The 288358-nt window shown below is 45.8% G+C and overlaps 7 protein-coding genes across 18 annotated transcripts; 3 read left to right on the top strand and 4 right to left on the bottom strand.

The window, feature by feature from the left end:
- Positions 1-66836: 66836 nt before the first annotated feature.
- LOC115619882 lies at positions 66837-114100 on the top strand. Of its 8 annotated transcripts, none has more exons than XR_003995154.1 (10): positions 66837-66947; positions 68318-68454; positions 69179-69277; positions 69724-69778; positions 71196-71606; positions 71982-72063; positions 88634-88794; positions 90291-90344; positions 106879-107145; positions 113688-114100. XR_003995154.1 is itself a non-coding variant. In XM_030512843.2 (8 exons), the coding sequence occupies exons 2-8, from the start codon at positions 68327-68329 to the stop codon at positions 113709-113711; spliced, it is 915 nt and encodes a 304-aa protein (XP_030368703.1). In that variant the 5' UTR covers positions 66862-66947; positions 68318-68326; the 3' UTR covers positions 113712-114100. The 8 variants fall into 8 exon arrangements, 2 of the variants coding, with proteins under 2 accessions (XP_030368703.1, XP_030368694.1); XR_003995155.1 differs by having other exon boundaries at positions 66862-66947; positions 68315-68454; XR_003995146.2 differs by lacking the exon at positions 69179-69277 and having other exon boundaries at positions 66862-66947.
- XIRP1 (xin actin binding repeat containing 1) lies at positions 90652-100134 on the top strand. Its single transcript, XM_030512784.2, has 2 exons — positions 90652-91795; positions 91934-100134. Exons 1-2 carry the CDS (start codon positions 91772-91774, stop codon positions 99590-99592), a joined length of 7683 nt encoding a protein of 2560 aa, XP_030368644.1. The 5' UTR covers positions 90652-91771; the 3' UTR covers positions 99593-100134.
- Positions 114101-114236: 136 nt separating the features above from the next.
- Positions 114237-123397, top strand: LOC115619867 (solute carrier family 22 member 13-like). Of its 3 annotated transcripts, XM_030512797.1 has the most exons (10): positions 114242-115611; positions 116807-116910; positions 117684-117838; positions 117956-118124; positions 118477-118597; positions 119169-119263; positions 119757-119971; positions 120728-120836; positions 120977-121201; positions 121328-123397. In XM_030512797.1, the coding sequence occupies exons 1-10, from the start codon at positions 115240-115242 to the stop codon at positions 121419-121421; spliced, it is 1659 nt and encodes a 552-aa protein (XP_030368657.1). In that variant the 5' UTR covers positions 114242-115239; the 3' UTR covers positions 121422-123397. The 3 variants fall into 3 exon arrangements, with proteins under 3 accessions (XP_030368675.1, XP_030368657.1, XP_030368667.1); XM_030512815.1 differs by lacking the exon at positions 121328-123397 and having other exon boundaries at positions 114237-115611; positions 120981-121137; XM_030512807.1 differs by lacking the exon at positions 120977-121201 and having other exon boundaries at positions 114427-115611.
- Positions 123398-127379: 3982 nt separating this feature from the next.
- LOC115619852 (solute carrier family 22 member 13-like) lies at positions 127380-133859 on the bottom strand. Of its 2 annotated transcripts, XM_030512764.1 has the most exons (10): positions 133332-133859; positions 132193-132296; positions 131697-131851; positions 130969-131137; positions 130518-130638; positions 129852-129946; positions 129355-129569; positions 128779-128887; positions 128416-128626; positions 127380-127897 (listed from the first exon to the last, which is right to left on the bottom strand). In XM_030512764.1, exons 1-10 carry the CDS (start codon positions 133713-133715, stop codon positions 127802-127804), a joined length of 1659 nt encoding a protein of 552 aa, XP_030368624.1. In that variant the 5' UTR covers positions 133716-133859; the 3' UTR covers positions 127380-127801. The 2 variants fall into 2 exon arrangements, with proteins under 2 accessions (XP_030368624.1, XP_030368629.1); XM_030512769.1 differs by lacking the exon at positions 127380-127897 and having other exon boundaries at positions 128493-128622.
- A 1856-nt stretch (positions 133860-135715) lies between these two features.
- On the bottom strand, positions 135716-229523 carry OXSR1 (oxidative stress responsive kinase 1). Of its 2 annotated transcripts, none has more exons than XM_030512748.1 (18): positions 229237-229523; positions 209705-209817; positions 198182-198290; positions 186137-186278; positions 171364-171419; positions 161023-161132; positions 157514-157615; positions 155106-155239; positions 152999-153047; positions 150626-150691; positions 150261-150383; positions 146185-146220; positions 143984-144139; positions 141412-141485; positions 140628-140680; positions 140147-140215; positions 139217-139281; positions 135716-138389 (listed from the first exon to the last, which is right to left on the bottom strand). In XM_030512748.1, the coding sequence occupies exons 1-18, from the start codon at positions 229304-229306 to the stop codon at positions 138315-138317; spliced, it is 1602 nt and encodes a 533-aa protein (XP_030368608.1). In that variant the 5' UTR covers positions 229307-229523; the 3' UTR covers positions 135716-138314. The 2 variants fall into 2 exon arrangements, with proteins under 2 accessions (XP_030368608.1, XP_030368615.1); XM_030512755.1 differs by lacking the exon at positions 229237-229523 and adding an exon at positions 226932-228093.
- An 8934-nt stretch (positions 229524-238457) lies between these two features.
- Positions 238458-253840, bottom strand: MYD88 (MYD88 innate immune signal transduction adaptor). Its single transcript, XM_030490762.1, has 5 exons — positions 253413-253840; positions 247718-247849; positions 245479-245659; positions 244355-244446; positions 238458-242070 (listed from the first exon to the last, which is right to left on the bottom strand). The coding sequence occupies exons 1-5, from the start codon at positions 253780-253782 to the stop codon at positions 241916-241918; spliced, it is 930 nt and encodes a 309-aa protein (XP_030346622.1). The 5' UTR covers positions 253783-253840; the 3' UTR covers positions 238458-241915.
- Positions 253841-254494: 654 nt separating this feature from the next.
- Positions 254495-275885, bottom strand: LOC115609924 (cryptochrome DASH-like). Its single transcript, XM_030490750.1, has 13 exons — positions 275764-275885; positions 275460-275632; positions 273644-273737; positions 272256-272386; positions 271239-271387; positions 270774-270862; positions 268634-268707; positions 264446-264525; positions 263249-263308; positions 262007-262164; positions 258214-258333; positions 257022-257198; positions 254495-255216 (listed from the first exon to the last, which is right to left on the bottom strand). The coding sequence occupies exons 1-13, from the start codon at positions 275827-275829 to the stop codon at positions 255145-255147; spliced, it is 1443 nt and encodes a 480-aa protein (XP_030346610.1). The 5' UTR covers positions 275830-275885; the 3' UTR covers positions 254495-255144.
- Between the last annotated feature and the right edge of the window lie 12473 nt (positions 275886-288358).

Below are 288358 nucleotides of genomic sequence, written 5' to 3'. Positions count from 1 at the left end.
TTCCAGCCAGGATAGATGCATGGGACTGGCCACTTGAAACTACAGACATGCTCAGGTGTCCTTAAATCCTCATCCCTTTTCCTCTATGGGCACAGGGAGCTAGACCTACATGTAGAGCATCTCCTGTCTAGCCAGCCTTTGAAGAACACAGATGCTGAAGCTGCTGTCCTTTCCCTGAGCTTTGTCTGCATTTGACTGCTAGGGGAGACACAAGCCGGAGATCTCAGAAATCAGATGGGTGGATATTTCAGAAATAGGCCCAGTTTTCCCCTCTGTTAGGTCTTAAGGTAACAAGCCAGCCACACAAAATGGAGCAGTTATTAATATTTTTGAAAATGGAGTTGAGGCACAGAATTTTCCAGTTGCCAGCCCTGCAATTTCTGTTTCATTGTAGGATGCTGCAATGGCAACTCCATTCCCAAATGCCCTCGATGCCTGGGCAGGAATGCCTATAGGTGGAGGAGGCTCCAGTAGGCTTAAATCTGATTACAATACCTATTTCTTAACATTGACCATACCAGTCACTTGTCGCGACTCTGGTGTACAGAGATTCACGGGCGCTCACAGTCATCCACATTAGAGCAAATGAATTTCTCTTGATTGATCTGAATGTCCCACCCTTGGAGAGGAAACGACCGTGGATGCCATCAGGACATGAATTGTTCCAGGGTCTCATTGCATCTCTCCCATTTGGCACAGCGTGCCAAAGTCATTGAATTTTTCTGCTCCATTTGCACAGTAACATTTGAAGCTGTATTTCTTATTAAGAAGTCAGGAATTCATGACCTTTTGCAGTGTAAAGATCTGGAGATTACTTACCAAAAGAAAGAAGTCTACAAACTCCACAACTGCTGCATGCACATCACTGATAGAGGAGAAGAGCAAGACACCTCTCAGTGGAAACTGTCCTGAAAGCCCGATAAGATCTGTGGTTGACAGTGTGTGTGTGTGTTGCACAGCAGATACTCAGTGCAGGGACCATGAAAAGTATTTTTTCCTTCTTCCACTGAATGGCTTTTGCTGCTTGATTCATACGTGTCTTTCTGTGAAAACAACGTGGCCTGGTGGAAGTGTGATTAGACATTACACCCACTTCACGGAAAATGTCTGCATGCAGGAAACAGGTTGGGGTGTATACTAATCATTCCACTGCTGGCCACCTCTCTGAGGCCTTCAGTACCAGCAGAAGGCATGTAGCTATGAAATCCATTTCACAATGGATTTTCACAGTGTTGTTTCTCCTCTGCCTAGCTTTCAGACCCTGTCCAGAAGCAGTAAAATGCAAATGAAAGGAAGAAGACAAGCAAGAACTGAGCATGGGTTGTTTTTTTTTTTTTTTTTTTGTTTGGTTTTTATATAAGAATTAGGGGGCATCAAAGGAAAGAGGGAGGAGATCTGTTCAAAAGAAGCAGGAGAAAGTTCTTTGCGCAGAGCTGGGCTGCAGATCTCCTTGTCACAGTACACTATGGATGCCACACCTTTTCAAGGGTGCGAGAAGATATTCGAGAAGTTCACAGGAATAAAGTTTATAAATTTCAAAATATCACATATTGTCACTACGATCCTAGAAACCAATCCTGCTCAGAAAGCCTCTGAGCTGCATGTGGGAGTTTCTGGGAAAACACTGCAGAGAACTGAAAGAGGCATAAGTCATCACAACTTCCCCAGATGATGTGGAGACAGTATGAACTCCCAGTTAAGTGTAACGCTCTGAAGACAAACATTAACTCTGGGTGTGGTAAAAAAGGAAAAGGCACAGATGATAGCGTGTACAACAGTGAGCGTCTCCCTACCTGCACCAGGTAGGACCAATCTAGGAACCTTCTCTTTACAAAGGCTCTTTCTATATTGGCAAGAGTTTAGGGAAAAGCTCCAGTGACAAGAAGTCTGGAAAGGACTAGATATCTCAATCCCTTCAATTTATCCGAGACAGTAAAAGGTGACTGGAGTCTCAGCTGCTCCTTTTGTGTTTGGGCTGAGGCTTCTGAATGTTGACAGTAGAAAAAGGGCTAACAGCAGCCAGACGTTAGATGTGTCAAGAAGTATTCCTCTAAGTGTGGACAACTGCATCTCAGTTTAGTTACTCCAGGCCCTTTTACTGCCAATAGATGTGCAGCCAACATAGCTGATTGATAGACTTCAGGGTGAGATTCCTCTCACCCTAAAACAAACAGCTGAAATAGGGCAGATGGATCCCACCACTAAGTGCCCTTTTGTCTGCTTTGAATCTGAGAGGACTCTCAGGCGATCAGCTCCACTGCAGACATCTACACTGTAAACACCTAAATTTAGGTAAGATGAATCCAACCAATTCAGGCTAGAAATGATGTACACATCTTCTGATGGTAATGAACCATCGCAACAACACATCTATATATACAGTGGATTGTCCATCACCCAGGGACTTTAAATGAAGACTCAGCATGTTCTAACAGAAGATGCTGTAGTTCAACCACACATTAAAAACCTGACACAAAGTGGCCCTGGATCAGAGGCCTCTGCTCTGTGTTGTGGGAGGTTGTCTGGTAACAACCATCTTTTCCAGTCTTAAAAAGATTTTGAATCAATGTCACAAAGGACAACTAAATATTTCATCACGATCTACAGATCGTCACATTTGGTATTCAAGTACATCTTATATATTTGTATATTTAGTATTCAGATATCTGTGTCCCTGCCCATGGCAGACGGGTTGGAACTACATGATCTTTAAGTTCCCTTCCAATGCAAACCATTCCATGATTCTATGATTTTGCACAAGGCCACTTGAAAAATTACTATTTTTAGCCTCTCACACAAGCTTTTTCCTTTTCTAAAGAAGAAAGCAAGCAAGCAAGAGGGAGGACTACTCTGCCTAACTATGCCCTGGGCCTTTTCTGTAGTCAAAATTATTTGTGTCTTGTTGTGGAAAGCGCAGCAAAGAGAGAAGTGGTGGTCTTGGAAAAGCCCTCATGAAAAAAGCGTTCGGTTTTGCCAACTTTTACCTGATGTGCTTTGGTTTCAAAAGTTGTCTCATTTGAAACAGGGAAACTGGCCACAAAACATAACCGTAACCTATCGCAGCCTGAAGACTTGAAGCTAAAAATGTCAGTGGGAAGAGAAAGGGGAAGGGAAAGGAGAGTGCAGCTCTTTCTTTCTTGAAAAATAATCCATTTAAATTCTCCTACAAAACCACAGGGGATGGTAGCAGCCATATAGATAGAAACCATCTTCATCCTGCCAGCCAGTGTTGTGCAGAAATGGTCCTTTCACAGACGAACCACTTTTCTCATTTCTGGAGTGGTCCCATTGTGGCTATCACATTCGCACTGCACCTGGGTGGGAATTATCTGATATTCCGTTGTATTTGGAAAGCGCCAATTAATTGCAATTCAGACTTTCAAGGAAGCATCTGAATAAACATGTCCTCTCTGCCAGCATGGCTTTTCCTACAGGTGGCCCTTCAGGATCTCCTGTTGCAACTGCTTCACTTTGCTGGTGGCTTGATGCCCACTGGAGACAGGACTGGGATCTGCCACATGCTGTGCAGAAAGAAGAGAGGAGCTGATTGATACACACTCCAGCTTTGATAACAAAACTTTCCTCCTGATAAAGAGGATAAAGCAAAGTCAGAGGCCCCTTTACTGTAGCATTAACTCCTGGCTTACAGATAATACAATAACATGTAAGAAACGTGCTTGGCTCACAACATTTTTTGTTGCAAACATAACAACATCATGATGGTAAGGAGTGACCACAGTGGGATCCAAAGCAGTAATAGTGCGGTGAACAGTCCTGGATGCAGTTATCTTCTGAGTCACCCTTCCTGTCAATATTTATAGAGAAATAAAAGTCTCTGGCTGGAAATGAAGAAGGTTATTTTACTGGAACGATGGGCACATTTTGGCTGCTAAAATCATCCACAAAGTATTTAAAAAATGATCCCATACTGTGAGTCTATCATTGGACACAGAAACATCCTCAACAGCATGAAACACTGGAAGATGGATAGAAGGAGTTTTTCCACATTAGTAGAAAAAGCTCACTCTAGAAACAGCCAGTCTTGCATCACCTTTGCTCTCAGTTTCCTGGTTCCTGACTGCTTGGTTTCCAAAGTATGCCTTTCTAACGGCCAGAGATGGAGGTTTCAGAGAAGACTAATGGACCATGGTCTGAAAGCTGGCTAAAAACTCAAATATATCTCCTTCCTTCATGCCAAAGGGTTCAAGTAGCACTGACCAAGGAAGAGCTAGCAACTATGATGTTTGGCTGTGACCCTGAATCTGTTCTGCATTGATTACATGCTTTGGTTGGCAGGTTCTTATAAGGTGGTTTCTCGAAGTCTTTTTTCAGGACAGTTTCATTTTTTCTGACTACACAGACAATTTGCATTCAGGACCAATATCCAGAAACAAGGATAGAAGAAAATGAAAGATTAATATTCTACCACATCATGTGAGAGGCAGAAAAGAGGTGAATGCGAATACAAATAGCTCCTCCAAAGATATTAAATAGAGGACATACCTCTCAACAACTAAGCAGGAGGGGAGGAAAACATAGGGTTCTTGCTATTTCTGCCTTCATCTGCACTAGTAAATTAAGCAGTGTCAGGGAATGTTCCCAGCTAGTGCAACTCGATGAGCCATACTTTTAGATCATTAACACAGTCCCTGGCTGGTTTATGCTTATGCCAACAAGCACTGCCCCAAACAATTCCTGGAAAGACCTATTCCCAACAGGCAGCTTGCAACCCTCTTTTCTTCGAATGCTGACTGAATTTACTAAAATGAAAATGGGATGTTCCGTACTAGTAGACTTTGCTAGGCACATTTGATTTAATAGTATAGACAAAACTGCTGAGATATTTTTGTTTCTTGCTCAAATCCATCATCTTCTGTCAGGAGCAACAGTAAAGAAAGCTCAAGATCCAGGCGACTCTGGAGTCACTAGCACAAAGGGAATCCCCTCCAGAAGATGCGCATGGGTTATATCTTCATCATTATCTTAGGGCTGAAAAGAAATGGAGCAGGACAGAGCATCTACTCCCAGGCAATGATGAGGAATGCTTGGAAGTAGTTCAGTTTCCATGCTAAGACAGCCACATTTGGGTGCCCACATGTCTGCGTCCACCTGGAAGCAAGATTCACAATGTAGTGAATGCAAATCTAGTGTCAACGAAGCCTGGGGGCAGTTTAGCTCATCAAACATGGACAACTATGTGCTCAATGAATTGCCCACATGTGGATGTCCAGGGGGCACAGACACCCTGTTGGCTGCAGGGTGTATGGGGAAGCTGCTCAATGTTTGATCGCAAACAGAGCCAGTGTATTAGAAGGCTTGAGAGACTTCTAGTGTACAGTACTGATCTGCTTTGGAAGTTGTATCTCTAAAAGTGCAGGCATGCATTTAAACTCTTGTAGTTACCAGCTGGATCCCTTTTGTGCATAAATATCCTCATTAAAAAAAAAAAAAAAGAAAAAAAAAAAGAAAAGTAGTTTGGTGGTTTGCTTATTCCTGAATAAATCTATACTGGTATAACCGGTATTGCATAAAGGAAAGCTACTGGCAAAACAAGAGCATTTTAATTACACCAGCATATCAGAAAAAACAAAACAAAACAAAACAAAAAACCCCACACCATGTTCATCAGCTTTGGAAGCAAGAGACAGCAGCTGCTGTCTGCTTTCATAACCAGAGAGGGAATGAATCTCGGCAGTCAACCTGGATTCACAGTTCTGTGTAACGGCATCTAATTCAACTCTTCTTTCTTCTCCCAGTGGCTAGGTTAAAGGTCATCCTGTTCCTACACAGTGAGAGCGTTTTAGCTTCATCCAGTAATTCTTCAAGTCACCCAAAAAACCTCCCACTACTACAGTGGGCTTTAATATAATTTTAAACGAGGAACAAAGCTCTCTGCAGAGCATCAGCGGCATGGCATCTGCAAGCAACTACTGTCTTATCCCTCCAGCTCATTTTTCAGCCATAGTATGTTTCTTGGCAAAATCAATTCAGCAAATGTCCAGATTTATAGAGTTCAGCCACATGGCAACCTTTTTCAGGGCCACATGAACAGCTATTATTTAAAGCCTTTTACTGTGTTTGTAGTGAGGAACAAAGTGCACTTTCCCATTAAAGATTTACAGCCTTTTTGTGGCAAAGCACATGTCACCCTGAAGGACACCTTAGGTCTTGCATATAGATGCATCTTGTGCAACTTCCACTGCAGGATCAATGGGCTGATGCTTGGGAACAGTTCTGATCTTACCATTAAGTTGGAGGATAAGATCTTTCTCAGGGGATTAGGAAGTGCCTCCCACATCAGCATCTAAAGGCATTTTATTCTGCACAGTGCAGAGCTAAGCAAAGACACCAGAAATATCTTGGGGACAAGAAACAACCCACCCATGCTAATGCAGTGCTCTTCCCAAGGACTTAGCAGATCAGGCAGAGGCAGATATTTCTGTGCATATGTAGTTAGGAGGCATTAAAGTGTTGTCACTTCTTCAACAGTTTGTTACTCCCTCTGCTGAAGGTCACCGCTCCCCACACCTGAGACCTGGACCACATCGTGTGTGCACCTTTAACATCTCCTGGATTACCCTGACTGGATGATCTTTACCTCCATCAGCCTGTTGCAAATGGGAAGAAATGCAGCTGGGCTGACTCTGCCCAGGAAGGGAGGACAATGGCGTGACCATCTACTCTTTGCTTTGCTGGGACTATACCCAGAGCTTGAGCCTTGTGGAACAACTTACCTGCAAACTTGGCCTCAGGCAGACTCACCTGGACTTGAAGAGATGGTCTAGGTGAAATCTGGGGAACAATCCAGGGCTATGCCTGGCACAGACAGAATAACGCCTTAGGAGCAAGGCTGACAATCTGGGAAAGAGGAAGGGGCTGGAAAGCGATTTGGGCAAGAAAAAGCCCTGTTCATCCTTGCCTTGTTTTGCTGCCCCAACAGTTTTTGCACAAGCATCCCTGTGGCTCTCTACATTTCAGAGGAGGTTGTTGGTAAAGGGAAAATCTCCCCTGCAGTTTGCTTCCTCCCAAGACATAGTTAGAAGCACCCCACCACACAAACTCTATTCTTTATGCTTTCCATTTCTCATTTGATAACATATCTTACAACTTGCTGGGAAGGGGGTTGTTTTTGTTGGGCTTTTTCCTAGGAGGCATCTTGAGCTCAATCTCCATTTAACTGCATCCCCTGGGCTTTACTGCATGAAGTGCTAATGGCATGCTTTCCACAAGGAGCTTATTCCCAGCTCTGCATGGTAAGCACAGTGGGGCAGCAGAAGGAGGAACATAGCAGGCACTGGGACAGCATCTTCACTGAGCATCCCTCTCCCCACCCCATGCTGTGGTGGAAGGGTGGAGGGGATCACTCTGCTCCACCATAAACAGACTCCCTGCCACGAAAATAGGCTGCCACCAAGTGATGCCAGTAGGAGTGCTTTAGTGATTTAAATGATGTACATGGCAGAGAACAGCTTGATTAATCCATATGAATTGTAACTACTTAGGGCTCCATTCATCTGGAATGATCTGTAGCCCTATCTGCTGCAGAAGTTACAAAAGGTCCCCAGCTTCTGTTGCAGGTGATGTATTGGTTGCCCCCACCCGAAGCCAGCCCATGCACAGGGAGCTGCTTTGTTGCTACAGGCGTGTATGTGGGAATGACTGAGACAAAGACAAGGACAAGGCATCTGCTCCTCAGCAGGCAGTGGAGCAGAATGGGTATCCCTACCAGGCATCTCCCCAGGGGAAGGGTTGCAGGCTGGGGATAGTTAGCCCTAGGGCGGGAAGCAGCTGATTCCTTCCAGGGTGAAGGGAAGCACTGCTGTCTTTATCTAGAAATCAGCCGGTGGTACACACATACTGTGTGAGGACATCTGGCTGAGGCTGAATGCCGGGGTCACTGCTACTTTGTCACAGCAGCTGATGGGGTCAGTGGGTTTGGTCTCATTGCTCCTGCACATGATGGAAGACTTTGGCCACAGACTCCAAGTTAGACACATGGATGCAGGACAGGGCTGTTTGGTGAGAGCTGCTCAGGATGAAGGAGCCAGGGTCACCCACAGACCCTTAGCCCTATCCAGAAATTGCTTGGCCTTTTGGTTAAGTGAAGTAGAAAAGGCCTTCACCCTCCTTAAACCATCCTCCATGTCTTAGCAGCAGCAAAAGGAGCAGTGGGCATATCCTGACCCTTCTCTATGCCTTGTGTCATCTGTGGCATGTGGAAGAAGTGACTCTCTTGCTGACCAGCATTGGTGGAGACAAAGCCAAGCTCTAGAGAAGGCTGGTGCCACACTGAAATTCCAAGCTTGAAGTCCTGCTCGCTGTCATGCTGCCCCGTATGGCCCAAGGCTTGTGCAGACAAGGTGAAGCCTTCCCACATCAGACCTGCTGCCAGATTTGTACCTCCCAGCACCCAGCAGCTGCTGGTTACAACCCGTCCCCACAGAGAGCAGTAGCGGCAATCCCGGATGTTGGGTCGCAGTGCCACCATGTGGGCTCCGCCAGCTCCCAGACCATGGAGAGAGCGACATAGAATCATAGAATGGTTTGGGTTGGAAGGGACTTAAAAGCTCATGTAGTTCCAACCCCCTGTCAAGGGCAGGGACACCTTCCACTAGACCAGGTTACTCCAAGCCCCATGCAACCTGGCCTTGAACACTGCCAGGGATGGGGCAGCCACAGCTTCCCTGGACAACCTGTGCCAGTGCCTCACCACCTTCACAGGGAACAACTTCCTCCTAATACCCCACCTCTTTCAGTTTAAAGCCATCCCCCCTTGTCCTCTCACTACATGCCCTTGTGAAAAAAAAAAATAAGTCCCTCTCCAGCTTTCTTGTAGGCACCCTTTAGATACAGGAAGGCTCCTTTAAGGTCTTCCCAGAGCATTCTCTTTTCCAGGCTTCCATCCTTCCTTGAGGATGCAGCACTCATTGACTAGCATTACTTTTTTCATGCAAGTCCTGGATACTAAGGTCAAATGTTTGCTTTCCTTGCAGGCTCCTTTAGAGGGTCTTTGAGGCAGGACCCTCCTCAAACTCTCTCGACAAGCTGTCACCCTTTGCACCCAATGGGGTCAATATGTGAGGGGCAAGGGCTTTTCACCATCTTTAGGTCAGCATGAAGCCATACTAAAAGGAAGTATGAACCCCCTTCATCCCCTTTGGTGAAAAGACAGGCCCTTTATCCAAGCCAGCTGCATTTGAATGAGGCTTGATGACTTTGCACTGGAACAGATGAGGAGCAGCTATTCAGCCTGTCAATGTTGCTGGATGAGAGCCAACAGAGAGGTGATTTTAAAAGGCTGGCAAGCTCTGAACGTTTAAATGTTCCCTGGACATTTAAACCACCAGTGTTGTACTTGAGCTGGGACTTTGCCCAGCTTACAGCACTCAGACCATACATGAGAGATTGGAAGCTGTTTTCCTCCCAGCCGCATGCACACATGTGGTCAAATCCTGCTGCAAATCTCTGCACCTCTGAATGTGCCTGAAATGCCCTTCCAAGCTGACACCCATGTTGAAAGCCATCACAAGACTTGGGTCTCCAACAGCCATGAATATAATTGACCAGAACCAAGCAAAAGAGCTAGGGTTTTAGGTCTTATTTTTGTGACCATTGCCTTCCTGGTTGATGGCCCTTCCCTTCTCCTTAGCTCCCCAAGTACACGGCTACTTCCCTCACTGTCATGGCAGGCTGCAGAGTGCCCTGGCCTGCAGCTTATCAAAGACCCGTGCTCCTTGTTTGAGCACATTAGTCTCAAATTGTCTTATCTGCTGCCTGTGACAGCTTTAGAAAGCCTTCAGCCTATGTGATGGTGGCCTTGGTGGAGGGAAATGAGAGACGATGTTCATCTAGTCCTGAGCAGGAGGGTCTGCTGATGGATGTCTTTCCACCCTACACATCCTTGGTGCAAGCAGCCCTCTTCTGCACCATTCATCACCGGGTTTTTTCTGGAGGGAGTCTCTGGAGACTTAAACAACACTTGCCATCCCACATCACTGAGTCACCAGCAGGATTCCTGGCCAGAGCCATCCAGGGGGCAAAAGGCTTTCCTCCCCCTGGCCTGCCAAACATGTGTCAGCTTCTTGAAGGCTCTCAGGCCTGGAGCTTTCTTGGGAATTTCCCAAGGAGCCTGTCTGCGCTGGGTGACCCAGCTCCTCCAGATGACAGCAGAAGACACTCTGCAGCTCCGTCTGTGCAGCAGTGAATATCTCTAACCAAATACCACTTGCCCTCTTTGCCACTGGCACCCATGGAACTATCAATGAGGAAGGAGATTGCACTGCAGAGCAGGCTTTTACCTCCAACCATCCCACACCTGCAAGAATTAAACAAAAGCCTTGTGCTCCACGACACATGGCTCCTTGTGTCTGAGATAGATATACCTCTGAGAGGTATATCTCAGAACATACTCCAGGGCACAGATCCAGCCTTGTGGTGTCTCTGGCCAGGTGGCACTAGGAAGATGCTTTGGCCCTTCAGTGTTGCAAAGACCTGCCTGCTGCTGACACTCTGATCTCATGGACAATTTGGTCAGTCACCGGGGATCCTGTGGAGGAATGGGGAAGTGGAATTGGAGATATGTCAGCAATTACCTTGCTTTCTCACTGCAAAACAGGCTGGTGAATAACCTGTATGAGTACTTCTTGGAGGTTTGCACCTAGGTGGTCAAGACTGGGCAGGAAGTGGAGGAGCAGAAGGACTTATTGAGCTGGTAAATTGAGGACTTATGCTAGTATTTATTGGGTCTGGAGTGTCCAAGCTGGTTACCCTGAGAAAATCAGGACTGAGGGGTTTCTTTCCTGGCTAACTGTCCATCATGCCTGGGGCTACCAGCACCAAATATAGCACTTGAAGTAGCTCCCCTGTGCCCATTTTCTCATATATTTGCATCCACCAGAAAATTCCCCACCAGGGAACATAGTCAGGTTTTTAAAGCATGAAAAAGTGTATTGTGGTTCCAATAGTCATGACTTAAGACCTCAACTCTTCCCCTGCGGGCCTTGTGGTGAGCTGCCTTCATGTCTGGCTTGCTGTGGTATAAAGTGACCTCTCATGAGCAGAGAGGTGGCCTTGATGCTCTTGTGGCCAAACTAAATGCAGTAGCTGCCAAAGCCCTTGGCATTCACATTTGGACCCACTGCAGGTGGGTCTGTTCTCCAGCACACCCAGAGCCCAGAGCTCTTCTGGAAAACAAGCAACCAAAGTGAGGGATGTGGCAGAAGACCCAGCACAGAAGCAAACTGCACTACGTTCATCAGGAATGAGAGAGGATGTTCATTTGACAGCGTAGTTCTTACTCCACCGATGAGCTCCTCTAAGAAGGCACTGCCTCAGCACACCAAATCACAGCAGGGGGATGAAAGAAATAACAACCTACAGATTCAGCCCTCTTTTCCCTTGTAGAGCATATTGCACAGACAAGAGCACTGTGGGTTTTTTTCCCCTTGTCCTCTTTGCTCTGGTGTTACCTGTCCCCCCTTTACCTGCTGACAGCATGGGGCAACCATGACACATTTCCATTTCTGGAAGAGGGTCACAACATGAACCAGAGGTCCAACAACACTTTCCTAACACCTCCTAGCAGCAGCTATCACAATTTATCAGTTAGGCCTGCCCATTTCTACAATCCCTTCTAATTAGCCTTTAATAAGTCTAATCATCAGTTCCCACCCTCACCCCAAGATTCCATCTCCCTGCTTGTCCTGCCTGTTTCCCCAACTTGTGTCCACTTTGTCTGTTCAAGCCAGGAGTTTTGTGAGAGCTACTGAGAGGTGTACCTGGTAGCATTCACCAGCACAGGGTTCGGCTTCTTTTTCTACAAAAATATGGGTGAACAATTATTTCCTAGCTACTGCCTGCTTATCATGTTTACAGCAGACAAATAAACATAAAAGCAAAGCACAAATAGGCTTTAAAGTGTTTATGAGCTTCTCTAACATTCACCACTCTGGCATCTGCATGTCATCTCCTCCAGCTCAAGGCAGGACTACAGGGAGGCTTTTCACCAGCCCAGGTGACATTTCCCTAAAGAACAGAGCAGTCACACTAAATTAGGGCTGTGCAAGAGAGTACTGCTGCAATAGCACCTTTCAAATCCCCCCTCCCTAGGACCTCCTGAGACAATCCTCCATGTTTCACAGGGAGTTGCAGGCCAGACTTCACACATGGTTGGTCCCACTGGCCCTGCTCCCACCCAGGATTCATGGCCTCCTTCCCTCCCTCTCAGCACTCCTATCAAGACACAGGAGTCCTGATACAGTGTTTTATTAGTAGAAAGGAAATATGCCTCCAGGAAACTTCCAAAAAGTTTAAGCATTTAAGATGGTAGAGAAACCATAATTCATAGACAACAAACACTGGCAGATTGTGTGCCACAAATGCCATCTAACAAGAGAGTGATGGAGCGGCTGCTCCCATTTCTCATCATCAGCAAGAAAGGGCTGTTGTGTAGACTAATTGAAAATGTAAGCTTAGATGAGTATGGTCTTCTGCCCTTATTATCTGGGGGTCTGTACAACCTTCTCAAGAGCAGGCTTATCAAATTTAAGTGCTCCCAAAATCTATAAATGATGAATCCTCAGGGAGGGAGAAGGTATCCTTTAAATGAATTATTCACGGGAGCTGTAAACTACAAAACACAAGTTCTAAGTGGGTTATTTAATTTCATTCAACTCTTTGGTAGAAGAAGGAGACATCACCAAAAGACTCAGGCCCACAAACTTGCCTTTTTTTCCCATGTCAGATGGCACAAGAAGAACATATGTATCACTTCTGCCTCCCAACCTTGTATGCTTTATCAGAATCAGCATGAACCAGCACTAAGCTTCCCTTATCTGCATCCCAGCATCCTTGTGTTGTACTCTGAGAGCCAAGTCCTTCATGAGATGGTCCTTTGCATTCCCTGCAAGTGCTGCAAACCTGAGAGTCCCCCAGCAGCTCAACCACCCTTGTTAAAAGCTCAGGATCACACAAAGTGTTAAACTTTTGCCAAGGTTAGGAATGATGCTGTGGATAGCAGTGGTCAGGGCTGAGCTACCCGCAGCCTGTCGTCTAGACCAGCAGATGATATACACAACCCGATGCAACCAGGGGTTTTACTTTCCTCTCATGGTTGCATCATAAATGACGTTGTTACAGGCTGCGTGTTTTACTCTGAGGACAGTTGAGGAGTGCTTCAGGTCAAATGGTGGAAGAGTTAATGTAGGCTGCTCAGTAGAGTCGGCTCAAAAGAATCCTCTATCCTGCTTCAGACAGGAAAATGAGGGTTTGTTCTACTTTAAAATTCTCATCGTTTTGGGAAAAAGAAAACACATCCTCATTTAATCTGCAGAAAAAATGTTTGCAACTGTGCACTATGGGAGTAGAACATGTACGTGTAAAATTAATAGAAAATAATCAGGCTGTGTTGCATGTGTTATCACTTGGACTTTGGTCCCTCTCCTCCACATCTCTGTTGGCACAAGGTACCTGAGTACCTCTGATCAGCTTCAGGGGGTCTCACACCTTGGGCAAAGGTGCTTAGGTGCTTTTCACTTTGCCTGACACAGTGCAAGAAAGCTTGTGCAGCTGGAACAAGGGGTGAGTGAACAAATAGGAAAAGCAGGAACACCTCAGTTTGGAAGAAGACATCTGTCCCCAGCCTCTTACTAGCACACTTCACTAGCATGTGCAGTCCTGGGAATCAAGAGCTTAATGTGTCCTTGAGAGCCTTTCTTTACTGTAACACTGCAGCTTACTGTTTGAAGCACAGATTGCTGCAAAGGCTAAATTCAAGAGGTGGGTAAAGGACGAACAGGGCAAAATTGTCTTTAAGTAAGAGACCTTTAAAAGAAGTAAATGCTAAAATACAAATGGCTGTACAGGACCTGGCAGTGTCACCTTGGCAGAGCAGCCTGGGCAGGGAGAGCTCTGCCTTTTGGAAGGCATGTACCAGCTGCAATGGCTCTTCTCACTGTTCACAGCTCCAGCAACCACGTGGGGCTGTTGCCTACAGCCCTGGTGCCACAGTGCTGGGCACAGCATGGATGGAAAACAAATGGAAAGATCATTTTTTATGCAAAGACCTCCCAGTCTAAATGCCTGGAGACACAACAGGGAAGAAATTCCTTGGCTGAGCTGTAATCCTGTGTATAGGATCTGGCCACACAAATACACTCCATGTGGCAATCCTGTTTATGAAAATGATGGATGTCACATCCTCTTCTTTGCAACACACCAGAAACAAAGCTCAGGTGGTTTTTTGTGCTGGGAAATCTGTGCCTGCTGTACCTGAACAGATGGGTTCCTACTATCTCTCACTGTCAGTTAAATGAGGAGCAACATTACAGCTGAAGTGCATTTGCAAGAAGACTTTGTAGCTTGTCCCCAAAGACCTCTGCAATGTCTCTGTGGCTTTTTCAGGGTGGGACATTACTGTTTCTTACAGAAAGGCATTTCGTATGTCTAAGTTCACATATGTCCTATATACTTGCTCTGTGAGCACTGACTTCAGCTTCCCAAGCCCGTAAGTACGTTCAACCCAGGAAGCTGGCAGAGAGGAGCAGAGGGCTATGCAAAATCCTGCCATGGTGGGAAGCACCCTCCTCTTCACCAAAGCAAGCACAGCAAGGCTTCTCAGGCACCCAGAAACTGCTGTGCGCTTTCAGAGCCTGGGAACCCTGCTAGTAGCCCCCACTCTGAAACCACAGCACCTACAGCTTCCACAGAAGGAGTAAAACATCTCAGGCTTTCATCCTCTAACTTTCAGTTCCTTTAAAATTCTATGAAAAGGGAATTTCCAAAGAATTGTTCATTCTCGTGTGTTATCACATATTGTGTCCAGTATGCAGCACTACCCCTTTTGGCTTGTGTTGGAACTGGTGGTTCTTTATCTTGTGTTTCTTTCAAATTTGCATTCTAGCATCTCTTCACTGAAGAAAGCTGAATCTGTTAGTCAGGCAAGGATACGTATATCCAGCAATCCCCTCTTTAATAAGCATCCTTACGCTGGTGCAGCTGCTTGGACCATCACCAGTAATATGTCCCTGTCTATTTAGATCACAGGAGTACATGATCTTTCATGTTTTAGGAGATTTACATATGGCATTTTCACTGGAGCAGCATAATGAAACCCCACCCAAAGCCTCAAATCTTCCAGGAAGTTCAGATACAAATTTTGCAGCTTGGGACCTATTTTAATTTGGCTTTGGTTTTAAACCCCTTTTTCTTCTTCCTTTGATGATTTTCCCTGCTGCTGTGGACAAATGAAATCAGAGGCAGCACCATGCAGCCCAGGATTGCTCCCCAGCACCCTGGTCCAGCTGTGCACCCTGTCCACACCCTGATCGCATACCGGGAAGAGACAGGAGGTGGCATGTCCTCTCCCACAGGCCAGGCCACACTGCTGAGGTGCAATGTGTCCTCCCATCCGGATGATCAGGGGACCACAACTGCCCTTAGCCTTCACTCTAGACACCAACACTGAGGAGGGAACCACTGTTGTGGAGGACACCATTCCAGACAGGAAAACAGAAGGGAAATTATGGCAATTGGAGGAGAAAAGCACCTTTTACCGTGGCAGGCAAGCCCAGGTCCGAGCTTATTTACAAAGTATGCAAAACACATTGCAAAGCCTTGTGCCTAATCTATGACAATAGACATGGTTTAGTGCTGGACTTGGCAGTGTTGGGTTAACAGTTGAACTCAATGATCTTTAAGGTCTTTTCCAAGCTAAATGATTCCATGATTCTATGATCTCCAGAGGTATCTGGAGAGGAAGAGCCACGGTGTGGTGATGATGTGACAGTGTACTTCGCAAGGGTCAGGCCATGATCAGGCCATGTGTGCTAAAGCCCATCCCACCTGCAGTTATCCCTGGCTCAACATCACCTGGGGCATTGAAAGAGACTCCGGGTTCAGATGCAGGTGTTTGGACAACCAGCCGCAGACCTGGGCCTGCCTCAACCTGCTTCCTCAACCTCCTGGCACAGGAACAGCCATCATCAGGAGAGCAGCTGGTTTGCCACAGATGAAGCAAACAGAAAGCAAACTATCTCCTTCTTGCTCTGGGGAACCTCAAAGACTAGGACTGTCCACAGAGGTGGACAGACCCTCACTGCCTGGAAGAGAGCAACCCCAGGAGAAGGAGAGGTGGAGAGTCTAGGGGTATGACCCTTGTTTGGTCTTGGCCACTTCCCTGTAGCCTGGAGGACAAAAAGACTGCATGACCCATGGAGCTGGTGTCCACAGGTGTCTATTCTCAACTGGCAGGATTGTAAAAATGATTCACAGGGATTTGCCAACAGTCTGTGAAATCTCAAACAAGCCCAAACCTTGGAGGTGTGATGGCTTCATGCAATTTCTCACCATTCACGGAACCGCTAGGAAGAGCTCAATAAACAGGCTGAGCCAATCTAGAGGTCTGCCTGGGCTGCATGTCTGCACAGCTGTAGAGCAAGTATCATTAAGCGTCATAAATGCACACAAAAAGTAAAACCATCTATTTGAACACATGCACACACACCCACAAAATGTTGTGGGTTTTTTTCCTTAACACTGTATCTGCAGATCATCAGCATTTGACTTACAACATGATTCCTATTTTTCAGAATCTCAGTTGTATAGTAATTTGTCTGACCGTCAAGTTTATGTGGAAAATAAAAATGCAACTTGGGAAAATGAAAGGGAGGAGGCAACGTGTTTTTGAAGTGATCTCAGTGGTTGATTTTTTCCCAGCCTTGGAAATGGGTACTGCTAGAGAGAGACTTTAAAGAGCACATGAAAACCCTAATGAAGGTTGGAATGATGTCTAGTATTCAACCCAATAATTCTCCTCCCAGTAATTTCTTTAAGCCTCATACTTGGAGTTCAGTAGGTCATAAATTTTGCCTGCTCTGAAGTTAACAGGATCCATGAAATGTAAATGTATTACTTATCCACTGGTTAATTTGTATGCTCATTGCTTTCCAACCTCTCCTCAAATCAATTTTTAGATTCATTATTTAGCCAAGAAGATATTTCCTGGCTCATCTCTCAGAAGGTCACAGAACAATGTGATGCTGCTGACTGCCACACAAAAGCAGAAAGTCAAGCAGAGGGCTGGAGAACTCCCCATATCAAGCTCAATCAAGGTGCAAGCTGCAATTGGCAGATGCCTGTTCAGAGCTATGCTCCAGGCAGGAAAGCAAAATGGCAGGGTGATGGGCCATGGAGAAGGACAGTCCGGCAGCAAAATAGCTGAGCAGTGTGGGCCTGGGCTGAGACAGTATAAGCTTATATCTCCAGGTGGTCTTTTTCTTCTCACTTTCATCTCTCCATACTGTCTAGATTCATCTGCTAGTTTGAACCCCACAGGTTGGTGGTTTCTGTCCTCTTAGTAGGGCTTTGCTGGCTTTTTAGCCCATTTGGAGGATGCTGTCTGGGGCTGACAATGACCTTGCTGACATCCTGCTATCTCCACAAGTTGTCCAAGGTCAATGTCTACTTCCCACCTGAGACAAGTAGTAAAAAGTCCAGAAGGAATTAAGCCATCTTGATCCAAGCCCTCTGACTGCTTGACTCAGCATGATGTCTAGGTGGCATGTAGCTCTCCATGCATACCAGGAAGCTGGCTTGGGTTGCTGCTTGGCACTGAGGTGTGATGTCTGCATGTCAGGTTATCTCAGGCCTGGGACCTTGGTGTGCCTGCCCAAGGAGCTGTGGCGCCAGCCCTAAGGCTGCCAACTTCTCATGCCTTTCCATGAAAAGCTGTCAGGGTTTGGAAATATGCAAGTCAACCAACTTGGAAGCAAGGCTGGAATATGGCTCCATTCCATCCCTTGGTCTTAATGGTGCTTCAGAAAGATTAACTTTCACTGTCAAGAATGGGATCTTTAAAAAGGGCACAAAGACAGAGGGCCACCAGACTCAATAAACTGAGTCATTAGCAGAGTTACACTTCTGGTTGGCATAAGACACAAAAAACTGCATGGTGGACCTCTAGAAAGGTCTCCTGTCTGTCCCTGCATGCTGAATTGCATGCTTCTGTTACAGAAGTTACCTCCCTTAAAGGGCAAGTTTCACTTTCCCACAGGTGCTCATTATATTCCTCTCTCAACCTTCTTTAGGGTGTTACATCCATGGCTGCACGGCTGTGGCTTATTCTCTGCTTTTGCTGGGGTTTTTTTCAGCTGATTACATTTTGACAGTGATTTTGCAGCCTTTATGTACTGGCTCCCACTGTTTGTATTCTAGGAAACATTTACTGCCTGTCTGGCTTGCCAGCACTAGGATTGCTCACCATCCCTTGGGAACAATGAGAAATGATGTGTCAGAATTTACCCGCTTCCCAGCACTCCCTGTTTACTACAAGGACCCCATGGGCAAGAGAACAAATAGATTACTACAATTTATATCTCTCTGGGTAGTGTCCTGTAGCTCCTTATCTTCCCAACTGGGATATTGTTTACTCTGTTGGGCCTCTTTCAGCTTAGGAATTGTGTCACAGAGGCATCCATGGTGGTGAAAAATTGTCTGTCTGACAGCAACAGCGTTATGGGAAAGCCAAAATTTTTCCTCCTCCTTCTCCTCTCAGATGTGCTTATTATAATGTGGTGGAAATTAGAGGTTGGCAGGAAAAGGTTTCTGAGTTCTATGAAAACTTTGTGATTTCCGAAAGTTCCCCATTCCTCAGTGAGACAAAGCCCAGAGCTTCCATCTTGTAAGATGGAATTGAAATTATCATATTGGCCAAACCCCAGCATGGTGGCAGGGCACTTCTGCTCCACTCTGGGAGGCTGGGGCTCAAGACTCCCTTGCTGGTGTGTCCAGGCCAAATGATGAATGGACCAGGAGGGCTTATGGCTGTCCTGAAGTGTTTTGGCCTCTTAAATTCTCTACCAGATGTGCTCCATTTTTTCTTCAAATGTCTGTTTGAAATGGTGACTTGATCCTGGGATGTCCATATCCCTTGGCACTGACCTTTTGGAAAATGATAACCTGGCCAAGGGCATGCAGACCTGAGGATACTCCTGTCTCTCCCTAAAATGATTTCCAGGACTGGCTAAATTTGCAGTTGGACTCAATGATCTTAAAGGTCTTTTTCAACCTAAAAGATTTTATGATTCTAAGATTATAAATCATATTAAAAGTGTTATTTTTTTGACACATCAGCATTTTCTGCTAAAAATACATTTGTCTAAAAATTTCCAACCACCTCTAGCAACAGTTTAACACAGAAGCACAGCATGTATTGGGTTATTAGCAAAAAAGTCCCCCTCTTCTTCATCTTTTACCTGCTGTCATTGCTTTCCATAATCTTCTTTAAACTAAACCAACAATCACTGTCAGGATCCCTTCACCTCTCAAGGCACCTTCAAGATCACCCAGCAACCATCTCATCATATTCTACCCTAGGCCTCCACAGTGATGGTCTCAGGTGGCCTCAGCATTTTGTCTCAGATCCCAGTTGGGTCTTTGACTTTTGCTGGCTCCAGAGTGACTGGAGTTGGGCATCAGTCAGTGAGTGAGTTTTTAATTAACTTATTGTGCTGTCTCCTCAGGGCTCTGCCCTGCCAAAGCAGGTGGTTTGAAGGAAATGGCAAGAAGGGAGGTGGCTCTTCATGCTTGCAGAAACCTCTGCTGCTTGTTTAGCCTGTGAAACTCATGAAAACTTTCAAGAAGACGGCTTAGATTTCCATTCATGCTCAGCCTGTCCTCAGTGAATAGTGCTTCCCATGCAATACCAACACCCTCCATGCCTCCCAGTCTGCACAGCACATCGCATTCATCCCCATATTCACCTGGAAAGACATGAGCATCCTTGTCTGAAGCCTCCCAATGCAATCATTTGTCTTAAAACCCTCATTTAACATTGCCCTTTAACCTCCCCTACTCAGGAGGGGAAGCCTGCCAGACTGACAGCACCGGGGCAGCAATGAAGGACAGCAATGCTGAGAGGAAGCTGCATGAAAGGCTTCCAACCCACTTGCTCTCCTCTCTCCCAGAAGAGCCATCTCCTCTGGCAAGCTTATTCATTCTGCCCGATCAATCCTGATCCCATTCCCAGCAAGAAGGTCTTCTTAATACTGGCTGAATGGAGTGGGAGGTCTGTGGTCTAGAAGATTTTCCCATAGGAACAAGAGCTAGACCACCAACCCTTTCACATTGACCACCCAGATGGCAATAACCTTTGACCAGCATTGGCACGGGCTGGGCTTGACGCTGGACATAGTGCTGCTGAATAGAAGGGTTGAAGCTGTCTGGGGGTAAGGATGGGGGAGGATGCAAGGAGACTGTGGGGAATTGTTTAAGAGAGCTCTGAGAAATATTGGTTGAGTGCTTCCATTTAATTATTCACTCTGCTTAATTTGCTCTTGGACAAGATGAATCGTTCATTGACTGCGCAGTCTGGAAGCAAGTCCTTCCTGACTAAACAGACTCAGCATTAAATAGTAAAATAAATGGAGGCCAAGCAAAGAAAATTCCTCCTCTCAGATTGATCACGTCAGGGCAGGATTCTTGTAGGGAAGCCAGAGCTGATAGAAATATAAACACAAATTCTACCACTTGCCAGAATAAGTTTCTACAGCTTTCCTTTTATTCCAGATATGATTTATCTTTCAGGCAATCTAGTGTCTGCAGAAAATACTGCACTGGCAGTGCTGTCAATATCACTGCAGTTGTTGTCAACTGCAAGTCTTGACTGGAGATCTGGGTGGATGAGTAGCAGAGGCAGGGCTGGTCTAACAACGCAGCCATTGCACAGGGTGTCAGGACATGGCGGGATTCATCTCTACCCACTTCAAACACCTGGAAGGTGGGTTTCAGCCTTCAACCTTGCCTGTCTTCATAGTTTTCATAATATCTTTTCACAGAGAAGTAGACACCACTATGGGGCAACTCATCTGACACATCCATCTCAGGTGTCTGACAGGAAGAATCACCTTCCCCAGGGAGCATGGCTCATCTTAGAGACTCCAGATGCAACCTTACAGCTGCAAATATCTGGTCCAGTCAGACCCATTTCGGGGCTCCCCTCCCACATCAGGCACTGGCTACCCACTGGCAGGACATGGGCAAGTTGATTCCATTTTCTGCTCTGTCCTGTGCAGGTATGAGAAGTTTCAGGGCATTTACTAAATACCTAAAGGTATTTATGGGCTATCCAGCCCAGCAGGATCTCCATCTGTATTTGGCTTCAAAGCAGTAATTATATAAACAATGGATGGGTGGATTTATGTAGGAGTAATGCAGCAACATCTTCAGCTCTTGATTTTTAACCACTGACTTCCAACAAAGACTTCTAGGCAAACTAGAATTATTCATTTACTAACCTCAACCCTTGAACTGAATGCCTGGCAACTATAACTCCAGTCTGAAATTGTTCAACCCCCATTTTCAGGTTTTTAAAATAAACAGGACCAAGCTTCACAGAATAAAGATGTGAAAATTCTTCCAACACAAATGTCTGAGCCTAGTGCATGCTACATTAATTTTATTTTCCTTCTTTCATCCTGATTAAACTGTCCACTAGTAATTCTTTGCCTCTGGCCAAATGCAAACACAACTCTGCCACTAATAGGAATTGAGTATGTCTGCATAAAAATACAATTAAAGTAACAGTACACTTCACATTTCATGCCATTCAAATTCTCAAGGAGGTCTGTTGTTACAGGATTTCTCATGCGTTGTTAGAATTTTTTTGCATTACACTCCAAGCAACTGATTTTCTTCTCTGGACAATCAGCATTAAATGCAATGCTATGCATTATCTTGGCTTGAAATAATAATAATAAAAAACCTGTCCCAGATGTTTGAGATGCTTTTCCTCTTCTGAGAAAGGTTGAGAGACATGAATGTTTTTCCCATCTGGTATTAAAAGGAACCCATGGGCTTTTAAATCTTTTGGCAAAACCCAGAATCACCAGATGGTTACATGCCAAGAAAACTCTCCTGTGCTGAGAGACGGCTAACATTCAAGTCACTGCTCTGAGCAAGACAGAGAGGAGATTTGACCCCAGCATCTATAGCTGAAGAGGAGACTGCTTTCAGCACTGGCCCAGTTACTGTATCCCAAGAGAGGAAAGGGAAGAGCCTTTTCCTTCAGCTGTAATTCCTACTCTGCTCCCAAAGTCAGTTGGACTTGGGAGCCAAAGTTTTGGCTTTGAAAATGGTCATTTCCTGATGAAAGAAGTCTTTTCAGAAAACTCCCACCCAGCACTACTGGAGACATCTGAATTAGGGCAGGCTACACTAGCTCACTTAACCCGAGGGTCAAGTCTGTCCTTCAAAGAAAACTTCATCATTCAACTAGGAGGAGAGTTAGCCCTTCAGGGCTCTTCTTCCTCAGCCAGGCTTGGGAAGGTCTCTCTTCTAAGAACATCTCAGATATGACACTGAATAGCTGTGAAGGACAGAGACAGAGCTGTAAACCCAAGAAAGTGCTGGTTTAATGAGTTATGTTGTATGAAATCCTTGGCTGCCATGCATGAGGTAAAGGCCAGAACCTCTGCAAAATGTACTGTTAACCTGGTGTGGGAAACATTTAAACACTTGTGGAAAATTGCAGGTTTATCTGCATTGGCTGCATGAAAAAAACCAAGAAAGCCCTAACACAGCAACCCCTCTCACAAGTCACTCTAAACAACCTCTGAACCTCACTCTATAACCAATTAATTCAATCACTTCTTTTATATCTGCTGGAATCCAACTTGAGCAAAAAAGCTCAGCAACCCTTTTTATCGCCTGCCAGCCCTCCAGCAGTCATCAGAGAAGGTTCCAATAGGTCATAATTTAGTCAATATTTTACTTTGCAAAACACATGAAACCCCTTTGACATCAAAAGCAGTAGATTTACAGATGCCGGGCATTTACAGATATCATTGTTCTGCCAAAGTACGAATGTGCTCGCTAGTTCAGATTAAACTTCTATTCTTTCCTCGGAATGGGAATTGGTTCCAGTCCATCAGTTCCCCAAATTCAGTTCAACAGCTCCTACAGATTGCAACCATCTTTACTATCTGCCTTGGCTATACCTGGACTGTGGTGATCAGATACATACTCGCTCTCAGCATCACCCACAACTGTGTGTTGTGTATAACTGCTTCACAAATGCATTTGTTTGCAAGTTCATATGTCAGAGGGTAGTCTGACAGGATATCTAACTGTTTAATAGGGAAAAAAATTAAAGCTTTTTTGTTTGGGTCTCTTTCGCCTCTTGGCAATACTCAAGACAATCGCTTGGAAAGCCTCAGGAAAACTCAAATTCCTTCCAGGTATATGGCTGTGTTTGCAAAGCAGAAACACCTTGAAGCACACAAAGCTGTTGATATATGAGTGAGGAGGCCTTGACACCAGCATGGTGGCTGCTCAAACTGGGTAGGATGAATCTCACCCACATGTATGCCTGATCTGTCCCGTGAGCATCACAGAACTCTTAGAATGTCCCTCCAGGGCTCATTGCTGTGGTGACCGCAAGGCAATACTGCCCAGCTCAGCACTGCACCATGTGGATGTGCCCAGACTTGCTGTGCTTGCGGAGCCACATCAGCTCAGCAGTGGTGGGGCACATGGCTTCACCATGCCTGGATTCACTGCACCAATCCCAGCAGACCTGGTGCAGTGTGGGACTGGTGGTGGAGGTCTACACAAGTGGTAGAGTCACATGTGGCCAGTTTAGTCACACTGGCAGGGCAGAACTGCAAAATTCACCTGAGGAGCTGGGAGACTCTCTGGGTCAATCCAAATGCTGGACTGACTTAGCTGAAAGCTGGTATGTGTGTATCTGTCCTCATGTCCCCAGGGACAGACTATGTATCTGGCACTTGCAGCAGCAACACAGTGGTGGGGAAGACTCAGGGGAAGAGAACAATGGAGCTATGTTTTTCACCACAGCAGGAGCTTTTGCTTAGAACATTTTTCAGAACGACAGTAAACAGGGTTGGGAAGGATACGGATGGCCCATCCAGCAGCACCCCGTTAGTTACTGCCAGTTTCTATTCAGGCATGAAATCAAAGAGGTTTAGTTTTATGCTGTCTATGTGGGGTACAGAGTCATAGAATCACAGAATGGTTTGGGTTGGAAGGCATCTTAAACTTCATACAGTTCCAAACCCCCCACCATGGGCAAGAACACCTCGCACTAGACCAGATTGCTCAAAGCCCCGTCCAACCTGGCCTTGAACACTGCCAGCAAGGGGGCATGGAAAAGCTTTCCATTTACCCTTCATGACAGATAGTTTGTCCATGAACCAAGAAGTTTCATTAGCAAGTATGTTTTGCTGAAGATGCATCCACCAGTAAATTGCTCTGCAACAACATAGGACTAGCGTGGATGGATTTGAATTTGCAGAACTGCTGCCTTCTGTTTCAAAATCTGCATTAACTCCTGAGCTATCCCGTGGCCCAGCACAAGATAAAATCTTCTTATCTTACTGAAGTGGATAGGAAGAGAATGCCAGTCTCATTAGATGCTTTCTGAAATCCTTTATTTTGACTTCTGCCTGCGATGTTTCTCTTTAGTCTTTATTTTTATCACATTAAATTTGTCTTGGTAGACAAAAGCTCCTTTTATTCCCCGCTCAGGCCAGTGTCACTGAGCTTTCTTGCTGCAAGGACAGGAGACATTCTAGGTCCCTGCCTTCCTCTTCATCAGTCTGAACTACCAGCTTTGTTTGGGAAATTATCTCAGCAGATGCAGCACAGACTGTGGCAGCACCACTCCTTGCTCATCTTGGGTGTTTAACGATGCTTCTTTGAGCCCATTTTCTTTTCTGCATGGAAGCAGTGTAGGTGAGACCCCACCAAGTCACCAGCAGCACCCCAAGTTACCCTGTGGGTGCCTGTTCCTGGCACTGAAGAAAGGCAGAAGGTTTCCCCTCTAAACACTCAAAAGGTACAGAAATTCTTGCCCCACCAACTCTAGTAATGCTAAATACATGAATCACCTGCAGTTCCTATCCTCAACCAAATCCCCTCTGTCATCAATACAGTGAGAGCAGAGGATATGCTGCTTTTCAGAGACAGGCTGCACCATGAGGTACAAATCTGCCCTTGAAGAGATATTTCCGTCAGCTTTGCTTTGTGTTCAGTGGCTTGCAAGAGCTTGTGCATACGTTGCTGACATATGCTGCTACAGGATTTATTCTGCTCTTTGTATGTTCTCAAAGTCCTTCAGCCTCACCAAGCAGGATGCCTCCAACCTTTCCATACCATCCGTATGTCCATTTCCTTCACATCCTTTGTCTCAGTTGTTGCCCAGGTCCCACTAGAGTGGCTCCTCCATCCCTTGAAAACCTTCCCTTCCTTTAGCAAGCAGTTCAAAGCATGAGGACTCTTAAAACCCACTGTGGGAGCTTGTCAGCATTGCCAGCACAAGCAGCAGAGCAGATGTGCAGCAGGGAGCAGGGAGGGGGCCCTGGCAGTGGAGCGGCACAGAGGGGATGGCAGCTGCAAGACAGACGGCCTCTCCACAGCCTCACACTGAGGAGAGGGGAGCCCCTTCCAGCGTGTCCGTGCTGCCGCTGCACACACACATCCTCATTAATAACAGCCAGCGGATGTGATGGATAGCACTTGGGGATGAGTTATGGCCAACCGCCTGATACTGCCCTGCAAAAGTCATATTTAGCCAACAGACAGGCAGGTTTTTTCCTCTGTACTGCCAGGACTGGAAATCCAAGGGACATCTTCGATTTGCTTGCTAAGATGAAGTTACTTAAATTGCCTACTGATTGCTGTGGGATGGTGATGTATTCCAGGTAGCAGAGGGATGCAGCTGGTCCTCAGGGAGCACTGTGCTACAGATCAGGGACTAGCTTCTCCCAAATGGATGTGTTGCTGTTACTGAGATGTTTTGTCTTTCAGCACACAAAAGTATTGCTTAAATGGGAAAATAAAAGGATTCAAACCAAATTCAGATGTTAAAGTTTCAAGATATTTGCACCTGATTGTTGAGCTTCTGCTGGGTGAGTGAGTACCAGGAAAAAACAAATAATAAAAAACACACAGACACACACACTAACTGGAAGGTACTGACATGAAATAAAAGCCATGCTAAAGGCCTCTTTGGTTTCACACAGGATTGCTATGTGATGGGTGAGCAACAGCCTGAGATGGCTTTTCTAAACAGGGATTTTTTTTAAGCTCAAATAGGAACAGGAACAGCTCAAAGCTCACACAGGAACTGGATGTGATGCCAATATCACATCAAACTGAAAAGATTTGTTGAAACAGCTTTAAAAGTTTATTTGTTTCCCTGGTTTTCTGACATGAGATTATTCTGGATTCAAGTAAATATAATCATGCAATAAATAAATAAATAAATGAATACAGCCAGTGCATCAAAGCTACCCTAAAATAGAAACCTTTACAGGAAACAGGCTGGATCCTCCAGTGGTGTAAATTAGTCTTTCTCCACTGAATCAAGCCAGCCTATGCTCATTTACCTTAGCTGGTAACCTGGCTTTAATTTCAATATAGTTCATATTAACTGAATGGCAAACATTGAAAATAGTTGCCTGCCTTTAACAAGTGGTTGTCATTGACCTCAACGGATGAGAACAAGCTGACTGGTGCTGCAGAGCTCACCAGTACCATCTGATGGGAAGGTAGTCCAACCTCAGAGCCAGACACAGCTTTTGTCATCATCTGGGGGTCCTGGCACGCTGGGGCTTGGGTAGAAGCCCTGGCGGGTTTATAATAGCAAATGCATGTGAGTGGCATTAGAAATGACATGATATAAATAACCTTCTTCACAAAACTGATTTGATTGCTGCTGAGTCTCAGTGCCTTCTGCCTATATTTCTGCAGCCCCTTACCAAGATACTATGACAACCTTAGCATCTCCGAAGGCTGTGCAGTAAGAAATGGTAGAGATCAGGGCTTGAAGTCCAGAGATGGAAAAAATTCCCTCCTTTCAGGGCATTTATGGTGCTTTTAAACTTTCCTTGCATCCCTTTAGGGAAGAAAACAGTCCATCCACTCTGCCATTTGGGAAACTGAGGCAGGGATGTGTTATGTCTTGCAGGTTCACCCACCAGAAACCATTTCTTCCAAGTTGCAGTGTCTCTCTATTACTGCTGGGCAAAATGACTTCTTGTGATGCCATTCCTCCTTGAGGGAGAGGCCGGGGGTTATTATTACATGGGGTTCGATTTCATGGGAACATAGGATAAAAACATACTGAGATTGGCATTTGATTCTTTCATTTGCATATGATTTCTAAACCTTCAGAGTTGTATTTCCAAGCTTTTTCCACACACAGCAAGGCTGTGAATTTTCTTAAAATATATATTACACAAAGCAAACAAATGGATAGTACTCAAAAATCTCAAACTCCCAGGAGGTGGGGATTAAAAGAAGAGATGAACACTTCCCACTGCTATCTGAATGCTCACACTATAACCACCCCATCTGACAAAACAAGGACTCCTGCACCCTGCAGTGCACACTCTCACCACCCCATTTAGGGGATGGGGACAACGATGGGTTTTGAATGCTATCTCTTAAGCCAAATAGCAGCTTTGGGACACTCACTTTGTCCAGGCAGAGGCTGCCAAAGGAGACAAGTTTAGTGACAACACACACTGAATCATCCCCTTCTTCCTCCAAAGACATAGTTCTGTGGACCTGCACATATACATCTACCTCTCTGCTGACAGCTTTGTGCAGAGAGCAATCTAAAATTAGCTGGGTGGATTTAACGTCACACAGCTTCCCTCTGCTTTCCAGTGCTCAGCCTACTGCTATATTTAAACCAAAGGCAACTGGTAAACAAAGGTTTGGTGTGCTCTACTCTGACAGAAATAGGCACTGCAGCTATTTTTATCCTGCAGACTACACGATGCGTGTCCAAGTTACAACTAGCAGTAATAAATATATCCCAAAGAGGGTCAAGAAGCCACTGTAAGCAGTGAGCAGTAATGAAAACGCTCTGGTCTGAATACCAGTGAGGCAGCCTTATCTTGTCCCTAATTACTCCCTTTGAGGCTCATCACACAAAAGCCTTATAGAAAGCAGATAAGGTTGCATCTCATGCTTTGCATGTGTATTCTTTTTTCCTTCAGGTTTTGCATTTTAGTTTAAGCTAAGCAGTGCATTGGAAATATCAAGGCATCATGACTGTCTACTGGATGCATGTAGGCTAATTCAGCTCTGCCTAGTGCTGACACTAGTGGATGAGATGCTAGATATAGAGAAAGAGGTTTTACCTTTTAGGTGACTTTCAAGAGAGGCTCTGAGGCTCAAAGACTCTGAGGCTGAGGAGAGGAGTGGTGTTTGTAGCACCTGTCTAGGGCTGATGTTTGTTCTGGTAGCCCTGGGGTGGTTTTCCCTTGTGGGACACCATCAAAGGCACTGTTGACTGGGTGTGTGACCGGGCACCTGCAGCAGGGCTGGACCCTGAAAGCAGACCCTCCGTGAGAGGGTGCAGAGCACTGATTACCTGGCCAGGACTTCACATCTCAAAGCCTGTCCTCTTTTCTCAATCCCTGCAAGGTGTTAGCGTCATGCCAGGGTCAGTCTCATCCCTGGCCTTCAGCACGGATTTGTGGAGCATTGCAAAGGCGTCAGGCAAGACAGTGCCACGAATGGAGGGTCTCAATCAGTCCCAATGCCTAACCCTTCTTCATCTCACAGGGGATCTGGTGTGAGAAACCAGGCAGCTAGGATGTCTTCACCTCCAGACTATGGTCTGTCTCCCCTTGCTCTCCATGATGGTTCTGTGGAAAACACCAACACCTCCCCATCCTCAGAGCCAAGCGCTTCAGGCTTCCTTTTTGCTCAGGGACCTAGCAGAGAAAGAAAGGCAAGAGCCACCATGGCTTCCATCCTTGGTACCCTCCTCCGTCAGGGTAGCAGCCCTTTTTGGCTTTTGTCTCCTAGCCTCTGGAGCCAGCCTGCATGTCTGCTGTCTCCAGCCAGCAAGCCCACAAAAAAGCCGAAGTGGCTTCTCCCTGCCAAAGGTACGCAGGCAGTGAAGATGGGATTCTCTCCTGTGACAGCAGCTGAGAGAGTGGTGCACCAGGCACAGCTCAGAGCTTAAGAAGGAGGATACCTGGCTTCATGGATCAGCCCTACCTTCTCCCTTGGCTCTCATTTATTACTCATACAGGCGTAGCAGGGCTCTTTTTGAACAGACAGACTAATGGAGTCCAGTTACAAAATGCTGACAGTTCACCTGAGAAAGGGGACTGCAGAGAGGGTGAGGGTGCAGGACTGGTCTGGAGCCAGCTGTCTGAGCAAAGAGTGTCTCCTTGTGAGACCCTGCAACAGTGACCACAGATACAGAGTGAACATTTCAGCTAAGCTTTTGTGGCATTTCACAAGGAGACCTGAGCTCACGAAGCCTTGCTGAAGGTATGTAGGGGGTAGGCCACATGACTTACTGAGGGTGGTTGAGTTAACATCTCTGTGTGGTATTTGGAGTAGCTTGGCTTGCTCCAGCAGGCTCAAGGCAGCCTGTGCCTGTCCATGGTATACCAATGAAATATATCCAGGTCTATATGCAGGAGAAGATGCTCACCCATCTGCAGCAGGCTTCTTGTACGCAGCTACACGTCTTGTTCACCCTCCCAGAGATTTAGCAAAGTCAATGCACTGAGAAGGGCTTGTTGGGCTGGCTTTTACAACATCCACCACGTTGGGACACTGGGTCAGGGTGCACAACTGCCAGCAATAGTCATTACCCTCTTTCTTGCTCCTCGCCAGGTTTATTGTATATTTTTTATTCGTTGGTGTAAAAGCTTCCCTAATTAGCCATTAACCTCAGCCACAGGACACAACCGTTAAACATTATTGTGGCTGTAACATGGCACATTACTTGCCTTGCAGTTGAAAGTGTTTCCTCCAGCAAGGGAGAAGAATAAAGAGACCTACATTAAGGTCAGGATTTTCCTGCGTATGTATCTAAATCAGCATCTGGCACCGCAGACCTGTTGCAATGACTGTGTTTGCATGGAAGGAACATGTTATGTGAAGAGTACGTCTTTCTCGATTAAACACACAAGTGGGAAAACCCATCTTCAGCTTCATCTCAGAGAACAACCAAGCATTCAGATCCCACACTGAGCTATTTCCATGCCAGCACAGCCCACTGTCAAGTGGGTGATATGTTCCTGTGTGGGGACTGTCCTTAAACTTCTCAGGATCTTCTCCATGCTCACAGCCAGTGCTGACCACCCCTGCCAGGGTCCTGGAAATAGCAGCTCCTACAGGAATCAACCTTGTGAACCATGCCACAAGAGGACCACCATGCCACCAACTGAAGGAGGGAAAAGCACTGTGGAGCTTTCATGAGACATGACTTTAGGGGCCCAGCAGTGCTGCAAACCACCTAAGCTGGATCTTGACAGTGCCTCCAGCAGCTCCAAGAGAGGTTTTCAAGTTTTCAGCCCTTGGTCCACCTTTCTTCCTACATACACACAGAGGCACATGATCTCTATATGCAGTATGGATGCATGTCCATACGGCAAGCAGCGCTATTCCATGATAGCTCCTATAGTGGTGTTTGCAGTACAGATGTTGTTAGAGTGGTTCTGAAACACAGACAAGGATAGAGAGGGATGGTATCTGTGATCATTCCTTCATGCCGTGTCCTGTGCAAGCTGCGGTAACAATCAGCTGCCTGGGAATGTCTTACATTTTCTGGGGAGCCTTCTTGAAAGGATGGCAAGCTTCCTGTATGTCAGTGCAGGAGAGAACTCCGCACATGACCCCCTGAAATGAAATCTCTGTGGATGTACCCCCAGGCTGATGGGGAGCTGTTGCGATGGGTCATGCCGGTTTCCATCCGTCAAAGGACCCAATGAGACATAACTGATCTAAGTGGACCTGACAAAGGCTGAAGACCACTTACCCATCTGGGGACATGCCACCAAGCTAGGGGGGAAAGGCTGCCTTTTCACACATGGCTGCTGTTTCATCCAGCAGCTCCCTTTTGCCAGCACAGAGGTCCTACAGCTGCAGCACCCGCCTCGCACGCTTGGTATGAGCTCCCCTTCCACCTCGCCAACTCCAAGAGCACATCCTAAATTGAAAGTGGCATGACATGAATAGTTCCCCCCCGAAACCAGGCTGACCTCCCACTGCAGGCTGGGGATCCCCCGATGTTCGTTGTTACACATCAACGCCCGATGGGGAAGCACAGCCCTGTGGTTGACAGGTTTTAATGAAGACCTTTGATGTTCAAAGGAAGCGATAGCTGTTTGGTAAGGTTGGTTGAGTTAGAAGAAAGAGGCATGCTGAAGCCGGCCAGGCTAAGCCCGTTATGCTAGTGGGGCCCCATCTGGAGCATTTAACTGCTGTCTGGTTTGAGACAGGCAGGTTGAAGGTAGGCAGATACAAGGGGGGGTTGGTTTCACACTGAATGCTGCCTGCCTCTCCAAGTTACCGTTCCCCATCATTCACCTGGTGTCAACATCACTGCCTGAAGTCCAAAGCCTGAAGTCCACCCTCATTTCTTGTACCTGGGGCTGAACTCACACTTGTTTTACAGCAGAAATGGAAATGTCAATATTTAAGCAGGGAGGTTCTTATGAAATAAGAAATATCTTTAAGAAGTACCTGGGAACTGCTATTAATGACCCCAAAGCTCGAACCTCTCAGCTGGGCTCATTGCCATGATGAGAGAAACTCTTACCCTTCTGCAGTCCTAAAGTATGTCTCTGGCCAGCAAAATGGAGCAACACCACCCATCCCAGTGGCTGAGCAGCCTTCGTATGGGTGTCCAGGTCAGTGTCCATGCTCCCACAGATATGTAAGTCTCTTATGCAAACTGGACCAGCTTCAGTGAGAAAGTGGGAAAGTGGAGAAACAACTTTGTTTTGCTCAGCTGTCCAGAAGTTTTCCTGGAGATGGGAAGAGGAAAATATGCTTTAAACAGCAGGAAATTTTGCCTTTGCTTCTTCAGAACATGAAGAACAAGTCCATTCAGAAGGCTGAATAAGCAGATGCAGAAACAGCCAGTTGGATATTTCAGAAATTCGGCATTTTGTCTGCCATAGATATTTTTTCAACAACAACAAAGGCAAGATAATGAAAGACACAACAGCATGTTTTGTCCAGCTCTGGTGGTGACATATTTCAAATTTCTCACCTTTGCTACCAATTGCATCCCCATGTCTTTCCTAAATGTTTAAGTTTCAGAGTTTTTTCCTGTGATAAAAAGGTGGCTGATTAGGGCTATAAGGAGAGTCCTGGTAGAACACCAGCTTGGCTTTAACATGAGAGGCCAAGCTGCAGGCATTGCACACCAGCAGAATAGGTTCTTCTCAGAAACAGCAACATTCGCAAACAGACATTTTTTCAGCAAGAGAGGAGCTGAGACAAGTCTGAGCAGGACTCCAAGTGTGACCTGGTGAAGCCAGTGATTGTAGATTTTAATTTCCAAAGCAGGAAGGAGAGAGGGCAGATGAAGATTTCTGAGGTACTGACCTTTGCTGCTTCCTAAAAGGCCCAAGTCCACCACACGAGCAGCATCACTCCTCACCCAAGTATCCCTACCAGATCCCTGGTTTGAAACAGTACAAGCATGGCTCAGCCCCAGCAGACAGCAAAGGACCTTGACTTTCCCTTTTAAACTGCACCCTCCTTCAGTGAGCAATTAGTTTTCTCACTCAGAATGAGATTAAAATATCCCATTACACCTGGCATGATTCGTGCAGGGTTAGAGAACCCATTTTTATGTGGACCTGTTCTGCCTGCTACTGGTTATGGAAGATGGTGGCCACTGCTCATCCCTGCCTTGCAGAGGAACCCTTTTGGGTTCTCTGAATCAAAACCTGTGGTCCAGAGACTGCATTTGTGGAAATGACTTGGACATCACAGCCACCACTGCTACCTGGTCACACACCTACAGCTCCAGGGATAGGGCCAAATGCTACCACCAACCTCAGGGGGTGGAGGCATTGATGACAATTTTGCTTGTAATTTGTGTTTTGGAAAATCATGTCAGGGTATCCCTACATTAAAACTATCTCCAAGACCTTTCTGGAGGTTGCATTACAGCTTTAGGAAATATTTTATTCTAGTTTCTTAGGGGAATGAGACCATAGTGCCTGTCTGTGCACATCTTAGTCCCGATTTTTCAAAAAACTTCCAAACCCATAAAGCAGTTTTAGCCATTTGACTACAGGTTGTCAAAGATATGAAGTTGCTAACAGCTTGTGAATGCAGGTGGGCAGGGAGAGGAGTGAGGCACCATCTCTGCACCTGCAGAACAAGCAAACAACAGAGAAGCCTCCTAGGTGAGAGACACAAATGCTCTGGAGACGTTTCAGTCAGAGCTGACACCTCGTAAGATACACGATACTCCCTCCAAAAGGCAGTGTGGCTTGCCTGCTAAAAAAGAGTGAACCTAGCTTGTTGCTCATGGTGCTCTGGGTCTGAGTCCTGCATACCGGTCCCACAGGCTGGTGGAGAAGCTCTGCCCTCCTCCTTGCACATGCTGGTGGCCAAATGATTCATGTCGCAAGAGGGGAAATGCAAGAGCAAAGCATAAATGAATCACCCTCCGTCGCAGGTCATTTAATTTATTCTCCCTTCAGGAGGCAAGCATTTTTGCACACTCTAATCAGACAGTTCATCCTAATGGCAGATATATGATTTTTTTTTTCTTCCTTCATTACATCTTTCAGCAAAATAGCATAAAACCTGATGGATAAGTAAAAAATAAATAAATAAAAAGACCAATGCTACCCGGGAACAAGCCCCATGTACCATATGGCTGAGAGAGGACAGTTGCAACATCTCGCAAAGCACTCATTACATGCGTTGTCTACACTGTAGTGCCCTTTCTGCTCACTGCCTCCTCTGTCCTAGTTCCCAGACTTTGGGGTATAATTATAGAATAACTGAAGTTGTTTTAAAAAATATGGTCTTTTTCCATGGAAAAAAATAGGAACAAAAAAAAACCAAAGAGCAACAACAAAATAGCATTTTTCTTGGCAATGTGTTAATTTTTTCTTTTTTTATTTTTTTTATAAAATGAGAAGAGAAAAATGTTCCATCTTTGTCTCCCTGCTGCCCACCTGTTTTTGGAAGAAAGCAGGGAGGAAAGAGAAACGGAAAACCCTATCTTTTTAAGCTTGTTGTTTTCAAAAGTACTAAAACACTTCTACCAAAGCTGACATTTTCTAAGGACGTTCTCATTTTACCTGTAAAGACCTTTCAAGTTCAGGAAAGTACAACTGCTTCTTAGAACAAAGAGCTGAAGAATAAAAAAACAAGCCTCTTCATTAACTTTCCTCCCCAAAGCTATTGCAAGGTGGCACTGAAAACACAGCCACTTCTGGGTGAGGAGCCTGGGAGCCTTCAGATGTAGGTTATGCAGCCCGGGAGGTGAGGAGTATTTTCCCTATGGATAAGACCTGCTCAGACATTAGCATCATGGTGAGACTTCTGTATCAGGGCTGGCAAAGCTCGCTTTCCATGGTTTCAGCCACAAGAACTGTGCTGGGTAAAGTAGATGGGGATTTTGGGCAGAGCCAGGGTCCTCTTGGTTTCTTGCATCTCAGTCTGGAAGGTTGCAGAGCCAGCAGGGTCCATCCAGAGGCACACATGGGTTGCGGAGGCTGCAGGACCTCTCTCCTGCTGAAAGACACCAAGCAACACTGAAGTGCAGAGCTGGTGGGAGAAAGGCATGTATGGCCCCACAGTATGAAAAACCACCTCAATTTTCCTGAAGCAAGGGTGTCTGGGTAGCACTGTGTGATGCACACAAAGTCCTGACACCCCTTCAGGAAGAGTTCAATGTTGCAAAAGAAATCAGTCACCTCGAACTCAGGTCTGTTCACCGCTAATGGAAGCCATCCCACCACACACAGTGTCCAAGGAATGCCTTGGACAGGGTGGTGGTGCCTGGCTCTTTCTCTGTGATCTCCACCCTTCCCTTTCAACCCGAAGGCTGAGGCCCCTTGCTGAAATCACATCTCATGTAGGAGATCTCAGCCCACCCGTGGGCTACATTTATATTTCTACCAAAGTGATGAATTTATGGGGGGAGAATGAAGAATGCAGGGAGAACAGAAGGCCAAATCTTTCATGTATGAACCAAACACTGCTGTTTCCCTTCAGCTGGGAAAGAGCAGTGTCCATGCCTAAACTCACCACTACCAAACCCTGCTGCTGGGAAGCACCTTTACCTCCATCAAAGTGTGGGTTGGAACCTCAAGAGCCTTGAAGTGAAAACAAGGGTTTTTGCAAATGTTTCATTCAGAAGCTCCCACACTTGGAAGCACAATCTCACTGGCAGTGCCCTCATCTATTTGCCTTCAGTCCTGCCTTGCCCATGATAGATGATTTTCATTAATATTTCCCTGCTGTGGCTACCACTGTGGCTGCTGTGACAGTGACACAGCATGCGTGCTCATACAGGGGTAGATGACCAGTGATAAAATGTTGGTGGTCAGGCAATATGAAAGTTTTGGGGCTGCGCAGCACTGTCATGCGCATGCTTGTGTTGGACTAATGTCAGCCTGTCTGCAGAGGAGTCTCAGATGGGAGAGGGACGTGTTATTCTGCTTCAGCTTCAACTCTGCCCTGCCTCCCTCCTTCCCTTGTTGACTCCATGCCTCTTCTCCACCATGGGGATGTGTTTGTAAACACCCTGTGCAAGGTTAACACCCTGCTGTCTGTACATGCCCTGCATTTTTAATGTCATTCTGCCCTACACAGAGGATGCGCTGCTGACTGTGGATCCCTTGGAGGGATCATCCTTCTCTGAGGCACAAAGCATTTTCCAGCATTTGTGTGGGCTTATTCTCAGGCATTTACATCACCAATTCATCCCAGTCCAAATTATCCTCTTAGAAGAACCAGTAAGTCAAAACACTGCATCAAAACATACTTTTTTTTCCTTATTCTCAAAGGACTGCCAAGAAAAGCCTATATTTATTCAGGAAAAGTTTTTGGCTGAAACATTTGGAAGTCAAAAAAGCCTTATCAAGAAGGTCCAGAGAATGCAGTTAAGTGTTTAGAAAATAAAGCAGAGCCTGGGAGGCCACAAAAACCCCCTAAGCCAAATTGATACATCAGAACATGCATAAAGGAAATGCAGCAGCAAAAAACCCAGCCTGTTTTACACCACCTTCTTAAATTGCTTAGCGCCCATGTCTGACATTTCACACCTGAGCTTCAGCCCTCCAGTCAAACCAGAGGTAAAAGCCTTTCAGTGGGATTATGGCTCCTAAACGGCTAATTATCTTGAGCAGGTATCAAAGGGCTCTGCTGAGATGGGAGCTGGCACGAGGCCCAAAGGGATGACAAACCACTGTGCTTTGATCAAGACTCCTGCAAGAGCCCCAGCCTCCCAGGGGACAGCCTCCCACAAAGCCACCTCTTCACAGCTGGGCGTCTTGCAGGTGACATGTCTTGTGTCACCCATACTGCTGCAAACAGGCTACTTTGCAACCAAACCATGAGCTCCAGAAAGCCCAACACAATGGCAGGAATCCCATAGCTTGAAGCAAACCCATATGGAGAGTGCAATGTCCATCTGAAGGTGCCTGCATGGAACACATTGCAGGAGTAACCCGTGCTCAGTAAATACTCCCCGTTGGTGGCATTGGCCTTGCAGCTTCCCAATAGAGAGCCATCCCAAAACTTAAAAGGCTGAAGTTCTTCCCTTGGAAACTCTGGGTCCTGTTTTGTTTCTGAACTGCAAAAAGTGACATTGGTTCATGTGAACACCCAGACTTTTTCCATTTCTCTGCTACATCAGTGTCTTGGCAGCATAGCAAAGATCCCCTGAATCCCCCTGGAAAAGCAAAAGGGGAGAGAGGGAACTAGTGAAAAGGATGTTGGTAGGGCAGGAGGGTCTGATATTTTTCCATGATCCAATAAATTCTTATTCTCTATGACCTTGTTAGGAGGCTGGAAGCTGCTGTTTAGTCAGAGCTGTCTCAGTGGCTCTGGCAAGAGATGGATGAGCTGCGGTGCAGCTCTGCATAAGGCATCATGGAGACAGGCCATTTTAAGGAGCAACAGCGGTGGGAAAGGGCAGCAGGAGAAAGCTGAGGCAGGACTGAAATGCCAGCAAGCACCAAGCTGTGGGGAAGAGGACTGTCTGTCATAGCTGTATACAAGAGACACATGCAAGAGGCTCCTTGAATAGCTCTGGAGTATCTTCAGGCTGAGCTGACAGAGAAGGGTTGTGAGGGTCATGGACTTGCCCTTGATGCCTTAGGAGTTGATCCTGTCTCCTGCAAGGTGTTGACGCCTTGATTGTACTTGTAGTCACTTGATGCAAAGCACAAATCTGGAGATTGTTTTATTGCTGCCCTGTGATTACCTCTCAAGACACCTGACCCTGCCATTCCCAGCTCTGCAATGGTGCTTTTGTCACACTACTGGTCTATGCAGGACATCTGCAGCCCTGTGCATGTCCTGATGCAAACCTGAAAGAGTTAGTGTTCAGGGACAGTGTTACTGTGCTACATTTGTTGTCACTGAAATGCCTGGACTGTTTTGGGTGGCTGGTTTTTAAATGGAAGCTTGGCTTTGTTTATATCAGATGTTTACAGTTTGGGTAGAAGCTGATTGATGCTTTGCCCTGTGAGTATCTCCAGTCTTTTCTGGTCAGGAGAAGACCTAACTCCAGCATGGGCACTTCCAGGGCAGGAAAGGGTGTGCTAACATGTGTTTTGGGAATGTGTTTTGGGAAATAAGCAAAAAAATTGTCCCTTTTGTATTGAGGGCACACATGAGCCCTTCCCACCCCCAGGACCTCCTGCTGCAGAGAGATCCCTCAGCCCGCATCTGTGGCAGCCTGCAAAGCTGAAGCTATGGTCCTGTCTTGGGTCCTGTGCAGGCACATTGGTGGTGCAGACATCTCATCTGAGCAGTAATAGAAATCTCTGACTAACACCTGCCCTGGGTCTAGGGGAGCTGGATTTGTTCTCTGCTGTGCCAAAGGTTTCCTGTCACTTAACCCCTCGACTCCTGCTGTATTGGTGTACCCTTCCGTCTCTCCCAGGATACTCAGGCAGCAGCTCCATGGGAGCCACAGAGACACCTGAGAAGTCTGGCATAAGGAGACAGCACATGTCCAAGACCTTAGTCCTGCAATGGGCTTATAGGGTAAAATTCAGCCCCAAAGAGCTCAGAGGTGATCTAGCCTTGGCTTGAGATCATTTGATCCCTGCAGCATAGTTTGTTTGTATTTTCTGTTTGGCCTTTTGCTAAGTCAAAAGCAGGGCTCCCACCAGATGTCCTTTCAGCTGGGAAGCTGTATTTCTAAGAGGGTGGGATATGTGACTCCCTTGGTTTTACAGTCAGGAGAGGAATGGGCAGAATTTTGCTCCACAAGGAGGCTATGTCTATACCAGTAAATAAAAGAGGCCAAGAGCCAATGTGTGGCCAGATGGCACAACACAGGCCAGTAAACCAAACTCTCTTCTCCTCCTCTCCAAGCCCTGAAGAGGGTGGCCTCAGCCATGCTGACAGCTGGGACTGGTCCCTGCCTCACACCAGCCCTTGAAGAGCCCCCAGGCACTATCTGAGAGAGGGTGAAGCCGTGCTGAGGATCGTGATGACAATTTAACAGTACAGACCATTGTGAATCGGTGCACAGCTGGTGCCTGGGTTAGTGCAGCATTATGAATGTTGCCTTAGAGATTTTGAGGTCCCCATTGGTGCCTGTCCTCTCATGACATAGAGGTCTTGAAGTGGACATCTAAGCATGAACCAAGCATTGGAAAGCCGCCGTGATGCCCAGGACTTTGCAGGTCTTCATGCAGTCCTCGTGTCATGGAGCAGCAGGATGCAAACCTTTTATCCTGACATACTGCAATGAAAAGGGTTAGCATATCCCCACTTACTTTGCATCCCACTCCCAGCAGGCATCTCCCACCATGCCAAGTCTATGGTACCAGGGGCCACTACACCCAGTGAGAAGCTGGACTGAGGCTGCCAACCGCTTCCATAAACCACTCAGCAGCTTCCCTGCCTCCTGCCTCAGGGTACAGAGCTCTGCACCACGGCTCCAGGTCTCTGCTGCTTTATATCTTGTCTGCTTTCCTTTCACTTAACAAGGATTCTTACTCCTTGCTCAGGACGCCCAGCAGAGGGTTGGAGGGGTTATCCAGAATACCCTGGATGCCCAGTCCATGTACAAATTAAATTGCCTGAATGCATGGAAACTTATACAAAAACACCTTATCACTCAGGGTCATTGTACTTTGCCATTGACCTCCACTCATTCAGCAGCTGTTTTATTCAGGTGAATCCTGGGTGGACACAGGCAGGAAAATCTGGATGGAGGGAAATCCAAACAGAGGCAGACCTTGGAGTGCTTTGCAACCCATTTGCACTGCTCAGAGGGGCACTCATAGCAGCATAAGCAAAGAATCAGGGACCTTGATGTCTCTTTTCGATCAGATACAGACAGTAGCCTGTCTGGTTACAGAGAGCACTTTCTTTGATTAAAAGCTAATAAATATTCATCCCTTTCCTCCCCTGCTGTCCCTCAAAAGTCCCCAGAGACAAGACAAGCAAAACTGGTTCATTTGTGATGTATTCCAGCGCATTGCTCCAAAACACTTGGAAACGTTCCAGGTAACAATGCACGGCTGCAAGGGCTATGGATCATCAAGGAAAGGGCCAATACTTTGCATTCACTTAAAACAAAACTTAGGTCATAAAGGACATGCTCATTATTAATGGTGGGTGTTGGGAAGTAAAGCATAAAGTGTACACAGATTCTTATCCCTAGCTAATTCTTCAGTAAATTGGCAAAGATACATCACTGCCTGCAGAGCAGAAGACAGAGAGAAATTAGATGTTAAGGACGGCTTAGTTTCCTAGGAATACAGATGTACCATCAGTTGATGAAAACTACAGCGAGGAGCAAGGGGAGAAGATATATCAGTACTGAAGGTTGTCTCCTTTTAAGGCAAGGAAAACTAAACTCTCACCAGGAAATAACAGATTCAAACAGATGGAGAGATCACAGCCAGTGTAACAGCACAGGAATTGCTGAGCCGATCCTAGTGAAACACGGACCACAAAACCAAGCCACTGTCACCCAAAAGAAGATCGGAGGAGCCAAGGACCTATTCAGCAGAGAAATGTTGCTGGAGAAAACCAGTCCTGGTGTTTGGGAGTTTGGAGAAATATGGAATAGATGCAACAATGTGCTGTCTCAACACAGATTTAAACCACAGCCCTGCAGGGAAAGTCCCTCTGAGGGCACCGCACTGTAGATGGAGGACATCCTCCCATCTGTGGATGGAAGCTTATCCCACAGCTATCTCTGCAGCTACTGTAGCCCTGTGCTTTCCCACCTCTTGGCTTCAGTCTGAGTATAGAGCAATTTTCTCTTGGGAAAGGGCTGCCTTCAGCCTGTATTGGTAGGGGGCTCAGAGGTGATCTCACAATCCTAACAGTAATAGTAGTAATAGTAATAGCAATAGCAATAGTAATTAATAGTAAAACAGTAAGACTAAGATAATTTATAACTATTATTATTATTATTACTGGCTCCAAGTCCAAGCACCTGCATCCTCCTGCATCCTAGGAACATGGTGCTGGGACACCAGTCTTGGCATTTTACCCATGTGCTTCTGCAACCCACCAGCCCCATTGCCCTGCACAACAGTGAGCTGGCTGCATCACCACCAGCAGGAGCCAGAGTCCCCAGCAGCCCAGAGACGAAATCTCCATCCCGTGATCTCCATGCTGTTTAAGAACAAAGAAGCCTGTGTCTGCTGCCCAGCCCCATAGAAACCAAGCACTTGTACCTTCCCCTGGATACTAAGGCTTCAAGTTAGATGCTGACAGCAGAAGTGGGTAGAAGATGAAGCATTGCAATTTTTCAGCTTTTCCAATGGCATCCTCCAGCTTTGCGGGGGCTGTTGGGCAAACAAGAAGCAAGCAGCTTAATGGCTGCATTTCAGCTGGCACGAGCTGCAAAGCCCATGTCGCAGGCCAGTTTCTCTGCTGAGCTGAGATTTGCTTGGCACAGCGGCACAGTGGGTCCCGAGGGAGCCCACAGCTTCCCTCTGATCCTCCAGCTGGGTCCCAGCCAGACCCTGCAGAGCTGATGGCCATCCTTGCCATGGGGGGAGCACAGCCAAGAGGAGCACCCTAGCCAAGCTTCATCTTAACACCAGCTCAGCTGATTAAGGCAATGGAGCAGGAAGAAAAGCTGTCAGAAACTGAGGATCCCCATCTCTAAGGGGAAAATCCCTTCTTGGGGACTGTATCTAAACACCCGTGTGGTACTGGAGAGCACAAACGCATCATGCACATCACAAAGGGACTCTGACCCTTGGTGTGCAGAGGTAAGAGCAGGAAGGTTTTCTTTAAAAAAACAGAAAGACAAACCCTGCCCTTTTTTGCAGGGAAATTTGTGCTTTCCATTTCCTTTGTGTACTCCAGATTAACAGGTTTGAAAACTCCCTTACTCCTTTGCAGGACTCTTCATGCTGAGGCAGAAGAAAACTTTGTAACAGCTTCAAGAAAAACACTAAAGGCCTCTATAGAGCTGCCAAAATGGGTACAGTTAAACCTCATGCTTGACTTCATCTTCAAGGTCCTCTTGCCAAAGCAGTTCGACAGGAGACAACTAAAAAAACCTTCAGTAAATCTGACTGGGCAAAAGTAGAGTTGTTAAAAAACCCCAGCTGTATTATCTCCCAACTAACATCTCTTTTTGTGGAGTCTCCAGGTGTGTATGTATATATGTGTGTATATATATGTCATGTTTCAGTGTGTTAGGCAGGTCAGATTTCTTTACATGAGTAATTTGCACAGTTTTCCTTAACAGAAAATATTGTGCTCAAGCACAAGTTAAAAATGTAGCTTTTCATAGGGAAAAATTAATCTTGGATGTGGAGAGTTTGCTGAAATATTACTTAATGCCCTCAAATGAATTTTTGTATTCATTGTTTTGTAAGACCCTACTAATAGTCCTTCTGTGCTCCGTGTTCAGAAGGGTTGGGCTTCACAAATAGCATGTTTAAAGCACAATCTTTAATGAACTTGTTCAGGATTTACACCAGCACCAGAAACTGATCCACAGCAGCCCCAGGCAAACATACTATTAAAAATACTGTGCAAAAAGTGACCTGCTTCCCCTAATGACCAGATAATGAAGAAACGAGGACTTATGCCACCAGAGACACCCCTCCTTGGAGCACACCTTTGGAGACGTTCAGTCAAGGAGTCACTCCAGTGCTGACTCCGAAGGGAAGCACGATCATTAAAAAATGACATTTCTGTGCCATGTGATGAATGACAATTGATCTGGCAGCTCTCATCAAGACTGAGAACTTATCGCACCAGAACACTGATGTCAAGGGAAATAGACCCTATGGTTTGGAGTTTAGACCAGGCTTCAAATGCAGAGACCTAGGGCAAGAGCTTGGTTTCCAGGGAGTCCTAGGCTCTGTCATAGCACGTCCTCAAAATCCTTTCACAAAGATATATCATGGCTTATCTCCTTTGGGTCTCTTTTCACTGCTCCAGGAACAGGTATGATCCAGTCAATCACAAGTCCTACAATTCCAGCAGCATCAAATTCAAAATCTGAGAATCACAAACCACTGTCCATTTGCACCTGAACCAAGACTCTTCTAGAAGGTGGGCATCGCAGGTCAGGGCCTCCTGCTCAAAATCTGTATGTGCCTCACACCAAGCCGGTCGTATCCAGGAGGATAGTGGTTTGGTAAAGATCATTCCCCAAGCCCAGTTTGCTTGGGAGATGATGACAAGTTTATCCTTTGCAAAGGAAAAAGTTGGAGCACTATTGTATTAATGTTTCCCTTCAATGGCAGAGATGGGTCTCCTACAGCTGATGAGTAGGAAACCAGGGTGGGATAGGTTTCAGCTAAAGACATCTGTGATGTTATTTTTCTGAACACCTGACATGGGACTCCAACTAGAGACAATGGGGGAAATGAGTGCCTGCAAATAATATCTTACCACCTTCTGCTTTGGTGTCTATTTTAGATGAGCCACCCTGGGCCAGACCTCCACATAAAGAGAAATGAGGAGACCAACTCCAGCGCAGAGCTTGTACCTACCTTATAGGTGACTATATCTGGACATCCCACCCCAAGCCCAGGGTATGCAGGCTCAGGCTCTGAATGCTGGAAGACCTTGTCCTACTTTGGCGGCCTGTCAGGATTCACCACCAAAACCAAGAACCAGTTGATTCTCTTCCTGTGTTTCACCACAGCTAGGGCCCAGCAAACTTGCTTTCATCCCACCAATTCTTCTTCATGAGCCTGCATACTTCACAGTGTCAGCAAGCAACCAGTGCATCAAACAGCACTGAACTGCCACTAGACATTCTCGATGCTGAGATGCTAAAGCCAGCCCTTGTCTCATGTGCTACACGGGACTGTTCCATCCACCCAAAGAGGAAGACACATAACAACTCTTTCAAGAGGGAAGGTTAAAATCCAGCTGTAATAATTCTGGAGTGCCTGAAAAAAACCCTGAAACTGGTGCAACCAGATTATTTAAGACACTCAACCAGTTATTTGACTTCTGCTTCCCTTCCATTGCATCTGGAGGTGCTGGGTCCCATCACATTTGACAGCATGCAGAGCAGGTCTGCACTGTCCATGGAAATCTCTTTATTACCAGTACACTGCAGACACCCTAGGAGATTCCTGGGGTGCTTATGTCAGCTGAAGAGTGATATATTTAAGAGCTCTGCATTTTCTAAATTGCAGGGCAGCAGAAAAAAAAATTTGCCCATAGCCACCAAGACTCACAGTTACTCTGAAATGGAAAGCCTTCCCCCTTTGTACAATCTCCCACGTATGGCATGTAGCCTAATTATATCATTACACAATAGATATGAATTGCTTCAAAGGAGCTGTTGTGTTCCAGCAGGTACATAATAAGTTTATAGTATCAACTAATTACACTGCTATGTAAAGGTCCAGAATGACTTTTAAAACCAACAGACAGATCTTCTAGGCAATCAAACACATACTGTTTTGTTTGGGGATTTTTTTAAATGCTTCATTATGAAGGTAACCTGTGCTTTCTCCAGCCTTTCTAGAGGCGATATAAATGTTAATACTATGCAGAAAGTGATGGGCTTAATACTGAGTTGGTGTACATCATTGTTGCTGACCTCAGAGGACCATTTTAGATGCCAGCAAAATCCAAGTAATGCACACAAGTCAATGGCTCAGAGTCCACATTAACTAAGACTGGGGACACAATTAAGTGGGAATTACCATAGTTTAAGCAGCTACTGCCGACTATTGTCCAACTTGTGTCATGCCAGTTTGAGCTCACATGTTCAACCTCGCTGGTGGGAACAGCATAGCAGCACATAACCATGGGCTCCGCTGACAGGGACATCTGGTCTGTCACAGCAGCTCAGTAACATCCAGTTATGTCTTTACTCCTTTTATCCACAAAAGACATGGTAATAAAGGTAGATTTTACCACAATGAGCCTCATTGAATGAGCCAGAACTGACTCTTGCTGCTAGCCTCTCCCATGGATGAGTCTCTTGAGGGCTCCGAGTCTCACAGTCAAGAAAAAAATCAGTTTCCATTCAAAAACCAGCATCAGAGCCAGGCTCCCTCAACTACTTTGTCATGTCACCTCAAGGATAGATGGCCAGGGTGGAGCAGAGTCACAAAGGCGACCCTGGAAAGAGGCACAGTAATAGAGGGGATGAAGGACAGCCTCCCAAATAAATTCCTGTCTGGCTATCCATGTCTAGAAAGTTTCTTATACAACAGGTACATGGGCATTATGCTCAAAGGAGCCCACTAGAAGTCCTTCCCAAGCATATGCTACTTTCCTCTCCTGTGATCTGGCCTACTAATGCACATCCATCATACAACCTCAGGCAACCTCCCATTAGCCTTACCCATCAACACCCCATGGAGGACTTGCCCGCTATAGCAGGAGACAGTTGAGCTGTCAGTCTTGGCAGTAAAGGAAGGCAAAATCAAGAATCACCCCACCAACCTCCTCAAAGTTGCTGTGATGTGAAGCCAGCATGATGGGGAGGACCCATCTAACCCACAGCATTCAACACGTGTGCATTTTGTTATCATCTATTCACCCTTCAGAGAGCAGCTGGGATTTCCCAGCTGCGACAGGATGTCCATGGAGCTATAACTTTGTAAACTCAGCTCGGCCTTTCAGGAAGAGATTTCTAATTTTAACCAGGCCATTCATCCACCCTTAATTTGCAATGAAAAAAAGAAGCTGTTGCAGGGTTATTATTAACTATTGGCCAAGACAGAATGAACTCCAGGCTTGGCTGAGGGAGCCTCTTTGGTAGAGAGCAAGTGCACAGACAGCAAACACATTGCTGTTTTGCTTCCCAAGCATTTCTGCTGCTGACTGAGGATGTTTGATAGCCAAAGTAGTGGGAGAATTTTTATTTCGTAGATATAGCTGCATTGTCCAGGCTCCATCTCAGCCGACTGGTCTTGGAGACCTTTGGCCAGCCTGCAGTGCTTAGCCTTGCTCCCCCTCTGCTTGCTCATTAACTGCAGCACCCCTCAGTGTCAAGCCTTTGCTCAGCTAAAGTGGGTGGGAGCCACACTCAGGCTCTGAGATCAGATCTTAGGCACAGGGAGGTGTTTTTCACCATCAGCTTGTGCAGTTCTCACATCTCCACTCCATTCCGCAGAGTGATACCTCTGAACACTTGCTGAGGACCCGATTTCTTGCAATACAGAAGGCCATTTATTCAAACCGCTCAATCAAGCACATGAGATGATCCTGGGCCTTGGTACAAGGCCAAGGAAGCAATGTATTAGTCTGCCCCAGCACTGGTTCTCAGGGCAGAGATGTAAAATGCCCTAAGCTGGAGACCTAGAGCCAGCCAGGAGAAGAGGACCTCCAGCTATACCTTGTATCCAGCTCTGTCATGCCTGTGAATAAAACTGCCTATGACGTTTTTGCAAGAGATGATTAATGACAAGTCTTCAGCTATGAGAAGCTTTTTTGATACAACACGTAAAGTAACAAACAATAGCAGAAAGAAACAGCAAGAAATTCACATCCTTATTAGTTGGGCAGGTAGCCTGAGGATTCAAAAAACCACTTCTAACCAGAAATATTTCAAAGGTTCTTACCTTTTCCCTAAAGTCTCCTAAAAACCAGTTACCCTTATGCCTGTTGTTGCAGGATTTGCCACTACTTTTCCCCTGGGAAAACTGTTGTTGCTAACCCAGCAGGTATCCCATTGCCCACCTGCTTTTGCTTGCATCGAGAGAGAATCCATGCAGCACCAAACAGCCCTTCACTGTATGCATAAATCAATTTGCACCCAAATCTACAGAAGAACCTCATCTCAGAATTTCCTACCACTCCCCCACTAAACAAGAGGGGAGAGGGGAGGCAAACCAGGTCCCAGAAAAATACACCCTGGACATGTGAGTGTGTAAAGCTGTAAGGCATGGGGAAATCCATGGTAACTCTGTGTATAAACAGGACCAAACAGCTTGAAGTAGCTGCTTTCCTTGCAAGACCGATGAACAAAGTATCTCTGTAGCTTGGCCAACACAGCAAGCTCCAGCCAAATGTAAATAGCCTGCAGGGCTTTTTGGCACTTTGCACTCTATTTTGCATACAGCTGGTAATGTTTTAAAGGCCAGGCCCAGCCAAGGGTAATGCTTCCAAGAACAGAGCAGGAAACACTTTGTGTACAGAAAAGGGTCTCAGGAGAAATCAGTGAAATCTTAAGACCTTTTGTGTTTCTTTCGCCCTCCCCAAATCAGTGTGCTTCATTTGTACACTAAAAGTTTCCAGAGCTCCAGGTAGGCTGCCTAGATGTGACCACTGTGTTTTGTGCTCTGAGCACTCAATAAGAAAGGTGTTAGCTTGGATCCTGCAAACACATAAACACTTGCTGTGTGTAGGCAAGTCCTGCTGAGCGTATCCATGACATCTTTCAGGGGAGAATTTGCTGAAGCCAGCTGACATGATATGGCATCAAGGGAGAATGAAGATTGTATCAAAGCATCTAGTGACACCCTGCGAATCCTCCACATTACCAACACCAAGGAAGTACCACAATATTTCCAATTGTCTGGATATCATTCAACCTTTTGGAAGACATTAACAGGACTTAGGATGGGTTGTCATGATGGAAGGAGGCAATCTCTACATCAAATGCTACTAAACCCCTGCTCTCCCTGGGGTTGTCCTTGCTGGTGGGATGGGATTTCCCTCTTGATAGGAGGTTGAAGAACCAGGTCTCCGCTGTTTTTCTCAGCTTACCACCTTAGCACCACCATGTAGGGTAAGACAAGGAGAAATCTGGCTCTCCTGCAGCATCTCTTGCTCCTGTCTGCTGGAGTAGAGAGCTGGAGAGGCGAGGCAGATGGACTGGGCAGAGCAGACCCACACAGCATGCGAGACTGAAACAGGCAGTCACATAGGATTAATATTGCAGTAGAAAGTTTGTCATCCCTTGCAATCATGTGTTTAAAATCAGAGTGTACCAGCATAGCGATTTTGCCCACCTGGCCCTCTCCTTTAAAACCTCATTGTCTCTAAATGTGTTTGTATGTCACAACAATCATGTCCTAGAGGAAAACTGTCCTTCTGTTAGCTGTCCCTGTCACTTGAGTATTCAGGGCTGAAAGATGGGCGCTGGCTGAGTTAGCAGCAGCCATTGAAGCTGCCAGCAAAAGGGAATATATGTCAATAACTCAGAAAAGGGAAGCAGAAATGACTTGGAGAGGAGTTACAACTACACCCTCATGAAGTGAAATAGAAGACTCTGTTTATCATAATTTCATGTCCTTTACTTTGTATCTTACAGATGTCTGTATTCCACAGGTAATTCATATGTGCAAAGCCAAATCACTGCCCTCCAGACAGGGCTGGAGCACAGTGGAAGGATCATGCTGCAGCACAACCCCTGGGGATAGATGGAGGACTGTGTGTTGCTGTCACATGTTACAAAGGGCTATGCTTTCATGTCTTTGTATTGTGGCTGCACATCATGGACCAGCCAGGGAACAGAGAAATGGGATAAAAACAGAGTTGAAATCTATAATGAAAACCATGCATTTGACCTCTCTGGCTGGGGACAGGGTCTAAATCTCATTGTTAGCTTTAAACATGACAGAACCAGGTCCTTTCCACTGAGGGCTTAGTCCCCTTCCCTCTGACCAGCTTTGACATGTGTGTGTTGGACCTTCCATGGGATGGTGTTGTCAGATACCAAAGAATCAAACTGTCCTTGGACACAGGGACATGATGATATACAAACATGCAGTTGTCCAGTTTGCAAGTTGCAACACAATTGGCTCTATAAACACTTCTTTTCCAGCTGACGAGGCTTCTGAGCATCTATTCTCCTCACCTCAAACCTTCTCCCTTCTATTCCAGGCAGGACAAAGAACAAATTCCCACTCCTGTCCTTGCTTTCCTCTGGGGTTACACAGCCTAAATTGAGATTAGCCATCATGGGAAGAGCTCTATCTCTCAAATGCCCCTACCTCTTTCCTTAAGAGAGAGGGAGTAAGAGAGACGACAGCATAGAGGACATTTGGGAAGAAGGGAAAGAAAACACCTTCTTATCCCAGATTTCAAAATGTCGTTCTCCAGTCCCAACAAATGCATGGCACACATGCAAATGTGTCTACATATGTTCTTGTATCAAGTAACTTTTGAACCTGTTAGCCAGATGCAGGGGAGGATACCTCATAGACAGATACAGAATATGAACAAAGGCAGATAAGAAATTAATTTCCTGGAATCAATTTGTCCTTAATAGTTTTGCAAGCCAAAGGGGCTGATTCCTATAATCAAGCATGGTTGTTGGCAAGCCTAAAGAGTCTGAGAAAAGGCAATAGGTTTGTTCAAGGCAAATGGGAGCTCTTAATACAGGCAATTAAAAAGAAAATCAATCAAGAGATACTAATCCACAGGGATACTGGAGTCAGTGGTGCTCATAAAACTGCCACCTGTCAATACTTGCCTTCTTGCCATACATGAAAATTCACACTGTGGCATCACAACTGTGATAGGGGAAAAGTGGAACCTCTTAGATGTGGAAAATTGAATCAAGGAGTAGGTCCCTTTCTTACTACAGCAGGTACCTGTTGGGTTGCACTAGTTGTGGTTCAAGGTGTCAGCAGTGTGCTGAGGAGGTCATGTCCCAAACTGTGCAGAGGGGCTGGGCTAAATACCACTGAGGTCCTGCAGAGCCACTTGGCTTGAACCTGGAGGAAGCCAACATACAGGTCAGGTTGGCCCTCACTGATGCCAAAAAGGATTTTTGCCTGGATGTCTCCAGGGAGCTGGAGTGGAGGCATTGCTGCCCAGCATGAGCTGTGATATCAGAATCCCTTTGCCAGTCTGGGGGAATGGAGGCTGGATGGCCTTGCGAGACAAGCAAGCACAAATGGCTAACAAAGCAAGATAAATATGGGACATAAATACGTGATGGTGCAGGAGGCGGTACCATAAACTTATTTTATTGCCACTTGTCTGCAAAGGCCAACATAACTCACTCCCTTTGCCTCGCTCTGTAATTCATGAATAATGAGGTTGCCCAAACACAAGCCAATAAAAACCTTCTCACACCCTGCACCTGGGTAAGGAAATAAAGGAACAGGGATTTTAATAATGATCAATCTACTGTTCTCCATATCCTGAATATCTGATGTAGTGTTTATCGATTACCAATACAATCTGACCTTTCATGTGAGTTCCTACACAGCTGTTCTCTGACTTAGCCCCTGTCTTAAAAAGTCTTCAGGAGCTCCTTTAGGAGAGATATGAGTACAGATAAACCCAGCTCCTGCAGGCAGAAGTCCACAGTGTTTCCTAAACAGCTTACAACAAGTGCAACCCATGCTCTGGGCTGAACAGGTCTGTGCAAATGCAGTCAGCTCAATGCTGTTACTCAAGCAAGCATCCTGGCAGCTGAATTAGTCTATCCTGCCTCTCTGCAGGGTTAATGTGGCTTTTGACTTGTTTTGGCTTGCAGCAAGCTGTACAGGCATACTTGCAGAGCTAGGCTGGGCTCAGAGGCATGAACAAGGGCTTTACCCATCCTCCAGTGGGAGCAGGGAATCTGCCTTGTGGTTTTAGAGATGCGCATTGAATAAATAGCACCTAGTGCCTCAGGTACTGGTAGACAAGAGGTTAATACTCTCTACCTTTTTGCTGAACATCAGCTTCTTCTCACTTGCCCCAGAGGACCATGGTTCCGGTTGGTGTCCCCTTCCCTCCCTGCCCTGGCCAGACACATGCTGGCAGCCTGCTCCAGCCCCTGTGTAAGACTACATCCACCAGGAAACGTGACATGGAAGGCATGTGTGGGACTGCGTGTGCCAGAGCCAGAGGGGAAGGAGTCGGATCAGGCTTGTGGATATGCAAAGCCACAGAAAGAGGTTTCTGCTGCCTGCGGTGGGGCTGCACTCCCTGGCCCGTCGCTCCAGCTCACGGATGTGTGGGCACGCCAGAGCCCACATCAACGCAGCCTCTGCCTCCCGAGGGGAAAGCCACTTCAGAGACGGGATGTCTCTTCCCCTGCACTCACAGCCCAAACCCTGCCAAGCAGCCCTCGTAGGAGGCAGTGCCGGGGTCACGCAGTCCCTGCCTCCCCCTCCCTGCTGAAGGGCAGAGCAAGGAAAAGGCAGTGAAATGGATAACATGGGTCAGCAAAGAGAGACAGATCCTTTTTCCAGAGCCCATGAGGGGAAATTGCTGTAACCTGGTGCACAGGACATCAACAGGCGGTAGGGTGTGTGCTGGGTGATGAGCAGGCAGAGAGCTGGTCCCCAGAGCTAATACTCTTGTGCTACAGCCCAGCACTTCTGTGTCACCATGGTCACAGGGAAAAAGGAAAGCAGACTGTTATTGTTGCCTTCCCATTACTGGGTGACAGCAGCATTCCCCCAGCTTGCACAGGCTGTACCACCAGATACCATCTCTGTGCTGCTCCATCTGGGCTGAGAGCTGGAAGCTATAAATCAAGGTGTCCAGTGGAAGTCATAAAAGGATAAAGCATCTTCGGTAAAATTTCCCTGACAAGTAGTCACAGCTGAGATACCACTTGATGAATGGCAGCAAAATCCCCCATGCAATGCAGTGGATTCTCCATGGCAGCGAGAAGATTGAACTCTGTTGTGGCTGTCAAGGCTTTAGGGCATCTGTCCCTTCAGCAAGCATATGTGAGGGTATACCCAGCCCAAACCCTAGACCACTTTCAGCAGGAGCAGTACAGGTAGCTTTCTCTTCCGGTTGCCCGCAGCTAAGGAGAGCTGGCTTTGCCATTAAGCCATCAAACGCAGAGGCTTTTAGTCTCACTTTGGACACTTTGCGCTTCTCCACCTGCTGGTCCACATACGTAAAAAAGAAATAGGTAGTTGCCTCACCTATCCAGTGTGATTTCTCTAGAGCAGAGCTTACAAGCAATGCCAGTCTCAATCGGGCCTCAACATAGCTCAATCTCTCTTAGACAGGTGTATAGCAAATTAGAGTAAGTCTTAAAAAAGGGGAGATATAAAGGGACCATGACCTGTACATCAGATGCCAGGACATGGGGCACTCACCTTATCAGATCATGTGCCCTAGAACTGGATCCAGCACCAACACTGAGCTCTGCCGCTTCCCTATCCCTCAGGATGTGCTGGTTCCCAGGGGTGAGCTCAAGAGATACAGGAGAAAGCTCATGGCTTGATTAAAGCCAAGCACCCCAAGGGTTATTTTCAGGATGATGGGAATGTCCTTCATCTCCTGGGACAATGTCCAGCCAAATTAGGATGTACAGCCACCCTATAATAAATACTAATTCCCATTTATGACATCATCATAAATGTTGCAGCAGGAGCTGTAACAGAGAAAATAGTATCAGATATGGCTTGGGAAAAATTTAATCAGGGCAGGGTTTTCCATTTCTTTTTAGTTTCCTGGAGATACTAGGAATTTCAACAGTTGAAGTACATCTCTAGCATATCCTGGTACTCTGGATGCTGAGCATCAGCCCTAAGAATTATTTGGGCTGTAAGAACTGAGGTTGTCATGGGCAGCTTCCCAGAACTAGAGTATTGCAGTCCAAAACCACTTATAGTATCTCAAAAATAAAATACAGATGTCTAAATCTGCTTAACTGGAGTAGATTTCTCAAATGGAGTAGATACAGTTTGTTTTCTACCTTGAACATTTTCAAATGCAACATAAATTGTGGGTTTAGTTAAAGGTTTCTAGGTGAATTGTTGTGATTTTGTCAAAGGTTCCTGCTTTGGGGATTTTCTCTGTACTGAGCAGGACCCACTGGTGGTTCTTGCTGGTAAAAGGAATCGATACATAAGAGTCCATTGCTCATGGCACATAGTCTGGTTGGGTATCTGAGCCTACAGAGTCAGGGAAGGAGTAAAACACAACCTTCCAAAAGCTACAGAGCTCCAGACCTGTGCATCAAATGTGAATCTTGTCACAGGTAGACCTATGTTTGCAATGCTGTATTACGGTCCATTTTTTTTCCCCTCTGGCTTCATATGCCATACAGAACTCAATATCCTGACCCTTAATCCTCCATCTGGGGAACACCAGTACCTGGCACTGCCTGGACAGAGGTCCCACTAGCAGCCTGTTCACACCTAGCTAGAGTACCATGTCACCAGCATGCCCATGTTGTTCTTATCAGCCCCAATGCAGAATTGTCTCGTACACTGAGGAGGAAGATTTCAGAGAGGTAAGTGAGCCCCATTTTTCAGCTCTAGGCTTCAGTGCTCAGCAGATGTGTTTGGTGAAAGACAAGAACTTACACAAAAACAATTGCTTCTCACTTGAAAAAAAAAAAAGAAAAGAAAAAAAGCATGTTTAAACCTCATGTCTGCTTGGAAAGGCCTAATGTCATTTTGTGACTGGCTGTAGATGATGCATAATTCAAGCATGCTGGAAAACCAGTCTGGTCTGCACTAAGGGAGAAAAATGCACATTACAATCGAGGACTTTTCACCCATATCTCCCTTTCTGCAAGGCCCAGCCACAGAACAGGAGAAGATCACTGTGTTATACAATACAGCCACACATCATTCAGAGTTTACATGCTATGGTGATAATCTAGAGACAGCCTGCGCATAGCAAACGGCTATAATAAACACTACTGCAAGACAACCCTATTCATTTCAGTGAGACTCTTCTTAAAGAAAGTGGAAAAAAATCCAGAGATGAAGGCAGAAATACCCAGACTAAGATAACATTTGGATCAGGTCCCATTTTAGGTTGTGTTTGCAGGAGCTCTTGGCTGCATTTAGATTCACCTATAGATGCACCACTCAACATGGCACATATCTGTCTGACTGTGGGGTGGGGATGTGTTGAAGAAAGTCTCAGCTGCTCACATAGAGGGTTTCATTGTCAGAGCAGCCAAAGCACACAGGGATGAAGGGGACAGTGTGTGCATTTGCTGCATGGTGTGTCTGTGTCCCTACAAGTGATCTGGCCAATTCACCCCAAGACATTCCCTTTGACAGCATTTGGATGAGGTCTTATTTTAGGTTCTGTTTGTGGGAGCAGATATCCAGGCTGAACTGTGTGCGATGCCCAGACGTCCAGATGAGGGACTTTTTGAAGAGTGAGGAAATCACTATTTGAGTACCTTGAGCTCTAAACGGTATCTAGAAGCTACAATGAGTTCCCAAGCCCCCTCATCTCTCTTCTTTCCCTCCTTTCCCAGATCAAAACAAACTACTTTGTGGAGGACTGAACTGACTCTGTATTTCCACCCCTTAGTCTTCCACTCTCACTATACTTTTCCCCGCTTAAGGTACCAATCAATAGTGACAGCACATAATTTAAGCTAGGGCAAGGGTGATATTTCCTAAGCATTCAGACTTTCCAAGATTTGATACAGATGACAAACCTCATCAGGATTAAGATCTCGGCTTTCTTGTGCAAGACCCTAAAATTGTGCAGGTGGTTTTGAGACTTACCTCACTAAGGTTCCTTATTTTCTAAGCTCATCTGAGGGCTGATATTTTATACATACTTCAGCATATGGACTAACACCCTCTGGAGCCAAAAATAGCTCCTGCTGCAGCGCAGTAAGCTCTGTACAGCTGGGAGCATAACAAACTCTCATCCTTGGCAGAGGGGCACAGGGGTGAAATCATTAGCAGGCACCAAGCAGGGGTTACAACACCTCAAGTCCTGGAATAGTCCTCACTGGTGTGACAGCCACCTCCTTGGTGAACAGCAGGGTCTGCTCAGGCAGCCAAGATGCATGAACATCTAAAAGAGGGATCAGCCTAGGCACTCAGGAGGATCTTAGCTGTGCTTCATAGCAGGCGACACTGGGGAATTACGTCCTTTTGACAGACATGGAGTTGGACCTGTAATGCAAAAGCTGTCACTGCTGCAGAAACAGCTACACAGGGAAAAAACTCACGCAGCTGTTACTCTTTAGCACTTCGGCTTTATCTTCACAGTAACTTGCCTTCCTGCTAATATAGATTAGATCAACACTGACAAGGAGCAGGATGGAGTCTAACGATGTCAGACAGTTGGAGAGCTGCTCTGATGATGTTTAAAACACTCAGTCCAGCTTTTCTGGGGGGGTTGTTTTTGGTTTAATGCAGAGGACAGAGCCAAACCAAAGCAAATGGGAATTAAGGGACACCTGGCAATTTCCAAGCATCTTTACCTGTATTTTTTCCAAAGAATTTATATTCATTTAAAGTGTCCAGCCAAAATGGGTAATGCCTCTTACCCTGTAACACCTTGCAAACACAATCTCTATCTCCATGGTATTTTTGCCTGCCTAGAATCACATCAGCAACTGGAGCACATAGAGCTACACTTAGATATTCCACTGCAGATGCAGCCCCAAGACTTTCCAATGGCAGACAGATTGGCCTGTAAAACTTAAGTCACATAGACTGGATACCAAAGAGGGAGGGTGCTTTTTTCCTTTTGAGTATTAAAAGCATCCTGGGCTCTTTGATGGGATCTGTCTATCCTACATTAGGTCAAAACCTCTTATGAAGTCAAGCAGTTGCTGTGTTCAGAAGTGGTGACTGCAGTAACCAGCCTTGAAGACACAGCTGCCACTTCCCAGCTGGTGGAAGAGGTTATCAGAGATGGTCATCTCTAAAGTGTCCATTCAGCAGGGTTTGTCTGAGCTGGGTGTCTGAAAATGCTTCAGTGTTTTTCTTGGACTGTAGCCACTAAAGAGAAGATCCAGGTTGGCACTGTACTGCATTTAGTATTATTTTGCTGTCTGGCTAGTATGTTTCCAACAACTGTCCATGAAAGATGTGGCCCTGATCATATGCTGGAATTATTTTGGTGTTGGCCAGTCCAAGGAGAATTAGGACTGGCCTTGGAAGCTCTGCTTTTTTTATCCCTCTTGACTGTTATTGTGTCAGGAAGCCTTGGCAAACTCACCCAACACTTCTTCTGCCCCATCTCATTCACAAGATGAAGATTTATCTTTGCAAGACATGTCCTCATTCAGTGCTGGGCTTTATTACTGTTGATATTTTTCCTGTGTTGTCAGGTAAAATGCTAAAAGGCTACATCTTGAGGAAAGAAGGGACAAAATGTGAGGACCCTGTTCTGGTTGGGTTTATAACCTCTTGCATACTCAACAATTGGTGTAATTTAAATAGAAGAGGGGGTTGGAAGAGAATTCCAGCCTAATTACACATTACAATGGTGCTGTGCTGCTTCTGGGAGACCAGCCAGGCATCTGGAAAGAGGTTCAACTCCCAGCAGGGGGGAGCTGACAGGACAAAGGAGAGAAGGCTGGGGAGTAAGCAGGACAGAAAATACAACCGCAGGAGGGTGGCCCAGCTTCAACCAGGAAAGGGCAATATTGCCAACACCAGGCAGCATGGACATGGCAGCCACGTGGCCAATCTCAGAGGTAAACCTGGGTCATAACGTTTTGAATTCAGGTGCCTCAGGCTGCCCCTTAACTTTAATTAAAGCCATGCACCAGGAGCACACACAGCTCATAGCTCAGCTTCTCACTTGTCATGGGCCACCTTGGAGGCCAATTCAAAGAGTCATCCCAACACAGAGTCGAGGAGCTCTGCTTCCTCTCCCATCAGTGCAACAGCTCTGCACATTCTGTGGGAACAGGCCTTGTCTGCATCTTATTCACTTTCAGGATGTTGTTAAAATCATCTCCCAGTTTCTCCACTTTGGAGAGATCACCACTCCTTGCATAATTTCCCAGGGCAAGGAGTGGGGCAAGGAGGTGGGACTACAGGAACATCATCCCCACAATTCCCCTACATCCACAAGGCTTCCCTGGCTGAGAGCAGCAGCTGGGAATGGTTAGTAGGCACTGAACTCATGCCCCTTGCAGACAAGGGGTGGTCTTCTCTTTCTTGGCATACAAAGCAGCAGCAGAGGGTGTCCTGGCAGCTGCTGTTTGAAAACACTGCTTAAGTGACTGTGAAGAGCCAGATGGACTTCAGCCCTGGAGACTCAAGTGCCCTATTTAGCCATAAAGTGAGGACTCAGTGAGTGACTGCAGATTCTGCATGCAGGCTGCCTCAGCATCCTCCAGCCCTGGTTTGGAGGACTCCATCCAGGCTGGATCTCCAGACCCATTCAGACTTGCCAACAAACTGCCAGAATAAGGTTGGGGAGCTGAAGAGAGAGAAGCCAACCCATTTCACCAGCCTTCAGATGGTAACGATCCTTCCCAGCCCATGAGCCTGCGAACAGGAGAGGGGAAAGGCTCCAGATTTCATTCTTAATGCTCCAAGTTATTCATACTACCCCCGTTCCCCAGCATGAGGAAGGGCAACGTTCCCTTATAAGGTCAAGAAAAAGTGGAGAATATCTGCAATACATTCTCACATCTGTGCTCAGCCAAGCCTGGCCAGCACGTCCCTGTGAATGCAGAGGTCGCAACTGCCAAGAGCTGTGGAGCAAAATGCCTCCACCCTGCTGTGAAAAGGCAGGCAAGGGGGATAAACAGATACGGGTGGAAACATTGCAGAATGGATCACATTAAGCAACGCCGCTCATGGGTTTATGGTATCTGAGCTGGGATGTTTTCCCATGCTAGCCTGGAGCCCAGTGTGAAAAGGCAACTTGCAAATGTGAAAACAACAGTAAGAAAGTGCTGCAAGGCCAAGTCCTGGAGAAGATACTAAAAGGGGATATGTAGACCGCCAAGGGACACAGAAGAAAATTGGGTTTGTTTACTAAGAAAAATAGGTGCAGATTTCCCTGATGAAGTTTCTCAAACATCTAGCCTGATATAAAGGTCAAGGTTTTAAACCGTGGAGATTTAGAAAGAAGGAGGGTTCAGACAGGCTCTTCAGGGAAAAAGGAACAAGGCCATTGAGAAGATCCTTCCAACAGATAGAATGGCTATAAAGAGGGATATGTTGCCACTTTTCTCTGGTGATGGAGAAATAAATGCCATTTAGAAGTTCTGAATGTCAATACCTATGCCACCTCATGCACAAGAGCATCACCCATCTGTAAGGTTGCCAAGGCAGTGTTTGTCTAATGATAAAGTTCTTAACCACACTGATTTTTCCATCCAGATGTCCTACTTTCAGAAAGGAGTGGATGTTCATCAGATGGGTCTACTTTTTGCAGGACCCTTGTATGTACATTAAGAAGAAATAAACATGGTTTTAAGTGCAATTCCCAAGTCTGAGAGGCCTCTGGGATAACAAGAAGTCAGCCTGTAGTCCTGAAGACATGGCATGCATTTCATCCGCACAGTGAAACCCAGAGCAGTGTGGCCACATCCAAACCAGACTCAAGCATTGCTTGGGGGTCAACGTTATCCCACGCCAAAACAGTGCCAGGGTACATGCTGATGATGAAAACATGCTTGGTTGTGACCTGCTGGTCTCAAAAAAGGGTCTTACCAAGACACAAGATGTCCTGTTCTGCCCTCCTAATACCTTGGCTCTGTGGCCAAAATCCCTCAGGGTGATGGTGGAGGGAGGAGGCCATTAGGCAACAGGGCAGCAAGCTGGGGTCAAAGACACCTTGGGTTTCCTTCCTGCCTCCCACCTCCAGCCCTATCAGAGGATGCTCCAGGCCCAAAGACCAGGCTGGGATCAAGGTTGCCAAGTTTGGGCTGGGGCTGAGGAAGGGGGCTGAGGCATGGAGGAGGCAGACACAACCTCATCCTGACTGCCCCAAATTTCTTTCTTCTGATGAACACTTGGATTCCATCTGGGATGAGACAATGAAGAAGAATGATCTGTTGAAAGTCACTTGTAGCTGGCTGAAAAGGAAGCACATAGTTACAGAGCCTGACAATGCTGCTCACAAGCTCCCTTACCAACTCCAGCCCCAAGAAGCTACGGATGATCTGGAAACCAGAGACTTTCTGTGTCAAGCTCAATATTTGAGGACCTAAACAAAAGTACACTGATTTTCAAAGGTGCCAAGAAACTTTAGGGGCTTTTTTTTCCCCCCCTAACAGCTTTTCTTGATCCTTTAAAACTAGAACACTTAAAAATCCTTTAATATGTAACTAGCGTTTGGGAAGCATCCTGTTCTAGAACACAGCTTTACACACTGGAAAATTGTCTAATTTTTGGGAAAGACCTTTTCTCCCATACAGCAGTTTCTGCAAGGCAGGCATCTTAAAAGCATCTTGATTTAACAGTCTTTTTAAAAAAAAAAAAAATACAAAAATACCAGGCAGTAACCCATCCAATGTCACACAACACTCACAAAAAGCCCACTATCTCTATATCCTAGATACTGTGTGGCCCTAGGAAAACTTAAAGCCCTACTGTCATGATGAAAAATACCCCAGTGCTTTGATTTTCCCCTGAAGATTGTATGAAGAGACATTGCTGGCAGCACGCTTTGTGCCCTTCTCCAGGTCACCCCTGCTCTTGCTATAAACATTTGCTCCTTTCTGCCAGCTCTCTAGCAAAAACATCCTTGTTCAAACACGTGGAGGAAAAACTGCTTTCCCCACATTGAAACAGAGGTGATGGGACAAAGGTGCACAGGCAAAGGTGGGCACAGGGTAACTGGGCTCTATTTATGAGCTCTATTATGAGTAGGTAATTAGGTGCAGCTGCAGTACTCACTGCTCTCATAGCTACAATGAGAGACATGTTCCCATTGCACACGTCCCTTAACTCTATGCTCCTCTGGGGACAGCCTGTCTGGAAACAGCCTTACAGCCTCCCTTGAAGGGGTATGAAGGAAGGAAAGCAGACTCCAACACAGGAGACTACATCCAGGTCCCAAGAGTGAGCTGACATGGGAAGGGAGTGACCAGACTGCCTGTATGCCATCACTGCTGTGCAGCTTGGATATCCAAGCAATTGTTCAGACACTGGGTATGGAGCACTTGGATATTACAGTGAATAAAAAGTATCTTTTACTCTCAGTGTCACGATGTTTCTGTGCAGTGCAGGTCAGTCTGGAGGTCAGTAATCCTATGGTCTCCATTTCCAGAGCATGGCTGGGATAGGGACAACAGCACTTAACAACCTCCTCATGGAAAGAACACTAGGGAGGAAATTACCTTTATTAAATGGACACAGATAAGGTGATTTCCCAACCTCTGGCAGATTTCCTACCTGATCTGTCTCCTCCGTGGTGGTGGGCTGACCAGATGGTTTGATGTACTCACTGCACCCTCTCTGCTGCTGCACCCACTGGGGCAGTGAGTACAAAATCTGTCCCCCCTCCCTTCACAGGCTCCCACCTCCTACTTTTAAACCAAATTGCTCCAGGGTCTATCGATTCTATTATAGTCAGAGAAGATCCTAGTAATGCCATTTTGACATGTCTGTGTTTCTCACAGTGAATGAGCAAAACCAGTGACGCACCTCAGCACCAAGGTCCTTTGAGATATCCTCTGAAAATCTATCAGATCCTGAAGTGGAGACACCTCCTGTTTTGTACGCATAAATATGATTTAATTACTCTGTAGGAGGCTCTGGAAATCCTGCAGGGATGAAGCTCCCTTCAGCTGAGTGCCTTGCAAACACATACGGAGGCAAGTTCCCTGCTTAAAAGACCTTCACCCAACCTTCTCTAGCTGATGGGGTGAAGAGGAGAAAAATGCCTGCAAAAGTAAGGTGGAAGCGCCCTCTTGTGTCCTCGGAAGAGGAGAAGTGGGTTTGTTATCCAAAAATAGCTGGGTACATGCTCTTCCAGGCCGTTTTGCGCAAGTTGGGAACACCTAAAGGGCGGAAGACAGGGAACAGGGAGTTGTTCCAGTGTGACACCGTGGTCCTGGGAGAAGCTCAATCTCTTGTTGTAAACACAGTGGGAAAGACCATGCAGAGGCAGCATGGAAACCGGTGCTGTAACACGTTAGGAAACCCAGCGCAGAGCCCACCACGCTTCACCAACGTGTCCTCAGGCAGAGAGCCATGGGGAGGAAAATGCCAGATGGAGAAGAGCAGTGAGGGGGTTTGTGAAAATAAATTGCACAGGAAAATAAAACGAACTGGAAGGGGTTTTTTTAAAGGCATATTTTTGCCTTATAAATGCTTTTCATAATGGGATGTGGTTGAGAGACTGGCTTAGGGCATCTTCCAAGAAAGCTTTTACTCCCTGAATAAGCCAAAGTGCTCCAGTTCTTCCTACTCCCCAGATGTTTTACCTCAGCTTGGCATAGTGCTGCTCTGAGAATGAGAACAGCAATGTATGGCACTGACAGCAGCCAGCCATGGAAAAGGGCTGTGACTGAGGTGCCTTGTCACCAGACACACACACACCTTTGCAAGTAGGACCATTGAGCCTAAATGGAGGAGCCATCTCTCAGGCTCTGTCCCCTTTGCTCACTCAGCTGTGGTTGAGACGCGCCATGGAGAGCAAGTGGTGAATGCAGGTCTCCATACACAGGCAGCAGCAAGCTCTGAGCAGACGGTTCAGGACAATCACCGCAGGAAAAAGTCTATTTGGAATAGAGCTGTTTGGAAACAATAATTCAACAGGTCCCAAACCCATCACCTTCAATGGACTGTCTTAATTGTGTGGACAAACTCTCCCAAAGTACTCTGGGGATACCCTTCAGACCCTCTGAAGTCAGCAGAGCAGTGACGCAGACCTTCTGGGTAACGGGACTATAACAGCCCATATGGAGGAAGAATACTCATCATGTAAAACACATGCAAACTGCACGACAAACACCATATTTAGAATATTTACCTTGGAAGATGTGAAGACGAGACAGAGAACAGGGTTGTAAACAGAGAAATTGAGTTCAGAAATGTAAAGAGGTCACAAGCAAGGAGAAGGGAGAACGGAGCAGGGGTTTGAGCCTCTGCACCTGAGCATTTATCCACACAGCATCTGTCCAGAGGTAGTCCTGGGGTTGCCGTACAGACAGCAAAAGTATCTGGTTGAGCAGACAGTAGCATGGCCAAACCTACCTCCCCCACCACCACCACATGTGATCTGTGCTAGTTGACTCCTATCTATTGACAGCCTGCAGTTCCCACAGGGCTTTGTCTTGTCAGAGGCATGTTAAGCTCCCGAGGGCACATGCTGTACTGTGCCTGATGACACTCTTCCATATGTCCCCACGTTGCTGTAGACAGATGACTTCTCTCCTGGTGGGGATGTCCCCAGGGCTCCGTGCATATGACAGCTGGGGGATGCACACATGCAGTCTCTGAATCCTTTAATACACCATTTCTCATGGCTGGAGATCACTCCATGGATTTTGAGTAAATGGTGACATCATGGGCTATGAAGTTTTTCCTCTATATAAGCCAGATCTACCTCTTAACAGTCACACCAAGCTGGCAATATGAAGACCTTCAAGATAAATACATAGCGCTTGGAAATACAGTTCCTCAGTGAGGACTTGCAGGCACTGAAGTATAATAAAACTGATACCCAGACAGTTCACCTATAACCTGCCAGCCTGCGCAGCCCGCTGCAAAGAAATAGCTCATATCTGTACTTTTCATACTCTGGTACCTGATCTGGAACCTGAAACTAGGCCTGGTGGGGTAAAAAAGCACTGGTTTTAAGGCTAACAACAGCAGTTTGGAGTCCTGACACATGCAAGACTGATGCAATTCTGCCCCATTCCCAATCCTCTGTCCCAAAACCCTTTCCCTGCTCCTAACCACGCACTAGGAGGGAACTCCGTCTGGGGACAGAGAGGAGGCAATGACAGCTGCCAAGCACTGCAGCCAGCTGGAGAGAGGCTGAAGATGGAGCAGGACTGTCTAGGCTGGGCCCTGGGGAGGTGTCCCACGACTCCCCAGCACCCTTGGGTCCTTATGCAGCTGTCATGCTCCAGATACACTCGGGGCCAGACCTCCCCGCTGAAGGCAGTGGAGTAACACACATATTCTGCTGCTGATAATCACAAGACGAGCAAAGCCAGGCTTGCCTCTTGCATACACAGCATGGCTTTCAGCAGCAGTGCGGTGATGCAGGACTTGAGCTGCTTCTTGTGCCACTCTCCTAAGCCTGACACAGGGAGCATATCTGCTTCAAGGCTCATGGTTGGGACTGCCAGGCAGCAATGCCTGTCAGCCAGTTCGCCCAGAGCTGCTCTGCTCTGGCCACTTTCCTCTGAGTCAACACTTCCAGGTACAAGAGTCCACAGTGCCAATTGCTTCTCTTGCAGGTACCTAGAAAAAGACACCCTAATGGTCACCAAACCTTTGCACATCTTTCAAACAACAGAAAAATACACTGCCAACTGTGTGCAAGGGTGCACTTGTCAGGAAGGAGAGGGCAGAGATGCTGTGGGGCTGCTGTTGCCTTTCTCCTTCATTTAGCATCGATCAGGGCAGTGTGATGAGTCTCCAGTTCATTAAAAAAAAGGGGGAAAGCAGAAGCTTTTGCTCTGTTTTATGGTTGCACCCAGCTCTGATATACATCCACAGAGTGCAACAGCACAGAATATGCACACTATGTAGTCTGCAGACACATACACACACAGAGCCCACAGTGTCTTACGCGCAGCCAGGAAATATTTCCTCCTCACAAGAAGTGTATTTTTGCTGGTTTTAATTTTCAGAGCTTCCGGGGAGGAGATACTTTTCAATGAGAAACTGAAGCCTGAACAATCTGTGGTTTCACGTTTTGCTGGGTGGAGAGAGGATGGAAGAAACATTCACCTCCAAACACTTTTGTAAAAGCATCTCAGGCCATCACCCCCTTTCACAGGAAAATGAAAAGCATGACCAGCGCAAAGGGACATGGCAACCCTGTACGGTCAGAATAAGATGGTTTGCACACTAAAGATTGGAAAGACAAAGGTTTTCCTGGAGAAAAAGCAGTGCATGGGACAAGGATAGGGCTCAGGGTGAGGAGAGTCCCACAGTTTTTAATTGCATGGGCTTATTCATATTCAAACATTAAATGTAGCTCTAGTTGTACTTTCCCTCCTTCCTTCCTTCCTTCCTTCCTCCCTCCCTTCCTTCCTTCCTTCCACCCTCCCTCCCTCCCTTCATTCCTTCATTCCTTCATTCCTTTTGCTTTAGGGTCTGATTGACTGATTTTGAGAATAGCACTGGCATAGCCCATAGGACCTGATGTGGTTTGTGAGGAGAAAAAACGCCCTGAGCTGCTGCCTGGAGTTGACTGCTAGGGAGGTGGACAGAGGGATAGCAGTGGACCACACGTTTGTGTTTTGGTGCACTGGGCTGAAACCAGAGCCCCATGGGCACAAGGAGCACAGGCAGCACGGCATGAGCGTGCATGTGAGCTTCCTCCCCAGCATGTGCCAATGCCATAGAAGCTCATTAAAATGGACCAAGCGATGCACCAGCTGTAAATGCAAAGACAGGTCTTTTCAAATAAGCACCATTAGTTCCACATGTGCATTTGATAGATAATTTTTTGGTTACGTAACGTGAAACTAATAATTATGGAAATGATTGTGAGGATCCAGATACTCTCTACAAGAAAAAGATGGAGAGCGGAGAGAAAGCAATTCCAGAGACTTTGCAGGGATTTTTCCTCCCCTAATGCAACCTTCCTTAGAAAACTGCTAGTTCAGAGTCCTACCCAGCAGACCAAAGGAAAGAAATCAGCTCTGCCAGCATCAGCAGCTCCCCAGAGCTGCACAATGCCTTCAGCTATAGGATTAAACACTCGCTATGCAGCCACATATACAACCCTGAGGCCACACAGGCAAACAGCTCTCCTTACTCCGCAAAAAGTGAGGAGAACATGCTGGAGAGAGTGCAAAATCTGGCCCTTTCCTGCACTGCTTGTAGCTGTAAATTCCCCTACAGGAGACCAAATCTGGAGGAAATGCACATCATAACCAGTGTTTTTCAGAAAACCACTTATGCATCAATCTGTTTATAACAAATAGCAGATCTCTATTCACACCCAAATTGATTTAATCCCTATCATGATTGCTCACACCCTGCACCCACCATCTCCTCACACAGCCATCTGACAAGCAGGGCATAAATGTGTGTGCAGCAAAGGGACACAGGCTGGGCACATGGGGGGAAAAGAAAGAGGAATGTGCACAATTTTAGTAGGAATACAGCTATCAAAACAGCATTATACAACTGCCAAAACGAGAAGGAAAAACAAAATAGAGATGGTTATGTAAACCACTGTCCCTGTCTGGTCAGCACAAATCTCACACAGGCTTAGGTCAGTTCACTTGACACAGCTAGAAATAATTGTCTATGTTAACCATTAGTAGCTCTGAGTTCAAAGTTCCCTACTAGCTGCCTCTGTCCCCTGCCTGTACTCCCTCTGCCTGGCTCACACGCTGCATACCACCCAGGCAATATGCAGACAGTGTTGCCCGCCTTTGCCCATGTCCATGCTGGAGAGCTCAGCACCTCAGCAGGGGGTGAGACACCAAAGCACAGCTTCCAGCCTAGATTCCCCTGGATGCTCTGCCCTGGCCAGCCAAACGTTGGTGTCCCCACGGGGTGTCTGACCATAGCAAACAAAAGCAAAAAGTAGACCTTATTCCTAATGTGGTGGTCAGGAGATGTCCTAGGCAGGCAATGAAACCTCATAGTGCCTGGAATAAAACTCCAGCCCTTTACCCTGGAGAAGGCCTGCATTGCAATCACAGGACAAGAAGGGTGGGTGGCTCTGACAAGTAAAGTTGTGTGTAGCTCTAACCCATTTCTCTCTCTCTGTACTGGGATTCACCTCTTCTTCTCAACTCACAGAAACTGCTCAGCATGAACAATTCATTCCCATCTTCCCACAGATGCTAACAGAGCAAACCCAGTGCACTGCTAATAGTGAAGACTAAAATCACTGTGAGCTGAGCAAGGCCCTCAGCAGAGACAGTAGCTGAAGAACCAGCCTAAGGCACTGTAATCCTGGCAAAAACAGTTTCAAAACACACTTTATCTAGTGAGTGTGCCTTAAAGCTATGCAGAGAATTGTTTCATGCAGCCTTGTTATGGAGAGAGGAGCTGGATAACAGTAGTTCCCGACATAATTCACGGGTCTTTCAGCAGCCTCTATTACTCACTATTGGATGGACTGCAACGTTAATTGTTTCATTCTGTCAGCCAAATCCTTCTCCCCTAAATTAAATAACTAGCAAGGATGCATCTCAGTTTCAGAGCCCTTCTAGCCCATGCAACTAAAATCCTTCTAGCCTCCATCAGATTTGTCTCTTGATAGTTCAGCAGCTACTAAAGTCACTGATATTTTCCCATTACCATGCAGGGCACCCTGCACAACCCTCCAAGAACTGAACCTTGTTCAGTGAGGAATATCCAGCAGATCAGGGAGACCCTGCAAGCACAGGAGAAGGGTGAAGGGTTCAAGTTGGGCACAAATCTGAGTATGTACAAAGCCAGGGCTGTAAAAAGCCAGGGCTGTACAAAGCCGCACTGCTGCAATGAACACAAGTGACAGCATGAGAAGAATCTACGGTATGAAATCAGACTCACTGTACCCACAGGACAGAATTAAAGTCATTAATTCTTGGTTGTTTTAGATGCTGGTGTAAAAGCTTGATAAAGAGGTTTGATTTCAGTAAGAGCTGAATCAGAACACATGGAGAAACACATGGAGAAGTGCAAGTTATTATTCCATAAAGTAATGAGAGGGACACTCAGTTTATTTATCCAGATCTATTTTTTGTCCTAACTCACTCGTTCCTTGTCACAAAGGTTTCTTGCTTAGCTTAGGCATTTCTGGGTAAATTATTTTCCAGCTTTTGATGTCAAACGCAACCCTTCTTGTTCATTATAAACCAACATACTGTCATCTGCTCTTATTTATGCACTGACTTTGTTGCTTGGTCAACTTTCCAGCATGCGCAGAATAAATCCCCAGAAAGAACTTCACAGAAACCCAGTTCTTTGGGTTAGGTGTAAAAGCAGCTCTGTTTATGGCCATGATGCTTTTTGAGAGGGCTAAGAGGTTACCTTTGCCAAACTCTGACTTTAATCAGACTTAGATGTTCCCTGAATTGGATCCCTTCAGACAGTCCTGCCCTCTGTTGCCCCAATAGTGAAGTATTTCAATTAATCTCATCTGGACCCTGTCTCCCTTAAGTCCTGGCCTGCCTTTCTTTTTTGCCAGGAGAGGCAATGAAGTCCCTAGAGCTGTTAACATCCCAGAGAAATGCTTTCTTCTGCAGGTCATGCATACCCAGAGAAGCCACAAGCACAGGGGACCATGGACTGAGCTGATAAAAGTCACTGGTTTGGAGGATGAAGGTATGACTTGTGCCAGAAACATCCATTTTAAAATCCCAATGCAGAGGAGATCATTTGCTGGGAGAAGGTGGGGAGATGGACTCCAGCAGATTTCCACCTAAATCAGAATCTAGCTTTGGATCCAGGTGGCTGGTGGTGCCCCAGCTGGGATCTGAACCTACCTGGTGTTTTTATAGGGGAGAATGAGACCTCAATAATTGGTGATAGGCTGACAGGAGCAGGGAGGAGGCTTCATCTCCTTCACTCTTCAGTGCCAGCTCTCTCTCTCACACCATCCCCATTTGCACATCAGCTTTTAATATTTAATTGCAGCTTTGCCAAGGGACTTTGCCTCCTGTGTTGTAAAGAAGGGGGAGAGGAAGGAGTCAGAAGCGTGGTACTAAAGAGCCCCAAGGAGACTATCAAATGGCAGATCTTGGGTGGAGGAAAGCACTCTAGCATGTAAGTGATTTTACATTAAAACCCTCCCAGATCACAGAAGATGGAATGAATTAATATCAGAAAAATCCTGTAAACCCTTAGCAACTGGGAGATGCTGTGCTGATTGTGGGAACTGTTCAGGGTGGGCTGACGAGCATTTCCATCATCTGCCTGTACTGTATCTAAGGAAAAAGGGGGATATAAATGGAAAATCACGGAATGCTTCCCTTGTAACAGGCTCATTCTGCCACAAACTAAATCCCTCGAGGGCTTTTCACCTGGAATTGTTTAATGTTAGACACCACGGCAAAAGTGGGAAACAATCCCTGGACTGTGGGAGGTGGAAGCCTGTGATCTAACAAATCTGTCTCTTCTCTAACATCATGGGAAATGACCTGGAAAACAAAGTAAAGGGAATTTCTAAAGCAACTGGTGAAAAATATATCTCCTTCCCTCTGGTCTTGATTTCAACTGTCTTAAAGACTTGGGAGTGGAGGCAGAGATTCACAAATTGATGAATGACACCCATATGCCCCAGAAAATCTGTCCCTCTTGACTGCATCTGGAAGTGGACGGGTGGACAGGTGGAGGGTGGCTCTGGGCACAGCCTAATAGTCAGGCCAGTGCAATAGAAATTGCTTATGAAACATATTTTGCAAGCAACATGGCTTTTAAAAGAAGTACTTTCAAAATCTTAAGTACAAGTATCTAACAATCCTGTGGTTCAAATGTCTGTGTCAGTAATTAAAGAGCAATTACATATAACTTATAGGTCCCTAGAGCTCTGCCCAAGTTCAGAAAATGAACCCCAGATGATCTAATGTACTTCCAAGTGTCAGATCAGTCACTGTGAATCCAATGCCTGAGACTTCTGCTGTGCATTTCTGAAGGCTGGAAAACAAGAATATTTTTGGCAGAAGAGCCCAAGAGGTGTTTAATTCTCCAGTTACTGTCTGAATTCAGATCTGGTTCGGGTCTGTGCAACATTGGAAACATAAGAAAATTTTAAACAATGACACATACAAAATTTTCATCAAATAATTTTTAAGTTATTTAAAGCTCAAGTTCATTGAGTTTTTTCTCTCTCCCTGTCACAAAGATGAACTGAGCGATCTAAAAGAATGAAAAAAGTGGTAGGCAAAGGTGGAAAAGACCCATTTTAGCATTAGGAACTTTAATTTGTGTCTTCTTTAACCCTATTTTATTTTTTCAAAAGTGAATTTACATGATGAGGTTTGCAGATATATCAGTGAAGACAACGTTTGTTCCACAGCCCTTTACTGATGCACTGATCCCATGGGTGGAGGTGGATGCACTAGTTGTTGGCCTCTTTTCCCTGGATCTTCAAATCCAGCACCATAACCTTTGCTCTCTCACTTCGATGCCAGCAGACAGAGAACATGGAAAAAGCTGAGAAGCTGAGGCCAGCTCAGTCCTTGCCTTTTCTGTGTCGTTCTCCAAGGAGCAATCCAGAGCACAGAGCAGTTCTGCTGAGAAAATCTGTGTCCGTCTCTGAACTGGTTGCCAGGTAGGTAGTTAATCTACAGTTGCAGTTCATCTTAGATCTGTGGGGTTCCAGGGTGGATTCTCCCTTTCCCACCTCCACAGAAAACAAATTACACTCAGATAAGGCCTTTCCTAAGCACAGCATTCCAGCGTGTTAGGTCTCAACCTAGAGGCAAGTACTTTCCTGCCATAACTGCTCTTAGCTATTATATATTACCAATGCATTACTAAGTCTGGGAAGACAAATCCTGATTTTAAAGCCAGACACACTCAACAGACTTCCCCAGATACAACGACACAGGAATTTGCCCTCAACCCTAATGACTGGAGCATTCCCAGATAGATAACTAAAGCTTTTAATCTGGATAGTCTGTAAGGTGCCACGAGGTAAACAAGCAAATGCTGGAGAGATAAGCTAATAGGGAAAGGAGGAGGTATGGGCATCTCATCCCCTCCTGGTTTCTCTCAACTCTCTCTCTAAATGCTCCAGGGAGAGCCACATTTCAACCCAAGCCCTTTAAGGGCTGATTTCTCTTCTGGTTACAACCCATAACTGAGATCAGACCACAGAGCTGCCAAGAGTGAGACAAATAAGATTAGCAACAGAACCTGAAGTACATCTTCCTCAACATAAGAGTGACAGAGCAGCTGTCAAGACAGTCTCTTGAACTTCCCCTTGTGACAGTTTGGTTCTGAATATCCCAGATTTGGTCAGTTTTCACTGTAAATAGTCATCTGTCTGACAGGGTCTTTGGAGAAAGCTGAAAGTGCACTCCCCACAGCAAGGAGAAGAAGGAAGGTGGATTCTTCTGCAAAGGTCTCACTCATCACTGGTTTCATATTAGGTCAGATACTGACTTGATAAATCTCTTTATATTAGATTAAAGCTGAATAAATAAACAATGCATTGACCTTCTGGAAAGCCTGACTTCAGCCGCAAGCCACGTATCAGCAAAGTGCAAGAATACACCACATTCAGCCAGTATAACCCCCCAGCACATCCTTCACCGGTGGGGAGATGGGTGCTCCAGGGACATATCTCCATGGAGCTTGGAGGAGAAGGCTCACACTGGATCTAGCAGCACTGCACTAAACTAATCCATTAGACCTTAACCCAGTCTGCTTTGGGGAGATTTTCACATGTTTCGCAGTCTTCAAAATTGCTTTTGAAGTCTATTGGATTTGGTATTTTCCAGAGGGTAGGGGAAGGCAGAAAGAGCCTGCCTACTAAATGGAAAAATACATTCAGGATAAAAGGGGATTAAGGTGCCATCTTCTGCCTTCCCTGCAGGTACCAGAGCATCCTGGACTGTGAAAGCAGCATGTCTAAACAAGAACATCCCAAGGTGAGAGCCAGAGGCTCAGAGCAGGAGGGACAGAGCATGTCCTAACAACATAATGCTCCAGTTCTTCGCAAAAGCCTAGGAGGGTTTGCAACATCTGATCATGTTCTGGGCATATCTCAGGGTAGGTCAATCCAACCCGCTTTTAGAATGTACAGATGGACTGACACATATAAGATGCTCCAGGATGGGACAGAAGCTTCAACAGAAGCTTCATGTATAAAATTCAGATTGCTCTGGAGTGAATAAATTGTAGGGATGGAGACTAATGGAAGACCACCAAGAGGTGTAAGACCTGGCAGAATATTTAGTACTGATTAGAAAGCAAGAGAAGGATCCAGACTGAGGCAAAGACACCCAAAGTCATTAAGACACCCAGACAGACACACTGGGCTGACAGGTATGACACTGAGGCATCTCTGTCCTCCTGCATCAGCAGCTGTATGTTTTTGAGGTTACTCTATGTATCTCAAATGACACTAAGCATCTATCAGAGAAAATAGATACTTAGTGTAATTGCTGTCATTTTACTCTAGAGTGCAGAAATCACTTTCTTGGTGCTTTTGACCATAATGGGACTTAGACATCAATTTCACAAGTAGATTTTTCTCACAGCTGCATATAAATGTCTACTTTTCAGCATCTTAAACTGAATTCCCCCGTAACTAAAGGTTGTGACTACTGTTTTCACATTATGGCAAAGGTGCATCTCCCACCTACCAATGTCCTTTATATCATATTTTGATTTTAAACTCATTGGTATAAGGTGCAGTTCTCGGCTCTGTGTTTGCAAGTTGGGTCCTGCTGTGTGATAAGGGTCTCTAACAACCTGGAATAACAAAGATAAAACCACATACTGGAAGCCAGATGCTCTGGACTTCATCCAATTTCCCTGCTGAAGACAGGGTTGATTCCCACTGACCAGAGAAAGGTGAATTTTGCCTCATTAAAAAAAGACAGAATCTGAAAATTTTTATTTTCAGTACAGTGTTTTAAGAAACTGGAGGTTTCCTATGAAATTACAGAGAGGGGATTTCCTGACTGTTTGGAAACACAATTTTCTAGAGGAAGAGGATGGAGATGGTGATAAAACAATGATCCAGGAGGGAAGATAACCATTGGCCACATTTTTACTACTCCAAGGTTTCCCTGCATGACCATGGACAAATCAGGAGGTTGCACTAGAAATAAGCAAGACAGAAACTTCTTGCATACTTCAAAAAGGGATAGAATTTAGATGTGTCCCTGACATTTACTTCAGAGAACATAGAGCAGAAAGAGATGGGACACTTTCTCATCCCCAAAAGTTAGAAGGTCAACAGATCTGATACTTGGATAGAAAAGCAGGAAATAAAAAATTCAGTAGATTTATTATTGAAGTTAGATATGTCTATTTTGATGTTTGTTTGGGTTTTTTTAGCTCATGGAGAGAAGACATCTATCACAGATTAATGTCAGTCCAATGGGGAAAAGCTATGCCTTTTCTCAAAGTCATCCCACTGATACGTGCTCAAGCAAGTCCATGGAAGATCTTCCCATCCCCAACATCAGTGCCCCAGCAAGAAATCTCAAAGGACTCCTGACCAGCTTTGACACACCTAAAGCCACTCCACGGTGTAAGAGTTTACATTCTGCTTCACTGAACACACCATCTCCCAGTGGCATTTTAAGGAAGAGAGAGGCTGATGCCAGAATCATGACAACAATCCAACCCCTGGGCATGGAGACCAAACTTCATAAAGACCCATCCTTCCCTTCCTCTCTTAAGAGCATCCAGAGGAAGGCACAAAGGAGTCCTGCCACCATCAATTGGAAGGAGTCTACTGCAAAGGTTAGTAGGTGCTCTTCTTAGAAGGCTACTGGAAATTTATTTTCTTTGGGTGTCCAGAGTCATTCTTATAAGTGGTTGGGTTTCATGGTGGTACTTCATCATCCACTGATGCAAATCCCTGGGCATGGGAGCTGCCCTGTGGAAGCCTGACCTTCTATGGAGGTGAGGAGGAGGAGAAGCACTGTCCTTGGGGAGAACAGAGCAAACACAAGGCTGGGTCAAGTCTATGGGAAAAAAGACTCCAAACCACACTCAATATGCGGAGGCAACTTCAGGGCCTCTGGTGCAGTTGTCTCCCCCACACTGGGGCTTTGTGCAGTTTTTCTACTCTATTTATAGGAATTTCCCTGTTTCCCTGCTGTTGTTCCCACACAGGAAGGGAAGCTGTCCCACCACAAGCAGGCGATCATCTCCTCAGTGCTGGATACAGATGATGACTCAGTCACTGGTAAAAGCTGTGAGTTGGATTTATTTTGGTTGCCAGTCATCATTGCCCTTCTACTGCCAGTTCTGTAGTTGCAACTGAGAAGAGTTTGCTTGGTCCTTGCGCAAAGTTGTATTTCCCACATAATCCCATAGCAGAGGCTGACGATTCTGGCTGGGAATAGTGTGGGTACTGCCAGGACTGGCCATGCAGGAGTGTGGCCAAGGATAGGGAGTACAGAAAGCAGACAACCCCATGACTGCAGCCTTCCAGCCCTGATCAGTCCCATTGTATGGAGCTGGCAAATCCCAGCATAGCTGGGATCTGGGCCAGTGATGTGTCCACAGAGCCATGCTGACTCTCCCTATGCTATTATCCCAGCATTTTAAAATAGCTGGTATTAAATACCAAGGCAAAAGTACATCCATGTTTAGTTTGGGATGAGTAACATCTCCCTGCACCTCAGCCCTGAGGATAGGAAAAAGGAGAGGTTCCTTTCTACCTAGCTAAGGAGTGTTGGCTGGGCTCCTTTTGAATTTGGCAGCAGTGGTGTATCAGACACAGTTATCCTTGGCTTAAGATAGTGCATGTAAGTGATCCCTAATGTTATGATATCATTGGGACTAAAGCAGGTAAGGGATATTTCAGGGCAACAGGCATCTGTGAAGAGCAAGAGATCCAAGCTGAAGCTTTGCATGGGGAAGGGTTGAATTTTACCAAACTTTGCTGTTTGATTTGGAGCAGAAAGAAACAGCTCTCAAAAAAATCCCATAATGACTGAATTTGAGACAAGTGGACCCCCCTGCCTTCTTTGGGCCTGGATCGGGAATCCAGGGACCCCATACCCCATCCATCTACGATTTGTTCTCTTTCCTTTCCATTTCTTCCTTGTCTTTCACGCAAGAAGGGAAAGAATTAAAAAAAAAAAAAAAAAAAAATCACATGCTGCCTGAATTTGGGACACCGTATTTAATTATCCAACTGCATGGGAAAAGAACTGTCTTATATGAGCACACAGATAAATGAAGAAGCTGAAGTTTCCACAGCACTGCTGTGATTTTATTTTAATGTCAAAGCACGTGAAGTCACCATGCTATCTTGCTAGACACGATCACAGTATTAGCTGCAGTATGCCTTTTACAGCGTGAGGAACATCTTTTCCTCTGGCTGGCAAATGATGAATCATGATCTATTTTAGAGCCTTACACCACTCTCCAGCCCCTGAGTCAAAGGCCTCGTAATAGGAAACACTTCATGTAGTCTCTTGCACTGCTTCTTTTGGTAGGGCTAGGCTTTGTGTGGTGTGGGGTCCCCTGGGGAGGCAATTGCAGCCAGGAAGCTGGGAATATGACAGCTACCTCTGATGTAGGTGCTGGATTTGCTCAGACATAGGAGTTGTACTGATTCCTAAAAAAGTCCAAGAACCAGCTGTCCCATATCTCTTCTGGGATAAGACATGTCCAGGACTATGCCTGCACTTTGCTTGGTCATTCCTATGGAGCGAGAGAGACATTAGTGCTCCACGAGCTCCAGCAGTGACCAGGGCAGGTCTTCTACAGGACCCGCCTCACCATCACTCAGGCACTGCCGCACAGCCCAGGGCTGAGGAGGCAACAACCAGCCGAGGCAGTGACCTGGGATGGGGAAGGCAGTCTCAAACGGTTTGAAGCCACACAATGTTGTAAGGTTAAGCACAAAGCAGGTTCTAAGGTCTCGGACGCTGTGATATGGAGGATAACAGCTTGGCAGTGTTCAAGACAGCTCTGCTGACTGACATTTGGCTTACCAGCAAACACATGTCCATGCAACAGTTCAGACCTGAATAACCACACATGAAGTCAAAGCACTGGTTGCTGTACCTCTTCCCAGACATGGCATCATCACCTCTGAGACACTGCTGAAGTCCTGAGCATTGCTTAAAGAGGAAGGCTGCTAGACCCCTTAGATAAGCCCATTCCCAGGCAGCTAAACCAATGGGGCTACATCCCCAGCCATGCCAACAACATCAAATGATCCAGAGGAAGCTGCCACCAAAGACATCATGAAGTCACTAATTAAAGAGGTCCAAGTGGCTATAGTTTGCAATAATAAGATTAAACTGAGCACTGGAAGACTTACACAATAGAGCAGAACACTTCCAAAGAGGGAAGATGGCAAATCAAGGAACCATTTTTCCCAAAGGGAAATAGTTGAAAGCTTGAGTGCTGTAATATTAAAAAGCAGAAGGCACCACTTAATTTGCTGCAGGTAGAGTCTCCTGAGTACACTGGGTTTAGAAATTAACAACTTCTAAATGAATTTTGGCAATCAAAGGGAGGAAAATCACAGCCAAGAGAAAAGAGCAGCACACATGCAGGCATGCCATTCCCCCAGCTCACACACATACATATGCCTGTGCATGTATGTATTAATATAGCTCCATTATTCAGTGCTTTCAGCTGAAGGGCACATGGGGATGTCACCTCGGTGCAGCACAAAGATGAAACAGGAGCCTGACATGACTGCAAATCACAGAGCATCCAGACAGCCTCCAAAATGCATTTAATCCCTTCCTCCTCCTTTCTGTTCTGTATTCCTTTCGACCTCTGCCCACGGGGAATTTTCACAGCAAGGAGACGAGGCAAAGGAGAGGGCTCCCCCATCCTGCGTGCATGGAGACCCAAGCTCGGTTGAACGCTTGTTTGGCAGGGAATGTTTTTTCCCTGCTCGCTGTAGCACCCGTGCTTTCTCCAACAAGGGGGTGCGGTGCCATCTAGCGACAATGAAACCATCCCACTTCGGTCCCAAAACTGGTCTCTGCAAGAATGATGCTGCACAGCAGCCAGCGGACAACGGGTCTCAGCCTCAGCAGTGGAGAAAGGCTGTCACCTTCCATCTCTCCGTGGCCTTACAGCCAGCACCCCCCCTCCTGCAGCGCCCTGTTCAGCAGACGGGTTTGGAGAATGTCACTAGTGAACTTGAAAGATCTGAAAGGCAGGGGGAAAATGCTGATTTAAGATAAAAGGCTGTGCTTGTGCTACAGACATCTCTGAGTTCAAGGCAGCTCTAGCACTTGCAATGACAGAGGCTTCTGCAGCCAAAATAACCCTTAAAAGCTCATTTCCCTTTCAGCAGTTGCTTTTCAGGAGCACGACAAGCAGGAATTCAATGTCGGGACTCCTGTAAGCGGCCAATCTGCCCAGCTTTAAGTGCTTCGTGCCTCTGCAACTCAGTCAGGAAGGAAACTTAGGGTGTTTAATCATGAGATCGATCTGCCCTTCTGACTACAGCACCCCACATCACAGAAAGAAGAAGAGAAGCAGGTGCCATCCATCGCCTTTCACCTCTCCCAACCCCTGTGACAGCCAGTCAGGGATGCTGGGGTCACAGGCACCTTTCAGGGGGCTGCCATGGGAATGTGCAGTGGTTGCCAGGCAGTCATGGAGGGCAGGGGAGCAGTCAGCCTCCACTCATGCCTGGCCAAACTCTGCTGTGCAACAGCAATCACAACAGGGTAGTCCCATCTATTTGGTTTTTCCTGTGAGCCCTCGTCTCTGCTCTCGCTCAATCTAACCTAAAGAGCCTTTCCCCTCCTGAGCACCTGCTCCCCTCTTCTCTCAGCTCCCAGCAAGAGCCACCCCATCTCAGTCAAGGGCTCAGGGCTGCTTTCTGCTCCAGACCCGGGAGCTGCTGATCTCCCCCTACCACACTCACAGTGCTTCTCAGAAAGTCAGTGCCCCACTGATTTTTTATTTCCATTTTCTGCTTTTTAATTAGTCTCAGTCTTCCAGACAAGAGGAGAAAAACCCTTGCTCGGGAACTATGCAGAGCTGTCAGGCTTGCAGGAGCAGTTTGCAGGGTAGTGATGATAGACACACACGGAAGTCACAACCCATAGCCAACCAGATCCTCCACCTAAGAATGGAGAGAGAGACAGCAGGAGTGTGAACAGCCAGCCATGCACGCAGACAGAGCACCATCCCTGTGCACATATGTTGCATGTTGCAGCTAAACAGACTGGAAGGTAGATGAAAAGAGAGCTCCACATAAATACATGCATGCACCCTGGGTGTTCCTGCTAGGCACATGCACGCTGCAAGGACACACATGACTGCCCATCATGAGCTGCTGCCTGAGCTGGCATGCTCTGCCCTTCACCTCCTGCCTTTATGTCCCTCCGCCCATACGGAATAACTAAGGTACCTCAGTCCCCAGCCTGCTGCTGTGTTTGCTGACACCCCCACCACTCCTTTCATGCTACCTGAGTGGCCACATGTTTGCTGGCAGCCCCTGCCATGCCCAGCCCTCTGACTCACAGGCTGGCTGCCCACCAACGACCTGTCTATCACCCTCCTATCAAAATCCCTCACTGCCAGCTTCACATCATGGGATACACTCAGCACAGACCACTTCAGTCTGCACCTCCTTGGCTGCTTAGTGCTGCCTCACTCACAGCCATCACTTACAATGTACGGTCTTCTCCTCAGCACCCAGCAGTAACAAGGGTGGATGTATTTCCCACCACCCCCAGATGCTTGAATTTCAGCCCATTCTAATTTAGCTCTTTGCTTTGATCCTCGTTCATTGAAGGAAGCAAAAAAGAACATGGAGACCACTTCAGGAGGGGTGATGATGTTTCTAGGCACTAGACTTAATGCAGGCAGCAGGAGACTGGTAATTCATAGCCTTGCAGGATGTTTAAAGAAACTACGTTATGGAAAGGAGGAGTTAGGCCCTTCCAGGAGCCTTGGGTGAAAGCAGATGGTCATCTGGAGCTGGACGTAACGTGATGTGGTGTGATGCTGCAAAGAAACCTTGTCACATGCTGAACTGCAGCCTGGTTGATGCATAGCATCCTCTCCAGGAGATTGATACCATGAGGAAACAAGAGGGGTAGCAGCCCCTCCAAACATCCCTGTAAAACTCCAGCAGAAGTATTTGGGAGAAGGGAACCAAAAAATCTTAAGCATCTCAAACTGGAAAACCAGCAGCAGTGAGTTGCTTGGCCCATTAGAGCAAAGATCACGGACCTTTGGGGAGCAGGGTCGTGCTTCACCTACTCAGCACAATGCTGCTGAGATCTTTATGTGACCAATGAGCTCAGCTGAAATGGAGATGCCCGTGTGCTACACAATGTGCAAACACATTGCAGAGAGGCTGAAAGACCTTACGGAAGTACCTCTACCTTGTATTTCTGACTGTCAATTGGGACATGGGAAGGCTAACTCAGCTTTTGTGCTAGCAGATAAAACAGGATTTTTGTGAGACCCTCTGGTCTGGCACAGCTCACATCTATGCATCTCTCTCCCTCATCACTGCAGTCCCATGGCCTGGGAAGGTACGAGCAGGGTGGGACCGAGCATGGGTCTCTTGTCGCCCTTGCCCTGGTTTTGATCCGAAGCACCTCCGAGTGTTTTATCTCCGGTGATGGTGACTTCTGGTACTGGCATAGCCAACCCATATCTCCTTTCATTGCCATATGGTGATTTACTCAAGCACACACTCTCTGAAGGTGTCAGAAAAGTAAACCAACAAGAGAACAGCTGGACCCAATTCAAACATTTCTGGGTACCTCAGCCATATCACTCTCCCAGCCTGGTAAAGGTAGACTGTTAAAATAAGCCCCACAGCTACTGGTTATGTCTGTATTTGTGCATCAGCATGGCCAGGGCAGGGTCCCCAGCTCTGGCACACAGTTGTACCCATCATGAATAGGCAAAATATCACCCACTGCTCAGCTGAGCAATGAGGGCATCGAGAACCCTCTGGGGCTGAGTGGTTTATTGTTATCCCTCTCCAAACACTGCCCAGACCAATTACCTGCAGCACCACATTGCTAACAGAGGGAATGAAAGGATGGGGGTGATTCCCAGCTGACCATAAAGCAGATAACTCGATTATCCTTCTTGGTATACATGCTTCCCATCACTTTTATAACATATCTTTTTTCCATTCTTGATTCTAAAATACTGGAACTGATGAGGAAATAGGGAACCAGAAAATGTAGCTAATACCTGACACCTGCCCAGCTTTTCCCTTAAAACTTTAGCTTTAGAGGCAAAGGGGGCCTTGCTTGCAGGTCGCACCGCGAGGACATGACAGTGAGTCAGGGAAATGCCTCTTCCCCATTGCACCACTGCCTGGAAGCATCCCCTGTCCTGTACTGGATTACGCTAGGGGTATGTTGAATGAATAAGTTCTGAAAATAAGCCAGGCCCTCAGACTTCCCCAGCCTCTGTGTAGGATTGCTAAAGCTCATGATTGACTCAGCCTGGTGGAAGAGCAATTTCACTCTTTCCTAAAAATAGATCACGTAGTTCATCCTCTCAACATAGCCCAGCACTCCCTGATAAAACCAGCTGCCAGAGACCACTGGGAGGCAGTGAACAGGATCGCGGGTGTGGGAGTGGAAAAGGGCTCCTCATAGGATACACTAAGGGCTCCCCGGCTGTGAGTGTCACATAGATTTTCCACTGGGGCTGTCTACGGCGTGATACAGCTTTTGGGACTACTGAGACCTCCCTGTAAGTAATTTTGGGGTAGATTAGAGCAAGGTGAAGTGTTGTGTGAATATAAACCTCAGACCGATGCTAAAATGCAGGGCAAATGAGGATGCTTAACGCCTCATGCTATGAAAACGATGTTGCAGCTCATGGAAAGCCATGTATTTTATTTTGTTGGCCCAGAGCTTGGTAAATCCCACCCTCTACTGCAGAAGGTACTGTGTCTGTATTCCACGGATGGTGGTTTCAGTCTGGTTCAGCGTCATCATGTAGAGCTCTTGAGCATGTTCAAGGCAGAAACGGAACATTGTATATGTGTGCTTTTCCCCTGTCCTGAAATACTGAAATTCCTAGCTTTGGGGCTTAAATTCATAAGGCCAGATCTCAGTGTCTACTTTCTCCCCCCAAAATAAGGTTATTTACCATGACTCTGGTCACCATGACCTGCAATCATGGGGAAAGAATCTGTAAGGGATTTGGTTGAGCCGGATGGCAGCTGGGGGTAGAGGGCACATCTTCCAGATCCAAATCATGTTTAGGACTGGTGGGCAAGAGGCAGCAAAATGTGGACTGTTCAGAGGGAAATGAGCTTTGCTTCATTTTACATATCGAGGGAACAGGAGGCGGTGTGAGATTAGTTACAGAGGGAATTTCTTCCCCTCCTTCTCTCCTGGTCTCCAGGGATGGTTGAGAAATGTGTTGTGACTCTGAGCCTGTTGGGTTAGCATCATTAATATGACCATACCACTCCGTATTTGTGCTTATGTATGTAAAGTAACTCCAAAAACCTGCGCCAGTCTGTAAGACAGAGCAGAAATCTACCCCGTGTGTGCATGTGTGTGTGTCTCATACCTGATTATCCACTTGCCGAAGCCTTTAAGCTCTAAGGTCTGTGTCAGCAGAAAAGAGCTGGACTCCAGGTCCAGGTCTTGGTGCTGCCCTCAGTCACTGTGTGAAGGGCCTGACCCCAGCAGCCTGAGTTGAAAGCAGTATTTTTCTGCTCATGCATTTGGTGATGGTTAACATTTCCTTCTAAGGTACACATCCTGCTGATTGCTGTGAGAATAACAGAAATCTTTTAACTTTCCCCATTTCCCTCCAGGTCTCCAGTTTTCACCCACCAGATTCAGATTTTTATTAGAAAACAGGGATTTAGGGAAAGTGATGTGGAGCTGATGCCTCAGGTACAGATATCATTTGACGAGAAGAAGCAAAATACGAAACTCCATGTTCTTGTCCAGGCAAAGTGGAGATAATCCACTCATGGCAATTAAGTGATCCAGCATGGGTGGAAATTCATAGGAACATCCTACAAAGGCTGATTTCAGCCCTTGTATAGGTGCAGTATTTTGCAGAATACAAAAGCTTCCTTTGGGGGGAAAACCAGGCAAAGATGCCCTAGCCCTGTTGCTAGGAGAATGAAAATCCTTTTTCGGCACTGGCAAAAACCCCAGGTATGGGTCTGAATGTGGTAGCAGGAACCTCTGCATTAAGTACTGTACGACCTGGTATTTTACTCTTTTAAAGCCAACTATTTCTCTCCTCCTCGTATTCTCACTGGCAATTTGCTTTATTCAGAAACAAATGGAAATGCTGGGGAAACTCAATAGCTACAAGTGGGTTGGGGTTTTCTCTTTAAAGGATACTGCTAAGTTTTTTTGGGCTATGACTCTTTCTTCCAAAACAGTATTAAGTTTTCTTGGCTGTCAGTGATAAAGAGCTGACAGCAGCATGGAAACACCATGATAAGAATAGAAAGTAAAGGCATGGTCTCAACAGCTCCTCAGAGCTGCGTGGTATCCATGCAATGTCCCTGCGTAAACTCTATGGCATGGCAAAGAAATGCTTAAAGATGCACACCACAGCCCTGATCCCAGCTGTGTTCTGCATCCCAGGCGGGATGTGCAGCCAGGGATGCTCTCAAGGCTCATGCCTGCACAGACATTCCCAAGGTGTCTCTTCACGGTGATCGGAGAGGGCTTCCCTTAAAAGGTCTGGTATTTGCGGCATGCCAAGAAGCCCTCTCCCCAGGCAGAGGTTATTCCAGTGGGCAGCTTGGTGTTGCTTTCCCTGGGGAAGGTGATTTTAGAGGAAGGGAAGCTGCTGTCATGAATAGTCATCCTGCATTGTGGTGTGCAAAGGCTGATGCTACTTTATGGAAGAAGGTAGAGCATGCAAAGGACATGGAGCCTGCAGAGGAGTTAGGAATGAAAATAGCCCTGCTGCCAGCCAGCATTCAGACATAGGTGAAATAGAGAAACAGGGAAGTAAAACCAGCTCTCGTTAGACATCAGACAGCAGTGTTTGTCACCATTTCAGTGAAAAACCCCTGTGTAAATAACAGAGCTACTGGAGGGTACGAGAACAGTGCTGGCATGACCAGGGCGTGATACACGATCCCCAGCATGTCAGAGGAGCAGTGCTGGATACCGAGATCCCAGTGATACACAGCCTGAGGGAGTGATTTATTAAACAACCTCTCAGCCTTTATTAACCCTTTGCAAATAGCAGAGGAAGATGGAGAATGAGGCAATGTTGAGCGGATAGTCAGGATTACATCTGCCTTGTGTAGGCACCTTGTGTCCCAAAAGCAGGGGAGCTGACCCAGGTGATGTGAAAGACCCTCTCTAAGGAAACACAGCCCCACAGCAGTTGGCCCACTCGGGAAGGCCACGTCCCCAGCCAGCGATGCCACTCGCAGCTGTCTCTCAGCAGAGCTTCCTGGCATTTTTTGGTACCAGGAATAGAGTCCTCCACATTCCTAGATTTTTGCAAAGCCCAGAAATAGCCTCGAGCTGCCTTGGGGCAGATACTCAGCTCCGCCTGAGGCTATATTTTCCCAGGTCTTCTCAGGAGCTGTTTAAGTTACCTGGGGGCTGTGATGTTGTTCCTGCAAAGGAAAGTCCAGCTGACACTGAGGAGCCAAAAACATTTGCAGAAGTGACTAAAGACCATGAACCTTCAGTTTACAGGTGCTGGAAATTGTAGAGGGAAATCTGAACCTGAAACTCAAGTGCAGGAAACAAGATACTCTTCTGTAACCATTTTTTCCTTTACCCCCTCCCATTTCAGATTTGAAAATGCAACTTTATACGTGTGCGAAATTAAAATCGTTTGACTATAATTTAGTAAACAATTCCTAAAGCATTAAATGGTATTTGAAACCTTATTTCCTCTTCAACACCAGTGCTCTTTAGTTACATTATGTTATTTTACTTATTTGTTTAGCACCTTCCTCTGGTTCTGGCACTTTTCAGCCCATTTCCCACCCCAGAATTCATATATTAGCTCTATGTGTCAGAGCTGCTCAAGTGATTGCAACATGTGGCTTGCAGACAGTGCAAAATCTTTCTCAAACCCTTTCAAGAAAGAATGATTTCTATTTTTTGATGTGCATTAATCATTGCATGATCTATACCAGAGATGCCCCCACTTCCAAATTAGGGATCTGTTGTACATGACTCTGTACAAAATTATTTAAAAGGACTGAATCTACTCATGAAAGCTGGGAATCAGAAAAAAAAGTATTGTTAAGTTGTATGATTTTGTTAGTTACCTAACTGTAATCAGGGGTGTTCTTACAGCAGAGCTGGTTCTGTGAGCGTATGAAAATCTCAGTTCTCACTTTTAAGGTTGATTCCTAGCCCATGTAGTTAGAACAAAAAGTTAACTTGGACCAAAACAGTCAAAAAGCAGATGACTTCTTAAAAAAAAAACCAAAAACAAATAAACATGTTTACAGTTGCCGCTCTCTCACATAACTGGCCAATCCATGGCAAGAAGAAAAAGCTTGAATTTCAAATCCTCACTGTCCTTTGTAGAACTGAAAGTGAGAGAAAACACTGCAGTTTGCAAACAGAGCAAAGTGTGATCTGGGGGCCAGGAGAGAGTACCCATGAGGATAAGCAGGATGGTTTAAAGCATCACTGGTCCTCACTCTTTATTAGAAGCTGCCTAAAACCCCACTGGTGCGTGCAACCTTGTCCCATCTTTTTTGCCCTTGCTTTGAAAAAAAATAGCACATGACATTGTAATATGCGCTAAAGCCTCAAGCGTGTTATGAGGCTGAGAAATAGCTAGAGATGCTCTCCTCTACCCAAACCCTCACTCTCCCAGGACTATCCTTCCCCTCACACCCTTCACTGCAGCATCCCTGGACCACTCACCCTTTCGGCAGCATCCAAACCAGTGCAGCAAGGAGCCTTCCCCACTTCCTGCACCACCTTAGCATGCACCTCCTCCAACATAGCTTCACCATGGAGCAGAGCTGCAGGCAGAGGGATTGGGGCAGAGATTTAAACCTCTCCCTGCTGACTGAGCACCTGCAATGGGCTGCCAGGCTCCCGGATTAAGCAGCAGTACTGGTTTCCCAGCCAGCTTTTATGGGTGCTTACCCATCCATGCAAATTCCTTCAGCCCAGCTGTGGAGCGCTGTTGGTATTTAGGAGCCCCTTTTGTGAGGGGACCGATTCTCTGGGAGACAAAGATGGGAGGAGGACGGTGTAGGTGTGATTTAGCACATGCAGCTCCCACATCCTGGGACAGAGGCACTTAGAAATGGGGTTCCCATCGATAGGGACCCTGCTTCAAGAGGAGGCCAGAGAGTTGCTGAGGTTTCATCAACATGCATGCCAGGGACATGCAGGTGGGATTGGGCACCCATGTCCAGCTGCACATCCTGAGTCAGTGGACTGAACTGGTAGTGACCACCCGATTAGGAGTAACCCATGACCCATCCAAGGCAGGAAGGAATAGCAGAAATGGCTCCAAATTCCCAGGAAAAAGCAGCCCAGAGCACAACAGACAGAGAATTTCCATGTCAGCTCACCTCCATCCCCTTGGAAAACAGAGTCTCTTTTACAATGAGAAGAAATTGCTGTTTTCCTGCCCCGATTTCCCCAGTGATAAGAAGCTCCAGGATATGGGCCCCTGCTCCCATTGGGCTTTGAGTATTGGGTTTTGGTCCTGCACTACAGGATGTGCCAAAGGTCTCACAGCACCTGAGCCATGGCACAGCCAAGGGGTGAGACCATAACACATCTGTGCTCCGTGGCATAGAACATGCCAGGTGCAGCAGCCGTCATGGCAAACTCAAAGCTGACCTGCAGAGGACGAGTGTCAGGCAGCCACTGAGCAGGTGAAGGAGGATGCTGGATTTGGCTGTCTGGGATGGGATGCTCACCGGAGCACTGGTCCCTTTGATGAGCGACGGATAGAGAAGGGACCTTGGCACAACTTACACCAGTGGGCTATTCTTTTCCCTCCAGCTCATACAAGCCTTGTGCAAGCCCCAGCTGCTCTCAGGCCCCATTACACAAGCCCTGGTTCACGGACTGCCGTGGGGTGTACAGGGCGACACAAAGGGCTTTGCTTAGCAGCTGTGTTTGCTCAGGGTGGCTGATTTTGGGAGCAAAGCCCATGACATGTGGTTGGCCAGGCGACCCAGGAGGCTGGTGCTGAGCTTGCAGCTTCCTTTTTTAATAGGTGACTCAGGCGCTCAGTAGCTCACTGGGGTTTGTGGTGGGAGCCGGGCTGCGAAGGAGTGCCAGCGGCAGAGGTGGTGGACACCAGCAGGTGGGTAGCGTTGTTTCTCTCTAGGATAAAGCTGTTTAAGTAAATGCAGAGCAAGCTGGAGCTCCTGTGTTAGTGGTGAGATGGGATTTTCTCAGGGGAAGAAGGGAGAAGGGTTTTTGTTAGTGATTTGGTTTCCACTTTTTGGGAGTTGGCTATCAGATGTAAAATGATAACAGTTCAGGAGACCTGTAATACTATCTTCAGCAGAAGACAGAGCAGATGAGAGATTTATGGTCAATAATGAAGAGGAAACGAGTGAATTTTTAGATGAATATTTAAGAGTCTCTTTTCGCCTTGCTTTGTCTTTCCCCCTGTGTCTAGAAAGATCAGTGAGTACAAACGAATATGAGGAATGATTTTCCCCCATCAGAAATTTCCAGGTCCCACAGCCCTCCCTGTCTGCCTGGGGTTCACCCTGTGGGACAGAGAGGCTGTAAATTGAGCCTGAGCTGCACATACATGGGGTGGGGCAAGGAAAGAGCTAAAGAAACCCCAACAGCTGCTCCCTATGGACAGTCCTAGCATTGCAGCCCCTCACATGAAATGTGCAGATTCATCTGGCGCCAGACACTGGCATGAAGGACATTTTGCCGGCAAACCCCAGAAGGGAGGAGCATTCCCCATGTCCTTCCCTTAGAGAGCAGCGCCATCGGCCACAGTGCCAGCCGCCGGGTGGGACGGGAGGAGGGGGTCCTCAGGAGCTCTTTTCTTCTATTTTAGCTCACTGCAGATGCTTTAATGCTTGGAGTATCAGGTTTAAAATCCCTGGGGCCACAGTCAGTGCTAGTCAATCAGCGCCACGTGGGATGCATCACTCAGCACCGCAATGGATGCCTAACGTGCCAGTGGAGCCCTTTTGCTCTGCAAAGCAGAAACGTGGAGCCCAGCACAGGTCTCGAACTGGACTTCCATGCCCTCCATCTCATACACAACAAATAGCACCCTAAGCCCGGTCTGCATAACATCCTTTGGCTTTGCTTTAGCATCACCAGCTGGGAAGTTCTCCCCCTCCCTCCCTCCTGAGGATGCTGTGCAGTGGCACTGAGCTCACAACCCTTGAGATGTCCTAGGTGCTGCTTGGACGCCATTAGCTGCACACACGTGACAGCTTGGCTTCCTCATTAGCAGAATGAACCATTGTTCTTTTGCTTTTATCTATAATTAGCATTTTAGAGGGTGGCAGCAGCCCGTTTTGTCAGGCAGAGCTGCGTGGAGCCACCAGACTTTCCGCAAGCACAGAGCCGGCAGCCTACCCGGTGAGTTTGAGCAGCCCCTATCTAAGGCAGCCAGTTTTGTGAGAAGTGATAAGCAACCAGAGTGCTGTGCACAGCCTGTGCATGGCAAAAATGTCATAAAGGAGAAATGGGGGGGGGGGGGGGGAGAAGAAAACAAAGGCAGTGATAAGGGGAAAGCTTCAACTAAAGCCTTGTACCTAATTATAGCCGTCATTAAAACAGAAGCCCTGTGGCCTTTCATCCATGGAAGCTGATGGGTGAAGGACTAGGCAGCACTGAGGCTGTGCTATTTTCTGCTGCATGGACTGGAAATCTTTCTTCAGCTGCATTATTCTTTCTTGGCTGGAGGGGCACATTGCTCTTCTCTGTACAGCATCTCAACCCAAGGGCCCATGGGCCAATATAGATTATATGAGCTCAGTGGTAATACCCATAGCCTGCAGTAGGTGTAGACCATTAAATGTTACCAGCCCAGCTCTAGGACATGAGGATGCTTTTGTTAAGCACTTAGCGCCAAAACGGTTAAGCACAGCAATATTCATGTCAGCCTAGGCAGGGTCCCTGCTTTGCAGTGAAAGTCAAAGGGCTCCAATCTCCTACTGATAGTTTTTAAGAGCTTTTTCAGCTTGGCTGTTCCCTTGCAAAGGGCTTGTGTTCATTTTACCAACCAGAAAGGCTCCAAGTCTGTCCTTGGTTTTCTTTCTGCTTTAAAACTAGCAAGGCTGACTCTCCCCAACTCTCCCCATTGCTCTTAGTGGGAGGCTTAGCCAAACCTCATAACCTTGCAAGGAAGAAAGCTTCTGTTTTCCAGATTGTTGGACCCCTTTTGCCTCTCCAGCAATGTAGGAGAAAAGAGATTCCCAGACAATATTTTTCGAAGCCATTTTCAAAGCTTTCTGCAGCTAATTCAGCACATGCTTCAACGCCTTTCTCACAGTGTACAGCCACAATAAGGAAAGACCATGAAACCAAGGTACCTTCACTGGCAATTCCCATTTTTACAGAGTAGACCCCTTGAGCCTTCAAATGAAGGGAGAAGCCCATTGCAGCAGATAGAGGGGATTGTGTTAGCAGATACTTGCATGAGCTCCTGTAAAAGCAGTACCTCAGTGATGCCTTGACTGTCCCCTTCCCATTTCCAGGGTGCTTGTTCATTCCAAAAAGCCATGGATCTCATAAAATTTTTGGGTCTCTTGAGAAGAGTGGGGAAAAACTGATGTAATAAGAGGGTGGTTGCAACCTCACAGCCTATCTTAAGACGCACCATATCTACCCCAGCAGTGCCACTGTCTCCACTGGCTGTAGATGGATAGTTTCTTTTGTCTCAGTGTTTAAGCTCTGGACAGCAGAAGTCAGGGAGAGAGGTCCCATATCTTCATCGTGACCTAGAAAAAAAAGGCACTAAGGAAATATCTTCTCCTGTTTCTTCCCCTGGTGTCCTAGTGACCTCTGGCAGAAGTGAGCAGCTAAATCTGTATTGCATCCCACTGAGCTGCACATACAACTGCTTCCTCATGTATCCAGCCCTAGTTCTGTATCAAAATGTCCACGAATCTGCAGGAGTAGCTGGAACCAAGGACAAAAGAAACCTTGGAGTTTGACACCTTCCAGCAGCATGTTGGCCAGTGTCTGACAAGGTCACTGGCCCTCTGCTCTTGTCTTCATGGCTTTTTGGTGCCTGTTTGTCCCTGTAGGAACTGGGACATTTGAAGCACCAGCTCCTGCAATCCTGTTTGTTAGCGTGTAACAGTAGCTGTTGTCACATTAAGAGAAAAGCAGAGTAAATCTCCCCCATTATTTTAGAGAAAAACTTGGAAATCTGAACTCAAAATGTGGAAACTAAAGGAGAACAGTCCTTAAGTTTGTTATTTACAACTTTCATTATTTGGACACTGAGATTTGAGGGCAAAGAATGCTAGAATTGCTGCACTGCTTCTAATGTGCACATATTAAAAAGTACATCAGCCCTTTCCTGGCCATGCAATAGCTGGATTTGTGGAGAGAGAGCCCATTGTTCAAACAGAAAGCATTGCAAATACCAAACGAAATCCAAATGCAGCAGTGCAAGCCTGCAGATAAAAGGAGAAACTTCTCATGTTTTCAAAGAGGTAAAAGAGGAATTACAGCCCTGACTAATATGGAGAACTAAGATGCATCATATAGATGTAGAGCTCTATATATGTCTGTGACAGGAGGTGGAAATGGCCATCCTGCTCACATCTAGCAGAGTAATGCAAAAAGAAATTTCTTGGGTAGATTTTGAAGTTGTCTCTTTCTTTGAAAACTGCATCCGTCTACATTAGAGCCATTCATTTCAACATGAATTTCTCTCTGGTGATGGACACAGCTTTCATCCTCAGAGGGAGGAGAAGCCCCTACTGTTTAGGGGTATAAGGACGAAGGGGGACGGGGTACAACAGGTGGAAATGAGGGAGCATGGCCTGAGCATCATCCGAAAGTGTGTGACTGCTCAAACCATCCATTCCCTCTGTGTAATCCTCAGGAGGTCTGTCTGATAGATGACCTCCTCCCAGAGTAGCCATTTTTCCATGAACCAGAGAGGTACATCCTCAGCTGTAGTAATCTCCATGGGGTGCATCTGAGCAAAGGTAGGAGGAACACTGAATTTCTTTAATATCTCAGCAATGTCATGCCAGGCCCCACTGGGGGCCCCACAGGAGCTGGTACAGCTCAAAATATCAGATCTCTAAACTAAAAGCAGGGTTCAGTCCACTGGCGCTGCCAGAGGCCCCCTGCTACATCCTTGGGCAAATCTCATAGCCTCTTCATATGTCTGTTCTCTGAAATGGGCTCCCAGGGGAGGGGTAAAGACAAATGGATATAACTGCTTGTAAGGCACACCGATAGGAGAGTGCTGCAGCCACAGGAGACAAAAAAAGATGGGTATTGGTTCAAGTTGAACATGTGTAGCTCCTTCATGTAGTCCAAGTTCCTTGTTTTGGTGATGGCCTTGTCCATGCAGGACATTGGATGCAGGAATGGATGCAGGCTCCATGGCCCACTGGCAGGATGGAGGGATCAGGTCAGTGCCCAATGTGTTACTCTCACCCAGGCTCAAAGTCCAAAGTTTCCAAAGCTGTGGAAAAGGTGGAAATGTCCACGTTTTCTTTCTGAACCAGGAGGGCATGATGTTAAATTTTGGGGGACCAGGGTGGGGCTGCTGAGGGAATTGGTGTGCAGATGTTGGAGGCGCCTGGCAGAGCCCTTGGTAAGTGATGTTCACGGTCCAGGCTGGCCATGCCCTCACGTCTTTGGCACATAGCTAACCATGCACGTCTGTCCCTTTTTCAGATGAGAGGACGCGGTCATTTTTAGACACACCAGACAACACCAGCCACATACTTCACCAAGGACGAGGGAGGTCCTCTGCACCCTCCGTGAAGGAGCTGTTGGCTCTCTATCTCTCCCAGACAGCTGCTGCTGCTGCTCACGCCGGCAGCCCTGCACAGCCGGTAAGCACCGCACGCCACTGCCGCTGTCCTCCCCCCTCACAGATCACCAGTGGCATCCGAACAATGTCCCGTCCCAGCAAGTGGTTGTAAGAGGGTTGGAGAGAACATGTCTGGTTTCATAAATCTGGAGAAACACAGCATCTGGGTTGCCAAAAATGACCAGCTTTCCCTTGTCATTTGCAAATATTGTGTAAGTGTTATCAGAGGTGCGGATAGGTATGTATGTGATATATATCCAGGTCTTCAAATGTAAATACCTGAACCCCCCACTTGGATTCATTTTAAAATAATAGGTCTCTCCCTGTCCCCCCTCAAATAACGAGCAACAAAAGTACTTGCACTGTATCTGTGATTTAAGTGACATGTTTTAGTGGTGGACTTGGTAATAACAGTTGGACTCCATGATCTTAAAGGTCTTTCCCAACCTAGCTGATTTTATGATTTTATGATAAGCTGCATATACGTAGACACACACATGCACACACATACCAAACACGTACACATGTCTACATCCACTAGCCCATACAAAGAGTTTATTCATACATAAGATTTCCATTTTATTTGCACATGTATATTTATACAGTCACATTCGTGGAAGACATATTCAGCACAGAGCAACATGTACATCTCCATGCTATACCCATTCCAACACACACACATACATATGTCCATATATGTCCCACTCAGGCGTAACTTCACAGTGCGACTTCCCTGTGTTCTTGTTTATAGCGGTCTGGGATCCAGGGATTTGATCACCCATTCCAGGCTGATCATTGGGTCATAGGATAATTCAGGTTATAAAGGTTATGAGGCACTGAGCTACATTTTTCCCATTTCCCCAGCTCTGCTAGTGATACAGGAGTAACATGGGATGTGATTTCACATCGGGACCTTTCCTGCAGCCACAGTCATGCTCCCTCCCACTCCCAATCTCTTGCAAGGTCCCTGTCCAGAGGTGCAGTCGCTCAAGCACATATCAGGGATCTGGACTGGAGGAGTCCAGACTGAAGCAGTCCTAGTTGAAAACAAATGAACGGAGACTGTAATTGGAAAATTAGAACTGGTTAGAAGCCTAGAGAAAAAAAAAAGCTGTTCCAAAACAATGAATTACACAATCCGTAATGCAATTACAAATGTAGATTGGTTTTATTTCTAAAATATTGAAGTATAAACAAAAATACAGGCTAAATCAAACTCTGGAGAAATCAGTGCTGTTTTGTCTTCCCCCCCAGATCCGAACAAATGTGTTTGGGGTTTTGTTTGTTAGCTGAGACTTTTGAAAAGAAATATTTCTGATCAGTCTGGAATAAGATTGGTTTTCCCAACAGTAGAGAACTGCCAGTGAACCAGAAAGAAAACCCTCACTTGTAACGGTTTTCAGGTCTCTGTAGCTGACACATACATATATATATTATATACATACACACACACACATATATAGAGATAACTTATCTCCCTACGCAGTTTGATGTCATTTCTCCTCATGTCTTTTCCAGAGCACTGTGAAGGACAACTGCATTCAATCTGCCCATAGACAGAAAAAAAGCAAGGTAAGAAATGTTAAAGATAAGCACCGTTATCTAACCAAATATTTGTGGACTGCTCTGCAGTGTGATTTAAACACCCACACAAGGCAGTGAGGAGCACTTTCATACTGAATATAGCTATCAGCTGCTCGGTCGCTCTTTCCCATGTTCAGAAGCAATGTATAGATCCCAAAAAAGTGCATTCGAAGTATGTTGGCTCACGTGAAATATTTGCATTTTACACTTGCTGCAAAACATGCTGATTTTGGTATTCTGGGAGGTGTTTTTTACTAATGTTTGATACTTATTTTTAGCCAGAACAATCTGCATGTAACAGAGTGAAATAACACCGCGCGCCATTGCTTTGAGCAACAACTAATAATATTCCAGGCATAACTCTACAGTAATTCCACAGGCATGCCAAGGGTCAGCAGATCTGTTTACTGAAAGGAAAGCCACCAGGATTACAGTCTCTTTTGGATAATGATTGTGGGTCTGGGCTACCTTCCCTTTGGACAAATGCCAAGCCAGGCAGGTTGTAGGAGTTCAGTTCAGCTCCCAAGCTTCTCAAGCTAAGGAGAAAAAAATTGCAGGTGAGTCTCAAAGGTAGAGTGAACAACACAGTTCACCCCATCATGATTGCACCCTTTGTTCACTTCTGTACCATCACTGCTGTGGATTTCAGCTGAGCTCAGGATGACTAAGTCTAAACAAGTACAACTTTTGCTGGCCCCCAGCTATAGGTGTTTCCCTAACTTCTGGTCCCTCAGCCTTGCTTTTTCCTCCTATCAACACAGAATTTGGCCTCCTAATTCCAGCAGATGTAAGCCTTATGCCTGTACAAGTCTACAAGTCAAAAGAGCTTTATTTAAGTCTCTCATTTTGTAAATGTGCATCTGTTCTGCAAATGATGACGTGGAGTAGTCCAACAGAAGAAATCATTAATCAGGCAAACATCCTTCCCCAAGCCCTCACTTCTGTGCAGTGGGCAGCCCAAGGTGCTACCAAAAGCCCATCATTCTAGCTCACTACCGAAAAATAGGTTGTCCTCATCAGCTCAGCTCGACATTTTTGTTTGGTTACCTCTCCCAATTTTCTTCTTGAGACTTCTTCACAAATAGCACCTTGGCTTTCTCATGCACCCATATCCTGTGTTCCCAGACTCTCTGCAGGTCCTCACACTGCCCTGGACATTCTGGAGCAGGAGGGAGAAGTTAACTTTTAGCTAGCTACTCTAAGACAGGCTTCTTCATGTTATTCTTGTGGTCACTCTCTCTTGCTGACACAGTCCAAACTGGGCACCTCTGTTATGCTGTAGCTGGACAGAATCCTGGGGACTGTAGACTAACCACTGCATTTGCCTGGATTAGAGACGTTGCTTTAGAACGTGTTGCTGTTGAACCGGAGCTAACACAGAGCCTGGAGCATGTGCTGTGGTGTGATGGTTTGGAATGCTGTGTGCTGCTGAACCAAAGGTATGGAGCTTAGTAGGTGCATGGATTTCCCTTGTTGGCTGGCTTTTTCCTTTGCCATTCTCACTATTAACAACCATGGGACTGGGGGGCTGGGGGACATAAGAGATGATGCTGACATTTAAAACTGTTTCCCTAAAGATGTCAGAAGCTCAGAAATCATCTAAAGTAGCCATCAAGAAAATGGAAGATGACTTACCTCCCCCTCCCGTCCTTGGCTCAGTCCAGGTCATCCCTCCAGGGAGCCAGGATCTCAACTCACTCCCTGTGCCTCCTCCAAAGCAAGCCTTCTCCAAGTTCTACCAGCAGCGTCAAGTCAACGAGCTAAAGAGGCTTTACAGACATATGCATCCTGAGCTCAGGAAGAACTTGGAAGAAGCTGTGACTGAGGACCTGGCAGAAATGCTTAATACTGAAGATCCCAATGCCCAGGCATCTGTGAACCTGGACAAAGTCCTTCCAGGAGAGGTTCAGTCCATGCGCTGGATTTTTGAGAACTGGGCACTTGATTCCATTGGGGACCATCAAGCCACAAAGAAGCTGACAGAAGAAGAGATCATTCTCAGTGGGGATGTGAAAAGTACTTCCCTAAAGTTTGAAAGCCAGTCAATCAATGGGGACAGCCTGTCAACATCAGCCAAGGTATCAGAAACAGACCTTGCCAGAGGGGACGTGCATACTGCCCGGTGGCTGTTTGAAACCCAACCACTAGATTCATTAAACAAACTGTATTCAGATGAAACTGAAGTGCAGGAGGCAGTTCTCAAGGAGCCTGTCCAGGGAGGTGATGTGAAAGGTGCCAGACAGCTCTTTGAAGCACAGTCCCTGGACGCTATAGGACGCTGCTGCTCAGTGGAGGAGAAGAGCATCCTACAGCTGAAGTCAGAAATCCAGGAGCTAAAAGGTGATGTTAAGAAGACTGTCAGGCTCTTCCAAACAGAGCCCCTCTGTGCCATCAGAGACAAAACTGGAAACATCCATGAAATCAAGTCTGTCTGCCGAGAGGAAATTCAAAGCAATGCAGTCAGAACTGCTCGCTGGCTGTTTGAGACTCAGCCCTTGGATACCATCAACAAGGACACTTCCAAAGTGCAAATAATCCGTGGGATTTCATTGGAAGAAATTGGAAGGCCAGATGTCAGCGGAGCAAGGTGGATATTTGAAACTCAACCTCTGGATGCCATCAGAGAAATCACTGTTGAAGAACAGGATTTCAAGGCTTCAACAGATTTTGTCACAGGGGCAGATGTCAGTAAGCAGCGACTGCTCTTTGAGACCCAGACTCTTGATTCTCTAAAAGGAGAAGCTTCTGAAAGTGTTGCAGCCAAAGAACAAGTAATTGGAGGTGATGTAAAATCTACACTCTGGCTATTTGAAACCCAGCCAATGGAAACCCTGAAAGACAATTTCGAAGTGGGACATTTAAAGAAAGTGGAGCTTTCAGCAGAGGAGAAGGGAGATGTGAAGCAAAGAAAACATGTCTTTGAGACATGTCCCCTTGGCAGTATCTCCAAGTCATTTGAGGAAGGAATTCCAGCCACCAGCATGGAAGAGGTAGTGAAAGGGGATGTGAAGTCTTTCAAGACTCTGTTTGAGACTCTTCCCTTAGACAGCATTAATCAGGATGATGCTGAACCTGTCACCAAAGAAGAGGAGAAGATTCCAGCTGGCAATGTCAAAGCCAACCAAATTCTATTTGAGACAACACCTCTGTATGCCATCAAGGACAGCTATGGCAATTTCCATGAAGTCACCTCTGTAAGCAGAGAGCAAATCATCAGTGGTGATGTCAAGAACTACAAATGGATGTTTGAAACCAAGCCCCTGGACCAGTTTGATGAAAGCATCAAGAAAGTGGATATAATACGGGGGATCACAAAGCAAGAGGTGATGTCTGGTGATGTCAGAACAGCCAAGTGGCTCTTTGAAACTCAGCCTATGGATGTCATTCATCACCAAGCCACGCAAGGTGAGGGGCACCCCTCGGTGAAGCGGGAGATCTCCCAGCGGGGGGATGTGAAGACCTGCAGGTGGCTTTTTGAGACCCAACCCATCCACACCCTGTACGAGAAGGCTGAAAAGAAAAAGGAGGAGGATGGCAGTGTGCCCCAGGCTGATGTGAAGTCATACACATGGATGTTTGAGACTCAGCCCCTGGACTCCCTGAAAGGCCAAGAGGAGCAGTATTTACAAGTCAGTAAGGCATACAGCCAGGAGGAATTACAAGGAGTAGATGTCAAAACTGTCCGGCACCTATTTGAGACTGAACCCTTGGGCAGCATTGTTGCTGGTGAAGCTGATCGAAAAAAACCCATGCGGTACTCCAGTCGTGTGGAGATACAGTCTGGGGAAGTGTCCAGAGTGAAGGAGTTCTTTGAAGCTAAACCCTTGGATGCAGCCAAGAAACCAACATCCCCAAAGAATGATGGGACAATCGAAGCCGGATCTGTGCATAAGTTCACTTGGCTCTTTGAGAACTACCCCATGGACTCCCTGAAGGATAGCTCTGAGGGTATCCAGGAAATCCCTCCAGAGAAGGATATCAAGGCTGGAGGCAAAAGGTTCGTATTTGAGACCTATTCCCTTGACCAAATACATGACAAAGTGGACGAGACAGAGCTCCAGAAGATCCAGAAAGACACTATGTGCAAAGCTAATGTCAAGTCCTGCACAATGCTCTTTGAAAGCCAACCCTTATATGCTATCCAGGACAAAGAGGGAGGATACCATGAGGTCACCTCAGTGCAGAAAGAAGAAATCATGAAAGGTGATGTGAAAGGCGCCCGGTGGCTGTTTGAAACTAAGCCCCTGGATCAGATCAAGAAGGAAGAAGAGGTGTTTGTGATTAGGGCAGTCACCCAAGAGGACATCAAGAAAGGAGATGTCCAGGCTGCCCGGTGGAGGTTTGAGACAGAGCCTCTTGACTCCTTCTCAGGGGGAAAGAAGTCTGTGCCCAGAACAGTAGATGATGTGCAGAAGGGAGATGTTCAGTCCAATAAGCAGCTCTTTGAGTCCCAGCAAGTGGGCCAGAAGAAGTATGTGAGGATGGTCAGCGTCAGCGATGTTCAGCGGGGTGATGTGAGGACATCCACTTGGCTTTTTGAAAACCAGCCTGTGGACTCCCTGTATGGGGATGCGGAGAGAAGCTCATCTGTCGGTACAGTGCAGAGAGAGGACAACCAGAAAGGGGATGTAAAACGCTGCACCTGGTTGTTTGAAACCCAGCCAATGGACACCCTTAAGGACCCAGAGTTGATGGTCAGTGCTGGGGCCCAAGAAGCTATCCCTCACGCAGATGTGAAAAGTACAACGTGGCTTTTCGAGAGCACACCTTTGGATCAATTTACTGCTTCTGAAGGTAGCATAGAAACAGAACTGAAAGAAAAGACCATGAAAGAGACTTTAGAAATGCTCTGCACTTGCCAGGCTATTCAGCATAATGGGATCCTCATTGAAGCCAATGATATGGAGAGCGTGAAGATGGTGAAGTACCAGCTCAGCAGCCCAGGTGCTCCAGAGATCCTGAAAGAGGAGATTGTGGGAGGCCATTTGCAAAGGATCATGCTGCAGCTCCTGCACAGAACCAATGTAGAAGCACAGAGTATACTGGTGGAGGAGGACAGAGAGGGCAAGGTCAAAGTAAGCCCATTGCAGCTACTGGACCAGAGTGAAGCTGTTAAAGGCGAAGAGGACTTGAGTGGAAATGTAGCTAAGGCTTTACAGGGTCTCCTCAGTCAAGATGCTTCCATCAAAAAGGGGATGGTCTTACAAGAGACAAAATCAGGATCAGTGAAGATGACTCTCTACTCCCTCCTCTTCCATTCTGTCCAGCAGAAAGTTGTCAAGGGGGATGTGAAGTCAACAATAGGGAACCTGCTGGCTTCTTCTCAGGAGCAGAAAGCAACAGCAACCATTAAGCGTGAGGACAACGAGAAGGGAAATGTCCAGCTTTTTGCGAGCTGCATTGAGAAGGGAGATCTAGACTACCTGAGGAATCTCCAGCAGCAGTCAGAGATACAATCCCTCATCTCCTCCCAAGCAGAGGAGGGGGCAGATGAGAGTGTCCCATGGGTTGTGCAGGGGGCTAATATACATATCTTACCAAATAAAGAACACATAGAGAAAGTAATTGCAAAGGGTGATCCAGGGGCTATGGAGGGAGCAAAGAAGGTATTCACATGTGAAAGCATGGGCAAAGAGGGTGCATTAGAGAAAGAGGTTGTGGATGCAGCAGGTGTGACAGGCACCACTGTGCAATGCCTTGGGAAGCCCCTGCCCACGGTGATGGGAAAAGAAGAAATTCTGTCAGGAGGACTTAGAGTGACTACAAAGTCAATCCAAAGGGTTGCAGATGGCGGCAAGAAGGCAGAGAAAGAAGAAGCCACCAGTGCTCATTTGAAGGAACCCAAAGCTATGATGCAAGGCAAATTTCCAACCCAAGTGGCAGCTCAGGGAGGAGAAGTGCCTGGGAAACAGCAGAGTTTGGTGACTGGCAGAGCCAGCCAGATCCAGCCAGAAGAAAAGGCCCTTGGGAGTGATCTTCAGACTGCAATGCAGAGCCTGAGGCTAGCAACAGCAGAAGCGAAAAACATTCAACACCATGTCCAGAGCAAGCTACAGAGGAACAAGGAGGAGGTCCACACAGCCTGCAGGCAGCAGGCAGCCAGCACACAGGGAACAGTGACCCTTCAATCAACCGTACGCCAACAAGATTCTGCGTCCACTACACAGGAGAACACCAGCACTGCCATCAGGACCACCACCACTAGAGTGCAGGAGGCATCCAAGACCCACACAAGTGTGTCTCAGAAGAGCGTAGCATCGCACAAAAAGGTCAGTGCTTCAGAGGAAGTACAGGGAGGACAACTATTGAGCCAGGAAAGCCAAGTTGTGCCCAGTAGAGATTTTAGCATTAAGGATGGCCTTTATACTGCCACACCTGTGAAAACCTATATAAACCCTTTTGTTGAGTCTGATTACAAAGAGCAATCAGTGCAAGAAGAAAGAGATGTTGTTGTCAGAGGGGATGTACAGACAGCTATCAGAGCACTGCAAAGTGCCGCCACAGAACAGCGCCTGGTAGAAAAGGAGGATGTTGTCCGAGGTAATTTAAAAGCCACACTTCAGTCGCTGGAGAAGTCTAACGTTAATGTCTCCAAAGGGGATTTTAAAGCCGCTATGATATACAGAAATGCAGGGCAGTCCTATTCTGTGTGTAAAAAGAAAAATGAGTCTCAAGTCATTAGTAACCAGACTGCTGTAGTGGCTTCAGGGTCGCAGACTGATATTGACTTTCCTCCTCCTCCTCCCTCAGTTGCTGTGATGAAAGCAGAGCATTGCCCACCCTCAACTAAAGCAACAAGAGAAGGTGCCCTTCCACTACCAACCAGCAAAGATGAAGCCCCAGGATGTTCTGCACCACTCCAGACCCCTCCTCATGCCCTTCCTTCTCTGTTCTGCAAACCCACTGATCAGAGTCCTGCAGAGAAGCCCAGGACTCCTCCAAAACCAGAAATTAATGCCCCACCCAGGAAAAAACCTGTTCCCCCTCCAAAACCTGAGCACCTCTTACACGAGGCACATTCTGCCTCTGCAAGTAACAGCACAAGCAGATCAACCAAACCCATCCCTCCACCCTTGCCTCCAAAACCTGCAGGCCTGAGGGAGATCAGCAAGCCAAAGCCTTCCCTCATAGAGCTGGGATTAAGCTGCATGGAAGTATGTGAACAATCAGACCATGCAGAGATTCAGGCAAAAAGCTGTGCTTTGGAGACATCTGTGAACAAGTCTGTCACAGTTCAGGGTATGAACCCTGAAAGAAAGCTGCCAAAAACCATTGCCAAAACCCCTCTTCAAATTGCAGAGGAAAGGTACAAGGCTAGCAAAGGAAAACAAGGAAAGGTGGAATCAGTTAGTGTGAAGACTTTTAAGCCAATAAAAAATGGAGCAGTTAGTTGTGAAGTTGAGCAGGGCATGATGAATGGGAAAGCAGCAGCTCCAAGATGTCCAGGTGAGGTGGTTCAGAGGCATACAGAGCTGTGCCAAGACAAGAACGGGTGCTCTTCAGTATCACATTCAACCTGTCCTGGTAGAGCACAGCTGCTTAATGTGCCAGGACAGACTGAGCCAAGTGCCTTCCCTGTGGGTCACAACACTCTTCCAAAGAGAGGACTTGACATTGCACAAAATGCCTCATCCAAGGTGGAAAGAGAAAGTATGTCTAATTCTTACGGATCATGGGATAGTCAGAGAGTTGTGCAGCAGGTGAATGAAAGGAGAGAAACGTGTCATTCAATGTCCTTCCATCAGCAGACAATGAACTCCTTTGAGAAACAACAGCAGGGGAACAATGAGCAATTTAAATGTCCTGATGGAGAGGCAGAGACACCTGCCCAGGAGAAGCCAGCAGTTGTTATGCGAGAGAAAAACAAGAGAGAAACAGAAGATGAGCGTCGGAAGAGATTGTCAGTACACAAAGAGGAGATCATGAAAGGTAATGTCAAGGAGGCTATGGAGATCTTTGAGAACCTCAGGAGACAGGAGCAGCTGCAAGAGATCTTGACTCGAGTGAAGGAGTTTGAGGAGGAGACAAGCAAAGTGGACGTGAAAGCTCTGAAGAGCTTCTTTGAGAAGGTCCCTGATTGGGTCGTTCGTCAGAAGGCCCATCAGGCCAAGCAACAGGATAGGGCTGATACGGTGGCAAAGGAGGACGCTGACAGTGTGTCCTCAGTGGATCTGGTTTTCGGGGACCTGGAAAGAGCAAGTGCTGAGATTATCCACCTGAAGGAGCTGACACTTGCCCGGCTCCAGGACATTGAGGAGGCCATCAGAAAAGTTCTTTGTTCTGTCTCTAGTCTCCAGTCTGAGTCAGACATCGCTGGGCTCTCAGGGCTGTTCAAGGAGTCTCTGGGGAACACCCAAAGCTCTATGAGCAGCAGCAATATCCGTAAAATCAGTATTGTCTCAAGCAAAGCCAAGCAGGAGGGAGTCACACTGGAGACAGGGGAAGCAGCATCTGTGGAAGATGCAAAGGTGGCAGAAAAGACTGAGGTAACCAAGGCAGAGCTAGAGGTCCCCCGCCTAGTTCAGTCTCGTGTCAGCTCTCCCTCCTCACCTTGCTACATCTCCATCGAGTCTGCTGCCAGGAAACCAGCAGAATCACCCAAGACAGCACATTCCCCCTGGGATGTTCCTTCACCAGACTGCCCTGACACTCCAGGAAAAAGGGATGCTTTTTCTCAGGACAGCTTTAACTCCTTTAACCATCCATCAGTAGAAGAGAAGAGACCAGAGCCTGTCCAAAAAAGTGCTGGGCTGACCTCAATGAAACAGCATAACCTTGGCAATGCCAACCATACGATGAGTGAGAAAGAGAAGTCCCCTCTGGATACCTCCAAAGGCAGCTGCCACTGTGGGATGAAAGGAGGCTTTTCGGACTACTCCTCCCTGAATGTCCCGAGCCCACAAAATCCACGGAGGCAGAAAAGCATCTTGGAGCTGCAGACAGGGCCCGATGGGTCTAAGCTCTATGGAGCCACCCGGACTGTCATGGAGCAGTATGAGGAAATGGACCAGTTTGGAAACAAAATCATCACTTCATCCACCACAGTCACCAAGCAATCTGAGACACAAACATCTTCCACATGTGATGTAGTCTCTCATCCTCAGTATGAGGTGTCTGCCTCACCAGTGTTTCGGAGGTACTTGAAGAGTCCAGGCGAAGACTTCCACACCAATGGCAGTTTTCAGGAGCCAGGAGTGGTCTTTGTCACCTTTGGCAACTCCAAGCCAAAGAAATAGGAGATTCTGGAGAGCAGAAGAGAACTATTTAAGATTAAAAAAAGAAAGTCCATAATAAAAAATATCTCCTGCTTTATCCACATTACACACAGGGATTAATCTACACTCTAAGGACTTCTCAGGATTATCGTCTTGGCATTTGCATACAGACAGGACAAATGCAGTCTGCCTTGACACTGGAGGAAAACAGCCCTCACTTGGCCAAACCAACAGACTTGGTGCTGCACCATAACCCAGAGCCCTGACACTGTTAGAAGCACAAGGGAAAAATCCATCCATGAGCACCTTAGAGTAGCTTCTTCCCCCTAGAGTGTTGGGGCCACGGGATGGGGTGAAAGCAGGTGTTGTATCAGGCTTCTCTGAACTAATGAAGAAGAAAGGATAGGTAGGATCAATTAAAGAACCAATCTGGTCATTGGCAAACAAACACCTTTATACTATCTTTTTTTCCCAAGAAGGGCATCCTAAACACACATATATACACAAGCTCATATTGATGGGTGGGTTGGATAGGTTTTCTCTAAGTCAAAAGGAAAGGAAAAAAAAAATCTCAAATTGCTGTCACTTACTGGGGTTTGGGGGAGGTATTTATCGGGGGTTTTTTTCAGTTCTTGGAAAGTACTAGATGCTACTGAAAAACCCAAGACCTACAGCTATTATCAGTACTGTTCCCCCAAAGAAAGATGCTATGAAAGGTTCCTTATTTGAGTCAGAATGATTACTCCTTTCCTCTGTTTTTAGAATTGTAATTTATTATTCAAAATAAACAAACCTCTTATTTTAGATTTTCCATGCTTTCCTACATGTTTACTGTTTAAATTCCTTTTGAGACTTTGTAAAGCAATTTTCTTTTTATTATGACTTTGTTTTGTACATTTTAAACTGAAGAATTTAGATAATTTGTGGTTTGGTTGTTGGGGTTTTTGTAACTTCTATTGCTGCATTCTGAAGGTAAACATTACCTCTAAAAATACCTTGGTCTGGTTGAGTTTCTTTCGTTGAATGCTTGTTTCCTTTCAAAGTACCTAGAAATCATCCCTCAGTGAAGCAGTTGAATCACATATTGAGAGCACTCTATATCACTGGTGGGATTTATTCTACATCTTCTTTACTATGTGGGTGGGTTATCAGCTCTGCAGCAAGCAGCGTTCATATCCTTGTCTTAAAACTGAGTTGAGTCCAGGGTGATATACACCACCCAAACCAGGACCCTGTGTAAGTGTGTGGAGACTGGGTAGTATGTATATGCCAAGAAAGGTCTGAACACTTGCCTGTACCCACTTCTTCCATGTGGCATGCTGAGGTGGTGTGCCTCCATAAGCCTTACAAGTTCCTAGCTAGGTTTTTAAATATAGATACCATCTTCATCATGCAACACATTGTTCAAGGTGTTGATAGACCAGGTGTTTCGTCCCTAAAAAACAGGTACATACGCAGACCTCACTGGTTTGCCTCTAGGACCCTGCAAATCTGAAAACAATGTATGCCAAAAGAAGAGTAATAACATTGTTTTCAGTTCAAAAGAATGCGCCATAGGTTGAGGCAGAAGAGCAGATCATCATAAACTGGGCATATCTGGTTTCAGGCGATCAGAAAAAATAACCGCTTAGACCTTCCCAATGGTTTTACTATGGTTTAAGGACCAATTGCAGAAATAAGAGAGAGTTGATTAATCTGGAGCTCCTCTTCAAAATTTTTCCAACACTGCTTTCTTATCCTTCTTTGTTTCCCATCTTAGCTTGTTTCAGGATGCCCATAACACATGCTTGTTTCATTTCTTTTTATGGACAGCTGCAGGGCAGTTTTAGTAAGCTGCAAAGAGGCAGCTTGTACAATAAAAATTATTTCACAAGAACTCAACTAAACCCAAATATCCCGCACTGCCAGTGCTTAAAAATACTGATCTTATTGTTTGTGTTTTGGGTTTTACAGGATGTCTAAATGTCTCAATGATCCATTTATGAGTCTAAGATAACTTGAGGTATGTTTCTTTCATGGTATTTTCATCAGCCAGAAGCTGAAATATCATGAGGGGACAGATGCTGCACTATTTCAGCACCATACATGTCTGCTTGAAGCACTGAAAGAACTGGAGAAAAAAATAAATACAAAGATTTGAAACTCAAATACAAGCTGAGGGATCAGCTCATATTCTCCATGCTTCAGACTTTGCAATAATAAACCAGTAAAGCACACATAAACTTTCAAATCCCAAACGAGTTGTCATAGATTTTTCCATGATCTTTGGGTACAAGACATGACGTCGTTCACCATCCTTTGCCCTAGTGGGCCTCTGAATTCTCACACAGTGCTAGGTAGATGTTTTCAAGTACAAACTGGCTGAGAGAATTACCTGGACCAACAGACAGAGGACAGATGGCCTTGTCTTACTGTACCTCCTTGAGTGTTCAAAGGACAAATTCAGCTACAGATCTGGTTCTCTTGCAGCAGTAGACATGAAATATGCCACATCTGAAGTGCCTACATCAAACACTACCCTTGCCAGCTCCATTTCAGCTACTTGTCTCCCTGAGGATACTCATAGGTCAGAAAACTTTGTGCTTTTGTGTGACCCCTCATACTATAAAGATTTTAATTCACCTAGAGAAAAAAAAGTAACGACTGATAAACTAAGGCAGCTGAACTTTCAGCATGGCAATGATAAGCAGTGTTGTAGAAGAGCCTTCCATGAACACTCTGTAACTGCTTTTCACAGAACTCTTAAGACAATTTCCTTGCCCACAGTGCCATTCAATTGCTGCTAATCACTTCTCTGTCTTCCAGACCATTAAGAAGGCTTATTCCTGGGGCTGATAAAAATACCTCTGAGGAGAAAGGGTATTTGCCATGCATCAGACAGCAAGTGCTTAAAATAAGTCTCCTGGTGAAAGAGACCTGCATCCCCTATAAAAGATTATTCCACTTCGGAAACACATTCCCAGCTAAGAGTAAAGAGATCTTACTTGTTTGCTAAGCAGCTCTGCATCCTGATTAAAAGAAAACATATATTCTTTTAATAAAACAAAGACACGTCAACAGTTACTCTCTTCTCTGCCAGGACACACACCTTCATGCTGTATGAGAGCTCATCACTGTCAGAGGAAATGCCTGCCAGTGTACGTAGATGTAACCATGATCTCTGCTGCCAGATACAGCAAAGTTGGTCCATTGGCTGAGATTTATTATCGCCAAGACTGTCACTGCTCCATCATCACAGATGATGCTACATTCATGCGGCTGCCTATCACCACTCACTGTCCTTTGCCAAATAGCCTGCTCGTTTCCTCCAGTGAAATGACATCCATGCCAAAGGTGCAGAGCTTCAATTTCTCCTGGAATAACCCACTAACGTGGCATCACTTTCCATCTGGCTTCTGCTACCATTTTCCACTTGAAGAATCTATCTTATCTTTGCATGAAAGCGTGTTTCTGCATCACCTTCACCAGCACTTCCCTCTCATTGGCATTAACACAGTTGTGTAGTCACATTGGTGAAGTTAATCTTGCCTATCTGACTGATTTTGTTTAAACACATGAGATTGTTTTAGCGTAAATGTATCACCTTCTACATGAAGAGAATAGATTCCCTTAACTGGACCTCTGCTGAATACACTGGGAATTTAGACACCCATTACATACACAGGCATTTGCAGAACTACGGTCTCCTCTCTGTAGAGGACTGGACTGGCAGAGGTCTACTGAGATCATTGCAGACTGAAGGAAAGACGGGGGTTGGTTTGTATACTTCCCTCTAGAAAAAGGGAAGAAAACTGAAGACATCAAACTCTTCTTGAAAGTGTGGTCATAGGAAAACAAAGATGACAACATTACTGATATGTTCAGCCAAAATGAAAGTAATTTAAAAAAAATGGTCCCTCAGGTGTCTATTGCAAATAAAAGACAGGGTACTTGTTCCCTTGTCAACTCATCTCTTGAGATACATAAACGCCTTTCATATTTCATAGAGTCTTAGAATCACAGAAGGTTTGGGTTGGAAGGTACATTAAAGATCATCCAGTTCCAACCCCCTGCCACAGGCAGGGACACCTTCCACTAGACCAGGTTGCTCAAAGCCCCATCCAACCTGGCCTTGAACACTGTCAGGGATGGGACAGCCACAGCTTCTCTGGGCAACATGTTTCCTCTGGTCAAAGCTAAAATCTGGCCTCCAGCCCACTCCACATAAGGAGAGAAAGTAACCTTGCCTTTGCTTTCAGCTGACAACACTGCAAACCAGTGTGAGCACATATTGAACAAGAAGTTGGAGGGACCAGAGAGCACCAGCAAAACTCTATCAAAAAAAACTCTTGCAAATCACCCAAACAAAGAGTCAGAGATGCCCTCATGTGAGGGCATATCAGTACCCGGAGCACTCACCTGGGCAGTCAGAGTTAGGTTAGGTTCAGCTGCACTCTTTCTGGGGCTTTGGACAGACTTGATGTGCAGATGGATTCATGAGCTGAGCCTCTGCTTCACACCGCAGTGAAAAGGAGTGCACAGAGATACCCACATTGCAACCAGCATCCTCTGGATTACTTGACCATGCAGACAACCCGGAGCCATTTCTGCATCTAGACTGACATCCAAGCTTCTTTATTCCCTTTCTCTCTCCGCTTATAAAATAGCTGGTGTTGGCAATGCTTTCCAGAGAGGTTCCCTGGGCTCCTCATATAAAGTGGTGTTTGAGGAATCAGGTCTTGGCATTAAATGTAGTCCACAGAGTAAACATACTGTAGTAAACCACCATGTTTATGGAGCTGTGGAAGCCTTAAAACTGAGATGTGCTGTCTTTTTAGGGTTTGGACTGTATGACCTGTGTGAGTAGCCATATGATACCAGTGATTTCAGGAGTTCCCAGCCAGAGTTTTTGAGTCAGACCCTCTGAACAATGCTTCTTACCTCACTTAAGGCTTTTAAATGATTCAACTGAATGAATCGTTTGGTCTCAAGCAAATGAATGATTTCTCTCATCAGGGGTCCAAGGGTGTCTTGTCTTTCTGTCCTGACTGACAATTAATGCTGACCTATGCAAGATGACAAGTAAATTGAGCCAGACAGGGATATGAACTCTCACAACAGATCTGCAAAAGAACATCAACAAGAAAATCCAACACAAGTGGAAGATTCAGCAAATTACCTTGCAGATGCATTTCTAAGTGGTCATGATTCAGAGTTATTTAACTTCTGTTTCTCCTTCTTCAGCCCATGTTGAAAGAAGTGTGTGCTTCATGCCTGCAGCCTGTCTACTCCATGGAGCGTGTTGTCACTGACAAAGTCTGTGTGCACCGCTCATGTTTCTGCTGCCAGGTCTGCAGGAGGAAGCTGAGGTGAGTGGTAGGACCCATAGACATTTATTTTTAAGGGATGTCCAAGTAGTTTCTATCACAGTAGTCCAAGGGTAATTCCAACAAGACAGACTTCAGGAAATGAGAAAAGGCAGACAGTTTCCCCCATACAATCTGCTTCTTCGTCACTGACAGATGGAGATTGTATGAGGGAAGTCACCCAAGACTGCTCACCTCAAGCTTGTAGTCACCTGTAGATCAGGAATCTGCATGGTGGTGTAAGAGTGAGCTGAAAATAGAAGAAACACTTACAATTTGGGAATGCTGATACAGAATTTAATTGGAGGAGTCGTTTGGGTGCGTCACATGTTGATGGGGTCAGGTAGGTTGGAAGGTACATCTGGAAGACTCCACCCAGCCTCCTGCAGGTCCAAGGAGGGCAAGTAGCTCAAGAACATGTCCAGGAGGGGTGTCAATGGCTCCAAGGATGGAGGATCCATAGCCTCTCAGTTGGGGCACCTCTTTCAAGACCTGACCACCAGTGCAAAGTTTTTTTCTCATATCTCAGCACAATTTCCCATGTTACAACTTGTTCCCATTGCCTCTCATTCTGCCACTGTCCGTCTTATCATGGTTTAAGCCCAGTCAGTAACTCAGAACCACGCAGCCACTCACTCACTTCCCCCTTCTCCCCCCTGGCTCCCAGAGCGATGGGGAGGAGAATCGGAAGAATGTAACTCCCACGGGTTGAGATAAGAGCAGTCTCGTAACTAAGGTATAATACAAAACCTCTACTGCTACCACCAATAACAATAATGATAAGGGAAATAACCAGGGGAGAGGATGCAATTGCTCACCACCCACCGACTGATACCAAGCCCAACCCGAGCAGTGATCTGGCCTTCCAGGTAACTCTCCCCAGTTTATATACTGGGCATGATGTGCTGTGGTATGGAATAGGGCCAGTTTGGATCCGGTGTCTGTCTCTGCTTCCTCCCGGCTTCCCGTGCCGGAGGGAAGAGCAGAGCCGGAGGGATGGGCAGAGCATGAGACACTGAAAAGTGCTTGTTAAGCACTCCTTAGGAACAGCTATAACATCAGTGTGTTATCAGCATTGTTCTCAGGCTAAAGCCTAAACACAGCACTGTACCAGCTACTAGTAAGGAGAAAAAAACCTGTTACAGCTGAACCCAGGACACACCTCCAAGAGCACTCCAGACCTATCTTCTCTATAACCTCCCATAAAATAAACACACACAGCAATGAGTTCCTCCCTCTTATCCTTCTCCTTATGAGACCTAGCCAGCCCAGCTCTCAGCCTTTCCTCAGATGACCTGACTGCTTCAGTGGCCCTTTGCTGGACTCCTTTCAGTATGTCAATAGCTTCCTTGCATTGAAGAGCCCAAAACAGGGCAAAGTACTCCACATGTGGCCCTACAAGTGTCAAATGCAGAGGAATGGTCACTTCTCTTGATCAGTTGGCTGGGCTCTTGCTAATGCAGTCTAGGATGTATTTGGCTTCTCTGGCACAAAGCACACTGCTGGATTGTTTTCAGCTTCTCAGTCACCAAGACTGCCTGGTCCTTTTCTGCAAGGCTGCTTGCCATCCTCTTAGCCCCCTAGCTGTACAGACACTTTCTCCCATCATGCAGTTGTTGTATCAAGGGAGTCCTGTGCAGTTTTAGCCATATGTCCATGCTGTGCATACATGGGGAGAGGTGAAGTGCTGGTATGGAGCCTGGCCCATAAATGAGAAAGAGATTGCACATAATCTGGACTACAGCTCCCAAAGGAATGGAAAGGATATGTTTAATTTTTCACGTGTTTTGGTTTTTGAAAGAAAAATCAAACATATCCTCAGAAAACCAACAGTACTTTTGAAAGGTTTCATTCTTCAACCCCCCTCTCTTCCCCAGCAGTTTCCACTGAAAAACAATTTTGCAGCACTACAGCTTCCCTCCCACACAGCCACTAACAGCTATGCCAATGTGTGTTTTCCAGCTTGCAAAACTATGCTGCCCTCCATGGAGTGTTTTACTGCCAAGTCCACTACAAGCAGATGGCTGGAGCTAAAAGCAGAAGTGGGATGGAAAGGCTGGAGCACCAGCTAGGAGACCATCAGGTTCAGCAAGTGGCAATGGTAGGCAGAGGACCACAGCCCCGGGACTGGTACAACGGGGCCAAAAAGAAGACTGAAAGAGAGAAACCCACATCCTTCAATGCACAGTGCAGCTTGCGGCTGGCTGAGCACAGGCAAGAGCTGAACAGGTCTGTCCGCTTAGGGAACAAGCTCAGAACAGGCTGGCCACTTTCAGAAACAGCTTTGTTGGCTGTAGATGAAAAAGTTGGAACAGGAGCATGTTCCTGGAACAAGCCTGCACTAAGCATGCAAACCTCCCAGCCTGGGGGCAGCAGGGCAGGCAGGATGATGCTCAGGGGTCAAGAGGGAAAATTAGTTGCAGAGGCAGCAGGGGAGAAGGGAAGCTTCTTACTTGGTGTCACCTATACCAAGGAAAGAGAGCAAGCATGTTCCTGGCCCAAGACTGGAGAACAGAGAGATGGTGAAAAGACTGGGGATGGGGATGGGGAAGCGTGTGAATGGGCGTGTGATGGGGAAGTGTCTGAAGGGAAGCGATGGGACAAGGTGTCCCAGCGAGTTGCTGAGATCCAGCAGGGCAAATTCCAGTTGAAGAGAGGACCTGTCTCTGCCTCCTCCCCTCTAGTCCTGAAGCCTGTGAAAACTCTGCCTCACAGATCCCTTGTTGTCCACCATGCTGCATGTCAAAGCACTAAACCCACCAACTGGAGGTACCTGCGGGGCAGAGGGAGTTTCATCCGCTCTGCCACAGAGCTCCCAGTGAAGGAAAATGAGGTCTGTGGATCTCTAAGCACACCCAACAAAGGAGGCACAATGTCTGCAATGACAGATGACAAGCCTGAACTGACCATGGCCACCCCAGGAAACAAGCATTCCCTTGGAGAGAGAATGAGCAGCTCACAGCCCATCTGTGTGCCAGGAGTGCCCAAAACCAGAAACACCACAAGTATAGAGGTAAAATGTGGAGCTGAGGGTGTTGATCCCTCTGAAAATGAAGCTGAAGAAGCCCATTGCCTCTCTGGTGTCTCAAAGACCTCTTATGTATCTTCTGGCTCCCTGGAGCCAGGAGGGCTGAGTATAACACCTGAGATCACTGAGCTTGTGAATGGTAAGTCAAGGGCAAACACTGAGTTCCCAGGGAAACAGATACTAGTAACTTTGGGGGAAAATATGCAGCCATCCAGCATAAGCCATTTTCCTGCACTTGAGAGAAAAGAGGCAGAATTTGAGAAGACAGAGGAAGTAAAACCAATAAATACACCAGGGTTTCTGGAAGAACCCAATCCTGAGCATACATCTCAGAAGAGCAAAGCAGAAACGAGCACAGTCTCTGGTTTGCCAGATAAGACAGATGACCACAGGGTGTCCCATCTACAAGAAACAGAACCTCAGGTCACATGTGGCTCACTGATAACAAACCCTCCTGAGGATATTTTGAGACATGATACAAAATCACCTGGCAAGGATTTTCCAGTGCCAGCAGACTGGAAAGGAACCTGTGCCACTTGGCCCTCACGTAATGAAGTCAACAACTCCAAGTCAAAGGATCCCAGTGAAGTTCTTAGTGGAAACATTCACATTTCTGAGCAACCAGCCAAGATATTAGACTCTTACAAACTGAATACAACCTTGGACAAATCCAAAGGTCATCCAGGGGGTGAAATAAAAATGGATCTGAAACTCCCAGGGGAAAGCACTGTGCATACGTCAAGGCCTGGTACCCAGAGTAAAGAGACCAGAAACAGTCAAGCCTGCAGAGAGATGTTAGGTAAAGGTTTCAGGCTTCAGAAAAACCCCTTCACTATGCTTTTTGGTTCTGAAGACAAAAGCAGCACTCCCAAAAAAGAAACAACAACCCAAAGGAAACACACTAAGCCACAATCAACCCTTGTCACTCTGTTTGGTTACTCCTCAGATCAGAGTCAACGAGAAAAACCTGCAAGATCCTCAGGACAAACAGATATTGATTACAGGCCAGAAAAGCCCCAGAGCCTCCGCAGCCCTTCCAACCAAGCAAAACAAAAGACCTCCAGGAATGGTCAGATGCCACAGCCAGGAAAGACGGAGGTCTTCCATAAACATATCCAGGAGAGCTGTGGAGGCTTCTCAGGCTCTTCTGAGGGCAAGGAGACTGATGTTCTACTGTTAACTCCTGGCACAAGCATTTCATGTAATGATAAACATGAGAGAACTGAACTTGACATTCATGACCAACTGTCTTTAAACAGTCAAGTTCAGCAGGAACAGGACTGCTGTTGGCCCTCTCTCATGCCAGCACAGGAAAATCACAAAGAAACTGCAATAACCTCAGAAGGTGGAACAAACCTTCTACATCCTCCTGCAGATCTTATGGCTGCAGCTGAAACCAGCAAAAATCTTATCAGGGAAGAAAATTTTCATGATGCTCATGTACTAGAAATTCAGAACCTGTTGAGTTTGGATGTCCAGGACACAATGATAGAGGATGGGATATTTTTTTCACCAAGCAATTCAGAAAAGTTACCCAAGGAAGGTGAGTTTCAGTTAGCCAACGAGGTTTTTCTGGAGGACAATAATTTGTTCTTTTCTGAAAGACAAGATTTTCCCAGCGTAGCAAGTAAGATCCCAAATTCAGACTTGCAAAATTCAGAGGCAGAAACTCCACCTTGCTTTGATCCAAATCTTTCAGAATCATGCCAGGAAATCTCAGCAGAAACAAATGCCCCACTAGTGCTGTGGGATACCTCCAGTCCCCTGCTTCTTGCTGGACAGGATGAGATTAATATTAGAGACTCAGAAGGGATCCAGAGCTGTGCACTGCTGCAGCAGCTGGATCCACAGTGCCAGGCTCCAAAGGCTGCAGAAGATACATCTGGATGGGGTCTCAATGCTGAAGGCTCAACAAACAAGCATGTCTCTATGCAGGAAGATAATTTTCCCCTAATGCACATGTTGACCAGTCATGCTTCTGAAACCAGTACTCGGTGTATCTTTGACCCTTTTGGTGCTGATTCAACCAAAATGGTCCAGGAGACTCCTAAAAAACTGAACAGGAGCAGAAAAACATCAGGAGTTGAAGAAGATAATGAAAGTCTCTCTTCTGAAGACCTGAGTGTGTTAAATGATGGCCTTATAGACCAGGAGTTCTTCATATAGTTGGAAAAAAGATTAAAAAAAAACCCACCCCTGCAACACAAGTTACATGTGATACACATATATGATACGGGACAAAAATTGATTCATTAAATCAGTTTAGAAATCCCCCACTCCTCTGGCACAAGACAAATTCAGTTGGGCATAGGCTGATCTATTAATGGCTTAAGGAGCTAAACTTAAGATCTCTCTCTTGGTCATAGTGGATCAGTGCTCGGTTCTCAAAAAAGAGCATTGCAAGAAATGGCTTTACTGTGAAGAACCTCCAAGGAGAAACCAATCAGCACTTCATTCCCTGCACTCAGAGGTCTTCTGCGGAAGGGATCCTCCACACAATCTACTGCTGAGGTCCCTCAGAGGATGCCTGCATAGCCACAGTCTGCATGGCAGAGAGGAGACAGACCTCTGAAGAGGTCCAACCAGCAAGCAGCCATAAGCAACAAGCTAATCAAGAACTAGAAACTCAAATGAGAAGAGAATGCCATTATCAGGAGGGAACCAAATCCTTGGCCACAAGTGAGCAAGTAAAATGCAATGGGCAAAGGCAAAGCTGAGGCTGTAGGATGAAGATCCCGCATGACATCCTTGTCTCTAAATTGGAGAGACATCAATTTGATAGATGGACCACTCAGTGGACAAGGAACTGACTCGATGGCCGCACGCAAAGTGTTGTGGTAAACGGCTTTATGTCCAGTTGGAAACCTGTAATGAGTGGTGTCCCTCAGGGATCGGTGTTGGGACTGGTTCTGTTCAACATCTTTGTCGGTGACATGGTCAGTGGGATTGAGTGCGCCCTCAGCAAGTTTGCTGACGGCACCAAGCTGTGTGGTTCGGTTGATACGCTGGAGGGAAGGGATGCCATCCAGAGGGACCTTGACACGCTTGAGAGGTGGGCCGATGCCAACCTTATGAAGTTTAACCAAGCCAAGTGTAAGGTCCTACACCTGGGTCAGGGCAATCCCAGGCACAGCTACAGGTTGGGCCCAGAAGAGATTCAGAGCAGCCCTGCAGAGAAGGACTTGGGGGTGTTGGTTGATGAGAAGCTTAACATGAGCCGGCAGTGTGCGCTTGCAGCCCAGAAAGCCAACCGTATCCTGGGCTGCATCAAAAGAAATGTGACCAGCAGGTCGAAGGAGGTGATCCTGCCCCTCTGCTCTGCTCTTGTGAGACCTCACTTGGAGTACTGTGTACAGTTCTGGTGTCCTCAACAGAAAAAGGACATGGAGCTGTTGGAGCGAGTCCAGAGGAGGGCCACGAGGATGATAAGGGGGCTGGAGCACCTCCCGTGTGAAGACAGGCTGAGAAAGTTGGGGCTGTTCAGCCTGGAGAAGAGAAGGCTGCATGGACACCTCATAGCAGCCTTCCAGTATCTGAAGGGGACCTATAAGGATGCTGGGGAGGGACTCTTCCTTAGGGACTGTAGTAATAGGACAAGGGGTAATGGGTTCAAACTTAAACAGGGAAAGTTTAGATTATATACAAGGAAGAAGTTCTTCACTGTGAGGGTGGTGAGGCACTGGAATGGGTTGCCCAAGGAAGTTGTGAATGCTCCATCACTGACGGTGTTCAAGGCCAGGTTGGGCAGAGCCTTGGGTGACATGGTTTAGAGCAAGGTGTCCCTGCCCATGGCAGGGGGGTTGGAACTAGATGATCTTAAGGTCCTTTCCAACCCTAACTATTCTATGATTCTATGATTTTTCTCCAACTAAGATTTAGGTGTCTGTGATATTAGAGTTTCAATGTAAATCAGATGCTTAAGCCCACATCAGAGTCAATGGACAATTAGTAAGTACAGTCTGGGAGGTGATTCAGCCCACCCTAGAACAGACAACTACATTCAAATAGCTAACAGCTCTCTAGACTGTGTCAATCCATCTCCACTAACTACGGTGCAACCTTACGTATCTATTTCACATATAGACAACTACATTTATTCATCCAGAGATAAATCCAACCTATGATAAATCATACACTTTTTTACTGGGTGGCTTGCCTACACCTAATAATAGTGATACCTCACTCCCCTCATTGTATTTTGACTTCAATAGACTACAAAATTGCTTCACATAGAAGGTCACCACCATTAGCCTTGTTTTGCAATGATGAGCAAAGATAAGTGAAATTACTTTGCCGAGGTCACACAGTCTGAAAGGCAGAGGAGGAAAGAGAACCCAAGTCTCTTGAAGTCTTGGAGTGTGGGGACATTGCTACATACTCTCCCTGTATGGTTGCACTCTGACTGTCCCTGCCTGTCCTTTGCTGACAAAACAGAATTGTTATAGAAGTTAACAATTATACTAATGATAAATGATCAACAAACTCACCAGAAACCTCAGAGGGCCAAAGCAAGAACACGTGTGTTACGAAAAGGATCGTGGAGCATATCATTTCATCTGTTTTAATCAGCTGTCTATGGAGGGGGAAAAAAAAAAGAAATAATGAATTTTTAAATAAAGTGAAAATTAAAAAACAACCTTCCTGCCTCTCCAGTGACAAAACAACCCTGGCTCTGTCCAATCTGCTGGAGGAATAAAGCTGTGCAGGGAGAGTGTTCAGTCAACATGAATCAGGGAAAAGAGAGATGTCCTGAAACTTGAAAATTTCATGACTCATTAAATGTTGAAGTCAGTCTCTCCTTGGGATGGGGCAAGAGACTTGGGACAACGGTGCTGCCATCTCACAGCCCTGCCTGAAACAGGGTCAAGCTGCTTTTAGAGATGGAGAAATAAGACCTCAAAACTTTCAGGGATCAAGCAGCTTTCACTGAAACAGTGGCAAGGAGTGGCCGGTTTCCTGTGCCTGAAATACTCTGAGTATCTGCCAGCACTAAGAGGAAGAGGGAAAATGCAGGACCACCACAGCTGGTGGATACAAATCTGTTCTAGCCGCAACTATCCCCAACATACAGGTGTCCAAATGGGTCTCCAACCACAGTTACTCCTGATGTGCAGAGCCATGTAAGAGAAAAACCAAGTCATTAATTAGTGCATCAATACCCTACTGCCTGCACCAGCCTCCCTCCACAGGCAATGGTTTCTCTTTCTGACTTACTCTCTTGGATGCTCCCTCTCCCTTCCCCTAGTCCTCGACATTTGTACATGGAGGTACAAGCTTTCCAGCTGTCCATCCAGGTCTTTTCTGAGACCTGATGATTTCTCATGCCCTCTGATGGAGTCTTTTCCATTTTCAAGAGGCCTTTCAAGTGTTAATAATCTACCAGGGCAATACTGTTAAACAGACGGAAATAAGGACAGAAACGCTAGCAGTGGCAATCCAGGAAACAGAAGTTTGCAGGGCTGACCCAGCCTTTGTCCCTGAGATAGCTCCACATGCAGGATTGACCCCCTCAGTCCCAGATGATGAAGACAGTCATAAGAACAATGTCTTTCTATGAGAAATGTCATCTTAGGGTGGCAGAGTTCACAAAGGACTGAAGCTTTCCCAAGGCTTCAGAAGAGTCTGTCTGGTAACATTAGGAAGAACTCAAGAAGTCACATCTGCATTATCGCATGAGACTGCAGTCATGTCTGGGTCTCCCCCAGGGAGTTTTTATAGTCAAAATCTGACCTCTTTTCCACAGGACATGACGGTGGCTGAGGAGTAGGAGGGAAAACCATGAGCCACACACAACAGGGTAAGGTGGAAGACTTCAGCTTTGTCGCACACTGATGGAAAAGGCACCTACTCCCTGTTTGTCAGGACAGGGTCAAAATGTTTCTGCCACAGTGGATCTCCTTGGCCAAGTCATCCCACGACATGGCCAGAGGTGGTTTTAGGGTAAAAGGAACCTCTGGAGGTTGCTTAGCTCAACCTGCTGTTCAAGGCATGTCTCTGAATAATAGCAAGTCCTCTCATTCAAGGATGTGGATCTGGAGGCAAGTGGCACTTTTGACCATGTATGTGATGCAAGCATATGATACATGCACATCACTGGTGCAAATTTACACAACTCTAAGTAAACTTTACTCCTCTCTTCCTTTACTCCCAATAGCATTAATCAGTATGACCTCCTTCTCCCACCCCAGATTGGGGAGTGACGTTTTAAGATCCTATCTTCAACCCCTCTTCCCGCTTCCATAAATACAACAGTGCCATTCCCACTCATGAAACACCAATCCAGACTTGTGTGATCCTTCAGTAACTTTGCTGGAGGCTCAGACATACTATCTGTGTTGAGACTGAAGGGCAAAGAATTTGAGAGAAGACATGAAGCAAGCAGGTCAGTGTCCTTATAGTTCTGGTGGAAGCAGCCAGGAGACCTTTGACAAATTACACACCAAATTTCATATAGTGAGGACAATCTGGCTTTCCAGTTTCCACGAATAAAGATACAAACCACTTTGGGAGGTTGTCCAGGAAGCAGGTCAATCTGCTTTTCAAGTGACATCAGAACCTCTAGCAAAGCCAAGCTAGTGTCATTTCTTATCCCCAAATCCTGTGTGCTCTGTATGTCTGTGTGCGTAACGTGCTCTGCTTTTCTTAAGGGTACTCTCTAAGCCAAATCTATTTTAGGATTCTCCTCAAAACACTGTAGTTTAGATCCAGTTTCATGACTAGCCAGGGTTTCTACATGGGGCAAATTAAAACTGACAGCTTGGGACAAGGCTGTAAAGACCAAGTCTACTTGACTACCAGCTGTATTTCCTGATCCAGAGGAGAAGTGCTTTTCTGCTTCCCTTTCCTACAGTCTCCAGAATGGGCTATATATCCATTAAGCGATTAATGAGAGAAGCAAATTTACTCTGTTTGCTCTACCACACTTAGGAAAATCAGCCCTCACTTTCAGAGTCACAACTTCACATCTCAGGAAAAAACCTTGCACTGCATCACAGTTGCCCTTAGGAGGCCCGGGAAGATAGTCTGAGCTGGGACAAGATAAACTGTCCCCATGCTGCCTGCAAGAGCGGCAATGCTTTGGCACCTTTGTTCTAGCCCCAAGAGCAGGGAGGGAATGATTGGTGACAAAGTACACCCAAGAACACTGCAATATATCATCTTAACAGAAAAACGTGCTGATACAAGTGCTAAATTTATCACATATGATTAGGGGTTTAGTGCTCACAGTTTAAACATTAATATTTGCCTATTTAATCAATGTGCCCTAGTGCAGCCTGGCCATAGATATAGTCATCATGACTGAGTTTGGAGACCTCATAAGTGCTGTGGGGGAGTTTGGGCTATACCAGAAATTGCTGGTACTGCTCATCTCCCTCCCACTGCTTCTTAATCCTTTCCAAATGATTGGCCAAGTGTTCATGGTTTTGGATGAGCCTCATCACTGCAACACCAGCTGGATCCGTGCTGTCGGTCCCAACCTGACGGAGGAAGAGCAGCTGAACCTCACCCTGCCTCGAGATGCAGATGGGGAGTATGAGCAGTGCTCCATGTACTCGCCGGTGGACTGGGACCTCGATTCCATTGTGGCGTACGGCCTGAACGCCACGGAGAAGTGCAGCAGTGGCTGGGTGTACCCTTCAGCACAAGCACCGTCTCTGCTGACCGAGGTCTGTAATCGCCTTTTGGCGTGCCGGGGATATGGAAGGGAAAGGATGGGCATATCCTGTCCTGTAGTTTGGTAAGCCAATGCCAGCTATGGTGCAGTCAGGCTGAGATTTACACCAGGCACTGGGGGACCTTGGCTCCATCACACAAATTGCAGCTTTCGTAGTTGGGAGGCCGTTGCAGGAAGACCTTGATGTAGATGCCCAGGGGGACCTCAGGTAGAGGTGGTGGGGGTGCTAGTCCACCACATGCTCTGCCCGCCATCCTCACCTTTCCAGCAATCAGGCCGTTGAAGCCATCTTGCCTGGAGTGACATTTTGAGTCTCCCTGACACAATTTGCCTTATTCCCCAGCCTGGTTCTCCTTCATCACTTTCTCTGTAAAAGACATTTGTTTTCCAAGGGCTTGCCATTGATATTTCTGAGGCCTTCAGAGACATTCAGGGCTGCAACAAGACATCCCATGGCATGTCTTGCCATGTTGAGCACTGGCTCTGTCTGTCAGCATCCCCAGCTTCTCCCTCTCTGGGCCTCTGTTCCCCTCTCACCTTCCCTCAATCCTCTCTCTCTCCCTCTCTCCCTCTCTCCCTCCTTTCTTTCTTCACTCCCAGATCCAGGACTTTCTTACGAGCTGAAACCAGAGGAGAGAGGCCAGCCTCTGGTATTTACAAAGTCTCCTTGGGATCCCTGGAGCACTGTGGCCATTTCACAGCCAGCTTCTCTAGAGGCTTCTCACCAGCTGTTGTGTCCCTTCCCGCTCCTGCACCAGTCCTTCTTTACCAGAGAAAACAATGCTCTGCCCTCCTCCTCCTCCCACCCTGCCCTGTCTTTGCAGCCAGAGAGAAAGCTACTAGGACTCTTGCCCCCAGGGTCCTATTTTAAGCAAAAATTGCCAACCAGAAGGATCCCTTGAGGATTCCTGGTCTGGACGAGAGTCCTGCAGGTCCCAGCACACAGATGTGCACCACGATGAAGAGGAAGGCTGAGCGCCTCATACGCCTGTCCCACCTCTGACTTGTGTTCTATGTGCACACCATGGAGGCTCGTGTCCTTGTGGGTGGGTTCTCCGCTCCCAGGGGCTGGAGCAAGAGCTCAGGCACCCAGCTCCTGGATCCACCATGGACCAGAAGGGCTGCCAACCCTCAGAAAGCAGCTGGAATTTGTCAAGAGCAAAAGCATCTGTGTTTCCTTCCTCTAGTTTGACCTGGTGTGCGACAGGAAGGACCTGAATGACGTCTCCCAGGCAATCTACATGGTGGGACTTCTCCTAGGAGCCATCATCCTTGGGCCACTAAGTGACACGTGAGGAAACACAACCACATTCCCAGAGTTATTGCCCATCACCCAGGGACAGGCCAGTAGAGAGTTCAGGATGTCCATGTACTTGAGCACGAAATACTCCCTCCTTGCCTGAGCAAGGACACCTTGTCAGGGGCCACTTGACATGTCCGTAGCTGTCTGAGGGCTGAAAAGAGAGGGAGACAGATACAGCCTTGTGGAATGATCCTTCAGGAATCACAGTTCTAGCCTCAGCTGGTTTCTTAGCTACCCAACTGTGTCTCCAGGAATCCCAGAAACCTGCATTTGGGCACAGAGTTGGACCCACCTTCAGCTATGTTAACCAGACTATGTTTCTGTCCTTCTTGTTGCGCTGCTCAGCTTATGGTGACCTGGACCAAAGTTCTCAGCTCCCTAGAGGGCATGGCCACACAGGGAACACGGAAGGGAGAAAGGCACACCATGTGTACAGGGTGCCTCACAGGAGAACCAGCACTGCAGCCCATTTCAGACTGATCCTCACTGTTCTCAAGAGAGAGGACATGGGGGTCCTTCAAGACCTGGTTCCTTTCGCAGCATCTCCTTTTGCCTTTGCTAGCACTGGGGCGGTTCAAAAGTGGAGATGTCCCTTTTTCTGCCAGTTATGTCTTGGGGCACATAGAGGGGTTTGGTTCATATGGATGCCAGATCTCCTCTGATGTGAATGGTTCTCAAATAACTTTGTATTCTACCTAGGCTCTTCCCATCTCCATGGAATGTCTCCAAATGCCAACTATGTCTTCCCTCTTCTTCCACAGAATAGGCCGTCGGGCAGTCTTTCTGATCTCCATGCTCATCCAAGGCTTGTTTGGTGTAGCAATCGCATTTGTGCCCCATTTCTATGTGTACATGGCCTTCAGATGTGTCGTGGGGACTGCGGAGTCAGGAATTATGATTACTGCTTTGGCCTTGGGTGAGTAGGATGCACTTGCCTTGGGGCAGAAAGATGTGGCCTGGCAAGGTGCAATAATAAAAGATAGTGCTGCATGTTATGTAAAGGGTGACCCTGAACCTTCATTCTTCTTCTCAGCTACAGAATGGGTCGGTGTCTCCCAACGGTCAAAGGCAGTGCTTATTTCTCACTGCTTTTTCGCCATTGGTCACACTATTATCCCTGGCTTGAGTTATGGTATTCGCAACTGGAGGCTGCTGCAGATTGCAGGATCTGCTCCAGTGTTTGCTCTTTTCTTCTACATCTGGTAAGCTGGAGCAGGGCAGAGCTTTGTGAAGACATGAGAGCAGTGGGTGTGAGGGGTGGCAGTGAGGAGGCATCAGCTCAGGAGCAGACTGGGTCTTCCCCATTAGAGCATAGGTGATGAAGGGACTTCTGCAGAGATCAGCAGATCTCCTTGGGGCACCTTGTTTGTTTCAGGTTTTCAAATGTGGCATTTGGGGCTTAAATGCAGGGCTGAAAAACCTGACACAAGAAGGTGTTTAGACCCAAACGATCACATGTGATGCTCGTACTTGCTAGATGTGGTAATGGGGAGGTGGGCTGGGTGGAAACTCAACAGGTCACAGCAGCATCTCTGCATTTCATCTGCTTGGCAGGGTGCTCCCAGAATCCGCCCGGTGGCTGGTGATAAAAGGCAGGATAGAAGAAGCTAAGAAGGTCCTTCAGAAGGCAGCATCCATCAACAAGCGCACCATCCCACCGGAACTCCTGGAGCAGGTACCTGCAGTGGCTGCGGAGCTGCTTGTTGTCTGCAGAGGCTTTCCTCTGCGCTTGCTTTGGTAGCAGCCCCTGGAGCTGAGGTCATCCCATGAACACCCTTCCATGGCCACTGGGGATGATTTGGGGATGGATGTGGGTGACTCCAGCTTCAGCTGCGCTGCGCCGAGACAAGGCCAGGGAAGAGGCTCAGCTGCTGCTGAGGCTCAGCCTGGAGCTTTCTGGAATCTAACTGGGATATGGAAAGGACTCAAACGCTTCCCTGGCTTTTGTTCTATTTAGTCGGTGTTTTTCCCTGCACAAATGCCTGAAGGGGGGTCGCCTCCTTGCTCACCCCAAAGTCCCTGCACTGGGGAGATGTTCATGCCGAGGAACCTCTTGGTCACCAAAGCAGTGCACTGGGCACCCGGAGCACAGGCACGGGAGCCCAGCCCCAATGGGCCTCCTGCCCTCCCAGAACATTCAGGGTCACAAGCCTGTCCCGCTGAGGCTTTCCTTCGGCTGCAGACGGAAAGGAGCTCGCCAGGGGTTTCCTTTGCCTCGTCTGACTCTGGCTTTCTGCATTTTGCAGTTGAAGCCTGAGACTCAGCCCAAGCCTGGAAATCCTCTGGATCTCTTTCGGAAGAAGCACCTCCTGAAGGTGACTTTAATCATGTTGTGCACCTGGTAAGACATGTCCTGCTCCCCTCTTCCCAAACTTCTAGGTGAAGAAGAGATTGAGGGTTGACAAGAACTGTAAATTCACTTCATGTGATTTTTGGGATCATGATTATGACTTTGTGTTCATCTGCCATCTTTCTGTCTCCCCGTATTGATCTAGCTTGTCTGGGCATGGGGAGAAGCTGACTGTTCAAGATTCTGTGGGTTTTGTGAGAAAGGCTGGAACAATTCCAGTTTTTGGCTACGCCGGGACTTGGGGTATTTTTCTGTACCCATAGAAGTTCTGGGTGCAGTGTAAAAGTTACTGAGCATGTGGGGATCTATATTGCTTTATCTCATGTAATTACATCCCACAGAATTGTCACAGATGGTCACTAGAACTAAAACGGAGATTTCTGGAAGTTTGAATACATTATGTATGATCTGACCACCCTCATTTTTGAGGATAAACCCCTAGAAAATCCACCTTGTTACATTTTCTATTTCACTTCACTTTCAGGTTTGCAGTCAGCCTTGTCTACTATGGGCTGAGCCTTAGTGTGTCAAGTTTTGGTCTGGACGTCTACCTGACACAGCTTGCCTTTGGAGGAGTAGAGTTACCAGCTCGATTTTCCTGCATTTTCCTGCTGCAGTGGTTTGGGAGGAAGAAGACCCAGGCTGTTCTCCTGCTGCTGTCTGGCCTGATGTGTCTCATCATCATTGGCATTCCTGAAGGTGAACAACTTCTCCTCATCCTGAGAGCACAGTCAGAAGAGCCCCAGCCGGCTCTGTGCTGGTTCAGATCCATCCTCCTAGCCTGGCTGGCCACAGACCCACATTCACTAACAGGGGCTGAGCCCAAGGGGCTGCCCTGCTAATGTGTTGGCTTCTTTTCTGCATGGCTTTCTCCTCCTTCAGAGCTCTGCCTGCTCCTTCCACAGCTCCTGGCCCTTGACAGACGGTGTCCATTATACAACACCAACCACTAGACACCACCACCTCCTCTCAGAAAGGTGTAGCAGGAGTTTTAAAAGCCACCATGCCTCCATTCTCTAGACACAGAGGAAAAGCAAACGCCTCCCTCACCCTTACCTGTTTCCGCCTGCACATTGCCACAGTCCATACTCTCACCTCTGCTGCTGTGCTAGCGCTGTGAATAAAGTTGAAGGAAAGTGAGGGGCTGCCCTATGCTTTCAAGCTCATGGACATATTTCCAACTGAGCACTCCCTGAAGACTCGTAGTCACTCAGTGGCTCAATCCAGTTGTGGGTTTAGGAAATTCCTGTTGTCTGGGTTGTCTTTGCCCGTTGTCCAGATGGTATTTTCCAGGTAAGGGTGCGCTAGGAATGATTTCCAATGGGTTAGGTGGTAGATTTGCTTGGTAAGCCCATTAGAAAGGGCTGCCCTAATAAATCCCACTGCAGAGACCTTTGTTCCCAACTGAACCTTGTCCATGAAGATCACAATGTAGGTATCTCTTCCTCCCCTTAGACCAGGCCGTGGTGACCACTGTCCTGGCTGTCATCGGCAAGCTTACTGCCACAGCCTCCTTCTCCACCTCTTATGTCTACTCCGCAGAGCTCTTCCCCACGGTCATCAGGTGAGGTCTCCCCATGCATTGAAGCTTCCCCTGCCATGGCTGGTGGCAGTGCCCAGTTGTCCCCATGGCTGTGCTCAGTCCATGGTGCCCCAGGGGATGGTGCCCCCTGCCCGCCCCTCGCATTGCCCCTCGCTCCCCAGGCAGACCGGCGTGGGGCTGTGCTCGATGTCAGCGCGGCTGGCAGGGACCATGGCACCCCTGATGCTCCTGCTGGAGCGGTTCCACCCAGCCATCCCCATGGCCATCTTCGGCAGCACCCCCGTGGTGGTGGGGCTGTTCTGCTTCCTGCTGCCCGAGACCCGCGACACCGAGCTGGTGGATGACATGGGGATGGATGACATCAAGGGGGTAACCCCCCAGATAAGGTGGGAAGTTGGAGCTCTGAATGTAGGGCAAAAATAATCCAAAGGTGCAAATTTAAGGCAAAGAAAATATGTCAGAAATAAGGATGGAAACTGTATCATCTCTTTCTCTCTCCTTCTTGTCTTCAGCAACAGGAGTCCGGAAGCTTTGTCCAAGACAGACGCCACAGAGGGTGGAGTAGACTTGGAGACGGACAACTGCGCATTCTTGAAGAGCAAGTGATGAAGGGACAGGCATATACTAAAGGTCTTGCCTAATCCAACTTTTCTTGAAGCAGACCCATGAGGCATTGCTGTCTGGAATCTGGTCTTTCAGATGATCAACAAAATATTTGTGATCAGAGGGAGAGGAGATCTGTGTCACTCTGTGTTTGGAAACAATGCACTTCAAACTGTTCCTGAAGCCCAGTCTCTTATGCCTGGCTGTGTGAGTCCTCCCGACGTGTCTCCCAGTCCTTTGCAAACTGGTACCCGTGGAACCATCCCTGTCGTGTTTTACAGCAATAAAGAATCGCCAGTAGAGTGGTAGTACTGGGCAAGCGAGCGCCGGGCTGTGTCCCTCCTGCACTAGTCGCTCGGGCCGTCGACCCTCCTGTCAGTCCGAGCCTTCACATAGGAGTGAGGCCCTGCTCCTACACTTACACCCTCACTTATATTTGTCTGTGTTCAGGTCACAACTTCTCGACCTTCATTTCCCCCTTGGAGGAGACCCAGGTTCTATGATTCTGTGACTCTATGTATCACAACATCCCCCACTGCTGAAGAAGCTGGTCAGGCAGGGCCAGAGATATTTAAGGCATGGAGGGCCAGCAGAGCCTGGCCTGGCCCTGTTCCCTGAGGTGAGGAACTATGGAGCGAAACAGTTTCTCCTGTTGCCAGAGGAACCCCACAGGGACCACCGAGATAATCAGCGCATCCTTGGTGACAGCGACATCAACAAACCCTGACTCCTGGATGTGGGGCAGAGGAATCAGGATCCTGAACCTTGCCTTTTGACTAGAGGACATTGTCCTCTTCTTCCTCCCAGCCCCATGCTGGGAAGTCCCCAGATCCATGACCAAAGCAAAGCTTGCAGGAAGGGATCCAGCAGAAAATGGCTGAGGAGTGAGGAGGAGCAGCATTAATGCTCATCTCTTGACTCTGTGTGATGAGTCACAGAATTGTAGAGCTGTGGAATCACTGAGGTTGGAAAAGACCTTTAAGATCATTGAGTCCAACCATTAACCTAGCACAGCCAAGGCCACCACTAAACCATGTCCCTAAGTGCCACATCTACACATCTTTTACATACCTCCAGGGATGGTGACTCCACCAGTGCCCTGGGCAGCCTGTTCCAATGCTTGACAACCCTTTTGGTGAAGGGATTTTTCCTTATATCCAATCTAAACTTTCCCTGGCTCAACCAGAGGCTGTTTCCTCTTGTCCTATCACTTGTTACTGACCCCCACCTCGCTACAACCTCCTTTCAGGTAGTTGTAGAGGGTGATAAGGTCTTCCCTGAGACTCCTTTTCTGCAGACTAAAGAACCCCAGTTCCCTCAGCTGCTCCTCATAAGACTTGTGCTCTAGACCTTTCACCAGCTTCTTTGCCCTTCAGTGCTAAAGCCCAGATCCTGCAAATGCCCTGCCACATCTCCAGCCATGGCCAGTCCCCATGTAACACTGGGGAGATTTTGTGCATTAAAGCCAAAACACAAAGTGAATATCACCTCCAAGCATGCCTGGCCTGGACTTGGGACTCCCCAGCCTTCAAAACACCATGTACTGCAGCACATAGCAGTCAGAAGCAAAAGGATGCTACAAACCTGAGTGACCAGCCTTCTTCTTTGACCAAGAGTAGTGCTGTGGTTTGAAGAGATAGCTTCATGAAAAGGTGCTGAATATATTCTCTGCTTGCAAACAAGTAGTGCAGGAGAGTAAGCCACCCTTCTTTTTCTTTTTGTGACACTGGATGACACTAAAATACTGTGGGTCAACTGGCAGCAGCCAACCAAGGTCACTTGTAAAGGCTGGCCATGACTGGGAAGAGCAGTCCAGATGTCCACTCAGTTTAACTGTGTCATGGTTTAAACCAGCTGGCAACTAAGAATTGCATCATACACCGCACAATTTGGGAAGCTTCCACAGCCGCTGGTAGAGAAATTAAATATAGATCATCCGTCTGAAGAGTTGGAAATAAAAGAAGTCCTAATTGAACTCAGTCATTCTGCTCTGTTTCTGCATTGTTTGTGGCTGATGGAAACAAAATATGTTTCCATCTGCGTGTTAAATTACAGACTTGCAATTCCTGTGTAGAAAACACTCCAGAGCCAATAGCAGTTACAAAGGCCAACTGTGAAACAGTAGGAAAAAAAGTCAACGCCATTTATTATTCACTATTGCATTACAAGTGTCTCTTATCAAACTCAGAGTATAATTTGTATTACAGGAGAGCCTGAAGAAGACTTGGATACTTATTGGTATGCCTCAGCAAACCCTTCACAGTGTCCCTGGCATTTGCTCACCTCTGCTATCTTCAGCACCTTCCCACAACTGGTCCTCCAGTCATGGCTTGGTAAGCCACTCTGTTAAGGTCTTGCATCTGCTTTTCCCAGCTAAAACTTGTTACCCCGTTTTGTCCTCACCTTCTCTTCAATCTTTTATCTCCCTTCCCTGGGCTATAGGGTCATCTTCTTTCCCTTAGTTATCCCTGCAGGTCACCTGAGGCACCTTTTACCCTTTGTCCTTAACCTCATCATGATGAGAGCCCAAAACATCCCACTGTATGCATTCAAAAGCGTGTTTGCATTCTCTCATGCTATGCCACCACACTTAGATCAACTCTGCTGTGAGCTCTATTTATTACAGTGCAAGACCATACGTGGGCCAGGTAGCAGTGACATTAAGACACAGCAAAACCATTGGGCAGCCTCCCATTTCTGCTGCCCTGGTCAAAACAGTCATGAGTCAAAACTGTCATGAGTCAAGCTATTCAGGTACTCTTCAGCCAAAAGTGGTCTTCAAACTAACCAGGTGCAGTGGTCTAGAGAAGAGAAGAGGAAATGGATCTTCAGCCTGCTGGAGGCACAAATGAGGTGGAAGCAGAAGTACATCAGGATGTGACTGGACGCCTTTTTTTATGAAGTTGGCTGAAACAGAGCAGAACTCCCCAAAGGAGTTGTGGTTCACTCAGTAACTTGGAGCATTTTCCTCCAATCTCTTCCCTCAGCCTTTATCCTCTATGCCTTATTTTCCATAAAAGCCAGAAGGAAGCAGCTCACAGCCTTCTCCAAGGACAGAGGACCAAGCTCCTTTGTACTCATGGCCAATGAACAAGAGCACCGGAGCAAATCCTTTGGAAAGCAGATAGCCCCTCCTGGTGTGGTATTGTGACATGCCACTGATTTTATCCAAAACTTCAGCAAGCTGCATATCTGTGGGCTATTTTGATCCATGGAAAACGTGCAGGCATGATAACAAGGATGAGAATTGCAAAGCTTTTTGGCACTACCAGAAAATAGCCTTTGAGCTGTGTACAGGCAAATCTGGAACATCACCACTGTGTAACTTCTGGGCATCGTCTGCACCAAACCAGTGGTAAAAGAAAGTCATCTCAAAGGACAGGAGGTAAGAGGGAGCACAGGAACAGCACATGCTGTTTCTTTATAGTGCAAGACAAAAGTGGTCCTAAACCATTTAGAGACAGAAATAGATATAGCAAGAAGGAGCAGACTAGAACAGAGTGGAATAAACTTGATAGTTCCCAGAAAGATTTGCACTTCATTCTAAGAGACCAGCTGCTACAATGTCTCTCGGTTTCCTGGAACAGACAAATTAATGTAGTCCTACACCACAGCCCAATTTTCCATGCACAAAGCATCACGACACACTTTAATTCAAAGCAACCAGCATTAACAGCAGAAATTCTGCTGCCTGTTAGGCACCCTTGCTCACTGCTTGCTGTTTCTCCCATCGCATCTTCTTTTCTCAGCTGAGTACCTCAAATTTTAAAGATAAATAAATAAAAAGGAGCGTTTTTAAGAGAGGGTGAGGAGATCATGATAGACCCTCAAGAGAAATCACTCCTTCTTCCAAATGTGAGATTGTTATCAGTTTGCATCTGCTCTGGCTTTCTCTTTAGTCAGCACAGCACCCCACTGCAAGTCTTTTCAGTCCCCTAGCAGGTGTCTCACTTGCACAAAGATCAGAGCCTCACGTTCCTGGAGACAGGCCAGGAAAAAGGAAGAGACTGTGCTGCCTCCACCCCGTTTTCTTTCTTTTTTCCCCTTTGGCATGGTTTAACCCCAGCTGGCAACTCAGCCCCACACAGCCACTCATTCACACCCCCCTGGTGGGATGGGGGAGAGAATCAGAATGATAGAAGTGAGAAAACTCATGGGTTCAGACAAAGACAGTTTAATAAGTAAAGCAAAAGCTGTACAGACAAGAAAAGCAAACCAAGGAATTCATTCACCGCTTCCCATTGCCAGGCAGGTGTTCAGCCATTCCCAGGAAAGCAGGGCTCCATCACACCTAACAGCGACTTGTGAAGACATACACCTAATGGCAACCACCCCTGTAAAATGTCCAGAAATGTCCACAAAATGTCCATCAAGTTCATGCAGTCTATGACTTTGGCCTCCATCTGTTACAGTGGTCACTCATAAGGACAGGAGAGGTGGTGTGTTGCATGGAGTTATTAGGCACCAAAGCCAGCTCAGGTCAGATCACTGCCACACTTGCACTGCTTCTCAGAAGGCTTGTCCTTCATGGGTTCAGGTGGTTTCTGCTGTAGTAATTCCTATAACACACATCTCAAATCATGGGCTACAACAGTTTAAAGGTAATTCCATTACAATCTCCACCCTGGGACCCTTTGGACCACACCATAGGGTTTAATATTGCAATGAATTCCTTTCCTTGCCCCTGCCGCAGCTTGGACTTATCCATAGACTGCAGCCCTTTAGGGACGTATCTGCTCCAAGTGAAGCCTTATCAATGAGCCACAGTCCCTCCAGAGAAATACCTGCTGCGGCATAGACTTATCCACAACCACAGTCACTGTGAGGTGCACCTGCTCCAGCATGGCTTTATCCATGGGCCACAGTGCCTTCAGAGATACACCTGCTGCAGCACAGCCTTACCCATGTCTACAGTCCCTCTCCGCCACTGGCTTATCCATGGTCCATGCTTTGAGGTGCTCCAACATGACCTCATGCACAACCACGAATGCTTAAAGGTGTACCTGCGGCAGCATGGACTTATCCACAGTCACAGATGCTTCAAGGTATACCTTCTCCAGCGTGGACTTATCCTTGGGCCACATTCCCTTCAGAGGCGTACCTGCTGTGGCACTGACATAACCATGGCCACAGATGCTTTGAGATGTACCTGCTCTGGTGTGGACTTATCCACAGCCACAGACTCTTCCGGGTGTCCTGCTCTCACCTGTGGACTCATCCACAGGTCATAGTCTCTTTGACTCCAGTTCCAGCCTGTCCAGTACAGCAGCACAGTGATGCCCCAGCCATCTGCCATCCCAGGCACATCGCCATGGCTGATATCAGAATGTTCGCAGCCACAGCAGAGTCAGATGATAAGCAGTGCAGCACTACAGCAAGCAGCGAAAACAAAAAGCAGCCACTAATGGGCTCTAGACTCAAATGTACAGTAAGGCAAGAACAGAAGCCTGTCAATTACTAGATAAACAGCAATAACAGCTATAAATTCAATCTAACACATTCTAATCAAACCTGTTGTTATGTCTACCCCTTTGAGCCCCACACTGGGCACCAAAAAGGACTGTAGTGGTTTAACCCCAGCTGGCAGCTCAGCCCCACACAGCCACTTGCTCACTCTGCCTGGTGGGATCGGGGAGAGAATTGGAAAGGTAGAAGTGAGAAAACTCAAGGCTTGGGATAAAGCCAGTTGAATAAGTAGAGCAAAAGCTGCATGCAGAGGCAAAGCAAAACAAGGAATTCATTCACCACTTCCCATTGGCAGGCAGGTGTTCAGCCACCTCCAGGAGAGCCGGGCTCCATCACACCTAACAGTGACTTGGGAAGACAAACACCATCACTCCAAACGTCTCCCCTTCCTTCTTCTTTCCCAGCTGTATATGCTGAGCATGACTTCATGTAGTATGGACTATCCCTTGGGTCAGTTGGGATCAGCTGTCCTGGCTGTGTCCCCTCCGAACTCCTTGTGCACCCCCAGCCTGCTCGCTGGTGGGGTGAGGAGCAGAAAAGGCCTTGCCTCTGTGCAAGCACTGCTCAGGAGCGACTAAAACATTCCTGTGTTACCAACTCTGTTTTCAGCACAAATCCAAACATTGCGCCATGCTAGGTACTGTGAAGAAAATTAACTCTATCCCAGCCCAAACCCGCATACCCTTACATGAAAAGCATCAGATTTTCTCTAGCAAGAGCACTGTTGAACACCAGAGAGCAAGCAGAGCCTGAGGACAAGCTATAGGGGGAGATGCAGGAAGGCGAAAAAGAAAGGAAAAACAAGAATTGGCAGTGATTGCTTGAGAGGCGGTGGTGTCCTGCAGATGGAGGCCCTGCCTGTCCTCAGTGCTGGCACAGCACTAGTTGCCTTTATCCACAGCCACTTGCAGGCTCAGCTAGAAGTGAGTGCTCTTTGTGCACTCATAGTCTTGGCCACCATCTTTTCCTTTCACATATCCATTTTCAGAGCTGCTGTTGGCATTTTCACGGGCCTAATGAAAGGGAAAAAAGTTTAAAAGCAAAGAAAGACCCATTGTGAGCTGATGGCAGCCTTCTCTGAGACACGCAGCCATTAGCAACCTGGCTTCCCATTGACCACTCGTGCTCTGTGTCCCTGTTGACACCCTTCTCCCAGCGGGACAAAAAGTGTATCGGAATGCAATTCCTCCCAGTCCCATGGGGAAGGAAGGCTAGTAGATAGGGGAGTCCAAAAGCCAGAGAACACGGCTATAAGGCACCAACCCTTCCCTGGAGAGGGCAGAGGAAGGCAAGCGAAGAACCAGCCATTCCTGGAGCCCTTCCGTCCCATGGACAGGAATGAAAGGATGACCACCATGGGTGGGGTTATGGGGCCCCCTTCCCTCTCTTTACAGTGGGGCAGCCCCACTCCCTGCCCTCCCACCACTGTAAGCCTCAAAGAAACCCCCAGCCCCAGCCCATGCAATGCCAACAGCCTCCCACAGCACTGGCACCCCATGTCCCTGACCAAGAGGCACCGCTGGTTCCCCACCTGAGCTGGGGGGCAGCCATCCCCTGTGTCATCCACCAGGTCGGTGCCGTGGGTCTCGCGCAGCAGGAAGCAGAGCAGCCCCACTACCACGGGGGTGCTGCCGAAGATGGCCATGGGGATGGCTGGGTTGTATCTCTCCAGCAGGAGCATCAAGGGTGCCATGGTCCCTGCCAGCCGCGCCGACATCGAGCACAGCCCCACGCCGGTCTGCCTGGGGATCGAGGGGCAGTGCGAGGGGCGGGCAGGGGGCACCATCCCCTGGGGCACCATGGACTGAGCGCAGCCATGGGGACAACTGAGCTCTTGCCCCATCACTGCCACCAGCCATGGCAGGGGAAGCTTCAATGCGTGGGGAGACCTCACCTGACGGCTGTGGGGAAGAGCTCTGCGGAGTAGATGTAGGAGGTGGAGAAGGAGGCCGTGGCTGCAAACTTGCCAATGATGGCCATTACTGTGATCACCACGGGCTGGTCTAAGGGGAGGAGGAGACACCACTGCTGTGGGACGATGGAGGGCCCAGCACCACTCAGGGATGGAGGCTTGGGGATGCACGGCAACAACTGCATCACTTGTAGGGAGCCATCGCCTCTGACAGTGCCTGAGCATGGTCTGAGGACCAGCTCTGGCCTGGGGGCCACTTTCAGCTCACCATCTCACCTCCCCACATAGTAATTTTCCCAGAGGACTATCCTGCTAATAGGTGACCTACTGGGCTCAGCTCTACCCTCTCCTATCACAATTGACAGTAACAGTTTGCTGATCAGAATGGGGTCTGGGGAGTGAACCAAGTCACTTGAGGCCATGGCTCAAGAGCAGCTCAAGCCCTGAGGGAAGTGAGCCAGCCTGGCCAGGAGGACGGGATCTGCACCAACAAGGGAAGGGTTGGGCTGTGTGCCTCCCTGTCCCAGAGGTTGTCCTCTCAGGGAAGAGATGAGTCACCTTCAGGGATGCCAATGATGATCAGACACACCAAGCCACTCAGTATCAGGAGAACAGCCTGGGTTTTCTTCCTCCCGAACCGCTGCAGCACGAAGATACAACCAATACGGGCTGGAATTTCCACTGCTCCAAAGGCAAGCTGTGTCAGGTAGATGTCCAGACCAAAGTTTGTCACATTCAGACTCAACCCGTAGTAGACAAGGCTGTTCACAAACCTGAAAGCCAGGCAGGGTGGCACTGAGCGTATCTATTGGCCATGAGAAAATACAATAATGATCTCCAATGACAACATTTTGACTAAGACATGGCATTTGCAAGGGGACATAAATGGAATGGCTCTAACCTTTCCCACAAACCACACAACACCTTGAATATCCAGAAACTGAAACAACCACCAGTAACACCCAAAAAATCACAAATTACTATTATGAGTAACCCTCAACCTCTGCTTTTCTTCACCTAGAAGTTTGGGAAGAGGGGAGCAGGACATGTCTTACCAGGTGCACAACATGATTAAAGTCACCTTCAGGAGGTGCTTCTTCCGAAAGAGATCCAGAGGATTTCCAGGCTTGGGCTGAGTCTCAGGCTTCAACTGCAAAATGCAGAAAGCCAGAGTCAGACGAGGCAAAGGAAACCCCTGGCGAGCTCCTTTCCGTCTGCAGCCGAAGGAAAGCCTCAGCGGGACAGGCTTGTGACCCTGAATGTTCTGGGAGGGCAGGAGGCCCATTGGGGCTGGGCTCCCGTGCCTGTGCTCCGGGTGCCCAGTGCACTGCTTTGGTGACCAAGAGGTTCCTCGGCATGAACATCTCCCCAGTGCAGGGACCTTGGGGTGAGCAAGGAGGCGACCCCCCTTCAGGCATTTGTGCAGGGAAAAACACTGACTAAATAGAACAAAAGCCAGGGAAGCGTTTGAGTCCTTTCCATATCCCAGTTAGATTCCAGAAAGCTCCAGGCTGAGCCTCAGCAGCAGCTGAGCCTCTTCCCTGGCCTTGTCTCGGCGCAGCGCAGCTGAAGCTGGAGTCACCCACATCCATCCCCAAATCATCCCCAGTGGCCATGGAAGGGTGTTCATGGGATGACCTCAGCTCCAGGGGCTGCTACCAAAGCAAGCGCAGAGGAAAGCCTCTGCAGACAACAAGCAGCTCCGCAGCCACTGCAGGTACCTGCTCCAGGAGTTCCGGTGGGATGGTGCGCTTGTTGATGGATGCTGCCTTCTGAAGGACCTTCTTAGCTTCTTCTATCCTGCCTTTTATCACCAGCCACCGGGCGGATTCTGGGAGCACCCTGCCAAGCAGATGAAATGCAGAGATGCTGCTGTGACCTGCTGGGTTTCCACACAGCCCACCTCCCCATTACCATATCCAGCAAACAATGAGCATTACGTACCCTATCTTTAGGCTTCAAAGGCCACATTTGAGGACCTGCAGCAAAGCAGTTGCTGCTTTCAGAGGTTCAGTGTTCCAAGAAGATGTGCTGATCTCTGCAGAAGTCCCTTCATCACCTATACTCTAATGGGGAAGACCCAGCCTGCTCCTGAGCTGATGCCTCCTCACTGCCACCCCTCACACCCACTACTCTCATGTCTTCATGAAGCTCTGCCCTGCTCCTGCTTACCAGATGTAGAAGAAAAGAGCAAACACTGGAGCAGATCCTGTAATCTGCAGCAGCCTCCAGTTGTGAATACCATAACTCAAGCCAGCCAAAATCATCTGACCGATGGCGAAGCAGCAGTGAGAAGTAAGCACTGCCTTTGGCCGCTGGGAGACACCGACCCATTCTGTAGCTGAGAAGAATAATGAAGGTTCAGGGTCATCCATAAAAATTATTTCCCCTGGTGTAAACTCCTCCCCTGGAGAAGAGCTCCCCGAAGGTGAGGAGACCAGCAGCCAGAGCTCTGGCATCAGTCACACATGCAAGTCGCCCGTGTTTCATAAAATGCATCACCTCTCCTTACCGTCAGGGTGCCCTGCTCCTCTGCAAGAGGACATGAAGCTCAGGTATGTCTTCTCCTTGCTCTCAGTATCCACAGAGCCCCTCCCTGGGGCAGGGCTGGGGCCCAAATCGATCATGCCCCATAGTCACTGTGCTCCCTCCCTGCACCGACCTCCTGAGCTGGGAGGTTGTCCCCTTGCCCCCCTCTGAGCACTGGCATGGGAGAGATGCTCCCTGTGGCTCTCACTTAGCCTTGAGGAGATGCCAAAGTGCCAATGGACAGTGCAGAGAAAGACCTGTCCTCACAGCAGTATTTTTCATGTCATAAATGATAATTTCTTTACAGAGCTTTCCTGTTGCATCTTGTGAGGCCACATCTGCCTGCCTCAGGGCATGGGCATCTTACTCACCCAAGGACAGTATCGTCATGGTGATCCCTGACACTGAAGCCCCCACGACACACCTGAAGGCCATGTACACATCAAAATGGGGCACAAAGGCGATTGCTACCCCAAACAAGCCCTGGAGGAAGATGGAGATCAGAATGACTGGCCGGCGGCCTATCCTGGAGAGGAAGAGGGAAGACATGGTTGGTATCTGGAGAGGCCCCGCAGAGGTGGGGAAGAGCCCAATGGGTTACACAGTGACTGTATCACCCTCTCTTGAGGGTGATAGGGCTTGCTAAGACTAGACTCTGGGTTGACATGTGAAGCACCCTGCACACACACTGTGCCTTTCTCCCTTCTACCCCCTGTGTGGCCGTGTCCTCACGGGACCTCAGGACTTTGGCCAGGGTCCCTGTGAGCGAGGAGCGGTGACAAAACGCACAGGGTGCAGTGCTCAGCCAGGCTCAGAGCAGCATGCTGGCTCTGCACGGGCCCTGGACATGTAGTTTTGTTTCCTCACCTGTCACTCAGTGGCCCAAAGATCATGGCTCCTAGGAACATCCCCAGCATGTAGACGGACTGGGAGATGTCATTCAGGTCTTTCCTGTCACACACCAGGTCAAACTGGAGGAAGGAAACACAGATGCTTTTGTTCTCAACAGGCTGCAGATGCTTTCTGATCCTCCCTCCGGGGGTGTGAGTGTCCACTGTATGTACACAGCACACAGGTCAGTGGTGGGACTAGCCCATGGGGCTCTCAGTGGTGCCCCTCTCCAAGGAACTGGGACCTGCAGGACTCCCCTCCAGCCCAGGCACCCCCAGGGGAGCCTCCTGGGTGGCAAATTTTGCTTAAAGTAGGACTTGGGACAGAAGTCCCGACAGTTTCCTTCCTCCTGGAGTGCCTGCCCTCCCAGAGAAGGGAGGAGTGCAGTGCTGACTCCTGGGCCAAACAGTTTCTGTTAGAGGGATGTTCTGCAGCCGCCAGCACCCGAGGGCATCTATAGAGTCACATAGGGAAGATCACGAATAGGAAATAAAAGAGAGGTCAGAAAGCACTAGAAGAAGCTCAGCACTGCTCACTGAAGCTCCTGTTCACCATTAGAGGGGTGGCTTCACAAGCTTTCCTGTGCTTGTTGAACCTGGTACCTCTGCACAGAGCAAAGAGTGGTGAGGAACTCATGATGTTTGCAACAAGCTGAGCTGGAGCGGTGATGCAGAGACCCTGAGGCAGACACGCCACTGCTGCTCATCCTCACAGCTCCCCAGCCTGTGCGTGAGTAGAAACCAAGCACTGAGCTCTGCCTCCTTCCCCTGGCCAGGGTGTCTGAAGCACAAAGCTGCGCACAGGGGCAAGTTGGAAGGTTACTCCATGTCTGCAGAGGGTCACCTGGGACAGGGAGACCCAAAAGGTCCCACCAGGAGCGATTAATGTCTCCACTGACTCTGCCTGTGGCCCTGCTGGTATCTATATCACAGCCTGCTTGTCTGCAACCACTCCAGGACCACAAGAGGGGGCTGGGTGGTGGAGCCAAGGTCCCCAAAATACACCTGATATACATCTCAGCCCAGCATCAGCTTTGACTGAACTGCAGGACACAGCAACTGTCTGCGTGCCCCATCCCCTCCGCATCCCTGGCATGTCAAAAGGCGATTACAGACCTCGGTCAGCAGAGACGGTGCTTGTGCTGAAGGGTACACCCAGCCACTGCTGCACTTCTCCGTGGCGTTCAGGCCGTACGCCACAATGGAGTCGAGGTCCCAGTCCACCGGCGAGTACATGGAGCACTGCTCGTACTCCCCATTTGCATCCCGGGGCAGGGTGAGGTTCAGCTGCTCTTCCTCTGTCAGGTTGGGACCGATGGCACGGATCCAGCTGGTGTTGCAGTGATGAGGCTCATCTGGAACCATAAAAAGCTGGCAAAACTGGTGGAAAGACAGAGTGAAGCATGGAAGCAAGGTGAACAGCACCAGCCATTTCTGAAACGGCCCAAACTCGCCAACTGTTTTCAAAATCTCCCCGACGCCCGACATTGGGAGCTGCATCTGGAACAGGACAGTGCTGGGACAGACTTTGCAGAGAACTGGAATTAATGTTTAAACCTAAGATAAGCCCTGCAGTCGTAGGCAGCCACCACAAATATGTGAAGTCAGGATAGACTTAATGCCTGATGTTTTACCTGTCCTAAGTACACCATGTAATATATTAATCATCTCTGTGCCACCCACAAGCATAGGGTGCTGGCTGGAGCAGAAGGACCCTTGTTTCATGGAACCTGGCAACCTTCCAGGGCCAGGTGTCATTGACAGGGGAAAAGACTCTTCTCCAAAGCAGCTGCAAGCACTGCGTTTGCTGAATCACTAAGACAGTCCCCGGCAGTTCCACTAGAGAAAGCAAGGTTCAGAGGGGCTGAAACAGCCCAGCATGATGAAGAGCTGGGAAAAGGCCAGGGGAATAAAGTGAGTGATGCTAATGGATGGGCAGAGCGGGAGATGAGGAAAAGCAACCAGTTGGCTGTGGTTCCTCCTTCTCCTTCAGCTCTTGCAGCTTCCCTGTACAACCACAAGCAAGCCATGCATGGGATGCCACCAACTCGTTTAAGGTTTCCCCAGTGGCCAACACTGGCAGCCAGATCTGCAGAGACAGGCTTTCACAGGGCTGGAACTGGTACCTAAACCCAAGACAAACCCTGCAGCTCTAGGCAACTGTCGGCATGCAAATGTGAAGACAAAGCAATGCTCTGGGTTGGGATTTGTACTCACACTGCATTCCCATTGAGTGAGACAGAAATTTCAAGAGGTGCACACCATCCAGGGGAGGTTCCTTTCCACCTGGAAACTCAGCAGCGGGGGGGAGATAGAATCACAGAATGGTTTGGGCTGGAAGGGAACTCAAAGCTCATCCAGTTCCAACCCCCTGCCACGGGCAGGCACTCCTTCCCCTTGACCAGGTTGCTCCAAGCCCCATCCAGCCCGGCCTTGAACACTGCCAGGGATGGGGCAGCCACAGCTCCTCTGGGCAACCTGTGCCAAGGCCTCACCACCCTCACAGTAAAGATTTTCTCCCTAATATGTAACCTAAATCTCCCCTCTGTCAGTTTAAAGCCATTCCCCCTTGTCCTGTCCCTACCTGCCCTTGTCAAAAATCCCTCTCCAACTTCCTTGTTAGCCCCTTTAGGCACTGGAAGCTGCTCTAAGATCTCCCTGGAGCCTTCTCTTCTCCAGGCTGAACAAGCCCAGCTCTCTCAGCCCATCTCCATAGGAAAGGTGCTCCAGCCCTTGGAGTATCTTCGTGGTCTCCTCCATCTCCATGGTAGTGGCCCAGTGCCAGGTCACAGAAGTATTTTCAATCTCATGGCAAGAGGCTTGGTGACAGCCTGCCACCAGACTCACCACCTTCACACTTGGGCAAGACCCTTCACTTTAGGTACCTCTTTGCTCTCACAGCCCAACACAAACACGCTGGCAGACGAATAAGCTGCAGCGGGGGATACTGGTCCTTACATTGAGGAATGGCCCAGCCACAGCTGAAGAGCTGTCAGAACGACGAGCTGTCAAGGGACATGCCTGGGCTCTACCTCTCACCATCAGTGAGTCTTCTGGAAGTCCTGGCTCCACTACAAATGTAATGAGAGATCTCAGGGGCACCTCTGGATCAGATCTGCCCTGAAGCCTCAAATTCAGAAAGAACAAGTATTGTGGAGGTGGAGAGCAGGGAGTGCAGTTCATGCTCCAAACGCTTCCCAGAGCATAAATCATCCCACTTTAATACCAGGCTATGTCACCCTGAGGCATTCCTGGACAGGCAAAGCTCATTCCCAGCTGCACAGGGCACAAAGAGCTTGGAGCAAACCTACCAAATGAAGACAAGCCCTCAGGGTACAACCCCAACAGAACATGCCCACTCCGTCTTCCCATGGGCTATCAAGCTTCCCACCAGCCAAAACAGAAATGCTCCAGGGGTTGCAGACACCACTTGGACAAATCCCTTCCCCAAGATACACCATCCAATCCAATGACACATAAACCACACACCAAACACATGGCAATGGACAATTTGTTCTTTATTGATTAAAAATTAGAGACATGCAGTAAAATACAAAGTCCAAAAAAGGAAAAAAGCCTGAATATTTTACATCTTTCATTATAATCTACAATACACCAAAATTGTGAAGAGGATCCGTTTTCATTAACAGAGCATTGTCCTCAAAAGTAGGAACTAACTTAAAATTACCACCTGATTCCAGGTTCAGATCAGAAATTTGCACAAAAACCAAATTCTTAATGACACTGGAAAACAATTATGAACAGCATTGGCACTTACTGGAACAACATCAGAAAAGACAGTTGTCTAGCACTGTAATAGCCCAAGTAAATATTTTGGATCCCTACCCAAAAACATCTGGAGATCTATAGAGCAAAAAACATGTTTCTTCCTTATTTTCTCCATTAAAGAATTAAGGAGCCTTAGGTTAGGGTGACCTCAAGCTCTTCAAAGTCCTGGCTTTGGGAAGGTGGGGAATAACGTAATAAATAGACACTGCATTGTTCCATTTGAGCAGTTTGAGCTCTACCTTTCTCAGCACCAGCACACGAATGAAGGAGGTCCCCATGGCATGCAGAGAGAAGGGAAAATAATACTGTACCAAGACCATCTCATCTCCATATCCTAAGGGTTTCCAATACATCTCTATCAAGCAAAGGGCGACAAGATGCCAGCCTGTTCTTCCCAAGCCAAGAAGCTCAATGGGGGACATCATAGGGAGTGCTTTGTGTCAGACAACAGGAGGAAGCACCAGAGGTGCCACACGCATGTACGCACACACACTTGGCCAAACTCAGCTACCACCAACTCCCTGGTATCAGGCACCCGCTTCCCGGGCACTGGAAAGCATCTGCTCAGCACCCTGATATGCTCTTGCTCCTAAACCCTCTTTCTCCTCTCCCTCCCCTTCACACTCACCAGCCACAGGGCTGCAAATAGCCCATGGGGACATACCCAATATCCACCTAGAGGCTAAAAGCATCAAGGGCAGTATAAAAAGAACATGCATAATTCAGGAAGCTTCCACAGCTGCTCATAGAGAACAATATATAAATACAGATTGTTCATCTGAAGAGTTGGAAATAAAAGAAGTCCTAATTGAACTCAGTCATTCTGCTCTGTTTCTGCATTGTTTGTGGCTGATGGAAACAAAACACATTTCCATCTGCATGTTAAATTACAGACTTACAATTCCTGTGTAGAAAACACTCCAGAGCCAATAGCAGTTACAAAGGCCAACTGTGAAACAGTAGGAAAAAAAGTCAACACCATTTATTATTCACATATTGCATTACAAGTGTCTCTTATCAAACTCAGAGTATAATTTATATTATTCATGTAGAAACTCAACTTCAACACCACATAGAAAGAAAAGCTAAATACGTGTGTGACAGGGTTGCAGTGACATCCTGATCAAATGTGGAGGCTCGGACCGACGGGAAGGCCGACGACCCGAGCGACTAGTGCAGGAGGGACACAGCCCGGCGCTCGCTTGCCCAGTACTACCACTCTACTGGCGATTCTTTATTGCTGTAAAACACGACAGGGATGGTTCCACGGGTACCAGTTTGCAAAGGACTGGGAGACACGTCGGGAGGACTCACGCAGCCAGGCATAAGAGACTGGGCTTCAGGAACAGTTTGAAGTGCATTGTTTCCAAACACAGAGTGACACAGATCTCCTCTCCCTCTGATCGCAAATATTTTGTCGATCACCTGAAAGACCAGATTCCAGACAGCAATGCCTCGTGGGTCTGCTTCAAGAACTGACTACATCTAAGATGCAGAATGAAAGACGTTTTGTTGAAGGACTGCTTTAACGCAAATTGAAAGGTTCAGCCCTCATGCCACGCCTGGCACTCATGTGGAGAGAACCAAAATGGTAATAAAAAAAAATAAAATAAAATAAAATAAAATTAAGGCAGTTTACAAAGGGAAGCTGACTTCTAACACCTCAAAGTCAAGGAACTTCTCAAAAACACAAACACAAGGGAAGGCGGCTCTCCCTCCCGTGGGTTAAGACTTGGCTTGCTTTCTCAGGTGCAAGCATTCAAACCAGCAGTTTTAAAAACACACAGCTGAAGAGAAGCAGATTTCTCAGCACTCCAGGTGACCCAAACAACATGTACATTGGTGTTTCAGATAGGAGGAGCAGGTAAAGGACCAAAAAAAAAAAAAAAAAAAGATCCATTCAGTATTAAAACTTGTGCAAAAATAGCAAGTGAAAAAAAATGAAACCACATGTAAGCAAACATTTAGGCAAGATCATCAGAGCAGTGGAACCCCCTGCTTCGTACTCAGTAGTATTTTTCTTTAAAGTAAGGCAATAATAAAATGAACATGCAGGCAATGACGTGTTGGATCTGCATGTTTGAGATGACAGATACAAAAACATGAGAGTTGTTTACAAAAGGTGTAAACACCATCGGTAATTTCAGGAAGGTTTGTGAACCTATTAAGGAAAATGTTAAAGCTTCTAGGAAGGGGGCTGTAGTTCAATTCTTTGGCAGTAGTGGTTTTTTTTTTCTTTTAGGCTAACAGAAGCATTACGAATATGCACATGTGGGTTCTCAGTTGGGAAACATCTCCTGGGACCATTGTTTAGCTGATGCTGAGCTGTGCAAATCCTATAAGTTTGCCATCATCAGGAATATCTGAGCCTTCAACACCAGATGCCTGAAACACAAGGAACAGAGATCCAAATAGCAACACACATGTTCTACCTGCAGATATCTACCACCCTATGTAACACAACAAGGTATATCAGATATCTCCTCAGACATCAGATATCCCTCCTCTCCTTCCCTGTGGAGGAAGCAGCCACAGGGACGCCTTTTTTATTTGAAGATAGGAAGGGCTGGGACTGAAGTTTTGCCAGTATCTGCTCTGACCAGGGCTATGTGCACTAACTGGGGCAAAACAAGTGAAAACTCCTTACAGAAAGAGTAAAAAATAATGGCACTTACTGCTTCACTACCAACTGGTTACACCATTTCTCCTCCTCCTAGCCTATCTTCTCTTAGTTTTGGCTCTCTTCTTTTGCCCATCCCACCCTCCCCTGTCTCCTCTCTGCTTCATTTCTTCATTTCCTTCTCAGAGGCAATGTGTCCGGACCATCTTCATTCTCCTCCTCCGAAAAAGGAGTTCGTGGCATTTCTTAGCCCACTTACCTGCCCTGAAGTATTTCTGCCCTTTCTGTGCAACTGTACATGCCAAGCCCAGAAAACACTCTTTTGTAACATTTTGATATGCTTATCAGCCAGGATAATGGAATGTTTGTATTAGCACATCATCTCTCACTTATTTAACCCAAGTGCTACTGAGAGGACACAAGCAGGAACCTGCATTGCTTACTGTTAGACAACCAGTAGGCAGCTTTGGGAAAGCAGGGAGGATTTAGACTGCATACATTAGATGCCTACAATAGACATCACAGGCACCTATATGCAACGCCTTCTCTTTGCAAGTGACAACTTGTTCAATGAGGGAACAGGAATAAATACCAGTTTGAAAGTGACGGATCTGTTGGCCTGGGGCTCTTCCACAATTTTCTGCAAATTAGCTGCAACTGAAATCACACACACAGAAAATGGGCAAATATTAGGACAGGCTAAAGAAAAAGATCCCAAACTCATAAGGTCTTTTTCTATTACTCAACTTAGAACTTTTTAAAATGATAAAAAAAAATGTTTAGGCCTCAATTAGACTCTATCTACTTACACCTATTGCTTTAAACTGTGAAAATGCTGTCATTTTTTACTATGCTTCTTTTTCAGAGGTAGTTATTTTTTCCTGAATGTGGTGGGATTAGTAGTAAGAAACTACCCAGATGCACCTGGACATCAAGTTAATTTTGCACTGGTAGCCTTTCCAAATGTTGCAGCCTGTGTATAAGGAACAGTTTTGCTTGTTGTAGTTGAAATAATAGGCAGTGCTGACAGTTTAGAAGTCCCACTTGCTGCACAGAAGGACGCATTTATTTAGCAAACAGTTGCTAGCAGTAGCTGTTCATACCCATGCAACACGTGCTGCTGCCCTAGTGCATGTGCACGTCATGATTCCTTCCCCAGCCCTATTTAAAAAAGCCTGGCTGATTCCAGTCCCAGACCTCTCTTGCACGGGACTTGTGAGAAGCCTAGGCTTGTGAAGAAATTTGGCAACGCATGTCAGGTGACAATGATTCAGCTAATACATCAATTAGCCTTCATTCTGTATTACAAGGAATATTTGCTTCATAATGTTTCAAACTAGATCTTCTTCTTGTGGACAGTACTGCCTACATGTACTGGCACAGAACTGCCATCACAATTAAGAGCCACTGGGGTAGAGAACCAAGGCCACAGCAAACTCTCCTAGTACCCACTAATCAGGTCATTTTAAACATGCAAAAAATGACTGAAATGGTTAGAGCAGAAAAAATAATACATAATTACCTATTACAAGATCTCTGCCATCAACAAGACCTGCTGAAATGAGTTCTTGAGACACACCGTCAGCAGTATCTGTTGGGCAGAAACCCAAGAGCCAGTCACCACATAACAAAAATTGCCCAGCTGATGAAGGCATCACACAGAAACCTAACAGAGCTTATACAAACCAAACAGCAGAAGTGCTGTTTACACAAGACAGACAACAGGGTGTACACCAGCTGCAGTCAGACAACTCTGAGCTATACTGTCAAACTCTGAACTGGAAGTCACTGAAGAGCTGAACTTTGGTGATATCCATGAACAGTTTTAATAGAAGGGTCTTCTCAACAGCAGGGCTCCAAGCCCAACCATAAGGCAAGCCCTTTCAGTAGGCACTGTGGACAGACATTCGATACAGGGTTTCCATACACACAGCTGCACACTGAACATAGAACCTTGCCTTCCCAAAACCACCTTCACACACCGTAATTTCCCACCAGCTCACCTCTCCCTGGGGTAAATTCAAATCGAATATCGTTGAGCTCTTTTTTTGAATTCCTGTGGAAAGAAGAGAATTTAACATAGAAAAGACCGATTCATTGCATTTGAAGTGCCCAAAAGAAAGTGCTGTCATTGAATAATCAGGCTGTGAAAAGTTAATTCATTGCACCCTTCTCTCTCAAAGGCAGAAACTAATCACTTGGGTATGAATCTAGCAGCAGTGCTCCTGGCATAGCCTGCCTCGGCCTGACAGAGCCCAAATGGGCTGAAGTCCAGGATGAGCGCCACCTCTCCTGTACAAGGCCACATTGTTCCAGTGTCTCAGCAACCCATACCTGTCAGCAGATATATCCTTAGAGAACATCCTTCAGAGGAAGGAAGCACTCGGGGACTGCAGATGCACACGCATCTGTCCGAGAATGACTGGGAGGTGATGCTCAGAAGTCCCAGTCCAATGCCTATCAACAACTAAGATATCTACAGAAATGAGAGGCAGGTTTCTTAAATGAGAAACATCAATACGTGTAATGATAGTAGAATGCACTTACAATACTTCTGCTGCCTATTTCAAGGGACAAAGATCAGAATCCAGGCCTCGAATCAGGTAAAAACTCTTCACTCTCAGAACTGGCTGAAGTTGTGCCTGAATAATAAGGCAGTCCACCACAAGGCAAGGATCCCTGATCCCCTTTAAGGAACCCAGCTAATTCCTCCTTTCCACCCTGTTAAGTCTTCCACCATCTGTCTCTACAAAGGCTCACTTTGACGGGTCAGTTTTGTGTCCTTACCTTAACCTTAGTACAAGGCTGATGGGGACTTTCGTATCTTCCTGTACCAGAGCTGCAGCAGGGGCAGGTGGGGCCTGCAACAGCATTACATCATTTTAAAGTAAATTAACACTTCTTTTCTTTGGTTTTAAAACTAGAGGTAACCTTGATTGAGTAGAAACACAAACAGAAGTTTAACTCATCATTGGAATCATGACCCTGCAGTGAAAATGACAGACTAATGAAATGGGAGAACTTCACACTTCAATAGTAACCCAGGAGGTGCTCCCTGCAGTCGTCTTGAAAAGACTAAAAACTACACAGCTTTGAGAAATGCCAAAATAGCAGGAGACTTCAGAAGAAGTGCTAAATGTAAAAAGACTGCTTGCTTTGCATCAAAAGTTAAGGTTATGGGGCACTGATGACAGCTTCAATACCTCCTGTGTTTTAATCCCTGCCCCAAACATCTGATTTAAACCCCCAATACAGTTGTGAAGAGTACCTAGGAAATAATTTAATTGGCAGATTAGCATACACTTTTAGTTGCTTTTTTGTGAAATCAAAAGCTTTAACAGCATCTAGCAACAATTTTATAGCTATTTTCACTTCTAAATTACTTCTAATTATTAGAACATATAATCAATGCATTTTATATTGGCCAACAGCAGACTTGCAGTAGGAAAGATCCAGGCCATGTCCATCTTTATAGCACTTCTGATACATCCAGTAAAGGGCTAGTTGTTAATCTATCTCCACCAAAAAAACCCTGAACAAAACAGAGAAGGGTCAGTCACTCTCCCACTGCACAAGTCATCTGTACTGCACAGGCTGAGGCAGGAATTTTAGATCTGCAGAAATAAGACAGATGACACTAGGCTGATAATTTAAGTCTAGAAGTTTTGACCAAGTTTTATCATCTAGATCACTTGCTTTTTTGTGAGAGAAAATAATAACCCTTTACTTAAGACTAGTGTTTTACTCCAGCTTTTGGTGCTCTCGTGCCAGCAACAAAGCTCAGGGCTTCCAATATCAACCTTGGTTCCGTTGAACCTGAAAGCTTTACCAGGTCAGTGAAAACAAACGAGGGTTCATTGCCAAGCCCAGAGGTCTGCAAAACAGTAACCAGAGCTACAAGAACCAGGAGAGCTATAAAGAATAACACCCTGATACAAAGAGCTGTAAAGAAGAACATATTAACAGAAAAGAGCTACGAAGAACATAGTGACACAAAGAGCTACGAAGAACACACACTGCCACAAACATATGAAGTTCACCTTAGGACAAGGTATCAACAAATAAGCTATTGCCACTAGTGGCAGGGAGCAAGATACTCTACTAGTGCAAATCAAAACACTTTCACCAAGACCAACACTGCTACTTCATTTTACTGAACTGAGAATCCTGGCCTTCACTACTGCATAAAATTCAGGGATTAAACACTGGCCCTTTTCCAAGAGATTTGAAGGGGTTTGATTTAAGTATTAGAGCATTAGAGTAGCCAAGAATATGTCAGACCCAACTCCACTTTTTTTTTTAATGACTAATGTACTGTCTTTAATAGTTTTGTAAACAGGAACACGAGCTGACTGCAGTGAAGTGATACACCTATCTTCTGTGTTCTTTAATACAAAAATAATGAAACATTTCTAGGAAGGAGTAAGACTAAGAGTCCTTTTGCTAACCCACACTGCCAAGTCTCTTCTCCTTGGATGTGCCAAAGGGTGTTGGTAGCTTGGCCCCCCTCCACAATGACAGCCTCTCCCCATCAATAAATATGAACATTAGTGTTTTCTCTTGTAAAAGAGAGGAGACAGGAGTCTGGCAAACTCCGCACTGCTTTACTCCAACAAACAAGAAGACATGTTCTAAGTGTCTCAGTAATGACGTGGGTTGGCCCTTTTTTCTCCTTTTAACACAAGTCAGAGCTCTTTCCTGACTGTGCAATGCCTATCTGACCTACATCCTACACATTTGGGGTGATGCAGCTAAGAATTAAACACAAACTTGTCAACCTTTCATATTGCCTGTAGTTCCCCATAAAGGTCCATTCTCCCCTCTCTGCTTGAAATGCAAGTGTTTGAAAGCACCACAACGTTCAAAGCTTCCCTAAGATGGAGTTTCTCTGCAATTTTTGTCTGCTACAATGACGCTTTTAACCTAGGCCTTCTGTCTCTCTTCTGAAGTCTGGAGAACTTGCATGTTCTAGTTTTTTCCTCTCACTTTTCTCTCCACTCTTATTCTATAGATGTTCACTGATGCTGAGGCAGCACCTTAAATACCAGGAAGAAGCAGCTACCACTTAATGAGACTCTCCTTTTTTCCTTACCTTTAACCTTCCCTCAAGCCAAAGTCTACTTCCTAAACAGCATAAAAAGTCACTGCTCACCCACAGAATAAGCATGAAAAACTGCCGCACCCTCATTGCCTATGTTCCTTTTGCAAGCCACCAGGCCAGCTGTCACTTCCACATAAGCAGCAGCATGAAATCAACTCTAGACAAGCAACTTCCACAGCTTTAGATTGTTTTAGCTGTTCTATTCCAGACTTGTCAAGCGCAAAGCTGAAAGTTGGTATGAACAGTTTCTGATCTTACCTGGGCTGCTGCTGGGGCTGCTGGAGGAGCCTGTCTAGGTGGAGGTACAGCAGTTTGAGGTTGTGCAGGTACTTGTCCTGCAGCCTGAGGTAGTTGAGTAGGTGCCTGTGCTGGAGCATTGAGTGAAGGACCTGGAGGCTCAGCTGATGGGAATAGCTGCAATCAAAAAGGTGTTTTAATGAGAAAAGGAACTGGAGAGTTCTGACTCAAGCACCAGCTTTCCAAAAAGCACTTGTTTGCTGCATAAATCAGAGATGTTCAATGCCAAGGGCATTCCCAGGCCTCCAGGACACCAACACTGATCCCAAGTTGGTGTTCAAGGGGTTTAATGTGTTCCTTTGTCCATGGTCCCCCTCTGCCCTGACATTTGCAAGCTTTACTCACCAGTACAGGATAAGAAACCAAGATATACCAGCATGACCATGGATCTTGGACAAAAATTACATGCTGTAGCTAGTAAGGCTGGATGCACACAGATCATATCCTAGCTTGGATGATGAGCGCACCCTATTCTTTAGTTTCCCCTCTTCTCAGTATCCAAGCCCTACTTTTATTTCCAGGTAGCCATGCAGTCACAGCAAAGCAACTGTGCTTTGATTTGTAGTTCCGTTCAGAGAACACAGCTTAGCAAAGCATGAAGATAACTGTCAACATCTGCATTCATAAAACAAATGTCAGAGGCAGAGTAATCCAGGTATTCTACTGAAAAGTGAATTCAGAGTTCTTTGAAACACATAAGACAAAACTCTTTAGATATGGACTTCTTAAAGATTAAAAAAAAGAATTGTATGCAATTAATTGGGGGGGGGGAAGAGCTAAATGACAGCTTGACTTTTTTACCTCTTATGTTATTCAGAACAGCGAAACTCATTTTGGCATGGTAGCCAAAGGACTAAGTTTGACAGTACTTCTTGATTGTGCTCTCCAACTCAGAGCAAGTGGTAAGAAATACAAATCACCCTGAATATTGAAAACCTGGACAGCAGACCTCCACATCACAATATATTAAGGTATGTATCACAATCAGGAAATTAATCCCAAAAGGATTCTGATTTTCAGCTTTTTCTTTGAATTTAGAGTTTATGTCAAATTACGGTGCCAGAACTGTAGCCTTTCGTAAGATTTCCCTTTATAATCAATCCTTGGAAACAGATGAAGGAAGAACAGGACTAACCCAAGACTAATTTGTAGGAGACAGCTCTGTTTATCTTTTCACACAGGTAGAGAAAAGACAGACCTAGCACGGCCTCTAGAAGATAAGCACTCTCTATCACTGAAAGATAAGATATACTAATACACCTAATATAAGAAACACGAGACAGAACTGAAGGCAGATTATAAATTGCAACAGAAGTTTTCTGTTATCAAATACTACCACAGATTTATTTCACAGTTCTAAGCATAGATTCCAAATCAGTTAATTAAGACTATGCAAAACAGACATTTTAAAGATGTGTTTTGTTGGTCTTTTGTTGGAGTTTTTTAGAACAGGAAATAACAGAATCACAGAATGGTTTGGGTTGGAAGGGACCTTAAAGATCATCTAATTCCAAGCCCCCAGGGACACCTACCACTAGACCAGGTTGCTCCAAGCCCCATCCAGCCCGGCCTTGAACACTGCCAGGGATGGGGCAGCCACAGCTTCTCTGGGCAACCTGTGCCAAGGCCTCACCACCCTCACAGTAAAGATTTTCTCCCTAATATGTAACCTAAATCTCCCCTCTGTCAGTTTAAAGCCATTCCCCCTTGTCCTGTCCCTACCTGCCCGTGTCAAAAATCCCTCTCCAGCTCTCTCGTCAGCCCCTTTAGGCACTGGAAGCTGCTCTAAAGGTCTCCCCGGAGCCTTCTCTTCTCTGGGCTGAACAATGTCAGCTCTCTCAGCCTGTCTCTACTGTTTTGAGATCATAACACCACTGTTTTGCTTAGGCTATTATTGTGACCAATTCAGTATCTTACAACATACAAGGTTTTGCAATAGCAAGTAAAGATGAACAGATCTACATGAAACTTACCTCTGGAAGACCTCTTGGCATTATGCAACCAATGATTCCTTTTATAAGGTTTTCAAGCAAAGCTCAGCTAGATACTAGCTTCTACTTCACACAACATTGTTTTAAGAGGCTAATAAAAAAAGATTCCTTCAAACAACAGCAATAACTAGGCATCAGCATTTCAGAAAGCCATCTGCAATTATAGCTTACCTCAGAATTCTGTACAGGTTCTTTCACTCTGGGAGACTGAAAAACAGAGAAAAAGCTGTCATTGCCTAGACAAAAGTGAAACTTATTGATTAGAAGGACTTGTCAGAACCATATTGAACATATGAAATCTACACAATTGCTTTCAAGTTACATACGTGTATTAAGATGAATAATAAAAGGGACACCACAATTTGTTGGCAACCTAATCGTATCACACCACCCAGAAAGAGCCATGTTTCAAAAGCTGCAGTTGATATTTACACAGTGGCATACAATATCCTAAGCTGCTATCGCTGTTAACTGTAGCAAAATCCAATACTTCTGAAGATCACTTAGATTGAATGAAATTACTTGTGCACCAAGATGGCAAAATCCATTTTAAGCTACCCAAGTCTTTCAGAAAAAGACAAGCCACACAAATCTGCCTTGCAGAACTCTGCTGGGAAACAAATCCCTTTTGTATACTTAGGCAACTAGTTTGCAAATCAACTTACTTAAACCATAAAAAACCTGAGGAGGGGGAAATCAACCTTACTTGTGCTGCTTTATAGAAAGAACACTCTCACCTGCCCTTCTTGCCTTTGGACTCTGCCTTATGCCATGCACTCCATGAGAGAAAGCAGTGAAACAAAGAGATCAGTGGATTGGAGGGGAAAGTGCAGTCAAAGCGATGTGAACAACCTTTGCTTATCAGTAAAACAAAGATAACATGCAATAGCTGTTCCACATGAGCAGGAAGGAATTGCCAAGTACTCCTGCAATTAAGAGAGCCTGCAGCTTTGACTTCTAACTGGTCCAATTACCATGTGGAGATAGGTGGGATGACTTGGTCCATGCCCGGATTAATAAAACAGATGTTCCTTCTCCACATAATGGTCTAAAAGACAGGTTGAGATCAGGACAGTACAAGTTTGACAGAAGTCTCACGCCACTCTCCTGAGCCAGTTTATGCAGTAACCAATGCCACTACTGTAACAAATGAAGATCTGAGCAACTTGTAACATGTCATAGAATAGCAGGTTGGAAGGGACCTGAAGGACCATCTGGCCCAACCAATCATATGACCCAGAGGCTTCTCATGAGAGAAGAAGTGTCTTATTCTCAGAAGAGCAAGTCATAAAAAGCCCTCTGGACATGTGAAGGAACAGTTCCTTCGTGATGACTATGTGCAGACAGCGTCAGGAAAAAAGGCAGCTGGAAAGATAAAGCCTGAAATCCATCTCAATATGCCGAGCCTTCACTTGACAGTTACCAGGCAAGGTAAAAAACATGGCATTGCTCCACATCTGCAATGCTGTTCTTTCAGGCACAAAGCTCATATCCAAGAGTACCCTCTTAGGAATATCCTCAAGGAATAACTCAAAAGGAGCTTGCCTGAAAGATCACATTGTGCTAGGCACTGTACAGACAAGTATGGAAACACTGGCCCTGCCCCGCAGCTAACAACTAACCCAGATAAATGGCAAACAGAAGTAAACTAAGGGAAAACATGGACAGAAAGGAAACAGGATAAACATTAGAAGATGTTTACCTAATTAAGACACAAATAGGACGACTTTGGGGGTGTGCCAAAAAAACATTAGTTCTAACTTATTTCTGCTTGGGCAACCAGAGATGATGTGAGTAATCAGTGAAATGTGACCACACAGCATTCACTGCACAGATTTACTGAGTAATGGAAGGTGAATGATTTAGGAGACCACATAGGACGGTTGCTTTAATTTGAATTCAAGGTTTCAAATGCAGAAAGGAAAGAAGTTCACCAAGTCTTTATGTCCAAAAGGTAATGGTCAGCCAGCAAGTCACCACATGGAATGAGTTGAGTAGATATTTCTGGCTCTGTTTATAATAAATACTTCTCTGCTTTCTGCTGCATCCCAGTAAGACTTGTACAATGCACTTTTGTAAATATTGTACCAAAAAAATGGGTGAATTTAAAAGCAAAGACAAGCAAAAAATACAAACCCTTTTCATTTATGTAGATGTTTTTATGCAGGTTAATGATTAAGTATTTTAGCAAAGTAAGTGAATCTGCAAAGCATACTTTTACTTCAAGGCTGACAGCAATAAAACACAGGTATAGATGGAATCACAGAACGGTTTGGGTTGGAAAGTACCTTTAAAGCTCATCTACTCCACTCCACTGCAATGGGCAGGAATAGAAGGTGATACCTAGTTAATGTAAGTTATTCTATCCTGCAACTGAGGGATTACAGGCAGGTGGAATTTATACCCTGTGTTTGAAATATAGCCAAAACACAAAGGATAAACACCAGTCCTCAATACACCACTGTATTTGTGGCAAATGCTGGCAGTTTGGATACAAGTCTTAAGATCACTTGAAAAGGGATCAAATGCAAGAGGTGTACAGGCGTTCCTGTCCTTTCACCTTTCTCATATCAGGTATAAGAAAATTACCCAAAAGCTCTGGGAGAGACACCCAGGGCAGGATTCAAGTACCTAGGCAGACATGTAGTGAGGGCTGAGATGCCATAGTGCCCTTCCTAACCTCCAGAAAGATACAGGTCCCCCAAAGTTCTGCTATATCTACATAGGGTGCCTCCAAAATGGCAATATACTACTACATTTAGGTAACTGAATTGAGACCTACTGCTCTAACACCTATCCTAAAGGTTCCTTGAACGGGAGAGCTAAAAGTAAAAGCTAAATTAGAGAAGTATGCCTAAATTGGAGCAAGGAGAACAGACGGCAGTACAAGGAAATATGCCAAAGCTTCAAGAAAAACAAATGGCTTGAAAAGGAGCCTGTAAACATGTGTGTCAATCTGCTTTTTAATGCGTAAGAGGAATGAAACAACTAAGTACTGTTCAAAACACAGTAAACAGTGTTAAGTCATAGTACCCTGAGCTTAGAGACAGACAAGAACTAAGTAATCTCTGAAACAGTTAGGGTCTTTCACAATATTGCCTCCAAAAGGAATTTGGAAGATTTCAGCTCCTAAAGCATCAAGAATTTCAGTAGCCACCTTGTGCCAAGATATCCTCCTTGACCACGTAATATGAAGCTGGATATAGTAAGCCTTTTAAAAAGTCACAATAGGCGTTGCAGCAAAACATGGAATTACTCTATCAATAGTGGCCTTTTAGAACCCAAACATTTCAAATTATGCTAAAAAGATGCAAAAAATCCTGCATTTAATATTTAAAGGTCTCTACAGAACACCAGTAGAAGGAAGACTAATGAAAGAGAAATGAGAAAAGTTATGAGTTGTAAAGGAATAAATTCTCCAAGCCAATACTGCCTTTCTTTCCCCTTTCCTCAAACTCCTTCCCTGCCTAATTCAATTACAGAATGATTTAAATGCAGAATCCACTTCAAGCTACCTGCTGGAGTGAAAAGGGAACAGGCAAAACCAACAGTGCTGACTACTGGGGGAAGACTATCTGGAAACTTACTGTAATCTTGTAGTTGATCATTATGCATTACTCGTCTGTGTTTCTAGGGGTTAATCTAGGTTTGGGGGATTTTGCGTATTTGTTGGGAGAGGCGGTACTTTTTGGAGGATTTTCAAGCACTAGACCAATCACTCCTTATGACTCTAGGGATGCCATAGCATTTTCTACCAGGACTAATCGATCTCAGTGTAACTGAAGGGACAGAACCAGGCCCTGTGTGTTTCAGATACCAGCCATAAGCACAGGCCCTACTGATTTCAGTTCCATCCTGGAGAGGGCAGTAGGACAAAAGCTCTCCCGACACTTCCAGAAGAAAGCATCTCAAACAGTCAGCACTCTTAAAAACAAAGAGAATATCCTGGTGCAAGTGAATGAGTATGCTGAGCTGACAGCAGACTCTGTGAATTCATGTTCCCAATTACACTCAACATCCCTGAATGAGACCAGCTGTGCCCCAGAATGATGACAGGAGAGAGATCAATATAATTTCTTTCTTTAGCCTTCAGTCTGTTTTCTCCAGTTCAGTTACAAACTCAAAGGGAGGGATCATAAATTACTGTGTATTATACTTAAAACAAGGCCACATGCTTCCCAGGGATATTTAGACATACCACAGTTAAAAAACAGAGACAGTAGAGCTATCAGAGTTTGAGGACCCACCCTGAGCTGTGAAATTGCTGCTCTGCCTTCCTCACTTTCTTCATCTAGTTCATCATCACTCCATTCCCAGCCACCATCTTCAGTCTTATGAAGACGTCCACTGGAACCTGGGACTCTCCGAACCTGCTCAGCACAAAGACAGAGAACTGGTATGTCAAGCAGTTTCTACAGTTAATCTTTTTTAGGAGACATAGCACAAAAGCATCTAGAGTTTGCATCACCTGCCAGGGTGCTTGAGTATTTTATTGAAATGTCTAGTTCTCAATATGGAAAATGCCATACTACAGTAATTACCATTAAGAATGTGAACACAAGCATAAAAAACTAGTTCAACTAACGGCAAAAGCCCGGGAGGTTTTCAGTACCTTTTTGGATCTTTCAGTGATTGTTGGTGCTCTCTGCAACATCTTCTCTTGTAAAAATTCTTTATTCTGCAAAAGAAAAAACACCAAACATTAGTATTGCTGAAAAAGCCCTTTGATTCCTTCGGTGTCTCTGACAAAGGAAAAGTTAAGCTATTTCCTGCAGAAAGTGTTTTACGTGCCTCATTCCCATTCCCCCAGAGAAATTAACCAGTGTCTCCCTTTGGACAATAGTGTATGATGTCTCATCCCAAATGCCTTTTCAGTTAGAGGTGGCCCTTTCCCTGTGCAAAGTGATATGGAATTACCAATTAAGATGTATACTGTTCTGTCTGATTTACTGGGGAACGTATTTATTATATTGCAGCATCTGATACTCTGCTAAGAGGTTTGGCATTCTTCCATTTGCAGATACTACTCCACCTGGATTCAGTGTCTTTGCCTTATCTTACCCCTAAATGTGTGCCTGTCCAACTTTCAAAGGCAAACCTCAGATGTCAGGCAGGCCAGGATGCAGGAAGCCTCTGTGCTGAAGTAACAAGACTGAGGAACTGAGGCAGCAGGATTTAAAGTAGATGAAAAAATGTACAGCACATATGAAGTTTAGAGAGAAAGTAAATGCAGTGATCTCAAAAGATTAAATATTAACAAACTGCTGTGATGCTTTACTGTATTAGATTTCCTCTTCAGCAAGCTACTCCAGACTGGCTAATGTGGGCTCCTGAGCATACAATTTTCCAACTGCTTGACTGCAGAGCCAAACTGGATACAGGAGAAACAAGCCAGGCAAGCACCCTGGCATCGATATTGGGATCTGGTTGGGTATTTCACACCACTCGCGTGAGGCTGGATAGCTCTGCCATGTCTGCCTGTGAGTGTTCCCAGAACTTCTCCATGATGGTTTGTTGCACGCAGGATGGAGAGTTTCAAGACACACACTGTCACTTCCTGATAAGTGGCTCTCAGCATTATCAAAACATATTTCCACATAACATAGACTGTACTTAAATATATAAGTCAATATAGACAGAGAAGTTGGACTCTTCTGTGCTCACGTTACAGCTGTCAGCTTGGCGGTGACTGATGTACGAAAATAATTTAACACTGAGTGTTAACTGGCATGCGTTTTCACTTTGGGTGCCGGTTTAAGTATTGCCTCATTTACAATAATGTTAATTTTCTATCACCACATATGCTAATATGTTACTCTGCAGCAGCTTAATGAAAGCACGAAGGAGATTTTACACATAGTGAAGTATAACATGAACCAGAATTCACATAACCAATTGGAGAAAGGTCAGCAATATGTAAACCATCATATCACTTTGCACACCAAGCATGTATCCAGTATACAGATGCAGACTATACAGTTGCCTAAAAGCCCATCACAAAGAATGAAAACCTAGTTAGTACTAAAAAGAGGCCAGACCAATTAAACTTGCCCTAGAGCAAGCAACCTCTTACATTTCATAAATTGAATCACTCTCCAGACTTCCTTGGTTGCACTTGTTATATTCCTGTCAACTTTAGCAGGACATCTGTACAAATACCTAAATGTGGCCACTTCCATTTGACCATCTTAATCTGGGAGCTAAACCCCACTCTTAATTGGCTACCAACTGATTAATTGGTAACGCTGCTGTGCTATCCCAGGTATCAGATTATTTTTTTTGGCAGCTCGATCTTTGTTCTGCTCTAAAACCCACGTATTTTGATCACAAACATGCCACAGAAAAAATAAGCAAACAGAAAACATTTCCTCATTCCCATGGAAATACAAATTCTCCCTTGTACTATTTCTGTCTCCCTCAATAAGACCTTGCATGTTACATATGCACTAATCTCCAGGCAGTAATCACACAAATGCTCACTGGCAGTTCATTTCAAGCCTAAAAATGGGAGTTTCCTGCTATTTTGTATCACAGGAGCTTCACTTTCCATAAGGCAACAGAGGGTGAAGTAAGTTTTTGGTAGCTTTCTGCACAGTGGGTCTCATTCGCTGCTTTGCATACAGACTGATTATAGAGTTTACTAAAATGTAAGTTACTTTTACTGCCACAGAGACCTTTATGGTTGGAGAGGCGGCCAGAATGGCACCATTAAAAGAGAAGAAAAAAACCCCCAAAGCCACTGAAAGACATTTAAATGTTTGAGAATTTCTAGAGAATTTCTCTTAATAGCAGCATACACAAGGAGGTACAGAAGAGGGGTTTCATTCTGTTCGTTCACAATGACTCATTCAATACACTCAGCTACGCTGGCCCTAAGTGAAACAGCCCACACTCATGCCAATAAAGCTGTCACCATACCTATCATACTTCTGAAAAGTCCTCTCCACAGCCTCTGCATAGATCAGTTTAGGAAGTGTTTTCTTACCTTTGCTTTCGTGAAAAATTTGTGTCTTAAGAGTTCTGCTGCTGTGGGTCTGTCAATAAAAACAGATGTAGAAAAGACAATTATAAATGCTCCCTTTCAACACAACGGTCTTCCAGGTTGCTGCAGCTTGTTGTAACATGGCATCTTGTAACAGCATCAGCTTCTCCTGCAAAATTGCCCTAAAAATCAGTCAGTTTATTCCAAATAAGTTTTACACCAGCAGTCTTAAATACTCACTGTATATTCTGTTCAAAAACACTAAATAACTTCTGGGCAGGGGGGAGAAGTTGCTCCCCTTTTGATGCTGAACTTGGGTCTCTTAGAGCCAGTTTGATAGGATCACAGAAACAACTTGTTTAAAATTGAAGTGAAGGATCATCACCTACAGCAGGAGTGTAGCAGTACTCACCATGTAACAGTTACTATTTCAGAGATACTTGATTATCTGTGTACTTAGTTCTACCAAACACAGGCAGGACAACCAACTTTTGTCTAATAGAAAAGGAACAACTATTTTCCCCTTTAAGGTAGACTTCAGGATTAATACTGGAGAGTAAAGGACATCCTTCAGTCAGTTTAGAGTTTGGAAGGAGCTTTCTAAAGACGCAGACCTACATGAGAAAGTACCTACATGAGGTTACAGCATTTCCCACACTGCAAACTATGCTTAAACAGTAACAGAGTTTAATTAGTGACTTGCGAAGGCCATTTGTCACAGGGTTTATTTCACCTTAGACTAACAAAAATCATCCATTTTATAGCAAGGGAGCCCAAAAAAGAATTAAAAACTGCACTAAATTCTCCTCTTTGAGAACCCATACAATATGCATATTTGATTCTGCTCTTTATGGGCCAACTTCCTGCTCCCACCGTCAGGATGATGACAGTGGCTGTTAGTGGTGCTTGAGAAGAGAGGTATGCCATGATGCTAAGTGATTAGGGTTAATTCTGATCAGCACACATTCTAACCTGCAGGGATAGGATATGCTTTAGAAAGGAGAAAAAAACACCACGCTGGGGAAAAAAAAAACAACCCTGCTATCAGCATTTATCAAGCACTCCACTGATTCATTAAGCATTTCAAGTGCAAAGCTTGTTAGAAGAGAGAGATCCCATTTCACAATGCGTGAGAAGCCTTTGTTCCTGAATCTTTCATAAGAGGGAACTGAAAAATGTCTTTATTATTATTTTACAAAGGGACTTTTTTCCTTTCCAGAATTACTTTGCTTACTGAGGGGAAAAAAAGAAAATCAAGAGATATAAGAACTGATCTATGGGAATGATTGTTCCTTTACCTTTGCATTTTAAGGAAACACTATTTTTTAATGCAGGGTGAACACTCTTTTAAACAGCTTCACAGACTGGCAAATGCTGACTGTCCTCCACAGAAAGAACTCTGAGCTATCTTATGTGTCAGGCTGTGGGTTTTAAACAGTGCTGTCGACAGCAGACCCTTGGGCAGCTTGGAACAAGCCCACACCACCACAATACAATGCTATCCTGTGGCAGTATTTCTAACATCACTGAGTAGTCAAACTACTGTTACGTGCAAGACCACGGGGTCACTTAAGCAATCTGTATTAATGAAAACATGTTGATAATATTTGTCAGTGTTTTTCCCAATTTCCACCTCCAAACCAAATATTACTTATAATTAAGCAAGTCAAAACTACACTGAAAGCCTTCTTAGCACTGGCAAATTTTAAAAAGTTTATTTCTGAAGCTTCACAAGTAAAACATATTGCCCAATGGATAAAACACAGAGCAGTTTTGACTAGGAACAAAACATGCAGTGCAGTCACCTGCTGGAGGTGGCAAGGGGGAAAAATGGCACTACACACGCAGTGGACTGGGATGCACTCTCATTAACCCAAATGGAAGATGTGGGCCCAGGCCAGGCATGATGCCAGACATTGATCCATAAAAGTAAGGACAGCCAAGAGAATTTGCAGCCACACAGCAAGATTGCTGTGTTCATTGCCACTGAAAGGCTATAGAGGCAGAGAGCGTACCGGCTTAAAAAAATCAGGAATACAGAGAGTTTTGTGGGTTTGTTGTAGAGTGTTTAGGGGTGGGTCTAATTTATTTTGGTGTTACCTGTTCTTACCTTTTTTCAGGGTCTTTTTGTAGGCACAATGAAATCATCTTCCTAAATGATTTCCCATACTTCTTCAGCATCTCCTTATCTTGCACACCAGTTTCCAAGGATGGAGGATCATTCTGTAGCGTCAGCATTAGAACCTGAAAGAATTATGTCTATTGGCAATGAGGTTTTTCTTGGCATTCACGAGACACAGATTTGGGAAACACTATATCGTAGACAAGCATTTTTGTCAAGCATGCGAGTCGACAAGTACTGTTTCATTACAACGGCTCTCAAGGGCAGCCTGAGCTCAAAGTGAAGTTTCTTACAACTTAGGCTGTCTCCTCGCATTCGCTAGACAGTAAAAACTCACCTACACTTTCCTCAAGGCAATTACAGAGTCTCTCCTCTTCCCTCCGCTTCCCACATTCACTAGCTTTGTAGAAACCGTTGTTTTCAAAACCTTTACACCTCTGCAAATTCCAGCTGTCAGCTGAGACGTTCAAGACTTGTACAACAGGATCTAGAGAGAGCTACCTCCACCCCTGTCCCTTTGGAAGCTTGGCTAATTTATACTCAACAATTTATACTATTGTTTTCCATCACATCTCCTCGCCCACAGTGTAATCTGCAAGCCAAACACGAGGCTGGGATGTGCCTTCAGAACTGTTTGGTGCGATTAAAGAGTAAGCACAGCAGAGCTTCTACCGGCCTTCTTCATTTGAGATGAGCACTTGTGCAAGGGATTTGATTCAAAGGCTCTCTTTATATCTTCCTGCAGGTATTTCTTAGCTAGAAAGCAAATTAATGTAAAAACAGAAGGGCAATATAAAAAAATAGGAGGGTTCACTTCCATGTAGCAGTGCGACAGCAGGTGAAGACATTTCTCACACAAGCACCCATCAAGCCAAACTGATTATTTCCTTCAAATCACTCACATATTCTGAAGGAAAGGAAGAAAATTACTCATTTACATTTTCACTTGTCACCTACATACAGTTGAATATCTATTTTTAGAAAAGGAAGCAGCACACGGCACATTTAAATAGCTTTCAACAGCTACATTGCTTAGGGCAGTAAGAGCCCATCAATCTAGCTGAAATTATACAGCCTGTGACAGAATTCCCTTGTTTCCCCCCCGCCTCCCCTTGGAGGGTCACTTAATGCACAGGTCATTTTGCTGCATAACAAAATTAGTCTGCAGCGAAATACAATTACATTCAATAAATACAACACAGAAGTCCTCTTGTAGGCAGTATAACTGGAACCCTTACCTAATAGAACTGGAGAGTCATAATTTTAGCTACTATATGACAACACATAATACTAAATAGGCAATCTTTGTATTCAGAGCTAAAAGCCATGCATTCAAAATACAATAAACAGAAGTAGAGCTTGCAGAAGCTACTGCAAAAGGCTACCAATAATCACAGCACAGAAGGATGTATCAATGCAAACAGCAACAGCTAAATTGGCAACGCATTTCCATGAACTCCTCACTGCTATGCCACAATCACTGGTATGTTACAAACTTTAATGGCATTTCTAAACTACTCAGCTACTCAACAGTCCCTGCACAGAGATGACATAAACCTTAAAACTGTGTTCTGCAAGAGTTAAACCAGTGCAAAAACCTGGCATTTAAAGCAATATATGGATATGCATGTTCTAATGAGTTAGGAGCTACAGGATTCCCAAATGCTACTGTAATTGTAGGGTGGGAGGGGATGCACCCAGGTCCTAGAGAGGTGACACCCAACTTGCATAGCACGCCCACAGTTAAAAGACTCAGAAAAGGAAAGCTTGCCCTAAAGTTGAGGGACTTGGCACCCATAGGCCTCACATCCCAGGTAACTAGTCTAACTATAAGCGATGAGGTTACTGCAAGGGCTCTCCACCCGCTCCTGTTTGATTCTCCACCTCAAGTTCAATAAAATATTAATGTTGTCAATACCACACCATTTCATACTGGTTCAGTGATTGACAGGACTGTGTTGGCATTAAACAAATAAGACATTCTTTTGGATAACTGATAACAGGATTTCTGAGGGATATCAGGAAAGATTATTAGTGCAGGAGATGGAATAGTTCACCATACCAGTGTCACTGGATGCCAGATAACATGCTTTGAATCATTATTTATAGCCCTAAAAACATCTGCTACCTTCAGAGGCTCCAGGATTAAAACACACCTCAAGAATGGTGTCCCTGGCAAGACTCAGGATCTAAACAAGAACTGTGCAGTTTCAGACAATGCTGATTAAGTGACATATTTTTAAAAGGTGACTTCAGATAAATCCAAGAACATCATGATCCACAAGCGCAAGTTAAGAGCACAAACTCTTCAACAGAGCATGCTGGCCAGATTCTTGGAAACGTCCACAGAACACACTGATCCTTTATCTTGCACAATTATCTGGACACCTGCTCACCTTCATCGGTGGATATTTATGGTAAGGAGCTGCCCCTGTAGCCAGTTCGATAGCAGTGATCCCAAAGCTCCAGATGTCTGCCTTGAAATCGTATCCTCTGACCTGAAAAATATTAGACGACGTTAGCATGTGTCTCTTGCCATCCTACACTATAATCCCTTTTCTTAGCCTATTCTCATCCTTCCACCCTTTCCTTCCTTTTTTGCAAAGGAAGCACTAGTGTTAAAGAGATGGAAATAATGTTTTCTCCCTCCTCTCCCCTCAGCTCCTTATACCTTCAAGGAGGTGGTTTAGAAGTCATCGTTTGATAAAAATTACGGTTATAGGCTGTGCAACTAGAACTGCTTTGCCATAAACCTCTCCATGTGTTGAACACAAAGAGGCACTGGTTTAACCCACGCTCCGACTTCCACACAAAGACACAGAGAGTCATTAAACAGTATAATGAAACTCCCATGGTTAATAGATGGACTGTTATCCCCTTGGGGCATATGCCTCACTACACTTTTAGTCAACCGCTTAATCAATCTGACTGCGAACATGCTCAATCCTGAAACTTCAGTACACACCAGCTCAGTAAAAAGCCCCTCATTCCTGTCCATGGACTAATATTTCCCTTCACTAATTAATAGTAGCTTCTGCACTTGACATTAAACACAGACTTGTTCAGGAAAATTTATAGCGTTTACTTCCTTTCATGCACAGGAAAAAACATTTCATATGCCAAAGCAGTTACTTCCTCATTATCATTAGGTAATATTTTGGCACTTGCTTGCTCCACTGCAGGGGAGAGACATTATGTACTAACTTCAAGAGCAGCTACAAAAATCAAAGCATTTTGGCTGCTTAGAATGGTTTGTATTTCTTCTCACTAGACTATGGAAAAATATTGAATCAGAGCAAAGCTAATAGGGATATTGTGTTCAGCTAACCTAACAAGACTTCAAAAAATGCTCATTGTGATGAAGCCAGAAACGTTCCCCAAACTACCTCTAAGATGATCTTGATTTTTTGGCAAACAAACAAAAACCCCTCTTGCACTATTTTTTATATAATACTATAGTTGAAGTGAAATTTATTACAGCAATGGGAGTTTATATCTTGTATCATTTTCATAAGCCTTAAAAGTCCGAAAGGCTTCCTGAAGTCAGTTTATGGATGCCATGATTATGAACAGACTTCAAGTCAGTTAACTAAACAAGCACAAATACCTAGCATTATTTAAAAGAACACAGTGCAGGAAGAAATATGCTGTAAGGGTGTTCTTTTTCCCCACCCTCACACTATTTTTTACATTTTAAGAATAACTCTGGGACATTTCTTAGCTTTATCTCTCAGTTAGTTTTGCAGCACATCTATATGCTGTACAACTTTCCATTCCCTACCAGGATTTTAAGTGTTCAGTGGGGTTTTTTTACTGTATCATATAATCCTGTTTTCAAATGAAAGCTATGAAGTTCAAAGCTGTCTACAGTGGTTCATCTTGACATCTGTCCAATACATATTAGTCACCACCCTGCAGTTAGTTTATATCAACAACATTTCTTTTTCTCATCAACTTTTTTTTGCCATAGATCTGCCAAGTGAACATACACTAAAAGACAATGCCAGGCTATCAGGTATTGACAAGCTAAAGGAACTTAATGATGCTGAAGTAAACCAGATGGAATTGGGTCGATAATATCTACATATTGAAGGCTAACCTACAGCAACCCCTTTGTCCTGTATCCCGGGTTGGATATAGTGGCTCAGAGTGACACCTACTGGAAAATAGCAAGATAATATAAATGGTCAGTGAAGGATTTCACATCAGCATCCAAAAATACCACTTTACCATCTAATATTTGCAGCGAGTTAGATGTGCATGGACTGCACGGTAGTAGTGGACTCCCTAGAAAATTTGCCTCCTTTGGAAACATATCTGCTGCATCAAGAAACCCCCACTTTGTCACTAAAACCTTTGTCACCCTTTTTTATCACCCTCCTTAAAGATCTTTTTTCCCTGTTGTCCTGAAGATTGCAGCCATCCTAATTGTAATGAGCTTGGAGCAGCACCATTAGGTCCTGGCCAGCCTGCTGTGCCCTCTGCATGAGGATAGGACACAAAGGACAAATTGGCAAGGGACAACCCTGATCTGATTTTAGGTACACCGAGTACTCTATTTTCATTTATTTTTAAATCAACATAAATCCAGAAGAATGTGACAGTGAAGCAGTTCAGAACCAAGCTTGCAAAGATAGCTCTTGACTTGGGGAGCATTTAGCCGTGTACTCTGAGGAGGTTGGCAGGAGTACTGTAATGCACCGACCCCCCAATGCCACCATGGGGAGCCACAGAAAAGGCCAAAAACTGAGAAAGCCTTTCATCAACAGCATATTTAAGCTACCCCAAAATTATCTCAATCCCTCAAGAATTTTTTTAGATGTATGAGAAGAATGCATTAAAGTCCAACCACTGTTTTAGCTGCATTTCATTTTAGATATATATGTGTAGGAGGGGTCTTATTCAAGTTTCTGCTAAGCTTCAAAATATTTTGTGGTAAACAGCAAGGAGAGAAGTAATAAGGCAGGTTTGATTTAATAGAAATGTTTTCCCCAAGTATTTTCATTAAAAAGACTTTTGAAAGGGAAAAAAAAGAAAAAATGAAAAATATTTATAGCCGGTTGTATTTCTGCTTGGCCCACCTGTCAAAAAATCAAACCAGCCTTCTGTCAAACTGCTTTTAACGGGATAAGGAATATTTTTCAGAATGCTTATGGCACTGAGCATCAAGGCAACAGACAGCTACTGCAAATGCCCTGGCAGGACTGTGGCATAATTGTGCTCATGCACCTTGCTCAGAAACAGGCCATGATACATTACATGATACAAAGTTTCCAGGTGCCCTTCATCAGAAATCACACAGACAAAGCTTCTATAGTCTAGAAGTAGTGGAGGACAAAAAGTGACATATCTCCACCCGATGGGAAGAAGCATGACCTCTTTCAGCTAGCCAAAAGAGCAGAGGAGGAAGGGGGAGAAGAAAGCATCCCTCAGCATTTACTGTATGGATACCCAGAAGCCAAGAGAAACTGAAAACCTGAATAAAGTCAAGCGCATGTTATTTTATGGTAATAACTCCCCACTCTGACATGTTGCAATTGGCAACCCCAAATTCTAAAATGCAGAAAAGCATATTACCAAGCTGTATACATGCAGATTTACACATGTGAAACTATTTATATTCTACTTCACATTTATGGAAGAGGGAGAGGCACATTAATCTTCTTTATGCAACAGCTGAGTTGTCTCTATCTCACCTTTGGTAGGAGCCTGAAGAGAAGCAACGGGGCAAAAATCTACTGAACACTTCATATTTCTGGCTGCAATAGGCAAATCAAAAATCCTGTGGTTTTAAGAAAGCCTTACAGGATGCCAAATAATCATTTTAGTTTGAAGTAAATACAGCCATCACTGACAACAGGGAATTCCACGATCAAGTAAAAGGATACTAAGAAAAACAATTCACCTGTTCCATAACTTCTGGTGCCATCCAGCAGGGCGTGCCCACAAAAGTTTTCCTGACTTTATTCCTGGTAATGTCACCACCAGTGGCCAGAAATGCGCTAACACCAAAGTCTGTAAAGAAAACAACAACAGATTTTATTAGGAACACATCCCAAGCAAACTGAAGAGTTGTCCCCTCTTTCCCTTCATGTTCCCAGCCACCTATTAAGTAGTAGACCATACAGTTACGCATGAGGAGCTTCCTAATAAACAAAGAACGATCAAGAGTGCTGGTACATGAATGCTCTGTAGTTCCCCATTTAATTACTGGGGACAGCAGAGCTTTTAGTGCTGACCAGCAGAGAGGAAAATTCCACTTTCCATTACGGCCCACTGGTCGCATTATAGCGTGCCCGCACTCCCCCAGCAGGCCTGCTAACTGCACAAGCCTGCCTCTGACAGCCAGTGTTTTATTCATGTTTGTATAAATACAGAAGTAGTAATAACTGAACTTCAATTAGCATCCTGTTAAGAACTCATAGAATCATAAAATGATTTGGGTTGGAAAGGACCTCGCAGATTCCAACCCCCTGCCATGGGCAGGAACACCTTCCACTAGACCAGGTTGCTCAAAAGGCCCATCCAACCTGGCCTTGAACACTGCCAGGGATGGGGCAGCCACAGCTTCTCTGGGCACCCTGTGCCAGCGCCTCACCACCCTCACAGGGAAGAACTTCTTCCTAGTATTTAATTTTGACCTCCACTCTGTCAGTTTAAAGCCATTCCCCCCATGCCCTTGTAAAAAGTCCCTCTCCCCTTCATTGGAGCAATGAAGTCTGGTACATAAAAAGTTACTAGACTTTATAACATTTAACTGTCCTACCTGCATCTTGCAGACTGCAACCCCCTTATTCTGGATGTTTTATCAACAGAATATGCTTTGCTTGGTGATCTGCAATTGCTGAGGTGCTCAGTTCTTTACTAGGAACTTGGACTGGTTCCCAGAGATACAGCAAAGTTACTGAATCAAGCAGCACATGCCACTAACCAGCCTGACCATCCCAGGGGAAGCCTTGCAGACAGGTATTCACACCCTGTACAGTGTTACCCCCACTTGAAACATCTTTCACAAGCTGAAGGATGCCCCACACACTCACTGATAATTCTATTGAAATAAATCATTCTTTTACATGAAAACTATGCTTTCAAAGATGACGCTGATGCTTTACACAATTAAGAATGTTACGGATAACAGGATCTGTGAACGGCAGCAGTAGTGTGCAGTGATAGCATACAGTATGTTTGTTCAGAGCCAGCATTACAGAAGATTTGGCAACCAAGTCATTGAAGAGAAGATGACAGACTTTCCTTGGAGAAAAAGGAATAAATAAATCAGGTGAAAAGGAAACTGTAAACACAGAACTGTGTAGGTATTTCTTCACCAATTTGCTCCAAACTACTCTGCTTATGTATTGCCCGCTTACAGACCTGCAATGGGTCGTTCTCCATAACTCAATTTTACTCACACACACACACTCTCTCTTTTTTAAACACAGTACAAGCAATCAAAGCCTTGAATGCCATTTTTGAGATTGATGACAGCCTTGGAGGGTAAGTCTCTGAAATTCAAGGGCTATTTTCCATAAAAACAGACCACCTGACTGCGACAGCTTGAAATTCTTGTTTGAAAATACTTGAAACTCAGCTGGCATTAGTTAACTGTAAATGCAAAAGTCTTACTCCAAAGAGCCATGGAATTACTCCATGGCTTAAGGATGCTATCCAAACTGAGGAATCAGCTGCAAAGTTTGTTGGGTCTTTGAACAACCTGGTTTATTGGAAGGCGTCCCTGCCTGTTGGGTGCCCTAGAGGATCTGTAAGGTCCCTTCCAACCCAAACCATTCTACGATTCTATGATCCCTCTTTACAGTTTGCAAGCAATGGCATCCACATGAGGACACTCCAAGATCCCCTCTGCATCACAGCAGCAGTGCAATGAGCCTCCTTCTCACCACTGTTCCAATATTTGAGGAACTCCACTGATATTATCACTCAGAAGAAGATGCTGAAAGCTTCCAGCTCACTTAGCTTAGAGGCTTCCAAGGACAGGAATTTCATTGCTCACTAAAATACTAGACATGGATAACTGAAAGTTGACATTAAAGAAAGCTGCACAGAAATCACTGGGCTAAAACAAGCACTAGCAAATGTTTATCTCTAGGATTCAGCTTCTTCCAGATGTGCTGTCCTGTTCTCTTCCCTGTTCCTGGAGGCATCTTGTGTTCCTGCTAACCTTGAAGTTTTAGCACATCTAAATGGATCGCTATCCCCATCAGCACTGCAACTGTATTTTTATGAAAACCCATGTTTTGCAACAGTGACTTTGCTTTCCAAGAGATCTTCCAAGTGTGTATCCCACCATCCTTGCTTTTCCCAGAAAACTGAATGAGCTTCCTAAAAAGTTCAGAGTAAATTTACTTGAATTTTACCATTCATTAGGGGAAGTCTCGCAAGATCTATTGTTCTAAACACAAGAGCAGTTAGAAGTTCTTTTATATAAGACAATACTTGTCCAAATGCCATCAGCATATTACTGTGATGTGCTGGTTTTGAACTTGTGTATATTATCCTACCTCAAGTTTCCATGTAGTCATTTTGAGGGTAAAGGAAATGCTATCCAAAGCAAAAGCATTCCAGCAGTAAAAACACAAGTCCATTACACAGCACACACATCATTGACCACATTTCACATCAAATGTGGGTTTATAATTCCAGTTGGAAATTGTGCCCTTAACATCTGCCATCTGAGGTCAGCAGAAAGCTTAAATGGAATTAATTTTTATTCTTTTACATGGTTGATCTATTCAGTATTTTCCCAAACAATTTCCCTCATTTCCAGTGGGCTAAAACAGGCACAACCAGCCTGCACTACTCTGCTGTAAGGAATGACTGAAACCATCTTCTCAAATGTCATCTTACTAACTTATCCAAGCCCCAGCTATTAAGAAAAGAATGCGCCTGCTTTCAAGAAATATCTGTAAAGCAATAAAGTAAAATCCAAACCACAAGTTATGGTTCAATTGTTACTGCTGTGCAGTTTGTAAGATCTGCATCTCATTCTCTCTGCCATTGTTAACTACAATCAGAAAGGCTAGAACAGAACCAAGTTACTGCAAATGAATTTAACTCTAGAAAATGGAGAAGGTCATGAGATTCAAGAGGTAAGATAGCTCAGAAGTGTTTACATTTGTACTCTTCTTTGGCAGTTTGTACTTTATATCGGCTCACTACAGTGATAAGTGGAAAGAACTGTATCATCAGAAACTGGGAGGAATTGGAAACGTTTGGACCTGGCTTGCAATACCAGAAACCACCACTGCTGGGAATCCAACAACTGTCAGATACTCTAAATCTCAAAAATTGCAGATCTCCAGCAGTCTGCTTGCAAATAATTGTCTCCAGGATGTCTGGATGAAAGGATCATTTCTTTTATCGTTTTCTGAAGAAATGTAGAGAAGATTCATCTACTGGACTTGTTTCAGCGATATCTACCAAAGACTTCTTTAAAAAAAATAATATATATATATATATATATATAAATAAATATGTATCTATCACTTTCTCCAGACTCTCGTATCACAGCACAATCCATAATGGAAATGACAGTTCTGCTGATGCAGGCTCTGCAGAAAATACGGCCCATTTTCAGCAGAAAGATCATGTGTTGCAAACCACATACCCTACCAAACACTCCACAGAGGCAATGAAGTTGAAGGCTAGTGTCTGAAAAAGCATGGTATTAGGCAACAATTCTTGCTATTAAGGTATCCAAGTTGTCAAACTTGAAAACTGTTCTGTCCACTCCGCAAACGCAAAAGCTGAAAAGAAAATCTCCTCTTATTCTGCATTACAGAAACAAAGAGCCAGCCTAAACTTGCCCACACAAGAATGCTGTGGCAGGACCACATCACTACGGGCACCATTGCTGCATTCCTCAGGAAGATACATTTCTACGGTACCATATGCTAGATTGTTTTATCCAGATCTAGAAGTCAGCCCTTAAAAAACATTCCTCCTTGGCCATCTCGTTACCTTAATCCCAAAAAGCCTAAGTACCTGTTACAAGGTAGGCACAAGGGAAAGAAGAATGTGCACTAACTAGAAGCCAGGACCAAAGCCTATTGACATCAGAAAGGATGCTACAGAGTTTGGAGGGTTTGGATCAGACCCTAAAGCAGTTCACAACTTCAATGGGGGCAGAACAAAAGAATAAACCAATCTTGACTTTGAACCACTTGGAGTTGATTCTGAACTTGGGAAGCCAAGATATTGTTCCTCCTCAAGCAAAAATAAATTTATTTCAGAAGACAGCACTGAGTGTAATTTTCACTGGTCACCTTCCTTCTTGTTCAGTTGTTCATCACCAGAAAATATCTGCAGTTGTACTTAGTGTTTTTCTGCAAACCTTAGAGCTTTTAGAGCACTGAAGGTGAATAAACCCTGACAGGAAGAAGGAGGCAGCAGTGGTAAATAGCAATTTTGTGCTGAGAAGGCAGCAGGTGGTAAGACACCAGAGAAAAGGAAGATTAGTGAAGAACAAGTATGAAAAATTCCCTTCATTTTAAAGACTATATAGTGGTACTGGATCTATAAATACATACCTGTTCCCCTAAATTCTCATTTGGAAAGGAAGATCTCTACAGTCACATGTATTTTTCACCAATTCACATGCAGAATGGCAGCTTTATTGCAACTTTAGCCTTTCTGCAATGATGTCAAGGCACATAATGAATGTAGGAAACCCCTTTGGTGAGTAAACACAATGATCACATCTGAAACTGAGCCCCAACAGCATGTTAATAAAGATACACTAATATGGCACAAAGTAACTTGAGGATGACAAAGCCCAGAGAAGCCACCTTCCTTGGAGAAGTTCACAAGTGATTTCAACAACCAAATAGTGCAACATCTCTTCAGGAAATGGAGATGTTACAAGAGGCACAAAGAAAAGGTTACTTCACATCATGTTGCTGCAAAGGAGACACCAAAACTTTCTATCAACCGCAGATGAAAACGAGTTTTGCCCCTTTTTCAAAAGAGAGAAGCAGCTCAGATGTGTCCATGACAACACTGGCTGCTCAAGTTAGCTCTGCAATCAGAACTCCCCTCCCTGAGTTACATTTGTGCCTTGCCCCTCGTTAAAGCAATTTAATCTCTCAAAGTTAGTGTTTCCTAAGGGAAAGTGGGGGAATGACACTGCCTGCACCATAGCTCGATGTTTATGTGGCACGCTATTTTAGTACAATGAATTAAGAGCAGTCAGGAACACAGCGAACCAGTGACAAGCTGGCATGGATTTGTGGAAAGTTACACAAATTCAGTTACACAAGTTTTGCCTGGCCTTAACTATTCCCATTTTATAAATAGATAAAGTGAGAGGGGTTAGGCAATTTGCCCAGTATCAATTAGCAAGTCCCGAGTGACTTTGTCAAATCTCAATCTACTTCAACTGCTTGGCAGCACAGCCTGCTCAGGGCATGGCAGGCACACTGAGCACCTCGGAGTACATGTTCATCATCCTGACCCGTTTTAAAACCTGAAGGCACCATGTTATTGCCTTCATAAAGCAAAATCCCACACGTGGAGGGACATGCACCTTTCAGCCTTCAGTAGGCGCTTGTGCTGCTTCACATTTGATCACAGAGAGGTGGGTGACAGCATTAATCTCAGTAGATAGAAATGGGGAAAATCAACAAAACATTTAGTCTATTTCAGGAGGATGCCAATATCAGAGCATGGTTTGTATCAAGCCATTCTTGTGCACTCTGATAAGAGTTTCCCCTCAACCTCTCCTATCCCTGCCCAGTCTATCAAGACTCTCACTTCATTTCACAATATTTTATAGGGCCGGCACAGTTAAATGACCTGAAGAATATTAAGCCTCACTTACTGTGAGACGTCTCCTAGTTTATGCAGCAATATTGGTGCTGATGCAGTTTATGTTGACAAAGAAGGTTTTTACCCGTGCAGCTTTTAGACTCCAGAGAGCAAATAAATGCCAGGGCAAAGAGGTTTTATGCTCTGATTAAAAAAAAATAAAATAATGAAACAATAATTGCCATGGAGAGGCTGGAACACAAAAGAACACAGCTATCTCAATTTACACTGCACCCACCATCAGCAGGCCCAGAACAATGGTATTTGGGAAAGAGCCCTGCTTTCTTCAGAAGATAGATTAATTCGATGTGCAGGAAAAGACTTCAAACTGAGAAAGTGATACTCTCCGAATTGTAACGGGCTCCAAAAACTTGGTGCCAAGCCACAGGCCCAGTCCAGTGCCCTTGGGGGTAAAAAAGTCAAGATAGAAGCAAACAGCCTGAGTTTAGGTCTCACTGGTCAGCTGGATCTGTTAAAAGCAATTTTATGCCTTGGTTCAGCGGATGCACATTTTGAAAGCAAAAGGAGCTACACAGTTAAAAATAGACAGAGTCATGAGTAAAAATACCAAGTCCTAAGACTTGGGGAGGAGTTTAAAGCTGGGCTTTGTGTACGCCATTAGAGGCATTTTTAGAATTCCTGCTTCCAGCGAATGCCCCCAAGCTCACAGATTCCTCATCCGTTGCTTCACCTGCACCCACCTCAGCTCACAAGGCTCCCATAGCAGCTTTTACATCTGACACACAGCAACCAACTTAGAATTAACAAACACAACCTGAGAAACATCAGACACACCTTCATCACATTGCTTTTTCTGTTCAGCCTTAACTGAACTGCACAGCCCAAATTAACAAGAGGCTTTAGTTTTCACAGGTTAGAACAGTGTAATCCTGCAGCAAAATTACTGCCATGAATTCTACACACTGAAAGTTTCCCAAGTACTTAAACTCATTGACACATCATAGAATCATAAAACAGTCTGGGTTGGAAAGGAGCTTCAAAGCTCATCTAGTCCAACCCCCTGCAACAGAATTTAGTCTCCAACAGATCTAGTCTCCAACTAGATCACGCTGCCTAGAACCGCATCCAGCCTGGCCTTGAATGTCCCCAGGGAGGGAGCATCCACCACCTCTCTGGGCAACCTCTGCCAGTGTTTCACCACCCTCATTGCAGAAAATTTCTTCCTCACATCCAGCCTGAATCTCCCCTCTTTTAGCTTAAAACCATCACCCACTGTTCTATTGCAACAGGCCCTGCTAAAAAGTTTCTCCCCATCTTTCTATAGGCCCCTTTTAAGAACTGAAAGGGTATTGTGGAGGTAGAGGCTAGCAGTGGGGTTTCCGCCAACACGGGGTTGAGTATTTTTTTCTAAACCTTTAAAGAAGCTTTGGAGGTTCCCCCCCCCCCCCCCCCCAAAGGTTTTTCAGTTTGAGATTTAAATTCCTTACATTTACATTTAAGATTTACATTTCTCTGAGACAAGAAACATTGTGCCCAACAATGTTCCACACAGGAACACAAGGTTGCAAACACCAAACATTGGAATAAGACCTTCCTAAAAACTGTTCACAAGCAATTTTTGATAGAGTGATGGCAAAAGGGATAAGAGTCATTATAAAAGCATTGAAGCCATTCTTTCCTGCTACGTTACCTGCATTTTTTAAGTACCTCAAACCAGCTCCTTCAAAGGAGGTGGCCTCATCCATTCTAACCCTAGGGCTTCATTACACAACTGGTCAATCTTTTTTCTCCTTGTGGTGCAACTTTCCAACTAAACTTAAACACAATTGTTCCATGGGAATGCAGTGATGTCAACCAGCTGATAATTGAAGCACTCAACAATCAAGAGAATTATTCATAATATGCATTAATATTATTGTCAAAGGCAAGTGCTTTGATCTCCCTGAAACAAAAAAACCCGCTTTATTGGGACTGGTTTGCTTCGAGCGTTCTTTCCTTCTCAAAAAATTCATGAGAAATTTTGCTATCCTGGGTCAGGAAAAGAGGAAGCTTAAGTGTCAGAAATTCCCACAGAAACAAAGTCTCATGTTATGACCAGGTCAGGTTCTTCTGTAGTATTCAGTCATCCATTTATTTTTGTTTCTTTCAAGTCATCAGCTGCCTTCGCAGAAACGAAAGTGCTTCCTGCCACTGTGGTGAACGTGCTGACCTTGGTTGAGTTGAGCTGCTCTGCTATGTCTCACAAACGGTTACAGCGTTAGGCCTTCTGCATGTTCAAAGAAAGTATTTGTACAGAAGAGGGAACTTTGCACATCTCAAGATGTTGCTTTCGCAGGATATACAGAAAGATGATTTCATCATTTAAATATTGCACGTATAAACCACTAGCAGACAGTTCAGGGGAACATGTACAAATCCCAGACAACATAAATTCTCTGAAATTTGTACAAGTTAAGACACGTCAACCTTAAAACTACTTATCAACTAAGAATTATTCAGCAGAAATACATGAACAGGCACCTATTACCCGTGAGCCTTAATAAAAAAAAAACCAAAGCCCTGGCACCCTCATGGAACAGGAACACAAGCAGCTTTCTGCTAGGCTGGCAGAAACACTTGGAATAACAGTGCACTGCTCTAATGCAACAGCTATTTGCAGCCTGTCCCAGATCATCATCTAAAGTGTACAATTGCAAATCCAAAACGTAACAACTTAGACCCAGTATGGAAAAAAAACGTAGGATTTCACTATATAAAGTTTGCTCCTTGGATCATTTTAGAAGCCACTCCCTACCTTCCATCAGCTGCAGAATGAATTATTTACACCTCATTAGAAATATAACAGTAGGCATTAAGAGCACTGGGAGACTTATAAGGGAAAACAAAGGGACTTTGGGTTTTAAACAGAAGTCCTGTATTTTAGGTGTTATGTCCTGTAAAAGGGCTTATTGCCTTCTGGGAAGGGAGAAGAGCTACCTATAAAAAACTGCAATGTGTTCTGCCTCCTGGTAGAAAATCTGCACCTTTGATTCTAAGATGCAAATCCAGGCATAGATACACCAAAGGAATCTGTACCTCCCAGTGCTACACAGTGCAATGTGCATTTCTGCCAGACAGGACAGTCACTGCCACACATCTGCAAAGCCCACTCCCTTGACCTTCAGCACAGCAGCCTGACCCACTGCTCTGCCTCCACTGGCAGGACAGGGCACTAAAAAGAGACCTTATCACAGAGAGATGTGTCTCTTTCCACTTAAATATGAGACTAAAAACGTTAAACAAGTACAAGGATGTTTACCAAGGTGGCAAGACCAGATGTGAGATCTGCCCTCCAACCAGAGGTGGCACAAGGACTGGAAAGGCACCACAAATGTTGATGGGAAGAGCACAGTCCTGAGGCAAAGGACAACTGGAGAGAATGATGCTCAGGGTACAAAAACAGCATACTGGGAGGAAGAGGAAAACCAAGTCTCACAGATTCTAAATGTACTGTCCAAAAATTTTGTCTTTCTATTAAGAAAGCCAATCATAATACTACTACTACTACTACTAATTCATGATTTCTGTGAACAAGAGTGAAGTCTGTAGGAACATGTATGAAATAAAAGACCAGAGGAGTAGTACTGGGAAAAAACAAACAAAAAAACCTCCAAAACAACACAACACCCTTTTCCACAGACATATAATCCACCCACACCAAGGACTGTTTCCAACATACCTGTGTTGACACAGCTCGTGACCACAGTGACTTTCAACAGACATCTCCAGGCACATCTGTATCAGCTAAAGCAACTGCCTTTTAACTGTCTTCCCCACCCTGGCCCTCAGTTTGCACAACTGCTTCCCAGACCTTCAGTTCACCCCAGTCTGGGCTGGGTTAGTGCAGGTAATTAAACACATACTCTGCCACTTGCTTCAACTGAAGCAGGCCACGGAGCATCCACATGAGCAGTCTGACCAGCAGATCTCTCATTAAGGCAAAGCTGCAAGTGACTTTTACCATCAGACATACCAATTTCCTTCTGATTAATCTATTCACTGTTCAGCACAGTCCTTTTAAAAACCATGTTAGACATCAATGATAAACCAGTCTGATCCCTGCAGTCCACTTCCCAGCCTGTGAACTTGCTGTTTTAAAAGCCTGACTAGCTTATGCCAAGAATTTTATCTAATCTACTGATTCTGAGAACTTAACAGTCAAAGGATTTATTCACGCTGATTATCATTATCCCAAAGAATAGTGTTTTAAGATAAGAAAATGTAATAAACTCTGGGTTGTTTTTTGCTTGGTTGGTTTGTGGTTTATTGTTGGGGTTTTTTGGTGTTGCCAGTTTTGTTTTGTGTTTAAGAACCATGGGGCTTCCTGAAGCTAACATTTTTATGTAGGTTTCTTCTTGATTACTAAACCATCTCTTTGGACACACATTTATGCCTAAAATTTATTCCAAGCTACCAGAGAAATTACCTGCAATTTGCACTGAGCCATCTTCTCCAAGAAGAATATTTCCTGCTTTCACATCCCTGCAGAAAGATAAAGCAACAATTAGTGGAAGTCATTAAATCTTTCCTTCAACAAACAAAAATACATTAAAGGGTTATTAATTCTTATATTTCGTTTCTTATATTAGCACCTCCTGCTTCCAAGCATGCTGAAGCAGTAGGGACTTAACACCAATAGTAACTTCAGTAGACACCAAGCGGCATTTGAATGATTTATAGCTAGTGACATTTAAGTACTAAGACATTTTATGCACAGGAAAAAAAAATAATTCAAAAACTTATCAGAATGTGCACTCAAAAACCCCAAGGAAAGTGGTTTGCCCCTGGTTCTTAAGTTAGCTAAAAATATGAAAACAGAACCTAACACTGGTCTGATACACATGATTCTATGATTCCACACTTTTAGGGGAGAGATTTCAAGAGACAGTGAGTTGATCTTATCTCACCACCTCTGAACACATCCTATACTTCCCCGAGTTTTGCTGCTCTCCAGCCTTAGAGGAGTTCACACACTTCCTCAAGAAATCAGTTTAGCTCAATACACTGGTGAAAATTCAGACATTAGAAGAAACATTGGTTGTTTGTGGCTTAATGAACTGAACCATATTACCAAGGCTCAGGCAAGCAGAGCTGGTACAAGAGAGATGAGAATGGGAAAGTGGGGCCACACAACTGCCTCAACTCCAGTGAAAGTCTCCTTTATTTTTTTATTTTGACCAAAGACAATGAACACACACAAACATGCAGCACTTGCTATGAAAGTTATTGTGTTATCCCCTTTCTACCCCCCAAAAAACCTCTGGTTTGTTCAGTTAACAGCAGCACTTCTCCATCCTTGAGGGGAACGTTACTTACACTCCAAACACACTTTGAAGTTTTACAGCTTATTTTCACAGGCTGCTTCCCCACGCAAAGCCAAGAGAAACACCTTTGTAGCTGACACCCACATTCATCAACATGGTTGCTAAGATTGCACTGGCCAGGAAACCATGCAAGGCCACAGCAGATGCAGGAGGCATCTCGAGAAAGGCTGCAGGCAAAGCAGCTGCCTGGGGCACAGATGCCAGTGCACAGATAGCAATTCACAACACATGGCAACTCACCTTAATGGCAACCACCTGCATGGAATGGGGCGGGGGGAAGGAGGGAGGAAAAAAAACCCAAACAAGCAGATTCTCCCTCCACTGCCTTCGGCAAATATTCCAAATCCTTTCACACAAAGTCAAAAAAGCTGTTTTTTCTCTCCTCCCTTGTACATCATGAGAATAGACCTGGTGCGGTGGCCTGGCCAAAGAGCCCTGGTCAGGCCCTGGAAATCTTCCTAGCTTTGCTCTTCTGAAGAAGAGCCTGGGCCACTGCCAGTTCTAAGCCAGGATAATTTTAAACACATCCTCTCCAACATTAGCATTTGTTAGATTCTTCCCAACACTCAGTGTAGGACATGGGCATGGCAAGTCTTTCTCCAGCATACAACAGAACAAAAGGTGAACAAAGACTGTCTGTACGACAGTCCCACTAAAGATTTTAACAGCAAACTACAGCTCACAGCAGCCCGTAGACTTCAAACAAGTGGCCATCTTGGAGCCTAATCCCTGTCTGAAGCACAAGTGTAAGAGTATAGGAAAATACTAATTTGCTTTAATGATCAAGAACACTTGGATCTATATAGAAACAATGAAGCATGAAGATTCTATATGAAAACATATGATAGCCTTGAGAAGCTGAGTGAATAGCAGAATGGGATTCAAAGCAGTAAGTAAGAAGCTCTGACAGTGATGCTGCAATAAGACAAGCTTAAAACAACTGCTGCCAGTCTTTTCCAGTCCTGCTCATTTTACATTAGCCACATACTTTAAGGTATGTTTAGGAGTGAGTGAGCTTTCCCCTCGAGAAGCATTATTCTGTTTTCTTCCTGCAATTAACAACTGCAGCCCTTGAACAAGAAAGCATCAGCACTGCAGTGGATGGAGGCTCTTAAGTAAATGGAGGGACCTGAAGGGATTAAATACAGCATTAAGCATGTAGCTACACTGCTCCCCCCATTAGCATCCATTGGCCAAATCCAATACAATTGAAGCTGTAGAGAGTTAAACACCATCAGAAATACAAACCTGACTAACCCCTGCACTCCCACAAAGCATTCGCAGTCCCTAACAGGAAGGAAACAGAAAAGCTTCCTACAAGTATTTTTAGGCAGAAGATACCTTAGGGATTCAGCCCCGTGGGCAGTGTTCTCAGGGCTTCATGTGCTTAAGTCTGCTGCTGCTTAGGTAAGGAGCTGGCTCACATGGTGTGAAATGTGCTTGGCACAGACACAGACACCTCCAGGAATCCCCCCTTGCACCAGTACTACTTCAGAGGGAACAGAGGGTGTTCAGGAAACTCTCCAATCCTCCTGGAAATGTTTATCCAGACAATCAGTTCTGCTGCGACAGCCGGGACACACAAGACCCTTTCAAAGATGCCTGCCAGTTCCAGGTTACAGGAAAGGAATAGCATGCACCGAGGTTATTGTTCCTCTTACTGAAGATGGATGCAGTAGCAGTAATTTCCTCTTCCATCTGTACTCCAAGGCAGCCCAGGATGCTGGAGTGATTCCCCATTAAGCTGGGCCATGCAGTACTGTACACAGCCTTTCCAAGCTTCCTCTGCCAGCACGGCAGTGTGTGTAGCTCACCGACCCCCCAAAGCAGACCACGCTCAGCAATGAAGGAAGTGCCAATGAGGTTTTTAAGCAGAACTGAGGATGAAGTCTCAACCATTACGTGCTTCAGAGTTCACAAAAACTCAGGCAGGTTTCACTGATGTAGCAAGAACAGCCAGAAAGAAGCACACATTCAGTATCACCAGACCATCCTACCACAACAGAGCAATCTGTGCCACCTTGGAGTGCAAGCAGTGGTGAAACAAGCATGCAGATTGCATCCCATAGGAAAAAAGAGCCAAAGGACTCCAGTCCCTTAACCCCCTCCAATACAGAACCTTGTTTTCTTTTTAACTTCAGCTTGGATTAATTAAAATTTACATATTTTCACATTGGAAACAAAAGTCAGTAAATATGGTGCTTCAGGCTGGTTCAAGAAATTAAACCAAGTTGTTGCTACAATAAGAAATTCAGGAGGCCAACACCACTCACTGCCAAATATCCAAGTCAAGCTACAGAATTAAATCACCACTTGATGTGGCATTTCCTCCTGGCAACCAACCCTCTGTAAAGGCCATTACTCACCCCAGCATGGTATACTCCACCCCAGAGCAGCAAAACGGATAGGCAGCAAACTGCTTGAGGACAATGACTCTGTTTTGGACTCACTGTACTATAAAGGCAACTTCCAGCTTTCCCATTCCTCATCCCAGTGTATTTGCATTGTGTCACCCACTGCAACACCACCAGGCACATATCAAGCAGCAGTAACACTGGGTGAATACAGATCATACAACTGCAGAATGGTTCAGGTTGGAAGGGACCTTAAAGCTCATCTAGTTCCAACCCCCCTGCAACAGGCAGGGACACCTTCCACTAGATCAGGTTGCTCAAACCTGGCCTTGAACACAGATCCCTTCGTTTAGCACATACTGGTGTCACCAGCAGTATCTTCAAATCAGGTCCTCCTTTAAAATCATCTTTCAGATTAATTCATTGCATTTAAAGCAATGATTTGGGGGGAGCAAGGAATGGTGCTTTCCTGTTTATTCGCATCAGGAGACGCTTATAAACTCACAAGCTGAATGGCGAGAGATTTGTTACTCCAGGATACAGTTATTGCCAAGTATAACAATTTGAAGGTACTTCCTATTAATGTGGTAATGGCCATATCCTGAGCTGATACACTCTGAATAAATGGTGTGCCTCTGGCATAATTACTATACTGGAAACAGGAAGCAGCTTTAGACTGTAGCATAAACAGTAATTATATCACATTTTAAATGAAGTTACAGAAGGCTAGAGCAAACTTTCTTGCCAGTAGCTTAACAAATGCTATCGTAGTTCCAGATATTCCCACTCCATAGCTGTCATCTTCCTCTCTTCTAAAGGCTCCAAGAGCCCTTCCGCAAATTAACGATTATGTTTTTATTTACCTTGTACTTCATAACCAGAGTGGAAGAGAGGGGTTTGGACTCGCTCCAGTGCAAAGCTGGATTCTCCACATCAGCCTTGACAGGTTCCACAGCAGGGCAGAAATTCCTCTTCATCTGCATTCCAAACCGGTTTAGCTTCCCAGTGCGACCAAATGCTAACCTACTAGTTACATCATGTTAATGCCTCCAGGTTAGGGCTGGCCCATAGGCATTAGATTATACATAATGAAAACTGATCCCCAATCCAACTAATTGCAACCAAGCATCCAGCTACAGGAGACTTAGGAACACAGGAATTCCATGAGATGATGCTCCCCAATTCTGATTGCAGCATTCCTACCTCTCCCAGTTAATTTTATCAGCAGAGTGGGAACTACAGGAACTGGATCTTAATGGCTTGTTCCCCCATATGAAGCTTACACTAGTCCTTCAAATCCTGCTAAATGATCAGATCTGCCCTCACCTGTATCCCTCAATCCTTGGCCCTGCCATACAGTGACTGTCATTGCACTACAGGAGAAAGCGAGACTTGCTGGTCCATAATGGAGAGCAATGTTATCAATAGCCAGCTGCAATTCTGCAATCCTGGCATACGCCATGAAGCTTATTACAAACTTAAAATAACTGATGTTTGCAAGAAAAGCAATGAAGCATGTTAAGTCATTGCTTAAGTAAACCTCTTAATATTGTTTGGAAATCAAAAAGGATTCACTTTGCTTGTGTTCAAAAGTCATTGGGAACAATAGCTAGGACAATTTAAGGCCACTATAACCACACTACAAGTGACCTGAGCAAACAACGGCATCCCAGGACTTGTGTAACCTAGCACTGAGAAGAAAACTGTCACATGAAAGGGAAATTGGAGATAAGCCTTGCTTATTATGCTTTTGCTTCCAACCTGCTCTTATGTGCCTTTAGGATGTGATGCTGGCTGTCAGCACAGCCATGAGTCATCTGCCCATTAGATGCAATTTACATCAAGTGCAACAATAAATTTTCATGGACTGAACTCCACAGTGCATAATTTGGCAGGAGGAAGGAGTGGTTGGTCCTTCCAAGTTTCGTTTAAAAACAGAGAAGGTGTAAGATACAAGAATTACTGTTTTCTGTTGGTGGTAATGAGTAACTCACAATATTTATACTGAATGCAACCAATTACTGGAGTTGACATTGTTCTGAGTAATTTGCAAAATACTTCCAGAACAATCTCTCTACATGCAGTTAAATATGAAGCAATTTGTGACATTATACACCAAACGAGCACTATTCTCTCTCCACTACCAAACATTACTCTCCATTGAATGGCATGCTGTTATCTATGTCACCTCTTCCCTCTCCCTTCTAAGCCAAGTTATAAAAAACTGGCTATAGCAAGAGCTTTACCATTTGAGAGAGAGCTGCAAAACAGAAACAAGCAAGCAGAGTATTTTTATGCCCTCAAATTCATCACACTCAGTACGACATAAGAGAAGCCATTCAAGATGACTGTATTAGAAGTGCTGCATTATTATGCTCCCTGTTCCTACTCAGAAAAGCTGGTGTGTACCAATGTTTTCATGCCACAGGGTTGAGCCTTAAGTCCCAAATTCTTGGGTGAGATGCAATTGCTGTCTGTTACAGTGCTGTATTTAACTCCACAAAGCTGGAGTTGGGAACATCTCCCAAAGCTTGAAGGTCTTCCAACAGCAGAGAGCTGGCAAAGCCGCTTCCACACTCCTCTCTCCAGCCTCCCTGCTGAGGCAGGCATAAGCAGGGAGAGAGAGGGCCAAGTCCACAGCTTGCTTCATCCTTGCTCATCCACAGCCCTCTCAGCAGGCCCTTGCGGCCACTGGCAGCCAGGACCAGCAGCAACAGCCAGGCTGCTATAAATTACAGCTGGGGACCAGCCCAGTGACAAGCTTTATTGCTCAGGATCAGGGAAGCACAGCGACTGCTGCTACCCTCTTCTCTGAGCTGCTCTGCCAGCTGCTGGGCCATGGTAAAAGATCAGGACCTCAGTGCAGGAGCTAAATGCCAGCAGCACAAGGCAACTCATGATTTACTCAAAGCCTCACAAACAGTAAAGGCATTTTTAAAGCCCCAACTATATGGGGGCTAGATAGGTAGGCAGCCTAAGGTTTTTTAACTGTCGTTTTAATGCCTGGAGAAAGTTAGATGAGAAATCCAGTGTTACCAGGAATTTTAAAAAGTACCTTTCAGTTCTTTTAAGCAGCATAAAGCAGGGCTTTGAAAGGCAGAAGGACTGACAAGACTATGGCTTTGCAGAGGGGTGTATAGACAAGGCCGACTGGAAACGATTGCCAACTTCCAACATGACAAGTTATACAAGTATACTGAGTACTTATTTTCCCCATGCCCTACCCTTAACATTCAGGCAGATTAACACTCAGCACAGTGAAGAGACCTCTCAGGACAGATAACCACAACCAGTCTCCCGGCATAAGCAAACAGAAACACCAATAAGGGCTACCTGAGAAATTAATCTCCCATTGTACTTTATTTCACCTAAACATAAACCACCTTTAAGAGGACCCTCAATGCACTTACTAGGTACAGTTCCTCTTGGTTTTATGCTGTTTCTCCAATGCTGCATAAGTGGACTGTTTTAAGTAGAGGGTTTGAGGTCCAGGAAACTATGACTCGAATTTGCTTCATTTTAGGCTAAATCACTCTGTCGGACAAGGGATGGCTCACCAAACCAAGCTGCAGAAGATCCTCCAGAAATTCAGTCTGTCATCTTGGCTACTCGAGTAGGTCCAGGGGCTGCTGAGATGCTGAGGCAGTAAAAGAGATGCAGACCTTGGGCTAACACGGTGCGAGCCTCTGACATGAAGTGAGCCAGCAAGCACTGTGTCACGTCACTTACTGCGTTTCTGTCTGTCACACAGTCACTTATCGCAGCGCCTGCAACTTGCCTTTATCTCAGCAAATTATGTCCAGCTTATGCTTTTTGTTCCTGTGCCAACTTTGTCTTTGATGGTTTTACGCTCATTAATTCCTTCTCTTCCCACGTGTTTACAAGCCTAAGGATGGTTAAAAGGAGGTGTGATTCAACGACAGATCCTGTCTGCTGTGGACTTCACCTCCCATCTTACCATCATGCCACCAGCCCAGCATCAGTGCTCAACTAACCTCAACTGCACATCAGCGTGGGGAAAGTTGCTCCAGCTAAAACCAAAACCCTAAAAAACTGGTTTCAGACAGATCAGCTCCTTCAGACAGATAATAAAATGCTACAAACACTAGCCCTAGCTCTATCTCCCAACATGGAGACAATCTAATCGTACTAATCCTCATAGCCCTCCTTCTTCCTCCTACAAAAGAAGCTGCTGCTTCACATATTCACCCCAATGCACATCACTGCTATAATACCAGGTTACAGCAAGGAGGGTTTGCCAAGCAGCTCGGGCTTCTCACAAGTTTCAGCTCTTCAGCACTCAATGCGAGAGAATCTGCATCTCTAACCTCATACACCACTTCTTTTCAAGTTTCTCCTGTTCAGTCAGAACTTCAGGTTTTTTTTCTTGCATCCTCCATAAGGAAAGGACCCTGCCCAGCAGGCTTTAAAATCAAGCTTTTGCACCATTGAACAGCAGCTAAAAATGTACCACGATTTCTTCCACAAATTCATCTATCCGGCCCTTCCATTTCCTGATCCTACTTCCTAAGAGCTGCAGTGGAGACAAGGCACAAAGCTCCTTTAACAGCTGCTGCACAAACAGCAACATGCATAGCAAGCTGTGGAGTCAAAAGGTCTGCCTCCTACCCCCTGAGGCCCAGATATTTTTGGGAGGCCCTGCCTTAGTCATTGGTAACAGAGGAAAACAGTCAAGTTATAATGTGGCCTTATTTTAATGTTTCATGTCAAGTTATTTAACATGCAAGGAGGTGGGCATGTTTCATGTGGCAATACCAGTGATGCACGCCACCATACTGTGGTATCTCCTGCATGCTAAAACACATTCCTAGTGTGCTCAGAAATAGGAATTTTCTCAAAACTACCAAATGCAGATCGGCCCAGTTTGAATACAAGATGGACCAGGTAGCAGAAGAAACAGGAAAGCCACTGATTCATGCACCTCCCTGCCTTGCCTATGCCATGATGGACAGATGAAAGTTCATTCCAGTTAACACACGATCAACTTGGATCAAACAAGGCCCAAAAATTTTGATATAGGGCAACTCAAAAGGTCTTAATTTCCAAAAGGGAGTAAGCACCACTGTTCTGGAGAAGCGGTATGTGTATATACACATACAAGGTCCAAAGCATTGCCCTATGCAGCTAAAAGCTGTCCCTATCTACGAAGCCACGCACAGCTCTTGCTCAGCAATGTTTGCAATGTAACACAGGAGAAATTCAAGACAATCAGGGCTCAAGAGACTTGCCAGCTCAGCTTCCTTCTCCAAAGTCTAGCAAATGACAGTTTTAAGCACAGCCAGCATGAGAAAAGGAAAGACCTCCTTATTTCATCCAGCTATTCTTATAAAATGGAGAAAGCGGTTATAAAATCAGGTATTTGTGCAATGGAAACAGTGCTCTTGGCTCTCCTAGTCTAATTTGGTGGTGCTTTCCAGGCTGCCATGAAATGATAGATTTGTCTGCGGCATTTCCCTATCTGTTATCCTAAACGAATGTGGGTTTTGTCTCACTTCTGTTTTTGAAAGTATGAAGTTTCACTTTTTAATGTTCAAATTTTATAAGAACTCCACAAGACATAATGTAATTTGATTTAGAAAACATGCAAAAAGTAAATTCCTGGTGCAGCCTTGCAACATTTGCAAGTGTGCTTAATACGTTACCATACAGATTTAGCAAGTGACCTTTTCTCATGCTTTAAGGTAAGACATGAATAAAAAGACTGAAGCGGTCTGAATAAATGCTTAAGGCATCTCCACACATGCAGCTTTTAGGATCTATGAAGGCCAGAAAAAATCTGCAACAGGGAATGATATTCAAAGCCACCTTTTTGAAGTTAATGATTCACTTGATGCATCACAGGAGAAAGGATGAACACCGATGATTTAAACTACTCGACTGCTGGAGAGATGCTACAAAGAGAGAAAAACCTAAAACCTCACCCCCCTTTTAATGCAGTACATAGTACTTGTACCAGAAAGTTGGTTTCCCCTCCGACTAATTTGAAGTTACTTTGAGTAACTAATTCAAAGTTACTTTGAGTAACTGCAGACACCCAGTGACAAAGCTGAGGCAGCACCTGGACCTGAGGAGAATGACATGGGGACAGACACTGCCAGGGACCCAGCACCCCTGAGCTTTCTTCAGCAGTGACATTTACCGCCAGTTCTAATTGCCAGGTTTTTGGGTTTCAGAGCAGAGACTGTCTTTATTCACTTCAAGGAAAATGATCTCCACAGGAGCTATTGTTTCTGGCTGTCTGCAGATCTGGGATTTACATCTGGTTCATATTTTCTATCTGCAACCACAGGGAAACTTGGCTTTTTTTAAACAATGAATTTCTGGATAATGCAGTGGAAGAAGCAGCCACCAGGAGAATGTGCTGGTTCACCAAACCACCACAATATACCCAGGTCTGACTGCTGTGTACAGAGCGTGGAGATTCTGTGGTTCTTGGGCCCTTGATACTGCACAGCATGGTGCTTTTTGGGGGGAACAAATCACCCAGTACAATCTAGAGCAGCATCTTCTCTTCCTTCCCACTGAGATACCTGATAGTAACATTTCTATTGTTGTGGCTACTGAGCTGTTTCCAAATTAAAGCTTTAAAACTTACATTAACAACTACCTCAAAAGGTTGCTTCTGCCCATCCTGTACTATAAGGGAGACCAAAGTACACTTCTCTGAATATAAAATTCCACTTCCCATGGCTGAGCACTAGCTAGTTTTCAAATTGCTAGTGTCTTTTACTGACTTAAAAATCAAACTGGCAATTAGAGGGGAAAGGCTCCACATCCCGTTATCCATTCCTCAATCCTCCTCTGCCAGACTTCAGTTCCCCAAAACAAGATTATAGCACGGTGGGAGGAGGGCTCTGAAGTTCTCCTACAGTATTGCTCCAGAAACAAAAACCTACAGTATTTCAGTCATCAAAATGATCAGAGGCACACTGGAATCCAGTTTAGCCACAATACCTGCCAGCACAGCTATCAATGCATTAATCAGCTACATGAAAATTAAGCTTGCATCTTGTAGGACAGCCGAGTTCTGCCAAAATACATCCATCAGCCCCTTCATCTTAAATCTGAGACTTGCTACTGGAGGAGTGCTCCTGCAAAACCCCACAAGCAAGCCTTGGTGATGTGGATGGACTCACATATACACATAGTTTTTTTAGAAGTTATTTTCCTCTTTACGTGGGTAGAAGAGGCAGACAATTAAACTTTGATCCTATGTCAAAACCATCCTAAGATCCAAAAATATAAGCTAATATATTTGGCATATAACCACAGCAAGAATATTGTTTCCAGGGTCTCTTCAAAGCAACGTTCAAACAGCTGCCGTGGCACCCTGCTGCCCCACAAGCAGACAACTGATTTTGAAAAGACACCAAAAAAACCCCAAAACATTCTGTATGGGGCACAAACTGATCTAACTCAGCATATCAAATGTGCTGTCGTACCTCTCACCCCCTGAGAAGTAGAGCAGCAAACAAATTAATAGCTGGATCATTGGCATGCTAGTATTTCAAGCCATGCAACCCTAAACCACTTTCCTGAGCCTTTTTGTTTTTACAAAAAAGCATGCAAGTATCACATTTATTATGGTGCAACAGGAGAATCTGATTATATTAGAGCAGCATATCATTTCACCTGGGCTAACTAAAACATTCAGTTACACAACAGCTAATCATGAACAGAAGATAAGCCTAGAGATAAAAATAGGGAGAAAGACAGAGAGACCTTGTAACAGTTAATCAGCATGATTCATTTGTCAGACTGCCATAAGGAGCAGCACCTGAGAGCCTTGAACTTCCGTCCAACAAGTCTTTTTAAGCAATAAAACCTCTTGGGTTGGTTTAGCTTTAGTCTTATTTCCAAGTCATTTATCAAACTCCTGCTAATCCCCAAATACACAGAGGAATCGGAGTCTAAATGGGGAAGAGGTGCAACATACACCCCGTGTGTCACCCAGACAAGATTAGCCCAAGAGTGACCCCTCGCAGCACGTCAGTCTTGCTCGACTTCCATTTAAAAACGTGTCTGAGCAGATTCCTGCAGGACAGTTCATCCGAAGGTTCCCGAGCCCGGCCCTCTGTCCTCAGTACACTGGCTGGCACCCAGGTATTTAACTCACTTATCATGAGCCGGATCACTGGGATTTCAAATCGTCACTGGGATCACTGTGTTACACAGAAACCCACAACAGGGACAGTGGCAGATGGCACAGGAGAGGCAGCCATGGACAGGCACATGGCACTGAAGGCAGAGAGCTGCCAACTCCAAGCTACGGGAGGCAGTGTGATTTTGAAGGGAGATGGGAATCATTTGCAACTGTTACCTTGGTATAGAGTGTTTCATGAAAATAAAACTGATCCTGCCTTCTCCTTTGTCTTTTCTGTAAGGTCTCAGACACTGTTCCCAACAGCCTTTGCAAGATGAAAGCAAGAAAATATCACTTTGGACAATGTGGGAGACTCAACCATTTGTTGCCAAATAAGAGCATCTATTCAAGTCTCAGCCTCACTCTGGCTGTTAATTAGAAAGAAAACAAAAAAATAGAAATTAAGTCTTCACTAGATATTTGGCTTTCTAATCTGCTCTAGAGAATACTGTCAAACTACTTTCCTGTCCAAAGCAGGGATTTACACTTCCATACGAAGCCAGCTCCCCAAATCTTAATTGGAAGTGGCGTTAAATTCAAGGCAGGCTTATGCAGAGTAAGATCCAGCAGCAGCAGAATTTCATTAAGCCAGTTTTCTACATGTTAACTTAATTTACCCATTTAAATGATGCATAATTTAAAAGCATCAAGCAGCAACACTGTCAGACATATGTTCTCTGATCTCACTGGCGATTTACAGCAGTTAGAAGTTGTTCCCACTTCAGGTTAACAGCACCCACAAAGTTAAATTGGGGTCCAGATAGTCATCTTTTGGGCTTTGCCACCAGCCTGGTTGTCCAAGTTCAGGTGTGCAAATTACACTCAGTCACCCATACTGTGTGTCTATAACTCTATGAAGTCATGTTCTCCTAACTAATACAAACAGAGTAGGGATATTTAGTGTAAGCAGCTGAACACTGCTCTGCTGGATGGCTGCTTGTTTTGGCTTGGCTGTTCCAGGTCTAACCGAAGCCCTTCAATTTTGACCCTTTGCAGCTGACCTTGCTCTGGCCTGAAGCTCACCCCAACCCCAGCTGCCCCACATAACAGACACTATATTCAGCCCTTCAGCCATCACCTGATGTGATTTCCTTTCAAGCCAGATACTTTAAGCTGACCCAGAGGACCAAAGTTTAGTTATTTTAAACGCTTCCTCTCAGAGCATCTCTGGCACAACTGCAAGATTTCCACCTGCCTTTTCCATCAGGCATGAAGAATATTATGACCCCTAGCATTAAGCAAAATGGGAAAACCATACAGATCTTCCTATGTATGAGGAAGGGTCCCATCTGCACTACAACTTTAAACTTTTGTGTTTCTCTCAGCAGTGTACACACATCCGGATAAATGTAAGACAGCACTATTAACTCTATTAAGGAAACATGTTTCATCCCTCAAAGGCTTACACGTAGCCTGCTTTCTTCCTTCGCATTACAGGTAGGAAACTACACAAATTTCCTTCTGTATCATGACTATTACCACTTCTCCAAATTTCCCAGGCCACTGCGCTCCAACATGATGAGGAAATCCAAATGCCTTTTTTTGATAGAACTTTACACAATTGTCAGAGCACCCCAAAACACAAGGATGGAACACATGCAAAATAGCTGACACACAACTGCAACCATAAGCTGCAGCAATGACACAGCTTTGATTTCTCCACTGAAGTTCCCTAAATATGGGCAAAATGCTTCAATGAGCAGGACAAGAATGGCCAGGGCAGGTTTGGTTCAGCCCGCTTCTGACTGATTCAATATGAGTCACATTTCCTTCGACCAAGCAGTTTGAACTTGTGAACATGGGATTTTTGCTGAGCACCATGTAAAAACAAAAAACAAACTCACAAAAGCCCACACATGAATCTCTCCTCTATAATCTTTACCACAGTTACTAGCTTTGCTGTTTCCCTGCAGCAAGTCAATGGAGAACCATCTCTCTTTCAACACAGAAATCATTATACAACATCTTCAGAAAAACTGAGATTTAACAGGTTACTGCTGCTTTAAAATATATATTTCGATTTCATTAGACCAGAAGATGATTTGCTTGGCTGATTCAGTTCAACTGCAAGTCACAGATGAACATGGTTTTATCAATTAGTTATGGCAAGGGTGAAAAATAACCATGTACTCAGCAAGTAAGTCTACTACTTTACTCTACATTCCCCAAGCTGCCTGAAGCTTTATCTCTAAAAAGCAAAGTTAAGCAACCAGCTATGAAATCAAAACTGTTTTCAATGAAGACAACTGTTCTTGTTAAATCAGAATTTTAAGGGAGACTGGAAACTGAAATTCAAGATTTCTTTCAGGGAAAAAAATTTCCACTACAATTGTTTCTAATCATTTCCTTCTTTTTAACCCAAACCAACCCACAAAAGCCAGTCAGTTTGACTAAAAAGATGAAATAAATACTTATTGGATTTTCAAATTAAAATAACATTTTGGCAAGAAAAGTCACCTCTCCTAGTGCAGCTATCATAAGACAACAGAAATGTATCCAACAGCAGCAATGCTTACAATGGCATCGTACCAGAAGACAGCCAAGCTCACAAGATTCCCAAGAAAGAAGAGGCTGTTGTTCCCATCAGCAGGCTGTGGCTGGGGTGATGTATATTACCCGCAAGTGGTATATTCTATTTTCAGCATGTATTTAGGATCGCAAATCTCATTCTTTTTAACAGCAGAAAATACTGACTTAGTATCCTCTTTCCTGAGCTACACCACACCTTGACAGCAGGGGAGAGAAAACATGGTTTAAAAAAACATCTCCCAAACAACACAGCAGCACAGAAACCCAAACATTTCAGTGAGCCATCAAATCACAGGCTATTAGTTAACTGGTTTTGCCTACAGAAGAAGTTTTTCCACTAATTTTGTTTCTTTTTTTTTTTTTGTTTTTTGTTTTTTAATAAAATTACCCAAATTTAAATTTCATGATGCTGAACTTGCAACTAGCCTTAAAATAAAGAAAATAAAGAACAGGGCTTGAAGGGGTCTGTGTTAAATTGCTCAACACTTCTTATGCAGAGCTCTTGCTGATTTGCAGCTCTGCAAGAAACAAAACCAGCTGAAGTTATCCAGCTCCAACAACCATACTTTGCAGCTGGATGCTGATGCTTGGAAAGAGATCCTCTAGATCAGAACTATTAATACCTGAAAGTTTACCCAAACTTGGCTTAATCATAGTATTTCCTAAAGCAGTAGCAACTATATAGATATGCGAATTCTGAGTTTTGATTAAGCTCCCCACCTTTAGTTTCCTCATTCCACGTTCTCACAGCTGGTTGTGGGATGAGACTGCATGTGCTCAACTACTGACACACATTTCAGGACAAAGATGAGAAAAAAAGTAAAATACCTGTGGATTTGTCCATTTTTATGCAGGTAGTCCAGCCCCTCCAGCACCTCCTTAAGGATTGTGGCTATACAGGCTTCATCCAGGACACCAGTCTTGTGTTCTCCTTTGGCCACAATGTGCTTTATAATATCCAAAACAGAACCTAAAGGAGAGGGAAAGGGGAAAAAAGTTAAAAACCTTAAACTAGAAGAACCGATTCACAGCTAAATGTACTTTATAATCACTTAATATACAACTCCAATGAATTCATTGGGAGGGGACATGATGATGATCAGGATTAGATCAGTAGGTGCAGAAAAGCAGAGGCAACAACGCATGCCTCACATGAGCCTTACAGGGGTGCAGATCCTCAAGGTGGGCTGAAAAATCCCTGTGATCACAAGTCACTGAAGTTATTTGAACAAGCCAAAATGTAAAGTGTACATACATAGGACTCTTGGAAGGTTTTTAAGTTGATACCAACACTACAGCTGTTTTAGTAGAGTACTGGAGAAGCAGGAGGGGAAAAATGGAAAAAGCAGGGGGCTGCCAGGACTCACAAGTTGAAGGCAACAAGCTTGATAAAATTAGACTCTTTCAGCTCTAGAACTATATGCAAAGAAATACCAGGAAAAATATAATACATGAAGGGATGACATCACCCTAAGAGAAAAAAAGTGGAAATAATTAAATAGAGAATAAATGAGGCTGAATTTTGACAATAAATCACTTCATCGCTGTGTACAAAACTGGAATAGCTCAGCTCCTTCCCTAGAAACATCATGCTTAGTCCTCTCCCAACCATGGTGTGAATTACATCATCTTGCATGAGAAACCATGCCCTATAGAACAAGCCACCTCTTTGAACTGCACCCAGTAATAAACGGAATCAATGACTAGTAACACGCCTCTTGTGCAAGGTCCTGTTTTCATGATATATTGGGTACTGTATTCTGCATCTGGGCTGCAGACAGCCTTCCCAGAACTGTATTTTTATTGCTCCAGTACAGGATGCCTAAGCCTGTTTTCCAGGCCTGTGCTATTTACCCCCTTCAAACTTGGATTTCTATGGTTTATGACAACTGGATAGTCAGCTAGTATGATTTTCACAGCTATGGGCACAAAGCAAGGTCAGTGGCACTGAGATGGTCTTAAACAATGAGAAAACCAGGCACAAATTCCAGCTTTGTCTCTGAACAGCAAGCTTAGAGACAAAGAACTACACTGAGATCATACTAACTCAGCCAGTTTAGGAAAGCTGAGTTTAAAATTTTAGAAAGGTTTAGAAAAGTTCATTCTTCCTCATTTGCAACTGAGAAAACCCCAAAAGTTTTTATGTATCTGAAGACAGTAAAAGCTGAGAAACTTACTCCTATGAATTTGGTCAACGGGAAAATTACAAGTTCCACCTCGTAAAGTCTTGAAATAAGCAGGAAAAAAAAAATTACAATAAAGGATTTTTGGGTTTGGGGGTTTTATTGGTTTTGGTTTGTTTGGTTTGGGGTTTCTTTGCCCCTTTTCATCCATCCGACTGAGGTAGGTAAAAAATCCTTCCCCTTTATTAACTGTCACATTCTAATTTCTAGGCCAAAACAATAGCGCAGATAGGTTTTTTGCTTCGAAAAGTATTCTCCTTTTGAATTCTCACATGAAAGCAAAAAGGTGGCAAAGGTTTGAATACGAACACCATGTGGCAAGGCTTGTTTTGCACAATTCAAACCACAAAGGAAACAATTACATGGGTGCATAGTGTCCCTTAATTTGTGGGGAACTATGTGCTGAGTTCATCTAACAGCTTGCTGCAGTCAGGAGAGCCACTCTGCCCTGCTCTGCAGAGCCCCACACTTTACAGCTTCTCTGACCCAGTAGAACCAGTCCTCATGCTGTACACCAAGCTACCCACTAAATCCACCAGAAAATAAACTGAGGGGAAGACAAGAAATTCAAGCGATGTTTGGTTGGTAGTGAGCATAACCTCTGATCAGACGAGTTTCAGATCCAATGAAAAGGAAAAAGGAGGATAAGAAGGAGGGAGAATACATTTGCGAATGGGGGAGGAAACCCCTTTTGTCAGCAGCAAGCAATTAGACCAGCTCCCTGGCTGCTCTGAATGGCACCTCCAGCTTCCTCTTCCCAAAAAGCCTTTGCTTGGTTTAAGGTATTTGCAGAAGACACGATCTTAACACTGCAGGCACTAATAGAATAGAAAAAATCCCAACAGAAAATGAAAAAAATATAGAAATTAAGTTGCCTAGCATCCGTTCAACACTTTATGCAAGAATACTTTGCAGTGTTCAGCCTTCCTTTACCTTGTCTGCGCACAGAAACACTCATCTTCAGTGAGTTTTGATATGGGTCTTCATTAATTCACCAAAGGTTTCACCTAACTGTAACTCAGGTTGTTTTGACATACATTGGACTTCCTGCATGGCAACAAGATTAGCTGTACCAAAGGAAATTGTAAAGCCCCAGACGGCAGAGCATGCTCCCCTCCACTGAAATCTCACCTTTCGCTTCTGAGAAAAGGATCCTCTGCTGTGTGTCACGAGGGCTCACCCGGGATTCAGCCTGTCACATATTCATATATTTAAAAAGTACGTGCTTACAAGCCTCAATGCTTCTTATTTTGGACAAGAATTTTTGTGACACCTAAGAAAAAAACCACCAAAAACCTCTCAACTTTGACTGTTCAGGTTTTTCCTCTCAAATGTGCCTTTATCTGGAGAACAAACTGTCACTTGTTTTGTAAGTCCAGTGAAAATATGTGGTTCTTCACGTACTCGTTTTGTCCTCCTTCCACCCACAACTTTGTTAGCAGACTTTGTTCACAAACATTTCCCTTCTCCTGCAAAGGGCTTAGGGAACATGAGGAGGCAGATCATATGGTGCTCAAATTTGGTCAAAAATCCTATATTTAGCCAAGTTTGAGGTTGTATTTAACCCACAAAAGGGTGGGGGTTACACGGACAAGAAGCCAGCCTTTGTTGTGAAAGGCCTGATTCACACCCATATTATATCTGCTCTCGGTCCAGCCTGCCACTTCTCGAGCACACTTTTTTAAAAGCCACTTTCACATTGAGATGTTCAAAGAAAGGGAGGGATTTGCCAGTCTTCTACAAAAAGGAGAACAGCAAAAAGCCTATCAGCAGAAAGCTTAATTCAGGAAACAGCAGAAAAGCAACCCAGAAAGAGCCACCTTCCTGTCAAAGAGTTATTTGGGTCATCCTCATTGCCACTTTGTTCGCACAAGGAGGAAAAAGTTCTGCTATTGGCACCACAGCACAATTAAGTAGTGAATTTTCCACCCCACAGAGCAGAAAATTTGGGAATTAGTACTGACCCAACTCTATTGCAACTTCATAAAGCACAAGACAATGGAATACGAAGAATGAAACCAACCTTCATTCCCATGCACTGCTTTGTACCACAAGGGGTAATGACTTTAAACCAAAAGAGGGTGGATTTAAATTAGATATTAGGAAGAAGTTCTTCCCTGTGAGGGTGGTGAGGCCCTGGCACAGGTTGCCCAGAGAAGCTGTGGCTGCCCCATCCTTGGCAGTGTTCAAGGCCAGGTTGGACACAGGGGCTTGGAGCAACCTGCTCTAGTGGAAGGTGTCCCTGCCCATGGCAGGGGGTTGGAGCTGGATGAGCCTTAAGGTCCCTTCCAACCCAAACCATTCTGTGATGCTATGATTTTTATGATTTAAAATCTTCTGGGATTCTGGCTCAGGAAGCCTGACACAGAGCAACTGAACCCAGATCCCCAAACAGAAACCCATAGCTAAACACGAAGTTACTTTGAAAGCAGAAATCATGGGAATTTTGCTATTGAGTAAAGTGCTTTCTGCGAGAAGACAGAGACTGGATTTCAGCATCATCCTGATAAATTCAATGTAAAGGTGTTCACAGGGATCTGAGTTAAGCGTGTGACACACTTACTAGGGTAAGACCTCCACTGCCTGAGGAGGCAGACAAATTTTATCACTTCTACCAACTGTGTTACACTCAAACAACAGATCCATAGATCAGAGCCCAATCCTTAGCCTAAGGGGGAAAACAACTGTCTTGCACAAAGTGGCCTGTTCCCCTTCCAGCAATATATTAACTGCTAGAAATTAACTGGAAACTAATTCAACTGAGCTGGAACCAAGATCCAATCTACACAAGAGCACGTGCTTTACAAGCTGACCATACTGTTTCAAAACACCAACATGATTCCAGATACTGCCAGTTTCTGAGCCAGCTTCCAAACGAGTTTAAGAATAACTGAGGAAATAAGAGCACGTCTGAACAGAGTTGTATCTCCACTTAGATGCGGTTTTGGTATGGTGTCGTTGTTTGAGCCCAGTTGGTAACTCGGAACCACACAGCCGCTCGCTCAGTGCCCCCCTTCTTCCTCCCCCCACTCCTGGAGGGATGGGGAGGAGAATCAAAAGAATGTAACTCCCACGGGTTGAGATAAGAGCAGTCCCGTAACTAAGGTATAATACAAAACCACTACTGCTACCACCAATGACAATAAGGGAAATAACAAGGGGAGAGGATACAATTGCTCACCACCTGCCAACTGATACCCAGCCTGACCCGAGCAGTGATCTGGGCCTTCCGGGTAACTCCCCCCGGTTTATATACTGGGCATGACGTGCTGTGGTATGGAATAGGGCCAGTTTGGGTCAGGTGTCCTGTCTCTGTTTCCTCCCGGCTTCCCCTCCTCCCTGGCAAAGCATGAGACTGAGAAAGTCCTTGGTCGGAGTAAACATTACTTGGCAACAACTAAAAACATCGGTGTTATCAGTGTTGTTCCCAGGCTGAAAGTTAAAAAACACAGCACTGCACCAGCTACTAAGAAGGAGAAAAATGACTGCTGTAGCTGAACCCAGGACGTATGGATTTGCACTCCATGTGCAAACTGTTCAACCTCACTGGGTAAGACAGAAGTCTCCCATAATCTAAGGGCCAGAAGAAGAGGTTCACACTGGAAATAAGGCACCCAAGCACATATTAGAGAACAGTTACAAGATTTTTCAAGAGGAAAGAAATACACTACAATGTCATTAAAAAAATAATTAAAAAATTATATTATATATTACTCCTCCTTAGAATAAAACATCTATTTTAGATAACCCTGTGAAGTACTCTGGTGTGTACTATACATGGCACCAGGTTTGATTACAACAGTTCCCTCCTGATTTTTCTCATTAGGAATGCACGAGCAGAAGCTACAGATTCACGGAACAGGAGGGTCAGCCTCAAGTGAGAGAGAAAAAGAAAGTAAGTTTGGCTGAGGCTGACTGGAAAGCTCTTCCAAGCCCAGAAGGGGAAGCATACCGGGAAAAGACAAAACAAGACAGAGAGAAGAGCCAGAACTGGAGCTTAAATATAAATATAAATAATGCTGTCATTAATAAGGATGTTTAAAGAAGTCTGGTGATGAGCAACTGATCTCAAAGCTGAACAGAAGACAAAGGAAAAGAGAGGACATTTAGAGATTGATGTGGAAAAAAAATGCAGCTATAAACAAATTCCTGCCCATCAAACATACACTGTGCAGCACACCAACAGGAAGCCTGCAAGATATTGTGCAATCTGATAGAGCATTTAGAATTATTTATCATTCATCATTAAACTGCCCCAGTATATTCTGACACCAACTGCAAACCACATTACATCTACTAGCACAACCTCTCAGTGCAAATTGCACAGCAATTGAAAATTGAGTGTTTTCTCTGCTTAAACTCACAAACTTCCTAGTCTGCTCTGAAAGCTGCTAAAGCAATAGCTCCTAATGGCAGCGGAAGTCACAGGGAACTAGCTGTACATAGACTTACCCTCACCTGACAAAACCCAACCTATAACTGCTGCGGGACAAACAGGCAATGAACAACTTTTTCTGGAGTCCTTATTGCTCATGCCAGTTCTGCAGCACACCAACGAATGTTTGTCCAGATGCATAAGCAGAACAGACATTCCATTGCTCCCTCCACTGCTCCCCAGGAGTGAAGAACAGGCAGTTCAATTCGCCTTCCCCATTTTGTCATGGCTACAGAATATCCAGTTCGGCCTGATTTGATCTACAGAAGCCAGCTCCAACTTTCCAAAAAGGAAGTGGTAGACTTGGTAGATCCTGGGGTAATGGTTGGACTTGATGATCTTAAAGGTCTTTTCCAACCTAGTTGATTCTATGATTCCCCTGATGACGGCAGTATCTGAGCAATGAAGACACAAGAATCCCACAAGCAGACCAATATCCTGAATTTGTAAGAGAGGGATATTTGGTTTTTGTATACTGCCATCAGGCAGACCATTTGCAATGGCCTGTCCTGAAACCTAGTAAATGCAGCCTGTCTTTCATCTCACACATGTATTCAGTGAAACCGTCTCCTCCAACACCCTGTACCACATACTATTCCGGTGTTTTCTTCCATAGCAAAACAAGATTAAAGAGTTCCACAGTTCACCTCCCTGTTGCGCCAAAGGATCTGCTTATGAAGCCATACTGTAAATGAGATCACTGCAGTAATTGGTAATCCAGTTTTCCAGGCAGGGTGGAGACTGAGCAGCCAGGAACTTCTTAAACCCGCTTTGCTGCTGGAGAAAACTTTTGTGTAATCGCACCCTTGGGGCAAGAAGTCCTAATTGTTCCACTGATTCACTTTCAACAGCAAGCCACCGCGAACATCAACACTTTCTGTTCCAAATCCAAAGCAGCTCTTTGACCTCACCTACATTAGCAGGCACATGTAACGCCATTTAGGAAATCTGCTTCTGATGCTCCTCCTCAGGAGAGGAAGAAAGTATCCAGACAGCCACCAGTGACACTGCTTAATGCTTCAGGGCATGGGGCTGCAGAGAAGGCTACAAAAACCTGAGCAGAAAGGAAAGCCTGTTTAGACAAGATTACAGATAAATGCAGGAGTATTACAGGTGGAATTTCACATGACCCCAGAGGCAAAAGAACTGTACAGCAGAGCTAGGTGCTGTGGGGACCACATCTTGCGTGTTATGCTATAACCTAAGTGACAGGACAAAGATACAGGGCAAGTTACACATCAAGAAAACTCCTTTAGATTTGTCCGGCAAGCAGAACAAGAAAATCTAATACTCTAACTTCATTTGAACAAAAAAAAAAAAAAAAAAAAAAAAAGAGGCAGGTAACAGTACCTACATTGATTTGCTATTTAGAGGCCTGGCATAAACAGCCTGGAAAATAGTGCAGGGGATCACTACACAATTTTGTGAGAATCAAAATCTGCCCCAAATCTAATGGATGCTGATGCTTGATATGCTGCATCTTTGAGAACCAGGACTTGACAGGATTCACTGCTGCTTCTTTTAAGACATCTCAGAAGCCAGCAGTTTCAATAAGCCTGACTGTCATCAGAGCCAAGGATTGAATCTGCATCTTATCAGCCTCTGACAACCGGAGGAAGAAAACGCGAAAGAAGGAACAGCTGCTTGGATTCGGTACTTCTGGGGCTGAGCAACACACATACAGCAAAAGAGTACTGAAGTAAAGGAAAGAACAAGTTATACAAAACAAAGGAAAAGACATCCAAGTAGATGGCTGGGGTTTCTAGTTCTGAAGTTTCTTCTTAACGCTGGTTAAACAACCTTAGCACAGAGGGAGACTTGAGGAAACTTCAATTTCTTGCCTCCTTCCCTCTGGAGCAATTGCATGGATGGGTAAGAAATACAACAAGATTATGGCAGGAAGCAAGATAATAAAATTAAGAGGGCAAAACAGCCTATTGCAGTTGAGGCTGAGACATTTATAGAAGAAAAGCTGAAGACAAACTCTTTTTTTCATGCTTTTCCTATTATAGCTAGGAGTGGCAACGTATCAACACATTCTGCATTCTGCCATCATGTACAGTCTCCAACATCTGCTTCTGCCTTACTCCATCCTTAATTGTTGGAAATTGTGTCTCTACAAATAAAATTTAATAACCCCTCCAGATGGACTCAAAATAGCATAGCTCTCTCTTAACAAAATAATTCAACATGAACATGAGGATTCCTAAGAACCTGTGGCTTTTGCTTTGATCATAACTCACTGCTGGAAGTAGGCATGGGCAATTCAGAGATTAACACAGCAGAAGTAGAACAAGATGCCCTATGTCCCTGGTGAAAGCCTACAACTTGCCATGCCTCCCCTTTGGTCTGGCTCGCTCAACTGCTGGCCAAGCACTTCAGCAGATAATCAAGATCAAGGTTAAGGAAGAGCGATCAGATAATCTTAAAAACTCGGGAAATGAAAAGGTTTAACTATTTCAATACAGTAATAATCTCCTTTGCAGATTTAATTAGAAGCCTCCAAGACAGTAGAAGATCAGAGAGCCCTATCTGGAAATATTCCAATATTTAAAGGATTTTCACAGTTTAAAAATATTCTGGAGGTCTCATCTGCTGTAGGCTAAGACAGTAAGAATTGTTGTGGCATGTAGCAAGCCACCATGGATGGCTGTTTCATACGAGCAACTGTTCTATAGAGTTCGCCACAGCCTTGGGTCACCTGTGAAATGAGAGCTCTTACTAAAACCAGCAAGAATTTAGAGAAGCAAACAGGTCACAATCAGAAAAAGCACAAGAACAGAAGGACAGCTGCTCCTCTTCCTACTAAAAAGCTACAGGAGTTAGACAGCAGGACTGGGCTTCAGATGGCTTTAAAAAGGCATGAGTTAAATTCATTACAGCGGAATGCCAACAAGGCAAAGAGCAGGTCAGCAGCTGTCTAGAAATAGCCATTGGAGTTTAATTTAGAGTAACATTGGACCAAAAAGGCTGGGACACCAAGCTGACATTGCTAAGCTTAGATCCCTACAAGCAGTTTTGTCACTGGAGGAAAGGGTCTGAAATTTCTACTTAAGGGAAGAGGAACAGCCTGACTCAGGCACACATCACCAAGATCTGAAAGAGACTGTCAGAGTAACTGGACACACCAGCACCCTTGTCACTACCAGCTGGGTATCATCACAGCCACATTTCTGCCATCAGCAACAGCTACACTCTGCATCTGCTTCGGTGTCAAATCTGCCAGTTCAAACTTTCAGCAGTAACTCCAACCAGCCTGTCTGACTTTGCTCTGATGCACGTCAGCAGTTTTACATGTTGCTCCCCTACAGCTCACCAGCACCTTAGCTCCTCGCTTCTGATGACTTTTAAAGACGGGAAATGGTATCTTCCACCAATAATACTTGCAAAGCAGAGACAAACAGCTCCATTTCAGCAGCAATGCCAGTCAGGCAATTAAGCTACCTTTGAGTGCACCGGCTGCCTGCTCAGAGGAGCAAGACACTGTTATCACACAATAATGCTTCATGGATTTAGAGTACTTTCCCCTAGAGACATTTCTAAAATACTTGCATCTATGACTAGATTAAGATTTCAACAAAATGACTGCAGCCAGAAAACAAAATCTACTTAGTACAACAACAAAACAAAAAACAAGGCTTGCATTACAGACTGCTTTGTCTTGCAGACTGTTTATCTAAGTAATAAGATCAGTGTAAACAGGTTGAAATTAAAACTAGTTTCAGCCTGAAAACACATGCCAGCATACAATGACACTGATGGAAGAAATGTGAGAGGATTCTGAACTCCTACCCAGAAGAAAGTCTTAAGTACAAAAGCCACAATCAAGATCCAGAACGGACACCAAAACATTTCATATGTGCTTCTTGGGATGTACAAATCTCAGCCCATGCTCTCTGAATAGTTAGATGGAATGAAAGAGTTAGGCTGCACCCTGGGTTATTTTTTTTTCCCCTCCTTTCTGGTTTATAAAAAAAAGCTCAAAGGTTTTTCCTGTTGAGAAACTCAGGTCATTATTTTTCCCACTGGATGACAGATGACTATAAAACTAGCCACTTTATTACTGATAAGAAGTAAGCTGAAAGGAATGAGAGGCAGTTCTTAAAGTGTGTCTCATTACATAAATCGCTCAGCCTAAAAACAACTGGAAATAGTCTCAGTAAAAGTGAATGAAAAAGCTCTTCTGTCAAAGTTTCAACACACAAGTTTCTCCCCCATCCTCAACACTGGCCTGTAGAATTTGCCTGAGAGCTAAAATGAAATTTCTGAAGTACTGCCATGAAAAAAGTGTAACATGAAACAGCTGGAAAATACCTCTCAAGGTAGCCTTCTGCATAAAGAGTAGCAACAGATCATTCTCAAAGTTTTTCTGCCAATTTTAGCAATTCCCCAGCCCCCAAACGATTAATTTTAAGTGAGAAAATTTAATACTGGTTCATGGAAATGTTAGGAGGGCTGATAACACTGCTACTAGTCTTTTATTGAATGACCCTGGTCTTCAACATATGCAGCAGAGTAAGCAGCAGTGAGCTTTCATAGCCTTACTCGAAGCACCACATTTAATGCCAGATCTACCCAAGGGTCAGTTATCAGTCAGTATAACAAGGAACCACATTCAAAGTGAATATTACGTGACATGCAGGTCATCATTCACGCCACCAAGAGGCTGATTCTGAAGCAATGGTTATTTTTCTAGAGATTTTGCAGTGTGGCCTTTACAGAAACAACATTTGGAGGTTCAAGGCTGAGGCTAATCCTGACTTGGTTCTGACAGAACCCCACTGTGAAAATGCTAGTGAAAACAGCTGTACATTTTCTTCAAAGAGGTTGTGAACTCTCCTGAAAAAGGCTAAGAACATTGCTGCACCCTCTCCTGCACCCCTGAAATGCCAGTTCCTCATATTCTGGAAGCCTTCCCACAGATACACCTTTTATATACACAGCTAAACTACTTACACTAAACCGGCAGGAGATTCTTTTCTACACACAAACAGCCATCATATCTTTAATGACCTGTTATGTATCCCTCCCAGAAAAAAGAGGGTATTGCTTAATGACACACGAGCACATGAGACATTAAAGCCCTTTAAGCCAGTCTTAAGTTGGCATGAAATTTGATTGTCCCCAAGAGAACTGCTAAAATTCTCTAAAGATGATCTTCAAAGACACATGTTTTATGGCCATTGTTGAGCTCCTGTGGAAAAAGCCAACAGGTTTAGCCAGATTTTTCCACATCATCTTCTGGCATTTTACAGTCCCTTCAGTACTAAGCCAAGAACAGAGAAGCCAAGAAGCAAGAAAACAGGGTTTTTCTTTTCAGCTTTCAATTCGTTTTCACTAGGGTGCCAGGAAAATCAAGTCTTCCTAAAGACAGGCCTAAGATCTAGCAACAGCCCTTTGCGTGATCATCCAGAACTTGATTCCATTTCGTGTCTTGACTAACTCAAACAGAGATCCTGGAAAATACTAGGACATCAAATAAAGCATTACTGATAAGAAGTTTTCAAACTCTCTCCCTCAAACGAAAGAAGCTGTTTCTCCAGTGTCTGAGAGAATAAATCCAGAAAGGGGAATTCTCCCTGGCTCTGTGTTAACTAGGCAGTAACTTGAAATTACCCCAAGTATTTCCAGTTATTTTGTCAACTAGAACAAGCAGGCAAAGTAATCCAAGCTCTGAGGATTGATACTATACAAACCAAGCTACACCCACACTGATGTTCTGCTCCCTTTTTAAGGCCATACTCTGACATTACAGGAACAGCTCTGCCCAAAATAGAGGTGATTTAAAGTTCCTCACAAGGGCAGCCAACACATAAATAAGTTAACATCAATGGAATGGCTGGTTACCAACAAGCCATCAGCACCATGGAGGTCTCTAAGCTGCAAGTGAGAAAAAGGTCAAGGAACCAGCCTTGCAAGAGGAGCTGCAATTCTCACAGAAAAGCCAGTGGAAACAGTTGGGCTCAGTGGGGTTAGTTGCACACTTCTCCAGTTCAAAAGCTTGTCCTACACTTACAAGGCAAGATGAAGAAACTTTGTTGCAGTTAAGAACATGATTTAGTGGTGGGTTTGCCAGTGCCAGGTTCAAAGTTGGACTTCATAATTTTAAAAGGTCTTTTCCAACATAAATGACTATGATTCTATGAAGTGTCTTAATTCACAAGAAGGAAGCTTAGGAGGCAAACAAGGGAACAGGTGTTACAGGAAGACAGCTTTTTACGTTGCCTTTTAGGGTAAAGAAATTGTACCACTCACCTCCACTAAGTAACTTCATCACCAGCCAAAGCTCATCTTTCACCACAAACGATGTGTAGTAAGATACAATGTTGGGGTGATGGCACTGACTCATGGCTTGAATTTCTTTCTGTAGAGAAAAATAAAACATTAGCAGTTGGACCCCGTGATTATTCTTCTTCGGGCACAGAAGTTATCCTCCTCAACACACAATGTTCAAAGAGGGTGTAAAGAAAAAGGATATCTAGAAGCTAAACACAGAATATCCAGAAATACTCTTAACACTCAGCCTGCATCATATTAGGGTCCAAAGGTATTTTAGGGTGCACTTCCTGTCTGTTCAGAAGAAAGAAAAAGTTGACCAAAAATCCCTTGGCAAGGGCAACATAATGGTCAGAACTAGAACACCTGCATGCAGCTACAGCAGAATATCCCCCAAAATTCACACCAGTTTGCTACCCAGGAAGTTCATGCTGACTCCTCCTTTCAGTGAGACATGACACAACAGATGCTTAATCTGTTGAAGACTATCATTTGGATGAGAAAGGGAAATATTTGCCTCTGGGAAAAAAAAGGCCTCTTATTCCTAATGTTTCTTCCCAGCAGGAAAGCAGATGGCTGAGCTCAATCAGGTTGAAGGCACAAAGGACAGCTGTATCTTTTGTCATACTGGAATAAGAGGGAAAGCAGTTTGAGATTAGAAAGTCATTAGCCACTACAGATGGAGTACAATATGAAATATGCTCAGATACTAAACTATCCGAGTTTTGACTGTGTTTATTTTTCAATTTGGTTATGGGCTAAGGGTTGAGGTTTTCCAGGTTATGGAGGAACACCACCACAGACAACACTGATTTTTCATGATGCAAGCACAGATCACCAGCTTAGACAGAAAGCCTTGCAGTTTCTTGACTGTCTATAGACAAAAGCCATCCATTAAGCCAACCCTGGCACCCTGCACTACACTCAGCTGGGCCTCTGTGCTTCAGCCAAGCTGGTAGCTCCAGCCAAGCCCCCAACCTGTCAAGTTGTACCCTCCAGCATCACCCACACTAGACACTCATTCCCCGATGTCCCAAACTTCTGCTGTCAACTAAGACATTCCTGCATTGAACGCATGGATACCACTTACTTTTCAAAGGTTTAATCAATCTCACTGTCAGCTCCCTCCCCATGACACAGACTCAGCCAAGCACCATAATCCCAAACACACAGAGAAGGAGGAGAACAAGGGCTGCTCACACCGTGACCCTTTCCTCCCTCTGAGCACAAGACCTCCCTGGTACCAAAGAACAGGAGAAAGCTCTGAGAAGGATTCCCCCATGTCCAGTTCTGGCTCGATGTCCAGTTGGAAACCTGTAATGAGTGGTGTCCCTCAGGGATCGGTGTTGGGACCGGTCCTGTTCAACATCTTTGTCGGTGACATGGACAGTGGGATTGAGTGCGCCCTCAGCAAGTTTGCCGATGACACCAAGCTGTGTGGTTCGGTTGATACGCTGGAGGGAAGGGATGCCATCCAGAGGGACCTTGACACGCTCGTGAGGTGGGCCGATGCCAACCTTATGAAGTTTAACCAAGCCAAGTGCAAGGTCCTACATCTGGGTCGGGGCAACCCCAGGCACTGCTACAGGCTGGGCAGAGAAGAGATTCAGAGCAGCCCTGCAGAAAAGGACTTGGGGGTGTTGGTTGACGAGAAGCTTAACATGAGCCGGCAGTGTGCGCTTGCAGCCCAGAAAGCCAACCGTATCCTGGGCTGCATCAAAAGAAATGTGACCAGCAGGTCGAAGGAGGTGATCCTGCCCCTCTACTCTGCTCTTGTGAGACCCCACTTGGAGTACTGTGTACAGTTCTGGTGTCCTCAACAGAAAAAGGACATGGAGCTGTTGGAGCAAGTCCAGAGGAGGGCCACGAGGATGATAAGAGGGCTGGAGCACCTCCCATATGAAGACAGGCTGAGAAAGTTGGGGCTGTTCAGCCTGGAGAAGAGAAGGCTGCGTGGTGACCTCATAGCAGCCTTCCAGTATCTGAAGGGGGTCTACAAGGATGCTGGGGAGGGACTCTTCCTTAGGGACTGTAGTGGTAGGACAAGGGGTAATGGGTTCAAACTTAAACAGGGGAAGTTTAGATTAGATATAAGGAAGAAGTTCTTTACAGTGAGGGTGGTGAAGCACTGGAATGGGTTGCCCAGGGAGGTTGTGGATGCTCCATCCCTGGCGGTGTTCAAGGCCAGGTTGGACAGAGCCTTGAGCCACATGGTTTAGGGCAAGGTGTCCCTGCCTATGGCAGGGGGGTTGGAACTAGATGATCTTAAGGTCCTTTCCAACCCTTACGATTCTATGATTCTATGATTCTATGTCTAGGACACCCCACAGATGCAGCAAATTCTTCTCCTGCTCATGTACAAAGCCTTGATTGTGACTGAGTATAGTGTAAAGGCACATTGCTTCCCCCTTGGCAAGAGTCTGGCTGGCAATCACAGCTAAAAAGAAACATACTAATGTTGATTTATCCACTTTAATACTGCCTTTCAGGGAGTAGGTGCATTTGAGGAATCAAACACAACTGGTTCCTCTTTCTGCTTCCTCATAGAGGCACCAACTTTCCAGGAAACTCCAATAAGAAGATTAAAGAAGAATCCTTCTAAACAGGAAAGGATATTTGAAGAGTGGGGAGCAGGCTATTCATCTTCATGTAGCACACTTGTTGACTAAAAACCACTCTGTGAAAATAAACACAGCCTGAAACAATATCCTCTGCTTACTCTGACAGCTCCAGCTTCCTTGCAAACACTCACTTGCATCAAGCTATTTTTTAAAAAGGAAATAAATCAGCACCTTTTGAGTCTCCTAATGTCTTCTACTTAGATCCTTCACAATGCAGAAGCAAAACCCCTGGCAGACAAAATTGGCCACAAATGCGTTCTTTTTACTTCCCTGTTTCAAATTTCTGCCTGAGGATGGATGGGAACTGGGGCCCCAGATAACACAGGTCAGACTCAGTGACTGGTTTGTGCCCTGTTATACTCCTTGCACAAAATCCAGCTGGTTGGGAAGCTTTGAGCTGCTATCTGGAAACAGAAGTGTAACACCTTTGGTTCACACCACCTTTCCAAAACTCATTGAGCTCGCAGTTCTGAACTCATTTGCTTACCCTAGCATCATCTACAGGCTGAGGGAGTTGGACTTGTTCAGCCTGGAGAAGAGAAGGCTCCTTAGAGCAGCTTCCAGTGCCTAAAGCGGCTGACAAGAAAGCTGGAGAGGGGCTTTTGAAAAGGGCATGTAGGGACAGGACAAGGGGAATGGCTTTAAACTGCAGAGGGTGGATTTAGATTAGATATTAGGAAGAAGTTCTTCCCTGTGAGGGTGGTGAGGCCCTGGCACAGGGTGCCCAGAGAAGCTGTGGCTGCCCCATCCCTGGCAGTGTTCAAGGCCAGGTTGGATGGGGCTTGGAGCAACCTGGTCTAGTGGAAGGTGTCCCTGTCTGTGGCAGGGGGTTGCGACTGGATGAGCTTTAAGGTTCCTTCTAACCCAAACCATTCTGTGATGCTATGACTCTGTGATTTTGGTCTTGCTCAGAGCATTGGACTGAGCCCCTAATTAAGGGATCCACAAACCTGATATAATCTTGGTCTCAGACCCTGTAATCAACATTCAGCCTAAAGTTTTTAATTTAAACATTATTCCCCCCACTCCCCCTTTTAAACATGCAAGCAGATCCAGGTCCCTAATTTCTCTCTCTGGCCATTAAAGACCCCACACATGCACAAGTGCCAGCAGAGGAAGCTCATGTGGAAAGCAGCAAGCAGGACTCTGGTTAATCGTCCCATCAGCCAGACCTGCCACAAAGCCACCACTCTCAAAAATGATCTAGAGATGCCGTTTTCATCTTTTCTCACCTAAACCACTCAAAATATTTTGAACCAGCTCCCTGGGAGATTGAGAGTAGCACAAAAAACATACACAAACATTGCATATTTTATATATATTAGTGTATCCCACTGGAATTCAGGAAACAGTGAGACAAAGTCTGGACCAAGTTTACTTAAGAGCCTAGACCTGGATCACATCTTTGCCATGTGAGCAGCACTGTACTACAACATTTTGCAGGCATTCCGTGATGCTTAGTTACTATTATTTTCCAAGAACTTCCTTTCTTGTTCGTTACCACAGGCTGCTCCCCAGGCTGGGAAGCACAGTTTATAAAGAAAAAAAAAAACCCCAAAGCTCAAGTCTGTCATATGCTTTGGTGCACAAAGAGAGAATAAATAATCACAAACCTGATGTATGCAATTAAACACCTCTGTCAGCTAGCGGATGTGTAACATAGGCAGATTAAACCCTTTCTCACACAGTGTAGCACAGCTCTGAATAATTAATTGCATCACAGCCCACGATTTCCAGTGTTTTCATATTAGTATCAATAAGAAAGAGCAGCAGTCAGACAGACTTTCCCTCTCACCCTCAGACCCCCACAGCATTTTCAGTAGCATTCTAGGCTAATCTTACACTGGTTGCAGCAAAGCTTCATTCCTCTTCACCCCCACAGAGGGTACCAACATCCTGAAGGCTCAATGCATACAATGTTTAACTGATCATGGCAAATCACAGTGGGCTTTGCGGTTAAAACGCTTCCTCGCATAGTTGAAACCAAGCCAATTCTGTTGTATGTACAGCAGCCTGTGCTACAGCAGTAAAAATACAGGGCTGAAGAGCTGTAGCTAAAACAGGAATCCCAGTCAAGGACCACCAGGGAGCTCTGCTCAAAAGCATGCTTACAGAGGGAGCAGGAGGGGATAAAAGGCAGCAACAGCCCTTCTGTGTAGTAAGCACAGCTTTAATACTATTTCAGAAGTCTTTCAGAGAGTTTGCTGTTCTTCGAACACAACCAAGTCATAGCAGGCTAAGATTTCCTCTCCCTACCCCCTCCCTAACAGCACTGCAAATTATACAAAGAAGAAATAACTGAGTTACTGTGCTCCCCCAATTTTCACTAGCATGAAAACTATATTGGAAGACTCCTAATAAGCATCTCAGCCATTTCAACACCCCTGTAATAATGTCAGTGCTAAATAATGTCAGTGCTATCAGAATTTATTTGGGCTTCTATATACAAGTTCTAGGCTGGAAACGTTGCTGTATTCCCACTCTGTCAACAGATTTGGATCACTTGATACAGACCCCTCAGCCCACCTGCAGATCCAGGGGATGGTATACAGCTCTTCTATCCACTGCTTACACTCCAACATCCCTCACACTAGATAGGTTCAGTGATGCGACACAGCCTTACTGCCAATTCCCCATTTCGGGATCCATAAATTACACTGCCTTCTGCTTGGCTCTAGAGAAATGAATTACCAATAAAAGCATGTCTAGACACAGGCAATGGTTTGGAGATGGTTACATGCTCACCCTGGGCTAGATATTAAAAATATCTGCACTGTCAAATACCAAAAGCAAATAGACTGGGATTAGCTATAAAGGCTTCCATGTCTTCTATTAAGGCTTCTGACAAATGTTTTCAGTACTTCTGTCAGCAATAAAAGAAGCATTTCAAGACTTGCAAAACACTAATAAAGCTGCTGTGAAGTATAATTTAGAATCACAAGAAACCTATTAGTCTCCTGTAAGTCAGACATATTCCTAGGGACCTGCTGTTTTGGAAGTGGGTTTATTTGCCCACTGACATACAACTGAAGTTTGAGTTAACAGGAACAGAGATACAAAGCAGGCAGGGCTGTGTTTAAGCTACTAGCTGAACTTTCTTACTGGTATTTTGAGCTCACATCATCACCTTCTATTCTTTGTGTTTATCTGCCCCTGAGGCATGCTTCAAAGATGCTTGTTCTCAAATACAAGGATGAAAATCATGCTTTATTTAGTTTCACTTCCTACATGTTGACACAAACTCAAGAGATAAAACACAGCAGTAGTATGCTTTTATGTGGCTACCTGCAATTTCAGAGGAATTCAGAAAGCTGTCAACCTGGCTGCCCTATTTGAGGGCAATCATGACCTTAAGAGATTTGGGGAAGGGAAGCATACCCAGGGATGAAATCAAACAGGTCAGGTGTGATCTCCCCCTTGCATACACCAGTGCTTCAACTATGGCTGGCAAGGAACTTCTCTCTCAGCTGAAATGTCAAGGTATAAGGCATTAAAGCTCCTCTTCATCATTTTAAAGCAGGATTTAGAGCTTTGTTCCTACAGGCAGCTGTAACTGTTCAAATTTTGCTCCAAGTGAAATTCTAATGGTTTAGCTAAAAGATGGTAAAATTGAGAATATTAATTCATTCTCCTTTTCAAACACCAGCATAAAACCCCTATGTTCTTCTCTCACAATCAACCTGACAGACATTTTTTTTTAATGAGATGGGGAAAGAGCACAAAGCTCAAAAGCAGGGATGCTGATCCAACGTCCACTCTGGATTATCCAGTTCAACTCCTTACCTCAAGATGTGGCTACAGGACATAGACTGGCATGATTAAAAAGGGGTTAGATAAGCCCATCCAGAGCAACGGGGAAAAGAAACAATTCTGAAAGGGATAAGTCTTCATCCATAAATTACTTTTAGGTGATGGAAACAAACCACTGCCCACGGCAACTGATTCAGCAGTTGCCCATTTCAGTGGCTATTCTTCAGCACCGTTCAGTTGTCCTTCCCTCTTTCAAGGTCTGCAGTATCAGTGACAAAGCACTGAAGGAAGCAGATGTTTAAAACTGTTATGGTGTAGCAACTCATAAGCACCCATTTTTTATTGGTTTCAGCCACGAAGTGAATGGGGGAGCAACTGACTTCTCACAGAGAGAAGCAACGCCAGCTTTACCCACTTAATAAATGACTGATCCTTACAGTTGTTCAGATCAATACAGTGTTTAAAGCTCAACAATGCCTTAAATTTATGATTAGTCCACACAGTCAATTGTCTCTAAAGCTATTTACATGCACCATCTCATGCCCATCCAGTCCAAGTGAAGGAAGATATTCTGCATTCTGGATTTCACCCACCATTAATCCTGATGTTCACACTGAACTTTACCAAACAAACAAAAAAATACTTCAACCCACACAGTAATTAAGATTTCTGTTGTTGCTGCTTTGAGAAATACCACAACCAAGCTGTACTCAGCTTAAGTTTAAGTCTCCTGTAAAGCTGCAATCCCATCATGCAAGAAACACATAACAGCACATCAAATATCCATGCAGAAGCTGCACATTATACATTAGACTCTCTGGCACTAACACTTGGGAACTTTTTCCCCTGGAGCAAGTGTAAAGGTCCTCAGGCCTGGAAATGGAATTATAATGGCAATTCCCATAAGATGACAAGCATGGATGAAACATCTGTACTACTTCCACAGCAGTCTGCTGCTTTGTTCTCAACAACCTTATAGTCTAGTTAATCCACTTGTAGGAACTGCTCTGTCAGATCAAAGCCAGCTCAATATCCTGTCCAAGTCTTCAAAAGAAGGTGTAAAACCCTATAACAAGCAGTTACACAATCATCTGCCTAGAGGGAAGACTTCTGACTAAGCCTGGACAGTTAACAGTTGGCTTATGCTTTAAACCAGGGGAATTCATAATCCTTTTTTTAAATCCTATCTAATTTAACCTTCTCAACCATAGGTTGATTTATTTAATCTCATGCAACGTTTGATCTCCATACTACTGCAGCAAGCTCCCCCAGGTTAATTCTATGAATTTCAAAAGGGCATTTCTTTTTATTGCAGGTAAACTTGTTCCTTTGGCTTCCTTAACTACCCTCTGACCATAGCAGTGGAGAAGTAGTACTTTCACTTCGCTCCTCTTGTGTATAGACCTGTCAGGCCCAGTTCTATCAGTCTATGGACTAGGAAGAAGTTGGAGTCTTTTCCTGGGAGCAGAGTACCACATCGTGCATGGTCTTTCCTGAACCTGTCTTCTGTTGAGTCACTCTAGGAATTAAACAGGCAGCAGTCCCCCCAGCTGGGAAAGACCCCATAGCTTATGTTCCTCTCTGCCCATTCAACATTCCTATTAACTGCTAAACTGACAACCCACATCATATGCTACTCAAAGCAGGGAGGAAAAAATCCATCTGGATGAAAGAAAGCTATCTCAGCTTTAATTGCTTGAAAATGAAGCAGAGTTTGCTGGACAGAAAGGAGATTTAAGGCCTTTTAGATCAATAGTTCTTTAAAGCAAGAAAGCACTTCTACAAGTAAAAAGCTTGAGGCAGATATTACACCATTGTATCTCAAGGATCAGCAACAGCAGCAACACAACCAGCATCAAACCAAGGAAAGGAGAGGTAAGAGCAAAGCACGGCAGTGAAGTGTCCAGCTGTGACATAGACAACATGAGCAGACTGTTTTCAAACACATTTCAAGCACAAATGCTGCCTAAGTTAATTAACAACTGTGGGTTGCAAAACAAGTAAGAAGTAGAACTTCAATAACAAATCAAAAAGTCCAAGACCAATTGTAGACAACACTGTATTTGACCAACTCTCCTTACACTCCACTGCCAGTGACATCAGTGAGCAAGAATCATTTTAAGCTGTATGATACGTCCCTTCCAGCTGAACCCCACCTGCAGTCTAGGAAAGATCTGGAAGCATTCACAAGCAGACAGGGAAAAAATTAAAAATCAAGCACCGAAATAAATTCCTGACTAACATCACTTAATTCAGTAGCTGAGCTACAAAGAGCCACATCTCTGCACCGCACTACCCCTGCCTCTCTACATTCTTTACAGCAATTCACTTCTGCTGAAGAGCTGAACAGCCTTGACTTCATTTGCTCATGATACCACAAAATTGGTCCTTCCTACATTTCTGGCCCCTACAGCAGCAATAAATTAATCCACTGCATTAAGCTAGAATGTCACACAGTGTTTGCAAAGTGTGAAGGTTATCCCTGACCACCCACATGGCTCAAGTGTATGTTGAGATACAAAGATCAAGATCAATACCTTTAACAAGCTGAGCTGTACCACTTAATCACCTTCTGCATAGCATTTCCACAAGTCAGGAGGTGGGCCCAGATTCCCTGGCCTCTGGGCACCTGCTGCTACAGAAGCTTAAAGGAAGCTCAAGGCCACTCATCCATTCAGCTAGTCAGAGACACTTACTGTGCATTTCCTGACCCCACTCCAAACTAACCTTCCTCCTCTTTTTCATCTCAAGAAATAGAAACACCAGCCACTAAGTGGCACAGACATTGAAGGAGTTGCAGAAACAAGTCATCCTTATCAATGGCAGAACTGTTTGTCCCTCTCCCTACCCTCTCCTGAGCAACATGACACTGGTTTACTCCCTTTGCTAGGCAGATTCTGGGAATAAACAAGCTTGCTCCAATAAAGAAGTCTATGGGTCTGAACACTACAAAGAAAAAAGTACACAAGAATTTAGGCACAATTTTCCCTTTTCTATCACATTGCCTGATGACTGAGCAGTGCTGTAACACAAGAGCATTGTCCTGACCCCAGGCAGTACATCAAAGTGTACCATAACCTGGCTGTTGTGCTCAGATACCTTCAGCACAACAGCAGGATAATGGACCTGACAGAAGCCCAGGTTCATGTTTAACTGCACTGGGGGAGGATATAGCAAGGAGGAGGCATAATCTCAGTATGAGTTCGTACCCGCGTATGAACTCATCATATTTCTCCTTGCACTTGCTTCTTAAAATCACTGTAATCTGCAAGGATTTACATTTACAGCTCTGGGAAGAAAAAAAAATTCCCTCTCAAAAACAGGTGTTTACACTGATTAGGGAACCTGCCATGAAGGGAGACTATGGGAGTGAAAAGCTTGAGAATATTTACTTTGGGGAAGAAGCAAATATGGAGATAAAAAGCAGGGAAGATAAGCGCACAGAGCAAGGAAATCGGCTCTCACACTGGGAAAGGACATCAAATAGACTGACAAATTCAGAACGAACCTAGGGAAAACATTTTTTCTTACAACATGTTCACCTTGGCAACTACTGCCCCAGGAAGCTGCTACAGCTCAGAACCTTCTTCTTCCCCCTCCACCTTTCAATGATTTTAATTTCAGGAGTATCTATAATTGCATACAGAAGCCTACAGAAGGACCCATAGTAGATCTGGTCACAAAACTGGAGAGCTGACAACAGCAATTCGTTGCAGACCTACCCATAACAAGAAACATCATTGTGAGGAACAGGTCAACCAGAGATTTAAAATATGCAATTAGAAGTACTTATCTAAAATTACATGCCAAGTCTCCACAGCATCTCTTTCTGAACCTAACCCTTTTAGCTGGAATTGGCAATTACTCAAAGACTAACAATCTCAATTACTACATTATAACAATACAGCTTGGAATACAACTGAGGCAGAGTAGTATGGACAAGCCACATAAGAGACTTGAAAAGAGCACCAAGGGTTGGTATCAGGACAAAAAGACCAACTGTGAAAAAGGAAGCGATCTCAAACTCCTACACTAGCATGAGCCATAAGAGGATCTGAATGCAGATCATCTTAAGAGTCCTACATGCAGCCCTTCACAGGCACACTAAAATGTAATAGCTTGGATGGAGCCTTTCCTCTTTACATAAGCAGATTTGCAGATACCTGTAATGGTAAAAGCAGCATTAGTCACTAGATGGAAACTGCAGCCACGGTTCAAGTGACTTGCTGAAGATCATACAAGTGTAGAGCTAAGCCAGGACTCCTGACCTCCGCCTCTGTTCTACTTTCTGATTGCAATCACCAAACCAAGTGCCTGAGGTAATGCTACAGAAGCTGTCAAGATACAAGTAGAAAGATGGACAGGTAGGATTAAAAAAATCCTAGGAAGTTGCTTTAAAAGGAAAGGTGGTACAAAGCCTCACCTCCCTGGCTGCCCTCAACCCCTGCTATGGAAAGTTTTTACCCAAGAGAGCTTTCTCATCCTCAGTGGAGACACCTCAATGCCAGAAACTGCTTTCCATAGTGAAAATTTTGATGAGGCACACAGCAGAAGAAATTTATACAGCTACAGCTCCAAAGGACTCTACCTTCTGTCCAGAACTCAGAATTAGTTCTGAGTTCCATATGGCAGCCTGCAATATGTCACTGATCCTTTAGCTGGCATCAGTACGAGAAACAGATTAGGAAAAAGAGCTAACTCATTCAGGTTTTCTTGTTACAGGTAAAGGGGAAAAAAAAAACCCATGAAGAACTGCAAGAAAGGAAAAGAAAGCAACACGATTCCCTTAAAATTTAAAGGATTCTAGAATCTTGTAGCTCTGGATCCCCCTCAAACTGCAGGGCTCTTGTGGGTAACAGATGAGCTTCCCACTTACACGTTAACTCTGTATAATCCCTTTGTTTTGAACAAAGTGCTTAGTTCTAAACAAACCATCTCAAGTTCTCCAGGAGTAGATCTTTTTAACATTTTAAGTATGTGTCCCACAACCACACAACTGAACTGCCTCTAGGAAAATCAGTCAAGTCCCCTCACTCTCATATCACCTCATGAAAGGTTGTTCAGGGCATTTAGCAAACACAGAGATTATGCTAACTGAAATACAACTCCCCAGATAATTTTGATTGCATACCAGGAGTTCATCCATGCTCGTCTGACACTTCTCAAGATTGATCCGTTTAATTGCCACCTTCTCCTTCTTTGGAGCGCAGAAGGCTGCCTGCACCACTGCAGTCGCTCCACTCCCTGTGGGTGAAAAAGAGAGTTAGCAACATCTTAGGGGACTTCAGCAGAAGGGAAGGTAGGTCAGACACCAAAATTACAAGTGCCAGTCAGTAAAGACAGCAGAGCTAAGTGAAAACCCAGGGAAGGCAACCCCAGAGGCACTCCCCACTCCAGATCTGTGCAACCTGGAGGGTCAGCTCAGCTGCAACATCGAAGCACTCGGCTAACCAAATGAAAACAAGTGGATCTTTATGAGCCCTTGGAGGGATCATTACAGCTCTGCAGATAGAAAAAACAACCCTCCAGACTCCAGCTTACTTATAACACAGGAGCGATTCTTCTTGTGTGCTTTTAAAAGAAAGGCCACTGAGGTCACACAGACTTTTAACCTGATGTGTTCACCTAAAGCGCTGAAACAAGCCCCACTCTCTGCTACCAACACTAATGAGATTTTTCAGATGTTTCTATGTACTAATTGCTGTTCTCCTCTCTCCTCATTTTATGCAAAGACACGAGGTAGGCTTCATTCAAGCCTGTTCAGCTCCAGTTCTCACGTAGGAGCACACCGCCTCGGTGTCTGGGTTGGAAACCACAGACAGAGAATGTTTAAATTCCAATAGGGAAAAAATACAACATTTGAATATAGAGTTGTTCAAACTGCTCAACGTGGGGATAAGAGCTCTGGATTTAAATTGCTTGTCAATATCACATGCTTTGATATTAAAAGGAATTTGCAACACTAAGACTTAAATTCTAGTTGATGTATTTGCTGGCCTCCAGGAATAGTTGCAACATTCACCTCTCATCAATAGGACACCTTGTTGCTTTACTTTCCCCCATCATTTTGGTTCCCTGCATTTACACACTTCACTGGAAGGGAATAAATTCAAATTAATGAAAAAGGGGGTAGGGTAGGTGGAAAATAGCTCAAGCGCTGCCTATTGCCAATACCTTAAAAAAATCCTATTAAAAATAAACCCACAGGTATTTTGTTCATTGTTCCAGGCATAACTCTTGAGCCCATTTGGGCTGATGAGGCAGACAAGAGCAGCTATTCTGCATTTGGGAGTAACCCACCTATTTTACCAGAATCTCCTATTCTTACACTATAAAAACTACTTCTAGATTCTGCAATACAGGTCAGGCAGATTTTTGCAAACTGGGTTTTTTTTCTAGTCGGTTCAGACAAACTGAGGACAAAAGCCTTCAATTTCATCTTCAAACAAAACCTACTGAAGGTCCCTACAACCATTAATAGTCTTCTGGTGGCAAGTTGCACCAAGTCATAGTCAAACTCAAAGTGCCAGGTGGGGGAAACAGCTTGAAATCCAGCCCTGAAACATAAAGGAGAAACCCTGCCATCCGAAGTTACACTGAAATTAATTACACAGCCCTGAACTGTGGGATTTTGCTCCTCTAATCTTCAAGCAGTACCTGCTACAGTGAAACTACAGGAGTCTCATTTCACTTTATACAGCATTGCAAGCACACCTTGGGCAATAGCATCAGCCTGGCAGTTGACTCCCTGCACTTAAACAATTTACATTTTGAAGGCAGCAATGTGCAGAACATTCTTATGTTCCCTTTAGCAAGGTTGCTGAAGCTGTACTATTTCATGAAGCAAATGGGCTTTTAAGAAGTTCAAGACTGAGGCCATTTACTGCTTGCATGCATATTATTTTTCAGAGACTATTCATAGCACAGAGCAAAACAAAGCTGCCAGGAGAAGCTTAGGTGGAAAAAAAGGATAGCAGTAGGGGCAAGAATGTTTACAAGGGACTTTGAAAACAAAGTCTGAGTGCCATAAGCAGGGTCTTGAGCAAAGGATGGAGACAATGGAAGCATTAGGCAGACATTCAGAAAGCACTCAAAAAAGCAAGGGGAGGAGGTTTGACAGCTGAGTGACTAGACTGCCAGGAGCAGGGCTGAAATACCCAGGATTAAGCATGGTACAAACATCCCAAAAGCAAACCTCCACATACGCTCCCTGTGGTTGCTTTGCCCTGCGGGTAGCAGGTTCAGGACTCTCAACACGAAAGCAGCAGCTCTAGAACAGATACATTCCCACTCACTGGGAATCCTGGGTGGCACTGACCTGCTCCTCCCCACCCAGTACCTGCTGCTTTGCAGGAGAAGGGGAGCGAAAATATACAAAATGACCCAAAATAAAGACAGCAGAGGATACAGAAGTGGTGACAAAAGGCAGGAGAAGCAAGTTTGCATTTTCTATCACTAGCCTTTTGGAAGTCAGAACAAAAAAAAACAGAACGCTTGTGCCTGTATCATTCCTTTGGAAATAATTAGATTCCAGAAGAAACGTTGCTGCCGCCACATTCAAAGCACTAGTATTATGGTTTCTTTCTTTGGATGTCTTTGTGCATAGTAATAGACAGAGGCTGAAAACACAAGCCAGATGCTGTAAGAACATGCGACTGTGCACCCCAGAGAACTGTCATGTCACACAGCTCTTTTACAACTCTTCGGTTAGCTTTAGAGATGAAAATATGCATATTTGCACCGTTCTCATCCACACAAGAGTATCTGTACTCAAAGACTCTTCCTGGATATCTCAGACACTCAGTATATACCTCCTTCCCTCCACAACATGATGTACCCAGATTTCTGTCCCAGTAAAACCCAGCTGTGTAAGCATGGCTGGCAGAGGTGCTTCTTACAACGCAGACATGATACCACTACTATACATCATAAGATTACAGTGAAGTCCAGGGTTTTTACAGAAGTGACTACACAAAGAATGGCTTTGTGTTTTAGTTTGGTTTCTTTAAAGATGTTACTAGCAGAAACAATAGATGCAGACTAATTAAAAGCAGGACCATGTATGCTACAGCTCCTACCCACTCCTCAAGCCCGCCTGATCAATGTTCACTAGGACTTCAGGGCAAAAACTGCTTTTCACTGAGTGTTTGGACAATGCCCCAGCCTATAGGAACCTGACCTGTTATGAGTGTATGGCATTATTTGAACAGCAATGAAATCCCAAACTAAATCCTTCTGGGCACATGGCACGGAATCATCTGAACTCCAGACTCCTCCCATTTAATTCCCTGCTGCTCCTACTTTTCTGGCAGCTCTCTTCAGTTCGATTACCACCTGCTCTCCCCATTCCCCCCTCTCCCACTAATTCGTCATTTCTTTCAGCTCCTCTGTAGCACTAATTATAGAGAAACAATGAAATCTCAAAAGCGTATCAAGCAAGGATTAAGCCAAGCTGCAGCACGATGTGCCACAAGCAAGCTGCTCTTTGGTAGCGGCAGCAGCATGCCATGCTTCTGGGACCAAACAAAGACAGGTTTCCATGCTGCTTTGAAGAGCACAGGAAACATAGCAACACGGCCACTTGAGGCTTTGCAGCCTACAATCTGTTTATGAAATTCCAGAGTGGCAAGAGAAGAAAAGGAGAGAAGCTGCAGCAAGGATGCTGACCACATTGCCAAGTGAAAGCAAGCATAGATAGAGATGATGACACCAACAGGGAGAAAAAAAAATGCCTGGCAAGCAAGTTTTTTTACGTTTAGGAGCAGGTAACAAATATATGGGGAAAGGTAGAGTCACAGAATGGTTTGGGTTGAAAGGGATCTTAAAGAGCACCTAGTTCCGAACCCCCTGCCACAGACATCTTCCCCCTAAGACCAGGTTGCTCAAAGCCCTGTCCAACCTGGCCTTGAACACTACCAGGGATGGGGCAGCCACAACTAAGGGAAGGGAAAAGAAGAGGTTTCCCTGCCTGCTATAAGCCACCTTTAATTAGAAAAAACAACAGAAGGGCTTTTTGTGCACAACTTACACAAACCAACCCTCCCAGCAGATGCAGATCTGCTGCAATCAGAGCCAACCTCAGTCTCATGTGCTGCTCAGCTGCAGCGATGTGGGCAGCACTGAGTTAATGTTCCTGTGCTCAGTCCATGCTTGCTCCCCACCTCAAGACACGCTGATCAAGGTCAGTGCTGCAGCTCTTCGCCTCCCTCAAGATCAGCTTTCGGAGAAAATTCTCTCCCTGGTTAATCTTTTCCAGCACAACAGCTTAGTAAAACAAAGAAAACTGGGCATGGCCAGATGCTTGTCGCTTTATTCCTGAAAAGCAGGACATCATTTTGTTGAGGGATGGGGTGGGGGAGAGAGTGGGGGAGGAAAGAGACCCCAGGTGGGTATTAGGATCTGTTTAATAGCCCCTCCTTTCACCTCGGTAGGCTCTCAGATACAGTTCCAACCCTTAGGATAGCAGCTGCAAAATTCCTGCATAAGAGGGTCACGACCTACTTTAGGAAACACTGCCTAAGGAGGAAAACATAACCTTTCTAACCCTTGCTTCTTTCATGTTGCTATGATTAAATGGTTCTTACTGAAATAAAATCAACCTTAAAAGGGATAAAAACAACCCAAACAAAAAACTCCCCAAGCACTCAGTTACTGAAACCTCATTTTCCAGGTTATCTCCTCTGGTCCCCTGGATCTATGCTGGACCTTCAGCATCCAGAGCTCCATCCTAAACTTCTCCTTGAGAAGCTGGGACAAATTCCCCACAGAAGTCCACTGCCAGCCTTCAAGGGAGACTGGACACCATCTCTTCTGCAGCCACTTATTGTCACATGAAGCTTGCTTTTTGGGTTTTGGAAGTGTTTGTTTGTTGGGGGGCTGTTTGTTTTGGGGGTTTGGGGGTTTTTTTGAAAAGAAAAACAAACCCTCTGATATCTCTGTCAAAGTTAATAGAAAACCACTAATTTCAAAGCTATTTGGAGGAGTGGAAAGACAAGGGACTGACCTGAGGACGCAGCATGTTTGTATACACTCTGGCTCCAAAGGTAACTGAATCTTTGCAGCTACATAAGGACATCGCAGCTCTCCCAGTAAGACTGGGATGAATTGCACTGATGCCTCCTCCCAGGCAAATGCAACTGAAGCCAGAGGTCCTCTTGGCAGAGACATCTCCTTCAGCAATGGGAAGAGTTATGCCAAATGGTCACAAGGCAAACATCAAATCCTGGCTCTAGAACAGTATTCACCACGTGCAATGGCAAAGCAGCTACATAGAAAGAGTGCTCACAAAACAGTGTTGCCTGAGTTTTAAATCCATCCCACTACTGGAAACTGAGTTTCAGGTACCCTGGGAGACGTGAGAATTTACCTTTCAAGGTGAGTCAGTTGCTCACGAAGCTGTCACAATCACAGGGGACATCCTCCATACCAGTCCTAGAGCATCAGTGTATCAATGTGGTATCAAATTCCCCCCGTAGAGGAAATACACTCTTCCAGGGTCAAATGAACATTACAAGCAATTCTGGTTGGAAGAAGCCCTGAAGGCCCTTAACCCACTCTGCTGCTGAAAGTTAGATCAGGTTCCTCAGCATCAAATTCAGTCTAATTCTGAATATCTTTAACAATACATATTTCTACAACCTTTTTGGCTGTTCCTGTGTTTGACCACCCATATGGTAAAAGCTTTTTTTCACCTCACCATCTAATCAGATTTGCCGACACTGCTCACAACTGTGGCCTTTCACCGTGCACCTCTGCAGAGTCCAGCTTCATCTCTTCCGTAAATTCACACAAGATCACTGAGGACAGCAACAACATCCCCCCTTAGCTTGCTCTTCTGGGGCTGAAGAAACCCAGCTCTCCCAGCCTAGCCCTGTAAGTCACATTCCCAAGTCTTCTTCAGCATGAGACCATGCTCAGCCAAACACCCCTGCACAACCCTGCCCTCTCCTTTCACCATTCCCCAGCGCACACACAAGCTCTCTATTTTTAAATGAGATCTGGAATCTATCCGCCACTATCTGGAGTGCGGTGCCAGAAAGCCGCTCGTGACGCAGGCTCTGTTTATAATTGTGCCCCCGGGTTTTCCTCTTATGAACAATGCACACAAAACAGTTCCCTGCAAGGCTGCTCCGCACCAAGCGGTGGCTTTCAGGCTCCAGGTATCCAGTTTCAGGTACAAAAAGATTAAAATTCAGAACCATATCCTGTGGGCTCTGGCATGATCTCTCAAAGGGTTTGGTTTACACCGGTAGTTACACCAACCAAAGAAACCACCCTGTTGCGATTAGCTCCAGAAGCAGCAGGAATTAGACAGCTTGCTTCACTCCACATCTTTTCATGGGATTACACATCTATAATAACAATGAGCAGAAGATCCAGCTGTGGAATCACACACACACTAAGGTCTCTTGGTCAAGTATGTGACACCAATGGTCCTCACTCCAGATCACAGACAGAACACCCAAAGCCAAGGAGACCTTTAATGCTTCATAACACAGACTCAGTATTCACGCCTGCCACTGCAGACACAGGGACAGCAACCTCTATGGGTGCTTTAGCTCTTTGACAGCCTCATGCCAAGGAGCTGTGGGAGCCCTGCTCTGTGGTTACTTGTTCCAAGGACAATACAGTAATAAAACAAGAAGCTACAAGACTGGGAATAGAATTTCTTGAGCATTCTTACAGAACATAGGGCAGATACAGATCTGATTAAACCAGAAATTAAATACCAGATTGCAAACTCAAACTGGTCTAGCATTGTTTGGTCCATTTGCTAAAAAGGCAAAGTTTTGCCTCTATTTTCTCCACCTTGTTTAAAGTCTCTGGTAAGAAGAGAGGCCTTTCGCAAAGAATGAGCCTCTTCTAAAAACAAGCTAGCAAAAAGCCTGCTCTTCAATTCATAGCCAGCTCAGTACAGGGTGGGAATACTCCTTTCCTCCAGCAGGACTTGGTAAGAAGAGTCCACTGGATGTCAGAAGTCTTCCTGGCACAAGCCCCACAATTCAGGAAGAGTAAACTAATGCAATGTTAATGGTCCTTGAATACGGCCATAGTTCTTCAAGCAATCTCCCCACTATGTGTCAAATTCCTACTATGAAATGGAAGCTGCAATCCACACTGACAGCTACAGATAGCATCAATAAAACCAAAGGGAATTTGTAATGGTACTCAGACATATTCTTAGCACTGCCACAGACAGGACGAAAAAATCTACTGACCCAGAGTGATGAGAAAGCTTTCACAGGGAAGTGTGATCTACTCAGCCCAGTACTGCAGGAAAAGTGTTGCAAATGTTAACGATGCGAGAATTGAAGTTATGGCCCTGAATCAGCAGGAGGATCACTTGGGTGCTTCTAGCACTGCTCAGAGCACTCCCAAGCAACAAGCAGACTCTGAGCGCTGCTGTTAGAAACCATGCGAGCAACAGCAAACCAGTAAGGGGGAACTCAGCCAGTTTTGTTCTGTGCCTGGCTGGAAAACCTGTGGGGAAACTAAAGCAGCAGCAGAGCAACACAAGGCCAAGATGACAAAAGAGCTACAAAATGACAAGAGCAAGTGATGCTCCCCTGCCACACTAACACAGGGAGCGCAGATACGCACCAACCCCTGGAACCTCCCAGAGCTGCACCAACACAGCCATGCTCACTCCCAGACACCTCTCCACCACTCATTTCTGATACAGATTTACTATGAATAGTATTTCCTGTAGTGAGAAGAACCAGGGCTTTATGTTTATTTCTCCACAAGCTGAAGGATGACACATGCACAGCGCAAGATGGCAATACCCTATTTAAAATCCTGGCAGAGGTAGTAGGAGGCCAGGTTTAACCTGATTCACCCTCTCTCCAGTCGTGCAGTATTAGATCTACAGTGGAGGTGGAAAGATATTGAGTAGAGAACAGGGAAAGAAATAGTGCTAATACAGCACAGGGAAGAAATAAATTATCTATTATAACAAAGAAGCCTAAGCAAAGCCAGAAAGCAAAAGCAGATTTAACTGAACAGTTGTGAGGAAGCAAATTTTAAAGCCTATATGGAGGGGTAGAAGAAAACAAACCATCCCCACTCACTGTATATCACAGCATAAGCACACGCTATACATGAGGACACCTGCACTATGTGTGTGCAGCAGTCCTACAGGCAGACATAATGGCTGAACCCTCATATTTACAAGAGTAGCTGCCCTCGTATTTCTGAGGAAAAAGGCCTTAAAAGGAATAGCTCAATCTTGTTTTAAAGAAATTATTCTAAAACTTTGCATTTCCATGCGGTCAATGTCAAAACATCCCCCCGCCCTTCGATATGGCATAAATCACATCACTAAAGTCAGCAGCATGTTCATTCCTCTTTCAGGCTCACCTTGAGCCCAGCCAAGTGCTGCGAACATTAAGATGGGTTCAAGCCAAAGGTGACCGCACGTGCATTAAGACATGGGGCATGTGCTGGACAACACATTGAGAAAAGGTAATAATTGGGAGGCAATATGTCCAGGCACAGAATTAAGACTTCAGAACAAATTACTTCTATTTCACACCAGCATGTCTGATGACTACAGTCTGGACCTTTAATGAAAGAGTTGGAAGAATGGAAAAAGCACAGTTATTACTTGTGAAATTCTATCTTTGTTTCATTTAAATTGCAGATGTATCTCTTTGTAATGACCTCTGATCATTTATTTCAGTACAGCCAGAGCTCGAGTAGTTTACAATGCTGTGCAAGTTAAGGCTATTTATTTCAGTGTTCACACACAAGCGATTTTATGTTGCTAAGACTCAATTACATGTCTTCCTCAAAGCCTGACAATTTTTGCTCAGTCACTTCGTGTCAGTACCTGCAGTGTCCCACAGACAACTAATATTCCAGCATTAATCCAGCATGTTCAAAGAATTTCAGAAAATAAGCAGCACATTTCTGAAACTCAGCTATCCAATTAGAAATACAGCCAAACTATTTGAACTGCATGTAAACTTGCTGACAGTGAATTATTCACCATCTTGATGAGAGCTCTCACTGTTGAAAATACCACTGAAAGCCACGCATTGTGTTCGGAGCTCAGAGGTTTCTGCCCATGTAAGACAATGTCTTTCTCAAGACTCCTAATGCTCCGCAGACAGCAATGATAAGCCAATGAGGATCACACAGCGCTGCCGTGACTTGCTTAAATATACTTCCCCTACAGTGGTCCAGCAATACAGAAACACTTGACGCTGAAGACTTATTGCCCAGGTCTTTCAGTTGTCAGACTCGTATCCAGTCACTTATAAGAAGTCCAATATTTTCAGAGGCATCAGAACTGACAGGCAGTAGCTGCTGCAGGGCACATCTCCCCATGGCCCCATCAAACTCGACATTATAAATAAATGACGCTCTGTAGAGAGATCTACAGCTACCGTAAGCTGCACAACTCAATGCCAAGGTTTCTGCAGAAAGGAAGGGGAGTCTTATGGAAATTTTCACCCCACCCCACACGGCATTGTTCTCTCGAAACTCTTTCGCTATCTCTTAGGCTCTGAACACAGAAACACGTCATCTGTTTTCCCACCTTCGGCAAGCATTCAGGTTGGGAACCCTTACAGGCTAAGCACAGAAGTGACACTTTTGGAGAGAAAATGGTCATCTTGTCAATATAACACAGGCCAGGACTGGAACAGAGAGTGAGGAATAGGACTGGCCACGCAAAGGCTGTCAGCAAGATATCCGACAAAATTGTCACCAGGTCACTTTGCTGTTTGATATCACCAACGAGCTGTTTCACCTGCAGTGGCCAGTTCACAGTCCATGCCAGAGAGCCAAGCTTTCAGCTGCCTCCCTACTGCCAAGTGGTGCTAAATACAGCCAAGAGGTGCAGCCATCAGACTCTACACTAGAACAAGAGATGCAAGGGGAAAAAATAAATGTAAGAGAAAGCCACTGGCCACAGATGGTAGCAGCAAAGAGAAGGATTAACAGCGACTAGCATCAGTCTATCTGACATCCTCCCCAACCTTTTCACTGCAAACACCAAAGCATAGAAGAGAAGATGCTGTTGCTGGCTGTATGCCTGGCCTCTTGCAACCCCTAGAATACCCCAACTTAGTTCAAACTAGCACACATGCCCATCATACCCTTAAACAGGTATGATTTAACCTGAAGCCCACCTCAAGAAAAGAACGGAAACACTACTGACACACTGGTGGTCTATAGGAAAGAGACCAGAACCTCACCAGAAAATACGAACGCCCTCTGCTTGCACAAGGCGCCTGGGTGATTTGGGGAACACCTTTGAAACCGTTTTCCCCGTGGCAGTAACTACACTAAGCTCCAGAGGGCCAGTTACACAAGTCCTGTGTGACCCACCACATTTACTTAAGATGCTATTAGCATGCCTAAATTAGATTTTCAGTTTGAAACCAATTATATTTATTTGATTTCATGCCAACATCTCTGGCTAATTTAAAGGGCACTGCAGCTATGCAGTGTTAATGCTACACGACGGAAAGCAGGCTCAAACATCTCCTTTCCTAACACAGCAATATTACTGGAGAAGGTTTATCCTTCCCTTTTAATCACTATCAGTAGTCTTTATGGTATATACAGCAATGTAAATATCATGCTAGCTGTCATCAGGTATTACCAGGGCTCGAAACACAGCCCTGGTGCAGTAGTCAAGCCAGCACTCTCATTTTTCCCTTCCAACCTTTATCTCTGAACTCTGTCTCAAATATAATTGTCAACTGTAGAGGATATTTTATTTGGCCGGGAGTCCACAAAACAGAACAATCTGTCTGCATACAGTGTAGATGTTTGATAGTACAGTGGCTATTTTAGGTAAATAAGCTTTTAAGTATCCGATATGTCCTCTCTTGAAGGCTATTATCCTTTCTTTTCAGGGAATAGCTTGATCTAATAAGTCTTTTCTGTGTCTGCTAGTGTGTTCAGCACACAAGATTAGCCTACTGGTTAAAAATTGCATTTTTTAACCAAGAGTACTCAGAACCATCCCGAGCCTTAGGATCTGGACAAATAACTGTGCTCAGGCCGCTAGTCCACCAGCCTCTCAGCTGTTCAAATACAAATCTGCATCAGCAAGTTGTTCGACAGCATCAGAGTTCATGCTCAGGATGCTTTTTCCAGTGAAGTACAGTTTGCTGGAAGTCAATATCAAGGTATTTCTTAGCTGTTAATAGCAAGTTATTTAATAGACAGCACTTGGCATCTTCAGTGATCATTTTTAGTGAAGGGATGGAAGTTACAATCTCAGCTTTCAATGTGCTTGGTGCACTACCTCACAAGGTCAGAGACAGAAAGAGGTTCACAAAGAAGTGGCCTAGGGGGTGAAATTCTTCCAGGTGAGGACATACAACATGTCAAGTTTCCAAAGGACTCAATTTCCACTAGCAGATCATCAGGAATAATAAATCAGAGATGTTTGCAGTCAACACAACACCAAGCTGCAGCTCTCCCAAACCTTCACTGGAAGTGTCCTTGCAGGTACAGCCTGAATGCAAAGCAGGCAGCATAAGAAAAACACCTATAGAGCTATAGACACATGCTATAAAAGAGAAGGCATTGTTAATTCCCACTGTCATAGGAAATCCATTAAGCAGTCGTTTCATACAGCGATGACAGGGTCACACAGAGCTTGAAGTGTTTAATAGAACGTGTGCCTGTAATTCCCCCATGCGCCATTTCAAACACAACATTTCATTAATTTGGTATAGGCATTATACAATTTGGCATCAGTTATAGCAGGGAACTGGACTCCACATCCCTGGGAGTCTTTTCTAGCTCTGCCTCTCTGCAAAATAAGTGACAGTAGCTTTCCAGTTTTGTTCTGAAAATTGACACAATGAAATCCACCCCTGGGAATTTTTCGGGAAAGGTGTTTACCCAATAACAAGAAGCATAGTCTTTAATTTATGAGTTTTTAAGCCATCAAGATAACCTAATACTGTGTTGCCTGCCTGAAGCAGGAGATGGCCCGAAATGCCCAACTGCTGTTTCAGCTGCCCCACTTACCTCAACGGGTATCAGCATTGAACCCAGACAGATAATTTTCTTAAGAAAAATATTCTCTAAGTGCTCTCATCCCACAGCCATAAACTTGGGCTCTCACTTTTCAAATGCCATCATTTTCCAGTACTCTCTGCATTATGTTCAAAGCTTCCTATTCAGAAGAGCTGGAACAAGCCCTGGAACCTAAGAAAATGGACTTGCAATCCCCTGAAGACCAAAAATGAGCAAGAGCCTAACTTAGACCAAACCAAAAATGAAAATGCACAACCTGTCCAACAGTAACTACTCTTTAAACTAATGTTTCGGAAAACTTCGGTTTTATAAAACATACAAGATCTAACAATCTCAGGCCCCAACCACAAGCATGTCAATACAATTCCATGTTCACAACTAGTTTTGTAGAACTTCCTACTTGACAACACCCTCCCCTCTAACGAACTGCAAAATTTATCCATTAACTCTGCTCTAAGACTAAAGGCAACTCAAATCCTTCCACAGGATAAGCGAGCAGGGGGTATCACAGGCCAAGCCACGTGCACAGGTAAATGTCACCAGAAGTGAGGTGGGGTACTCAAGATCAAAATTTCACTCAGCAGTTTTAACTTAACAATTCTGTGGATGGATGAAAAGGAAACAGCATCCTCCCACACGGCTTTATTATTAACAAGGTGCCAGCAGTAAAAAAAGAGTAAAGTTCGTGCTTACATTACCATTCATGACTATAAAGCGGTGAAATTTTGGCAAAACGCAAGGAGAATTCACTGCAGTAAGAGACAATCACTGAAGTATTTCAACTCGCACTATCCTTTAACAGCTGCTCGTACCTCTTCTCTCCAGGATGAATTTACACAGGCTCATTTCCTGCCTGAAGGAAATATCCATTCAGGAGAATGCTATAAAGTCACTTTAGCATGAAACAGTGAAATGAAACAAAACAAGAAATTTTTCTCTCCCCCACCCCCAGCTCAGTAGCTCTCAAGACAAAACGGATGGAGAAGAAAATTGAAATTTGGCAAGAAATTAAAACCTCATTCAGAAGTGCTCTTCTGTATTCCCTCAAAAAATGCATTTTAATTTGACTGAGTTAAAAGAGTTTGCAAGTGTTGTTTCGCAAGTGTGCAGTATGAGCTGTATAAAACTTTAAGGGATGGGAGGCGGAAGAAAGATTCAGCTAATTTGGTGAGAAAGTGAATCAGTGCTCTGAGTTTACTCTGTACTTCATTCATGATGGGATTCATGAAGCTTTTAAGACTTGAAGACAACTGTCCCCTGCAGTGTGTGGAACCAAAGAGATGCAAGAAAACCTTGCACAATGTGTTAGACTATTTCTGGGGAGGTTGATATAAAACCAAATGGGTTTTGTCTAGGGTGGAATTTCTCTTAATTGCAACAAAATCTGTGTTAAGCAAAAATTCTGTGTGCAGTAATGCACATGTGGAAACAGAGATCTTTAAGAACCTTGGGGAGTGGTGAATGAAGGGGCTCGGGCAAAGATAAAAGTCGGTGTATGTTGTAGTTATTGAGTAGGGGTGAAAAGAAATACTGGATTTTTTCCTTTTTGCACTTGGATCACTGTAAATCCCTACCTGCTTGTACTATGTGATAGGACCAAGTAATCTGGTTAAATACAAGGAATACATGAGCTCTGATGATTAACATGAGAACCCCAAACACGAGCAGTGTTTTGAGGCAAACACCACACCCAAGCAACCTAAGGGATCAAACTTTATCCCATACTAAGGTCAGTCTCTTTGTATTAGTACACAAGAGGAACATGAGAAATACTGAGGCAGTATCATGGCCTTAGTGAGGTACCTGTATCTCTGCTGTTATTTAGCTGTACCATTTGTTACAGTGACCTTGCCTGACTCAAGTCAGACACATTTGATTTTCTTCTTAGCACAGCTCCCTTCATCATCATATGCATTATTTTGCCCATCAGAGGTACCACATCTCCTCTCACACACCAAGAGCAATGACCTTCTGGTCAAGAGCCTGAACCGCCTGTCAGCCAGGGACTTAACCCTGCTGCAGACTTTCCTGCACGACTGCCAGAAGGACAGACAGAGTTCCATGGTTTTTTAGAAATGTCAAGGTTGAACTCCCTTAGGTGAAGTCACAGGAAACTGCAGCAACTTTCAGAGCCAAGTTCTTTGTATTTGCATCCCAGTTGTTTGATTCTAAAGGGAGTACAGGGTAACAGGCTAAACTCATCTGGAAAGTCCCAGGATCCTGAGATTTCAGAGATTTTGCAATGCCAAGTTCCACTGCTCCAACAGCTATTCTTCTACATCCACAAAGCTCTCAAGTCTGTCTCTCCCTATTAAGAAAGTTTAATAACACCAAATTTACAAGCGTTCCATTAGCATGTCCACAGCTAAATTTACTGCCACAGAGATTTATAACTGATATAGTGCATTTTAGGGGAAATCTTCCAAGAAAATTTGACCAAAATGCAGTTTTTCATCATTTACGAACACAATTAGCAAAAGGACTCAGTGTTATTGCCCATAATTTTAAACAGCTCCAACTTTTGTTAAAAGATTACATCTCTAGACACTGACTTGGTGGGCAAGTTGCTAACACTCAGAAATAAAGCAGATGCTGCCAAGTTTAAATAGACAAATGTTCTGGGGAAGAGTTGATTCTCTCCAAGACTTTTTCAGCTGCAGAAGGAAGAAGCCTCCCAGGCGTGCATTTATCAGCCAGCATATACACCCCTCAGGTGTGCTTGGGAGCACAGCACATCCACATTTCCCACTACCAGCCAAGCTATTTGCATTAAATTGAAACTATTTAAATAGTATTCCTCAGAAATGAAAATGTTAAACCTTAATCAATCCAGGATCCTAGAAGTACTGGAAGCAACTGCCACAGGAGATTGTGAACTGCTTCTATGTGAAACACCCTGTGTGGTTTTTTTCTTACTACCCCCAAATAACCGAAAGCAGCAGGAACTGTCTCTGCCCTCGCCTCAAATGAGCTGCAAGGCAACCACACTGCTTCACTAACAACGATGTATTCTTCCCAGACAGCCTCTTTCACCACTGCTTGGCTTTGTATGTCCTCTGTCTGCTTCCTTGTGCATTTTATCCTCCTTCCTATCAGAGAGCAAACAACAGAAACACTAAACAAAGACACACGCACAACTAAACACCTTTTGCTGAAGACCGACTCAAATTTAGCCCTGTTCTAATAGGGCGACAGTATCAAAGGTTTTAAAGGAAGGAGATATGCCAGGTATTCAAAGGAAGGGTAGGCTGCATGCAGGAGTAACCTGGCTATTCAGTCTCACTCAGGAAAACACAAGAAGATACATTCGTCTATGTCCAACCAGCCGAGAACCTGTGGCACTGAGAATCAGCCACATGAGTGCCCAAGCAGACCAAGTACTATGGATGACATCTAGCATTTTTTTTAAATAGATCTACTTTTGCCCAAAGTTGATTTTATACAAGCTTTAGCATAACGTGAAACAACAAAAAGGCTTTTCTACCAACTTGAAGTGGAAAAAGTTTACAAATGAGCACACAAAGCAAATCTTCCAATGAACTAACCAGCCTGAATACTGGGAATAGAGTGTAGGCATTAAATTTGTTTAGCTAGGCTAGGGAGGAGGAGTGGGAATCCGCGAGGAAATGCTAAAACAAAACATATGGCACCAAGACTGAAGTCTAAACACTCCATTTAGTCCTCAGGCAGTTATATAGAGTGTAACATTTTTCTTGAATGGGTTTTAAATAGTTAGGCATATGAAACTGGCTGCAGCTAGCACATAAGACTCACAGGTAACAATCAACACCACATTTCAAAATAGAAACCTCATAAACTGCCATTGAACAAGAGTCTCCCATTCCAGTTTTCACATCCAAAGACTCTGATCACACCTGGTGAGTACTTACAGGCTGCTCTGTTTCAATGGCAGTGCTTTTTCAGAACAGGAGATAGCTACACCAGCAGAAGATGGGCAAGTAAATTTGGGGAAGTGGAAATCTTAAGCTTAAGAAGTTCCTCTATAACTGCAAAAGACAATTTTCTCCCGCACAGGCGTACACATGTAAAGCTTGCAAATAACGTGGCTAGAAATCTAAACATTCAACTCCAAATGATCCACACGTTTGCAAGCAAAGCCCAACTCAAAAGCTACAGGAACCACAGTCATTAAAAAACCTAATCATTCAGGAAATGGTAACTTCAATTTTCAATTTAAGCTTGATTTCTGAAGGGATAAGAAACTCCCATCACATCTGTTCATGCAGCCTGCACTGTCCTCATCGCTACGAAGGAATCTGTCAGGGGAGAAAGGGCGCAGGAACAGAGCAAGGGAGCACTCCCACCACTAATTTATCTTCTGTTTCTGGCACAGACTGCTCACAGCAGAGAGGATGCTCCTAAATCAAATAGCCATGGCCAGAACTGCTCTCATCTTTCCAAAAAAGTAGCAAAATGAGAATGACCCAGTTCCAACCAACTTCACTACTGCTACCAGCATTTCCAACAGGAATTGTTGGATCCGAGGGAACCTGCGTGTGCAAGTAGCTGATCAGCACAAGCAGCATGAGGTCGAATTCTTTTTCTCAGGCTTCAAAAAGAAGGCTGCAGTGATTTATATGCAATTCACGCTTAGACGACCACCTTCCCAACCACCAGCACAGACTACATTTTTCTTTTTACATGAAAATTTACATGTCTCAGAAGCCGTATTCACCTGCAAAGACTATCACTACTCTAGAGGTACATTTCATAGAAATGCTTTAGAAATTGCTTCCTTTACTCCACCTCCATTTATCTTTTTTTGGCACGAAAGTCAGGTTCTGATCCTGAGCAAGGTTCTGTGATTCAGTGTACTAGAAGTTATTTAAGCCTAAGCAGGCTACTCAGCAGTTACTAACACTAACCGAGCATAATTAACACAGGCATTAATCTATACCTTTATAATGGCCTGAGTCATCCCCAGTGCTGTGTAATCCTTTAGCCAGAATGAAGAGGGCAGTTTTACAGGAGAAGTTCTCTTTGCAGGTAGAAAACTTGCTCTTTTCGTTCCTGCACCAAAATGGTACAGAGCCATCCACATCAAATAAAAGCCACATCTGGCTATTTTCAGGTAAAACCAGTACAAATTAAGGAATTAAACTACACACGGCTTTCTTTTATCCTGATGTGGAAAAAACAGCTGAGCTGGTAACCTACTAAATGGTGGACCTACTAACTTTAAAGAGCGACATTTTTCATCAGGAAACACATTAAATCCTTTGAAAGCAAAAGTGCAAGGTTCATCTCTTTCCACACCAGGATGTCTCTTTGTTCCCTGCTGAAAGACTTTAACAGCTCCACAGAAGAGAGCTCAAGAAAAAAAACCCCACACCAATCCTTGCGGTTTACAGGAGACATGAAGCAGGAGGCAAGGCAGTCCAGCTCAGTTAACACAGTGACACTGTGTCCCACAAATCATATACATGCTAGGAAGCTTGCGTCACATCTCCATCCAGGACGTTGGCAGACACACCAATGTTTGAAATGAGTAAGGGGGAGGGGGAAGGGAAAGTTAAAAAGAGAAACCATATGTTTGTAATATACACATTTCAGTGTACACTCCATTACATGCCAGAATGCCAACGCAACCCTTCAGCGAGCAGGCAACATCCAGAAACTCGGTTTACGGAGGGACAGGGAAAAGACACAGAAGAAATTAAATACTTCTCTCCTGATCTCTCCCAAAGTTCTGTCAGTCAACGTGAGACAACACATCTCTGCTCCTCCTAATACTCTGGGGCTGCAGGATGCGCATCCCCAGTAGCAAGTTCTCCTAAGAGCAGAAGTGCATTTATATTCCCTTTTGTTCCCATCCCACCCTGCTCCCCAGCTACAAAGAGGCAGATTGTCCATTTGCTCCAGCTCAAATCCTTGCTTTGTGCTATAAGAGCACCCCTTTGCAGGCTCCCAGAAAGTATTTTCCACACACATGGGCCCAGTTCCCTTTCCCAGAAAAATGGGTGGCAGGTTCTCCCCCTTTCTCCCAGCAGGTTTATCTCCTGCTCCTCAAGGAGCCTGAACATCATTCTCCCCAGGGCACATTTTCCAAAGGAGGTTTAAAGGGTTTATCTGTAAGATTAAGTCTTACGGGGAGTGTGTCTCCTTCCTAAAGCACTGCTGCTCCCACTGAGCAACGGGAGAGGACAAAGCCTCATCCCACAGAGCAACAGGGATCTCCAGAAGGATTTCCCCCCCTCTACAGCTTTAGTTCCTTCCTACTTTTAAACAATGCCAAGAATCTAATCTCTTAGAACAGTATTCTTCACAAACTCTCCCACCCTCCTTAACAGAGAACAAGTCTCCCCATGAGGCAGAGATGGAAGGCCTGGGCATGATAGCACTACGTCATTTATAAACTTCAAATAAAACCACTCCACAGAGATTACTCTAAAAATTAACCTCCTTCCTTCAGGAGCCTTTGGCCAGGAGCCTGCCCTGCCACCTCCTGCTTTATTTCATGCCTGCGGAGGGCAGAGCAAGACAGGAGGCACTGACCTTAGAGTCACTTGTGGCACCACCTCAGATGTGTCACACACTCGTCCTAGAGCAATATATCCCTCAAATACACACCCCGGCAAAACGGTTGAAACAGCCAGTAAATCAATACAGTGGGAGGCCTTTGGTAACGGTGCAGTTTAAAGTCAAGAGAGTGAGGAAGGGAAAAAAAAAAATCATTTAATGAAGAAAGCAAGGGCTAGGGCCTCGAGCTGCAAGGACAATGAATGAAAATGCACAGCAGCAGCAAAAACCCAGTATAAAAGGCTTGTTCAGCAACATTACAAAACCCTGGAGCCCCCTGCACAGACCAAAGCAATGCTGGGCTCCAAAACTGCTAACAGAGAGGTGGTCACCCTCCCAAAACGAGTGTGGGTGCCCTAGAAAGAGAGCACTCCTGTAAGCTGCGGAGTTTGCTCCTGCAGACCAGGGTGACGGGCAGACAGAAGAGCCCCAACAACGTGGACGATCCCTGTCCCGCTCTGTGCCTGCTCACCCCGGCGTCAGGATATACGCACCCCCATACAGGAGTGGGGGGCAGAGGCTGGAGGTGACTCCCTGCCGGAGGGGTCCACTCCAAGCCTCTGCTAGGGATGGGGCAGACCCATGCCCCGCTCTGTGGGTCCCCACCCCCGGGAGGGGATAGCAGCCCCCAACACACACACAGGGAGGCTGCAGAAGCAGAGCCCCAGGCCCGCACCTACCCCGTGTCGTGTGTGTGTGTGTATGTCCCCGAACACGCGCACCCCAAGGCGGGGGGACCGGGATCCCCAGACTCCCCCCGCGGAGTGGGGATAGATCCCCACACCACATATCGCCCTCTCAAGTAGGGGGAAAGGGGGGAGACCTCTCCTCAGTGAAGGGTCTCCCAGACCCTCACACCCCATAGCGGGGGGCAGACCCCTCTCACACCCTCCACACACCGCCGGGGAGGGGGGACACGGACACACACAGCCCCGCTCCTTGACGGGGGGTGCGTGGCAGGACCCCCCCCTCAGCTGAGGGGGGCCAAACCCCCCGCACACACTCCCCTCAGCCGTGACACCCTCCCCAGCCCCACACACCCCTCACCCCCTCCGCTGTGCGCACAGACGGCCGTGCGCCGGCCGAGCGCCCCCGTCCCACCCCGCCGCCGCTCACCGATGACCTCCTGCAGCTCGTAGTCATCCTTGTTGATGGACCAGGGCAGCGCGCTGGGGTCCTCGGCCATGGCCGCGCCGCGCCCGCCGCCCGCCCGCCCGCCGCGTCGCGAGGGGGAGCGCCGCGCAGGAGCGAGGGAGCGGAGAGGCGCTGCGCTACCCCGCGCGGCCCGACCCGCAGCCGAGCCCCCGCCGGCAGCGGCTCCCGCAGCCCCAACGCCGCCTCCGCCGCCCGCCGCTACCGCCGGCCAAACTTTGCCTGCTCCCTCCACCTGCCCATGCCCAGAGCGACCTGACGTCACCCGCGCACGCCGGCGACACCGCCGAGCGCACGCCCCGCCCGCCACAGCGGGGCGCCGCCCGGCGCCATCTTGAGCGTGGCGCCCCTCCGCCGCCGCAACACTGCGCTACCCACGGTTTGATCGGCTTCCGCCACCGGCCTCCGGGAACGGGCCGGTACGGAGGGCTGCCGAAAGGCGGGCGGCGGGGCGGGGAGAGTCGTTAAGGACAAGAAAGGGAAGGGCGGGGGTGCCACACACAAGATGGCGGCTGCGCACATCTTCCCCTCCCTCAGGCAAGAGGCGGGAGGGGCTGCTGGTTTAAGACCCACTCCGGGCTGCGATTGGCTGCCAACGGTCGAGTCCGTAGCTGCCATTGGCGGAGAGGCTGTTAACCGCGGCTTGTCCTGCGCCAGGGTCCCTGCTCCTGCCGCGCCGCCGGTCGGGGTGGGGAGGCGAGGTGAGGTCGGGCAGCGGCGGGAAGGAGCCGCGGCCCGCCGTGAGGGGAAACCAGGGCAGGGGGGATGGCAGGTGACCCCGGGCGCAGCCTGGCAGCAGCCCTTCTCCCAAACGTGGTGACGGCAGCCCTGTGGTGTCTCCCTGGGGTGCTGGACACACTGGAACCTGCCATGAAGAAGGGTGGAAAGCGATGGCGTGGCCTTCCCCGGGTTTGGTCAAGGAGAGACGTTTTAATCCCGAGGCAAAGAGGGCCAAGCCGCCGCCTCCCGTTTGTTTTGCCACCAGCCCCAGCCCTGCAGCGAGCAGGTGTGGAGCCCAACCCAGGCCCTTGGTGGATCCACATTCCACGTTTAAAAATAGGTCCCAGGGTTACGATGGGTATGGAGAGATCAAGAGGTCTGGCTTTCTCCTTGCCCCCTCTGAGGATGAGCAATTCTCTGTTTTCCCAGCTGCTGGATGCTTCTGCTTGCTCCACACTGAAATTTCAACATTCGTGGATATGTCCAACACCCTTATCCTATGGTTCATGGCCCACAAGTCTGTAGTGGAGCTTTGTTGATCTGAATGCATTCAGAAGTACAACTGGTGGACAGTGGGGAAAAAATAAGATTAAAAGAGTGAGGAATATGACACTATCTGGTACCATGAAGCACAAAGGCAGCTGTCTATATATTTAAGTTTAAAGTGTTTGCAGTTCGGGGATCTGGTTCGGTTTTTTTTCCCGACGTAAAATAATTCATCTCTCACTCTCACCAGGCACAATAGTAACCATCAGGAGAACTGACTGGGAACATCTGTATCAGCTTTCATTCTTTGCCAGTCACTGTTCTCGTAGCTTGATGTCAGGCACTGCTATGAGTCAAAGAACATCAGTTATACATATTTTTAGCTTATTAGGACAAATTCCTGAGATGCCTCTGATGAACCAGGCTTTGTGGAGGGCCATCATCCCCTGCCAAATGCATGGTCTGACTCCGCTGTTTTCACTTGTGCTACCTAATGCAGGACACTAAGTCCTTCCTTTTACTCTTTTTTTTCTGTCCTACGGAAGCAAGAGGCCCGCAGCCCCATCTCACTTGCTGCTGTGCAGGCACTCAACAATGATGGTCTCTGTCATAAGAGAGCTTCCAACTGAAGAGCTGTTTGTTTTTCCTACTTCTCTGTGTTTAACATTCCTCTGCTGAGCGATTTTTAATATTTGCTAAATATGCGATTTTTAATATTTGCTAAATATTTGCTAAATTACTGCTCGGAACTGTCTCTGTGATCTTTTAACCATGTTATAAAATGAGTTTATATAGCAATTAAAACCAGGTTTTAGCCCAGAGCATGCACTCAGGTAGCCAGTGTCGTATTTCTGATAGCTAACAGCATGTTAAAGTGGATCTGAGCCAGGCATCAACAACAAAACGAGACTTGTATATGCTGAATTTTATCACAGTGTTTCTTAAGTCAGAACCATATTTTGAATTCTCTTCTTTTGGGCCAAAAATCCTCCCCCTGAAGGCAGTGCTAAAACTTTACTGATTCAGAACAACGGCGCAGGATTGGGTCCACAATGAGTCTTGTTCTTTAAGAATTAGCCCAGACTTTGACCTAAATTGAAATCTAAAATGTCCAGTGACAAGACCACCAGTGGCCACATATGCGTACACAGATGAATGCTGTATTCCACTTTTCCAGCTCTGCAATGAAAAATGCATGTCCCTGTTTTAAACGACGATCTCTCGTTCACATAGAATCCTCGTCCCACAAATTTTGTATTATTTTGTAAATGAACTCAACATTTTGGGTCCCTCAGAGGTCAGGCATTGCTGTTGCATTCATCCATTCAGGGGGTTGTTTTGCCCTGAGTCCAATGAGGGAGGAAAAAACCAGCGCTGTCTTCCACTAGGGTCTTAATCCTTTGCCCAATTCAGATCTCTGAGCAGCACCTTCTCCTGTTTTATCGTTACTATTCTGCTCATCCTACTTTTCCTGATTTCCTTCATTTTCTCTGTCTCGTGTAGGTTGTAAGCTCTTCAAGGCAGAGGCAATGCCTCTATTTGTAAAGAGCCTGTAAAAGAACCTGAAGTGGTGCTGCTGAATCAAGGGGTTTGTTGTAATAACAAGACATTTTGGTAGAAATCTCAAGTGGAAAAGCAGTTTCCTGGTGTATCCACCTCTGCTCTGGACCAGGCTTTAGGGGAGGCTGAGAACTGGAAAAACTCCGGGTGTCTTTCAGGCAGAAAGGCTGCAGCCTGAGAAAAAGTCAGTTTCAATGAAACTTACTGGCACTACCCAGCTCGTTGCCTTTTATTCCCATCCATGTAATATTGGTTATCATAAAACTGATGTTTAATGCATAGATTGGTGATTCTAATGCTCAGCACACAGATGTTGCTACCTTTAGTACCTGTAAAGGATACTTGATGGTTGATTTACCTTATCACCATCACAAATGTAAATATAAACTTAACTTCATTTACACTTGGGTTGTGGAAAACTTGTCTAAACTCCAGTTTGCATGTCGAGGCACTGCAGATTTCACCTTCCTATTCATGTAGACTCTCAGGTATATCCTTTTCTTCTTGTTACAGCTAAAGCTGCCCTTTCAGAACAGCCATGCAGAGGCACTTGCTGTCACAGTTCAGCATTGTTTGGGACCACGGCATTTGTTGCTGCATTCCTAGTTAAAGGCTTTTTAAAGCATCATAAACCGCTGTTTGTAAGTGCCTGTGCATCAGCTACCACAATTCTTGCAAACAATAGCAGTTAATGTGCTTATTGAACTGCTTGGTACGGGCATGGTTTGCTAAAGAGAGGGGCAGCCCAACAATGCCTGGCTTATTGCATCCAGCGTAGGGCAAGCGCGCGTTGGCAAGCAGGATGCCTGACCTTGTTTCACTCCAAAATTTGCCCGCTATTCTTCCTTCATGGCAACACTTTCAGGTTTATTGAAGGGACCTTGCTCCATCAAGCAGCGGCTGAGTAGTTAACAAAGTACAAGACAGTTTCCTCTCCAGCTAACAAAGGCAGGCACGGCACTTTATCTCCGGGGATTTCTCCTGGCAGCTTTGCTTTGGGGTTTCAGAAATAAGGCAAAGAGCATGCAGTGGAGGGCAGCAGTGGCTTAAAACCCTCCGGCTGGCACAAGTTTTTAATGATAGTTGTTTTCAAAACACAAGGCAAATGCTGGTCTAAACTGGCAAGTTTTCCTAAGTGTTCTTGTGTGCTACCATGTGTCTCTACCCGGTCACTGAGTGCCGGTGTGCTAAGTCATTTTAAATTCACCTTTGAGGTCACTTTGAAGTCAAGTAGCTGAAGGCCTGGTTTTAACAGGTGGATTCTGGTTCTCACAGTATGTTTACAGGAACCAGCTTTTGCTCCGCAAACACACTTCTTATCTCATCACCACTGCCTCAACAGAAACTCTGCACTCTTCTCCCTCTTCCACCAAAAATATCCCCCAGACTTGAAGCTCCAGGAAGCAAGCAAAGAGTTTATGACCAAGGCAAGGGTTTTTTTCAATTACTCTGTTCTTGTAAGTTTATGATTTTTTAGTATACAAATTGAAAGCCAGTTAACCCTCTCTGTAACAAATCACAGCTTTGCTGCCTCCTTCCAATCCAAACTAATATAAAATCTATGCTAGGTCTAAGAAATAGTTATAACAAGGTCTTGATGACCACATACCTGATCCACGGTTTAATAATCAGCTCTTGCCATGCTTGGTTTACAATAATGCCTTCTTCATACTGCTTTGTCTTTCCAGAAGCTAATGAAAGACACTTCCCATGCCCATACCTCTTTTCCCTCTGGGAATGTCACAGCTCCTAAGGACAGAGAGGTTTTCCCACTGGTCTCTTCTGTAGAGGGTAAGTCTCCATCATAAAACATTTTCTAAGCAGCTGAGCAGAATGGGGGGGGAGGGGGCATGTGTGAGAATGTGTTTCAGACCTTTTTCCTTCATTGCTGAAAGTGCAAAATAAGCCTGGTGCGAGCATCCAGACCCTGACAGACAAGCTGATACACCTGGCCTGAGTCCTCTTTTGCAGCTGCCGAAGGGTGGCCAAGGCCTGTTCTATTCGGTAAAGCTTTGCGTGCGTATTTAAGACCGTTTCAGACAGTTTATTATTCAACAAAACTATTATAGAAAAATATGCAGTCTGGACATAACTCTTGAGAGAAATCAGTTTAGCAATGCCAGAGAAGATCCGCTCCTTGGCACTTGCTGTTGCAGCAGAGAAGTCCCTGGGTGCTTCAATATCCTTCTGAGGGCTGGCCATGGCAGGACTGAACGCAGAGAGCAGCTTTTGGAGGAGAGATTGCTGCTTTCAGGTGATACAGCACAGATACTCAGTCTGCTGGGAGTGCTTGGACCCAATTTACAGTTGGCGAACTTCAAAGAAATAAAATAAAACATCTTTTGTGACATTACAATGAAGAAAGATGAATTCTTTTAAAAGGCAGTGAGAAGAGAAACCCTAGGAACAGAAAGATAGGATCAAATAAGATTTCATTCACTTTTTGCCATCTGGGAATAAGATTTGTGAGGGAATATTGTTCTTATCCATATAAACAGCCAATACCTTCTCAAACTAAGCTAAGGCCAGGCAAGGTTGTGGCTCACATTAGCAGATTCTAATGACATGAGTTTACAATAATAGTCTAATAGTTCAGTGTAAGAGTGACTCACAGCTTATTACTGTAGTGATAGGAATGTAGAAATCTCATTTGAAAAAAAATATCTATTTGGATAGTTCACATCCTTTCCTCCCTACTCATGAATTCCTCTGTCATTGACTGCTGGCTGCTAAAAATAGGATCCTTTTTGTGTATCTGAAGTAAAGGAAAACCTAGAATCAGACAGACAGTAGGAGGGCACCAAGTTCCTTACATACAGAGCCTTCAAGACATATTTGTAATGAAAGCCCTCTGAGAGTGCAGGAGTGCTTTTGTAAGGTGGGAACAATGCAAGTCTAAGAAGGTATTTTGCAAGGAAGAAGGAAAAGAGTTAACGAATCACACCAGCTCCCAGCTTTGGTGTTTTGCACCATGGGGATGGAAAGATTCCTCTCTCTGTTAGATGCAGGACCAAGCTACAGTTTTGTCTTGGACAAGCTGTTCCACTTCAGCAGCAGGAGAGGAAGCTTCAGGGAACAGCCCAGGGGCGGCCCTGTGGGCTGATAGGGAGCCACAGGAGGAGACTCACCAGGAGTCACTTGAAGTTGCACAAATCTCTTAAGGACAGCAGCAGGAAGGAGGAACTAGAAAGACACGAGTAAAGTATCTGCAAATTAAATGGATTACCACCACCACCCCTTTGAAAAAGAAACAAACCCACATGGCATCTCCGAAACAAACCGCTGAAGTGTGAAACCATGCGGCAGGGAAAGCTGTCACAGAGAATCAGAAATGGATTTAATAGAGAAAAATTGACTGCAGCGTAATTTGTGCAGATTGCTAGCTGAGAAAGAGATACCCACAGCTCCTAAGGGCTTAGCTGGGGGCACCATCTGCAAAAAGGTGTGGAAAGCAAAATTTCATCGTTGGCAAGTCTACGTGTACTGAATGCTTCCTCTTCAATACCGGACAATTAAAATCGATGACAGGATGCTAGGTAACGAAAGAAAATCAAGACTGATCAATATGCATGGCTTGAAGCTGAAGAAAAACCCGTCTGCCGAGAGCAACATGCTGATGAGGCGAGATTTCTGAGAGCTCAGATAGAAAATCTTAAAAGCTTCCATTCGCGATGCTCGATAAAACAATGCAGCTCGGCAGATGCCAGACTGCAGCGCTAGGAGAGGTGCAGTCACCAAGGAGGCTACAGAATAACTGTTAGGAAAAACCAGGGAATATTCATTTCTAGACTAAATAGCTTTAGAGTCAAAAATGTGATGCTTCTCTTCATTGCTTTTCTTCCTACAGATCTCAAAAGCCCTTTACTGATATTGGAAAATAACGTCTTTTGCATACCCATGTGAGGTTTTAGAGATGCTGAGACTCTGACGTTTTAAGGCCAATGTCCATTTTAGTCCTCAGCTCAAAGCACTTTGAATCTCATTTCCATGTATGTTTCAGCTGGGGGTGTCTGCCAAAAATCGAACACTACATTTTCCACGATTCAGTAGTTTTAAACCTGTCACCCAGATTTCTGAATGCTTTTGGAAATGTTGCTGTAAAGCAGCCCACGGGGACTGCCATGGCTGCGGCCTGACAGGGAATGGCACATAGACCTGCAGGTTTGTTCACCCGGTTTTCCCTTCCCGAATGGTGTTTTTTGTTTTGGAGGCAACAGATCGTAAACTGGCACCCAAGCAGTTAAGCACCTTGGGACTTGCAGCTCTTCCATCGAGTTCTGCTGACACAAACAGAAGGCAAACATAGCTGAAGATTAGAGCCAGAAAAATGCTGCAAAAACTTTGTGAAAGCTCACTTCATTGTCGCCCTCACATTTGCCTGACCATATTTCCTGTGATTCCGTCCTTTTCCTAACTTTAGCACCCTGAACAGTGGCCTCGTGACTTTGGTTTCATTCAGAAAGCAAAGATTCATAGTATTGAGCCTCCACGTTCTCACTGGGCTTGGCACAAGGGTTCTTCTCCTCCTTACCTCCTGCAATGCGGACCACGTTCGTTCCCTCCTTCCAGTCCAGCCCCACCAAAACCCCAACCTAACCAAGCCTAGGAACTGGGGAAAGTGGAATCCAAGCCCCCCTGCTGGCTGCAGGCCAGGAGGAACCCCAGGGGCAGCTGATGGAACCTTCTCCAGCTGAGAGAGGAGAAACTGTGTCTGGTGAGCACCGGCAGCCCCAGCCTCTGTCAGTGCACTAGCAGCTTCATCAGCGGAAACAGGAGCAGGCAAAAGCACTTTGCTAAGCCAGACTCTGCTATGGGAGCACAAAATGCATTGTTTCTAAATCAGACTTTGTAACAGCTTAAGTCTCAAATACACCTTCAGTTAATTAAACCTTTGCCTGGCAGCACAGCTCCAGTGGATACCACAATATTCATTCTCCTGAGTGCAGATTTTGCTACAAAATAAACAAGTTTTCTGGGTTGGGCTTGATAGTGGTTCATCAAGAAGTTGGGTTGGGTTCAAATCCTAGTGGAGATCAGCTGAACCGGAAAGGGTTTTAACACCGCACCTGGAGAAAATTACCTTTAGTGAAATATTTGTATGCAGCACATGTCAGGTTGTGTAGTAAAACCCCAGCAGGCCTGACAGAGGTGCTTTTCAAGAAGCTCCATTAGCGTGCTTTCCAGTAATGTGAACCTTGTGTTTGCTGTTTCTGTTCATTGCTGCCTTAAAATACATTTCCAGGATGCTCAAACAACATTTTCCCAGCTATTTTTTATGTATAATTACATTTTCTTCCCTATGCTATTTTTCTTCCTGTAAACATGCCCTCTGGACCATGCAGGACCTCAATCATGATAAAGCAACTCTTCTTATGTCGGCATGATGAAAACCAGGATTTGATATGTCAAGGGGCAACACTTCATCTCTCAGTCTCCGTCTCTAAAGCGGAGAATGTTCTGCAGCAGTTACTGAATTTCACTAGGTAAATGCTGTCCTCCAGTAAAGAGGAAATGGCGCCGATGTTCTGCATAGAAGTGAAATAGAGGACTGGGAATATTTCTTCGGCACAAGAGGAACAACAACTAGAAAAGAGCTGCCGCAGCTGGACCCCTGACCCTCCCTGACTCTGAGCTATGCTCACGCTCAAATATGAGCGGAAACCATTAACAGCTCCAACACATGCAGACAGGCAGGTAAAGTGTGACTCTCCTGGCAGGCTGCTCTGCCAGCGATTTCTGTCTAAATATATTCAGGGATGGTTTCCGTATAACTTTCCATATGTTCAGTCATAGGAGCTATAGCAAAGACATTCTTCATATGCTTGGAATATTGTCCAGCAAGCGGCTCAGCAACAGCCCCTCCTGTTGTGACGTGCAGCTCGACCTTGACCTCCAGAAATTCCTTCCAACCAACGCTTCCGTGATTGGGGATCCTTCCTCTTTTCCTGGGGCAGGGCCTTGGCCTGGCAGCTGCTGGGTTTCTAAGTTATTTCCCTGGCTTGGACTGACTCCGAGCCAAAGGAAATAAAGCTGGCAAAATCCTCCCAATCGCTGTACTGCAATGTATCCCCTGCCGGGGCCTCCAGAAAGACTGTGGAGCAGGAGCCAACTGCCTGGCATCCCTGCTTGCTGGGGGCCGACAACAGAGGCCTCGGCTTATCCCCTCCAGCCTGCTGGGCACCAGGGCTGAAGTGAGTCCAGGATGGTAACAGACACAGCCTGCAAAGCCAAAAACGAGCCCTGCAGAGGAACCACGCTTGTCTGAAGGACAATTCCTCGATAATTTTCCTCCTGGCGTGACACAGCTCTACCTCTCCCTCTTCCAGGCACCACCAAAAACCTCCTGTGAGGAAGCTGTTAAGGCAAAACATGAAAAAAAGACCCCAACCTAGCCCATATCATTTCTCACTAACACTTAATTTTGAGACCCAGTATTTCTTCTCTGATGGCCTGCTGGGTTTTAATTCTTTATTTTAAAAGTTTTCACAAGTAGCAAAAGTTTGGGGTTTTGAGGGAAAAAAACCCCACAGAATGGTTGACTCTTTGCAGAATGGCTGCACAACACATATGCTTCTCCACAGATTCGTATCAGATCAGAAATGATATAAATATATATGTATCTATATAAAAATATATGATTTGGTACTAAAAGATTCAACTAGGACAATTTCAGTGAGGGAAGGAAACAAAACGGGATAAAAAAATGCAACATCACAATTATATAAGTTCCTTTCTTAAAGGTGTTCAAATTTTTTACCTTCCACTGAGTGTGAAAGAGGGGAGAATCCCAGCTGCTCCTGAAATGTGTTTACAGCAACTAGATTTTATACCACTCATAGGTGTCACCCTTCATCAAGTCACCATGACCAGACAGACATCAAAATGTCAGAAGTGCATAAACCCTGTTTTTTTACATAGAAGAGAATACATATTTAAGGCACATATTTAATGGTTTAGGGCTGTTACCTCACTTTTTATTACCCCAAGTAATTAATTTAGCCTCCAGGACAAGCTCGCAATAAAGCAAGAGTCCGACAGCAGTAACACTTGCCCAGCACTGAGCCAGGCAGACAAGGGGGCCAGGGCACAGAGAGCCCACCGAAGCACTGACATCTTTCACCGTTAACTGGAATATTGCATTTACCTATTGGAAGCCAGAAGATTCAGGAATTCAGCTCTGGTTTCTGCTTTCCTGACCAGAAGCAGCCCTTTCCCTGTCCAGTGATCACCAGATCATCTATCACAAACATGATTATTTTTGCTGCAGTTACTTTTTCCTCATTCTCAACATCCCAAGTCCCAAACCACTCGTCAGGACTCACGCAGAAGACACTGCACGAGGTTCAATCTGCCAAAACTCACTATTTTTGGTACGGCCTCCTTCTGAGAGTGAAGGGGAAGAAACCCCATGTGATTTGGTTGGGGTTTTTTTTAAAGGATTTGTTGTAAAGCATTACCAGGGCTGAGGTACAGACAGAAATGTCTGCTCCTCCCCAACCAAATCACTCCTCTTTGTCAGCTGGCAGGAGCCTCGCAGGGTGTCAAGCACGGGCCATTGCCTCCCTCTAGCGTCTGCAGCGCAGCCTCCTGAGCCTCTGCTCTCCCCGAACTAGTTACCAGACTCCTTTCAGCTCTCGGAACAAGAGGAATCTGGTTTGGTCCTGCGAGTAATGACCCATAATTAATGTTTACAGACACTCCAGAGTATGAGAATTCAGTGAGCCCCAGGAGCGCGCCTGGGGATCAAGCAGCCTCCAGAAACTCTTCTGCAATTAACTTTTACCGATTATGCAGAAACCCTGAGGCAAGCAGCTGCCTCCACTGCTGCAGGAGAGGCCTGAGGGCAATAGGAGATGAAACCCAACTATTTAGAAACCCCTCATCAGCTTAACTTTTCTCCTTCCATGCCCACAGACTTCTCACTTGTTCTAGCAAGACAGAAAAGTGCAAACGTCACCTTGGCACAACGGCAGCAGTTATGTTTGTAGGAGGGTCTGAATAACACCCAGCTCGTGGGCCCGTCCAGAAATGAGCCCTGGCGCTAACATGATGTGTGTGAACAAGCTCCACCGTGTTCAGGTCAAGGGCTGGCTGCTGTCAGGACTTTGCAGCACCACCATTCATCAACAAGATGGGTGAGGGAGAGGCAGGAGCACACATTCCTGTCTGTACCTCAGCCCTGGTAATGCTTTACAACAAATCCTTTAAAAAAAACCCCAACCAAATCACATCCAGACGCAACCTTAAAAATGTAAACTAGTAAAACATTAAGCTGTAAAATCAACATGAGTCAGTAGATGAAGTAATGAGCAAAGGGGCAGAGTTCAAGCAGCTGCAGATACATAAGCAAGATTCCTTTCTTCCCAATTTAGAAAGTAGATATTTGCTGTAAATCTATTTAATACACCAAGGGGTCACTTTAAAATGCTACTTTGGGCAGAACCCTTGCCCCAGAGCCCTTGGCACTGAGAACTGATGAGACCCACTGGTCACCCTGCAGGATTCAAGTCTAACAAGCAGAGCAACATCAGTGCTGCTCTGAGCCTTAGTCACAGAAATACTGTAATTATTGTGGTGGTTCATTAAAATATGCTCTTTGCTATTAGCGTAACATTAGCCTTTATATTTTAAGCAGCCTAATTAACAATTTAATACACTCTTTATTCAATATTTATCCCTGTACCTTTGAGGCATCTCAACAGCTGATGTGTTTTGGAAGGCTCTTAAAGGTGAAGTAATTTAAGATTTGGACCCACATAGGTGCCTAACCCCGTTCCTGCAGCAACAGCAGCCTGCACTTTGTGCCAGAAGGACTTTCACAGAAAATATGTATGTTTTATGAATCTCTACTAAAGGAAGGCTCTATTGTAAACATTTCATAAGATCTGGGAATGTAAAATGTTGGTATAAGGTCACTTAATCAAATGTGACCTGAGCAGAGACAGACAAAACCAACACGGTACAACAGTGTGTCCTTCTTGCTTTCAACAACTACTTAGAGCAAACTTGAGGGACTGCCTCAGAAAATACTAGTGACAAGGGATTTACCCCGTAAATGAACACAAGACAGGAATACTGTGATATAACTCGAGGAGGAAGACCTCCACAGAAAATAAACCAAGTTCAGTAATTCTGCATCAGTTATAATTACACAGATAATTGCTCTAATTTTGCAGATATTGCGAAGCATAATGGGAGAACCATTCATTTCTTTAACAATTAAAATACACTTCTGCTTTTGCCCAAACAAGGACTGAAGGACACTGTCTACCCTTAGACCCAGCGTAAGCCAGGGACTGCCTATAGAGGGGTTCCCCCGGTGCTGCCCAGCAGCGGGGCAGGCTGGGCCTCCCTGCTGAAACCAGCCATTCTCGTGGCACTGGCCATTCACAGAGCAAGAAACTAAGTCTGACAGCTCAGTTCCTGCAGATCACCAGGCAGCCGCGGGATTTCATGGAATTTCAAAACTTAAACATTACTATAGCCATTAAACAGCTTTTAAAATAATAAGAAATACTTGTTTAAGAAAGCCTGCTGTTTGAGGCTCTGAGGGCTTGTTAAATGTTCACAATAGAGCCTTCTTGTATTAGACAGTCTTCAAACATCTATTTTCTGTATTTTCAGTGAAAGTGCTTGCTACACGAAATGCTGGATGCTCACTGACTTGAGCAGGAACAGCCACACAGTTGCTTTATTTCCCCCTCCGAGTTATGAAGAAGTGCAAGAGAAAATTATTTGCTCCCGGTCGCAGGCTCCAAACACTGACTGCAAGAATCCAGCCTCTGAAGTGGTTCAAGACCCTGCATGAAGGACATCGCGGCCCGAAGGCACAGCCAGGATAGAGTGCAGAAGAACACCTTGCTCTTGTGACTTTGCATCATGGCAGCATGAGGGATTTTGCCAGTCTCGTCCAGAACCACTTTTTGGTGCAAGGATTGGTGTAATCACAAATGGTAATGAACCGTAAGATACTTGGGAACTCGTTCTTCATGGTTTTACACTTGACTGGAATCAGCCGTTTGAGACGAGCACCTGAAAGACAGGTCACACAGGCAGAGGATTACACAGAGCCACAGGCAGGTCCTGGATCCATTTTCTCCCTACCACAGCACACATGTCACAGGATCCAGGTTTGCTCCCTGTTGTGTGTTGTCTCATTACACTGCAGCTGGCTCTCACCCTAAGAGCAAGTTTCTGAATCCCAAGCCCCCCGCTAAGAACATTTTGCTCAATCATGGGCCCCATCCAGCACACATAGGGCAACTTGTAGTGATCCCACATGGGTGAGATAATGGCCCAATGCCCTGCAGATATAAAACAACAGATCACAGCTTCTTGTGGAACACAAACAGGCATATACAGTCCTGACTACTTCCAGGTATGCATGAAGAGAAAATTCAGAGACTAATCTGCTTCTATAAGGTCAGCTTTGCTGGGTTATCTCCACTTCTTTTTCTTCCTACCGTGATTTACTCAGATAGGCTGCAGATGTATTCCAACAAGGGGCTGCAAGGAATCACTCTGCAAACATGAACTGCTTTTTTTGAGCCATGCACGAGATGAGAGAACTCTCCTTTGATTGACAAGCAGCTCTTCTAAAGAGGAACCTCTCCCCTGTAACTCTTCATGGGGATGCCTGGTACCAGCTATCCTGCGCTGCCCAGCACAAGTGCTGATGCTGAGACCTGGATGAGGCAAATAACCAAGATTTTGTAACTGCAGCAGAGGCTTAAGTAATCCACAGAGCTTGCAGAACCAGACACCAAACCCTTCTGTGCATTAGTTACCCCGTGCAAGCAAGTAACTGCTATTCCTGTAAGTCTGTACTTACATGTGTGTTTTCACTGGTAGAGCTGAGGCCATTACGTACAATGGACACTTCTGTTCCCATTGTTCTTATGAAAGGTACGATGCCAACAAAAAACTCGTGAAGAACTAAAAGGACTTTGCTACAAATCTTGATGACTGGGGGCTTGATGCAACATGCTAGGGGTGTTCAGTGGATTAACAGCCATCATGAAACTACTATGTCAAGGAAGATGGAGCTAATTCCAAGCTCTGCCACTGGTTTACAGTTTAACCTCTGGCATGTCAGGTACCTCACCTAGAAAAGAGACTTTACATACAGACACTTCTACAGGTACTACATATCCCCCATGGTATTAGGCTGTGCTGCACTTACTCCCCAGCAACATACACAAGTGTAGAATATCTGGTGCTTAGAAAAGAGCAATCTGAACAGACTTGACAGAAGTAAATCAATGGCTTTTCAATTCAGAACCATGCATGTAACAGATACTGCCAGTTCAAGTTGAACATTCATCCCATATTTTGTTTACCTATCCACAATACTCACAGATCTCTGCAAAAAGCTGCATGTTCATTACCTGCTACCCTATTCCCAGCATTCACTCACACCCTGAATTGATTATGATACTTTTTTCTTCTGTAGCTTATTTCTCATATGGATCTTGAAGCACTTCACAGAGATTGCAGCTACAGCATCTCTGAAACAAGCAGTGTCAGCCAATTGGACAGCTGGAGCACTGAATCTCAGACAGCTAAGCTGCTTGCTCGCCATCACACAGAAGGTCAAGAGCAGGGCAAGGAACCAAGTCCAGGTCCCTGCCTGCACAACAGCATTATAAAGCCACCATTCATTTTAATGGCTGCTTCTAATCACGATAAATCTCTGCTTGCTGAGTGAAGGGCATTACAGCCAGAGCAAGCCCTGAGCATGGGTGGATTTCCACACATGTGAAAGGTATGATAGAATCATAGAAGGGTTTGTGTTGGAAGGGATCATGTACTTCCAACCCCCTGCCATGGGCAGGGACATCTTCCACCAGACCAGGTTGCTCCAAGCCCCGTCCAACCTGGCCTTGAACACTGCCAGGGATGGGGCAGCCACAGCTTCTCTGGGCAACCTGTGCCAGGGCCTCACCTCCCTCACAGGGAAGAACTTCTTCCTAATATGTAATCTGAATCTCCCCTCTGTCAGCTTAAAGCCATTCCCCCTTGTCCTATCACTACAGGTCCTTGTCAAAAGTCCCTCTCAGAGGTAGATACGTCAGTGGTGGGAACCCAGGTTTGAGATTGAGTTATCAGTTCTGTAACTATCAGTTATTTGTTTTCTCCTTCCTCACCCATATTTATCTCATTTGTTTAAACACATGTGAGACTACCCCTCATTCTGCACTTGTGCAGTGCCCAAGAGCACAGTGCCCATCGACCTCAGCTGGAGCTTCACGTGTTACTATAATAAAAATTGTAACGTTGATACACAACTTTAAAAGGGATTTTTGTGAGATCTTACCTGGGGAAAGACTAAGAGCAAATTTGGTCTGAAAATCACATTCATCGCTTTCCAGGTAATCATCTGAAATGACGACCACCATCCTCCGACACCTGAAGATGAAACAGTTAGGGGAGAAAAAATAGAATGTCAACAGAGATGCTTCCCCTTCTCACTGGTAGAAGTATGTGCTCCTCTGAATTGGAAAAATTAAGCCACCAGCTGTGTTCCAGCAGGAATGAACTACAGAGCAAAGACTGCTGGCTATGTTACACACAAAAATCTGATGGCAGATACATGCTCATAACACCAAAACATGAAGAAATAGTGAAGTCCATATTGCCCATGCAACCTTTATTTGATCCTCTGTCTAGGTATTACAAACACCACCACCTTAATAACCTGCTTTCATGCTGCCTTTACTGATGAGCCTAACAGGGCATTTTTAATATAAGAACAAACTGGACAAAGCTTTATTGTACAGTGAATCACCTGAGTTCATAAACTGGAGCTTTATTCTCCTGTTTGCTGCTTACATTCCTTTGAGGTGCCTGGTTGTGAACTACATATTAGACTCTCTATGGAAGGCTGTGCTGTACCACAGCCAGGAGAGCGAGGCCTCTCGAGGGTGTCTGTAATGCCAAGCTGCATCCCTCTGAAAGGCTGATGTTTAAAACCCAAACGCTTGCCTTGGGATTTGTCACTCCCTGTCTGGGGAGTTGCTTTTCTATCCCACAGCTCCCACCACACCTGAGTTCCACACAGGCCTGAAGGACCCTTGAAGTCAGTGCCAGAGCCAACACCAGTCCCTGCAACCTCCACACTGTAAAGAGGAACTAACAGCCTGGAGCTGTATTGATTTCCAGATCAACTCCAAGGATGCGACTGCAGGATATTCCAGCCAAAGAAAGTGGATCAAACCTAAGCAGCGTCACTGTAGTGGCACCTTCCTTGTGAACACAATGAAGCAACATGTTTGGGAATGCTCGAGTCTTCCTGCTTGAGCCAAGAGCATAAAACAAACCCCATAAAGACATCCTTGTGGACTTTTACTGCTTCACTGGTGCCACGCTGCAGACATCATGGTGAAATGAACCTCATGTTCCGTTACACTCAGCTATCCCAAGCAGCCATGGTTCACTTACCTCCTTTCTATAAGTTCTCCACTGATGGACCACACACACGTCCCTGGCAAGACATCCCGATCAAACACACAGAGCTTCAGTTTGAACTCCGTTTGTTCCAGTTCCCTGATCATCTCCTGGACAAACTGAAGGTCTTTCTGACAGTAGCAGATGAAGGCATCAAACATCTCTGTTCTGTTCCCTGAAACCATTAAAAATGTAGCTGTCATCTACCATAAACAAAGTTAACTCCTGTAGTGAACTTCCATGAGCTCTCACAGGCTTTGACTCAGTATCAGGGGCTGTGACAGACAAGCTCTGCACAAACTTGTGAAGAGAATCTAACATTTGACCAGAGCAGACTCCTGTCTGCAATGGGGTTGGCCAGAGGCAACACATGTCTGTGCCTTGACCACTTTGGTTCACAGTCCAGGCTGTTCACAGAACCCCACATCTGCTGGCAGTGGTTGGGGAAGTGTTGCTGAGATGCAAACATGCAAATCTGCAGAGGCAACGACATCCAGCCACAGGGAGCTGAGGGGAGACAGAGTCTGGGAAGAGCCAGAGGGAGCAGAGTACCCCAGAGGATGCAACTCAGAGCCCCAGAGCTCTGGGATTTTCCTGAGAGTTACCCATCTAAAATATCCTTGCTGGTCTGGGCCCTAGTTCTCTAGTTCAGGTCACAGAAAGTCAAACTTCCCAACCAAAACCTTCCTGCAGGCCCTTCATCCAGCAATGTCCTGACGTCCATTGTCCACTGAGCTACGAGCTAGGCCTTGATATCTGGAACCTCCAGTTTTTATGGCTGTCAAACTTGGGTACCTGAAGTTACACCCAAAGTAAAAGGCCCTGTTTCACAAAGACTTTAATGGCTGACAGCTCCTGTTTATTTAGCACTTATCCAAATATTAAAGTGCTGTATTTTAAGAGCAACGTTTTTCATAATTAAGTGCCTTAATACTCCTGAATAGTTTCTCATTGTGTCATTTTTTTTCTGTATCAATGTCCCTTACATATATTTTCAAGTTTTCATACCAGTTAAAGCCTACCACGGTGAAAAAATAGGTCAGGCCCTAACAGCTGCTGAGAAAAGTACCAACCCGGCAGGCAGAGCCAGCCCAAGAAGCAACCGGTCAAGCAGAAGGGTAACTGTCTGCCAGGTCAGTCAAACTGAGGGTACTGCTTTAGGGGCACAGCACTAACTTGAGGGTCACATCAGGCAAAGCTGCCATGTACAAACATCAGCACATTGGTCTGTGGACATTAGGGGAAGGTTAATGATGTCCCCATGTACGAATCATAGAATCACAGAATAGTTTGGGTTTGGAAGGGACATTACAGATCATCCAGTTCCAACCCCCTGCCACAGGCAGGGAGACACCTTCCACTAGACCAGGTTGCTCCAAGCCCCGTCCAACCTGGCCTTGAACACTGCCAGGGATGGGGCAGCCACAGCTTCTTTGGGCAACCTGTGCCAGTGCCTCAGCACCCTCATAGTGAAGAAGTTCTGCCTAACATCTAATCTAAATCTCCCCTCTGTAAGTTTAAACCCATTCCCCCTTGTTCTATCTCTACAGGCCCTTGTAAAAAGTCCTCGTAAGAGGCAGCCACTGAAAATCAGACTAGCTGGGGCAGCAGTGAAGAGGTGAGCTGACACATCTCCATTCACCTCCGGCTGCTGCTCCATCTGCCGCAGAACTTTACAGGCTGTGCGCTTCCTCAGCTGCAGCTGCGTGTGCAGCCCGGCACGCAGCTGCTTATAGCTGCACAGGCAGAGCTGCACGCAGGGCCCAGCAAGCACACATTAAACACAGAGAACTGTTTCCTGCTTCCCACCCAGCCTGCTTCAAACCCTGCTCCCTTTTTATCTGAGGTAGTTGCATCTGCTGAAGACAGAGGTAGCCGAGGCAATCAGCTCCCACATCCTTCCCCCTTGACTCCAACCCACCAGGCTTTCAGCGGCTGCTGCTCTGTGCCAGGCCGTGCTAAGGGACATGTTTCTGGGAAGTCTCCTCCCATGCGCGTGCAGCGGGCTCTGTGCCAGCCTGTTTCTGGGTATGGTGTTCCCCAGGGTTGCTTTTCCTCTCCGCCCTTGGCGACAGGAAAAATGATGACTACCAGCTAAAGCAATCCAGGTTATGAAAAGTCATGGGGAGTAATGAAAGCAAACAGGTTTTCTGTACTCCTCACAGGGACCTGCTGCAGGTGATGGCACTTCCAGCATGACGTACCACACAGCGATGTAATCATGGGTGCTTACCGTAGGGATCGTCCCTGGTGGTGATGCCCATCAGCTCTGACGTCCTTGGCACACTGCTATCTACTGCCGGCACTTGAAGTGGCTGGTCAGCCTCCTCCTGCTTCTTCTGTAAGTACTTCCTACAGTCCTCCTCTGCAAAAACACACAACCAGTGCAAGAGACTGCTGTGATGGTGGTTTTACACTGCTGGAGTTCTTTAAAATGGGAATAGCTATTTCAGGGATCAGGGATATTAGAGGGAAACACCCTGTCTGGGTTTTTTGGTACCTAGAATTTCTCTCACCCCTTTTTGAACCTGTTGATGCTGCCTCCATCACCTCCTCTAGCAATTAATTCCTGAAGCTCACTCTTGCTGTTTACAGAAGTACTTTCTTTTATTCATTTCAAACCAATCTCCTCCTATATCCTTAATTCTAGTATATTGTAAAAGCAGTTGTACACTTGTAAAAGCACGCATCATGTACAAAAACAGGTCTCAACTCTACTGTCATACTCTCATGACCCAGCTCGACATGAGCCACTTGCAGCCCAGAAACCAACCATTTCCTGGGCTGCATCACCAGCAGCGTGACCAGCAGGTCGAGGGAGGGGATTCTCCCCTTCTACTGCACTCTGGTGAGACCCCCCCTCTGCAGTCCTGTGTCCAGCTCTGGGGCCCCCAACACAAGAAGGATGTGGAGCTGTTGGAGTGAGTCCAGAGGAGGCCACAGAGATGATCAGGTGGCTGGAGCACCTCTGCTATGGAGACTGGCTGAGAGAGCTGGGCTTGTTTAGCCTGGAGGTACTGGGAGGATGCTCTCATGGGAGACCTTAGAGCATCTTCCAGTGCCTAAAGGGGCCAACAAGAAATCTGGAGAGGGACTTTTGACAAGGGCCTGTAGAGATAGGACAAGGGGGAATGGCTTTAAACTGACAGAGGGGAGATTTAGGTTACATATTAGGAAGAAAATCTTTACTGTGAGGGTGGTGAGGCCCTGGCACAGGTTGCCCAGAGAAGCTGTGGCTGCCCCATCCCTGGCAGTGTTCAAGGCCAGGTTGGACGGGGCTTGGAGCAACCTGGTCTAGTGGAAGGTGTCCCTGCCCATGGCAGGGGGCTGGAACTGGATGAGCTTTAAGGTCCCTTCCAACCCAAACCATTCTGTGATGCTATGACTGTTAAGCATTTTGGAGTATTTACTTGGGGGTTGGGGATTTTCAATTAGAAGTCTTCATATTATCTTTTATTAAAAAATATGGACACATACTGGCTGATTCAGCCTTTGTCAGCCAGAACTGCAGGTGCCGACCACGGGTACATATATCCACCACACACATGAGGACATGCAAAATTCTAGGGAGCTCTTAAACAGGCTTTATATTGTGGAACCACCAGTGGAGATCCTCTTTATCTCAGGCAGTGAGTGTGTGCCCCCGCTCTGGGATAATTGAAGGACAAGCAGGCCTGTCATGTTTGCAACTTCCCAAACAGGACAGTGATGGACGCAGATCTATTATAAACACATTGTGGTTTAAAATTAATTATAAATCTAAATGTTAAGTCTTCAGAGAAGTGATGAGAAACCCTGCAGCCTCTGCAATATGCAACTGCAGAAGAACTTGAAAGTAAAAGGAGATTTGAAACCTGGAATTAATAACAACATGAAACTCTCTAGAGCCTTCTCCTTTACCTGTGATTAGACAAAACCCCAACAAGTATCAATCAGAAAAGCACTGATGACTGAGAGGGTCAGGCTGGCACACCTCTGAGATCGTTGGTACAACAGCAGCAGCACAGTAAAGGATCTTCTAAGAGGGCAGGATGCAGGTGGGAGCCCAGTAAGCGCTGCTGTAGCACAGCCCCCATCGGTAGTGAGCAGGCCTGATGGAGGCCCAGCTTCTGAAGCCATGTCTTCTGTTTCTGTCTCAGTTTTGCACCTTGTGACTGGATTATCTCATCTAATAAGGTGGCAGATCTGATCGAGACTTTTCCTGAGGCTGAGGCATTCCCAGTCTGCCTGCCTCCTCCCCTTCCTCCCCAGTCCTGCAGAAGAGAAGAACCAGCTGCATTCTTCACCAGCCAGAAGGTACAGATTTCAGGTCTTGCCTCACTACGGGTCCCACCTCCCTGCCTGTTGCCATGAGGTGTGCATATTTTGTGTCAGGTAAGCCAGTGTCTACAAATTTATGATTAAAGCCACTTTGAACTGGCCAGCGGGTTCAGAAGTTCCACGTGAAGGACTAGCATGCAAGCACCACCTTAAACATGCCTTGTTTCCCTAGGTAGTCATGCTCACAATCCAAAATATTGCTGAATAGGCAAGAATAGGCAATTATTTAAAGACATTCTAATACTACTGCTCAATACAGAGATGTTCACTTTAAGTGTGTTTGCTCCATGTCTTCTCTCCTTGCTTCTCCCAGCTGCAAAGGTGGCACCTATGTTGCCCTGACCTGTGTTTTAATAAATTGGAGCCCAGAAACTCATCACCACACAACTCGTGGCTGACACACATTCTCTTTAACCCAAGTGTTCTCCTGCTAGCATTGTTCTGTAATCCCAAAATCATACAACAGTTTCAGTTGGAAGGGACCTTAAAGCTCATCCAGTTCCAACCCCCTGCCATGGACAGGGACACCTTCCACTAGACCAGGTTGCTCCAAGCCCCGTCCAACCTGGCCTTGAACACTGCCAGGGATGGGGCAGCCACAGCTTCTCTGGGCAACCTGTGCCAGGGCCTCACCACCCTCACAGGGAAGAACTTCTGCCTAATATCTAATCTAAATCTCCCCTCTGTCAGGTTAAAGCCATTCCCCCTTGTCCTATCACTACAGGCCCTTGTCAAAAACCCCTCTCCAGATTTCTTGTCAGCCCTATTTTAGGTACTGGAAGCTGCTCTAGGGTCTCCCCGGAGCCTTCTCTTCTCGAGGCTGAACATCACCAGCTCTCTCAGCCTGTATCAGGTCTGTATAATCCCTCTTATCCCTACAGGATAAACCTGAAAGCTGGGCAAAGCTCTCAAAACAAACCACCGGAGGCTTGTGAGTTTATTACAAGTGCAAACTGGGAGCCCTATCGCACTGAAACTGCCAAGAGGCGCAGTGAACCTGAAGGGATGAAAGACATTCACTAATTTGGCATGGATTAGCCTTCAGCTGGGAACAGTGCCTGGCTGTGCAGGTAAACAAGAGCAAACGAGGGTCAGAGATGGCTTTGCAGGCCTGTAATGAAAAAGGATGCAAACCAACACAATGAAGTAGGAAGAAACTCCCCCAAGCTAAGCTGTCCCACGCCACCCAGCATCTAACAGTGCAGGCTTTACATTTCTCTAACAAACAAATAAAAGCCTGATGTATTGGAAACAAAGAAAAAACCATGAAACCTAAAGTGCAAAATGATCAGCATGATGAGAACAGAGAGAACAGACTCACTAACTGTCAAGTTGGGAAGTAGCACTTTTATAACAGGTCAGGAAGAAACAAACGTCATTGAGTTTCAGCAGGAGGAAGAGCATAAACCTATTGAAGCAAAGAGCTTCACATCCCTAAAATGATTGTACAATGAAATAAATGCTGAGAGAGATCACGGTCCTGTAAGCGTCTGTACTCCACATAGTGCAGTGGGGGAGCTCCTTAACACAGCCCCATTGTACTGTGTGGCCAAACGTGGAACTATTCAAGGCCATGGGAGACACTGGTTTTTAGCATCCCAAGCAGAGCCAGGATGAAGCACACAACAGGCCAGGGACCTGGTCCTGCAGCAGAAACCACAAACCAAACACATCCTCTGGAGCCACAGAGCTCCAAGGAGTTGTGTTTAACAGGGATGCAGTGTCCCTAAGGAGCTTGGCTCATCTGCCTGCACAAGGGCATGAGGTGTCATTCCAGAGACCCCAGAGCACCCGAGATATCCGTTATGGGCCAGCAGGTATAACACTGGCCCTGCGAATGACCTGTGTCCGTCAGTCATCCTGACACTTCTCAAATGACTCAAGAAGCCTTCATGCCCCAGATCTGCTCCTCCTGCGATGAAAGCACAGACCACAGAAACCTCAATGCTGGTGTTTTCCGAGCTGCATCCTACTGAGGAGTCCCTAACGGCACACACAGAGGTGCCCTTGCCAGCCGGAAGCACCATGTGTGAGACTGTGTGCAACCACCCTTTCCTCTCACAAGCATAAATATCTCCACTTCTGCGGGAGCTGAGAGCTCCAGCAACAGGTCACAGGCCCCAGCTGCAGTCCTCAGCCAAGAACACTAAACGAGAGGAATGGCCATGCTGGGTCAGGCTGGGGGTCTGTCTACACCAGTGTCCGGTCTCCAGTAGTAGCCAAAAATAGATGCCATAGCGAGAACGTAAGGATAAGATAAGCACACACTGCTTATTTTCCTAAAATTATCTATCTTTTAGGCATAATCTACATCTATTTTTATAATCTATCTATCAGACCATTTGCAGCTGAGGAATTTCCTGAGTCTGAAGCACTATTTTTGTGTTGAATAGCCCTCAGTGGGCCTTTTTTCCATGAATTTATCTGTATTCTCTTATCAGCGTGACCTCCCACCAGGCCAAACATGTGACTTCCCTGAAGCTCAGGTTCCTCCCCCTCTCTCTACTGGTGCCTGTTCAGGCTCTGATAAACTCCATCCACCACGTTATGAACCTCTAATTGGGTTCTGTCTTTCCCAAAACTGAGTTTCCAGCATGTGGTCTTTACTAGGGAGGACAGCAGGAATACAGGGAAGTCCTCCATGGCTCTTGGTCGGGCTCTCCACAGCGATGAATTTCTACATCCTCACTTATCTCCATGAGTAACAGGAAATGAAAGTTATTATTTCTTCATCGCTAGCCCAGGAAGCTGTATTATACAACACAGGACTGCAACAGAGCCTCCTGCTTTGGAAATCCTTTGACAATGAATTTCCCCTCTGATGACAGCCGACTTCCCTCTGAATTTCCGTGATTGCGAGGAATATGAAGAGTCTATAAAGAACAGGTTATCACAACAGCACTAGGACCTTCATACAGCTCACTGACCTATCATTTTTCTATTCTCAAGGAAATCTTTGTCCCTTCCTTTATCCAGTTAATTATTTTTCCTTCCATTATCCAGTTTCACACATTCCTCACCTCTCCCTGCAAGCACCTTCCTATCACACACAGCAATTTTCACACTGTCCAGTGTCAGTGCAAGATGCCTCCTGGCTGACTTGGCCCAAAGCATCCTTTGACACACAGAACTTTATTACTGAAGGTTTAGGATAATACAGGGCTCCAGATTACTTTGCAGGGCTTATGGCTGGTGGAAATACAGCACACTTCTCCCTTCTCTCCTGGAAGACACACAAGGCTCTGATGAAAGCGCTAAGGGGATCACTCCATAGCCTGGGATGGGCTTTTCTGCTTGAGCGGGATATTTCTTCACATCTCCTCCCCGGACAGAGCAGCAAAGCCCGACGCCAACACCATCCACTCGCTCCACCCAGCGGGGCTCTGCCGCGGCAGAGGGTGGCAAGAGCCGCACGCAGTGTCCCCAGGCGAACCCTGAGCCCCGAGCCCCGGCCCACAGCAGCCCCACAGAGCAGGGGGCAGGCTCGACCCCGCTCCCGTTCCAGCGCGGCCCGCGGACACCCCATCCCCGTCCCCGCCGCCCGTCACGCAGGGCCGCGGGGGATAGAAGGAAGGGGAAGAGGAAGGGGGGATGCCGCCCCGCCTCACCCACGCTGCCGGCCAGGTCGAGGAGGACGTCGTCGCGGCCGAGGCGGCGCAGGAGGTCGAGGAGGCGGCCGACGGTGGCGCCGCCGGGGCAGCGGCCCTGCCAGTCCTCCAGCAGCGCGGCGGTGGGGTCGGGCTGCGCCTCCAGCCGCCGGATCTCCAGGTACTCGCAGCCCAGCGCCTCCGCCAGCGTCGTCCAGTCGGCGGCCGCCGCCGCCCGCGGGTTGAGGTAGAGGCTGAGGCGGCGCCGCAGGCTGTAGTTCAGCGCCACCATGGGCATGGCGTGGAGGTCCGGCGGCGACGCGGCGGGGCTGGGGCTGGGGCTGGGGCTGGAACCGGGGTCAGGGTCGAGGCCCACGGGCGCCGTGGCCATGGCCGCGCCGCTCTCGCAACTTCCCCCGCCCGGCTCCGCGGCCCTTTCGCTTCCCGCCTCGCCCCGCCTCCCGCCGGGCTCTGCCCGCCCTCCCCGCCGCGGGGTGCGGGCAGCGCCGGGGTGCGCGGGGCCGCGCTCGGCCCGCTGCCGCGCTCGACCCGGGGCTTGCTGCAGCGGAGAAGGGCGCTGGTTACAGCACCGGGCTTCGGCCCGCTCCCTCCTTAGCGGAGACCTGGGGCAGCCCGCGGGGCGGGGCAGCGGAGGCGCTTCTGCCCCAGAGGGAACAGTGCTGTCGCTAGGGCTGTTTAACTCCATTCCATAGTCACCCCATGATGGACATACAGGCCAGGTTGGACGGGGCTTGGAGCAAGCTGGTCTAGTGGAAGGTGTCCCTGCCCGTGGCACGGGAATTGGAACTGGATGAGCTTTAAGGTCTCTTCCCACCCAAACCATTCTGTGATTCTATAATAAAAATGGCCAGGGAACTGTTTTAAATTGATTTTGGATGCTGAGTACAAAATACAGTTCTCAGCTGAACAGTTTCCAGCTTCCAGGCTGGTACCAAAAGCAACCTGATGCTGGAAGGACTCCAGGGCAGTTTTTGAGAGGAACTTACTGTTTCTCCAAAGTGCTGTAGGAGACACAGTAGGAGAACATCCTCTGAAGTCTCACCCTGTCTGTGGATCTCTGTGGAAGTGAGGAAGACAAAATATTCCAGTAGCAAAACTTTTAATTGCATGATTGGTGGTTGTAAAGCTTTAAACCGTGAAAATCAGCGTAAGAAAGTTCACTAGAGAGCGTTCTGGCTGAACACCTGCCACATAAACCATCATCTGCTCCAGTTTCTAGAGGGAGATAGACAGAAATTTAGCTGCAACAGCCATAAGCACCAGTAGCAAGAGGCCCTGGAAAAGCAGCCACACTTCCTCCAAATAGAAAGGCCACACCATTTTGGTTCATTAATATCAGTTAGACAGCCCCTTTCAACCAAAGGTGAGAGCAACACACTGCCCATGGCAGTCAGAGCCTCAGCACTGGAGGGCAGCCACTCCTGGGGAGCAGTAGGTGAACTGCCCAGGAGCTCACAGCCTCAGCACCAAAGTGAAAACACAAGACCCAATCACCACAACCACTGCTAATACCCAATCTCCACACACCCACATCCAGCTTGTCTCCCTGGGAACACCGAACAGGCAGATCCTGAGTTACTCTGCTGCAGCCAGACTTTTATCATTGGCTTGGATCAAGATTAACCGCTCCCCTGGCATCTTCAGCAGTGAAACCTCCCCGTGCGCACTTCCCCAGCAGGCTCATGGCTGGACAGCCTTCACCATGCATCTTTCCTGCGAGAAAAGTAAAACTCTATCCCTCTGTCCTTGTGCTGCACTGGGGGCGTGCAGGTCCTCTCCTGCCCCTGGGATGGGCACTTCTTCCCTGCGGCAGATGAAAGAGGAACAGTGAGATATTCACTCATACTGCAGAGCGAGTCTGATCACAAAGCAGCCCTGACATGCAGGAAAATGTGGAAGCGGGATTTCTACTCCCAAGTTAACTAAAAAGGCAGGGAGGCCTGGCAGCTCTAGGCTTGGACTGAGGAAACTAGGGCTTCTGGTAAGGTGCGAGCTTGTATTTGCAAAGGTATTTTGATACTCTGTTTGGTGGGGGGCTAGGAGGGTGCTTCTCCAGGCCTCAGTGACACTGGGCCAGCAGTCCCTCCCAGTAGTATGTTAGTTCCACAAGCACAGTGTGGCACCGCAGGCCCACAGAGCCCAAGGTGAGCTGGAACATAGATCAGAACAGAGTTCCTGCCTGACAGAGGAGCTTTTTGAGTTCAGGTTTTATCACTGCCTCAAAGCAGCGTCTCATCAAGGGGCTCCTTCCCAAATCTTTTCTCTGATCTCAGATGCACTCTTAAACAGAAGGGTGATAATGCAGGCCCTTCAACAGCATGGCTGGAAGCAGAAAGCTTTGCTTCCGCAAAACATTCCACTCATGGTAAAGAAATCTGGTCTGAGAACGTGGTACTGCACCTTGGGATTGAAACCTGAGACATCCTTCATTCTTCACTGAATATAGTATATGATGACTAAATTTGAGCCTCCCCAGAGTATCCTTACTGGGGAGGAGGCAGGGAGGATGCATGGGGGAAGACAAAGTGATGAAAACCCCATGACATACACAACCATTGGTGACATCTATTTCCTCCTTCCCTTCCAGCTCCACCACCACTGACACTGCCACACTGACAGAGCACTTTCCTTCCATACCCATCTCCTCCAAGAACAGCAGCCCAGGCAGCACGTACAAGCCCTGATGTATTGCAGGATCCACATCTTAATCTGTCCCCATTCTAAAGGGGAGGTAAACCCAAAAAGCAAAGTGCAAAAGCCAGTCCCCATGTTTACTGGAGTTGCTGGCTCCAGTGTGGATGCCCTCAAGCATGGTAGGAAGTTGGTTGGTTTTACTTTGACCTCATGAACAGAGTAGAAGCCGAGCATCAACCTTGGCTCTCCTCTGTCTGTCTGCATCGGGGGGTGATTAGGCCAGTGGAGGCCTTTAGAGATGCCCCATTCCTCCCTGCTTGCCATTGGGAAGGTCCGGAGGGCAGGGAAGGACGCTGTGAAGGACACACTCTCTCTGTCTAAGCCCTGCTGACTATACAAAGCTGATGGGATAAAGAAGCAGGTAAAATTTACATCATCCACCAGTGGGTATATCTGGCTCTCTGTATGTCCAGGAAGAAAAACCTGGCTAAGAAAAGCTACCTAGAAAATAGTAAACAAAACATGCATGGTTTATGCTTCAGCCCCAAAACCAATCAGCCTGGCACACACTATGTCCATATGATGTAGGGTGGACTGGATTTTGTGGCAGTCCTAAGCATTTGGTATGCTCAAATTATGCTTGGATAAGGCTCTGGAAGGTGCTTGTTGGCCCTCCAAAAATAGTGCTGGGGAGTACATTAAGTGTAACTGTCTGGATGACAGGGGGTTGGTGCTTGGGCTTGTGCCTCAGCCCTATTTAGTTTGGTAGGACAGACACTGCTAAATAGCCCTGGCTGGACTAAATAGCCCCTGTGCAGAGCTGGACCTTCCTCTGCTGTGAGGTAACATTACTTTGCATTAAAGTCATTTTTTCCCATTATACCTGAGAAAGAAGACTAGAATTCAGACACTCCTACAGGTGCAGAGCAGGTGCCTGGAGCCCTCCCACCCCATCCCAACCTTCCCAGTGCTCACGGGCCTCTGGTTGATGTATCGGCTCCACTCCGGGGCTGTCACAACTGGCTCTGGGTATGTCTCACCTAGAGTTACTCCCGCCTGCGAGAGAGCAGCGCTGCTCAGTGCCCAAGGGGTGTGGATATCTGCTCCCTTTATGCCCTGTAGTTCTGGGACCCACAGCTGCACATAATCCCCCTGAAAACAGAACCAAAGGGACAGTATCCATTCAGTTACAGTCTATAAGTGCTTCCCGGCAAGGGTCTGTCTTCACGTGAAAGAAAGAAGTCTGGTTTCCACGTGAAGAAGCTGCGGTACTACAGCATCAGCTACCTCTGCCTTAGCCCCTCCTGCTAAACCCTCTACCCAAAATTAGTGCCTCAACACAGAGACCTGGATGCTGGAGCTCCTCTCCCAAGCTTACTCTGCAGGCAGAGTAGGGAGACAGGTGCTTTTTGAGTACAGTTCCCCTGCCCTGTTTAGGACATAGTGATATGAAGTCACTTCCAAGAAGTCCTTTCTTCTTTCCAGTGACTGCAGGAAAAAACTCAGTTGCACACTCTTGTGCTTGGCAAGATGAACCCCTCTTTGCCCCTGAATCTCTCCCATTAACTCTACTGCTGTGTCTCCTACTAGGAGTAATTTCTGATTCCTTGCTAAGTCCTGCCAGCTACAGTGCCAAAAGGCAACAGCGCAGCTTGCCTGAAACGAAAGAATAGGGAGGAAACAGGCAACCCAGTGTGTAAACTCTGGCTAAGCACATGGAAAGGGTGATTTATCTGCTCCCACCACTTACAGAGGACAGTCAGAGGAGTCACAGGTTTAATCTACTCTCCAGAACCTCCCAAGGAGCAGCTCCATCTCTCTTGTTACTTGTGAGTTCTCTGAGAAGCTGCTCTGTGCTCGAGGAACTGGCCGTGTGAGATACTGATGGGATGTGGCTATTACACAGAAGTGGTGACGAAACACTAAGCATGGACCAACAGCAGGGCATGGAGGCCGTATAGAGCCCAGCTTCTATGGGGACAGCAGCAGGCTATAAACGTCAGATCTTCCTGTACAACGAGGAACCTGCCTGACTGTTGGCAAGGAGGAGATCACAGAATGGCTTTTGCAGCAGTATCTACACAGCAGATTGACCCCCTCTGTTCCCTGAAACTATCACAGATAGTTTGCTGCACTATTTGTTGTAAGGCAGCCAAACAAGACTTACATTGCCATCGTAATCCAGGCCCTGCTTAACCATGTTAAACTTCCTGTTGTCCCGAGGGTCGTTGCCAACACCAGCGCTGTACAACCAGTTGCCGTAATTGCTACAAACATCATAATCCACCTTGAGAACAGAGGAAGAAAACAGTAAGACAAGGTGGTGGCCCTTGGTGGATCTTCTCTCTTCATCCACCTTTTATCTCAAAGGGAAAATTCCTTGCATGGGAATCAGTCTGGTTACACTGGGGTAGTTAGAGCCTTCCCATATAGGTATGGCTGCCTGGCTCAGAAGAGGACTGTGCTGTATGGCTGCTGGACAGGGCTTGGAGCAAGCTGCTCTAGTGGAAAGTGTCCCTGCCTATGGCAGGGAGCTGGAACTGGATGAGCTTTAAGGTCCCTTCCGTCACAAACTATTCTATGATTCTGTTTTTCACAGCTGAGATCAGCTTCCCAGGCTACTTCACTTCATGGTCCTTAGGTCAATGAGACAGGTAAAAGTCCAACCAAAGTCTTTTTCTCAGTTTCCTTTTTAAAAGGAAAATAAATCCTTCTCTTTCTGCCATCTGCCATGGCAGACTTCATGACAACTAGCCCTAGCTTTTGAGTGCTCATATGCCAAGAAACAGTAGCCCACTACATTCCAAATACAAGACAAAATTCTTTCTGACCAGTTACCCAGAGAAAAACAGGTGAACAAAATCATCTCTGCAGATCCTGTTAGGCAGGTTGGAGACAAGTCTAATTTGGACTGTATGGAGTGACCACACAGAGTGTATGAAGATGCAATCAATACAAACACTAAAGTTTTTTCCCTGCTATACTTAACCTTCATCAGGTAATGGGTTTAAACTTAAACAGGGATAAGTTCAGGTTAGATATAAGGAAGAAGTTCTTTACAGTGAGGGTGATGAGGCACTGGAATGGGTTGCCCAAGGAAGTTGTGAATGCTCCATCCCTGGCAGTGTTCAAGGCCAGGTTGGACAGAGCCTTGGGTGACATGGTTTAGTGCAGGGTGTCCCTGCCCATGGCAAGGGGTTGGAACTAGATGATCTTAAGGTCCTTTCCAACCCAAACCATTCTATGGTTCTATGATAAGCCTCGACTCTTGGCAGAGAGACGTGCTTTGCTATGGGAATCACTTGAGCTCTCATGACGTGCTCAGTAGGCTGCACATGCTCTTAAGGATGCTTATGTAAACTGGAGCAAGACTCCTGAAACAGGCACAAATGAGAGAACAAGGCCCAGTCTGAGAGCTCCTCAGCTGCACAGGGTGGCTCAAATCCAGCATCAGAAGTTTTCCAGCTGTAGGACAATTCAAAGCTAGCTCGGGAGGGGAGTGGCAGTGATAGCAAATAGGGTGTGAGATCTTTGGGCCTTCCCAAGAGGGCTGTCAGCATTGCAAAAGCGTAGCACTGGCAGGACACGTCACTCTGCAGGTCCAGTGCTGTGCTCTCCCTTACTGCAGCAATAGACACGCCACACGGTGATGCTTCCAAAATCTCAGCCACTCCTCCAAGCAAGCAGCTCAATGCACCCAGATGGCAGAAGGCACAGGGGAATGGGCTCTGCCAAGGTCCCTTCCCCTTTCCCTGCAAAGCCAGCAAGAGCTGGGGTCAGGGTGAGCCACAGCCAGCTATGCTCACTGTGCTTTCCCTTCCCACAGCACTTCCTCTGGCTGGGCAGATAAAGAGGGGAAGAAAGATGCCATCGGAGGCCTGATTGTGCAATTAGCATTCAGGAAAGCATCTGTGGGAGGTGAGGGCAAATCTAAGGGGACTGGAGAAGGCAGGCTCATTTCCCCCTCAGCCTTGCCCCTTCCTGGCATTCTCTTCTGTTTGTTTCTCTCCCTTTCCTTCGGGACTGACCCTGTGCATAAAATCACAGCTGAGATTTATTCTGTTCAGGACACCAGAGGTCTCTAGCCTTTCTCCTGGCTTCAGAGAGCCTTAGTCTCCCTGCCCATCTGGTGTGGATGACGAACACCCTTTTCTTCACAGGTATGCACAGTCAGTGGGCCTTTGCTAGAAGTATCAAAGATTAAATATGCATTGCTTTCCCTCCTTAGAGGCAAGCAAGGCCAGTTTCAGTTCTGTACTGGCCTCTACCATTCTATAGCCATATCTCCCCCATCAGATTGATGTCTCCTCTATGTTACTCTGGAGGTGCCACCAGCTTAAAGTAACTGAGCTGTCTAGCAATGTGTCAGTGTGATACAAGCTGAAAGGAAGGGACAAAAGGACAGAAGGATCAGCATGTGCCACGCCAGCCTACAGTGGCAGTCAGCATCTAGGGCTTCTTGAGGTGAGGGCTAAATCCTGCTTCCAGCAAGGCTGGTATCATTCATGCCTATATGAATAAAGGTATGTAACCCAGGTTGCATCTTTCTAGTGTGAGACCTCCCAGGTCTTCCTCACTTGGGGAATAGGACCTGGAACTTTCCTTGGCCCTCTTGCCTGACTGCAAAGTGAGCCAAGCTCCTAGCTGAGGAATGCAAGGCTGCCCTCCTGTCATAGCAAAGCCTCAGTTCCGGACTCCCAACTCTTAATCAGAGCACAAGGCTTGCCTGTACATGAAGCTCTCTCTGTGAAATGAAGTCACCTTCTTAACTGCTTTGAAAGCCATAGCTGATAGATGCAATCAAAACCCAGATATTACAAAATGTTCAGAACTATCCCAGTGGCTCACTCCGCAGGACAGACACACACATATCACAGAGTCCTAGAACACCGCGTTGGAAGGGACCTCAAGGATCATCTTCCTAGGCAAAGCATGACATAAACTAGATGTCCTAGGACCATGTACAGCTGAATCTTTAAAGTGTCCAGTGTTAGGGAACCCACCACTTCCCTGGGGAGATTATTCCAACAGCTGATTGATTGTTCTCAGTGTGAAAATTTTTCCTCTTGTGTCCGGTCAGAATTCCCCAGGAGTGACTTGTGCCCATGACCCCTCATCTTTTCCATGTGACTCTTTTACAAAGGGAGTCTCCATCTGCTTTGTAGCCAGCTTTTAAATACTGGAACATGGTGAGGTTTCAGATTTTATTTCTTTTCATGCAAATTGACCTCCTCAGCCTCAGTTTTCACCACTCAGCATGGTGCCACTGACAGTCTGTCCATCAGTATCACCGGAGGGAACACCAACTGGGGACTGAAGGATGGAGAAGCAACCCAGCTATTTAATTGAGTTTACATGGCTGCTGACTGGCATATGAGCAATGAATTGGTGCCCCAGTTGGCAGGGAGACCCATGACTCCCAGCATGAAGAAAGATGCCTACAGCCAGGGTGGAGCTGTCTGGAAGCAGACCCAGCTATTGTCCGTACTTGACTGTTCTTAACTGGATTGGCTTCCCTGTCCAGAGTTATCAATGCAAAGACACTGTGCCAACACTGGCATCAGTGGTCACAACACATTTCTTTTTATGTTCTATTTCTGGGCTGTCCTCCTCCCCAGCCTCTGGGGTGAGCAAATCAGAGCACTGTTAACATAACTGATGTTTGAAAGTGTTCTCAAGTGTGACAGAACTCTGGCTAAAACCCTACATGGAGGATCAAAACTATCATTGCAAACTTCCCACTACATCTTATGTGATGGCAGCTTCACTGTGGCAAAATTCCCTCTTCTTACATGAGCTTTGGGAAGTACATACCAAGCAGTTTATACATGCACTTCTGTCAGACTGAAAATTACTGATTGTCTTCTGTACCATCCCTTATCAGGCAGGGCTGAGCTCCTGCCTGTCACTCAGGGCAGGGAGGACAAACCACTCCAGGTATACAAAGGGTTCAGTCTTACCAGTAGGTATTCGAACCATTCTGCTCCCATCCTCCAGTCCAGACCCAGGTCCTTGGTGAGAAAGCTGGCGACATTCTGCCGCCCTCTGTTAGACATGAAGCCTGTTGCAGCCAGCTCTCGCATGTTGGCATCCACAAAAGGAACCCCTGTTTTGCCCTCTGCAGGGACAAAAGCCAGCGCTGGGACATGATGACATTTTTGGGCACTCATAAACCAACCTGTGGTCATGCACTCACAGCCATCAGAGCAGGTAAGACAGTGCCAGTGTAAAGTGGCAGGGAGAGATTTCAGTGAGGTTTAGGGGGCGTGCAGCCACTATGATCCACTGGAAACGAAATGGGAAATTATACTGAAAATTAAAATGAGGAGAATTTTTGTCAAGAAAAAGAACAAGGTACAGAAAAATCTCAGACTGGAATTTTGCAGAGCAAAATAAAAACACAGACAATAGTGAGATGGGTGAAGAACAGAAAGATTCTTGACAGATAACTAATAGCAGAGAGGGACGTATTGGACAAGTCCTGAGGGTTAGTACCTGAAAAGTAGACAGCCTTATCTATTGCTAAGGAGAAGATTTATTGTACCTGTGTACAAATGGATACACATGGCATTAATGTGAAGAAAGATATATAGGTGTGTATTTCACTGATTCTGATAATTTAATCTGTCAGTCCCTCCAAGTTTTGAGATATTATACTTACTATTCATGTGACAACAAAGTTATAAAAGATAAAGAAAATCAAGGATATTAAAAGGCATTGGCATAACAAAAGATGTGATTTATTCTAACGCTGTTCTAAGCTTCTAACCAAAATCAATCAGAAGAACAAAATGTAGCAGGCATGGCAATCTAGCATTGGTAAGAAGGGGTGGTCAGCCTCTGTGTGACTAAACAGAAGGGACCACCAGGTCATAAACACTTCCTGCTGGGCAGGAAAATCTGACTGCAGTGCACCTCAGAGAGTGTGCCAGCCGGACAGAGCCTGGCCGTTCATTATATATATACATACCCTGAGGGCCTGCTCCTGTACCATGCTCAGTCTCAGAAATGAGGCCAAGTGTCCTGCTCTCACACCAAAGCAAGGGTTTGGATTCTTGTTTGGTGGTAACAGTTTAAATGACAGGCCCTGGTCGTGCTGACAGTGCCCCTGCATAAACCTGAGTCAGTGTTAGAGCCCATGTTAGCATGCAGACAGATGGAAACCAGAAGCACACTTAGCCATAACTGTGGTTTCTACTGACCTTTCCAACAGTCGAAAAGCTGCAGGTCCTTTTTCCAGGCAACCTCTTTACTTTGAAGCCCTATTGGGGAAAAAATTAGCTGCTAACGAAGGCAAATGCTGACACAGGCAGTTAATAAAACAATGACAGCCAAAGGCACTTCAGTTGACACAAGACATTAGAATGAAGATACTCAATGTGCTCTGGCCCAAGCTACTGTCTTCTTGTGCAGTTTCAGTCCAGGACAGTGTTTATGTAGCAGGTATCTGTATAATATTTCTGTAGCAGGTATCAAACCTGCTTTGTAGCAGGTTTGATGTTTCTGTAGCAGGTATCAAACCCAGAAATCCCTGGCAGAAGCCCCTGGTAACAGTTTGCTCCTGCAGTGGGGTAGGGGCAGATGAGGTGGGTGACTTTCTGTTTGCAGGGGACCAGTGGTAATTATAGTCCTCTGTACAGTGGAAGGGGGCAGCAGGGGTGACTTGGCTCTAGCTCCAGACATCTAAGCTTAGGCCCACCACTGGTGTCCAGTGTCATTTGAGATGCTGTAGGGCATTTGAAACAGCCACAGAGGCCTGGCATATGCAACAAAAGCTCTAAGGGAGATGTGCTTCTCCACAGCCACAGCTGGATGCCAGGCAGACTGCCCTGGCACATCTAAAACAGTGCTGCATGCTTAAGTGTGGGCAGCTACATCACACAGAGAACAGCTCACCCAGCACAGGCATCAGCTGTAGGGTTTCCTGACTATATGGACTAGATATTTGTTGTTGCACCAAGAGTTCAGGCCCCCACTTCATGTGTAGACTATACTATACTAAGTCACTGGGCCTGGAGCTGAATCTGATTCCTATGTAGTTCAAGGCAAAAAGAATATCTGGTTTCTTGGGATTCACACAGCTTGATCAGTTCTTGCTCTGTCCCAGATTCACTGGTGAACTTAGGCAAGCCTGGACTCTTTCCAAAGGTGGGATGTCTCCAGGAAAAGCATCTGTGCTCTTACTGTGCTGTTGCTTCCCACTGACGTGTGTTAACAATCCTCCCCATTCTAGCCAGATTTGAGGAAAAAGTCTCAGTGTCTATGCAGTGTCCAACACCGTGGTGTTGAGGCACTTCTGTGCTGACAGTAAGCCCCCAGCAACATCCCAGGGTGGTGACACAACTTTCCCTCTTGTAAGACTGTACCTTTTCTCTCCAAGCACGGTGATCCATACGCACCTCTTAATGAGAAAATTCTTCTGCCATACTTCAGGGCCACAAATCGGAAGTAATCCCGCCACAGCAGTTCGAAGAGGACCCTAAAACACAAAGGCGTGTCTCTATTTCACTGTGTGTCAGATAAAATTGCTGAATGAGGATTTTGCTCCCACAGCACCCATCATTAACACCGCGAGGGAGGTTTATTCACAATGAGCAATTTCCCGTAGCTTCCCATGATACCAGTTCTTGCCCCAAGCCTGCTTATCTAGCTTACACCTGGATGACGACAGTGAAAGCAAACCTTGCATGAATCACTTGGGAAGCTTTCCTTAACTTGCCATAGGAGCAGAATTTCAGGAAACCTGTTTCTCATCCATCCCTACCGAGATGTAATTCTCCAAAGAGCAGGGTGAGGACCTGATTCAGCTTCACACTTCCGCATGAACAAGCATGTCAGCACATTCCCAAGAGATCTGCGTTGATTTAAGCAATAACCTTTGTAAGGGACTTACAGGCACCTTTCAAAACTGGCTTTAAGTGGCTAGCTCATGAGATCAGCTGCCAGGCCCACAGAAAATAGTTTTATATAAAAAGAGCTTCTTATAAAATGATGGTACCTCAGTGTCTGAGACCTGCTTCAGCTCTCTGGCATATTGGAAATCAGCTCAGCTGATGCTTAGGCTTAAAAGATCATTCTGGGAAATCTGATTACAAAACAGGACACTGTCCAAATGCTAAAACTAGTGTCATGATATTGAGCGTCAACCAGTCCCCCAATGTGTGCAGCCACCACGACCCATACTTCACTGTAGAATTGACTGCAGTGCCTGGGAGCTTGACAGTTTCTTTTTTAATGATTATTTATCACTTTTAAATGCTCAGATCACACTGACACCCCACCTGCAGGCAGGCTGGCTGGCTGTTAGGCAGAAAAACAGGAGTATGTTCATTGCCTGAAATTTTCCCTCTCTCAGTTGTCTTTGAAGAAAGAAAGAAAGGAAAAAATAGCATACACTTCAACAGGCAAAAGGTTGATATTTTGTCTGTTATTTGAATGCTAATGAAATTGAGTATTTTGGCTAGAATTGTTGGCAATGTTCTGCCTGTTCTTCATCAACCACTGTGCTGTTTGACATGTTGCAAATGTAACAAACCAACGTGAAAACATAGTTCTACAGTTTGCACAGACTTTCTGGTTTGGGTTTTTTCCCACGCAGGTGCAGTGCTAGGCCAGGAAAGCTCCCTACCAGGCTCCAATTCACAATGTCTGCGCAGATCAGAGTATGTGAGCAAGTTCGAAGCCAGCCCTGCAATGGACACACTGACTCCTTCAGGACAACCTGCAGGCAGGCAGTGAGGTGAGGAAGAGCATGGGTGACAAAGCAGGATGCATTAAGCCCACTTCCTAGTCCCCTCTCTCCCTTTGCACTGGGTTGTGGTCACAGTCAGGCAGCCCAGCAAGCACAGGGCCATTTGCTGGACTGTGGCTGGAGGTCCTTCTGGCACAACGTGATTTGTACAAGTCATGGAGCTTTTTGGGTGAAACCCTGCTCATATCCTTGGCATAAGAAACCCTTTGGCTTTTATTTGTAAATAATTTGTAATTCATTCTTCTTCCTTCTCATCTATCCCATAACAGCAATACAGAGAGGGATGGTGCTGATTTACATTTTTAAAAATCATGAACCACAACTTCCCAGCAATAATAATGACAACTAGCATTAATAATCTTTACTTATAAAGTGCCTAAAGCCTCTGGATGTCAAAGACAAACTAACAAATCATAGAATCGTAGATTGGCTGGGGTTGGAAAGGACCTTAAGATCATCTAGTTCCAACCCCCCTGACATGGGCAGGCACACCTCACACTAGACCATGTGGCCCAAGGCTCTGCCCAACCTGGCCTTGAACACCGCCAGGGATGGAGCAGCCACAACTTCCTTGGGCAACCCATTCCAGTGCTTCACCACCCTCACTGTAAAGAACTTCTTCCTTATATCTAACCTAAACTTCCCCTGTTTAAGTTTGAACCCATTACCCCTTGTCCTGTTGCTACAGTCCCTCATGAAGAGTCCCTCCCCAGCATCCTTATAGACCCCCTTCAGATACTGGAAGGCTGCTCTGAGGTCTCCACGCAGCCTTCTCTTCTCCAGGCTGAACAGCCCCAACTTTCTCAACCTGCCTTCACACGGGAGGTGCTCCAGCCCCTTTGTCATCCTCATGGCCCTCCATACTGAAATAGGACTGCAACAAACCTAGAGAAACCAGACAGCAGGCACAGGAAAAACAAACATTAATTAAGAAGTCAACAAATCACTCCTCCGCATGAGATGCCAGTTTCCTTTTCAGAGAAAACAAGCCACACTGATCATGCACGCACATACCAGTACGTGCTCTGATTTGCTGTTCTCTATTTTTCATACTTCTGGATCTGCTCATAGATGTATCAAGGTGAAATGCAGCCCAGTGCCAGCCTGAAAGCATAAGAATGATGCTTTCAGTCCTGAATGTGACGCAGGACTGACAGCTTGATATCTGCATAGGGAGAGTGGAGGGGCAGTTTTATGTCTAGGAGTTGTTGTCTGAAAAGTTTTGCTTGGTTTGCAGTTCTGCCACTGACTTTCCAAACTGCTTTAGTCAAGTTGTATGACTTCTTCACAACTCTTCCATCTGAGAATCACAATCCTGCCCTTCCTGGCGTATGACTGTTGCAGGAGTTTCCAAGCTACTGAGATAATCTTACACAAGTTTGACAAGTTTTGTCTAAAAGACTTAACCAGCTGGTTACAGCACACCAGTGACGAACCCAGAACTGGATCTCAAATGCCAATCTCTATATAAACTGCCCTCGCTGTTTGACTGCCCGCCTTTTACTACAAACTTATTTATTGTGGTTACCATACGTCCAGGGCTCTTTTTCCTGCAGCACCTTAGTGTCTCATTTAAGCAACCACGAACAGTGAGAGACTTGCTGAAAATCTCAGGCAGGGTAGGAAAACTAGGGAATCAAACCCAGCTTTGGCATTTCAACCCTCTGGGCTCCTTTCATTTGTTCCAAATCGGTGCTGTGCAAGACAGGAAAGAGGTTGTAGGCTACAACCCCATTGTAAAGGATGATAAGGAACAATTTTTAGTACGATTTTCCTAGAAATGTGTTTTACTGCAATTTCCTACTAGGGCTCATGGAAACATTTGATGTTCTAATGAATTTTGGAAAACAGGAAGAAAGGGCCTGAAAAGTTTTTCCTGAATTCTTGACCAGCTCTAACACTTAGAAACAGCCAGTATGAGATGTGAACGACTGGCTGCAATCTGGAACAGTCTAATTTCAATCATCTGACAGAGGAACACTCTGGGGCAGGCAGATCAGGACTGTCTGCTCTGGGCAAATGCCAGCTTGGAAAAACTCGAGCAGAGACCACAGATAACTTCTGCAGTGCCAGCGGTCAGAGATCCCAAAGTGCCAGCAGGTGGAGCCATCCACCGCAACCATTAAAGCACAAAGCCGGTTGCAAACAAGAAATCCTGACCTGTAACAGCCTCAGAAAACTGTTTCACATTGCAATTCTGTCACGAAAACACTCCAGATGCTCTCAGCATTCGGCTGAATTGGGTTCTTCTGGTGCAGCTTCAGTCTGGAAGTTACTCTGCTCCTCCCTTCCAGCACCGGAGACTAAAAATCCTAATTAGAAATCATCACATTTACCCAAGAGATCTTTTTGCAACAAGAAAAGTCAGAAGTGTCTCTTCACCCCACAGAAGAAGGGAGTGGCAGTGAGGTGAGGTGACTTGCCCCACAACATTCAGCAAACCAGGGCCGGATCAAGTTCTGCTACAACCCTGTCAAAATGCTGAAGTTATGCTTCTTTCCTGGCTGCTCTCAACCACCCCGATGCACAACACAGCACAAAGCCAAACAGAAGTGGAGTGTCTCTCCAGTGCCCTGTCCACATCGCTGCTCCCAGCACACTGGGCTCTTAGCACAGTACTTCTATGCTTCAGCAATTCCTAATTGCAGGAATGTTCCCAGGGAAATGCTGCCTGGAAGCACACCAAAGAACAGCTCTGGAGCTGCCCCAGCAAAAAGGGCAAAATGAATCACACTGAGACCCCTACCCATGCCCAGTGAGCACTCAGCAGGCTGGTAACATCAGGCTGGGATGGGAGTGGAAAAGGAGCTTCCAGCCTCCCAGCAAAAATCCTTACCATGGTGCAAATTTGGTTGAGTAGTCCATTCCCACCAGTCCATTCCGAATCTCCTTGTACGATGCAACCAGGTTCTGTCCAAGCAAAAGAACAACAGGTTTTAATACTTTACATGCAATCTGCTAAGTAAGTTTTCTTTCACGCTGGGGCTAGGGCAATCTGGCAGCGCTGGGCTCCCTCTCACGGCCGCCTGCAAGGATTACAGAGCTGCCAAATGACTGCCTCCAGCGCACAGGAATGAATCAGGCCAGCAGTTTTCACTGCAGCTCTGGGGTGCACGTCGCAAGATATGCTCCCTGCTTCAGCTTGTAGCACATTGCTTTCTACAAGCACTGTGAAGCTGGCTGTGCTGCTCCCTGCCTGACTGCGGATCAGTAATCCACTTACAAGCACCAGTGGGACTGGCAGCCTGGTCCCTTGTCCATGAGGCTGCTTGTGTGAGTTTGAGAACCACAGTCTCTGACAGTTCCCAAAACTCAGCTGTAGGAATCCTGATCGTAATTATTTCTGGGCCACCCACATTTACAGCAGGGTGTGATCTTCCTTCTTCCGAGCACTTCACTCACAATGCAGGGAATATAGAGAAGCTTGGTCTCTCCTTGATCCCCTTTGCTGCACAGGTTCCAATTGCTAAAGGGCTGTTCTAGCTCACTGGGGAAGACAATATGTGCATAACAAAACAGAAGATTTTCCAGCACTGATTCTATTAATGCTTGACCAAGAGCAGAAGCTATGTATGCTCCTACTAGTTTGGGCTGGGATAGAGTTAATTTTCATCATAGTAGCTGGTATGGGGCTGTGTTTTGGATTTGTGCTGGAAAGAGAGTTGATAACACAGGCATGTTTTGGTTACTGCTGAGCAGCGCTAGCACAGGGTCAAGGCCTTTTCTGCTCCTCGCCCCACCAGCGAGCAGGCTAGGGGTGCAAAAGGAGTTAGGAGGGGACACAGCCAGGACAGCTGATCCCAATTGACCCAAGGGACAGTCCATACTACATGAAGTCACGCTCAGCATATACAGCTGGGAAAGAAGAAGGAAGGGGAGACATTTGGAGTGATGGTGTTTGTCTTCCCAAGTCACTGTTAGGTGTGATGGAGCTGGCTCTCCTGGAGGTGGCTGAACACCTGCCTGCCAATGGGAAGTGGTGAATGAATTCCTTGTTTTGCTTTGCCTGTGCATGCAGCTTTTGCTCTACTTATTCAACTGGCTTTATCCCAAGCCTTGAGTTTTCTCACTTCCATCCTTCCAACTCTTTCCCTCCTCCCACTGGTGGGGAGTAAATGAACAGCTGTGTGGGGCTGAGCTGCCCACTGGGGTTAAACCAGGACAATGCTCCTCAACAGCAAAGAAAAGCAGGAGTTTCTGTAGCACAGCTGAAAGAATCCCTGAGGGCTGTCCCAGTGATCCAATGGGCACAGAACACTTCTTAACCCATCTCAGCTGTGGAGATGCTACCTGCTTTACACGCAAAGCTGCATAGGGTCTGATGCTGTTGGAAATCAGCATGTGTGTCTTTGTCTAAATTCACACGACCCAAATCTAAGGCAGTTCCTCAAACTAGACCAGAAAAAGGATCAAAAAAGGTCAGGATGCGCAGACAAAGCGCAGTCAGCAGCAGCTTCACCCCACCAAAGCAAGGGAGTAAGAAGTAAATGTAATTATTGACTGTAAGTTTTTAAACCAGACTACTAGGATCTTCCTACTGTTTTTAACTGTGGCAGTAGCTTGGGTTGGTTGTTCCTCAGCCCAGTTACAGCTGCAGCCCTTCAGGCCACTTCTCACTCCTCAAAAATGGGGGAACTATGTTGCTGATGACATGGGACAGGAGAGTAGACAGGACAAATCAAGGTAAAGGAGCTAATAAATCATCCCAATTCCCAAAAGCTGATGTAAAAAAAGACTTAAGATGGATGGCCATTGAACTAGGTTCGTAAGTATTTGGCTTACAGTCCCAGTTCCTCGATGACTTCTTTTCGATTTAGTTTGTCTCTCTGAAAACTGAAGTAATGGCAATTCCCTCCTTTGTAAAGTGTTATACAGGAGCTAAGGAAATATTATTAGGAAGTGAAATTGCAGCCTCACCCACTTGCACAGCCGTATGTATAAGGGGGAGGATGTAGACAAGGAAATCTAAGAGTTACCGTGTCCCAAAAACAATACTGCAGTCTCATTAAAGCCTGGGTCTCTCCTCCACTGCCAGGGAAGGCTGTTCGTGGATCAGTCTCAGGATCTGCCACAGAAAACACCATCACATTGTTACCCCCTTGGAAAGCAGCTCAAAAGTAGGGAGCTCAAAACCTAGAGATGTTCAGCACAGAGCTGTCTGCTTTGGGGACATAAAAGATTGTGCCCTGGTCTTCCTTTAGAAGAAAGGGCCACATGAAACATACTAAAAATTACTGACTAAGAGGATGTTTGCTACCCAGCTGCAGGGCAGCTCCTCCGTGCAGGGAATTTACCTTCATTTGCTGTACGAGTGAACAGAGGCTTAGTTACAGTTCGAAGGGCAACCACTGCCTTTGGGGGGCCTTCATGTTTTGATTCTCAGTAAGAGACACCTCTAAGCAGGATTCCATGGGAGCAACTGCCAAAGTAAGCTTCCTTACCCTTCTGCCCCAAATCCTCCACTGTAGGGATACACCCTTCTTCCACCCCTGGAGCCAGAGGCTGTAGCTGATCCGCCACCCGCAGGGTTGGCCGGACCTTCGCCTCACATTCCACGGCTTTCCGGAAACGGGTGTAGACATCGGGCAACCTGCACAGATCACAGCACAGTCACATCTCCCTGGGCAGGGTGGCACACAGCACCACATGGCTTCCTCAGATGAGATGGAGGGTTAGTTTTCCAGCCGCGCTCTCCTGAGGGTTTGTTGTGCATTGCCTGGAACTATTGAGTTAGATGCCCTTGGGGCTAGCAGCCACCAGAAGTTTGGTCCTTCACACAGTTTCTTTCTGCTTCTGATGCAAATGGTGCCTTTTCAATTTAAGATGTGTCCTGATGGGGCAATCCACAAGGGTCAGATTTACCTCACCTAACTTCTGATTACCCACTGCTAACCTCAATGTAAAAATTTGCATCTTCCTGCTGCCTTTTCAGTCAATAGAGAGAAACAGGCACTTTTATGGCCTGGCTCTTCTGCCCTATATTATGCATTTTCTATAGGATACCATGAATCACTCAATTCCATCAACTACACCTCAAGTGACTATTGAGGGAGCCATGAAGAGTCCACAAGCAAAGGGATACTGTCATAGGTAGCTGCATTTAGCCAGATGGGGTAATGGAGTGATCCAGTCCAATGTCACATGGACCCTAGGCACTGCAGACTGAGTATCCAAATCGTGCTGGTGGAAGGGCAAAGAGAAACCAGTCCCTCAATAAATGGCCAAACAAACCGCTCGGCTTTATGCATATTGAAGTGTAAATCCTACTAGTACAGAGGGATGAAAGTGCCCCTTCCCCTTGGAGTGTATGAGCATGGCAGCATTGTTCCTTAAATGTAGATGGACTAATGAGTCTCTTCCCTACAGGACCAGATGATTAAGACCCCTCCTGAGCAGTTCACTGGAGTGAGAAACAAATGGGACAGTGGAAGAGCGAGTGATACCATGGAGCAGCCCACCTGGCAATAGGTTTGAAGGGAAGGTCATCCCGATGATACAGTGTGGATGCCCAGAATGTGTGAATCTTCACCCCATGCTGACTACACACCTGGCGCAGCTCCTTCTCCACATCCAGCTCCTCCTGTGTGGCCTAGGGAGAGCAAAATGCAGTGAGGCCATGGCTGCGCGGCCTCAGCTCCTGCCTGCACACAGACCCTGGTCCCTGGTCTTGCTCTCCTCCCTCATCTCCACATTTAGCTTCATCCCTTTAGAGAGAGGTACATACAGACAATCTCCAAGTATTTCCCTCTGCCAAACCCAGTGCGTGTTTTCACTATCCATTAGTAGTGGCAATGCCAGAATAAGGAACTCCTTGATGTAGAATGTTGCAGATGTTTTAAGTTTGCATGGTCTGGAAAGGTGACTAGGCAAATATATGTAAAAGAAATCCACTGAGGGTTATCGGATATAAGGACAGTGTTCCTATTTCAAGAAATCCTTGAGCCACAGATTCTTGGAGGCTGGGAAGGTGTTCAGGGAAAGTCTCTTTACAGATTAGTGCTGCTCCTCTAGTTTTCTCTGGGCATCTGTAATTGGTCACTGCCAGGAAGAAGGTTACGGAGTGAGATGAGGTCTTCTGTCTGATTCTCTATGGTTGTTCTTAGAGCTACATGGAATCAGGCACTATGAGAGGTGTAGGCTGTTACAAGGGTCTTAGGCCTGACAGCAGGAATACCTGCAGTGCAGGTCACAGCAATTCCTGCATTAGGCAGTTCTGAGGTCCAGACTTTGCTAATACTGAGTGCATCTATGTACATACATATGTGTGTGTGTGTGCACAAAGCCCCCAGATCCGGTGGTTTGGATCCAGAGCCCTCCACTGAACTCAGCAGGCTCTAGATCAAACAGCGTGGTGAAGAAATGTCAGTGACAAACCAACCCCATTGACAGGCCAGGACTGGACTTGTCTTTTGTTCTTCAACACACACTGGTGGGCAACTGCCTAAATATGGGTGCTGTCAACTCGCTGTGGGCCTTTTCTACACTCAATACAGTATGTCCCGTGACAGCTAGCTCCCTGTGCAAGGAAGGTGCCAGGAAAAGGCAGCTTGGTGCACACAGAGAAATGGACTCAGCTGACCTAAAATGCCAGTTGCCAGAAACTCTTCTTCCTCAAGACAGCACTTGTAAGTGATCAATCACCAATAGCTGCCATCATCCAGCAAGGACTGCCACCCAGACACCTACAGCATCCCTATCCCAAGCGCTAGCCAGTTGCCCCAAGGTTAACATTCCACAGACAAGAAAGGCTCTGAACACACAGGATCTGCATCACCATTCGGTTGTAGAAGAAACCTCCACAACCTAATTTTATCTTTTAACAGCGTCATTCAAGTATTTCCCTTACCTCTTCATGGAAAACCACAGCACTGACAGAGCCCAGCTGAGTAATCAGATCACGAACCACATCTTCCGGCTTCCCCTTCCGCACAACAAGGGTACTGCAGATACAAAATACTGCCCTGAAGTAGGTTTGGTGTTATTGTTATTTATGTGTACAGGAGGCCCTAGTCCCGGCCCAGAAACACATGTACTAGTTCTCTGTGGAGCATGGACAGCGTGTGAAAGCAGCCAAACAGGATTTGACTAGCCTACATTTTTTAGGACTCAGTGAACAGTTTGTTAAGCCTCTGGGGCTTACACACATTTCTGCCACCCTGGATGCCTTCAAAGGATGACTGGGCAGAAAGCCAGGCTGTTACCTAAAAGTAAATCTGTCAGATCTTTTCATCCTCACATGCTTAGGCTGAGATTCAAGAAGTGATTCCTCTTTCAATCCCCTTCACAAGTAGTGGTGGCCTGTGGGCAGACCCCTCTCCACTTTCATGTGGGGGTATTCAGAGGAATTCTTTCCTCTGAACGCTGTGTTCATAACAGAGTCAACAAAACTTCCCTCCCACCTTGCAACCTCACCAACTGCCCAGCTGTGTACCCGGGGGACCATACCAAAAGAGAAGCTGTGGTGAGAAAGTTGGTTAGAGGTGGGTGCAGAGGTCTGTGAAGAGCCTCATACATGACTCTGTCCCTTTCCCTGTCTGTCATGTGCTGGAGCAGAATTTCTTGAAGGGCAACACATTGTTTTTGCCAGAATATTTTAAACCACAACTGGGAAGTTTCTTTCAAAGATGGGCTGGGTCTGAAGAAGGCAGGAGCAAGGGATGCTACTGTGAGAGCTGTTCCCTTTACTTCCCACAGAAAAGCAGAGAACAGACGTCCCACAAGGAACACCACATGGAGGAGATTTGTGTCACTGCATTACTACTACGTCTTAGCATGGCTCTTCACAACCATGCATCTCTCACTGCAAAGACCAATCTCTTTATCTGCCACTCACAACAGCACAGCAGCATTCAACCAGCTCTGAACCTGTTCAGTGCAGAGTGTGGGTGCAGATACCCACTGATCAGTTCTTTCAGTCTCCTATAACATTCACCATGTGCACGGTCCACACAGCCCTGCAAACCTAGAGCCATTCCTCTTGCTTTTACCACCACTGTTATGCTGCTCTGGGAGAAGACAGGCGGATCTGCTAAGCAAAGCCAGATGTTATCTGGTAATGGATTCTTCAGCATATAGACCTTCAGGTGCTGGTCTAGCTGAGTTATGGTTTCTAAAGGCATAATGAAGGAGGAATCTCTGAAGACACCTTCCCACAGCGTAACCTACCTAGGAGATTGGGTTTAGCAAGACAGGGCATGCGCAAATTTAACTCCCTGGTCTCACAAGCCAAGATCCATGTTGGTCTGTCTCAAGCCAACTCCTAGGGAAAACTCAGTAGGCACAAGAAAGGATTGTGCCACAGTGGCTACTGTCACTGCCTGCATCTCAGAAGACTGCCTTTCATGTCTCCAATCATCAGGACTCTGGGCCAAGGGCTCAAGTCTGATGCCCATCTGTGATATCTGAGTTCAACAGACCAAACCCTGCATGGCATGCAGACTGGATGGCTCTTTGCTCCCTTGCACATGCCACAGCAGGTCATCTGAACAGGGGCAATGTATGGGACCTCACTGTGTCTAAGAGATGGGCTGTGGCTCTCTGAAACAAACCACCATCAGAGCCTGGAGTATTTGACATGATTTGACTCACAGCAGAGATAAGTGTTGAAAACAAGATGGGAAATGAAAATGGACGTGTTATTTGCACAGTGCTTTCTCAATTACCTTCCTTTTCTCTTGAGTGTTTCCCTTAAATCCTTCAAGCTTTCCAGCAAGAACCTGAGCCGGTGGGGCCCTGTCTTCAGGAAGCCGTAGCAGTGGGTGCGCAGGTAGTGCCGCGGGTCGAAGCAGTACAGAGGAACAACGAAATCGGCGTTACTCTGAGCCCAGTGGAGCACCTGGAAACACAGAAAGGGCCAGGACAGCTCCCGGGGGCAGGCTGCAGCGCGCTCCTCTCTGCGGCACAGCCAACAGCGGGTTATTCCTGCTGAAAACTCCGCGGAGGGAGGTGATGCCGGGCGGGCCCTACCTGGTTATCGTGGGCGCGCAGGTCGCAGCGCAGCACGCAGATGGCCGTCCTCGCCGACACCGACATGGTGCCTCCGCGGGGCCGGTCCCGCCTCACCCGCACTGGCTCCGTCCTCGCTCGGCCCGGCCCGCTCCCGCCTCACCGCCCGGCTGCCCCCTCAGCCCGCCCCGCCGGGGAGGAGCCGTCCCGCCTCCTGATCCCTGCGGCCGCCGCGCCTGCTCCCTGCGGGCCCGTGGGGCGGGCAGGTCCCTTCCCGCGTCCCGGGTCGAGCCCTCCGCGCCGCCGGTCGGGGCTGTGTGCGCGCAGGGGAGGCGGCGGGGCGGGGGGCCCGTTTGCCTTGGTTTGGGGTGCCGGCGCCCGCCCATGGCAGCCCCTCACCAGAGCCCTACCGCAGCCGGTCACACGTACTGCTGAATCTGTGAGGGGTTTTTAACCTCGGTTATCTCTTCACCTTCCATGTAACAGCAGCTGGGAACCACCTCGCACAGAGCCATAGAAAAGTTTGGGTTGGAAAGGACCTTCAAAGCTCATCTAGCCCAACCCCATGCAAAGAGCAGGGACATCTCCAACTAGATCAGGTTGCGCAGAACCGCATCCAGCCTGGCCTGGAACGTCTCCAGGGACGGGGCATCTACCACCTCCCTGGGCAACCTCTGCCAGTGTTTCACCACCCTCATTGTAAAGAATTTTTTCCTCATATCCAGCCTGGATCTCCCCTCTTTTAGCTTAAAGCCATCACCCATTGTCCTATTGCAACAGGCCCCGCTAAGAAGTCTCTCCCCATCTTTCTATAGGCCCCTTTTAAGAACTGAAAGGCTCCCCCGAGCCTTCTCTTCTCCAGGCTGAACAAGCCCAGCTCTCGGCTTTTCCTCATAGGAGAGGTGCTCCAGCCCTCGGATCATTTTTGTGGCCTTTCTCTGGACCCTGTCTATGGCCATATTTTGCTGGGGCACAGCCATGGTGAAACCAACTCTCTGCAAGGAGCACCCCTCACCCAGCTCCAGAAATTAGTATCGGTCAGTATTTATCCTTCAAGTGCCAAGAATGCAACATGACCATACTCTTGCCTGCTAGCATGAGAAACAGACAAGAGGTGAGCTGTAGGTTAGCAATAAGTAATGTCTTTGACTCCCAGCACCAGCAGGGGCGGATGAAGTGAAAAAGCTTACCTCACCCTATAGTTTCCGTAAGTCGACGTTGGACACCAGTGATCACACATCCCTTACTCACTGAATTGTCCCTTGGGATCCTTTTTTGTTCACTCTACGTCTCTCCTAAAAGGAAATGCAAACAAAACCCTGCTTTGCTCAGAGTCTCCAGCCACATGCTCCCAGTGTGTCACTCCACTGGCTCTCCTGCGGTGGGAGAGGATGGTGAAGGGGTCAGCATGTTGCAGCAAGGAGTTGGTGATGACTGAGGATCTGGATTTACAAAAATTAATTGCTGCAGCTCATTTAAGTACATGGGTTGCTGAAGTAGAGCTTTTGGCAGAGCCACCTGGACTCTTAGATGCTCACCAGAAATTAAATGGGGTACCCAAACCCCAGCGGGTCCTGGGGAGTCCTGGCTTTATTTCCACCTCTTCCAGGCCTGCAGGTCCTCTGCAAGCAACCTGCATTGGCTGGCTGTGGGAAGTGATGCTGATTCCCCATGTGACCCACATGACACATCATCTCCTGATTCCTTTTCCATGCAACAAGGGCTCCTTTTCCTGGCTCCACAGACTGCGGCCCACTATAAGAACCAGTGACTCATCCCAGAGGACTCCTGTTTGGTGAAAGAAAAGTAGAGCCAAAACTTTGGCTTGTGCCCAAGGAAAACACTGTTGTCAGCTTGCAACGCATATGTCATAGAAGCCAGCACCTCTCTTTATCATATTAAAAATGAAGAGATTTTACAAATACAGCCTATAAATCTTCCCTGTTTGCCTTTGCCTTCATTTGGACAAGGACAAACTGTGCAGTTGGCTTTGCTTTTTTTTTTGCAGTGAGGTTTCCCCGACAGTGCCTTGGCTGACATTAAGCTAGACCAAGTCTGGCAATAATGACATCCTCTTGTAGCTTACTCATAGCTGCTGGACAGCCACCCACTTGCATTGCAACTTCAAGAGGTCTTATTTAACGGGCGTGCAAAAGAGAGGTGCCCTACTGCCTAAAAAGGGTTTATTTCCCATTGGCAAGGAAGGAGGGTTTCCACTAAACAGAAGCCTCTGCAACATAAAGAAAGAGAAGAGAGAAGGTATGAAACTCTTGATATGCCAATGAGGAAACAAAAGTGGATTTGAAAGCAAGTGGGTCTCTGCCAGCTTTCTATTTGTATAGAGGTTCATATAGGAAAAGCAGTTTGCTTACACCCAGAACCCAAACCTCCTTACACCCTACCCTTACACCGTATCCTTTCTGCCACATGGTTGGAGGTCAGTTTTATTTCCTTCACACTGTTGTAGGAGAGTACAAATCCCGTTGCACACTCAAGCCACTGCTTTCTAAATTAGTGCTCATTGCGTCCACTCTGCAGTCTACCTTGATAATAAAGGATGAGTTTTTTACTTACACAGTTGCTTCTCCTTAGATTCTGCTCAGTCTCTGCTTCTGTGAGACCGTATGAAATCATCCTCTGAAAATACGTATAACAGAGGTGTTTAGGAAAAGCCGTGGTGAGGAGTACTTTGTTCTAAAATTAGGAACCAGGAGACCTGGCATGGTGAACTGCAGGCTCTCCAGTCTTCTTGCCTGGATTTTCCATTCAGATGAACACAGTCAATGAGAACAAAAGCTTTGGGGTTTTTTCCACTGACACCACCTCTTTACTCCAAGACGGTGTTCCAGCTTTCCATTCTGCCTTTGGGAAGCAGAGAAGCTTTGCCAACAGGTGTAGCAATACCAGCAATCTTTATGCCTGTATTGAGAGGAACAAGCTTTCCACTGTCATTTTTGTTCTTTTAAGTATCCTCCAAGAAATGTCTTCCTTCCTAGAGCCCTGGAGTTGTTAGGAAATTGATGGGACATGGAGAGAGGTCTGTGGACTTTGATGAAGTTACACAAAGGACCTGTGATAAAAGAATTGGATAGCCATTGGATTCCCAGACCTAGGAGAAACCTAGGGACCAGGCTAGACAGTATCTGGGAATTACTTCTTGCAATGTGAACAGCAGCATGGGATCCCTCTGTTTCTCAGAGACAACCTCATGGGACACCAGGTCTTGGACAAGTCAATAATCATTTGGTGGTACTCTTCCACTTGCTGCTTTGTGTGTCCTTTTTCACTCGTTAAAGCCATTTATGGTCTCTTCTTTATTCTTTGAGTTGAGTGTTACAGTCAGAAATGTCTGTTGTATCCATCTTGGGTTACAGAGCCAGAGAACTGTACCTCACCAACCCTGCAGTAAGGTGTCATTACATGGCTTATGCAGAACAAATCTGTTAGAAAGGCAGCCAGTCTTGTGTGACGGAACAACTGGAGAGGGGCTAAGCTTCCTCCCCTCCTCTCCCCTTTCTGCAGCTAGCTTTCATCTGCTGGACAGTTTGTCTCCAGCACTGCTGTGTCATTGCATCACTGATTACAGTCTTTGACATGGCATCATCAATATCCATGTTCATAAGCATCTGTGCCCCACTTCATTCATGATGCAATCCACGATCTTCATTCAGATGGCGTTCCATGTGACTGAAGTAACAAATTGGCCTGAATAATTTCCTCTTTCATTTTGAAAGCAAATCCCAACTGTTGCTTCTTTCAAGACTCTGTGAGAATGACACTTTTGCATGTAGCTTGTCACGCATGAAAAGTTTGACATCATTATTTGACATTTCACTGAGTGTCCTTCTGAGCCCTTTACAGAATCTTTAATCATGTCATCATTAGCTGTTTTCATAAAAGCATGACACCTCCACAATCAACACATAGCACAGCACTGCTCAGAGACAGACTGTAGTGATTCTGCTACCAGTCCTGCTGCGTCCGGACATATGCTCTAAATGTCTCTTTGACTATGACAACTACAATCTCATTTTCTTGGCTTTAAGTAGCATGCTAAATCCTGTCCACCAGCATGGAACACCTCTTTCTTTTCATGCATATCTGATACTCCACCTAGAGCTTTCAGTTTTCCAAACCATTAGTAACAGGTCTTTAATGCAACCTGTCTTTAATGGCAAGACCTCCCATTCCAGAGACAATGCTTTGATGTTTTGACTGCAAAAGACTTGGCAATCTCTTTTGTGGTGGAAGCAGAATGACATAGCCCTGTTCAAGGAGTTCAGTTCACTGCCTGCACATATGCAGCCACTCTTCTTGCTGGTCAGAGACTTTTCCTTGGTGTTATTTGTCATGCCCTCTAGTTTGGAGGGGTCTTGCCATCAGATACTGTGCAGGGACCAGCTGGCCTTGGTTCTGCTATGATCATTCTTGCAGGAAAACATACAGACCGATTGCTCTTTGTAGTTCAGCTTGTGACCACTATTCATTAAATCTGTCATTTCCTCTTCTGCCTTTCAGCGGTATTTCCTCCATCAGGAACCTAATGACCCTCTGCAAGCTGTCATCCACCTACAATAACTGGACCTGTCTGAGGTTTGCCAAGTGGCTTAAATACTGTTTAGCACCTAGTCTCAGTTAGTGCTTATGGCTGTCATGCGTGTTTGCTACACACTCTCACCTGACTTGCATTATGCCCTCAAAATGCTAAATAAAATATTTACCCAGGTAAAGAGTCAGACATGCGTAACTGCAGCTGAGGTAGCTTAATACCACTTCAGCGTACCCACTGCCTCAGCTGATGTAATTCAACATGGCTTCAATAGAGCTTACCAAGGATTTGCTTCAACCCTCAGTTGACTAAAAATCTCAGTTCGAAAGGCTTTTAAAGCCAAAAAAGAAATTGTGGTTTTGTGGTCACAACTAGACCTGAGAACATCATATCTTTGTCGTGTTCTGTCCCGTGCTTCTCCCTGTGTTCTTGGAACTGATCATTTCAACCCTGTATCTACAGCAAAATTTCTTCTGCTGTAAAACAGGTGCAACATCACTTCCCTATCGCTCAGGGCATTTTGAGTGTTGACTGCCTTCATGTTAGAGACCCATCTCTAATGATGCTAATAAAAGCACAGAATATTCTAGACACTAATATTTACAGAAGGATATAGTCAAATAATCTTAGGCATTTAAAAACACAGATCCAAATGTCACTGTCCATGGAGTTAAATCAATAGTCATTAGGCCATTTCTGACACACAGGCTGTGACGGAAGGACAAGAAGAACTGCAGCCCAGGTGAGTCTCAGTGTCTCCCCAGCTCACGAGCATGTCTGCAGCAGATACAAGCGCTGTCTGGGACAGAGGAAGATGTTAGAGTCCTGGCATGGATGCTGAGGAACAGCTGTCCTGTACAGCATGGTCTTCTTCACATTCCCACTGGATGGAGGTTGGTTCATGTTGAATTATTTTTTAAGGAACTGTGGTTTAGTATGCAGTATTTCTGGGAATCATATGAACACTTTTGCTGGGAAATCATTATGAGAAGGAAATGCCTTTATAAGGGCCCCTGTATAGGTTTCACATCTATTAGAATTTTCTCTTGGAGACAAACCCCAAGGTCATCACTGTCCTGCAGCCAGCTCCTCTCTCCCCTGCAGAAAGTAAGGTTCTTTGCTGGAGATGGGAAGAACCAACATTGACCAAGGATGTGAAGCATTGGCCTGCAGGCTCAGTATGGGGAGCTTGGTACTGATCCTGCAGGTGACCCTGGCATCATGGTTTGGCCACATTTTGCCAAGGAGAATGGCAAAGGAATAGAAACCAAAAGAGTCAAGAAAAAAGCCTTCACTTTCTCCTTGCCTCCCCAAATCATATTTACTATAGTCTCCACCAAATTATACTTAAAATAGCTTTTGTCTGTTGCTATTTAGTCATTTAGGTTGGATCTACCAGCTACATTAACTTGCCCCTATTGTACTACTGCAGTTGGCTTGTTGCCATCCTCCCCCCATGGGTTTTCTACAGATCTATATTTCAAAGTTATGGCTCTTGCAAAGCTTTGCTGTGTGAGTTCAGACAAGCTAAAAAAAAATTAGTCATGTTTCCTCTAGCCCTGCTGCTTTACTAGGCTTCCTATTTGCAATCAAATTATTTTTAATTTTGACCCTGTTCCCATTGTTTGCCAGGAAGATAATCATCTTATCTCGCTGCCGGGATATTTCTCTCCTTTCTCATGTAGTTTCAGATGGATTAAATAAATACCCCTTACACAAAGCACACCACGCTGGGCGAAAGGGCATTTCACCATTGCTGGCTGACCTGAAATTTAGGAAATGTCTCCCGTTGTTTGGAAAAAAAAAGAAAAAAAAGATTGGAAGGATTCAGGCATGCCATAACGGCAGCTGTGCTAATTGTAGGCACTCGGTTTTTATCCACCTCATAGTAGCTTTATGGAAGTATGTGGGTGAAGCTAAAAGTTTGTGAGTGTCACTGGCTTGGCTTACCAGTGCTGAACAAGGGCCATAGGTGACAGTCATCCAAGTTTTGTTAAGGGAAAAGGCAAACAATGTCTGATGGGTCCTGTGGGACCCTTCTGCTCCTTCTTCCCAGGTGAAACCACATTAAGATCCATGCAGGAAACAGGGTATCCCCCACTGTGCCATCCATCCGGTGAGGCAGGTTTTCACAGTGCCACCCATGGACACTCTTCTCCCCCTCCATAATTCTGGAGATCATATCAAAGGCACTTAAAAGGGAGCAGGTTAGCCCACTACATTTTCAGGTCTGATTTTGAGTCCTTTCCAAGGGAACGATGACTGCCCAGCAGAGATGAGAAACAAGGCTGCCAGCTCAGAGCGAACTGAGTGGGGAAGATCAGGTACCTCTCGGACCTTTCCAGTTTCTCCAGTATCACTTCTATGGAGGAACTGGCTTGTTAATGCACAAACAACAGTCACGCCATGGAAAGTTGTATGGACAAGTGACACCGCTCAAAACCGAGCTGCTTTGTTTTGTGTTTTGTAACCTTCACCCATATACACTTTCCTACTGCTGGATGCTGAGTGGTTTACCTCCAGCTTCCTAATTATTGAAGCGCTGCTGCTTGTATTTTACCGCAGATGAGGAAATGAGGACATATGGCTTTTGTGATAAGAGATTTATGTGAGCTGTCTCTGCAACAGCGCTGCAACTTTCTATACAAGTCCATTTATAAAACAAAACATGTGTAAACAGTCAGGTTTTGATTGTTTCGGTGATTTCTTCCCCCTCGTGACAGATGTAAAGGAAAAACTGTAGGTTTCCACTTGATGCACGCAGATAAGTTTATGGCCAATGGGAGAGATCCCAGTTGCGGTAAATGAGTCTCTACTTCCCTTGATTTCTGTCACCTAAAATCCAGCTCCACGTGGATGGATGGGCAAAAATACAAAGAAACTCAGGCTTGATGGCTGCTTTTGATTCCCTTTCAGCTGTAGGAGCACAAATATGCCTGAAGGGTTCTGCTAGGAGCTGCTTTGTCAAGAATACAGTAACAAGTGCAAAATCAATTGAAATGGCAGCTGTAATCCACTGATTATAATGGGTGGCTTTAACTACACCCCTGTAGATCAGTTACGTTTACAATCAGGAGAAATAGGTTCAAGCAGCAAAACCCTATCAAAGTCAGTGGCAACAAAGAATGCGACAGACAGGATGTACATACCTAAACCCATGTCTGGACCATGCTCTGTCAGACCTTCTCTTATCCCTTAGACTCTACTCAACAGGAGCCAGCTGCAAGGGATGGAATTTTGGTTCTTTTCAGGAAAAGTATCAAGATTTTCTTCGAACTTTCTGGGAAGGTGGGATGGAAATGCAGGATGTCCTCTGCAATTTTTGGCTTTCTTGTGGTTTTAGCTGTGAATGCCACAAGGACAGTATTTCTTGTGCTATTTTCCACAATATTCAGGTGTCAGATGAGCCCACAAATATTCTGAGGTAGTTCTGATCTTACCTGAGGAAGTCTAAAGTGGCTCTGTTTGCAGATAGGTAGTGTAACTCTCCAGGGCTTTCAGCTCCACACCTTTCATCAGTGTGATATATAATTCACCTTGCAAATACTGTTTTGGTAACAGGAGTTCCAAGCTCCGTGCATACATGAAAAAGCGACACAGAGAAATGCTCTCCAACAACATTTGCTTCACAACTCACCCAGAAATCAGCTTCTCTTCACTTTCACTTTGTCCTTTTTGGACACGTTTTTCCCTCTGTTTGGGCAGAGAAGGTGAGTCACGGAACACAGGCAGTGTGGAAACTTACCTTCAGCTATGAAAGTGCATGTGATGACTACCAGGAAAAAACCCCAAACATCCATACAACTCAATGTCACTGTAGTCACACCCAGCTTGGAAGAAGTATGAGTTAAAACTTGTTCCTTTCAGTTGATCGACGCTGCTGGTTGCTGCATGCTGCTATCTTCCTCTGTGTGTCACACTTAGCCTTCAGTGTTTGTTTTCAGAGATCTGAAAAACCCATCTTGTCAGCTGCGTACAGTTAGATGGATGGATATAAACACTGCCTCAGAGAGGGCTGGGGGAAACCCCTTTGCTCTGACCCCCTCACAGAGCAACTTTCTAACTCCCAAGATGGGGCGTTGCAGTATTCCCGAGTGGTTGATGGGTGACAGCACATGGAGAGTGTGCCTCTGTTCTGCTGTTGGGTCTTCATGCTCTGAACCCTCTCCTCTAGGACGAGGCCTGTGCATTTTATCTTCCAAGTGCAGGAATGTCTCTTTCCTTTTAAAATACGGTTGCTGCTGCTGCCACCTACCTTTTAGGCTGAAGTGGATGCTGGATATATCCCGTACACAGAGCCTGGGAAGGAGCCCAGCATTTCCTCCTCAGCCCAAGGAGGTTTAAACCCAGGCTCTAACCCACGAGGTTAATTCGTTGTGTGGGCAGGAGGTGTTACCTACTGTTTGTTTTCTGCCAAGGAAGAGGAAAGGTTTCAAAACCCACCAAGCCGGAGAGATCACTTGTTGCTCTTGCCTGGCTGTGCAGGCTTTCATACAGCAGATCTCAGCGTCTGATGCACAGAGCATACGGTCCTATCAGCCAGGCAGTGTTTCATGCAACAGGAGAGGAAGAGAAAGGCAGCCGGGAAGCATGCAGCCCCTCAGCAATAGGGATCTGAACCTGGTTCACACCCTTCTCAACCGCTCCACGACACGGCTCTTGCACATAGAAATGCCATCCACAAAGGTCTGTCCCCAGCAAACCTCTGCATACATTCTGGCATGCTCTGGGAACGGCACAAACCCCTCAGCAACACTGACATGTATGGTCTGTGCGTCCTGAGCAGGTTTTTTATCCATCAGGTAATCCCAAATTACTCAGCTTTGCAGCAGACAGAACAGGTGGGAAATATTTAAGCAAAATAAATATGACTTCTCTATGGGTAATATCTTTAGGTGGGACATAGGACAGCTCTATCCCTCTTTTTCCACCTGCTTCTCCACAGCAAACGGCAGACCCATGATTAATCTTGGGTGAGGAGGAGCTGCAGCCAACGCAGGTCTGCCAAGCCCAGGAGCTGCCATGCAGAGGTTTCAGCATCACAGGCTTGTGTCTACGTGCTGAAATCCCACCCAAGCCCATTACCAGCTCCAGCCTTCAGCTGTGAAGCAGTACAGTTCCTGAGTAAGAAATCGGTTTCTTTACACCAAGTTGGAATCATTCCTATACGGTTTGCAAACTAAGTATAGGAATGATTTCACCAACCGCCAATACGCAGCCGTCTCGATGGGAGAGAAAGCCCGACAGACGTCTCACAGCACACAACAGCTTTATGCTGCCGTTTAGGACAGGAAGCAAGAAAGGATATTATATCAAACAGAAGGCATGGGAGAATTTCAGGTTAGACAGAGCATACTTAGTCACAGAAGAATTGGGTCGGTGCTCTGGGACCTGTGTTCACTTCCTGCAGGAACCCTAACATAGCCCAAAATAGTAGCAGTTAGGTAAAAGCCAAATATCTTCCCCTTTTTCTCCCCACAACAAATACTAATGCTTACGTCATTAAAGGAGAAGCATAAATAAGAACAGCCTGGGGCTGCGATTTGCAAAGTTCTTGGTCTGCGGATGAGCCATCAGCTTTTCTTCTAGCTCACTATTACCCACTTGTGCCATCAAACTTTTCACTGAAGATATTATCAGGATGATGTAGTCCTTCATCTCCACCCCAACATGTATGCCAGTCAACTAGGAACAACCAGAGCACACATCTACATGTTTTATGTGTGGCACTGTTTTCGTCTCGCCAACTGGCACATACACCAACACGGCATGGGACAGCATGCACCAAAGAATGGTTCCTAAGAGCATTTTGGACACTGTTTTGGAGATGAAGGGAAGGTTTGGCTGCATGGGTACAAGGAATGCCATGTTGTCCTCACAGACAGAGAATAGCCCACATCTATTTTATTTCCCTGTACAAAGCCACTACAATCACTGTGTGCAGCACACTGGTTTTACCAGAGCTCTCCTCTGTGCCTCTCTACCAGGGTTTCACTCCTCTCCGGAAACATGGTGAAGGCTGTCAGCCAGCACTTGTAGGAGAACACGTGAAACTACGCGCAGAGCCACACATCTCCGCCTGTTCTTCTGCCAGGCTTTCTAAATGCTTCCAAGAGGAGGCAGAATCCGGGGCAGAAACCTAGCACGCCCATCAGCAGAGAGCTGTTGACATTAATGGAAACAGGCTTCACACATATCATGATCCTTATATTGTTTAGGAACACCCTAGAACTGAAATCCCTATAGCGGGATTCCCGGGGCATCAAACATGTTCAGAAAGGAGAACCCACTTGGAAGAAGTTTTCAGCAGTAATTGGAGCTTGCCTAACTGATTCCCATTAAACCCAGGGGGTTTTAAAAGAGCTGCTTGTCTCTCAGTGCTTTATAATACTTGAACCTGGAATCCTGGGGTCCTGTGCCTGGTTCCCAAGGTAAACACATATGCTTTATTTCAGAAAGGCATCTGCAGCACAAGAATTCATTACATACATCCCTGATGGGCAGCAGCCAAAGCATTTCAAATGTGCCAAGTTACCAGGATTTTATTAAAAGCTGTTAAGAGTCAGAGGGAAGGTGCAGAGAAAGGCAATCTCCTTCCCAAAGCCAGGTGGCTTAGGATAGACTTACGCCGCTTCCCAAACGGATGAGGCAAGCTGGAGTCAGAGGTTCCTTCCAGCAACAGCTCGGTCCCCCTGGATGTCTCTCTGTAAGCTGCACAAATATTCTGGGGAGGGGGAGGGAGAGAGAAAAGAGTGAAACCTATTCAATTACATCAAGATCATGGCTGGCCCTAGGAAAAATCATTTATGGAGTGAGGGAACCCGGAGCGGTTTGGGCTGGAGCCATCTGCTGTTATTTGGTATATACAGAATCGGTTTCTATGGATTTTATTAATAGGTCACGCGATTGTATATGAGGATGTGAGACCCGAATCTCTCAGGAGGGGTCCCTGACGGGGGTTTCTATTGCCTTTATAGGCAATGGCTCAAACTTTCTTGCAGCAGCAAGTCCTTGAAAACTTGTGGGCAATGGGTCTGGGTTTAGGATTCTGCACATTTTTCTCTCCCCCACCCACCTCCCCCAAATCTTGAACCGACTTTGTTCCTGTTCCTCTCCACAACACATTTACTAAATGGGGAAACGGGCAAACACTCACAGAAATATTCTCACTTTTTCCATTGTCTGCATGAGTTTTCTCTCTTTCCCACCAGCCTGCGTGGTACCAGGTACAAAACTCAGGTCCCACTTTGACCTGCTTTTCAGGCACAGGGCTCTTGCTGGCCCTTTGCTCATGTGTCAGTTTTGCATTTACACCACCATGGGCTCTCCCCATATGGAGAGTGGAGCCCAAAAGGATTTGGACACACAAGAGAGGATGTGGACCTGTTGGAGCATGTTCTGAGGAGCCATGAAGATGTTCTGAGGGCTGGAGCACCTCTGTTATGGAGACAGGCTGAGAGAGCTGGGCTTGTTCAGCCTGGAGAAGAGAAGAAGACCTTAGAGCAGCTTCCAGTGCCTAAAGGGGACAAGAAGAAAGCTGGAGAGGGACTTTTGTCAAGGGCGTGTAGGGATAAGACAAGAGGGAATGGCTTTAAACTGACAGAGGAGAGATTTAGCTGAGATCTGAGGCAGAAGTTCTTCCCTGTGAGGGTGCTGAGGCCCTGGCACAGGTTGCCCAGAGAAGCTGTGGCTGCCCCATCCCTGGCAGTGTTCAAGGCCAGGTTGGATGGGGCTTGGAGCAACCTGGTCTAGTGGAAGGTGTCCCTGCCCATGGCAGGGGGCTGGAACTGGATGAGCTTTGAGATCCCTTCCAACCCAAACCGTTCTGTGATTCTATGGCAGGTGGGTGTAAATTGGGGGAGCCCAGAGGCTGCTGTACCTCCCACAGGGATCTGCCCATGCATCCCTAAGGCGCTCTGGTGAGCAGGCTGTGACAACAGGAACAGCCCAGAGCCTCCCCTTCCCTTTGGCCTTATCTCTGTCTCGCTCCTGCCTCAGTTCCCCCCAGAAGTGGCAAATCCAAACCAATTCACCAGAGCGCAATCCCTTCACCCCACCCCACCTGGC

Source organism: Strigops habroptila, chromosome 1, assembly GCF_004027225.2.
Source record: "Strigops habroptila isolate Jane chromosome 1, bStrHab1.2.pri, whole genome shotgun sequence".
Taxonomy (NCBI): Eukaryota; Metazoa; Chordata; class Aves; order Psittaciformes; family Psittacidae; genus Strigops; species Strigops habroptila.
Note: the sequence above shows the minus strand (reverse complement) of the source record. Positions and strands in the feature narration are given on the sequence as shown.

Coding starts and splice junctions, on each gene's coding strand:
- LOC115619882 (XM_030512834.2), top strand. CDS start 68,327: ATGGAAAAAGCTGAGAAGCTGAGGCCAGCTCAGTCCTTGCCTTTTCTG. Junction 68,455..69,723: donor GTCTCTGAACTGGTTGCCAG/GTAGGTAGTTAA, acceptor CCTTCCCTGCAG/GTACCAGAGCATCCTGGACT. Junction 88,795..90,290: donor CCGGCAGCCCTGCACAGCCG/GTAAGCACCGCA, acceptor TGTCTTTTCCAG/AGCACTGTGAAGGACAACTG.
- XIRP1 (XM_030512784.2), top strand. CDS start 91,772: ATGCTGTGTGCTGCTGAACCAAAG. Junction 91,796..91,933: donor TGTGTGCTGCTGAACCAAAG/GTATGGAGCTTA, acceptor GTTTCCCTAAAG/ATGTCAGAAGCTCAGAAATC.
- LOC115619867 (XM_030512797.1), top strand. CDS start 115,240: ATGACTGAGTTTGGAGACCTCATAAGTGCTGTGGGGGAGTTTGGGCTA. Junction 119,264..119,756: donor TTAATCATGTTGTGCACCTG/GTAAGACATGTC, acceptor CTTCACTTTCAG/GTTTGCAGTCAGCCTTGTCT. Junction 120,837..120,976: donor CTCTTCCCCACGGTCATCAG/GTGAGGTCTCCC, acceptor CTCGCTCCCCAG/GCAGACCGGCGTGGGGCTGT.
- LOC115619852 (XM_030512764.1), bottom strand. CDS start 133,715: ATGCAGCTCCCAATGTCGGGCGTCGGGGAGATTTTGAAAACAGTTGGC. Junction 130,639..130,968: donor GCTCTTTTCTTCTACATCTG/GTAAGCAGGAGC, acceptor TCTGCTTGGCAG/GGTGCTCCCAGAATCCGCCC. Junction 128,888..129,354: donor CATCATTGGCATCCCTGAAG/GTGACTCATCTC, acceptor TCCTCCCCTTAG/ACCAGCCCGTGGTGATCACA.
- OXSR1 (XM_030512748.1), bottom strand. CDS start 229,306: ATGGCCGAGGACCCCAGCGCGCTGCCCTGGTCCATCAACAAGGATGAC. Junction 157,616..161,022: donor CACCAGAAGTTATGGAACAG/GTGAATTGTTTT, acceptor AATATTTTTCAG/GTCAGAGGATACGATTTCAA. Junction 150,384..150,625: donor TCACTGAAAGATCCAAAAAG/GTACTGAAAACC, acceptor TGTGCTGAGCAG/GTTCGGAGAGTCCCAGGTTC.
- MYD88 (XM_030490762.1), bottom strand. CDS start 253,782: ATGGCCACGGCGCCCGTGGGCCTCGACCCTGACCCCGGTTCCAGCCCC. Junction 245,660..247,717: donor CACCAGGGACGATCCCTACG/GTAAGCACCCAT, acceptor TAATGGTTTCAG/GGAACAGAACAGAGATGTTT. Junction 242,071..244,354: donor TGCTCTTAGTCTTTCCCCAG/GTAAGATCTCAC, acceptor CCTGTCTTTCAG/GTGCTCGTCTCAAACGGCTG.
- LOC115609924 (XM_030490750.1), bottom strand. CDS start 275,829: ATGTCGGTGTCGGCGAGGACGGCCATCTGCGTGCTGCGCTGCGACCTG. Junction 271,388..272,255: donor CCCTTCAAACCTATTGCCAG/GTGGGCTGCTCC, acceptor TGATCTGTGCAG/GTTGCCCGATGTCTACACCC. Junction 257,199..258,213: donor GCCTGGATTACGATGGCAAT/GTAAGTCTTGTT, acceptor TTCTGTTTTCAG/GGGGATTATGTGCAGCTGTG.